Consider the following 288,358-nt stretch of genomic DNA (forward strand, 5'->3'; position numbering starts at 1 on the left):
ACACAACCAGATCAGCAGCTTAGCAGCTCACAAAAGAAAGATTTGCAAAGTTGTCTTTGAGTCCAATGAAGGTGGTTAACCAATGTGTAAATGGTGTCCTCTAGCCACCCAAAGAAAACCTACAAATGATTCCAATGGTATTGCCATATCCCCAAAGTACTTTGCATAAGTGAGTCAATATTGGTTTCCTCACTCTAGTTGCAGATATATTCCAGAAGTAAGACCTAGGCTAATGTAATAGGAACAGAATAGGGGCCAAGTTGTAACTTGCAAGAGAAACCCACCACTTTGTGTGTCCTTTTTCCCATTTGTATTAGTGATTTAGGCAGTTAGACAGAGTTGAGATGTTTCATATGATTTTTTGCAAACAGACGAGCAGGTTGTTTAGTAAAATGCCTAATTGTCTCCCATTTTGAGGAGTCATCTAAAGTCACATGATATGAATAACTAATGTATATTTTTCTTATTTTTCAGGGGATGCTGGTTACCCGCAGCTGACGTGGCTGATGGCTCCAATCAGGTACCCCCAGGGCCCAGCAGAGAGGAATTACAACAGGGCCTTGCGGAGAAGCCGGAGTATCATTGAGTTGACCATAGGTCTTCTCAAGTCCCGGTTTCTCTGCTTGGCCCGGCCTGGGGGTGAACTCCTGTACTCTCCTACAAAGGCTTCCAAGATCATCCTGGCGTGCTGCGTGTTGCACAACATGTGCGTTGCCCGGGATGATTCTTGGGAGCTGACGGAGGAGAGGGAGCCAGAGGTCCGTCAGCCGGCGGCCCCCAGGCGGCGGAGCACCGCTGCCGGTATGGCCACCCGGAATACCCTGGTTGCTAGCCACTTTACATGTAAGTACTGTAACCGGTCAAGATAGGGCATGTGTATTAATTAGCTAGTTAGCAGAGGTGCCACTCACAGGGAGACAGAGGGTGATTATCATCTGCCAATGACACTTGCCATTGTAGATAAAGTGTAGTCAACATTGGTAAAATTGTGTTACTTGAGCAAAAACATGCACCTCTAACCATAAACATGTTGGTATTGTGAATAGTGTAAAGGGCTGAGAAGAGCTGGCAGGTGTTTATTTGTGTCTATGCCACCTGTGTAGTTATTGATAACATGAACGGCTGCTTGGTATCTTATGGTGTTGTAATTTTCCAGAACATCAACATCTTGGAATCATGGCACGTACCATGGGAAGCCTGTGGTGATGGGCTGTCTGGCGTCACAGGTGTGTATTCAAATGTTTACATTAATGATTTCTGGTTTGTGTAAGTTGGCATAAAATGTGTTATTTCACTCGTGATGTCGAAATTAAATGAAGTTCAGAATGAAGCAAACAGGCATTAAGATGTGATTTTCATAATGAAATGTCTTATCCTTTGTTTTATTTTTCCAGGAGTGGTACTGCTTGCGGGTGTAGGTGGTAGAAACCCACCTTGATGGACTCCACTCATTTTCTTTTGTGGTCAGTGGATATTTGGTAAGGCACATGGCCAATGACCAACATGAACACCCTGGAACTTCGAAAGTGGCTTGGAAGCTGCCCAGCAACCTTGCCATGCCTGTCCCCTATGAGCTGGTAGAGGTGCAGAATGGATTCTGAACTCTGCCGGAAGTTGTGGAAGACATCAGAATCCCGTAGCCATGGAGCAAAGATCGTGGTCTGGCGCTGTAAAGGCACACGGACTGGAGAGTGACAATATTCTTTTGCTGCATCCCTCCTTCTGCTGTCATTCTCAAATAAATAAATACATTAGAATTGAACATGTGTTTTTTTGTTTTGTGTGGGTGCCTACAGACAAAAGGGCCATCCACACTGTAAGATTTAGAGAAGACTTTATCCTTCCGATTGACATTTTCTATGTAGTGCAAGGGCCTGCCTGATTGCATCCAAATTGAAAGTGTTGAGGTTTGAGCTTCTATTATATGGTTTGGTTAAGTCTACAGGAAAAAGTCTAGACAAATTGTTAGTGTATGGCCCATTAAGCTGCCAAGGCCGGAGTTTTGCACTTTGCATGCTGCTTGTACTGGTGATGTGAGGGGTTGTAATGTAGAGTAGGGATGTGACAGTGTTGTGTTGAGGTGTGAGGCAAATGTAGTGTTGGACTATGAGGGCCTGTGTTGTTGAAATATGGAGAGAGTCCAATATCAGACACCTATGTTTATTGGTCAAGAAATTGTAAGAACCATGGTAAATATGTAAAGAATTGCATCTCGATAAAACTAGGACCACACTCATAAAATCAAAATTGTGTTGTTTCCATTGATGTGCTTGAAATTTGGGTAGGACACCCCCCTCCCCCCCCAAATTCAAGATAGTTTAAAAAAACTGTTTAAAAAAATGAGAGTGAAAAGAGATCCCAAGTGTAGTGATGTGATTTGAACCCATGACGTTGTGAACTGCAGTGAAGTTGCAAAGCACTTAGCTATTGTGCAGAATAAAGCTGTATGGTGGAAAAAATGGAGTGTGTTAAGGCTAAAAAGCACATATAGCTAAAGAACTAAACATTGTATGGAATGTGGGAAGAAGACCATGGTAAAATTGTGAGGTTTCATCTTGCCCTGAAGTAGGGTAGGGGTTTGGTCACTTGCCTTTGGTACTTTCCTTCATAAGATCGATTCGACACACAGACAAGATCAAAAAAACACTTAAAATGGTGTAAGCTTGCAAGCGCTTCTGAGTGTAACATTATTTAGCAATATATATGATGTAATCCGTTCCATTTTAGCAATATAAACAAAAAAAGAAAATAAAAAAAGTAGGTGGAGATGGTAAGCCTCGAACCTACAGCAGAGGGAGATGAATTACAGACATGTGATGTGTGCACTAATCCACTAGCCCACATCGCTATGTGAAACTGCTATAAGCAGGAAGACATAAGTTTGCGAATTGGCGAAGCCGCGATCGTAAGTGAATCCCGCTGACGGCGGAATTCATTATTGCTGTTTTACTCGCCAATTCGCCGCAGCGCCAGTTAATTGATTTGAACGCGGCGAAACTGAAACACGTCATAGATGTTTGAAGCTGCAGTTTCTTTAAATCCGGCCCCCCGTCTTCAACATTTCGCTCTATAAAAACAACTTGTCTAAATGTATTTTTTTCTGTCTTTTGGTGACAAATTCCTTATTCATAATTTCGAGATGATCCCTGATCTTCCTCCATTTTGGAGGAAAAGCAGGGAGGTCAAGGACATGTTGATAATGGGCATTGAGAGCATCAATCTCTGCATCTAAAAGTTGTAAATCGTTGGGATATTGATTAACCAGCAAGGTCATAAGATCCTTGCTGCATTTGGTTAGGACTCCCTCCCATAGTTTTTTTAAATCCTCTGAGGGAATTATTTTAGTAGGAAATGTGTGGAGGTGTAAGTCTTAGGGATTAATGTCCTCCTTTATATAAAGTTGGAAATTTTCATTGTGCCAATATAGATGTGATTTTCATTTGAGTAGTGCCCTTATTTTGCCCAGATACATAGCAAGGTCATCATCACTCTTTTTATTAGCAGTACATCCTGTTTCAATTTGGGACATAAACCCTGCCCAAGCAGTACCATGAAGATCCATTTTGACACTCGGGCAATACCAAAATAGTAACCAATCTAGACTTAAAAACAATTGTATTCAACAACGAAAAAAAAAAAGGATTTTTTACAAAAAATACTTCCAATATATTAATATTTGGAAAAGTACGGCACCAGGTTGATTGCCTCAGGTGTGTTATCCACCCAGACTAGATATTGGAAAAGAAGGGTGCCAGTGTAAATCACACATAGAAACAGGTACCTACGTCCTATAAAGATGGAGAAAAAAATGTATTAAGGTGTATGTGGACTTTTATGTTACCATACAAAGGCTTGACAAATTCATAAAAAAAAAAAAATAGACTTTATTCGAAAACATGTTAAAACATATACACATCTAAAACATAGACTTGTTCTACAGAAGGGGTTATATATATTTTATACATCATGAATGGATGTGGAGCATTCTACATCGGCAAAACGAAACAACAGTTTGGACAAAGGATTGGTGACTATACCTATTATTCAGGTAGTGGGAAAGTAATTACCCCAGTTTAGACATATGCCGGTTTTCGGTAATTCGATATATCGCGGTATTGCATAGCCACGGTATGGTTATTGTGGCATTTTTAAAATACCGAGTTTCTCTGCTCCTGGGTCTGACTTGTGAATTGATACATTTCAGTGAGCTGGATGACTCATTCACTCACACAGCTAACGCCTAACTATAAACAAAAATGATTACATTGTATCTTTTCCTTCCCTCTGCCAGGGAGAAAGGAAGTTTAACCTCTTAAAGACTGAATCTTTTTCTGACACTTGTTGCTTGCAAGTTAAAATCAGTTTTTTTTTTTTGCTAGAAAAGTACTTAGAACCCCCAAACATTTTATATATTTTTTTAGCAGAGACCCTACAGAAAAAAATGGCGATTGTTGTAATATTTTATGTCACACTGTATTTGCGCAGCAGTCTTTCAAACGCAATTAATAGACTTTAATGAATAAAAAAAAAAAAAAAAACGTAACAGTAAAGTTATCCCAATTTTTTTTTTTTGTTACACAGAGAATCGTGAGAGAATCGTGATCTTTATTCCAAGCTAAAAAATTGTGATTCTCATTTTGGCCAGAATCGTGCAGCTCTAATATATACATACATATACACACACACGCATAGCAGCCCACATTACATTATTATATAGCCATCAAGCAGTGTCTGGCCTACCTGGTGATGACTGGTCCTGGCGCTCTGATCTGATGGCCTGGTCTTTAAAGGGGCAAATCCTTGCGATCCAGAAGTGGTTAAACCTGCAGGAGGACCGATGTTTTTATCTATTAATGACTTTACTATTGCTTTAGGCCTGGTTCACATGTATGCGGGTTGGCGGTTCACATTTGCACAGGCATAGCAGCCCATTGATGTGAATGGGCTTGAGCTGATGCCTGCGTTTTCAGCTGAAAAAAGGTGCATGCAGAATTTAAAAAAATGCAGTGGCCATGAAATCCATCCTTCTTTTGCACCATGCGACTTACCTGCCGTTGCTGCACACGCAAACTGTTTTTAAATGCCGTGCCCACGTATACAAAAAATGCAGAAAGCTTGCCAGAGCAGGAACTGCAGGTTAGTCGCATGGTGCAAAAGCAGGATGGATTTCAAGGCCACTGAATTTTAAAAAAATGCTGCATGCACCTTTTTTCTGCGGAAAATGAGGGCATAGCAGCCCGTTCAAATCAATGGGCTGCTATGCCTGTGCAAATGTGGGCCGCCAACCCGCATACATGTGAACCGCCAACCCGCATACATGTGAACCACCAACCCGCATACATGTGAACCACCAACCCGCATACATGTGAACCAGGCCTAAAGCAATAGTAAAGTAATTTATAAACAACACCTCCTTCAGGTTTAACCACTTCTTGACCACAAGGATTTGCCCTCTTAATGACCAGGCCATCGGATCGGAGCCGAGCGCCAGGACCAGTTATCACCAGTTAGGCCAGACACTGCTTGATGACCTATTTTAGGCCTGGTTCACAGAGTCTGTACTGACTGACTATATAATAATGTGCATAAGTGAACCAAAGCCCCTAAATTCAGCAATGAAATTCAAGTGAGGTAGAAATTTAATAATTTAAATTTAATAATAGAATACCGTGATAATACCGTATACCGTGGCAAAACCTTAATCAATTAATCGCAGCATGAAAATCTGATACCGTCACAAGCCTACCCCAGTTACATATAGGCCTTCACCACAAATACCACGCAGAAATGGTATCTTTTTTTTTTGTCCTTGAAGTTTCTTTGCCTGATCCCAGGGGAGGGAATTGGGACAAACGTATACTCCAGCGTGAGACCCTATGGATTGAATGTCTAAATGCAATGGTACCCCCTGGACTCAATTAACTTAATTCCCATATAACCTTTTCTATGACTGCTTACCAAATAATTCAGACATAATGTTCCTGGTTTATTGTTTCCTTTCAAAAATGTCTTTGTCTTTGATATTCAGTATAGCCCTGTCCTGGTGCGATCCATGGCGTAATCCAAATTAATGTGGCACATAAAGGTCTATTCTCTCTTTAGAATTTCATTCAATGACTTATGGTTTATCAACTTTCCCATATATATTTTCATTCTATTAATGCTATATGAATTTTGTATGTTATTTTTAACTTATGTGTAAAAAATGTCTTTGTTAAAAAGATTTAATTTTTTTTGGTGTGGTGTTCTCCCATGCGTGCTTTTCTGGGCAATTCGCCCAACTCCAGTATAGCTGCTTTGGGCCTTGGTGCAGTTTTCCTGGTTTATTTTTGATTATTCCATCATGGCTGTCCCCAATTTCAGCCTGTTCTAGTTGTCTTTTCTGCCCCTTTTTTTGCACAGCTCCATCACGGCGACCTTTGCTGTGTCCTGTTTGTGGCCTCCTGCAGAGTGGCCTGGCTTTGTCTGTTTCAGCAGATGTGTAGCTCCATAGGGATAAGTGGGCCGTGGGAGACCGATGGCCCTCTTATTGCTGTTTACTGGGCACTCAGCTCAATAAGGAGTGACTCTGGTCCTCTCGATGGGCAGATGCCTGCTTCGGACTTCGCACATGCACGGGGCACATGCGCACTACAGGGCCAGGCCCGGTGACGTCACATGCCAATTCCGCGGAGCGGGCGTTCGCCGGACAGGAGCCCCACAAAATGCGGAGGGGTGGTCAGTGGGTCTCTCCTGCTGCTGCAGTTTTGAGCCAGTTCCTCCTTATGATAGGTAAGATGAAATTCACCAGCATATTGACCATTCCGCAGTCTATATCCTCCATAAGCACAGCTTGAAATTCCTATATATCTTTCTACCTTCAGGGGAGTTCCTTGGTGTTATACACACTATTGGATACCAGTTCCATCCTCTTGGGGCTTTATTATTGTCCCCTTTCTATGCTTACATTGACCATCCAAGGTGAGCACTGATCATATAGCCTTTCTACCATCATAATAATGATATTGCTGGCTTTGTGTTTGGCACATTTAAGTGATATATCCTTTATAAGAATTATAGTATTTGCCCTGCTTGTTTGGCAGGAATATTTAAATGTCACACCTCCAATCTATCTATTTATCTTAGGCATGTAAAGATTGAGGGTTTGTCTTAAAGATTTTTGCATCTGTCTTTCACCTCCCCTATATCCACTTTATAAGGTAAATTCTGGATATATTAATACTCCTTGGGAGGTATGAGTGTATCAGCTATAATAAATATCGTGCAATTATTTTATGGTTGTTTTTCATATTGTTTTGGCAGTATACTGTTAGTATAGTGGAAAAATCCTTTGGTACCATCTACTTTCAATTTTGGGAGGAACTGACCCAGTTGTCCAGGACTTGTGATCACGGTGCGTTACGAGAAATATATTTATGTGGCTACCAAAAAATCTTTTCTGCTCCAATATATCACCTCTATTATTCTTTTGCTAGATAAAGGACTCTGTGACCCCCCCCCCCTGTTTAGGTGGGATTCCCGCCGGGACAGACTTATACCCCCTGGTCTCCTGCGGGTGGCCTCACCTTGGGCAAGAGCATGCATGGGTTTTCACCACAATTTGACTAGAGTTATACAGCCTGTTCATAATTTGAACTAATTATTGTTATCACTCTATATTACAGCTCCATATTATTATGCTATAAGCTCCTGAAGAAGTGGCTTCCCCGTGAAACATGTAGAGCGCCCAACATCCAGATGGTATCTGCTATAATTGACAGTGGTTATGATTCCAAGGTCACTCCATCTGTGGTTTGTTTTCATAGAACCAAATGTTGAAGACACAGTGACCTGTGTCTATGTTTTAGATGTCTATATGTTTTATCATGTTTTGCCATCTATGGACATTAACAGTAAAGTGAAGAAACTTAAATCTTTGTGTGGATATTCCTTTCTTGAGAATATAAAGACTAATGTCCGGGAATATCGTAAGAAGGCAAACAACTACCAGCAGGTGGGTTCCTTTACTATCCAAGAAGAAGCAGGCCACGAACCTGGAGATTTTGCACCAACAGCCAGACAAAGTCCCCTTAGAAGACTATACAAGTATATAGAAATACATACAGTGCCTTTTGAAAGTATTCGGCCCCCTTGAACTTTGCAACCTTTTCCCATATTTCAGGCTTCAAACATAAAGATATAAAACTGTAATTGTTTGTGAAGAATCAACAACAAGTGGGACAAAATCATGAAGTGGAACGAAATTGATTGGATATTTCAAACTTTGTTAACAAATAAAAAACTGAAAAATTGGGTGTGCAAAATTATTCAGCCCCTTAAGTTAATACTTTGTAGCGCCACCTTTTGCTGCGATTACAGCTATAAGTCGCTTAGGGTATGTCTCTATCAGTTTTGCACATCGAGAGACTGACATTTTTGCCCATTCCTCCTTGCAAAACAGCTCAAGCTCAGTGAGGTTGAATGGAGAGCGTTTGTGAACAGCAGTTTTCAGTTCTTTCTACAGATTCTCAATTGGATTCAGGTCTGGACTTTGGCTTGGCCATTCTAACACCTGGATATGTTTATTTGTGAACCATTCCATTGTAGATTTTGCTTTATGTTTTGGATCATTGTCTTGTTGGAAGACAAATCTCCGTCCCAGTCTCAGGTCTTTTGCAAACTCCATCAGGTTTTCTTCCAGAATGGTCCTGTATTTGGCTCCATCCATCTTCCCATCAATTTTAACCATCTTCCCTGTCCCTGCAGTGTGTCAGGTGGGGGGGACAGTGTGTCAGGTGAGGGGGGTAGCAGGGTGTCAGGTGAGGGGGACAGTGTGTCAGGTGAGGGGGGAGGAGCAGTGTGTCAGGTGAAGGGGGGTAGCAGTGTGTCAGGTGAAGGGGGGTAGCAGTGTGTCAGGTGAGGGGGGGTAGCAGGGTGTCAGGTGAAGGGGGTAGCAGGGCGTCAGGTGAGGGGGACAGTGTGTCAGGTGAGGGGGGGGTAGCAGGGTGTCAGATGAAGGGGAGTAGCAGGGTGTCAGGTGAAGGGGGGTAGCAGGGTGTAAGGTGGGGGGGGCAGTGTGTCAGGTGAGTGGGGGAGCAGGGTGTCAGGTGAAGGGGGTAGCAGGGTGTCAGGTGAACGGGGACAGTGTGACAGGTGAGGGGGGTAGCAGTGTGTCAGGTGAAGGGGGGTAGCAGGGTGTCAGGTGAGGGGGACAGTGTGTCAGGTGAATGGGGGGTAGCAGGGTGTCAGTTGAAGGGGGGTAGCAGGGTGTCAGGTGGGGGGGGCAGGGCAGTGTTTCAGGTGAGGGGGGTAGCAGTGTGTCAGGTGGGGGGGACAGTGTGTCAGGTGAGGGGGGTAGCAGGGTGTCAGGTGAGGGGGACAGTGTGTCAGGTGAGGGGGGGGGTAGCAGTGTGTCAGGTGAAGGGGGGTAGCAGTGTGTCAGGTGAAGGGGTATCAGTGTGTCAGGTGAGGGGGGGTAGCAGGGTGTCAGGTGAAGGGGGGTAGCAGGGCGTCAGGTGAGGGGGACAGTGTGTCAGGTGAGGGGGGTAGCAGGGTGTCAGGTGAAGGGGGGTAGCAGGGTGTCAGGTGAAGGGGGGTAGCAGGGTGTAAGGTGGGGGGGACAGTGTGTCAGGTGAGGGGGGAGCAGGGTGTCAGGTGAAGGGGGTAGCAGGGTGTCAGGTGAACGGGGACAGTGTGTCAGGTGAGGGGGGTAGCAGTGTGTCAGGTGAAGGGGGGTAGCAGGGTGTCAGGTAAGGGGGACAGTGTGTCAGGTGAATGGGGGGTAGCATGGTGTCAGTTGAAGGGGGTAGCAGGGTGTCAGGTGGGGGGGCAGGGCAGTGTTTCAGGTGAGGGGGGTAGCAGTGTGTCAGGTGGGGGGGACAGTGTGTCAGGTGAGGGGGGTAGCAGGGTGTCAGGTGAGGGGGACAGTGTGTCAGGTGAGGGGGGGTAGCAGTGTGTCAGGTGAAGGGGGGTAGCAGTGTGTCAGGTGAAGGGGTATCAGTGTGTCAGGTGAGGGGGGGTAGCAGGGTGTCAGGTGAAGGGGGGTAGCAGGGCGTCAGGTGAGGGGGACAGTGTGTCAGGTGAGGGGGGTAGCAGGGTGTCAGGTGAAGGGGGGTAGCAGGGTGTCAGGTGAAGGGGGGTAGCAGGGTGTAAGGTGGGGGGGACAGTGTGTCAGGTGAGGGGGGGAGCAGGGTGTCAGGTGAAGGGGGTAGCAGGGTGTCAGGTGAACGGGGACAGTGTGTCAGGTGAGGGGGGTAGCAGTGTGTTAGGTGAAGGGGGGTAGCAGGGTGTCAGGTAAGGGGGACAGTGTGTCAGGTGAATGGGGGGTAGCAGGGTGTCAGGTGAAAGGGGAGTAGCAGGGTGTCAGGTAGGGGGGAGCAGGGCAGTGTGTCAGGTGAGGGGGGTAGCAGTGTGTCAGGTGAAGAGGGGTAGCAGGGTGTCAGGTGAGGGGGACAGTGTGTCAGGTGAAGGGGGGTAGCAGGGTGTCAGGTGAGGGGGACAGTGTGTCAGGTGAAGGGGGTAGCAGGGTGTTAGGTTAAGGGGGTAGCAGTGTGTCAGGTGAAGGGGGTAGCAGGGTGTCAGGTGAGGGGGACAGTGTGTCAGGTGAGGGGGACAGTGTTTCAGGTGAAGGGGGGTAGCAGGGTGTCAGGTGAGGGGGACAGTGTGTCAGGTAAAGGGGGTAGCAGGGTGTCAGGTGAAGGGGGTAGCAGGGTGTCAAGTGAAAGGGGGAAGCAGGGTGTCAGGTGAAGGGAGGTAGCAGAGTGTCAGGTGAGGGGGACAGTGTGTCAGGTGAGGGGGGGGGGGTAGCAGGGTGTCAGGTGAAGGGGGGTAGCAGGGTGTCAGGTGAAGGGGGTAGCAGGGTGTCAGGTGAAAGGGGGAAGCAGGGTGTCAAGTGAGTAGGACAGTGTGTCAGGTGAAGGGGGGTAGCAGAGTGTCAGGTGAGGGGGACAGTGTGTCAGGTGAGGGGGGAGAGCAGTGTGTCAGGGAGGGGGAGCAGTGTGTCGGGGGGGAAGCAGTGTGTCAGGCGGGGGGTAGCAGTGCGTCAGGTGGGGGGTAGCAGTGTTTCAGGTGGGGGGGTAGCAGTATTTCAGGTGGGGGGTAGCAGTGTTTCAGGTGGGGGAAGTGTTTCAGGTGAGGGGGGGTAGGGCCATCGGGAAGGACAAAAAGGGAATCCGACTTCCTGAAGGATTCAGTAGATGACAGGTACACCCTGATCGCCCTCACCACATCCAAGGAATGCAAGGCAAACTCTTTAGGATGCTTAGGATTCACACATAGCGAAGGCAAGACAATATCCTCGTTAAGGTGAAACTCGGAAACCACCTTAGGAAGGAACGCTTGGTTAGGTCGCAAGACCACCTTATCCCTATGAACAATCAGGTAAGGGGAGCAGCAAGACAAGGCCGCCAACTCCGACACTCTGCGGGCAGATGTGATCGCCACCAGAAAAGCAACCTTCCGTGACAGCACAGGCAGGGGAATCTCCCTGATGTTCTCAAAGGGAGGACGTTGCAAAAACCGACAGGACCAAATTCAAGTCCCAAGGAGGTAAAGGCGCCCTCCGAGGAGGAGCCAAATGACACACCCCTTGAATAAAGGTGCGTATCAAAGAGTTTGACGCCAAGGGGCGCTGGAAAAGGATTGCCAGTGCAGACAACTGACCGTTAATCGTGGTCAGCGCAAGATGCTGGTCCACACCAGATTGCAGGAAGGCCAACACCCTCGCCACCGAAAAAGAGCGAGGATGGACGCCCCTGGATTCACACCAGGCAAAATAAGCCTTCCAGGTACGGTAATAGATTTTACCGGAAGAGGCCTTCCTAGCCTTGAGCAGGGTAGGAATGACCGCCGATGAGAGACCCCGCACACAGCATCTGAAACACCTCCGGGTGTAGGGACCATTCCCCCTGGTCCAGGGTCTGGCGGCTCAGGTAATCTGCCTGCCAATTCTCCACACCTGGAATGTGAACTGCCGAAATCGCCAAGACCTGATTCTCCACCCAAGATAGAATTTTGGTCACTTCCTGGGCCGCCCGGGCAGTCCTGGTGCACCCTTGGTGATTGATGTAAGCCACCGCAGTTGCGTTGTCCGTCTGCACCCGCACAGGGCGGCCCCAAAGATGATCCGACCAACGGAGCAAGCATAGTCTGATCGCTCGCAGTTCCAAGATGTTTATTGTCAGGGAGGATTCCTCCTTCGACCAAGTGCCCTGGGCAGACAGAGTGCCAAGAATGCCACCCCAGCCTGACAGGCTGGCGTCCGTGGTGACCACCGTCCACAACAACAGCCGGAAGGATTTTCCCTCCGTCAGAGCCGGAGGCTGGAGCCACCACAGAAGATCCTCTCTGGCTTGGTGGCTCAAAGAGATCCTCCTTTCCAAGGAATGAAGATGCCTGTCCCACCTGGCCAGAATCTCCGCTTGCAGAGATCGTGTGTGGAACTGTCCAAACGGTATCGCCTCGAAGGCTGACACCATCAAACCTAGGGACCGCATGCAGGTCCTGAGCGATGAGGATTCGTTGTCCCTGAGGGACCTGACCTCGTTCTGTAGAGTCCGGAGCTTGTCCTCCGGCAGAAAGACTTTTGCTTGAGCGGAATCCAGGAACATCCCCAAGTAAGGGAGGCGAACAGAAGGGGACAAAGTCGACTTCTGAACGTTGATGGTCAACCCAAACTCCTGGAGCATCTGAACCGTAGTTGGCAGATCGCGTAACAGACACTGGCTAGCATTCGATCTTAACAGGAGATCGTCCAGATATCCCAAGATCGCAATTCCCTGCGCCCGTAACAGGGCCACAACAGGAGCCAACACTTTGGTAAACACCCTTGGAGCCGAAGCGAGACCGAAAGGTAACGCCACAAACTGATAGTGTTCCTCCGCGATTGTGAATCGGAGGTATCTCTGATGACCCTCGAATATGGGGATGTGTAGATACGCATCCTTGAGATCGATGGAAGCCAGGAAATCTCCCGGGCTCAGGGAGGCCACCACTGAGCGGAGGGATTCCATGCAAAATTTTTGAACCCGCACAAAGCGGTTCAGAGCTTTCAAGTCCAGAATCTGACGTACCTTGCCCTCCTTTCTGAGCACAGTGAATAGATTCGAGTAAAACCCCTGAAATCTGTCCCGATGCGGCACCAGGACAATTACCCCCTCAGCGAGGAGATCCTGAACCGCCCGATGAAGATCTTGTAAACAATCTGGGGTCAAACGAAGGTTTGAGGGAAAGAATATGTCCGCTGTACGCGAAAGGAATTCGATCTTGTAACCTGATTGAATGATTTCCTGAACCCACCTGTCCGGAATCCGGAGTAGCCAAGGTTCGAGAAAACCACGCAGACGTCACCCCACCCCTGGAACGGACTGGGCCGCCGCGCCAGCGTGGGCGGCTTTTGACTTGCCCGCCCAAGGCTTCTTCTGGCCACCATGGCCTTTGAAGGATTTTCCCTTGTCCTGTGCCCCTGAAGGCACAAAAGGACCCCTGATTTGGTTTAAAGGAAGGGCCCCGCTTACCGCGGAAAAACTTACCCTTGGGATTCTGGGGCAGCAGAGTGCTCTTGCCCCCAGTGACCCCTTTAACCAATTCATCCAGGGAGTCCCCAAAAAGGCGATTCCCTTCATAAGGGATGTCAGACACCATCTTTCTGGAAGTCTGGTCAGCCGACCAGCTCTTCAGCCGTACCAAACGACGGGTTAGCACCGCGACAGCAAACAGTCGTGTGGCTAAAGGGGCCTCATCCAAGGCCACAGGAACAGAACAGCCTGAATAATCTGGTCCACCATCTCCAAAGTAGCAGGAGGGGCGGAATCAGCCACAAGGGTGCATCTGAGCACCTTAGCCCAATCTACCACAGCCTGAGACACCATGACAGAGGCGAAAATAGGTTTCATCAAGGAACCTGCCACCATATAGGAGTGGCGAGCAAGAGATTCCATCCGCCTATCCGTAGGGTCCCTAAACACCGGAGAATCCTCCGCGGGCATAAGAGTGGTCTTGTTCAACCTGGACACCGTGTGATCCACTTTAGGGGCCACGGACCAGCCCGAATCCGTAGGAGATGCAAATGGATAACGGAGCTGAAGCCGTTTTGGTACCGCAAAATTGCGCTTCAAATTGCACCATTCTTCGTTCACCGTTTCGCGAAACTCAGCGGGACAAGGAAACACTTGTGCCGCCTTCTGGGTTCTACGGGTCCCAAAAGAAGACCGCTTACCCGGCGGGTTGGGCTCATCCTCTAAATGTAGTGTATCCTTAACAGCGGTAATAAGCGCAGACATAGCAGCGCGTTCTCTGGCCGTCCCAGGGGGGGAATCATCCCCCTTCTCATCCTCCGCTTCCCCTTCCAACTGAGAGGACTGAGACCCAGGGGGTACACTGTCCATGGCAACCATATCAGATTCTGAATCAGAGGAGTGAGAAAGCCTAGGCCTTTTTCTAGAAGCCCGTTCAGACATCAACAGATCCACTTTGGCGCTAAAGTCGCAAGTGCAGCAGTAATCGCGGATGATTCAGGCGTACCTGAATCTTCCACCAAAGCTGGGGGGAATTTGCTGTCCTGGGACTCCATAAAAAAACGTTTTTGGCGCTGGCCCTTTAAATCGCTAAATAGGCGAAACCCACCGCAATGCACCGCAATAAGGACTAGACTGAGGTACCCCACAGGAAGGAATTAAACTGGTAGCAAAGGAATATCCCCCAAAAAACAGCAGAAAAAGACCCCCAGAAGTGTAGCTATACAGTTACCACGCTTACTGAACGATCTGGCTGCATGAAGAGAGGAAGTGATGTCACACCGCTAGAGGATGAATAGAACTCGGGCTAAGGAAAAATGGTTGCCTATAGAATTCAATGGGAGGCTCCAGGAAAATGGCCGCCGAACACGTGTATAAAACACCTTGCCACACCAAATATGGCGCCCAAAAGGCGCGATACACTACATAGAAAATGGCTGCTGAAGTGCCCTTACTGAAGCCAGAGCAGCCGCCCATACCCAAAATGGTTTTACACTGCAGCGGCCCTCACATGCGTGCCTGCACCCCACAAAAAACACACACAACAGTGCCGGAGGGGACAGGGACCCCCACAAACCCCCACAGAGCGTCCTGGACGCAATAGTGCCCCCGCAGGGACCGGGAGGGAATGCGAGCCCTAGACACACAGACATGAGGGGAGAACACAGACTCAGCAGACTGTCATCCCCAGAACAGAGGCCCCACACAGAATGTACTCACCGATCCATGATGGCGTGGGTGCCACTCTGCAACGGGAAGCCTCCCACCCCAGGTGGTGGGGGTGCCGTCAGCCAAACAGGATTCTAGCAACGCACGGAAACCGTAGTTGAGGCATCCTAGCGAGGTGGCCACCTCGCAGGCTTTTTGTCCCTGAGGACAGGGACAGGTCGTTTGCGAGGCCAGGGCGTACGCATAGCCTGCTAAACCCCTCGATGGCGGGCTGGGATTCCATAAGGCCCTCTGTCCTGGGACACCAGGACGACCAGTCCGACTCCCAGCTCCGCAAACGCTGTAGTCTTCCGAAGATCCGACTAACTAAGCGCAGTACAAATAAAAAGCTAGTAGTGCAAAGAAAAACACTTGGCATAAAATAAATTAATAAAACAGAAGAAAGGCTGAGACTGTAGCCCCAGCACAGGGAAGCCTATCTTACTCCTAACTAGGCAGAAGACAAACTGAGTTGGGAATGCTGATAGCAGGGGGGTATTGGACCAGTGGGACAGCCCCTACAGGTGTGTCTATGCAAATTGTTTTGTATTTTAACAAGTCTTATGCCTAGCTTGCTCCTATGGATAAGAGGTCAATACCCATTGGTGAAGACTATATGAGGGGCGGCAACTGTCAGAGGACGTAAGAAAAATACTTGTTTGCAGATTTTTGGTGTGGAATCCATTTTGATATATATACACATTGCCCTCCGACCTGGAAGTCTTACTGTTTTCCTGTATACGTAAGTCTATGTCCCAATGGTGGATATTTACTAAAACTGGTGCAGCTATGCATAGTAACCAATCAGTTTTTAACGTCAGCTTGTTCAATCAAGTTTTGTCAATAAAACCTAGAAGCTGAAAAAAAAAAAAAAGAAGCTGATTGGCTACTATGCACAACTGCAGCAGATTCTGCTTTAATAAATCTCCCCCACAATGTCTTCAGACTGTAATTCCCCTCTTTTGTTTGTAAACTACCTTATGTATCGTCATTTATTGATCTTTCCTTTTCCAGCTTTGCATGATGGCTACGTGCGTCCCTTGTGCTTGTTTCTGCCTGCTCTGGTGCTTGGCACGAGGTGGAGGCATCTTTGAATGGTTACAATTTTCAAATTACCAATATGTAAGTGTATATGGATATTCTGTTGTATTATTTTCTTGATTTATATATTGTTATTCTTCGTTTTTTCACTGTCTTATTCTCTTATAGAGATTACCCATTGTATTAAACCCCCTAAAGAAGACAATTGAAGTTGAAATGCGTTGCTGTGGCATTCACTAATTTGGGACCTTGTGGTTCTGTTGAGTGGACTGATGGGTTTTACAATGTTAATCACTTGAAATTGGATTTTGTAATGTGTGCTTTGTATTGGATCTTTGTGTTTCTTTTTTAAATATTTGTATAATATAATTGATATATTTTATTAATTTACATTTTTTTGTGGTGCCTCTCAAGTCCTATCTATCTCTCCTTCTTTTGTTTGAAGTGTGTTTTAATTTCTGGCAAATGTCATCTCTGGCCACTTTGTTTTGTATGTAAGGACATAGCCAGGGATTCCATCCAGCTATACCAGACCCTTATCCTAAATAACTGGTATAGATGTTAATTGGAGACCAGAAACACAAACAAAATTTAAGGGGGAATCCCACACAAAAATTAAAAAAACATGGAGTCAGCCCCTTAGAATCTGAAAAGAAAATACATTGAGAGCCAGACACATGACTTCCCAAAATGGTGACAAAATTAGCTTCTGGATAAAATCTTGAAGGTGACTAAGAGCAGCTCACTTCACTAAAAGAGCCCTGAGTCAACAGATGGGTCAAACGCACATTTCCCCTATGGGGTATTTGATGAGATGTCAAAAGATTTTGAAACAAAAAATGAAAAATAAATAAAATACAAAGCATTGATTAAAGAAAAAAGGGCAGACTCAATGGACTACTCTGTCTTTTTTCTGTTGTCACTTCTCTATGTTTCATGCAGAAGAAAAATGGGACTAACTACATAGAACAGGGCTCAAAATTTTAAGTCCTGAGCTACTAGCCAGGCCTTAAAGTTACTAGCCACTTGTTGCCCAACCCAAACCCTACACCGCCCCTAAACACGCCCTCGTAAAATATCTCCTAAAATTACACTGTTAAATGTTTTATTCAGAATTAAGTTACAAAATTAAATATTAACAACAACAACAACAACCGAGAGAGGGTTCAACAGAGAGAGAGGGAGTTTGACAGAGAGAGAGGGGGGGGTTGACAGAGAGAGGGGGCTGACACAGAGAGAGAGAGAGGGGGGGCTGACACAGAGAGAGGGGGCTGACACAGAGAGAGGGAGAGGGGGGGCTGACACAGAGAGAGGGAGAGAGGGGGCTGACACAGAGAGAGGGAGAGAGGGGGCTGACACAGAGAGAGGGAGGGGGGGCTGACACAGAGAGAGAGAGAGAGAGAGAGAGAGAGGGTGGGTGACACAGAGAGAGAGAGGGTGGGTGACACAGAGAGAGAGAGAGAGAGAGAGAGAGAGAGAGAGAGAGAGAGAGGGTGGGTGACACAGAGAGAGAGAGAGAGAGGGGGCTGACACGGAGAGAGAGAGAGGGGGGCTGACAGAGAGAGAGAGAGAGAGAGGGTGGGTGACAGAGAGAGAGAGAGGGTGGGTGACACAGAGAGAGAGAGAGAGGGTGGGTGACACAGAGAGAGAGAGAGAGAGAGAGAGAGGGTGGGTGACACAGAGAGAGAGAGAGAGGGTGGGTGACACAGAGAGAGAGAGAGAGAGGGTGGGTGACAGAGAGAGAGAGAGAGGGTGGGTGACAGAGAGAGAGAGAGGGTGGGTGACAGAGAGAGAGAGAGAGAGAGGGTGGGTTGACACAGAGAGAGAGAGAGAGAGGGTGGGTGACAGAGAGAGAGAGAGAGAGAGGGTGGGTTGACACACAGAGAGAGAGAGAGAGAGAGAGAGAGAGAGAGAGAGAGAGAGAGAGAGGGTGGGTGACAGAGAGAGAGAGAGAGGGTGGGTGACAGAGAGAGAGAGAGAGAGAGAGAGAGAGAGAGAGAGAGGGGGGGTGGGTGACAGAGAGAGAGAGAGGGTGGGTGACACAGAGAGAGAGAGTGGGTGACACAGAGAGAGAGAGAGAGGGTGGGTGACACAGAGAGAGAGAGAGGGTGGGTGACACAGAGAGAGAGGGTGGGTGACAGAGAGAGAGAGAGGGTGGGTGACACAGAGAGAGAGAGAGAGGGTGGGTGACACAGAGAGAGAGAGAGAGGGTGGGTGACAGAGAGAGAGAGAGAGAGAGGGTGGGTGACACAGAGAGAGAGAGGGTGGGTGACACAGAGAGAGAGAGGGTGGGTGACACAGAGAGAAAGAATGGATTTTAGACTCCCCAGAAATAGATGCCTCCCCACTTTAATGGAACAGGCACATATAGCATGTGACAGAGGGACAGAGAGGAAGATGACAGGGACAGAGAGGAAGATGACAGGGACAGAGAGGGGGGTGAGAGGATAGGGAGGAGTAAGTCCGGTCATCTTATACTCACTCAGTCAGAGATGTTCATGTAGCTGCTGGCTGCTAATTAAACTTTCCCGCCCACACATCTTCACACAGCACGGACTGCACTGAGTGTGTGGGCGGGCACAGGGAGAGAGAGAGAGGGGCGGGAGAAAGCAGAGCAGATTCAGCCTCTCCCATTCCTGGAGGGGGGGGGGGAAGCTGCTCACTGGGCTATGAAACACACACACACACACAGCTGCATATTCCCCCTACAGTACAGCCCTGTTCTTACTCGCCCAGCTCATCAATTCACTCGCAAAATGGGAGCAGGCGAGATGAATTTTTGAGGGCTGACATAGAACATCCCCTAGCTATGGAGTGAGTCAGTGACAAAATTATTAAGTAAAACAAACAACAAGGCATGTGATACAGATACTGCCCCATGTGAATTAGTAAGGGAAAATAGCCCCTTACTAATTCACAAAAAAAGGTGGAAACACACATACAGTTTTGACAAGCCCTTTAGTAAAAAGAAAAAATCCACAATGATCATCCTCCATCAAATACACCCAAATGACAAATCTGCTGAATGACAGCTGAGTATAAACAAAGATGTGGGGTCTCCTCAGTGATGTCATTGACCAAATATGACCATTCATCAAACCATGCTGCACAGACAGGTAACCCGGGTGAAGGATGAGTGAATGGCTTTACAGTGTTACTGTACTAAATCCAGAAATAAAGAGAAAACCAGCACACAAAGTAGATTCTAAAGCTGGATCTATAGAATTCCCATATCAGCCAAATATTTACACCAACATTTTCAGATGATCTGACCATGAGTTGTGTCTGCTGCCTACCCCAACTACTGCTGCTTCTGTACGATTACTGTTTGCAGCCTGCTCTAGAATCTTGCTTGTCTTTGACCACTATCTCATTTCTTGAGTCTGTACTTTGTCAAGTTGCTGTCAGTTCTTGCCAGTTTGGATGTATTCAATCTCTGCAATCTGGGAGGTGTTCTGTAGATAAGATCATCACCCCAGGTGCTGCGTGCCTGCTTGCTCAGGAACGACAAAGTTATATACCTCCCTTTCCTTATTTAAAAACTATATTGAGCCAAATTTTTACAGAATCCTGGTAAATATCTCCCAATAACCCTCTGTGGTTTAACCCCTCTCTTAATGAGATGTATTCCCTCCCTAACCCCTACTGATGGTCCTCTTGAGGGGTTAAATACTTATACCATCTCTTTACTGAACAAGGATTTAAGTCTTATCAACAGTTGAAAACAGATTTTAATTTGCTCTCTCATTATGTTTTTTATTATTACTCTGCCATGCCATACATGAACAATTTGAGTCTTTGGATAACCCTATCCAAGTGCCACCCCTACAAAAACTGTTAAGGTGGCTGGACCCTACTAAACTTATCTCTGTTTATTATTCAGGCCTTATAGCAGACTCCAATCCTAGATTTAGCACTGAACAGATGAAATGGGCATCCCTAGATTTACCACTCACAGATGAAGAATGGACTGAGTTTAGCGACACTTATAAAAACTCTTTATATATTTTATACAGCTAAAAATTTTCCATCATTCCCATCTTACGCCTGCTTGTCTATACAGGATGGGTTTGAGCCAATTAGCAGATTGCTTTAGGGGTTGTGGCGAAGATGCTGATTTCCTCCATTGCTTTTGGTCCTGCCTGATCATTGAGGGGTTTTGGACAGATATAGACTCCTTTATTTCTTCTACATTGGGTTTGCCAAATATTCTGCATGCATTCTGCATTCCCAAAAACTGCCTCTTTACTAATTACTTACACTCCTCTCTCACTGGATACCTTGTGAGTGATTCACTTGTGTTTTTACTTTTGTTTCTTCCTAATAAACGTTATTGCACCATAGGCGGTTTTAAGTGCTTCTCTCTCCCCCTCCCTTCTTGTCTTCACAGTGTTCGGGTCTCCCGAGTCCCAACCTGCCATCAAGTCTGCCTTACCCCATCCATGCAGTTATTTACATAGACTCTTTGAACTCTCACATTGACTAGCCTTTCTACCCTCTGGGACTATTGAACATACGTTCGATCATTTATTTTTTATTCTTTATTTAAACTTGTATTTTTACTATCTTAATTTTTATTTTGTTTTTATTATATTTTATTCTATATTTATTCTCCACTGGTTATACTTGTATATCCATCGACCCTTTAAAGGGATTGTAAAGTTTTTTTTTTTTTTAATCTTAATGCACTCTATGCATTAAGATAAAAAAATCCTTCTATGTACAGCAGCCTCCCTCAGCCCCCCTAATACTTACCTGAGCCCATCTTTATCAAGCGAGATTGCAGGAGTGTCTAAGATGCCTGGGACTCCCCTCCTATTTGGCTGATACAGCAGCACGGTGCGATTCTGCATGTCATGATTCTGCTGTCGGCTGCTGTCAATCAGGAGAGAGAGGTGGCGGGTCACAGCTCCTTGTCTGAATGAACACAGGGGGCCACGACTCGTCTGGAGTGCCCCCATAGCAAGCTTCTTGCTGTGGGGGCACTCAACAGGAGGGAGGGGCCAGGAGAGCCGAAGAGGGACCCGAGAAGAGGAGGATCCAGGCTGCTCTGTGCAAAGCCAACTGCATAGAGCAGGTTTGTATAACGTGTTTGTTATTTAATAAAAAAAAAAACAAGACTTTACAATCACTTTAAATTGGATGAGCACCTTACACAGTCATTTTCAATTATCTTACAGTTTGTTGCTAGCAGGTATAGCGCTAAGTATGAAATTCAGTGTGCTGTTTTTAATTTACTAGACTAAGGCTGCAAAGAAAAGCAAAAAATTGTAAAATGTTTATATTGCATTCTCATGTACAAAAATGATTGACTGTGTTGCTGGAATCCACATGTTGATCTCACTTTAGTGTTTGTAATATTCTAGTAAACCACTATCAGATACTTTTCCATACTAATGACAGACATCAAATTACAAGTTTTATTATTTTTATTGATTTATTTTTCAACAGAAAGACAAATGAATGCATTACAATGCATTCTAGATGGAAAACATCAAATCAAATATAGTAAACATAAAAGTGAGACCGAAAGTGCCTCAAGAGAAAATTAAAGATTTAATGAGCATGAGAAAATAAATATATTTTTCTTTACATATATTTAAAAAGTATGTCTGCTCTTAAAGTGGATTCACTGTAGAAATGTGAAAATCTATTACTGATTCTACAGTATGGATAAAAATTAAAATTGCACTTAAAGAACTTGAAAGATAAGATTTAATCATTTCCTCTTATTTCTCTGTGTGTGTGTGTTGCCACACCAAAAACGATTGCACTGAACTGCATGTAACCACGAAGAGCCAGTCAGAAGTCTGCCATGCATACTGATTATTTTTTCAATTAAAGCAAGGTTCTTAAATGTATATCGAGAAAAGCTCTGTGCTAATAATTGGGCTGTTAACATATACATTTATAGATAGATTATCATACAAATATAAAAATAGTTCATGGTTTACAACTTATATATTATGCTATTAAAGAAAGCTGATCTTAAAACCCATTTTACATGTAATAGAAGAATGCAGTTAAAATATATTATCAAAGCAATATATTATCAAAGCAGTAGAATATTACAATTTAACAATGATAATTTGCAATTTGAAAACAAAATGTCGGTTTTGATGATCATATTAGACATCTTATCAATTCAGGGAACTTAATATTAAATTAGATTTATTCTTAAGATCAAAAACTTTCTTTTTTTTTTGGCTTAACTTTAGAGCTTTACCCTTACAGTTTACATTTTTAGGATCTAGTTAGGCACTTTGAATACAAGTGAATAATCACTCTAATGTGAAGGCAGGTGAACTTTTAGTGTTAAGAATAGAAAGTTAGTACACTCTTGTGATTTCCTCTAACCAGTAGAACGGGTGGAAGATTTTTAGACAGAATTTCCACCCATGCCATATAAAGGTGATCAGATACTGTTCCTTTTCTTGCAACGGGAAGGCTCCTGTCAATAGGAAAAAACAAACATTTTCATTAATAATGCATCTCTACCAATAATATTACATACAGAAGTACTATTGAATTTAGCTAATAGATGTTCTTGATTAGAAGAAGACAGTAAACTGCAGTTTCAAGTGCTTGTTACATCTTCCATTAAAATGTACCTTCTATAGGGATGAATGGTAACATTTGTAAAACATGTAAAAAATTAGCTTTTTAAGTACAGGGTTAAGCCCCCCTTCACGTCTGCGTGATTTGAAATGTCAAATGGCATGCCAAATCGCAGCCTATTGCCGGAAACTGCACCGTCCCAATTGGTGCAATGCCGATTTTGCAGCACCGTCCCGATTTCCAAAAGCAGTTCCTGCACTGCTTCTGGCGACTTCAGGGGCGATTTCAATAGACATCTGTGCATGAACCCACACTTTTAATTTTTCAAGTCTTTCAAATTGCCCCCCAAACTCACACTGAAACGCAGGTTTGAAATTGTGCAAGTTCAACTGAACACATTTCAGTGTGAACGAAGGCTAAATTTTGTTTTAATGAATGAATTATTTGGATGATAGGTATGCTTTGGTTGTGACTGTAGATTTTACCTCCCACTAATGTTGCTTCTATCAGTTTCTCATTGGCTTTGAGGCTGGATTCACACTTGTGTGATGCGAGACATCGCATGTGATTTGTACCACATTGCTGTGCAGATCACATGTGATGTCTGTGCGATGCGAACTCAGCTAATACAGTTAGTATGGCTGAATTTCCATTGTATTCGGACCAAAATGGTGCAGGGCCCGTGGTACCCCCCTCAGTGAGTGATTGACAGCATTGCTCAACCTCAGGAATTATGTGAAGCTACAAGGATGGTAGCACTAAGGCTATAACAATAAAGAATTGCAGCGCCTGTATAAACTAACAGGAAAATTTTCTTCTATAGATATTAATAATCATACAAATTCTTCAAGTCCATAAATGTAGAAGAATCACTCACCAAAAGCTCAAAGTCCGGGATAAATATATCTGAAAGGTTCCCCAATAGGGGAATCTAAAACGTCTGTGTTGTATTCAGTCTCTCCCATAGAATGAAATATGGGGAAAAACAATAAAACATAAAGAACTCATAGTGTAGTATATCAATACAATGGTGAATTCTTGCACAGCAGATAGGGAAGGGCATTCGTGATCAAAAAGCACAAACAGTGCTTCACTCCTGATGTCCTCCATGCAATGCAAACTCACTGCTGTGCAAGAATTCACCATTGTATTGAATATAACACAGACATTTTAGATTCCCCTATTGGGGAACCTTTCAGGTATATTTATACCGGACGTTGAGCTTTTGGTGAGTGATTCTTCTATCTTTAAGGACTATATTCATTCATGGACTTGAAGAATTTGTATGATTATTAATATCTATTAATATCTATAGAAGAACATTTTCCTGTTAGTTTATAGAGGCGCTGCAATCCTTTATTTTTCTTACTCTATAGAAGGTTGTGTGTTTTAAAGGGTGTGGACTAAAGCACACCCTTAACTGCTCTTTTTTGTGTGTGTTTCACATGCACGTTTTTTTGTTCACCTAGCGTTTTTTTTTGTTTTAGTATTTGCACCCACGCAAAAAAAATAAAAGTAAAAATTGTACTCTGTACAAATCAATGTACAACCTAACTGCTGCTCGCCTGTTCAGCGGTTCCATGTCAATAGAGAGTTTAGTCCACACACAAACTAGTCGTAGCTAATTGGTTAGTTTCTATGTGGCCATACCACATTTATCAGCCTCTGGACAGAGCAAACTATGCGCCCTTGGCCGCTCATCTGAATGTAGCCTAACTACTCCAGTTCAGAAGAAGCAAGAAGCTGCTAGGAAATAAATAAATTTGTATGTGAGGGCCTTTTTAAAGCTTATGGGTGCCCTATATATGTAGATTTGCAAATTTGTGGCAGTCATTTTTAGGGTTTCATTAAATACTGTTGTTTCCTGAACATCCAAAGCTGTACGCTTTCTATATAATTAACCAATGCTATCAAAGGCCAACACCATCTCTCTGTTTTAACTTTATTTATAACAAAAGATCACTGAGACCTCTGAATTCTCAAACTTGTGTGTGCTTTGATGACTGAAGGCTGAGATCAATAGAACCAAATATAACATACTTACAAAACAATGAGATTTGCAGATCGGGAATGTTCTTGCAGAAGTTCATTAAGTCTTACTTGTCTGTAACTCTGCAATTGAAGAAAAGCGTATAATAAAATTGACCACTGGATTCTGATATTTTCTTTTATTTTATTTTTTTTTTTTAGCTACAGTGATGAGATAACTTCAAAAGAATTCCTAGTTCCAACTAGTTGGTACATATGTATAACAAATACATAAAGATGCCTGCTGCATGATTTAACACATGTGTTATGGCCATGTAGAAGACTGAGATAATGGGGTCTACAAGAAAAAAACTTGGGACCACCCAGGAAACTAAGATCTGTTTTAGGTAAAATCCTACATTGTAAACCTAAAACATGAGTTGTCTTTGTCTACAAATACCCTTTCCAAATAAGCAAAGACTCCTGGTGATGGTAGAGTTCAGCACAGTGCTGGTAGGATATGGCAACAGTAAGATACGTTTTTGATTTTAGAGTTAAAGCGGATCTTCACCCTCCAATTTTTTTTTATTTCAAACTTTTTATTGGAAATAGAAAATGCAATACAAGGATTTACAAAGTATAGCAGTGAAACAATTCTAGAGGTGAAACAATTCTACAGAGACCTAATACAGCCAGTGATTATGGGTACAGATCCAGCAAGAGTACCATTATACATTGTCAGGAAGTAGTAAACAAACAACTGCAAAATTACTAAACAACCCGATAACTGCAACTCCATGGCCCACCCTCAGTGGGTAATCATGGGTTTGTACCATAGAGGAAAAGAGTATGGAACATTCCAAAGTGGTGGAACAGATAGATTCAGTTGTGGGAGCCATTTAGTAGTAGGAGGGAAGAAATCAACAGAGCAAGTCTATGCAGCATGAAGGAGGTGAAATTCTCTACATAGGAGATACTCAGTAATCGGTGTACCGGGCGAACCTTGTCGAGCTCTACAATTGTCTCTGACTTGTGATTTATGTGTGTAAGAAGCAGGGTTATGCGGTGAGTATGGGCAATATCACTGCGGAAGTAGATTTGGGTGGGGGGAGACAAGAGGGTAGAAGTAATGGTAAGATGTGAAGGGGGGGGGGGGTAGGGGAAAAGTATAGAGATATAGAAAAAGGGAAAAGGGGGGAGGGGAAGGAATGGAAAGGAAACTCCGCCCGTCTCCCGCTCTCCAGGGGGGCAGCACTTCCCCTGGGTCATCACAGTCCGGAAGGTAATAAAAGATAGGAGGAAAGGTGTGGAAAGGGTCAGTAAGAGAATGGGTCTGATCAGTTGTTCTCCCCAATTTTTTTTATCCCTCCTCTGGTCCTCTGCACAATTAATGCTCTTTTGTTAATCTTTATTTACCCTTTTTTTATGAAATAGTTTGGCCCTGCCCCTATGCCTGGGATGAATGACATGCACTGTCCTCCTTTTGCTTCCTGGGATATGCATGTCACATCCCAGGAGGCAAAGCAATTCATTCAATAAAAGAGGAGGGGGCGGGTCTAGCGGTGTGTCATCGAGAGATGTGTGGGCTGAATCCAGAAAAGCAGCCTCTCGATGATGTCACATGGCGGCGTAGGACCAAATGCTGCCAGAAGAGAGGAGGATCTCCACTGGACAGGTATGGATCCGCTGGGTGGGTGAGCAACTAAACAGCGCAGAACTCACCACCATGAAGGTGGGGGTAAAAAAAAAAAGCTGGGGGGGGTGGGAGAGTGAAAAAAACTTCAAGGTATGAGTTATTTTAAAATGAAATAGTGCTCTGCCCGTGCAGGACAGATTGCCAGGATCATTTATTGCATCTCTCCCCACTCATCTTTTGTGTGGTCACCTGATACTCTGTTCAGTTATCGCTGCAAATGTAAATACCTTTTATTTCTGGATTTTCGAAAAAGTGTGACTTTCTTCACTTCTGTCAATGCAGCACTGGGTGCCTGAGAATCCAAACAGTCTGGGAGTCCTTTGCTCTGACCAGCCCTGCTTTTAGCTGGTAAAAATCAAGCATTTCATTTTCAGAAATGTTTTTTATTTTTTTTACCTAGAGATGTGCCCTTGAACCTTCTAGTAAATATAAATTTACCAAGAACAGTCAATAGTCCATTCCCTAGCACAGCCCCCTTCCTCCTGCCAAGTCACAATTTTCTCATTTTCTGAGTCTTATCTGTCCTCTGTGTTGGCCCAGCTACCCCACCCCTCCCTTCATCTCCTATATAACCTTTCAGGTAGCTGAATGTTGGCCCATGTGTATGGGGCTTAATGGTTAGTGTTAGGTAGAAGGTACCATGCCAAACCCTAGAAGCACCAAGTTTTTCAAGATGAAACATAAGATACCACCAAATAAATAGGTAAAACACATGTATAGAAAGTAAGTCAATTAGAATTTTGTTGGCTAGTATTATTGGTGGGAAATAGTCTCCCAAAGCTAAGATATAAGTTCCTTAAGCTAAATGTTATTATACACTTGCTGTGTTCCTTAGGATATATCTAACAGACTGTCTTTGAAGACACAGGAAATTAAAGTTATCTGTTGTAGTGTGACATATAATAATCAGCTACCTTCTCTTTGAACATTTCAATCTCAGAATCTGTTATTTTCCATGGATTGTCTCTTCTTATTTTCTCAGCAGTGGGTACATCTGTGGCACTTTCGTGGAGTCTGTAAGGTTCAATCATCTCTTCAAAAAACTTCCAGCTACAAAACATGAACAAAAGACTGTTAAATGGAGGCCTTCTGGCACCTCTAGCTATCTTGCAGTATGCCTTATGGCATTTTGCATGATAAAACACATTAGAAGAATTATCAGAAAATGAAAAAAAAACTGCAATTAAATCATAAACTGATGCTTTTGTGGAGGTTGTTAGAAATAGTTTGATATTAGGACTAAAAGACCAATATATATTTTCATTCAGCTACCCATACATTTGCAAATGACAAGCTGCACTTGGTATTAGACAGATGGAAAAACGAAGCAAAGGCTGGTGAATATTTCAAATATAATGGCACATAGGAAAACACAGTCATACAGAAGGCAAGAAAACACTTAAAAATGTATTTGACACAAAAGCATACAATCAAACTTTTGTTAGTTTATACTATGTGATTATTATGGTTTATGTGTGCTAGGTGGAATGCACCCCTCATTCACAGCCATGGCTAATTATCACATCACTAGAGCAAATGGATTAAACTTTGACAACAGGCAGTAGTCACAAACAAATTTGACAGATAAAAGATTTTATTTTTGAACTTTAAATACATAGTCCAGTTTATACTCTACACAGAGACTTCTGAATGCATTTTTCAATGCACAAAATCTATCTGTACAGTAAAGGTAATACAAACAGAGATGGTTGATCCAGGGAATGTTTATTTAACTTTAGGGGATCAAGAAGGATTTTTTTCCCATCCTTGAGCAAACTGGACCATAGTTACATAGTTTTAGTCGGTGACATCAGTCCATCCAGTTCAACCTGTGGTGTGAGAGTGTGCTTGTGTGACCATGCATTATAGGGTTTTTTTGCCCTCCTCTGGATCAACTCTAGGTATAGAGTTCTGTATATGGAGGTTTTTCTATTTATTTATTTTTTCTATTGGTTGACCTAGATATTCTAATGTCTTTTTTTGACCTGACTATGCAATAAGCTGGAAGGACCCTTCCCTACTAATAGCTAAAAAGATAACTGGTGTCTGTGGCAACTGAAATGAAAGACAGAATTTACTTCTCAAGGAACCCATGGCAACCTCTGGAGGAACCCTAGGGTTTTCTTGGAACCCTGTTTGAAAAAGGCTGGCCTAGACAATGGAGTTGATTTACTAAGAACAAATGTTTACTTTGGAAGGGGAGTTACTCTTTTCAAGGGAATTTTCTCCATAGCTTAGTGCAGGGCTCAAAATTTCAAGTCATGAGCTACTAGCCAGGCCTTAAGAGTTACTCGCCACTTGTTGCCCCACCCAAACCCTACCCTGCTCCGCCCCTAAACATGCCCTCGTAAAATATCTCATAAGTGTGCCCCCTTTCAATGCAGAGTGACCACAGCGTGCCCCCTTTCAATGCAGAGTGACCACAGCGTGCCCCCTTAAATGCAGAGTGACCACAGTGTGCCCCCTTTCAATGCAGAGTGACCACAGCGTGCAGAGAGACCAGTGCACTTACCTGATGCAGCGGCAGCCTCTCCGCAATCCTCCGCGTCTCCCGAGTCCTCCTCCTCCTCCTTGGCCAATGGCAATTGTTCACCTTTCGGCCAATCAGGAAACAGGTCTCAGGCCCGCTTCCTGATTGGCCAGGAGGAGGATCAGGAGGAGGATCCATGTGACAATAGCGAATATTTATTCGCTATTGTCACACAATGGGTGGGCTCAGGGTGCACTGCTCTGCGCCCCATGTCCACCCTTTTCTGAAGCCAATGCACTGGCTGCCACTGATGATTTCGCTGCGAGCCTGTGAGGGGCGGGGAAATTCAGGAGGCGGAGAGGGTCGGTCCCAGGTGCAGGAGGTGGAGAGGAGCTGTACGAAAGAATGCAGGCTGCGCTGTGAATGGCGGCGGCAGGCACTAATACATTCCCCATACAACACAGCCCTTACTCGCCATCCTCATCATTCCACTCGCAAAATGCGAGCAGACGAGTGGAATTTTTGAGGGCTGTCTTAGTGAATGAGGTGAAGCTCTGCCAACTTCCATTGACCAATCACGTGCAAGTACAAATGATTTGCAAAGTGAGATTTCCCCGTATTCACTAAGGTCTGGGGAAAATTGTGCAACTTAGCTTGCAAAGGGAACAGCCTAGTTGCCTCTAGTAAAACAACCCCAATGTCTCAACATTTACTATTGATCCTTCTAGCCCATGTATCCATCACTTGTTTTAGTTAAAAGATAACTATAGTCAGTCAGATGGGACTGAGTTGATCTTGATAATGTGGCAGAGCAGTTAAATTTGCACTGCAATTACCTCTTTTAATCTGTTTGCAATTAAAATTATGAGTTGATTTATTATAGGTGTAGAAACTGTTCACTTAGCAAAGTAAATGTTTAGTGAGCATGGTAAGTAAGGTAAAGCTGTGTTCATTTAATTAACCAATCATGTCCTAGCAAAGACCCTTCTTTTTAAATTCCTCACCAATATCTGATTGGGTATACAAAGTAAGGCAGGTTCCAGTATCACCAGCAAGTGTGTTCCAAGACCACCAAATTGCAGACAAAAGGGAGCAGGAAGGACTAGTGCAGTATAGCAATGCCTAGTTGAAAAATTGGAGTATTAACAGCTAAGTTTCCTATACGTTTCTCAAGGATTAATTATCAAATTTTAAGGGAGCGACTCTAATTCTATAGCTATGTATAAATAAATTGTACTGCTCTGCAATCTCCCTATATACTAATCAATCTAATATCCATAAAATCAGAACAAAATAATTAATGTGGTATATATGTCAATACGTATAAAAAGAAATGACAGATTTTACAATGATTTTTTTCTGATTTACCGTATATTAGATTGATTAGTGTATAGGAAGATTGTAGCGCGGTATTGTTTATTTATACATATATCTTTCTAAGTCGGGTAAACACTTTGACCACCACTGCTGGTTAGTTCATTCTAGGTGTGGCGAGCGTGAGTTTTTAAATTAATTCTATAACTAAAGGAACACTGTATTGGTAATAAACCTTTACTAAAGTTGATGTAACTATCCGACCTGTGTAATAGAATAATGTGTATTTGTATTTAAGATTACATTTCTTTAACTATGATTATAGTCACAAAACCAACACTGAGATAAGAGCAAAATCAGTGGAAAAGGGTACCAAAGTTTAAAAACTCCATACCTTTCTTTGCTTGGCTTTGCATTAATGTCTGCAACAATATATATATCTGCAAATTTGATACGGAATTTACTCAACAGTGATGCCATCCTGCGGAAATAAATATTAAGATATAAATGAAGTATTACCATAGTTCTTAGGCAATTTTCATTCAAAAAAATTCAACCTTGTATCTTTCTTTAGGTAGCATATTATATATATAACAACTATAAGTTGAAGAAAAAGGTAACTCTAGATCCTAGTGAGAATGAATATATTTACATATTTAAGGAAACATACTATGGTCCTCTCTGTCTGGGAATAAATCAAATGTCTACACTTCATAAAAGCTCAGCAACATGCATAATTACATTAGTTTTTCATCTTCAATACGATTCACTTTTCCTCCAATGAAAATTCTCAGTTTACAGTCCTTCCATTTCTTTCTGAGGGTCAGAATATGTGGGATAAGAAGAGTCAAGCCTACAAAAAAACACATTGATAATAGACTTAAATGTGAATTTTAAATATTAATCGGTAGGGATTTCATAAGAATTTGTCACCATGCTTGCTCTGGTGAATAAAGACCACTACATGGTTAAAACTATGGTCACTATAGATTTTTTTTTTTACTTTTCTTTTATGTTTTGTCAACTGGCTAAATACATGCTCCTTGGCATTTATAAAAGATTCAGAAAAACATATTTCACACCACCACAAATTCTAAGTAGAATGGGATGTGAATACATTTTGAACATAATTGCACTGTTTAGGCACGTTTTCCATGTTTTTTTACTCAATACTGTTGTATGTTCTCCCACATTTCAACCAATCCCAACCTTTGATGAAAACTATGTGAGCTGCTCTGCCTAGTGGAAAGTGCAAGTGGCAGACTTGCTATGTGTGTAGACACTTGGATTGATTTACTAAAGGAGTAGAGACTGTTTACTTAGCAATGTGAATGTTCACTGAGCTTAAAAAATCTTGAAATCTTGTTTTTCCTATTTCCCTCATACCCAATTTAGGTGTTCAGATTGAACTGCCTCTCCCACTTTCAAAAATCAGTCCTATAGCCTGACTACACTGGTTGTGTCTCATAATTGTGGACATTTAACCTAAGTGATGTGATTTGTTCTTTTGGCACATATACTGTTTTTCTAGTTTTAGGAGACCTTCGTTTGCTAGTGGACCCTCACATATCACCTGATGAATAATTATGTATATGCTGCTCAAAGAACTAACAAAGTTACTCCCAAATATTTTATTACTTTTTAAAAACAATACATATTAGTGTGGTCTTGCACTAAGGCAACCCAGAGATGATTTGATTTTTCTTCCTTCCACAACAGATAGAAAGAAAGAGAATCGCTTCATTTCCCCCATCAACACAGTCAGTGTTGATGGGGGAATCCATCCCCCTGCGCTTTTTGTGTTATGGCGGCAGAGGGATGCAGAGAGCATTCCCAGCCAGCAAAACACAATGATTACTGTTAGTGGCTATAGCTCCGGCAGTAATCGAATGTATGAAAAAAAACCAAGAGGCTGTTTGTACCCAAGTCGATCAATGGATTGACTTGGATAACTCATGTGCCCATACATGGACCCAATCTAGACTTGTCCCTGCTGAACCGGACGAATTTCAATCCATGTATGGCCGGCTTAACTGTATGTTCTTTTTTCAATGTTCAATTACCATAAGTTAGTCTTTCCTATAAATTAATTATGGGAATGCAGAAAAGAAAAGAATCAGGAGATCTTGGAAGTATCACAGTATTTCTTACCTCCGTCATCAAAAAGCCACCACACATCAATTGTGCCTTTGCCTTGTTTCTTCTTAAACTGCTCACTAGCTTCTACAAGTCTTTGGTTGTATTCAACAGCTGGGAGTGTGTTGACATCTGAAAAATACAGCAAAACCTGCCAATGCTAAATCTGCATAGTGAGCGTATTTACAGTATAAATTAACTTGTCTGTAAAGAAAAATGTGGATTTGCTTATCTCTTCTTGTGAAAATGCTGGTTACTTGGTTGTCAAGATGATCCATTGGTTAAAATACTTTCTGATCCACTGATCCAGTACTAGTATGATGATCAGGAGTTCTGACTTCCTTCTAATGTTCCTAGCTTGTTTTGGATCAGTGATTCAACAAGTAATGCCAGAGACGGACATTTTAAGAGTTCCCCATATTTATCTCTGTACAAATTCAGTTTAAAGTAGAACTAAAGGGGTTAAAACTTACCTTCCCAACAGTCCCTCACTGATGCCGGTATCTTCTCTTCTGTGCTGGTCTTCAGCCGTCTTCATTACCCAGCACGGGATAACATCACTTCTGCGCATGCGCAGGAGGGCATCATTCTTGCACACAGAGACTGGCCAGTTGCTCTAAGCCATGATGTGCATAAACAGCTCAGTGTACAGCTTTGGGGAAGACTCAAAGTATTCATGTAGTGGCATTTTATCACAGAAGAGACATTGCATGTCTCTTCTGCAATAACAACCTGCCTGCTCACTGTTTTTTACAGTGGGACTTCAGTTCCTCTTTAAGGTTCTGTCCCCTATGGGACAAAGTACATGTATTATTTTGTCCCATGTTTCTAGGTGCTTTCTAACACCAGTTCTGAGATCCAACCTGCCCCCCTCTCCTCCTGCCATGGCCAATCCGACAACAGCTATAAAGGAGACAGCCAATTTATAGCTGCAGCTTTTCACGGCTGTGAGCACTTTACTGAGACAAGCAACAGCAAGAGGAATGCAGATGGAGGGGGTGGAGCTTGTCAGCCTCTGCATTCCGCTTGCCATTGCTTGTCTTGGTAAAATCATCACAGCCCTGACAAGCTGCAGCTATGAATCAACCATTTCCTTCTTAGCTGTTGTAGTATCATAAGAGGGGGAGCAGGTTGGACCTAAAAACTAGAGTTAAAAAGCACTTACAAACATGGGAAAAAGTACTTCAAGTACTTTCTCCCATAGGGGACAGAACTGTAAAAATGATAATGATAGGTCTTCTTTAAGACAAAAATTAACGTGTAACATGTAATTACCCACAGTGACCATTAAAAAAGTAATCTTTACTGGTTTGATATCACTAAACTGAAAATAACTGGTGGATATAAGTTACTGTGCTTTGTGCTCTTTCTGATGCGTCGCTGAACAAGTCCTATTGTGACAGTTCAGGCAAAAGATCTTCACATTCATTTTTCTTGTAGAAATTCAGTTGACTGTAACATTACACATACAGGTCATACTGGGATGAGAATCTTGCAAAGTTTAGGAAATGTCACTTTCAATTATTTAGTAGATGGAGATTTAAAGCACACATTATTTAATGGTATCAATCTGCAGTAGCTGCATGTGTTTTATAATTGTCTGTCTTTCAGCATGTCACCCACTGTTGGTGAAATGTCTCCTATATTTCACTTACAGGGACCTACACAGCTCATCAGACAATCGGTGGCAGCACATCACTTTCAGAGCATTCTTTTTGTCCAGTCTGTTCTGTGACATTTAGCTCAGAATAAAAAATAGATGAGCCATCACACAATCAAATGAAGATGACAAAGTTTGTCTTTTATCTTGCGAATGCCAAAATGTGCAAAACACTGTAGTAAAAGAAATAGAAATACTAAATTTTGCACATTACTGCACTCTCTAGAGTAAAAAGAAGCTAATGTCACTGTCACTTTTGTAATGTCAGCCATCCCTAGGTTCTGACACTGAATTGTTGCCTTAGTCTCAAGAGTGTGAAGCAACAGTTATTTAATCGTATCCTAGATCAGTCTTTCCCAACCATTCTACCCCGGTGTAACCGTTAATTTTAGGTCTCAGAGTAACTGTGCCAAAATTAATTATTCTGGGAACAGTGGGGAAAAAGCCCCTTAAATTGGTGGTTAGTGGGAAGAATAATGCCCTTACAGTGGCTGTCAAAAAGCAACTCCTTTTGGCATCTAAAAAAATATGTTTTGTCATGCTGCTGGCCCTGCAAAGTGGTGTTGGCCCTTGAACTATGGAGGCATCATTAGACTGAAGGTTAATCAGCCATAGCTCAATCCTGGGGGAGAATGGCTGTCCTAAAGGATTTATAAACATTTCTGCCTGAACCCTTCTACCTAAACCTAAATGAATGATAAAATATGGTTGTCTCAGCTCTAGATGGATGGGGGGGGGGGGGGGGTACTGCAGATCTGAAATAATGGAAATCTTTCTTGCACCCTCATTTCTTTCTTTAGAAGCCAATGCAAGCACTCCTAATATTACATTATTTGTTGGTAAGCTTATGTGATGATAATTAATATATATCTTATGCTTGTACCCTCTGCACCTAACCACCCCCCCCCCCACGTTTTTTTATTTTACCCTGGCTTACCTTAAGGTGGCATCTGCACATTTCAGATACTCACCCATACAGTGGATCCAGCAATGTCACAGTGAGATCCTCTCCTTCCCTGCCACAGCTCTGTCCCGTGTTGCCATGTTCTTTCTGATGTCATAGAGAGGCCTGCCAGCTTTTTCTGGTTCAGTGGGCCTGCCTCCCGATTATGCACCGATAGACCCTTTTCTGAATGGAAGGCTATGGCTTCTGGGATGTTTGACGTGCATATCCTGGGAGGCACAACAGGCAGTGTGCAGGTCAGTTGCCTTAGGCAACTGACGTGGATTGGGAGGCAAGGGGCGGACATTTTTAACTTAAAAAAACAGCGCAATATCTACAGATGATGGGAGGAGAGGTGGAGTGGAGGGAAGAAGCAGAAGAGGTTCTGCTTTAACTGTTCTACCACCTACTCACATTTCCAAGACTGTGATAAGACACTAGCTCACCTACAATTGTAATAATATTGTGTTACCTACATAAGCTCTGTTATAAAAAAAAACTTCAAATTCGCTGAATGAACAGAACAGTTATTTGGAAAGATGCTGGGTTTTCCATTTTGTGTCTGTTCCCTACTGTAGTAATTATTATTAATTAATTGGAACCACTTATTAATATTAGGATAGGAATCGATATGTTTAAAATTTCCAAAACACCAACAAATCAATCATTGCATTTAAAAATGCTACTGACCCTGCAACAGCTTACCCCTGCTTCGGCCTATTTATACATTATACCTGCAAATAGAAAAATGTAATTCTCTATTTTTTGCATTCAACATGTATATTTTTTATAATACCATGATGTTTAAACAGTTTTTTGCAGTTTAAGAGCTTCTTCCCATGTATGGCTTTCAGAAAAGAGGAGTAATACTACACCAACTTTCAGGGGAACACATTACTTTTTTGCTGCAGCATCAGTTCCTTGTGAGTTGGTGGCTCAGACAGCAATTACAGTGATAGATGGCCTGTCATAAGGATGCTAAGAGTGGAGATTAGTAGCGCTTGACATCTTCAGCATTGCACAACAGAGGGTAATAGAAGGGGTGATCATACCTTCAAAGATTTGAGATGTATCTATCAGTAACATATTTATCGTCTTACAATAAAGTGTAAAAAAAAAAAATTCCCCATAAGATTTTTTTTATATTCCTATTATATTAATAAAATAAACAAGTAATAGTGCATGTACTTGAAAATTTGCAGGGTTTTATTATCAACTCTTACATTTCCTAATTGTATTTTATATCCGTATTGTTGTAAAATTTCATGGTTCCATTATACATTATGTTTTATAGATCCATTAGCGACTGACTAAAAATTATTTTGCCTATATTTAAAGTGTGCACTGTGCCATGCAATCATGAGCTCATTGACCAGGAATCCTAACTGCAATCCTCCAATCAGCTACCAATCAAGTGAATTTATAATGCAAACAGTTTCTCCTTATATAATTCAACACTTAGATCTGGGAATCTTGGGCAGTGATTGCATGGCCCCTTTTCAACAGACAGACTCAACACTTTCATTGCTTATTCTACCACCTTTAAAATGTATTGTATGACCTTATAGTAATAATTCATACATGGCACTTGCTTAAAAAGACTTTGATAGACTAATGCAGCAAACAGCATGCTTTTAACATCAGTTTGCTTCTGAGATCAATCAGAATTAATTACAGGTGCATTTGACCTGTAGTCGGTCTGCATTTGACCTGCTTCAAGCTGAATTGCATTCCCATAGACTTGTATACGGAGAACAGCATTTCTAAACAAAAGCCTGTCAACGCAGGCTTTTATAATGACACATAAAAGTATCATGTGGATTTGCTGTTTAGCCGCTGATTTTCAAAAATTGAAGCAAAAATTCCCCCTGGCAATAATGAGTCAGAGCAACCAATCAAGTTTCATCCGATCAACCAATCAAGCTAGTTGCTCCAGTGTTATTGGAATTAATCTTTGTAGACTGTTTTCAGAGCTATATACTATAAAGTATATCTAGTTCTAACTACTATTCATATTCTGGACTAAAATGCCCATACACTGTGCAAATTTTGGCCAGTTCCTGATGAACCTGCCAAAATTCGCTCAGGTGGAGGTCCAGCTGGACCTTCTCCATTCACCAAAACTCAATTGACTTTTGTTGAAGGAGCCTGCTGGAAAATACAGCAGTTGCATCTAATAGTGGATGGCCGGTTTTAATAGATATATAATTTATCTGATATTTTTTTTTTTTTTTGCTTTAAACCTATTTTATTTGAGACGTCCTTTGATTAGAATTTAGACATAATGGTGGTTACAAGCATTTCATATTTTTCATCCGACTGATGTGCAAATTGATCAAAATGATTGTATCCACAAAAAATCATACATCCATACCTTCCCTTCCAGTCGATTTAGACTCATTTTTAATTTAGTTTCAGACTTAGTTTTAATCAGATTCAATCAGATTCAATCAAATTGAGTTGATTTGCCAGGGCAGACAATTATTGATTGTTTTGCATCAGTTGACTGCACTGTGATACTTTTTACCTGAATATGATCATAATAATTAGGTGATGAAAAATTTGGTGGAACCAGTGATGAGTTTGATAACTTACGATTGTAAATTGAAATTATATCCTAGCTATCAATTAAAATCTAGCAAAAAATTGGGGGAGCAAACCCTGAACATGTATATCTAAAGCCGGTGCAGCTATGAACCAAGCGACATGTATATTAAAAAAGAATAGCGCACACATGCAAATGAAATGACTATAAAATATGAAGACAATCCATAAATACAAATGGGGATTTAGTCCTTCTGAGGTTGAGCACCCCACCCCCCCACACACCTGTACTCTATCAGTGTCCACTATCAAGTAGATATAGGAGGAGTCCCTTGTAGTGCATTAGCACATCTCTCCCAGCAAGGAGTGTTGTCTCCAAGGGTTAGAGAGGCTGGATTCACCCCTTTTTTATGGATAGTGTAGGACCCACTGATAATGGGGTACTTTGACGTAGTGGTGGGCACGAGCACGATATGGCCATATGGGGGGACCAAATCCCCATTTTTATTTATGGATTGTCTCCATATTTGATAGTCATTTCTTTTGCATGTGTGCGCTATTCTTTTTTAATATCAATTAAAATCTACCTTCCTGTGTGTGGCCTATCAATTGAATGGGTTGTCAACTATAGATCGATTATTCTTAGCAAAATAAATCAATCGTAAAAGAACTTGATCAGTTATTTAAGGCCACCATTAGACTTTTCCATTCAAGCTGCCTAATGGTAACGTGTATTTAAGGGAATTATAAATGCTTTGGCTCTTCGGCTCTTATTTTGTGGCCCTTAAAGTTAGTAGTTTGTGTTTAAAGGTGAAGTTCACTTTTTTTGAAAAAAATTAATAAATGCACATCTTTTTGCAGGTAAAAAAAAATGTGCATTTATTATTTTTCTTACTTGGAGCCTGTAAAGCATTGCACCAGTAATCAGCAGATCCCGAGTGCCATGCAGTACTCCTGCAGACTTGCCAGTGTATCTGTCTGTTCATACCTCGTACAGGCAGGCAGATACAAACTGAAAGGAAAAAATAATCAACCATCACAGAGCTCAACAATGCTGTGATAGTTCATTGAGAACTACAAGCCAACAGCTGCAAACGCTGTCGGGACTTGTCGTTTTCCAATTTAGAGAACACTGTGAATGGTTGACGTGGCCGGGAGAGCAGAGCCCCACGTGGATGCATTTTCTCTCGATAGTGGCAGCAAGTGGGGGGAGAGGATCCTCCACTCACTGTCCAAACAAGGACTAGGGGGGAGAGGGAGCAGGTGCAATTCTAATATTTTACCTGTTACACCCTGAATATGGGTGTAACATGTATAAAAGGTGAAGCTATCTTTTAAAGCTTACTCAAGTCAATAAAGAAAATACTCTTTAGACTGACTGGCTTCTTGTAGGTAAATTGTTTGGTTGATCTCTTTCACAGCTTTCTCTTTTGATTCTTATTGCTGAGACCTTTTATAATGTTGAGACAAATATCATATGCCGCTCACGTAATTTTTATGGGGGTTGTAAGGAGCATTATTTTGAAAGCATTGACTTGTAAAGGGGCTGTAATAGCTGTGATCTCTGGCAGTCTCTTGTAACGTGTCTCCAGTTTCCTGCAACTCCTATAGCATCTCCTGTTGCATGTTTTCAGCCTTTGACCATTTTCTGTAACATTACATTCACTGAATATTATGTGGTGTTCCTTTGGGGATGCCAGGGGTCGCACCTTAGGCCCACTACATCAAGTAAGTTGACCACTACCGCCATAGAGGAAGAAGCCCAACACTCTAAATGTATCATGGGAGACTTTAAAAAATGGAGAAGAAAACTGGAGCAAAAGTTATGGTGGTATCCAAAGTGACCATTCAGCTGGTGCGTGTGTGTGTGTGTGTGTGGTAGCACTGGACTAATATAAATTAGATATTGGTGCTTTTGGGTTTGACCCAGAGTGGGGCTTCCTCCAACAGAGGCTGGCAAACAGTGGCTGTGCCGTGTAGAAAAAGACCTTGTTCTGGTCCTCTATCACTCTGGTCTCTCAAAAGAGGACTTGCAGTGGATATCAAAGCTTTGGAGTGAGTGTTGAGGAGCCCCAGTATAAAAGTTCATGATACTTAAGAGGTTTTTTTTTCTTTGAAAAAGAGTATCAAGAGAAGATAACAAATTTCAGGGGAAATGCCTCCCCTTCATTAGGGCTGATGTAGTAGATCCAAATCGGACTAATGAGCTATGCTGTCATCTTTGTTAGATTAAGCCTAAATCACAGATATCCTAATCAAACTTACTATTAGTTCAGTTCAGATACACTACTTCAGCCCTAATGAAGGGGGGCTGCATTTCCCCTGAAACTAATTGGCTTCTCTTGATACTCTTTGTCAAATAAAAGTTTAGACTGAAACTCTTAAGTGTCATGAACTTTTATACCTGGCACTCCTCAACACTAACCCTTAAACAAAGTGACTAATCAGGCTTTGGCTTTAGGCAGGGGGGAAAGAGACAAGGCAAAAGTCCAAAGCAGGCAAACCACTCATGTGAGATGATACTCAGGTGCAAGTCGGATCCGCCATCCAGATGTATGAGCCAAACACAAAGATAATGACCGCACTCTGATGAAGATCAAAACAAATGGAGTAATTTATTTTTCATCAAAGACATCAACGCAAGACTGATATGACACAGGACAGGAAATAGGTTGACGCGTTTCACGACATTCCCAGTCGCTTACTCATAACCAAGGTATCTTGTATCAGCCCACTTGTGATACATCCTGTACTAAAGGATTTCTAAGATCTGTAGTATATTAGCTTCCGCAGCAAGTAAAAAAGATTCCAACATTAATGGTTATTTAACAATTCCAAACACACTTCCCATAGGAATCATCTGTTTGTAAATAAGAATAAAATGCTTTATTATTTAGTTGACCCGGCTTACAGTATCTTATGTAAAGCAGCATTTGTAAGTATTAAATGCATTGTTACATTTTGGCACTTTTCCCAAGGAATAAAATAAACATAATCATATAAAATAATGTATATCAAATTAATTTATTTGCTATAATTAGTGTAATTTGATTTTCATTACTGCAATACTTCACACATTATGTAATCATTATATTCCAAAAAGAGAGAAACAATTAGGGAGTATCAAAGAGTTTGAATTGGAAAGGCATTGCTTGAACATCAGACAGTCACATTTCACTGATATGTATCAGAATTTATCTGAATGTTGCCATTTTTCAGAGGATAAATCGTTTTTGACAAGATAACTGTAGCGCTTCTGTAATCAAAGTGTGCCAGTGTATCTAAATCAATGACCCTGTCAACAATAGCAATCACACATTCATTGCATGCATCTGGTAGTAAAATCAGTTTAGTGAGGAATAAAATGACAGAAAATACAAAACACGTGATTGTTTTCAAGGTACGTGACTTGATTCTGAAACAGGGCAGTTGATAAAGTGATTAAATGGCCTGTTGCCATGAAAACTGTTCATTCTGTACATCATCTTTACAGAAGAGTCATTGTGATGGGCTTGTTTTTCTTAAAGTGTATTTCCACTTTAGAATTTATCAAATTCGGTAACACTCTACTGAGTTATGTGTTCCCATTTGCACAGTATACCTAATTTTTTTTTAATTTTTAAAAATATATATTTAACATTTTTTTTTTGTTTCTCAGGGGAAGGCCTCATGTATGGCTTAAAGTATTTCTGAACAATGTTAGAATGAGTCTGCCCTAAGAACAGGTTGTGTTTCCTCTCAATAACATACAATGCAGAAGGCCAATCTCTAAATCGTTAACCCTTTGTTAGACATACAGGGGTTGATTTAAAAAAAACTGGAGAGTGCAAAATGTGGTGCAGCTGTGTATGGTAGTCAATCAGCTTCTAACTCCAGCTTGTTCATTTAACCTCCTTAGCGGTAATCCCGAGCGTGACTCGGGGTTGATTTTTCATATCAGGATCAGTAACCCCGAGTCACGCTCGGGGTGGATTGCAGAGAGCGCAGCGGTGTTCTCTTACCTTATCCTGGCGATGCAGCGATGATCTCTCATTGCTGGGATCGCCAGCCGAGAGTCCCGCCGCTCCTCCGTCCCTCCGTCGGTGTGATCACTTCCTAGTTCCGTTCCCTGCAGCAGCAATGCTGCATGGGAGCGGAACTAGGGAGGGAAATTCAAAAAAAAAAAACAATGCACAAAACACAAAACACATTTTATATTGTATATATATATATATATATATATGCATATATATATATATATGCATGCACATATATATATATATATATATATATATATATATATATATATATATATATATATATATATATATACATATATATATATATATATATATATATATGCATATAAATATATATATATATATATAAATAAATATATATATATATATATATATATATATATATATATATATATGCGCATATATATATATATATATATATATATATATATATATATATATATATATACCGGTATATATATATGCACACACACATATATCTATATATAATATATAATGCATGAATTATAATCTAATCAATAATATCATTTTATTATATATATTATATATTAAATAATAAAATAATATTATTGATTCGATTATAATTCATGCGTTTGTGTTTCAAATTTATCACATCTGGGATGTCTACTAGAGTCTTATTTTGGTCAGGTTTAAGTCAGTAATTACTAAGAATTGTAGGCCTATAATACATAACGCCAAATTTCCATGAAAAGAATTGTACCGCTTTTGGTATGTAATTCCTGACATAATCATACCGCCAGGGAGGTTAAGCTTTGAAAAAAACCCCCAAAAAACCTGGATTAGTTTCTATGCAGAGCTGTACCAGATTTTGCATGCTCCCGTTTTAGTAAATCAACCCCACAATGTTTAAATCTTGTTTACAACTGATAATGAGATTTGCCAGCACAGTACAGTCAGGGTTCGTGAGGGCAAACACAGTTACCCAGCCCCTTCATAAACAAAGAGAACCAGTAGGATTTCACAATGCTGGAGTTTCCAGAGAAGAGCATCTAAAAAAAGATAACAAGCTATTTTTAGGCATTTTTTTTAATGTGCTTCTAAAGTTAAACCGTTTTTTCACCTTAATGCATTCCTTGCATTAAGGTAAAAAATGGTTTACCACTTGTTGTGCCCTTATTCAAACACTCACCTAAATTCTCTCTTGATCCATTGCTGTGCCAGGCTCCAGGTCTTCTCTACCCTCTAGATAATTTTAGAGGAGACTCAGGCAGCAGCGAGAGCCATTGGCTCCTGCCTCTGTCAAATAAATCCTGTAAAGTTGAAGCAAGGGATGTGGCTGAGCTGCGTTGTATGTGTCTATGGATGCAACAGCCCAGCTCGGGAGTGCGCCTGCATGGCTGCCTTCATAGAACAAATCTTTCTATGGAGGCATTCGGAGAAGTAGAGAGCACAGGCAGGGAACTCTAGAGGGGGAGGTAAGGGACGGCTCTGTGCAAAACCATTGCACAGAGCAGATAAGTATAACATCTTTTTTTGTTTAATTTAAAAAAGACTTTACAATCAGTTTAAGTTCTGCTATGTGAATGGGAACCTATAACAAACATAAAGTAGGTGACATCCCAATAAATGTGCAGCAGGCCAGTCTGTGTTGCCTAAGTTATAATACAATAGGGGATCCTGTGAGCAACTATGCCTAAAAGACTGCAGCTTGCACTAATCACTCCCTAATCACTGAGTGTGAAAAACTATATAGAATCTAAAAAGTGCTGTGCAGTGTGCAAAAAGGTGTAGATGAGATTGTGAACTATGTAAGATATATAAATATTATATAAATAAATAAAGTTAATCACTTTATTTGTTTATATAATATTTATATATCTTACATAGTTCACAATCTCATCTACACCTTTTTGCACACTGTGTAGCACTTTTTAGATTATATATAGTTGCCTAAAATATATAGTAAATAGTAAAATATTTCATAATATTGCAAACATTGTTTTATTTTTCCATTTTTACAGAAAGAGCTTCACTAAAGATTATGGGCTCATTCACACTATGTGACTTGCATTATTATGTGCGGTGATATGCATATATGCATTTTTCTGCACTGGATAAATGCAGGTCAAGCAATTGTTTTCTATGTGCTCCTGTGTGGTGCAAAGTGGAGAAATACAACATGGCTGCATTTTTCTGCACCACACTGGATGGCGGCACATGTCTCCGCCCAGGAGTGCAATGCACCATGTTGCTGAACAGTGACACAATGAAATGAAAAAGAAAATAAAAAACCAAGGAGTGCCGAAACACGCATGTGGGCAAGGTTCAGTCCAAGTTTGGCAATAGCAATATATTGTAGAAAAATTCAGCAAGTACAAACAGGCCCAGTGGGGGAGCACACCCATCCAGAGCCTCTTACCACTGTGACAGCATGGAACAGGGGTTTGAAGAATGGACAACGTCTGCCATGAAGAGCAGAATACGGCCTACCTGGTCCATACCCAAAAGGGAGGCTTACTGGAATAGGTAGACGTAGTCCCTGCAGTGTCCTTACTCCCCTTGAACATTTCCCTGTCTCTAAGCACTATCCCTGTTAGACAGAGATCCTGTCCCTATGCTAGCCACTCACCAAAAGCACACCATACCTGGGAGCCAGAGTCTTAAATAGACTCTGTCTGACCCAAGATGACCACAAATGTCATATGTGGCGCCTGCATCCAACTGGATAGCGGTCCACTTGTGACCAAAGAAATCATAGAGGACCAATTTCCCCTCAACTTTCTCTCCCATATGGATTGCTTCTGTGGTTAAGTAACCTCCTGCAGTGGAGAATATAGACTGCACCTGCCTACATCTCACAGTTCCCTGCCACAGCCGGAACTGTGCTAGCCTGTTATACCATGCAGGCTAGTGTGAACGCAGCCTAATAAATGAGAAATGAAGCAATTATGTTGGATACATTTTTACATAGTATTTGAATGAGATATCATTCTTATTCAAATATTTGTTGCATGGTCATGTGCAGAAAAAGGTTAGACCACACAGAAAAATATAATTGATTTAATTCAATTACCAGCCTATAATGAGTGGTAACAATCTGGTTTTCTGTGCAATGTCTATGTTGCTAAAGGCACTGGGCAGATTAAAGCTGTAAACCCCCCCAAAAATTCCTTTATTTTCATCTGATGATCTGGCCAGTAAAACACAGAGAAACATGGACATCTTTGGGCAGCAGCATTGTCAGTCTGGGGAAGGGGTGGTTTTAGGTGCACTAGGCAGTTTAGATGGACTTGACTAATAAATTAAAGTCGAATGCCAGCTAACACTTTTTAATCCATTAATACAGCGACAGTTTTTTTTTTCTTTTGGGATAAAGGTTTTTGGGCTTAACAATGCTATAAAGCCAAGCAATCGCATTCTGAAAATTCAGGAATACATTTTTATAACTGTGCATACTTGCCTGTAAAAGATTGATCCCCGTCTACGTTGCTTTTCCAATGAGTCTGACTTTTCAGCTTAAGAATCATGGGTGAGAAGACACATGAGGTCTACCCTGTCAACTCTCTGACTTGACATCTTCTAAATGTGGACAACAGTCTCAGAGCTCTATTTTTTTTCACAGCAAAATGACTGATTGTGTTTTTGCTGAAATTACATTGATATTAGCCTCTAATTTTACTTGTGGCACCAATAGGTAAAAAAAAAAAAAGTTCCCCTTTAAAAGGTAAGCTAATTTTTCGCGAAAAATGAAAAGGTGAACTAACTCCAAATATCTTGGCCATACCTCCAGTTGTGCAGTTGTAGCAGTCTGTAGATCTCAAAACACAGCCCCAGATTGCAACCAATGAGAAGTGTTTGTTTCTTCTGGGATACTTTACTGGAAGAAGAAGCCTCAGATGCGCTTCCCATTGGTCAGCAGGGTCAACTGGCTGCACTGACCAATGAATGCTTGCCATTTTGTACATTATGATGGGCACTGTTTGAACTGCTACACTGGCAACACAGGACATTAAGGCCATTGGTCATAGGTGGCCAGAATATTTGGAGTTAGTTTACTTTTTCATAATTTTTCATGAAAATCTGAACTTACCCTTTAAAGCTAGAAGCATGCAATGCTCCTGGCTGTTGCACCAAGGTGCTATGTGACCTGTATTTGTTGGGAGACATAGTGGTCACATGGCTTTGTTCACTTGCAAAACAGGGTTAGGTGAGCTGCTGTAAGAATTACTTCAGTGCTCCTGCTCTGAATTTTGAGGATACATTGATTCACAGTGTCTGAAGCTACAGAGGTCAGCGCAGGCTTGTTTTAAAATTTGATAGCGGCTTGTTATAAATATATGAATACACAAATGCCCACATCATGCCAACAGGCAGAATTTAGGCCTGCACAAAAAGCCGTAATTAACACAAAAAAGAAGGCTTAAATAAGTTAACTTTATGGGTTCACTTTCATGACTAGGCAGATTAACATTAACAGATAATCAAAGTTATCCATCTGAGTAAAACACTAATATGCTGAGTTTGAGAATCACAAAGTACTGCTGCCATTAGCAGAAAAATAGCTTTTAATAGCAATATTCAATAGATTTTTTCTACTTATAGTATATATCACATCTTTGCTAATTTATATATTTTCTTGCAATCATTTCACTTGTGAATACATAAGAAGGAAGCCAGACTGCTTACAATGCAATAAGTGTAACCTCCCTCCAAGCCTAATGCAAATATTGCTTTCGCAAAAGCATGCTATTTTTTAGGGGGAGCTTTTTTGACAGCTGAACATAACATAAATAGTTATAAGTAGAAATACTTGTAATGTATATAAATTACACGGCTATTTCTTTGGGCCCTAATTTTAATTTAGATGAAGTCATATATTCTTCTTTTGGCGGAACCATTTTGCAAATTGTACAGAAAATGGAATAACTTTGCAGAAATGTGTTAAGGGGAGAAAAAAACCTAGACAGAACCGTAAACTTTTTTGCAATGTTACTTTTCTAGTGACGGGCTGACTTTTCAATCAGCAAGGGTAAGACAGTGGAACGCAATGGGGATGAAGATTACCTTTTTTAGAAGGTTCAGATGTGAGATTTAACTTGGAGGATTTACTGAAGAATCGGCGGAATTTACTATTCCCATCTTGAAATTCACTGTCTCTAATTGCAGCTTCCAGGGCCAGTCTTTCTTGTTCCAATCTCTGGAATTCCTCTGTGAATTTAAATGTAAAAGTGAATCATTGAAAACAAAATTGTGTAGCAGAGTATTGCAGAGTAAAAGTATCTTTTGGAAATAAAAACATTTACAAGAGATGTATAACTTACACACACACACACTCACACACACACACACACACACACACACACAGATTGATTTACTAAAGCAGTGTTCCTCAACCTTTTTCCAGTCAAGGTACCCTTTAAAATTATGGACAGTCTCAAAGCACCCCATTCTAAAATGTAAAAAACTATTCTTATAGTTTTACATAATGCAGCAACATCAAGATTTAGGACATTCAATGTTAGAGTGGATTTATTCATCCAAAGCAAATACACTTTTGCACATTGTTATTGACAAGTATCCAATGTTTCTCTTCTTCAAATTCCATAATGTCTCAAACCACTTCAGGGTGGTTTACAATAGAAATCCCACTAGATTGAAGTTCTATGGGATTGATAGGAGGGATACCCATTATAGAGGCTCAGACCCCCCCCCCCCAAAAAAAAAAGCCATTTCACAAAATGAGACGCAATGGATATTTGAAATAGATACTCTCACCCCTAAGGGGTTAAATATAGAACTGGATTTAAAACGATTTAATTTGCAGCTATTAAGGGAAAAGTAGAGGAGCTTTTGGCCCCTTTAACACGAGCTTTCCGATCTGGTTCCACCTGTAAGTTTTTCAGGCAGATCTGATCGGATGCTCCATGCAGCCCTATGGAGCAGCGGATTTCAGCGGAGACATGCTGCTATCCAATCCGATCCTGTCCGTGAAATCTGCACGGATGAAAACCCTATTTTCCATCCGGCTGGAGGATCGGATCAGAAAGGATAGGATGAAAACGGACAGGCGGTCTGTTTTCATCCAATCTCCCATAGAGTCCGCCGAGCGCACCGCTTGTGTGTAAGGACCTTAAATTTTACTAACTTTTCAATAAAGCCGGGTACAAATCAAAGGGGATTTAGATTCAAAACTTAGGAGGTGACTAATCATAGCATAACAATATATACAGATTAAAATGATAAATATGACCTTTCATCTTGAAGGACTTGTGTATAATAGAGGTCATATACAGTGGGTACGGAAAGTATTCAGACCCCCTTAAATATTTCACTCTTTGTTATATTGCAGCCATTTGCTAAAATCATTTAGGTTCATTCTTCTTCCTCATGAATGTACACATAGCACCCCATACTGACAGAAAAACACAGAATTGTTGACATTGTTGCAGATTTATTAAAAAAGAAAAACTGAAATATCACATGGTCCTAAGTATTCAGACCCTTTGCTCAGTATTTAGTAGAAGCCCCCTTTTGATCTAATACAGCCAGGAGTCTTTTTGGGAAAGATGCAACAAGTCTTTCACACCTGGATTTGGGGATCCTCTGCCATTCCTCCTTGCAGATCCTCTCCAGTTCTGTCAGGTTGGATGGTAAACGTTGGTGGACAGCCATTTTTAGGTCTCTCCAGAGATGCTCAATTGGGTTTAAGTCAGGGCTCTGGCTGGGCCATTCAAGAACAGTCACGGAGTTGTTGTGAAGCCACTCAGTCGTTATTTTAGCTGTGTGCTTAGGGTCATTGTCTTGTTGGAAGGTAAACCTTCGGCCCAGTCTGAGGTCCAGAGCACTCTGGAGAAGGATTTTGTCCAGGATATCCCTGTACTTGGCCGCATTCATCTTTCCCTCCATTGCAACCAGTCGTCCTGTCCCTGCAGCTGAAAAACACCCCCACAGCATGATGCTGCCACCACCATGCTTCACTGTTGGGACTGTATTGGATAGGTGGTGAGCAGTGCCTGGTTTTCTCCACAAATACCGCTTAGAATTAAGGCCAAAAAGTTCTATTTTGGTCTCATCAGACCAGAGAATCTTATTTCTCACATCTTGGAGTCCTTCAGGTGTTTTTTCGCAAACTCCATGCAGGCTTTCATGTGTCTTACACTGAGGAGAGGCTTCCGTCGGGCCACTCTGCCATAAAGCCCCAACTGGTGGAGGGTTGCAGTGATGGTTGACTTTCTACAACTTTCTCCCATCTCCTGACTGCATCTCTGGAGCTCAGCCACAGTGATCTTTGGGTTCTTCTTTACCTCTCTCACCAAGGCTCTTCTCCCCCGATAGCTCAGTTTGGCCGGACGGCCAGCTCTAGGAAGGGTTCTGGTCGTCCCAAACGTCTTCCATTTGAGGATTATGGAGGCCACTGTGCTCTTAGGAACCTTAAGTGCAGCAGAAATCTTTTTGTAACCTTGGCCAGATCTGTGCCTTGCCACAATTCTGTCTCTGAGCTCTTCAGGCAGTTCCTTTGACCTCATGATTCTCATTTGCTCTGACATGCATTGTGATCTGGAAGGTCTTATATAGAGTGGCTTTCCTAATCAAGTCCAATCAGTATAATCAAACACAGCTGGACTCAAATTAAGGTGTAGAACCATCTCAAGGATGATCAGAAGAAATAGAAAGCACCTGAGTTAAATATATGAGTGTCACAGCAAAGGGTCTGAATACTTAGGACCATGTGATATTTCAGTTTTTCTTTTTTAATAAATCTGCAACAATGTCAACAATTCTGTGTTTTTCTGTCAATATGGGGAGCTGTGTGTACATTCATGAGGAAGAAGAATAAACTTAAATGATTTTAGCAAATGGCTGCAATATAACAAAGAGTGAAAAATTTAAGGGGGTCTGAATACTTTCCGTACCCACTGTATACTTATGTATTTGGAGAGTATGATCTGCAATATTCCATAGGGTCACTAGGTGGCAGAGAAACTCCCAGTGATACATGAGTATTACAGATAGGAGAATAGGTAGTGTAATAAGCCCAAAAAGTTCATTTTAATTTATTTTTATTTTGAATTTTATTGTATTGGAATGATTTTTTGGTCATGTTTTTAATTCATTGTAATAAAAGATTGGTGAATGAGGTTATAACGATGTAACCAGCGATCTCAGCAATGAAGCATATGGTAATAGAAAGAGTTACCTCTCCTGGGGGCGGCACCAGAGGGAAGGTATATCAGCAACTCAATAGACCATGTTAGCAGCTCCCAGATGACGCTATTACAGTGAAACGTGTAGAAGCGGGGTTACATGGTTTTATACGTCACATCCGGTGACTCAGCTTCCACCGGTTGGAACGGACGTTGATACCCAATGCAGGGCATTACGAACGCTGCTAAAATGGCCGGGTGCCAGCTAAGTCACTGGATCATGTGAGTTTTTTTCCTAACTTTGTTATACAAGATATTTTAATATTAAAATGGGGTTACGCTATGGAGACTGTTTGATTTTGTCTTGGAGCACTATATTGGAACCTGAGGAGAATAGGAGAGGAGAGGGGACTTGACAGCCCACTTGATGGGGAGCTGATCTAAGTGTAAGCTGACCCACACAACATTGGGTCTTTGAGTCTGGTAAATGTCAGTGTTTATAGTGGTGGATAGGATCATGAAGACCAAAATTACAAAGCATTTTGTTTGCATGATTGGAGCGCAATTGGAAAATATCACTGATCACTTTAATGGACTTGGAATTGATGGCATATGATTTTTAATGATATATATATCACTGAGCACATAAGCAGACTCATATATGCTGTTTGATGGACACCATTTAATTTATGAATTTTTTATTTATTTGTTGGTTGTATAGACATTATTTACAGCACTAATTTATTTCCACACAGAGGGACACTATATCCCAACAGTTTGGAGGGTACCTAGCGCCCACATTTTTTTTTGTATTTGCCAATTTGGACTGTGTTATACACACACAGGGGTATCCCTACCATAGAGGTACTCCCAGGCACAGCACATTTCCACAATTTCTATAATAATGTTTCTCTTCTCCCTCAAAATCTCTCCATCCATCACCTAATGTAAGCCCAGTGCTGAGGGAGAGGGGCAGAGGAGGGTCAAACAAGGATGCTGTCTAGGCAACAGACATCCTCCTTATCAACCGATATCATTAGTTTTTAGGATGCCAGTGTCTAGTCGTAATGGAGCATAGTGAAAACCTGTGGCTTTGTGTAACTAAAGGGCAGGCTTGATCAACCCGCTGACTTGTATACAATTTTTGATCAATTTTTAGGCATTTTGCCAAGGCATCCCTGAAGCATCCTCAAGGCACCCCAGGGTACCTTGGCACCCTGGTTGAAAAAGACTGTACTAAAGGCAAATAGGCTGTTCACTTTGCAAGGGAAGTTGCCCCAGAACTTATCACTTTGGAAAAAATACCCAATCACATGTAATTTTGTTTTTTGCTTGCATATGATTAAATGATGTAACTCTGCAGTGCCTTATCTCATTCATTATGCTCTGGAAAATATTTCCCTCAAATGTTCAACTTCCCTTGCAAATCTATTTTCCTTTAGTAAATCAATTCTACTGCAGCAGTACAAATCCTGGTTGATCTGAAGAAAAGGGATGCGTGCTCCAGTTTGCTTTAAACAAACACGTGAAAACATGGATTGGGGTGGATTTACTAAAAGTGGATAGTGCAAAATCTGGTACAGCTTTGCATAGAAACCAATCTGCTTCCAGTTTTTTTATTTTTCTGTCAAAGCACTAACTCTAAGCAGATACAGAGGGCACCTTCTAAAGCTCCACCAATTTAGGTTTAATAGGCACACCATTCCTTCCTAAAACTTAATGTCAGCTAGATAAATCCCTTGATTAACATTCCACTATTAGATTTAATAAATGTAAGCCGCTGTTTATATTGAGTGCTTTCAGGTACACATCCAATCTTTTTAGATCTAATCTGTAGGGCTACAAGGGTGAATAAATCTGTTTGTTACTGAGCAAATAAACCATTTGTTGGCAGTCACCTCATTTGCAGCACATTGAAATCAATGTACATAGGTCTAATGACATGACTGCCACTAAGCAGCCCTAGGCTTAAAGGGATATTAAAGTATTTTTTTTCCTTTAAAATAACAAACATGTTATATTTACCTACTCTGTGCAATGGTTTGGCACAGAGCAGCTGGGATCCTCCTCTTTTAGGGTCCCATGTCAGCGCTCATGGCCCCCTCCCTCCTTCCGGGTACCCCCACAAGCAGCTTGCTCTGGGAGCACCCAAGCAGGCGTGCTCCCGACCTGCGGCTCTGTGTGTCCATTCACACATGGAGTCGCGACTCAGCCCGGCCTTCTCTGTCTCCTGATTGGCTCACTGGCTGTTTTTGACAGCAGTGGGAGCCAATGGTTCCCGCTGCTGCCAAAAGCAAATCAGGAGTGCATGTCCCTTCAAAGAAGGCTCTCGTGGACATCGCTGGATCAAGAGGGGGCCCAGGTAAGTATTAGGGGGTTTCTGCACACAAAAGGTTTTTTACCTTCATGCATATGATGCATAAAGTTAAAAAAACTTGTGCCTTTACAACAACTTTAAAGTAGAACTAAAGGCAAAGATTATTTTTTTTTTACATTTAGAATAGAGTAAAGGAGAATTATAACCCCTGCCATTTTATTTTTTTGCCCTCTGTATCCCATTGGGGTGATTTTCCTCCAGTTCCTGTCCCATAACCAAAACTGAGGGAATCCCTGGTTCTCACCCGGGTCACCAGAACTAGCTTCCCATTGGAAGATTTACTCTCTCTTCCTGTTTCTTGTACTCTAACTTTTGATAATAAAGCTAAACAGGACAAATAGAGAGGATAAATTTCCCTAACGGGGACACAGACAACAATAAAACCTGACAGGTTTACCAATCCTTTTCCACTCTATCCAAAGCTAAGAAAAATGTTGCCTTTACCTGTTACCAGACACACAGGGGTTGAAAGATAAATAGGGTGTTCACTTTGCAAGGAAAGCTGCAAACTTTAGAATTTCCCCTAAAGCTTAGTGAATGCGGTAAAGTTCTGCTAATTTCCATCCTCCAGGCAACGGAAGCAAAAGTGCTGTTTTTTTTATATTCCTTGGACATTGGCAATTCTTTGCAAAGTTAAATTTCACCACACTTACTAAGCTTTGGGGTAAATCCCCTTGCAAAGTATGACGCCCCTTGCAACATGAACAGCTTATTTGCCTTTTGTAAATCACCCCTATAATATACATAAATTGGTGGGCACCTGCATCATATACATGCAGACAAGTCAAAAAGGGTACACTGGAAAACCAGTCAAACAGCTAAATGTGCAGTAAAAATACATACAGTAAAACCTTGGATTGCGAGCATAATTGGTTCTGGAAACATGCTTGTAATCCAAAGCACTCTTATATCAAAGCAAATTTCCCCATAAGAAATAATGGAAACTCAGATGATTCGTTCCACAAGTCCTTCAGTTTATAGTCTATATACAAAGATTATAGCAATGTGATAGGTTGTGTAACTATAAAATGTCCATCCACAATATGCAGCCTTCCCAAGGGGATTAGAAGCAAAATCTAGCAGAGTTACAGAATATGAGAGAGATGAGAGGCGCATCTAAGTGTAGCAATATGGTTACATTTAATGAAGGTTCAACATTTAGCAACTCACATGGTTGATGATTAAAATAGGCACACCTAAGTATGCAGGCATCCGGGGTAAAGCTGTCCACATAGACCATCATCTGAACCACTGGCTCTCACCACTGTCAGTCTGCAATCGTGACCGGGAAGAATAGCCTGCAGTAGAGTGATCTGAAAGTGAGGCTTTGAATCACTCGTGGAGTGCAGCGGGGAAGGGATGATGAAGATGGCTGTGCAGAGGATGGTCTATGTGGACAGCTTTACCCCGGATGCCTGCATTCTTAGATGTGCCTGTTTTAATCATCAACCATGTGAGTTGCTAAATATTGAACCTTTATTAAATGTAACCATATTGCTACACTTAGAGGCTCCTCTTTTCTTTTTTATACATGACGCTACTTGTATATCAAGACATCGCTTGTATATCAAGTCAAAGTGTATTTAAAAAAATTGCTTGTCTTGCAAAGCGCTCTCAAACCAAGTTACTCTCAAACCAAGGTTTTACTGTATATGCTTTCTGGTTTTGCCTGCCAGATGATTTGTAATTCTGTACAACCAATCTTGTAATTTACATGCATCTGTTTGGATACCAGGAAGATCACTTTTTCCTGAATCACCTTGCTTATTTTTAGACAGTGATGACAATGCAGATATACCTAATAAAGAAGCTGGATCAAATTTTCCCAAAGCATGCTAAAAGCAAAGAGGTGACATAGGAAATCTACAAGGTAAAACGATTTTCACTGTCTGGCTGTGCAGTGAGGTAGAAGATCGTGTTTCTCAAGATGGCTATATAGAAATGCAAATAAGCCAGTAAACATGTATGTATTTAATACTTAAAAAAAATTGTAATACTTCTTTGCCCATGTAGAGCTAAGGAACATATCTGCTTTAATGTCCCCTACCCAAAAACATACACACATCTTTCCTTCACTTTTATCTTTTCTTTTGCCCTGTTTAGCCACTAGCATCAAAGGAAATATCCAGTACTTCTATGTATGGAAGAGCACATGACAGACTCATCTTCCTCTCATTTAACAGTCCTGCTGCTTGGTGTCAGAGTGCGCTGTCACATGGGGTGGGGAGAGCCTTGTACACACAGGCTGAAAATCTGACGAAATCGGTTGGCTCAGAAGGAACTGGCCGACTTTCCGTGTGTACATCTGTCTGTTCTACAGAAGCCAGATTCACAACTGGCTTCTGTCGAATGAGCATGCTGGAAAACCAGCATCCGACCCGCATCCGATCAGTGCTGGCAGGTGGCAGAACACAAAGGCACAGCAGCAGAGATCGCTGCAACAACATAACTTGGGATAGTGCGGCGATCTCTCAGCTGGGTTGATTAAACGAAAAAACTTGTGTGTACCCAGCACTAGGAATAAACCTTAAATGAGGGTGTAAATATACAGTGTTTGTATGTTTAAAACCACTTAAGCCCTGGAAGATTTTACCCCCATTCTGACCAGGGTTTTTTTTGCGATTCGGCACTGCGTGACTTTAACGGACAATTGCGCGGTCGTGCAATGCTGTACTTAAACAAATTTGACGTCCTTTTTTTCCCACAAACAGAGCTTTCTTTTGGTGGTATTTGATCACCTGTGCGTTTTTTACTTTTTGCGCTATAAACAAAAAAAGAGCGTCAATTTTGCAAAAATAACAATTTTTTTCACATTTTTTTATATGAAATTCCCCCCAAAAAAATGTAAAAATCAAAATTTTTTAACATTTTCGGCCAATTTGTTTTATGCTACATATATTTGGTAAGAAAAATCACAAAAAGCGTATTTTGATTGGTTTGCGCAAAAGTTATTGCGTTTACTAATGGAAAGATTTCTGTCATTTTTGGTGGGTTTTTTTTAACGCGTAATGGCGGCGATCTGCGATTTTTTCGTGGTACTGCCACATTGCGGCGGACAGATCGGACTCTTGACTGACATTTTTGACACTTTTGGGGTTACCAGTGACATTACTACAGTAATCAGTTCTATATATATGCACTGTTACTGCAAAATGACACTGGCAGGGAAGGGGTTAACTTTATTGGGGAAGGAGGGGTTAAGTGTGTCCCTAGGGGCGTGTTTCTAACTGTGATGTCCTAGGGGCGTGTTTCTAACTGTGATGGGACATGTCTACTATTGTAAAAACAGAGATCAACGGTTCTACATAGTAGAACTGTCTGATCTCCATTTTTACACAGGGGAGAATGACAGGCGGCTTGTTTACATTAGCCGCCTGCCTTTCTCCCTCTCTACCGACGATCGCCGAGTGACCGGTGGACATCGGGTCTGCCGGTCACACGCACTGACTCCTTAGTGAACGAGCCGCGGCGGGCGCGCGCCTCAGCGGGTGCGCGCTCGCCCGCTATTGGCTCACAAGCCGGTGACAGGCTAGTGACATATATATAGGTCACTTTGCCTGGCCGGGGCTGACCGCCGCAGTATATGTACTTGCGGCGGTCGGCAAGTGGTTTAATAGGTAGAGTAGATTGGAGTTGGAGTTTGGATGTAATTCCCCAGGCCACTGGGACAGGGTTGGAGGGGTGAGGAACCCAAACCTATGGTGGGGCAAGGGAAGGAGGAAGAAAAAAACAAGGGGAAGATGGGGGAGATGTCTCTCTTGGGTGAAAGTATAAGTCTTTCATCAAAATGTAGGTGTCTCCTATCCAAAGAGCCTAACCTTCTTCGGAAACATGCCAGGTCCTCCATTTGCCTAATATCCTCTACTTTGCGTACTCATAATAAAATCTGAGGGGGCATTGTCAGTACCAGGACTTGCGCTTGTGCTTTAGAGCTGAGCAAAACTCACCTGAGAAAGCCTTTGCTGGGAAACAACAATGATTGGCTAGTTCTTTGCTATCCATGTTTAAAGCATCTGTTTCACTAACCAGCAGTGCTCGTGACAGTGGACGCTACTTAAAATGCTCTTGCTTGACCCAGCTTGTATTTGTTCCCTGGATTATCATGTATGACCCGGCTTGCTCCGAACCTGCTCTCACCACTGTGATTATCTACCGTTTTTGGGCATTCATCCACTAGTGTGTGACCCGTCTTGTCTGGACTATGCTTCTACCTGACCCTACTGTGTTATCAGAGTCTCTGTTACTTCTTGACCTGCTCAACTGAGGCTCTAGACCTTGTTGCCCTGCTGACATCTGCAGTTTTGCACCACAAGTATCAGCCAGCCTGCACTGCCTACAGTCCTGCTTGTGGTATGTGCTGTCTACTATTGAACTGTCTGTATAGCTAGCAGTTCTGAACTGTCATCTATACTCCTTTCCTGACAGGCGTGGAGTCTTTCCATTTGAATGGGATACAAGATTAGGCTGGTTCAGTGGTGAAAACAGCTCAACCGCATATTTTTACCACCTCCCCTCCCCAACCACAAGTGTAGATAAAGTCCTAAACTACTGAAAGTACTGAAGGTCAGTATGACAGCCATGCAGTTAGCATTTTAATTCCGCTACAAATTTTGTTTAAATATTAGACTTGGGCCTGCTTTAAATTTTTATAAAAAAAAATCCAGTAGATTGAATCACTTATCACTGATCACGTATGTAGACACATATCTGTTATCCAAATATAGAGGGGGTTGGTTTGATCCTTTATAAAGCGAGATAGTATTCTTTTGCCTCCGTCCCTGTATATCTAGAAGGGGGGAATATTTGGTGCCTCAGGACAAAAGAGGGTGGGACTTTTTCGGGCAAGTAGATTTATACACAATTTTATAAAAAATAGTCAGATTTATTCATAATATTAAAACATAAGTGATTTCCAGATATGGATACAATTGACATTCATATATCCAGTGCATAGGTGTTTGGGTTATAGACCCAAGGTGTGTTTAGAAGGAAAGAAAGGTTTCGGAAAATTTCCGTGACATAGGTGAATAGGTGACTTTTATTTTTGGACGTTGTTCTCTGTTTTTCCAGGCTTGTTGCTTGGAAAATATGTTCACAGAGATCAAGTTGTTGGTCCAAAACGTGTTTTCCAACGCGTTTCGGCTACTGGGTAGCCTTTCTCAAGGATTTTAGTTATCACCAATTCTGTGAAGATAGTGATAAGTATTAGTAGTCTTTTATGTACATCATTTCTGATATAATATTTAGTATTATTTATTTATAAATAATACTAAATATTATATCAGAAATGATGTACATGAAAGACTACTAATACTCATCACTATCTTCACAGAATTGGTGATAACTAAAATCAGCCAGAGGCCAATGCATGGACATCCTTAACGCTGACTCAAGCAGTATTTATGTATGAGGTATAGAAAATGAAGCTTTTTAGGTCTGTGGTCACATAGATTTAGCCACTGCCTTACCTACATTTATTCCTCTACTGCAGTGGTCCTCAACCCTGGTCCTCAGGGCCCACTAACAGGCCAGGTTTGCAAGATAACTTAAATACATCCCAGGTGATATAATTTGCTGCTCAGTGATTGCAGTACTCTAGTCTGCATCTCCCCAAGGTAATACTTAAAATATGGCCTGTTAGTGGGCCCTGAGGATTGGAGTTGAGGACCACTGCTCTACTGAACCTGCATAATTCATATGTATCAGTAAGTTAATGGTTGAATATTGGCAGCTGTGGTAGGAATGGTATTGCTGGCAGTAAAGGGGTAGGAAATTCAAATGAATGGGCTGCCCTATGCATGACAAGTGAAAATGCTCTAAAACACCCAAAACAAATGCATGCAGGAATGTGAGTTTTCGCTACGTGGAAATGTTACCATCCACTCCCTCCTATGTACTTGTATGAAGATGGCCATGCACTATGCAATCTGATTGTACAAATTCATTTATATTTACCAAAACTATGGAATAGGAAGTCACACCTGACCAATCCGTTCAATTGTATCAAATCAGGCAGGCCCTTGTACTACATAGCTGATGGGAGATCTAAAGGAGATTGTACAATCAGATTGTATAGGAAGTGGGTGGAGGGAAGTATTGTAATGAGGGAGGTGTGTTCCATAGTGGTGAACACACCCTATCACACCCTCATCTATGATGCAACAAGGAAGTGAATGAATACTGAGAGACGATCTACAGGAAGTGATGGAATCTGAAAGTCACTTAAAAAATCCAAATAAACTGAAAGATTTTAACCACATCCTGCCTGGCCTATAGCAGAATGATGGGGTTCTATTTTCCTGACTGGATGTCATTTGATGTCTAGCAGAACAAGCCGCTTATGCACACCCCCTGGGGCGCGGTGATCGGTAGTGCGGAGTGTCGCTCTGACACGCAGCATCTCCGATCTCGGTAAAGAGCCTATGACGTAGGCTCTTTACCATGTGATCAGCTGTGTCCAATCACAGCTGATCACAGTGTAACTAGGATGTGCCAGCTGTCGACATTCCTCTCTTTGCGCTGACAGGGAGCTCTCCTGGCGGGGTCTGCACTGATAATCAGTGCAGCACCATCACAGGTGCCCACCTTTGGTGCCCACAAGTGCCTAGCTGTGATGCCAATCAGTGCCCACCTGTGATACCAATCAGTGCCCACCTGTGATGCCAATCAGTGTTAATCAGGGATGTCAATCAATGCCTATCAGTAATGCCTGTCAGTGCCTCCTAATCAGTGCTGCCTATCAGTGTCATCTATTAGTGCCCATCATTGCCCATCAGTCCCACCTATCAGTGCCCATCAGTGCCGCCTATCAGTGCCCATCAGTGCTGCATATCATAGTTACATAGTAGTTGAGGTTGAATAAAGACAATAGTCCATCCAGTTCAACCTGTGTAGGTGTGTGTTGCCGTAATCATCTCTCATACCCCTGAATGTTCTGATCCTTGAGATGTAAGTCTAAGAGTCTTTTGAAAGCCACCATACTTCCCGCAGAAACCACCTCTTGTGGTAGAGAATTCCACAATCCTGTAGCCCTAACAGTAAAGAACCCCTGTGTTGCCTGAGGTTAAAACGCTTCTCCTCTAATCGCATTGTATGTCCTCGAGTCCTCATGCAATCCTTTCGACTGAATTGTTTTTTTTTCTATGCTGAGATCACCATTGAGATATTTATAAATTGCTATCATGTCCCCTCTCAGGCGTCTCTTCTCCAGGGAGAATAAATCAAGCGATTGCAGACGCTCTTCATAATTAAGGTCCTCCAATCCCTTAATTAGTTTAGTTGCCCTTCTCTGGACTTTCTCCAGCTCCAACCCATCCCTCCTGAGGACTGGCGACCAGAACTGAACAGAATACTCCAGATGCGGTCAGACCAGAGTTTTATAAAGTGTAAGGATTATAGTTTTATCTCTGGAATACATCCCTTTCTTTATGTATGCTAATATTCTGCCGGCTTTGGCAGCTGCCGCTTGACATTGGATGCTGTTGCTTAGTCTATCTTCTACTAAGACTCCAAGATCTTTCTCCATTTTCGATTCCCCCAAAGGTTCCCCCCCTATAGTGTATTGTGCTTTTTTGTTTTTAGTCCCCAAGTGCAAAACCTTACACTTTGCACTTGGGGACTAAAAACAGTGCCCATCAGTGCTGCATATCAGTGCCACCTATCAGTGCTACATATTAATGTCTCCTCATCAGTGCCCATCAGTGACACCTCATCAGTGCCGCCTCATCAGTGCAGCCTACCAGTGCAGCCTACCAGTGTCTGTCAGTGAAGGAATAAACTTACTTATTTACAACATTTTATAACAGAAATGAAGAAAAAAATTCATTTGTTTAGCAAAAAATAAAACAAACACCACCAAAAGAAAGCTCTATTTGTGGGGAAAAAAAAATATAACAATTTTATTTGGTTATAGTGTTGCATGACTGTGCAATCATCATTCAAAATCTGACAGCGTTGAAAGCTGGAAATTGGCCTGGGCAGGAAGGGGGTGAAAGTGCCCTGTATTGAAGTGGTTAACCACTTGCCGACCGCCGCAAGTACATATACTGCAGGGGTCAGCCCCCCTGGGCAAAGTGACGTATGGGTACGTCACTCGCCCGCGATCCAATAGGGGGCAACCGCGCGCCGCCGGAGGTGTGCTCCTGCCCCCGCTCGTTCACTGCCATCCCAGCGTGAGTGATCGGCGGCTCCGATGTCCGCCGGTCACTTGTGATCTCCCGCTGGAGAGGGAGAAAGGCAGGCGGCTAATGTAAACAAAGCCGCATGTCATTCTCCCTGATGTAACTGCAGACATCATACGATCCTGCTATGCAGATTGTATGTCTCTGTGGTTACATCACAAGCCACGCCCCTTTACAGTTAGAAGCACGCCCCTAGGGACACACTTAACCCCTTGGATGTCTAATAAACCTAACCCCTTCCCTGCCAGTGTCATTTTTACAGTAACAGTGCATATGTATAGCACTGATTACTGTAGTAATGTCACTGGTATCCCCAAAAGCGTCAAAAATGTCAGTCAAGGGTCCGATCTGTCCGCTGCACAGTTGCAGTCCTGCAAACAAAAAAATCGCAGATTACCGCCATTACAAACAATAAAAATGACATAAATCTTTTCCTTAGTTAATAAACGCAATAACTTTTGCGCAAACCAATCAAAATATGCTTATTGCGATTTTTTTCACCAAAAATATGTAGCAGAAAACAAATTGGCCTAAAATGTTAAAAAATTTTAATTTTTACATTTTTTTGGGGGGAATTTCATATATAAAAATGTGAAAAATATTGTTTTTTTTTTCTTTTCAAACTTTTCGCTCTTTTTTTGTTTATAGCGCAAAAAGTAAAAATCGCACAGGTGATCAAATACCACCAAAAGAAAGCTCTGTTTGTGGGAAAAAAAGGAAGTCAATTCCATTTGGGTACAGCGTCGCACGACCGCGCAATTGTCCATTAAATTCGAGCAGTCCCGAATCGCAAAATAGGCCCTGGTCTTTGAGCAGCCAAATCCTTTGGGGCTTAAGTGGTTAAACCATCCTGTGGATAAGGTAAATGAGATAAAAGCACATTGGGATGGCTGGGCTAGAAATTGCATTGGAAAACGCTTCTATTTATTATGAAATGTGAAATTCTGCCTGAAAGGGTGAACTGATCCTTTAAGGTTCGGTAGAACACCCACCACCTGGACAGAAAGATAGTGGAAATCTCACAAGTTTTTTTTTTTATCGGAGTCTGTGTTTCTGTTGTTGCTATTTTCAACACTTCGGGTTCTGGGACATGCTAAATAGGTAGGAAGTGAAGGGAAGTCTCCCAAACCAGAAGAGAAACCACAATACAAACTCAACAAACATTCTAGTTTGGCCTAAAAAAAATAAAGGCAGACTCTGCGGCTGTTAAATTTCTGTCTTCATCTTTTATATACCTGAATTCGTTTTATGATGTAACAATAGCATATTTTAAGTAATTGTGCAATTGCCATAAACATATTATATAATAGGTCCATTTTTATTCTAGCCATTCAATTCGAACTTTAATGCAATTTTAAATTATATTTTTTTATAATATCCTTCATCTGTCACAAACTGTAAGTTGAGGCAAGTTAATGGGCTGTTTGCGTCCTGAATATCATACATTACAAACGGAGAGAAGGGCATAATTCACATTTAAGCACAAAATATTTTCTTACACAGTACAGTGATGGGAGCAGTAGACTGTGGTAAAGGTTCCTCTCCGGGAAAGTTACCTTTCATTGTACAAGAATGAAGTTGAGAGCTAATCTTCCTTGTCTAGGAAATGGCCTAAATAAATGGCTTCTACACAGTGGATGGTCGACTGATACCGGCCTTAATTACCCATCATGGCACCTACGATTGCTAATGCTCTTTTAATTAGGCTCTGCTATAATAACATGATGAGTGCAGTTAATAGGATATACTGTTAATCATGCATATGATTCAGTAGTAAAGGTTATCTGTTCTCATTCTTTTACAATGTGGCAATCTATTTTGTTGTGAATTTTTAAACTCTTATATTCTTTAAGCAGTTTTTACATATCAAGACTTGGTTCATTAGACTTGGGTGGCACCACAGTGGGGCAGAATTATGGAAATTGAAAAAGGAGAAGTGAGTGGAGATCGCTGAAAGCTGCCAACATCCCAAGCATAGAAATATCCAAGGATAAGCACATAAGTGCAAATGAAACACCCTTCAGGGACTTTGAGGCAGCTCAAAGATAAGAGCAATTTTAAATTTTAAAAGGGCAAAAGCCAGTTTATTTGTATACAAGCATACAAAGGACACAAGTCCATAGGGAATAACAGTGTAACATACAAGAATCAAAACATATACAGAGTACTCTGACTTTAAGATACACCCCACAGCTTGCTGCCTGCGTTTAGTGAGCCAGCTGGGAGGATCTCAAAGTGCGTCCCGACATGTTTCGGAATATAATTCTTCTTCAGGGGATTTGGGGTACAGACAAGTATATGGTAGATATAAAAATAAACATGAAAAAATGCCTTCAGATGGAGCTAGGGTAGGACATCCCCCGGCTAACAGATGGGGTGGTGCCATGCTGACCCCCTGTGCATCCACAAGGACCCCCCAATAGGGTCATAACCATGACACCTAGATGAGAGCGGAGGGGGTAAGTAAGGGAGGAGGGGGATATTTGAGTCTTCAAAAACTGTAAGCTGCATGAGATATACAAACATCCTTCACAGATCACAGCCGAGTCTCAAATGGAAGGGAATGAAAGTAAAGGCCTGTACACACAATAAGAAAATCTGTAGGGAAAATTCGTCCAACGACCGATCTGCCGATTTTCGGATTGTTAGTATGGTGCTTTCGACAGCCGACTCCGACTTTTCGGCTGACAAAATCCTGATGTGCAGGCTATAAAATTTTTGTCTTCCGTAATACAAGGTCCGATTTTCAGATTTTGATGGAAAAAAATCTTAAGAGCAAGACTAGGCATGCTCAGAGATGAAAGAACACATACAAAGCAATCCAACTCATGACATCACTTCTGAAGTAGAATTCTGTCGTACGGGAAAATTCGTATGAAAATAACCTCTTCACTTTCCACATCAGACTAGCATGCCACAAAAAACGGACGAGAGATCGTTCGATAATCTGATCGTGTTTACGGGGCTTAAGGCTGGGATCTGTGTATATACCCACAGAGTATACTCATTATCCCTTAATTTTGATGTTTGGGTGTGACTCCCTCCTCCTTCCATGACAGGTATCCGGCTGAATCCTGCTGATCCTGAAGCTGCTTGAGCAGGACCTGGAAGATTATAGGTATCATGCAGCCTACTATAATGGTTTTCAGTGGCCCTCCAGATATAAGATATGAATATTTACATTGTGGCATGCTAAACCAATGGCAATAAAGATAATTCCTAGAGTTCTACTTAAATTCTACTAAAAAAGTAGTGTGGGGTTTACAAATCTGCCCTACATTCCAAAGCATTTAAATCCAAAGTCCAGGTAGATAAAAAACACATCAATTGATGCAGTTATGTATATATTTATAAAATAATCAAATGTATTTTTTTAATGAGACTAGAATAAGTATGTAAAGTTTACTTGTTCATCTTGTTATTTCCCACACAGCAGTTATTATATTGGGAGAAAGAGGGCCAGCACTTTGAGCCAATGATGCCTCGTACACACGTGCAGATTGTCGGCCGAAAAGATTCGGCCGATGACCGATCGGCCGATTGTAGGCTTGTTAGTATGATGCTTCCGACAGCCGACAGCGCACTTTCGGCCGAACAGAATCTGTCCTGCAGGCACTAAAATTTTTGTATGCCGACACCAGAACGGCCGATTGTTCGCCAGTCAGTACAGATTTCGGCGACAGACAGCAGATTTGCAAGACTGGGCATGCTCAGAAAAGAAAAAAACACAGGGAAAGTTAACCATCACATGACATCACTTCTGCAGTCGGCTGTTGTTGGCTGACAAAATTCGTGTGCAGTCTTTTGCACTTTTCAACAGACACGACAGCCCTCGGACAAAAGATGGCCGATCGTTCGGCCAACGATCGGTACGTGTGTACGGGGCTTTAGGCTCAGCTGCAGTGAATATGTAAGATAGGGAAAACAAGCTGCCAGAAGATGAGCAGAGTGATCAGAGAGATGACCTCAACAATGTGCTGCTGCTACTTCATTGTCCAATCAACAGGCTGTACTGCTGCAGTGGAGGTCAAGAATCTGGCTTTGGTGTTCAGAGCCTAGGTGGCAGGAATGCTTAGATCACAAAACTGTCTGCAGGTAAAACAGTTCCTGTACTGTATATGTATTTCAAATACTTACCTAGAGTTAAAGTAGAACTTTAGGAAAATCTTTTCTTTCATTTTGGATGGAGCAAGGGAGCATTATACCCATGTCAGATTTTTTTTTTTTTTTTTGCCATCTGTGTTACCTTTGGGAGATTTACCTTCAGTTCCTGACCCAAAACCAAACAGGAAGTAAGGGGAAATCCATACAAATTACAGGAATTCTTTGGGGACCCCCAGATTACCAGAACTAGGGTCCTCATTGGAAGATTTCGCCTCTATTACTTTTCTGGGGACAACCCAAAATTTGGGATTTTTTTTTCTTTCACTTTCAATGATAATGGTAAACAGGACAAATAGAGAGGGGAAATCTTCCCAATGGGGGGCACAGACAGTAAAAAAAAAATAAACTAACAGGTGTTCTAATCCCACTCCACTCTATTCAAAACTAAAAAAAAGTTTTGCCTTTAGTGATACTTTAAGGATGATTTCACCTAAAAATAACACCTTGTATCCTTGAAATATACTAGAAAACATACTATTTTACTCATATACAGTAAAACCTTGGATTGAGAGTAACTTGGTTTGAGAGCGTTTTGCATGACAAGCAAAAATATTTTACAAACTTTGACTTGATTAACGAGCAATATCTTGATATACAAGTAGCGTCACGTCACAACTGAGTATAGAAGAGAAGAGAGGCGCCTCTAAGTGTAGCAATATGGTTACATTTAATGAAGATACAACATTTAGCAACTCACATGTGTGAAGATTAAAACAGGCACATCTAAGTATGCAGGCATCCGGGGTAAAGCTGTCCACATAGACCATTCTCTGCACCGCCATCAACGTCACCCCGTTCCAACACTGCGCTCCACGAGCGCTTCAAGCCTTCGCTTTCAGATCTCTCTACTGCAGAGTAGTCTTCCCAGTCACCATTGCAAACTGACAGTGGTGAGAGCCAGCAGTGCGGAGGATGGTCTATGTGGACAGCTTTACCCCGGATGCCTGCATACTTAGATGTGTTTTTTTTATTCATCAACCATTGCTAAATTTTGTACCTTCCTTAATGTAACCATATTGCTACACTTAGAGGCGCCTCTCTTCTCTATTATACTCTGTAGCTCCTGCTGGATTCTTCTTCTAATCCCCTTGTGGAGGCTGCCATTTGTGAATGGACATTTTATGGTTACACAACCTATCACATTGCTATAATCTTTTTATATGTACTAATGCTGGCTACTGGGCGATCTAGTGTTGCTGGGGGGGGGTCTATTATTGCTGGAGTGGATCTATTGTTGCTGGGGAATCTATAGTTAATCAGAGGAATTTATTGTTGCTGGGGAGATCTATTATTGCTGAGGGGGTCTATTGTTTCTGGCTGCAGGGGACCTATTTTACTGCATTTAATTAACAAATTCCAAAAAACGAATTAGCATAAGAAAATGATACTCTGTTCTGTATTCTCTAAAAGAGGCAGTAGTGGAAGGTGGGTAGGGAGTGGTACCATGGGATGGAGCTCGGATGTGGGAAAGGGGTGGACACAAGATGACTCGATGGGGGGGTCACCTATTTTCTGAGAAAAAAAACCTGCTTGTATCTTATCAATAGTCTCTGACCATGTGTTGTATCATGCTTGCAGTCTATGACAATCATTTGTAGGATGCCTGCAGTCACTGACCATCTCCTGTATTATGTCCACAGTCTCCGACCATCTCTTGTATAATGCCTATAGTCTCTGACCATCTCTTGTATAATGCCTATAGTCTCTGACCATCTCTTGTATTATGTCTATAGTCTCTGACCACCTCTTGTATTATGTCTATAGTCTCTGACCATCTCTTTTATTATGTCTATAGTCTCTGACCATCTCTTGTATTATGCTTGCAGTCTCTGACCATTTTCTGTATTATGTCCACAGTCTCTGATCATCTCTTGTATTATGTCTATAGTCTCTGACCATTTCTTGTATCATATCTGTAGTCTCTAACATCTCTTGTATCATGCTTGCAGTCTCTGACCATCTTCTGTAGTAAGTCCACAGTCTCTGACCATCTCTGGTATCATATCTGCAGTCTTTGACTATATCCTTTTGTGTGTCTGCTATCTCCAACATTGCATATTCACTTTTCTTTGTGCAGCCCTTTGGTGATGTCGGGGGCCGCACTTGAGGCCCCCCATATAACCACCCATTTAGATGCACTTAAATGCATTAAGACATGTACAGTTCTTCTAGTGACTTTATACTTGTATTTGTAACCATATTTATAGAAATGTGCAGTCCTGGATGAAGCAGTGTCATACTTTTTTTGTATGCTGCTAAAGGCTGAGCACATTTCTGTTTATAGACACAGCTGTGTGTATGGCCCCATTGATTCCTATAGTGCAGTGATAGTGAACCTTCAACCTTGGCATTCCAGATGTTTTGGAACTACATTTTCCTTGATGGTCATGCACTCTGCAGTGTAGTTGAGCATCATGGGAAATGTAGTTCCAAAACATCTGGGGTGCCAAGGTTCGCCATCACTGCTATAGTGCATTTAGATGCCTACAAAACTATACACTGTATGCATCTAAACCCAACATTCTGGACACCCCTGTGAATGAGCCTCAATTGTTTCTAAACAATTCTAAACAATCTGATACATTGTTCTATACAATACAATACAAAACAATTACATAAAAGCACAATGGATATGGTGGGTGGCTAAGTGGTTAGTGCTTTAGCTTTACAGCATTGATTTGATTCCAGTAGATGTGTTATCTAATTGGAGTTTGTATGTTCTTCCCCTGTTTGTATGGGTTTCCGGTGAGTTAATTGGCATCTGATTAAGTTGCCCCTAGTCTGAATACACAGGAAAAGCCTGGCACGTTGTTTTCATTCCCTAAAGCTGAACTCCAGGTATGATCCTAATTGCATTCTTGCATACTGTAGGTACAGCGTTGACCAATTTAAGTATGGATATGTCATGCCTGGGGGATCGCTGGGGAAGCTGACAATCACTGTACAAAAACTAAAACTAAGAGTCCATTCACATTAGCGCGACTTGTCAGGCGACTTGTCAGCCTGACAAGTCGCGGTATGTCGCGGTCCATTGAGTAGTACAGGATCCGTTCTAATAGGAGCGACACAAGTCGCTCCGACTTAGAAAAAGGGTCCTGTACTACTTTGGGGCGACCTCGGAGCGACTTGCATAGACTTCAATTATGTGAAGTCTCTGCAAGTCACGCCGAGGTCGCGGTGCACAGTGGTGCACGCGACTTCACAGGTCGCCCCCGAAGTCGTGTCGCCTCAATGTGAATGGGCTCTAAAACTGCGCTACCACAACATTGCAAAGTGTACTAAAATAAATAAAGAATAACATGAATCTTTTACTGAGCTGCAGCAAAACAATCAATGTGTTCCCACACCATAAGCTATAAACAATGATAGATAGTGTTGTGCTAATCAGAGATATATTTTCAGCACATAAATTACTACCAAAAGAATAATATGCAGTATCAGGTAAAACAAATTAATATCAATCCCAACAATCAGTCCCACAAAAAATGTTCTCTGTGATTAAACATCCATTTATCAAGTGAAAATAATGACTTCTGGTTTTCAACTCCAGACCGGAAGTGACGTCACTTGTCTCCACCCTACGTGTTATGCCTCTAACTCACGTGGCTTCATCAGGGCAGCCACCCGTGTCCCTTCCGGTCCGGAGCCAAAAACAGAAAGTCATTGTTTTCTTATGCTGTTGACTTAGTTAATGAATGTGAGCGCATATTTTACTGCAGTTTGAGTTTTAAGAAAATAAATTTAAATCTACTACACTGTTGGCGGCTTCCTCTTCTTTCCTTTGTGAGTCTGCTTAGAATTTAACTGGGGAGTCTGATACCATGCATTTAAAAGGGACCTGCTGCTATTCAACAGAACAGCCCATGCATTTAAAGGGGCCCTGCCCTGCCTGCCGCTACTGAACAGTACAGCCCATATCATTGCTCTGGGGAGCATGCTGGATGGATGGAGTAAGCTGTATCCTATGAAAGTGCGTTTGTGACCTGTATATTCATTTATATGGGTCTAATATCCAGTTGAGCGGGCATTCCTACACTGGTGGAGCAATTAAGGATAGGCCTTCACGTGATGAATGGATGTTTAATCACAGAGAGCTTTTTTTGATTTATCACACTGGAAGACTTTTATTGTGGGTCTGATTGTTGTGAATATTATTAATTTGTTTTACCTGATACTGCTTAATATTCTTTTGGCAGTTATCCATGTGCTGTAGATATATCACTAAGTAGTATTATTTGGGTACAGTGTCGCACCACCACTAAATTGTCAGTTAAAGTAACACTGTGCCATATCGCAAAAAATGTCCTGGTCATAATGGGGGGTAAATCTTCCGGAGCTGAAGTGGTTAATTGGCTCCTGTCTAAATTGGCCTTAGTATGTGCGTGTATAAATGTGAGTTAGGGACCTTAGATTTTAAGCTCCTTTAACCACTTTCCGACCACCCATCGCCTTTTTACTGCGCAAACCGACGTAGATCTACGCGCAGGAAGCTAGGGGGCGCTGATGCGTGGGTCAGGTGGCTCCGATTGCCGCCTGACACCCCCGATCGCTCCCCGCTGAGAGGGAAGAACGATCAGCTGTTGTAAATACAGCCGACCGTCCTTCTCCCTGGGATGATTTTAGAGCCCATGTGATTCTGCTATATAGGATCACATGTCTCTATGGTCATCTCAGAAGCCACGCCCCTCCACAGTTAGAATCACTCCCCTAGGGTCACATTTAACCCCTTGATCACCTATACTGTTAACCCCTTCCTTGCCAGTGGTATTATTACAGTAACAGTGTATATTTTTATCACTGATTACTGTAGTAATGTCACTGGTCCCCGCAGTCCCGCAAAAAATCGCAGATCGCCGCCATGACTAGTAAAAAAAAAAAAAAAAACTATAAAAATGACATAAATCTTTCCCGTAGTTAGTAGACGCGATAACTTTTGCGCAAACCAATCAAAATACGCTTATTGCAATTTTTTTTACCAAAAATATGTAGCAGAAAACAAATTGGCCTAAAATTTTAAAAAATTTTGATTTTTATTTTTTTTTTTTGGGAATGTTATATAGCAGAATGTGAAAAATATATATATATATTTTTTTTCAAAATCGTCGCTTTTTTTGTTTATTGCGCAAAAAATAAAAATCGCACAGGTGATCAAATACCACCAAAAGAAAGCTCTATTTGTGGGGAAAAAAGGATGTAAATTTTGTTTGGGTACAGCGTCGCATGACCGCGCAATTGTCCGTTAAATTAACGCAGTGCCGAATCGCAAAATAGGGCCTGGTCATTAAGGGGGCAAATCCTTCCGGTCTTAAAGTGGTTAAGGCAGGGACTGATGTGAATGTATAATATATATATATATATATGTAAAGCGCTGTGTAAATTGACGGCATTATATAAGTACCTATAATAACATAATCAAAGGTTTGTAAAGTAGATAATGTTATCCACTTTACAGATATGTTGTATCCAATTTTTCCCAGAAGATGGCAGCAGATCCATTGCTGCACATCGGATGACACTTATTGGATCTCAGTCTATCTCTCCTGCTGTGTTCACTCCAGCTTCCCTACACCAGCCCTATAGCAAGTATATGACACATTCCCCTGTATGGAAATGGGCCTTGTTTTCCTTTTAATTAGTTCTATCTGAAACATGGAGCTAAATAAAACACATCTCTTAAATTATTAAAACAGCAAACACTTTAATAAACTGAACTAGACAACACATATTTGTAGAAAGGTAGACAATGAATAGATTTGTAAAACAATAAAGTAAATTCTATAATAGCCTCATATGTTCTTTACCAGATGGGGAATTTAACTGATAATAAACCATATCCTAATCCTCCAAAAATAACCCATACGCATCCACTACTTAATGGCCCTGTAATCTATTTTTCATGAAATATTGTTTTTCTGCTTCCTTGTAACGTCCTCATTGAGCTCCTGAATGGCTCCTTTTCCCGCTCTCTTCCATTTGTTTAGCACAAGTAGTGAATGTTAGTTGCGATCATGTGCACTACACATCCCAAAGTCCATAGCCTATCTCAGAAGCAAGCAAGAGCGGGTGGCTACGATCCTACATACAGTGGGACCATAGAGAAAAAACACCCTCTGACGGATCACAGCAGCAATAAGGGGAATTTAGAGATTTGGAGGAGGCTTGGAGCAATTCAAGGGGCTTTTTTGATTTATGAATACATACTATTTTTTTTTTTAACCAGAGTTTAGAGTCACTTTAAAGTGAAGTTCCAGCCTCAAAAACAACTTTTGGCCATCCGATTGCTTTAAATCCCCTAAAAAACAAATGGATAGTCCCGATTTTTTTTTCTTTACTTACCTTGTTATTGAAGAAAAATATATTCACCTTTCTTCCACTTCCTACCTCTGCGGCCGCGGCCCGCGCCGTCACTTCCTGCTTGCGTTGACTCCTGGGAGCTGAACGTCATCGCTCCCAGGAGTCAATGCCCTGCAGCGGCCCTGCTCGTCACTTCCGGTGCAGGCACGTCATTCACTGCTAAACAGCTTCTGCGCATGCCCCGGAAGTAACGAGAGGGGCCGGTGCAGGGCATTCTGGGACGAAGAAGGCACGGAAGAGGACGCAGAAGAGGACGCAGAAGAGGACGCTCCGGCTTCAGCTGCCCACACCTGAGATGGCAGCCCTGGACAAGAAATTTTCAAGGTAAGTATTTCTTCTAAAAGGTAAGTGCGACCCGAGACAGTACAGAGGCTATCCATTGTGAAATGCACTAGCCCTGACTGTCCCGGGGGTATTTTTATCGAAAAAAACATTTCCGCTTTAAAGTGATTGTAAAGTCTTGTTTTTTTTTTTTTTTTTTTTAATAAATATCAGACATGTTCTACTTTCCTCCTCTGTGCAGTTGGTTTTGCACAGAGTTGCCCAGATCCTCCTCTTCTCGGGTCCCTCTTCACTGCTCCTGGCCCCTCCCTCCTGTTGAGTGCCCCCACAGCAAGCAGCTTGTGAATGGGGCCTTAGGTAGACTCTTGCATGACATGGCCACTTCACATTGCCCTACCTCACAGTCTTTTTCCGGGTTTGCTGGCTCTGACTGTCTGATTGGCCGAGCCATTGATGAAGTCACTCCCACGCATACCGGTGCCATTCCTTCAGAGAGCATGCACTGGTGACGTTACTGGCTGCTGCTCCCTGGAATATCTCCTAAACGGTACACATTTAGGAAGTATTCATTTAAAGTCACAAAAGAGTATACTACCACTATAAGGCTGCCATACATGGCTCGAAATTCGAGCTGAGGTGCCCCTGTTGGCAAGAAAGAAAGTTGTATGAGGAGTTTTCATTCTCCTTTGACTGTCCTGCATGACCCCTGACCCTCTGTCTGGACAGTGCTGATTGGCCCTGTGCTGATTGCATGCACCCTCCCCCCCCCAAAAAAAAAAAAAAAAAAAACTGTAGCAATACACACCATATTGAGCATGTGCAGAGTGCCTCCTAGGGCTCTGTTCTATCAGCAGATGGGTTCCACAGTAAGTATAACAAGCAAGCTTTAACCAGTGCTCAGCCAGACACTGATAGAAGTCTCAAGACTGCTATATACTGCTGATGAGAAAAGGGATTTCACAGTTTGTATTTACTAAAACTATTTCCATGTCCTGTGTACTGTGGGAGACCAGATATTGTGAATGCAGGCTCCTGGGTTTAGTAACACTTTAATGGCACTCAAAATGCAGTCCGATTTTGCTACAATTGTTGAGTGGCAAAATCCCTAGGAAATCGCTGTAAAACATGTGAAATAAAAAAAGTTCAAAGCTCATCACCCAAAAAAGGTGCAGGAGCTTCGTAGGCATGTTTGTTGTGTGTAGGGAAGCCCATTCAAGTGAATGTGAATGGGCTGCCCCTTGCACAACCCATGAAAATGCTGCAAAAGTTTGCAAAAAAAAAAAAATGTAAAAAATGTGAGCAGGAACGTGTGTTCCTGCTATGCATAGCGTGAATGGGGCCTTAGGTAGACTCTTGCATGACTTGGTCACTTCACATTGCCCTACCTCACTACGTAGAAAACTAATATCAATATAGCCATGTATGAGCGAGTACACAGATATTATGGGAGAACTGGGTTCCTCAAAATGCTGGGTATATTTACACATCACATTTCAATTAGAAGTATAGACAGAACGTTTATTTCCCATTTTGGATAGAGTAAGAGCCGGTTCACACTGGGGCGACTCAAAGCCACCCCGACTTTGAAGCCGCCCCTTGCAGTGGGACTTCATCGCGGCTTGCAAACGACTTGTCTAACAGAAGTCAATGCAAGCCGCTCCGAAGTTGCCCCCAAGTAGTGCAGGTACCTTTTTCTAAGTAAGGGTGGGTTATAACCCCTGTCATTTATTTATTTATTTGTTTATTTATTTGCCACCTGTATCCCTTTGGGGAGATTTCCCTTCACTTCCTGTCCCACAGACAAAACAGGAAGTGAGAGGCAATCCCTTCAAAGTGAAGGAATCACTGGTTGCCACCAGAACTAGTGTCCCCATTGGAAGATTTCCCCTGTTCGGGTGACAACCAAAAATTTGGGATCTTTTTTTTAATTTTTACTGATAACGGTAAACAGGACAAATAAAGAAGGTGAAGCTCCCTAACCAGGTTATAGACAGCAATAGAAACCTGATAGGTGTTTGTCTTCAGCTGTTCTTTAATATGAACCATCTCCCCAAACCACATACCCATGACTAAAATCCATGGTCTTCTCAAAATGAACAAATGATTTTCCTCAAATATTGTGTTATATTTTATAAAATTACACAGTGGGTACACATTGATTCTATTTGGTATCTGCAGAATGGAGAGTGACAACGTATAAATCATGCATGTTATCATCATAACTGAATGTGTCACCGTGTGCTACAAACCATTACTATACTGGTTCAGTCCACCAGTTCCAAGACATTTATTACTATCATAATTGATGTCACTTTCATTGAATGTAACATTTTCCTTTACACTCTGTTCCCCACTATCATAGAAATGAGTTATGACAATGCTAGGTAGACAGGAGGATGTGTATTTTATCTCTTTTCAATAAACAGATTACAGGAAATTCACAGCTCAAATGGGAATTAATTATGGTTTTATTCAAAACCTGTAATTTATAAGCATCCATCTCTGGAAATGAATGAAACAAAGCTCGGATCCAAAATTTTTATTGCCTTTAATTTTATCTGTAAGAGGCAGATAGCTGGGTGCTGGGAGCAAGAGGCTGCTTTTACGCCATGTGGTCACTGGGTTTCATTTGTCACCAATTTCCCATAAAGTTATATGTGGGTTTAGAGGTAAAGCTAACGTCACACATATAAAAGTAATTGGCACACAATGTGACCATCCTGTCCTAAGATATACAATATGATGTATATGTGTGTAGTTCTGATTTTTATATATATATATATAAAATATATATATATATACAAATGGGGTCTTCAAAAAGTTTCCGCACTTTTTCTTATTAAAAGTGTTAAAACATTTCTTTGAAGAACCCTTGTGTGTATATATATATATATATATATATATATATATATATATATATATATCAAAACTACAATAGGTATAGTGGGACTGGACATTAGAAGTGCGACCCTCGGTGGCTGCTCTGGCTCATTCAAATGTCATACATTGCATTCTCTCAGATCAGATCTCAGATCAACTGCTGGGGAGGCACATTTTTAAGGTCTGGCCCATCCTGTTGTGGAGGCGGGATCAGCTACCAAAGAGTTTTTTCTGAAAAGCTATGCACAGCCTACGTGTATGGAGGGGTATAGGAGCGTACTCTCGATGGCGCTCCCCCACACTCCGGTGGTTGACTGTCTATGGACCCTGTCTATGGAGAGCTATGGACCCTGCTTTGGTCTTGATGTCATCAGGACCTTGGAACATTGAAACATAGGACAGAAGAGGCTGCAAGGACCAGTCTAGCTGCGAGGAGGAGCAGAGTATCAGATAAGTAAATCCCCTTTTTTGTTCCCCTAGACTAGGGGTCTTCAAACTTTCTAAGCAAAGGGCCAGTTTACTGACCTTCAGACTTTAGGGGGGCCAGACTGTGGCCATCAGGAGTACAGAATGTCCCAGCTTCAGTGGGAGTAAACAATCCCCCATCATTGGTGTCATTGGGAGGAATTGTACCCCATCATTGGTGTCATTGGACTCCATTGTTGGTGTTATAGGGAGGAACTGTGCCCCATTGTCGATGTCATTGGTAGAAATTGTGCCCCATTGTTGGTGTCATTGGGAGTTAATGTGTCCCATGGTTGATGTCATTGGTAGAATCAGTGTACCAGTGTGGTAACCATCGTGCTCCCATAACAGAACAGCTTTACATATAAAAGAGTCTTGACTATCAAGTTATAACACAGTGCTATCTTATGTAGCATAAAAAGCGGTGCTCCTTGCGGTGATTGAGAGGCTGGACACTTAGCCTAAAAATAAATGAGTGAATATATGTACACATTGGAGGCTATATACAATTATTAAGGGGACAATATCCAGTGTTTTCTTTGTATCGCCAATCTGCCATCTTCCGAGTCATTGAAAAGGAAATACCGGTCTGTCATGATCTCTCTGACCCTGAGGAAGCCTTAAGCGAAACGCGTCGGCTTGCTGGGGACCTACATTGACCGCATTCCATCTGAGACCTACTTTTTCCATCCTATACAGGCTCTTGGTTTTTTTTTTTCTCCCTTCTGGGATGTATTTCTATTTAATGACTCCCTATAATTGATTTTATCAGCATTTTTCTATGTGATTTTGTTTGTGTTAACATGTGCGTACGCACCCATGTCTTTTATGATGAAATTTAATAAAATGTAAATTATTTTTAGAAGTTGGTTTTGGTATGATCCTTCTACTCCCACTGGCCCGTAAAGCCCCACTTTCCCCTATCTTCTGTGTCTTTATATCTATTAGGGGTAAGGGCCTCTATGCACGGTATCCTTTGTCTTGGTCATTGGTAGAAATTGTGCCCCATTGTTGGTGTCATTGGGAGTTAATGTGTCCCATGGTTGATGTCATTGGTAGGAATTGTGCACCATCATTGGTATTATTGGGAGGAATTGTGCCCTTCATTGGTGTCAGTGACTAAATTAGTGCCCCAGGAAAAAGCAAGTCACATCTGGCCCTCGGGCTGCAGTTTGGAGACCACTGCCCTAGACCAAAACAAACAATTAACCCTTGCAGTGCAGGCACAGGACTATTGCAAGGGATAATTTTTTGTTGCCTGGAGTTGAGCTTTAAAAATGAACTAACCTTTTAACGGCATTGGGCTTTACAATAGCCTTTAGGTGCTCCCTACACTCTCCATGGCAGGACAACATGGACTTTAGATGTGTTCCTCAACGACCACTCTGGCTTGTTCAATCGCCATGCATTTGCAGTGCGTACTACCGGCCACTGCTGATACATCAAGTTTTAATGGGCTAGATCAGCCAGTGGAGGTGCATTTCTAACATATGGCCCATCCATGGAGGGGGGGGGGGGCAGCTACTGAGGAGTTGTTTTGGACAGGTCATGTATGACTGACATGAATGGAGGGGACAGGAGCCACCATGTGAACAGAGAAGAAGTGGTATGGAATGTGCCTGAGAATGCTGGAATGCATGGGGGATTTTTTCAGAAAATTGCCATTACAGATGCACTAACCTTTTAATGGCAACTTACAGTGCCTGTATTTTTTTCACTGCACACCGTTTTTATTTAGTTTTCTCAAAAGATTTATTTAAATTCAACTAGACAAGGATATATTAACAGAAGTAGGGAGAAACCAGCAAAGATAAAATAATTATTTTATTTGTAAAAAAAAAAACTGTGTCTAAGGAGACTGAGTTCTAACCTATAACTGCTTCTTCTATTTCATTCAACCATCAATGGTTTGTGACACTTTCAGCACTCCTACCTCTGTTAAACTAAGACCTGTTTGTCCATAAACAAATCACTTACCTTGAGCTTGAAGTACTGCCGAGATGTCAAATCCCTGGCTGATTCTCACGATTACAACTCCATATTCAAAATCAAAAGCATCACTGTGAAAAAACAGATCTCTTTTAGGTTACCGTGTCACAATAATGATACAATTTGTTCTCTCTATTACAGCCTTACTCAACCCTTTTACCCCAGAGGAATCTAAGAATGTTTTTTCAGGTTTCGAGGAAGCTTTGCTAAAATGAATTAACTGGGAGTGAGTGGGAAATGTCCCTATTATATTGCTGGTTAGTGGGAAGAATGCTCCCCTTCCTTTGGTGGTCAGAATGCCACCCTATAGACAGCTAAAACAATTATTAGTGTCATGTAGCTCTGCCAAGAGATGTTGGCTGTGAAACTATGGGGTTAATTTACTAAAACCAGAGAATGCATAATCTGGTGCACCTCTGCATGGTAGCCGGTCACACTCTCCTGTCATGCAAATTGGATGCGGGGAAACCCATGGATGGGAAGCATGTACAATCGACTGGCTTATATTGTCCTTGGCTGTTCACATATTTTACATGTAATCCCACATGAATCAATTATCTGTGGTTAGGGCTGGATTTGCGGCCCTGGATATAGACAGTTCATGAATAGCTGAGGACAGTAGTGGAAAATGTCAGCCTACAATAGATTTTTACAGGTTTCCTGTCGGCAGTTGATTGCAAATGCCTGGCTATACCCACTGCAGAAATACCCTGATCTTAGCGGGGTATGGTCATAATTAGCCATGTGCATGAGCCCTAAAAATGACTTGCCTGTGCTATTGCTCATCTCTTCCCTGACAACCTATATCCTCTACCCTGGTCCCTACTAGTACTCTGACTATGCTGACATCCTTCCCACTACCTGTCCTTGATTAGACATACTTTGTGTTAAGATCACTGACTGTATTATCGCACTTTACAACTTTACACTGCCACATGGCACAGAAGGTAGCCCCCTAAAAATGTTACTATTGGGCCCTATGGTCTGTAGTCAGTACCCTGTGTGTAATGGATACAAAAGTGGGCCTGGGCAAAACAGCAGCTGCAGAAAGGCAAAAGTTAAATATTTTAGGTAAATATGATTGACGATGTTTCCTGTAAGATATCAGATATTCACTATTTGACTTCAAGTTCACCTTAACATTTGCAGGTTTTGGCAGGGCTTGATCCCGTGTATGAAATATTTTTAGTGCATTTCTGCTTAGATAGTGGGTAAAACAGTGTAAACACTGATCTTTGAATAAGTTATTAGTATACTCTGGGGTTTATTTACTAAAACTTGGGAGTGCACAATCTGTTGCCGCTGTCCATGGTAGCCAATCAACTTTTAACTTCCCCTTGTTCAATTAAGCTTTGACAGAAAAAAAAAACTGGAAGCTGATTGGCTTCTATGTAGTGCTGCACCAGATTTTGCACTCTCCAGTTTTAGTAAATCAATCCCTGTGTGTTGTGATTGGGTGATTCCTTTATCTTTTTCATCTCTACAAGCAATGTGTAACCCCCCTTTCTAGCTCAATGGGCAGTGGTTCTAAAACCTAATGAAATCAGGGACTGGTAAATTCTTCCAAATTCTTCTGGAACATTTTGGAAGACTCTGGATTGGGCTGGGTGTCACTGTGGGGGATGAAGGTTCTTGAGGAGGTTAGGGAACTCTGTAGCAGACTTGGTGGCCCTGTAAGGTATAGGTTTTTTGCAGGGTACAACTGTGGGGGGTAGGGTCTCTGGAGGAGGCTGGGGCTCTTTTCAGGTGATTAGGAATTCTGAAGACTGGAAGATACTGTGGTAATGGGGGGAGATGGCATTGTTTTGGGCACTATGGGGGGCTGGAGGCTCTGCAGCAAGCTAGGTGGAGCACCGTGTGTGGTTGGGGGTCACTGTGGGAGTTTGGCAGGCACTTTGGGGGCTCTTACAGGTGTGGGGCCAGTGTGAGAGATTCAGAGGCCCTGTTGGCCACTATGGGAGGTTAGGTAGCACTGTGAGCTGGGAAGCACTGTGGGAGGTTTGGGGATCTGCAGGTATCTGAAGTCCCCAGAGGAGGAAGGCTGCAGCCTGGCAGTGGGCCACAGCCCAGGGGTTGAAAACCACTGCATTAGTGCATTATAACAGTGGTTCCTTGTAAAAGAAGTATTTTGATGATTTTTTTTGCACAAAATACTGACCACAACCAAACTGCAGAGTTATTTTTTAATGCAGCAAGGCACCAGTGGAACAGTCTATCTTAATGTAATTTTACTTCTATAATGAAAAGCACCTGTGAATGGCAAATAAACAATGCAAATAATATTGCACATGACAGTATAAAACTCATCAACTCAGTAATCTGTGTAAACCAGCTGAGATAAAAAAAAATTCTCTTGATTTGTGGATGCAGATTGTTCTGAATTATTCAGGCCAAACGCAAGTTTTGCCACTGTAACGTTTTTTTTTTTTTTTTTTTTCATATTTGTACGCTTTGTTTTGTTTTAGTGCAACTTTGTATTACTATCTCGTGAGAAACATACAGAATATCTATTATGGCATCCTAAATTACGTTCTGGACTTCTTTTACAAGTGAAGCGTCGTTCGCGCAGCATGTGGTGTTTGACAACTCGTCTGTTATTATCGCTGTCACAGTTGGGCTGCATTTTTAACACGGAAACAGAGAATTACGCTAGCCCTATCTAGTGTTGATAAAGAGCTTCGACCAAAGGAAATGCATTATGCATTGCAAATGTAATTCTGGTGCAAGTGTTTGGTCTGTCATTTTTATGTTATGCTGTTGTGTTTTTGGCAAGATGCGATTCTACGGAGAGCAGGTGTTGGCATCACCTCGGCTCAGTGAGCAAGTAGAACAGTTGGCAATTAGAATTGTATACTCAATGTAAATATTGATTTTTTTTTTTTTTTTTACCGCAAACCTCGGTACACCGGCTATAACTAACACAAGCGAAAACAAATAATCTGGATCTAATGTAAAATAATGAAATGAATTGTATGCATATGCCTCCACTTCTTTTCCTAAATGGAAACAAATGGTATTGTATGTGGTTCTGGCCGGCAAGCAGCTAAGAGGAAACACTCACTGGAATAATCCCACGTAGTTTGCCAGGTCCACAGCGCTGGCCTGTCTCCAGTCCTTCTTAAATCCCATCACAAGGGTATTTGGTTTCATTCTGCCTAAACCAGCCGCCTGTACACAAAAAACACAATTATAAATCACTTATCGCAATTGTAGAAGAGGTAATGTTTGCAATGGGATAATCTACTACAATCACAAGGTAACAAATATATGAAATTGTATTATTGATAAAGGTACACATTTCACATGGTATGAACATTTGATTAAAAAGGTTAAGGTTTTTAGATATTCAAGGTAGACAAACCACAACATACAGTTTGCTTGCCGAATGGCAATGCTCCACACTGAAGAGTATTTATATAATATGGCAGAGGTGAACACCAATGCAAATGCTTACAGAAAAACCCCTCTTAGGTTGGGACTTTGTGGCAACAAATTGAGAACTAGTTTTTCAAAATATACTATGTGAGGTGTATAAAAAATTCCATGTCTTTATTCAAAACATATTCATGTTAAACAGTTGAACAAATCAATCTTTCAATTTTTAAACAAATGCATTTGAATACATATATTGAACAATACTTGTACATCATGTTGGGCTACTTATGAGTGGTACATGATTCCAACACGTTTCGAAAAACATATATGTTTTCCCATACAGTATTATTGTTTTTCACCTTTTGGAAATTTTGTAGCTTATTGTATGTTGGGCGGTACTGGATGCACAGCTGTCACGCCCCCTAGACGCCGGCTTTTCGATCTACACATGCGGGACGCCGCGGTCTGCTTTTGTCTTTTTGATGTGCCTGTTCCAAGTCGGCTCAATTTGTAAATAAACGTATTATGTGTTTGTAACGGGATTACGCTATGTGCCTCTCATTTCCCTTCATACACATGTGATATTGTCTCTGGAGTCCATAAGCCTTACATGGTGCAGCAGAGAATTCTTGATTTCCTGATTCCTGTAAGATGCGTTACACTTGGTCCTACATTTAAGCGTGTGTGGCCGTTCCATTAAGTTGGAGGCCTCAGCTTCTGGTAAGCTGCCACTTTGATTGTATTATCACGGGTATATTCCTACCTTACCTTGGGATTCATGCCTCCCGCTCTGACATCACCTTTCTGGGACTTGTGCTTTGTTATTGGATCACTTATGGACTTTTTGTTTTTGTGATTATTTGTTTAAATCATATTTTCACCAATTTGATTACACTATTTCTTTGTACATTCAACTTTATTTATTATATTCACTGTATGGGTATACCATATTTATTAGCGCTGCACTATTTTGGTTTATATTGTATGTTGCAGGGGCGTAACTACAGGGGTTGCAGGGGTTGCAATTGCAACCGGGCCCCATGCCCCAGGGGGCCTGTGTGGCTCCCCTGTACACCTGGATAGGAGGGGGGTGGGGGCAGCATGTAGAGAAATCACTGTCCTCCTTTTTCCTCCTGTAGCTTCAGGAGGAAAATGGAGGAGATGGGTTCCTCTGTATGCTTCCCCCGCCACTCCTCCTATCCAGTTCACTTGTGTTCTGCTATCTCTGGGCCCCTGTGTGCTCCCCCGGTCCCCCCCCCCCCCCACTGTGCTCCCTCCCCTCTCCTGCCAGCTGCTGCAGGGGATGTCTCACAATACAGAACCAGGAAGGGGTTGGTAAATATGTAATTTACCAGCTCCTTCCTTTTCTGAATGGACAGAGTCATAGTCAGTGACATTGTAAAAAATAAAATAAAATGATAAAAAAATAATAGAATTAAAATACCAAAAAAGAAAAACTGACACCAGTGGGTGAACTTCCAGGATTGCAAAGGTCACACTTGCAACCGGGCCCTGGCATTCCACCACCGTGGGGAGGCCCCAAAATTGCAGGAAGGGGACCCACTGCAGAACTTGTGAAAGAGTCTTGCTGCAGAACCGTAATAAAGGGACCCACAATGAGAGTAAAGGGCCCCAGGATCAGTGGGAAGAGCCCCGGGCTTGAAGGGAAGGGTCCCAGCCAGTGGTCTGGGGGGCCCTTAATGGTTTCTTGCACCGGGGCCCTGAAGGTTCTAGTTACGCCTCTGGTATGTTGTGCTTTTCAGGAGTGGCATATCAAGTCCCTGATGAAGATATACATATATGTTTTTTGAAACGTGTTGGAATCATGTACCACTCATAAGTAGCCCAACATGATGTACAAGTAATGTTCAATATATGTATTCAAATGCATTTGTTTAAAAATTGAAAGATTGATTTGTTCAACTGTTTAACATGAATATGTTTTGAATAAAGACATGGAATTTTTTATACACCTCACATAGTATATTTTGAAAAACTAGTTCTCAATTTGTTGCCACAAAGTCCCAACCTAAGAGGGGTTTTTCTGTAAGCATTTCTAGTATAGGGATGAAGGCAAAACACATACCCTTTACACATACCCATACCGTTTGAGGAGATCTGAGCTGTGAGTGATATCCTGAGGACATCCCGGACCACTACCTACTGATAGGAACCCAGTAGATCCCGACCACCATCCCAAGGGACCCTTCCATATAGGACCTCTGAGACCATTTCCAGGACGCCCCCATCCAGGAGTAGGTGGAGATATCAGGATTCTCTGGTTGCCTGGATATATATATACACCCGCGATATACCCCTGTGTGGGGTGGGTGTTTCTGGTGAGTGAGTCTTTTTACCAGAAGCATCACCCAGCACCTCACTGCCCACCACGGGGTCACTCCATATAGCTATCATCAGAGTGTGGTCACCTATTATCTATTTTGGAACTCTATACTTTGTATTTGGTCACTGCATGTGGCATATAGACACCTAGTACCTATATTGGACTTTGTGTACATACTTACTGCATTTTATATTGTGTTGGCACTTTTTCGTTACCTCCATACCACAGTGTGTGGTATAGCTGGGGGGATTCTATATGCACTAGAGCACTTTTTGATATGCACTTTCTGATATGCACGATTAAGAGTATATAGAATTCATGATATATCTATATCCGTTTTAGTTTTTATGCTTGGTATCTATTCAGATTTTTATTTTATATCGTATCACATTGTTTATCAATATTCATATGCACGTATCACTTTATATGATAATTATCTTTGTACACTGAGTTTTGGACCACTGGTACACTATCCTGTTGCACTTTATATTTAGCACCTTTTAATATTAGGCGGCGCCACCACCCTACCTCTTCTAAAACACATACCCTCTCTATGTGGATAAATTAATTATAATTAACACCAATGCAAATAGCTTAGAAACATCAAGCTGAATGCAGAACCAAATGTACTCTTGCTGCCCTTCAGTCAAAAAAGCAACCTTGACTAAGGCTGGCCATATAATATGCAATTTGTATATTCCATTTTCCTTTAGATTTACCAAAACCATATAATATAAGGGCAAACCTAAACATCTTCAATTTTGTATGCACTCAGACAGGCCCTTGCACTAGATAGTTGAAGATAAATCTAAAGGAATTTGAATAAGAAAATTGTATATTGTATGTCCAGTCTAAGTCACCTCATCAAGAGGCACTGTCTACCTCCTCCCCTTCTGACACGTTCAACGACCAAAGCCATTCTTTAATGCACCACCTCTTTCATAAAAAAAATCTTCCTTCTAAGGAAATCAGTTTATTTAATTCAGAAAACCAGTCTGTTAATGAAGGTGATATAGTGGAAACCAATCTGAGGACTAACACCCTATGTGCCACAGACGGGGATCTGTGATGTAATCTTAACCAAGTCACCTGATATAGAGTCACTATCACCCCACCCCCGCCCACCACATTCAGCCACATAGACCAGGGGTCTCCAGACTTTCTAAGCAACGGCCAGGTTTACTGCCCCTCAGGCTTTAGGGGGGCTGAACTGTAGTGTGAGTAGAAAATTCCCTGGCATCAGAGCCCCATCATTTGTTTTAATAGGAGGAATGGTGCCCCATTGTTGATATCAATGAATAGAATAGAGCCCCAAGTTGATGGCGTCATTAGGGGGAATGGTGCTCCATCATTGGTGTCAGTTGGTGGAATAGTGCCCCAACAGCCGGATCCTGGAAGCTGTCATTAGCCTGGCACTGCTGTACCAATAAATATTGCCTTATCGATAATTTGCATTTTTATTCTCATGGGTGATTGTGTAGGCAGGGCCCCAGTGCACTGCATTGCCCGGGGCCCTTTAATACTTTTAAGATGGCACTGACTCCCCCCCCCCCCCCCTGAAAGGTGACAAATGTGGCACAGAGGGGGGGAGGAGACAGATAAGCGGAGCTTCCTCTTTTGGGTGGCACTCTGCTTTAAGTTAGAAGCTACAGTACTTGTAGCTGCTGACTTTTATTTTTCTAAACACGAGTGAAGTTCCTCTTCAAATGTAATTTTTTTTTTTTACCGCAGAATAACATGTACACTGAAATTACAGAAAATGAATTGCCCATATAAACTGACACCAACATAAACAGACACAAATACTTGCAGACTAGAAGTTTAAACATCTGCAAATGACATAGCGCACAGCACTGAAATGATAGGTCTTTTTATGAAAGGTCCACAAAAGTGTGTGCCTGTGCAGGAAAGGGGTAGTTTGTCTCTCCTTTTCTTTCTAAATGGTTAAATGGTTGCGGATGAATGAAAATTATTTCCTTGCAATTAAGAGGATTTGAATTTCAGCTGCCAAGCTGTCATTTCAATAGATCTGTAACTTACTATCTGCACAACACATATTGCTTTCTGGGGGTTTTATTGTCACAGAAATGACAAATTTGTTCCTGGTTGACTTTATAAGTGCGCAGCTGTGATATTTATCACAAAAACGTGTTGGGTTTTATTGATTCTTGTCATTCAAAGACTAAAAAAGCCATCATCATTTTGTGGGTTTTTCTGAGAAAGAACATGTGCAATATGCTTCATTTACACTGCTTTTTCTAGTTGGAAAATTCATCTCTTTACAGTATTTCCGCACAGTGTGGACAGTTACAAAGACGCTTATCAGTCTGTTAAAGTTTTTTAAGTATGGAATAACAGAAAACTTAAAGTGGACCTATCACCTAGATATAGAGGAGAAATCTATTTTGTGTTTGTATGCTAGAGAAACCTGATACATAAGGTTTTACTAGTTTCAACAAAAAATATTAAAAATCCCTTTCATGGTCACGCCTATTTTTAGAGAAATTTTCCAAGGTTTTTCCTAGGTGTCCAAAGCCAGACCTGGTTCTCGCTGAGTAAAGGTGGCTAAAGATGAATCAAAATTTAGCTAGTTCAGCAGGGGCCAGCCAAATTTCAATCCATATGTAGCTGTATCCTGTTCAACAGAAATCCATCCACCTCACTTGCGTGGATGGAGAAATCTGTTCAATCTTTTTAATTTAGCCTGCTGGCTAAATGAAAAAAAACAAACATACAAATTGTGACGAGACCAATCTTGCCACTGGGCATTGGAGAAGCCTGGTTGCTCGCCTCCTGCAATGTGACTATGGACCCTCTCATCAGCCCATGCTAAACGTAAACCCCATGGCGATTTGACTGTGTTTGTGGCATCTGAGCGCTGTTTGGATATGTTGAGCGCTCAGATCCAGGCTATCTGGGGCCGGGTTGAATGTGGGGGTTCTGTTCAGTAGACTGGGAGTTATGCATTTTTGTGTCTTTTTGTGTTTCTTTAACCATGTGGCTAATGGAGTCTTGCCTCTATCCTGGAAGCTAAACCTTATTCCTGTAAAATGTAAGGCACAGGAAGTGCACTCCTAATATGGTCATTCCAGGAAGTCCAATGAGGAGACGGACTGTCTGAGGTGGCTCTCCATTCACCTATTGTCGGGTGTGCTAATGAACTTGCCTGCTGTCTGCTAAGAGATGTGTATTGAGGGTTCGTTAGGGAACCATTGTTCTGTGTCTGGCTATTGTGTACATTGATTACCCCCTGGGGGCTTCTGGTTTCTTGCACATGGCAGTCCTTCTGGTCAAGCTATCTGACCAATCACTGCTGACTCATTTTCAAGCCTTCATTTGCATGGCTGGAGAGGACCTTATGGGGAACTGCAGGTACTTTGCAATTGACCAATGGGAAAGCGGTTGTTGGGGGAAGGATGTTCCAAATTCTGTATAAAAGTGTGCTGTGTTTTTCCAATAAATGTTGTTCCTGTTTTAACCTCAACATGGAGCCTTGTCTCGTTATTGGGGGGATTTATTGTATGCTGTTCCAGTTTGACTGCTAGGAGTGTAAACCCTTCATATGGTTTTTCCTATTCAGCTGTATGCAGCATTCATAAGGTTCCAGCTACAATGCTTACATCATTCCTTGGTTTCCAGTTCGGGAGTTTGGTGTCCTGCAAGTAGCTGTGCCTGTAGCTCTGGAAGGGGAAGATCTCCTAAACGGTTTTAACCCTTTTGTGTCCGGGGTGCCGTAACACAAATCATCTATGGCCAGCTTAAAGCGCTAGTAGACCTTGGCAATGGCGGCTGGTGCTCCATGGGCCAGGGGGGCGGGAGACCGACCACACCATACCCCCCCTCGGATCACTCCAGCCCGCACACCATAGCCCCCCCCCCATCGCTGGCTCACTCACCCTGGACATGTGGAGGGCAGGCAGGCAGCAGCAGCGGCGGCGGCTGCTTCCCCCTCAGTCTTCTACGTTTCCTCCCTCCTCCTCTTCCTTGGCCAATGGCAAAGCTTCTCCTTTCGGCCAATCAGGAAATGGGTCTCATGACCCACTTCCTGATTGGCCAGGAGGAGGATCTGTGTGACAATAGCGAATATTCATTCGCTATTGTCACACAACTGGGTGGGCTCAGGGCGCAGTGCTCTGCGCCCCGAGCCCACCCTTTTTTTTGAAGTCTATTAGAGCCTCTGGCTCTAATCACGTACTTCAAAAAAAAAAAAAACCCCATTGGAATTAATGCATCCGGCGCCCTGCATGTAGATTAGGAGGCTGGACGCATGGATAGGGGGGGTGGGGCAGCGCCCCAATGGACAGGCCCCCACTGAACCTCGGCAGTTAAAAAATAAAAAAAACCTGTAAGACAATTGCATAATGTGCTAGTATGCATAAAAAACTAGCACATTATGAAATACTTACCTTAGTACGAAGCTCTCCAGGGGCACGCTATCACTGCTGAAGTGTTTCCATCTTCCCCCGGTCTTTCTTCTGGGTTCGCAGGTTTTTTGAGTTGCCGGGGCCACGATGACGTCACTCGCACATCACCGGCTGCATCCAGGGTGAATATCTCCTAAATAGTGCATGTTTAGGAGGCATTTATTTTACCTACAGATAAGTCTTATTTTTGGCTTATTTGTAGGTAAAAAAAAAATCACAAAACAGACTTTACTACTGCTTTAAGGATGAGAAGGTCCAAGCATTCCAGTCTCAGAGCTGCTTTACAAAGCTCCAGGACATCCAATCATAGAGAAGCACCAATGGAGGTGTTTACTTTTACTCTTTGGGAGGCCATTGTGCCCAATCATAGCAGCCTTTGAAGCAGATATGTGCTCAAAATCAATTCCATACAACAATGTTCTTTGCTTTATGTCTCTTTATTCTAGATCTGGCACCTGCTTTTTTAAGATTTGTGTACAATTATAAAAAAAAACTATTTTACAGAGCAGAATGAGTCCATGAAAATATTGATAGCGGGACATAATATTTTGCATTGGGTCTATGTGACTTTTACTTCTCATTCCTCCAATGATGAACTCCTCTCTCGACAGAAAAAGATAATGCACAAGACAAACTAGATAGAAGTGTGGGGCCTGGTGGATGTCTGGTGGGCCTCTTACAACCTTCATTCTCCTGCAGTAAACCAAAGAGAGAGCTCAAATCGCCAAAACTGTTTACCTGCTTGTTTCTTAATAAAGGAAGGTGAACTTGTAGACAGTTGAAGGGAGATTTACTAAAACTAGTGCTCATCTGAATCTGGTGCAGCTGTGTATAGTAACCAATCAGCTTCTAATTTCAGCTTGTTCAATTAAAGTGATTGTAAAGTCTAATTTAAAAAAAAAAATACCCAACATGTTATACTTACCTCCTCTGTGCAGTTGGATTTGCACAGAGTGGCCTGGATTCTCCTCTTCTCAGTTCCCTCTTTGCTGCTCCTAGCCCCCCCCCCCTTTAGTCAAGTGCCCCCACAGCAAACAGTTTGCTATGAGGGCACCCGAGCAAAGCTGCAGCTCTGTGTGCCCATTCAGACATGGAGCTGCCATTCTGCCCCCCCCCCTGATTGGCTGAATGACTTTGATTGACAGCCGAAGGAGCCCATGGCACCACTGCTGTGTCTCAGCCAATCAGGAGGGAGAGTCCCGGACAGCAAAGGGACTTGTAGACATCGCTGGACAGAGATGGGTTTAGGTAAGTATGAGGGGGTGATGGGAAGGCTGCTACACACAGTAGACTTTTTATTCTAATGCATAGTTCTGACTTTACAACTTCTTTAAGCTTTGACAATAGAGCTTTGAATCTGGTCGGTTGCTATGCACAGCTGCTCCAGATTCTGTGTGCACCAATGTTACGGAAATCTCCTCCTTAGTGTTTAATGGGGAGGAGCAATAACATTGCAAATGGGTTGGCTTCTCTGTGGGTACTGCAATCACTAGCAATGTTAATTAAACAAATGGAGGTGCCAAAGCTGCAACCTTGCCTAGAGCCCCACTTTCTTAGTGCCTTAAAGCGGAGTTCCGGCCTCGGAAACATTTTTTCAATAAAAAATACCCCCGGGACATTCAGGGCTAATGCATTTCATAATGGATAGCCACTGAACTGTCCCAGGTCACACTTACCTTTTAGAAGAAATACTTACCTTGAAAATGTCTTGTCCAGTGCTTCCATCTCAGGTGTGGGCAGCTGAAGCCAGGGCGTCCTCTTCGGTGTCCTCTTCAGTCCCAGAATGCCCTGCACCGGCCCCGCTCAACAGTTCCGGTGCAGGCGTGTCATCCCTGCACAGCTTCTGGGCATGCCCAGAAGCTGTTTAGCAGGGAATGACACACCTGCACCGGAAATGACGAGCGCGGCCGGTGCAGGCGCATTGATTCCTGGGAGCGATGACCAGGGGCAGACTGGCAACTTTCGGCCCAGGGGGCAAGTACAAACCAGAGGCTCATGGTGCAGCGGCTCGGCCCCCCTAACACTCTCCCTCTTCCCGTCCTCCTCCTGACCCCCATTCTAGGCTGAAGACCTGCTCCAGGTACTCTCTACTCACCAGCTGAATCCGGGTTCCCAACCTAGCCAGCAGGGGGCGGTTGGGGGGAGCTGGGACAGCTCGGTTGGGGCTGGCCAGGGGAGGAGAGTCTCCAGTGGGGCATGGAACTGGCCTCTGCTCAGACAGTTTAAACCATCTATGCTGGAGGGGGGGCCTGCGATCTGTCCTTGTCTTCAACCTGCACTCAGTAGTTCAGTGGCGGGGACTTTTTACTTCTCTTCACCAGGAATCCTTTAGGCAGGTCTGTGGCAGAAGCGGTGCAGCCTTTTTACAGGACATCAGAGCAGCCCAGGGGGCAATTGCCCCCCTGCCCCCTGGCCCAGTCCTCCCCTGGCGATGACGTTCAGCTACCAGGAGTCAATGCAAGTGGGAAGTGACGGCGCGGGCCGCGGCCGCAGAGGGAGGTAGTAGAAGAAAGGTAAGTATATTTTCTTCAATATCAAGGTAAGTAATTGAAAAAAGAGTCAGGAGTATCCATTTCTTTTTTAGGTGACACAGAGCAAGCGGATGGTCCAAAGTGTTTTTTGAGGCCGAAACTCTGCTTAAATCTGTCTCTGCCTTTTGCTGTCCATTAGTTAAATAAGACTATAAACAATTACAGTAAATAAATAATTAAGATGACATACACTCAAGACTAATCCAGTGAAGGTTAAGGATAGCGAAGAGTAGACAGAATGGTATTCTCTCTGGTAGTCCCATGTTTCCACTACAGCACAGTGACATTCCCCCAGATAGTGGGCTTATAATTCGTTGGAGATGTAGCCTCCAGTACAGGTTAGTGAACTCAACACACACAGGGGTTGATTTATTAACTACTTTACCACCGGAGGATTTTGCTGTCTTACGTCCAGGCCACTTTCTGCGATTCGGCGCCGTGCGACTTTAACTGACAATTGCGCGGTCGTGCGACGCCGTACCCAAACTAAATTTACGTCCTTTTTTTACCACAAATAGTGCTTTCTTTTGGTGGTATTTGATCACCTGTGCGATTTTTACTTTTTGCACTATAAACAAAAAAAAGCGTTTATTTTGAAAAAATAACAATATTTTTAAAATTTTTGGAAATTCCTCCCAAAAAATGTAAAAATCTAAATTTTTTTAAATTTTTGGCCAATTTGTTTTCTGCTACCTATGTTTGGTAAAAAAAATCACAATAAGCATATTTTGATTGGTTTGCGCAAAAGTTATTGCGTTTACTAACTAAGGCAAAAGATTTCTGTCATTTTTGGTGTTTTTTTTTAACGCGTAATGGCGGCGATCTGCGATTTTTTTGCGGGACTGTGACATTGCGGCGGACAGATCGGACCCTTGACATTTTTGACACTTTTGGGGGTACCAGTGACATTACTACAGTAATCAGTGCTATAAATATGCACTGTTACTGTGAAAATGACACTGGCAGGGAAGGGGTTAACTTTATTAGAGAGGGAGGGGTTAATGTATGCCTGGTGCTTACTAACGTGTGTGGGGGGAGGTGACTGAGTGACACAGGGACAGATCGCATGTTCAGCTATGCTGAACACTGCAATCTGTCACTCCTTGTCACTTAGGAGATCCGCCCGCTCTGTTTACACAAGCGGGCGGATCTCCAAACTCGATTCCCTGACGATCGGGGAAGAGCAGCGGCGATCGCCGCCGCTCCTCCCCTGGCCCGACTCCCGCTGTGACTGAAAACAGCGGGAGCGCGCTTCCGGCGGCACGCGAGCACCGGCTACAGGGGGAGGAGTCCAGCGACGTAGGTCTACGTCGCTGGACGGAATCGAGCCACTTTGCCGCAGTACAGTCAACGTGACTGGCCGGCAAGTGGTTAAATGAGTTGAGAATTGTCAATCAAAAAATTGTGAGCATATTCATTTAAATGATCTAATCATGAAAAGCATCTGAACATGACTGCGTATCCAAAGTTAACAGGATTTAGCTATTAAATTGCAACTTTAGTCAGGAATATAAGTCCTGCTAGATGACTTCATGCTGGCCCATTTTTAAGGCACTGTCCCGAAAACGTTGAGGTTGATTTTTCTGACAGCTTAAAGATTACATGCTGTTCATGGGAGCTGGGCTTCAGCTCCAGCAAGAAGAAACAGGAGAAATGCTGGAGGCAATTTACAGCACACACTAATTTTGGTAGCTAATTATTAATGTGGAATATATATTTCTTCTTGCTAAAGAACATTCATCTTATCAAGTTGTAATGGGTAAAGTTCCACTTTAACATAATTGAAAAATTAAAGTCAGTATTCGCCCCTTTAGTAAAGATTCTCAACTCATTTTGTAGATTACTAAGCATACCTTTAGACTTTAAAAAATGTTTTGTCTGGGCTTGAGCTTTCTTCTGGAAAAAAATATTCAACAGTATCTTCATTACTGAAAGTGGTTGTGAAGGTTCAAGCTTTTTTCCCCTAATGTATTCTCTGCATTAAAGTAAAAAACCTTTTTTGTGCAGTTACCTTCCTGCCCTCTGCCCCTAAATACTTACCTGAGCTCAATCTCAAATCAATCAAGCACTGTGCCAGAGTCACTGGACTTAATGGGAGCAGCGGGAGCAGGTAAGTATAACATGTTTTTTATTTGTTAAAGAAAGAAACTTTACTATTAATTTAAGCTTCAGCATTCTGAATCATGAGCCTCATATAATATATTAATAGACACAACAGAAAGCAGCATGCCACACATACTACTTCCACTATCACCAATGTTTTTTTTTTTTTTTTTTTTAAAGCCTGAGTTTAGGAAAAAAATTTAAGAAAAAAACAGTGCAAGGGATGTAATTTACAATTTATGTGAAGTGTCCTTCACATAAAAAGTCGAAGCTTTGAAATGGGTCATCTAACACGTCCCAACATCACTTCCGGCGCGACTCAGAGTGCGTTCCACGCTGGTTCTCACTAGGGATGATTGAACTTTTCAAATGTTCGGTTCGACCAGAACACCCGAACTTCCCGAAAGTTCGGCCCGGATTTCAGAACCCCATTGAAATCAATGGGACCCGAACTTCGGTAATCAAAAAACACCATTTTGAAGCCCTAAAACCCAATAAATGCCCCTAAAAAGTGCCTAGGGTTCTGGGTCATGCCCCAGGGACTATTATTCACACAAAAACAGTTCTTAAAAATTGTCATTTTTGATAGAGAGCCAATTATTGAAAAAATTATTGAAAAAAAAAATGAGATTTCTTTGGATTTAGTGTCTGGTGGGTCTAAAAGGTGTACCTGTGAAGTTTCAGCTCTGTAGCATGTCCAGAACCAGAAAAAAAAGATTGTTTGTATTAGAATCAATATAGAACAGGGATATGGCTCCGCTATTTTCACACCTGGGCGTTTTTGTAGCTGGCGTTTTTTTGGGCATTTTTTTGGGGTCTTTGGAGGCAGGCAAAACATCTGAACTTCTGTATAGGGTTATATATACACACACACTTATATGTATTTATACACATACACACATATAGGTGTGATAGGAGCGGAGACATATGCCTGTTAATTATTTCATTAGCGCAAGCATAGTGTTCTGCTACTTTCACACCTATATATGTGTATGTGTATATATACAGACATGGGTGTCTGTATATATACCCCAACACAGAAGTTCAGATGTTTTGCCTGCCTCCAAAGACCCTCAAAAAATGCCCAAAAAAAAACGCCTGCAACAACACACCTGGGCATTTTTTTTTGGCGCAGGCATTTTTTTGGGCATTTTTTGTGCCCTTTTAACTTATGCCTTGTTTACTCTTACATTATGTGGGTAGCTAATTGGCTGACAACTTTTAATAAATGTCCTTCTTGATTTTATCTGTTACACTTAGTTTGGCGCACCTTGTTGTCTTCCATTTACACTAGTTCTTGTAACCTGGGGGTCCCCGAGGAATTCCCTTAGTTTGCAGGGATTTCCTCTCACTTCCTGTTTGGCTATGGGACAGGACGTGAAGGGAAATCTCCACAATGGGACACAGATGGTGAAATAAAATCTGACAGGGGTTATAACCCTCTCTTACTCTATCCAAAATGAAAAAAAAAAAAAGTTTTGCCTATAGTTCTACTTTAAATTATCTGGAAAAAATGAATTTCTGTTTTTTATCCATCTTTAAAAAAACGATTTATGTTTTTTTATCTATCTGGAAAAATAGATTGAATCTTCATCACTGCTCATGCGTGTGCATTGTAAAGCAACACACTGGCATATGACATGGTCATTTTATAAGATTCCAGAAACAATCTGTGTTAATCATAAAGCACAGAAAATGAATTATTTCTTTACAACTTCTGTATAACAACGCATTCATTAAAAATGACCCACAACTTTTTTTTATAATCAAGCAAAGTTTCACTCTATAAAACTTCCAAATGCATTTGGCCATCATTAAAAATGTAACAGTGTATAAAACAGCCAGAAAATATGCCAGCCCTGGAGCTGTCCAGTTAGTAGCTAGCACTAGTACACACTGTTACAGTAGATTTTAATGATGGCAGAACATGTTCTGAAGTTTTTATGTTTGCAAGGACATTTCCTTCATTACCAAATGTTGTGGATCACTTGCAGTGACATATTTATGCTATATGCAAGGCACAGAGTTCCTAATGTCTCATCTGCTGAAATTTGTTAAAAGTGATTTTCTTCTAAGATTTACCATGATATATTGTTATTGCTTATTGACACTAACATGGTAACTGCTGTGTATGGAAGTTTAGTTATTGCTGTTCATGAGAGGGTCACACAACTCTGATGCTGTGAGTGTCTTTTAAACAGATTTGGACAATTTTATTTGTGGTTCAATTCATTTTATAAAAAGGTCTAGAGCTAGTTGAAAATTTCAGTGTATACTTTTATTGGAAGCGAAATGCTACCAAAATGTGTATTTTTCTCTGGTGGTCCTGTCCGCATTGCCAGCTATGCCTGTTCTCTACAGTCTGTGAATCATTGTACCAGGGTTTATAGTCTATGCCGGACTTTCTCAACCTTTTCAACATGGAGGAACTCTTAAAATAACTTTCCAGTCTCAGGGGAACCTATGCTAAAAGTTACTTTATCTACAACTCATGATACATTAGTGTGATGGCCGGTGGGAAGAATGTTCCTTACATCTGTGATCATTGGAAGGAATTCCCCCTTACAGATAGTTATTGTCAGTGGGAAGTTATCTGTGAAGCAGAAATTGCTCATTGCTCAAGGAACCCCTAGCAACCTCTGGAGGAAACCCTGGTCTATGCAATGATTAGAACACTAGTACTGTGTAACACTATAATACCAAAAGTATTGGGACGTCTGCCTTTACATGCACATGAATGTTTGCCCATTCTTCCAGAAGGGCATTTGTGAGGTCAGATACCGATGTTGGACAAGAAGGCCTGGCTCACAGTCTGTGCTCTAATTCATCCCAAAGGTGTTCTATCAGGTTGAGGCCAAGGGGCAATCCCCAAAGTGTTCTCACAAAGTTGGGAGCATGAAATTGTCAAAATTTCTTGGTATGTTGACACCTTAAGAGTTCCCTTCACTAGAACTAAGGGGTCAAGTCCAACTCCTGAAAAACAACCCACACCATAATCCCCCCCTCCACCAAATGATTTGGACCAATGCAGTGACGTAGCATGGGGGGTGCGGGGGGGGGCCACTGGCACCGGGCGCAATATTTAGGGGGGCGCATCCCACGCCCGCCATCCGCAAGATTATAGTGTCCCGCATCCCTTTATTTGTGATAATGCCCTGTCCGGCGGCCCGGCCGCTCTTTCCTGCACTTGGCTCCTTTACTGTGCAGGACGAGCAGCGATGGACACACTGAAATTGTCATGTGCGGCCAGGGGGCGGGGCGGGGCTGACTCGTGGGTGAAGATGACAGCCGGCCGCTCGGTGCATGTGCAGCACCGCTCTTGGAGTCTCTCCCTGCTGTCCGGACCGGCTGCCTCCACGCTGGCTGCTGCTGCTGACACGCTGTGTCTCTCCTCTGCTCCAGATCGTCTCCTCAAGTCCCCAGTGTCTGGACACAGAAAGAGGTGACTTGAGTGATGTGCTGCCTGCCTGGGAGCCCAGAGAAGTGGACATAGGAGGGGGGAGATAGGTCAGTGTAGGGGGGGGGGTCAGTGCAGGGATCAGTGTATGGGGGGTCAGTGCAGGGATCAGTGTATGGGGGGTCAGTGTAGGTGTCAGTGTATGGGGGGTCAGTGTATGGGGGGTCAGTGTAGGTGTCAGTGTATGGGGGGTCAGTGTATGGGGGGTCAGTGTAGGTGTCAGTGTATGGGGGGTGTCAGTGTATGGGGGGGGGGGTCAGTGTATGGGGAGGTCAGTGTAGGTGTCAGTGTATGGGGGGGTCAGTGTAGGGGTCAGTGTAGGTGTCAGTGTATGGGGGGTGTCAGTGTATGGGGGGGGGGTCAGTGTATGGGGAGGTCAGTGTAGGTGTCAGTGTATGGGGGGGGGTCAGTGTAGGGGTCAGTGTAGGTGTCGGTGTATGGGGGGGCAGTGTAGGTGTCAGTGTAGGTGTCGGTGTATGGGGGGGGGGTCAGTGTAGGTGTCAATGTATTGGGGGGTCAGTGTAGGTGTCAGTGTATGAGTGGGGGTCAGTGTAGTTGTCAGTTTAAGGGGGGTCAGTGTAGTTGTCAGTTTAAAGGGGGTCAGTGTAGGGGGGGTCAGTGTAGGGGGGGTCATTGTAGGGGAGTCAGTGTGTGGTGTCAGTGTAGTTGTCAGTTTAAGGGGGGTCAGTGTAGGGGGGGGGCAGTGCAGTTGTCAGTGTAGTTGTCAGTTTAAGGGGGGTCAGTGTAGGGGGGTCAGTGTAGGGGAGTCAGTGTGTGGTGTCAGTGTAGGGGTGTCAGTGTGTGGTGTCAGTGTAGGGGGAGGGGTCAGTGCAGTTGTCAGTGTAGGTCTCAGTGTATGTGGGAATGTAGGGGTGGTCAGTGAAGGGGGGTCAGTATAGGGGGTCAGTGTAGTTGTCAGTGAAGTTGTCAGTGTAGGGGGGGGGGGTCAGTGACGTCGTCAGTGTAGGGGTGTCAGTGTAGGTGTCAGTGTATGGGGGAGTCAGTGTATGGGGGGACCAGTGTAGTTGTCAGTGAAGGTGTCAGTGTGGGAGGGGGGGTCAGTGTGGGTGTCAGTGTATGGGGGGTGTCAGTGTAGGTATAAGGTAGGTCTGTGTAGTGGTCTAGTAGATTTGTGTAGGGGGCGAAAATTACTTACCTTGCCCCGGGCGCTGACAACCCACGCTACGCCACTGGACCAATGCACAAAGCAAGGTCCATAAAGATATGGATGAGTGAGTTTGGGGTTGAGGAACTTGACTGGCCTGCATAAAGTCCTGGACACCTTTGGGATGAATTAGAGGGGAGAGAAGCCAGGCCTTCTCGTCCACATAAGAGCTTAACCTCACAAATGCGCTTCTTGAAGAACAGTCAAACATTGCCATAGACACACTCCTAAACCTTGTACACATCCTTCTTAGAAGAGTTGAAACTGTTATAGCTGCAAAGGTCGAGCCAACTCAATATTGAACCCTGCGGACTAAGACTGGGTTGCCATTAAAGTTCATATGCTTGTAAAGGCAGGCATCCCAATACTTTTGGTAATATAGTGTATGTATAGGCTGGGCTTAAAAAAATATCTTTGCACTGTGAGGTTATTGCCATCTGTGATCTGAGAGTACCTTAATAGGGTAGTGTACCTGGTCACTGGAGATTAGTTATATTCAATCAACATCAGTTTGTGCTTTGTATTAATTTCTTTATGCAGAACAATGTGAATGCATAACAAACACATGGCAAATTCATGGATATTACATTGAAACCCAAATACGTTACAAAAGCCTTTAGAGACTAAATGGTTGAATTCATACAAGACCCTTGAAATTATTTTCAGGTCTCTGAGAACCTCTGCTAAGATCAAATCAAAGGGGGTTAGTGGGAAAAATGCACCTTACATTGGCAGCTATAGGCCCCTTAAAGTGGTGATCAGAATGCCACTCTTACAGACAGTTAAAAATATCATTGGTGTCATGCAGCTGTCAGTGCCGAATCACATGGAATTATGCAGGTCCTGTCGGAAGGGTAGATCAATTAGCAACTACTCAAGAAACACCTAGCAACATCTGGAAGAACCCTGGTAAATAATGGCTAGTCTAGAGGAATACATGACATTATTACTATATTAGAACCTATACAAGCAAAAAAGACTGAAGTGTAGGAGGAGGAAGTAAAGAGGTAGGTATTGTACTTTGCCCTTCCATCGATAAAGGTGGTAGCATATTTTGAAAGTTCTACATTTAAAGGTAACAACAGACATGTAATAGCCCTCAGTCAATCCCAATCCAGTTAAATATTTGGCAATCTTTTTGTTTAAGGATAGAAGCAGACACCACTGATCCAGAATGTGTGTCAGATTATGTCTGGCTACATTTCCCTTTTCCTCAGCAGTAAGGAGTAAATGGAAGAAAGTTGGATGGACAGAACATTGGACAAATCTGACGCCTATGTCTTCTGTAGTCCAGAGTTCCTCCTTAATGTCAGCATGTCCCTTTAGCAGTGCTAGTATCTCAGCATGTGACTAGTAGCTCAGAACATGGTGACCCAAACTCTTCCAGGTTTACAGTTTCCAAATAAAAAGGATAACTAAACCCAACAACAAACAAGAAATATGTTGTAGCTTACAGACGTTAGATGGGGGTGGCTTTTAGTTTTAGTTTAGTAAATACAGAAAATGCAGTGCTATGGTCACTTCCTGTGAGCTACACCGAAGAATATCTTCAAAAAGTTGATATTCTATACACAGTGGACAAATACCAGATGACATGGCTCCCCAAATCATTGCGGACTGTGGAAAATTTTGCATTTCATTTGGAAATCAAGGTCCCAGAGTCTGGAGGAAGAGTGGAGAGGCACAGAATCCAAGTTGCATGAGGTTCAGTGTGAAGTTTCCACAGTCAGCAATGATTTGGGGAGCCATGTAATCTGCTGGTGTTGGTCCACTGTGTTTTATCAAGTTCAAAGCCCTCTACCAGGAAATTCTAGAGCACTTCATGCTTCCCTCTGCTGATCAGCTTTATGGAAACGCTGATTTAGTTTTTCAGCAGGACTTGACACCTGCCCACACTGCCAAAAGTACCAATATCTGGTTTACTGATCATGGTATCCCGGTGCTTGGTTGGCCAGCAAACTCGCCTGACCTAAACCCCATTGAGAATCTGTAGGGTATTATCAAGGGGAAGATGAAATGTGCCAGACCCAACAATGCAGATGAGCTGAAGGCCGCTATCAAAGCAACCTGGGCTTCCATAACACCTCATCAGTGTCACAGGCTGATCGCAGCCATGCCACATCGATGCAGTATTTCATGCAAAAGGAGCCCTGACCAAGTGCATACTATACTGTACATGGACATACTTTTCAGTAAGCCAAAATTTTTGTATTAAAATACATTTTTTTTTTATTGGTATTATGTATTATTCAAATTTTCTGAGATACTGAATTTTGGGTTTTCAGTAGCTGTAAGCCTTAATCATCAAAATTAAAAGAAAGAAATGCTTGAAATATATCACTCTGTGTGTAACGTATCCATATAAAATATATGACTTTTGAATTACTCAAATAAGTTAACTTTTTCATGATATTCTAATTTCATGAGATACACCTATATACAGTGGGTACGGAAAGTATTCAGACCCCCTTAAATTTTTCACTCTTTGTTATATTGCAGCCATTTGCTAAAATCATTTAAGTTCATTCTTCTTCCTCGTGAATGTACACATAGCACCCCATACTGACAGAAAAACACAGAATTGTTGACATTGTTGCAGATTTATTAAAAAAGAAAAACTGAAATATCACATGGTCCTAAGTATTCAGACCCTTTGCTGTGACACTCATATATTTAACTCAGGTGCTTTCCATTTCTTCTGATCATCCTTGAGATGGTTCTACACCTTCATTTGAGTCCAGCTGTGTTTGATTATACTGATTGGACTTGATTAGGAAAGCCACACACCTGTCTATATAAGACCTTCCAGATCACAATGCATGTCAGAGCAAATGAGAATCATGAGGTCAAAGGAACTGCCTGAAGAGCTCAGAGACAGAATTGTGGCAAGGCACAGATCTGGCCAAGGTTACAAAAAGATTTCTGCTGCACTTAAGGTTCCTAAGAGCACAGTGGCCTCCATAATCCTCAAATGGAAGACGTTTGGGACGACCAGAACCCTTCCTAGAGCTGGCCGTCCGGCCAAACTGAGCTATCGGGGGAGAAGAGCCTTGGTGAGAGAGGTAAAGAAGAACCCAAAGATCACTGTGGCTGAGCTCCAGAGATGCAGTCAGGAGATAAGAGAAAGTTGTAGAAAGTCAACCATCACTACAGCCCTCCACCAGTCGGGGCTTTATGGCAGAGTGGCCCGACGGAAGCCTCTTCTCAGTGTAAGACACATGAAAGCCCGCATGGAGTTTGCTAAAAAACACCTGAAGGACTCCAAGATGGTGAGAAATAAGATTCTCTGGTCTGATGAGACCAAAATAGAACTTTTTGGCCTTAATTCTAAGCGGTATGTGTGGAGAAAACCAGGCACTGCTCATCACCTGTCCAACACAGTCCCAACAGTGAAGCATGGTGGTGGCAGCATCATGCTGTGGGGGTGTTTTTCAGCTGCAGGGACAGGACGACTGGTTGCAATCGAGGGAAAGATGAATGCGGCCAAGTACAGGGATATCCTGGACAAAAACCTTCTCCAGAGTGCTCTGGACCTCAGACTGGGCCGAAGGTTTACCTTCCAACAAGACAATGACCCTAAGCACACAGCTAAAATAATGAAGGAGTGGCTTCACAACAACTCCGTGACTGTTCTTGAATGGCCCAGCCAGAGCCCTGACTTAAACCCAATTGAGCATCTCTGGAGAGACCTAAAAATGGCTGTCCACCAACGTTTACCATCCAACCTGACAGAACTGGAGAGGATCTGCAAGGAGGAATGGCAGAGGATCCCCAAATCCAGGTGTGAAAGACTTGTTGCATCTTTCCCAAAAAGACTCCTGGCTGTATTAGATCAAAAGGGGGCTTCTACTAAATACTGAGCAAAGGGTCTGAATACTTAGGACCATGTGATATTTCAGTTTTTCTTTTTTAATAAATCTGCAACAATGTCAACAATTCTGTGTTTTTCTGTCAGTATGGGGTGCTATGTGTACATTCATGAGGAAGAAGAATGAACCTAAATGATTTTAGCAAATGGCTGCAATATAACAAAGAGTGAAAAATTTAAGGGGGTCTGAATACTTTCCGTACCCACTGTATATAGTTAGTCAGGTTGAAAGAAGACATGAGTCCATCTGGCTAAACCAATAAAAAACAAATAAACAGTACTGAAAACCCAACCATACAATCCCATATACACAATCCTATACCCGCAGTTGATCCAGAGGAAGGCGAAAAAAAAACCCCAGCAAAGCATGATCCAATTTGCTACAGCAGGGAAAAAAAATCCTTCCTGATCCCCAGAGAGGCAATCGGATATTCCTTGGATCAACTTCACCTATAAATATTAGTACCGATTTATATTATGTACACCCAGGAAAGAATCCAGGCCTTTTTTAAAGCAATCTAGTGAGCTAGCCAGAACCACCTCTGGAGGGAGTCTATTCCACATTTTCACAGCTCTTACGGTGAAGAAACCTTTCCGTATTGGGAGACAAAATCTGTTTTCCTCTAGACGTAAAGAGTGCCCCCTTGTCCTCTGTGTTGACCTGAAAGTGAATAACTCAACACCAAGTTCACTATATGGACCCATTATGTATTTATACATGTTGATCATATCCCCCCCTTAATCTCCTCTTCTCAAGAGAGAATAAATTCAGTTCCTCTAATCTTTTCTCATAGCTGAGCTCCTCCATGCCTCTTATCAGTTTGGTTGCCCTTCTCTGCACTTTCTCCAGTTCCCCGATATCCTTTTTAAGAACTGGTGCACAAAACTGAACTGCATGTTCCAGATAAGGTCTTACTAATGATCTGTACAGGGGAAAAATTATATCTCTCTCTCCTCTGTTAAAGCGGTAGTATCCCGCTTTTTGACACTTTTACCTACAGGTAAGCCTATAATAAGGCTTACCTGTAGGTACAATTAATATATCCTAAACTGGCACGGTTTAGGAGATATTTGCAGTGCATGCAGCCGCTCACACGAGTGGCGCATGCGCTCTGAAGGTCCGGGGGGACCTTCAGTTTTCCTTGCCGGGAGCTTGCCGGAAAATCACTCCCGCGCGCATGCACAGGAGTGACGTCATCGCGGCTCCGGCCGATCCCAGCGCCGGAGCCGCCGAACCCAGAAGAGACGCCGAGGGATCATGGCAGCGCCCGCAGCGATGTCCGGGGGTCCGTGTCGGGGCTTCGTTCTAAGGTAAGTAATACATAATGAGCTAGTATGCGATGCATACAAGCTCATTATGCCTTTGTCTTGCAGGTTTTTTTTTTTTTCGGGTTTACAACCGCTTTAATACAAGAAAGGACTTTTCTTGCTTTGGAAAAGGCAGCTTGGCATTGCATGCTATTATTAAGCTTAGGATCTACCAGAAAACCCAGATCCTTCTCCACTATAGATTCCCCCAGTTCTACTCCCCCTAGTATGTATGATGAATGCATATTCTTAACCCCCTAGTGCATAATTCTACATTTATCAACATTGAACCTCATTTGCCACATAGTTGACCAAATAAACTGTACATTGAGGTCAGCTTGTAAGTTGGAGACATCTTGTAAAGAAGTTACTCCACTGCAAAGCTTGGTGTCATCTGCAAAGACTGAAATGGTACTTTTTATTACCAGACCCTATATCATTTATAAAGATATTAAAAAGTAAGGGTCCCAACACTGAACCTTGGGGTACACCACTGATAACCTTAGACCAGAGTAAAGAATCATTAACCACTACTCTCTGAATTCTATCTTTTAGCCAGTCTTCTATCCATTTACAAACTGATCTTTCCAAGCCTGTAGACTTTACCTTACACATTAGCCGTGTGTGGGGAACTGTGTCAAACGCTTTTGCAAAATCCAAGTATACTACATCCACAGCCACCCCTCTGTCCAAGGTTTTACTTACCTCCTCCTAAAAAGAAATCAGGTCTGTTAAACAGCTTCTGTCTTCATGAATCCATGCTGTCTGTTGCTTAAAATATTTTTTTCTAGCAAGAACTCATCTATGTGATATTTTATTAAACTCTCCAACATCTTCCCGACTATAGAAGTTTAACTAACAGGCCTATAGTTACTTGGCAAATACTTTGATCCCTTTTTAAATATAGGCACCACATTAGCCTTACGCCAATCCAGTGGTACTATTCCAGTCCCTAAAAATTAGAAACGAAGGCTTTGAAATTACAGAGCTCAATTCTTATAGGATGCGTGGGTGGATGGGATCTGGTCCAGGCGCTTTATCCACCCTTATTCTGTCTAAATATTTCTGGTCCATATCACTTTTGAGCCATTGTGGATCATTTGGGGCTGTGTCACTACCATCCTCATTATGGTCATGAGCTCCCCTAGGCTTCTTTGTATACACAGAGCTATATATATATATATGTGTGTGTGTATATATATATATATATATATATATATATATATATATATATATATATCAGTAATCTATCAATTGTCCTTCCCCTATGTAATGAGGATAAAGTGATACAGACATGTTTGTAGTCAATATCAAGAGGGCAGCCCTGAGAGACAACCAAGGTTCTCTCCATAGATACAGTGGATTAGTGATGTAGCCACCCAGGGACAGGAAGGGCATTATTTTCAGGATCACCAGGAAAAAAGATGCAAAAGATGCTTTAAAAGAAAACAAAGCCACCACACTGAGGACTAGTAAGCTGAAATATATTACATTTTGGTTTTGGCTTTAGAAAGTGTGGTGGGGGGTAATACCCCCTTAAAAATTTGGATAAAATCCTTATTACATAAAAAAGTGCTGTCCATTCTCCTTTGAACATTATTCTTCTACTCCAAAGTTTAAGGCCCACTTTATTAGCTGCATGCAAAATGAAGTAACCCAGAGCAGCCGTATAGATTATCTTTCAAAGTGCTGGCTGCTCTCAACTGATGAAAGATTAAATCTGATTGTTTGCTCCAAATAACAGCGCTTTGCATATCATCAGTACTCCTTGTATTGCCTTTTTATCTGGGGCATACATTGAGAGGCTCTATGAGGAATGTGTGTAAAGTAGAAAGTCTTCTCACCTGCAGGAGAGTTCTTACTCCATCTCTGAACGAGTCGGCTGCAACGCCAGCATAAAATGCTTTTCTCTTGTTTGTATTTAACCATGTCTGCTTCTTGAGCATCCCGCTGTTCATTTCTTTTACGGCCTGCTTGCGTGGCCCCTGCATAACATAATAAAGGTTCAATGGAATGAAACATTATCAAATGATACAGTAACATTGCAGTGTGACTCGATCTTTGGAAAATGTTTTTGTGCTATAACCTGAAAATAAAATGCCTATATTTACTTTTTATGACCCACAATGAACAGCAGAGACATGTGAGATTGGATATTACTAGCTTGGGATGAGTAAAATGTGAAGAAAAATGATAATGTAACTAGTATGTCAGTGACCACACATTGACCGGTTAATTTTTGGTCATTTGTTTAGCTTCCATACGACAGGTGCAGCTGGCATTGGACAGCTGATATTCATTTTAAAAGCTCTGAAGGTCTTATCTATATGGAAAATCTATTTTTAATAGAGATTACATTTTGACGTGTTTTATTTTTGATTTAATGGCTTGGTATAAAATCCTTAAAGCAATCTTATCTATTTCTTGTTTGTTCAGACAGCACTTGATTGTACTATAGAGTGCGGTTTCCAGAACATGCCCGTCAGCTTATAACTGTGGAGATTTATTAGAGAACATTGAGAACCAATACATATGACTGTTCTTTTCCTGTCATACTTTTTGCTTTTTTTTACTAGTACTTAGTCCTGAAACTGGGATTAAAGTGTATTCCCACTTTTGCAGTCAAAATTTTAGGCCAGGTTCACATTATTGTGTGTCGGGAACAAAGACAATCGATCCTGACACGCGAGAAAGATGCACTGCTCTGTAAGAGATGCACAGGGGCGCCATTAATTCCTAAAGCAAAACTTCACTTATGAGGGGATGTTTTGCTCCTCTTCCTCCTCCCCCTCCTCTTTAACATTTGGGACATCATTTTTTTTTTTTTGGGGGGGGGGGGGGATTGGGTACCTGGTTTTGGCAGGTACCCCCTCCTTCCCCTGCAGCCTTCTGGTACATGTCAAAGGTCCCAGAAAGCTGCAGGACCAATCAAATAGCGTAGTGAGGCTTGCAAATGTGCAGTGAGCAGCTGGCTGTAAAGCCGCAAGCAGTAACAGCCAGCTGCCCACACTTAGTATGCCAGTGCCAGGGACCCAAGCCGGGTGAAGAAATCAGCCGGGTGAGGTCTTCACTGGATCTTGGAGCAGGTGAGTGTCCTATTATCAAAAGTCAGCCGCTACAGCTTTTGTAGTGGCTGACTTTTAATTTTTGAACTTTAGACTGGACAACTGCTTTAATTGCATCCCCACGCATTGGTAAAACACCCGGGTTTTTGCGCACTTGAAACCGCAAAGTGGCGCAGTATCATGCTGTTTTGACTAGGAATCGACCAATTATTGGCAAAGCCGATATATCGAGGGCCGTAATGCACTTTCCCCGATATATCGGAATCAGCCCCGAAGGTTACCGATATTGCCGATATTTCGAGAAAGTGCTTGTACCGGAGTGATGCCTGCAGCTAGAGGCATCACCCCAGTACCAGCATCAATAGCCGACGGTTGGCTGTCTTGTAATGACACCTGATGCGGCTGAGAAGCCGCTCGGCCTTCATTACAAGGAGCAGGAGGGGACGCCCCCCGCCTCCCTCCGCCTTCTGCTTGCTCGCCCGAGTCTCCCGTCCCACCGGGAGACCCGGGCAACCAGCCTGCACGGCCGCCGAAGACCCGATCAAAACCGCATTCCGCTCTGATCGGGTCTCCATGCAAAAACCCGGAAGTGATATCATGTAATGTCCATGGTTGCCACCTTTTTGTCCAGTATGCACCTTATGTTTACACTACTGAACTTGATTTGGTGAACCACACCATTTTCAATTTATGCCAGCACTTGTTTTTGATACCATCATCAAAATAAATATATTCACTTGGTTTACACCCCTCTGTGTCTTTACCCGTTCATCCCCAAAAAGCTCTCTTTTTTCTGGTCTCTTCCAGAATAGTTTTTTATGTAACTGTCATCCCAGTCCATCATTATTGCTCCATTATAATTAAGGAGATTGCTGGCCTTCAAGCACAGTACAGGATACATAACATTAACTAATAAGCATGAAGCAGTGAGCATGCTGTGGTTGACGGTATGGGATCTCCAGTAGTACACCTCTAGTAATTTTGCACCCCTGACTTTCATAGACAATAAGGCAGCAAATACAATCTTCAATAGGTAAACTTACATAATTAGAATAATTGATAACTGTATATTTATTAATATGATATAATATATATTATATCCTTTGTTTAGCTAAGTTGTTACAGCTTCTCCTTATGTCAAGACATTACCACCCAACTGCCTAGGACATCATCTTTAACATTTTCTACTTACAACAAACACTTCACAGCATACACAGATTCCTATATTTCTGGTGAAGGAGTGTGTAATATCCAAAAGCGCTGGTCTTGTCATTGGTGCACCAGTCAAGACCAAGCACTGAGGTCTGCAAAGATAAATAGACAAATGACACTTACATACTGGTTTACAATGACAGAGTAGACTATCTGGTGATGAACTACGGGAAGTACCTGAAATTTTTTACATGTTCATCTATGATGTTTAATTCCAAGGCAGTGTTTAAGGCATTCGTGTAGTAAAGAGCTTGTGTTGAAGATCCCCAATTTACGTCTGCATAGGAAGACACAAAACTGTTACTGATGTTTATGATTCATGGAAAATGAAGAAATAATTGTCTAAAGAGCTCCTTGTCTATAACTCTCTGTCTAAACTTTAGCAAATTAGAAAAGCTTTACAGGAGATATAGTACAAACACAATGCTACGTAGCGCCTTCCTAGATAGGTTGCTTGAATAGTCAGGTAAATCTAGTTCTTTTTGGCTCCCCTGTAACCAGTGGAGCAGAGTGTGGTTATTTTGGGCTGTTCTAGGTTTCACTGGCTTCAGGCTCAACTGCTTCCCCCTGCCTTCTAGTGGGTTCTAGAATATAGTGGGCTGGAAGGGGCAGACCCACAACCTGAATTTTTATGTGGTCTTGGCCAATCCCTGGGGGAGAAAGCCTAGTAGGTGGCTGGGGGTGTGCATAAATAGCCTGAGGCCTGGGTCAGCAAGGTTGTTGTCCAGGAGAACTTCCCAGCCTGAGGGCTGCTTGCACCCATTAAGGTTCCAGCTTTGCTAAGCTTGTGGGCCCTTTTTGCTGAGAATCTCTGCAGCTAAATAGGGATTTCTTTGTGGATCTGGTCTGGAAAGTTCAAGGGAGAAATGTCTGGCTGATATTGGAAGGAGGCATCCAAGTATCCAGGGACATTGTGAGTATAGACCTAAGTGTAGGATCCCGGTGATGGTTGCAGCTGCTATCCCTAGCACATTCAAACTAGTGCTTGCCTAGACTGGGGCATTTCTGATGGTGTCTGTCCTAGGAAATAGTGCTAAAGAGGAGAGTGTCCTCCAATTACTGTTCAGTGTCCATGGAGTATCCCACAGCTCTCTATATGATACCCACAATATTCAGCAATACATTTTGAAAAAGACAACCAATAGACTGTTATTTGAGCTATAAGAGTGATTGTTGCTGTGTGCCTGGCTGTCGCTGCACACATTTTGGGAAAGAAACTGAGACAAACAAGTGGCTTCCTTGGGGGTGAGCACTACAGCTGTCTGGAGGAAGCCATAGATAACTCATAACTTTGGTATATCTGTGCACCTACTGGGTAATTTCTGTCTGATCTCAGCATGCAACCTTTATCCTTAGCCCATAGATTTTTTTGGGGGTGGTGGTGGTGCTCTTTTGATACCACTGAGTTTCCTGGGAGTCAGACAGAGAAATCATTTGAGACATTGTGGGTGCCAAGGAAGTCTGCATTGGTAGGTCTTTGTATCTTTTGGGTAGCATGAGACTATTTCCAGAGGTCAGACTGTATCCTAACATCTGAGATCTATCTGATCGATGATCATCTTTGCTCTGTGATTGTCTGACCACTACAAAAAATTCTTGACACAAATGAAGTGATAACTAGTACTAATTCATAGCCAATTGGCTATTGCTTAGTATATTAGCTGCAGGATTTATTTACGTATTCTTTCTAACTGTCCTGGTACAGTTCCCTGATTCAGGAGTCAAGTGTAAACTTTAGGTGGTAATACATATCTTTTTGGATAGAACTTAGTGCAGGGAGAAGGAAGGTTTATCCTTGGCTATCCTTATGTCCTGCCATGGCCTAGTGATTTGCAGATGCAGCTTCCACAGTATGGTACCATCCAACAAACAATAAGGTACATTTTTATTCCTAACATTTGTATTAGACATGGCACATTTTTATTCTTTCATACCTGGCTTCTTGTAGGTCACATAAATATACAGAAAAAGCTCTATGCCGTATGTGATGACAGCTGCCCACCAGTTGATGACGAACATCACCCCACAACAGAGCATGGCTCCAAATAAAGACACCCACATGTTGTAATATTTGAACGCAGGTCGCCAGCCTGGGTAAACAGAAATTTATTTTTATTATAAGATTTTGGATTGCACAATGTGAGAATAACAAACATAGATTTTAAAAATGTAGTTTTCAAAAACGTTTATGTGGTAATTTACCCCCCTACACATAGGTAGTTATTCCTTATTTTTTATTTAGTATTTACCAAGAATCATTGATATGTTTCATTTTCCTAGTGTGTGTTTTTAAAATATAGTTACATTGTTTGTATTGGTGAAAAAAAAGACACAAGTCCATTTCAGTCCATTCAAACAACAGAAAAATGTAACAAATAAAAGGACAACCTCCATATACAAAGCCCTGAAATCCTTTGATGATCCAGAGGAAGGCAAAAAAAAAACCCTATAAAGCAGCCTTTCTCAACCTTTTTACCCAAGAGGTTGAAATCATTTTCAGGTGTCTGAAAACTCCTGCTAAGATTAAAGAGGAGCTCCAGTCTCCCCCAGAAAAATTAAAAGTCAGCAGCTATAAATACTGTCAAGGGATCCAGCGTTGTCCTCATCCGAGCTGATTCTTCACAGCCATTTCCCACTGAGCTGCACTATGTGAATGGTTCCGCAGTCTTCTGGGACCTGTGATGTGTCCCAAAAGGCTGAGGGGGAGCGAGAGGGGGGGGGGGCAAAACCAGGTACCCGCTCCCCCTAATAAAGGATGGGGGAGGATGCCTACAAGCAGAGTTCCCCTTTTGGGTGAACTTCCACATAAATCCATTAGAGGTCATAAGGAAAATGCCCCTTGCATTGCTGGTCGGTGGAAGGAATGACCCCTTACATTGCTGGTTAGAATGCCCCTTAACAGTCAGCTTTCTCCAAGTAGAAATAGACCTGGAACTATGAAGGCACCATCTGATGGAAGGTCACCTAGCCACAGCTCAAGGGATGCTCAACAACTTCTAGCCACTTCAGCTCCCAAAGATTTACCCACCTTCCTGAACAGGCCATTTTTTGATATACGGTACTGCGTCACTTTAACTGACAATTACACGGTCCTGCGACGTTGTACCTAAATAAAATTTGTCCTTTTTTTACCCACAAATAAAGCATTCTTTAATTGATTGCCTCTGCGTTTTTATTTTTTGCAATATAAACAAACAATTTTGAAAAAATAAAAACAGAATTTTTTACTTTCTGCTAAAAAACATATCCAATAACAAAATGTAAAAAATCAAATTCCTTGATAAATGTAAGCCAATATGTATTCTGCTACATATTTTTGTTAAAAAATATCCCAGTAAGCGTATATTGGTTGGTTTGCACAAAAGTTTACAAACTAGGGGATATATTAATGGAATTTTACTAGTAATGGTGGCGATTAGTGACTTATACCAGGGACTGTGAAATTTCAGCGGACATATTGGAAACCTAACAAACACTTTTTTGGGGACCAGTGACATTATTACAGGGATCATTGCTAAAAATATGCACTGTCACTGTACTAATGACACTGACTGGGAAGTGATTAACATCAGGGGAAATCAAAGGGTTAACTGTGTGCATAGCTGATGTTTTGGTGTAGTGTAGGAGGTGCTTTTACTAGGGGAAGGCATAGATCCGTGTCCCTGCTTTGCAGGAACACAGGATCCAAGCCGTTCTTACTGACAGAACGGTGATCTGCCTTGTTTACATAGACAGATCGCCGTTCTGCCTGTGTACAGAACGATCAGTGGGTGCCAGCAGACATTGGGTTTATGGGACCCTCTGATCAGCTCCTGCTGTGTAGAATCACAGTGGGAGCGAGCCGCCAGCGGTGCACACTCGCGCCTGATAACCGGAAGTGCAGGATCATGTATATACGTATAGGTGATCCTGCGCAGCGTGCCACCCTGTAGCAGTGAAACTGCTATAGGGCGGTCGGCTAGTGGCTAAAGGACCCCTAGGGTTTAAAGGAACTCTGTTTGAAAATGCCTGCTATAAAGCATGGTCCAATATGCCCCAGCTGGGGGGGAAAATTACTTTCTGGTCCCCCAAGGATATACAGCACATCAAAGAACAAAATAACTGATGCAAAAATAGAGTTCACAGTGTCACCTCACCAACTGGTGGGTAATGGAGGGGAGAGGGGAGGGGGACAGCAAGGACAGTCCATCTAAATGCTGCTCACTATAGCGGCTGCTAGTGGAGGAGGTAGAAGCTACTCTGGAGAAACAAGGAAAAGAAAAGCACAGCGCCTTCTAAGTGCAGCAGTAGACAAATTTAATATAGGTATAATAAAAACTTACTCATAAGGGTAAGCTTGGCCTGAAGAAGGAGCGCATGCTCTGCAACACGTTGCCGATTACGTCTGTGCCTTGTGACCAGGAAGTGACATCACAGCCTGCTGGAGTTGTTTCCCCTGTTTCCCATTCCACATACCAGGGAAACCTTGGACACAACCCAGGAAACCCTCTACCGTGCAAGCCAGCGAGGATACCACCACCCAGCCAGGACCCCCAGGACTGCGATGCACAGACGTCCTCATTGATTTTAAAGGCTTTTATCAAGCTTACCCTTATGAGTACGTTTTTATTACACCTATATTAAATTTGTCTACTGCTGCACTTAGAAGGCGCTGTGCTTTTCTTTTCCTTTCACAGTACAGGCATACCTTTGGCATAAGCTTTGCCATGGCTGAGTACCACCTCTGATCCTACACAATACTGTATGTATGAAATTAATCAGATTTCAATTTACTGTAGTCTGATCAGTAAAAGGTTAATTTATTTTGGTTTATATGCATTACTGCCCTGGGTATATTTATTTCTCTCTCTTTCTTTTTTTAAGACCTGTTAGATGCATATCTGATTTTTTTTTACTATATAACACGCTCTTTTTTTACCATAAAAAACCTTGGCTCTGGACGTTTAATAAACACGGCAGACTAATGTCTTTTTTAATTCTCTTTATCCCGGAGCTGCATGTTTCTTGCCAATATCACCATTAAATATCAGGTTATTATTACTGGCTTAGTTAATACTGTGTCATAATTTCATATAGGTAATCAATAAAATGATGCAGAAATGTGTGTTTTTAGAGATACGGCTTGTAGGAAGAATATTGGCATTCCTGTCATTACATATTCTATAAACGCTCAGGCAAGGTTCAGCGAGATGCTAGATAATGACAGCTCCCTCAGCTGACTACTGCTTGTGCTCTGCCATTATTTATTCTATGTCTTTCTCTGCATAAGTGTCCCCTTTGTGTTGCTTATTAACATTCGATTTATCAATCATACAGTATTTTGTGTAGAATGTAGTGTTTTTATAAATAATGTTTTTTTTTTTTTTTAGCACTGTAAAATGAAATACCCAGAAGTAATGTGCAATATACTGTAGTTGTCATATTTCTATATTTGGAATGTGGCCATTTATTCTAATCTGATTTAAAATTGCGGTGGCCTTCCCTTCACCATTCATTGCTCTGCCATATCTGACAATGCGATATCATCATACAGCAGTAAGGTAAAGTATTTTGCTACAGTTGAATTGAATTACAGCCCAACTGTTTGGCTGTAGATTTGGATAGCATGGGAAAGGGTTAGAGCAGAGTTTCTCAACCAGGGTTCCTTGGAATCCTAGGATTCCTCCTGAGGTTGCTAGGGGTTCCTTGAGCAATGGGCAATTTCTACCTCTCAGATAAGTTTCCAATAACACCATTGTTCCTTTTAGCTATCTGTAAGGGGGGTAAATCTTCCCAATGATGACAAGAGTAAAGCCCCATACACACGCAACGATTATCGGGCGACCGATCGTCTGCCTTTTGTCCGGAGTGGTGTTTTGTTGGTTGGAATGTGCCTAGACTGCACACTAATTTTCTCGCCCAACAAAATTCTACTTCAGAAGTGATGCCATGTGTTGGATTGCTTTCTTTGTGTTCTTTCTTCTCTGAGCATGCCCAGTCTTGCTCATCAGATTTTTCCCTGTCGAAATCTGTACTGACTGCACGAAAATCGGCCGTGTTTTGACGGCGGACAAAAATTTTATAACCAGATTATTTTCAGCGGGAAAGGCGGAGTCGGTTGTTGGAAGCATCATACTAACAAGCCGAAAATCGGCAGATCGGACGTTGGACGAAAATTCCCTGCCAATTTTCGACGCATGTGTACTGGGCTTTAGGAGCATTCTTCCCACTGACTGTCACACTAATGTGTCATGAGTTGTATATTTTACATTTTTAGCAGGGGTTTCCCGAGACCAGAAATTTATTTCGAGGGTTCCTCTGTGTTGAAAAGGTTGAAAAAGGCTGGGTTAGAGCCTCTGTCAGTGTTTTATTACTGTCTTTGTTCCCATTGGGAAGATTTCTAGAAAAACAAATAAATCTCTGCTGCCACAAGAGAGAGCTGTCCATCAATCTTTCTTCTTATACACTCAGCTTCAAGGGTGGCCAAGTCCCTTTACCAACAAATACCTACGAACGCAAGGAATAATAAAAATAAATCTTGCAGCATCCATGGGTGTTTATCTAGTTGAAACAGCACAATGTACAATCAGCATCATATAAAGAACCGTGCGTGTTTGGCACCTCTAGTGCTTACTCATAAGGTCTAATGGGCATGATATGAGAGTTGCGAAACGCGTCCAGCTTCTTTGCATGTACACTGTACTCTTACACTAAATAAACAGCCACTGATACCGCAAGATATATTTGAGCATTCCTTGTGTTTGTGTGTATGTATTGGGAAGATTTGTACTCATTTCCTGTCCAGGTCAGCTTTGGCCACCAGGATAAAATGTGTAGAAGAAATGGAACTGGATGGCAGCACTCCGATGTAAACACCTTTATTCAAAGTGATAAAATGATGAATCATACAGCGAGCAGTGGTTAAACAACAACAGGGTACAACTAACGCGTTTTGCACCTCAACTGGTGCTTAATCATAGCTGAAATATCAGACTTACATACAGGTATATACAGTATCTCACAAAAGTGAGTACACCTCTGACATTTTTGTAAATATTTTATTATATCTTTTCATGTAACAACACTGAAGAAATTACACTTTGCTACAATGTAAAGTAGTGAGTGTACAGCTTGTACAACAGTGTACATTTGTTGTCCCCTCAAAATAACTCAACACACAGTTATTAATGTCTAAGCCACTGGCAACAAAAGTGAGTACACCGCTAAGTTAAAATGTCGAAATTGGGCCCAAAGCGTGAATATTTTGTGTGGCCGCCATTATTTTCCAGCACTGCCTTAAACCTCTTGAGCATGAAGTTCACCAAAGCTTCACAGGTAGCCACTGGAGTTCTCTTCCACTCCTCCATGATGAAATCACAGAGCTGGTGAATGTTAGAGACCTTGCGCTCCTCCACCTTCTGTTTGAGGATGCCCAACAGATGCTCAATAGGGTTTAGGTCTGGAGACATGCTTGGCCAGTCCATCACCTTTACCCTCAGCTTCTTTAGCAAGGCAGTGGTTGTCTTGGAGGTGTGACTGGGGTCGTTATCATGTTGGAATATTTTCCTGCGGCCCAGTCCCTGAAGGGAGGGGTCATTCTCTGCTTCAGTATGTCACAGTACATGTTGGCATTCATGGTTCCCTCAATGAACTGTAGCTCCCCAGTGCCGGCAGCACTTATGCAGCTCCAGACCATGACACTCCCACCACCATGCTTGACTGTAGGCAAGACACACTTGTCTTTGTACTCCTCACCTGGTTGCCGCCACACACGCTTGACACCGTCTGAACCAAATAAGTTTATCTTGGTCTCATCAGACCACAGGACATGGTTCCAGTAATCCATGTCCTTAGTCTGCTTGTCTTCAACAAACTGTTTGCGGGCTTTCTTGTACATCATCTTTAGAAGAGGCTTCCCTTTGGGATGACAGCCATGCAGACCAATTTAATGCAGTGTGTGGCGTATGGTCTGAGCACTGACAGGCTGATCCCCCCAACCCTTCAACCTTTGCAGCAATGCTGGCAGCACTCATACATCAATTTCCCAAAGACAACCTCTGGATATGACACTGAGCACGTGCACTCAACTTCTTTGGTCCACCATGGCGAGGCCTGTTCTGAGTGGAACCTGTCCTGTTAAACCTCTGTATGGTCTTGGCCATTGCGCTGCAGATCAGTTTCAGGGTCTTGGCAATCTTCTTATAGCCTAGGTCATCTTTATGTAGAGCAACAATTCTTTTTTTTTAGATCCTCACAGAGTTCGTTGCCATGAGGTGCCATGTTGACCTCTCAGTGACCAGTATGAGAGAGTGAGAGTGATAACACCAAATTTAACACACCTGCTCCCCATTCACACCTGAGACCTTGTTACACTAATGAGTCACATGACATTGGGGAGGAAAATGGCTAATGGGGCCCAGTTTGGACATTTTCACTTAGGGGTGTACTCACTTTTGTTGCCAGCAGTTTAGACATTAATGGCTGTGTTGAGTTATTTTGAGGGGACAGCAAATTTACACTGTTATACATTCTGTACACTCACTACTTTACATTGTAGCAAAGTGTCATTTCTTCAGTGTTGTCACATGAAAAGATATAATAAAATATTTTAAAAAATGTGAGGGGTGTACTCACTTTTGTGAGATACTGTATATACAGACAAATGTAAAACACTTGAAACCATTAAATCATCGAATTAGACACACCTGCGCATGTCAGACTAAGGCTGGCCATACACTATACAATTTTCTTGTTTAAATTCCTATAGATTTACCTTCAACTGTGTAGTGCAATGGCCGGCCTGATTCCATACAAATTGTTTCGGTTTTTATATTATTATTTAATTTTGGTAAATCTAAAAGAAATTTGATCAAGAAAATTGTATAGTTTGTGGCCAACCTAAGGGCTCTTTCACACAGGCGGACCGTTCAGATCCACCTGTCCCTTTTTTTGGCGGATCTGAATGTTCCCTCCATGCATCCCTATGGGGCATCGGATGTCAGTGGAGACATGTCCACTGACATCCGATCCGATCCGCCAAATCTGGATGGATGGAAACCCTATTTTCCATCCGTCCAGCGGATCGTATGGGATCGGATGAGAACGGACCGACGGTCCGTTCCTATCCCATTCCCCCATAGTGATGTATGGGGAACTGACAGCTGTGTCTCCGCACAGTGCGGAGAACAGCTGTCATCCTCCTGCTCAGCAGGGGATCGGCGGATCGATCCCCCCCTGAGATAAACGGAGTCCGTCTGATGGACGGGCTGTGTGAAAGGGGCCTAAAGCCCCATACACACGATCAGATCATCGAACGATCTGTCGTCCGTTTTTTGTGGCATGCTAGTCTGATGTGGAAAGTGAAGAGGTTATTTTCATACGAATTTTCCCGTACGACAGAATTCTACTTCAGAAGTGATGTCATGTGTTGGATTGTTTTGTATGTGTTCTTTCATCTCTGAGCATGCCTAGTCTTGCTCTTAAGATTTTTTTCCATCGAAATCTGTACTAATGAGACGAAAATCGGGCGTGTGTTGACAGACAACAAAAATTATATAGCCTGCACATCAGGATTTTGTCAGCTGAAAAGTCGGAGTCGGCTGTCAAAAGCACCATACTAACAATCCGTACTAACAATCCGAAAGATCGATCGTCAGACGAAATTTCCCTACAGATTTTCTTATCGTGTGTATGGGCCTTAAGGCATCATTAAATCAACAGGTGATCAACTCTAGAGGGCAGTCCCCTGTTAGCCAAAAAAGTTAAACAAAACCATTATGTTTCTAACCTACAAACATACTCAGAAGGATGTTAATATATGGGGAAATTGTTTTTATCCACTTTTGTTTGTACTAGCATATACCATTTCCCCAGTATATAAGTATATAAGTACCTGTAGACAGTATATAAGTACCTGAAATGAATAAATAAATATTGCCAAACCCTGTTAAACCAAAAATCTTAAAAGTGCAAAACAGACCCTAATTAACAACAGTTACAAGCACAGGGAAGAAGACTTTTTTTTCTTTTCCCAGGGTCACCTCCTATAGTAATAGTTTGCACAAGGCTTATTGGAACCAAAGGGCAATCCTGGACATATGGATTATACTGACCTGGAGATTTTGCAAATGAAGCATGGAAGCAGGAGAAATTTATCAAAGCATATGAGGCCAAGAAAAAGTTAGAAATGATGGGGGCAATGGTGTTCAGTTCAGCTGTAAAAAAACAAAAAACAAAGGAACATGTTAAATATGGCTCTTTATGTACAGTATAGCATGTGGGCCACACAAAAGACACTTTAAACTTGACTAGGGCTGATATGCAGAAGGAGCAGAAAATGTTCTCTTAGCAAACTGAAATTTCCAGCTTTACTAAACCCACAACAGTAAAATCAGTCTGTATATGCAGTAAAGCATGCTTGTTATACTCGCTGTGGAACCTAAGGGGTTAATCCTCTGCATTGTGTAAAAAGGCTGTTTGATCCTGTCTTCTCTGATCTTCCCCTTCTTCCACAGTCCCCAATCCATCTGCTGACAGCACAGAGCCTTGGGGGCATCCTGCACGTGCTCAGTTTGCTAGAGTTGTATTTTTTTAGGAGGGTGCATGTGATCAGCCCAAGGCCAATCAGCACCTAGCAGACAGAGGGTCAGGGGTCATGCAGTTTAGTAGAACAGTCTGAGTAGAATGAAAACTCCTCCTACAAGCTTTAACCAGACAATGATAGAAGTCACAAGACTGCTATATAATGCTGATTTAGCAGTTTATATTAACCTAAATAATTTATTTTCCATGTGGTGTGTACTGTGGAAGACCAGATATAATAAATGCAGGATCCTGGGTTTAGTAACATTTTCAGTTTGTAAAGTGAATGTTCATTAAGCCCCCGTTCACACTAAGGCGACCTGTGAGGCGACCTGGTCGCCTCACAGGTCGCTGCAGGTCGCCTTCCATAGGGAAGCTGCGGACCCGTTCTAATAGGAGCGACACAAGTCGCTCCGACTTAGAAAAAGGGTCCGGAGCTTCTTTGGGGCGAGCCGGAGGCGACCGCCATAGACTTCAATGTTATGAAGTCCGTGGTGGCCGCTCCGAGGTCGCGGCGCGCTGCTCGCACCGCAACCTCGGAGGTCGCCCCTCTAAGTCGGATCGCCCCTATGTGAACGGGGCCTTAGTGAAAAAGCTACATCTATGTTCAGTTCAGTCATCCAATAACATGCAAGCCAAAATTATTTCATTTGCAACAAATTTGGTATTCATTATAAACACATCCTTACTTTTTTTTTTACCAAGCTAAACGAACATTTACATACCAGGCTCCAATAATCTCTCTGAAGCAGAACTAGTTAAAGTGGAACTCAGCTGTTTCTGAGCACCAAAAAACTGAAAACCTTATTTAATGCATTTTTAATGTTCACAGCAAACACCCTTACATCCATATCTCCATGCTTTATTTTGTTAAGAAATCATTTTGAAAAAGACCCCCCCCCCCCAGCATTTCTAGCTGCAGCCATCTTGAGTAAGGCTAGATGATTCATGTAGCATTTACTTCCTGGAATCCATGTGCCCTTAGCTCAGGCATACAGGCAAGAGGGTGTGCTTAGTTGAGGAAAGCCCCTAGTCTCCTCCTCCAGATAAATCACAAAAATGTCTATGAAGTCTCCTCTGATGTACGACATCATTTTGGCCTAGGCTAGAAACCAGGAAGCAACTGAAAATAATGTAAAAAGTTATTGTTTATTAAGAAAGAGTTCTGCTTTAAAACTTTTTTTTTCCATTTTGGATAGAGTAAGGGAGAGATATAGCCCCTGTCAGTTTTTTTGTTTTTTGCCATCCTTGTCCTACCGGAGAGATTGCCCTTCACTTTCTGTCCCACAACAGGACATGAGAGGAGATCCCTCCAAAGTAAGAGAATCTCCTCATCAGAACCAGTACCTCCATTAACATAGATCCCAACTGTCCCTCATTTGAAGGGACTGTCCCTCTGCCCCTCCTTTTGATCTGATATATAGACCCCTAACAAAATAATGAACTATTTAACCGCTTAATGACCAGGCCATTGTTTGCGATTCAGCACTGCGTTACGGACAATTGCGCGGTCATGCGATGCTGTACCTAAATAAAATTGATGTCCTTATTTTCCCACGAATAGAGCTTTCTTTTGGTGGTATTTGATCACCTGTGCGATTTTTATTTTTTGTGCTATAAACAAAAAAAGAGCGACAATTCTGAAAATAAAAAAAAAAAACAATATTTTTCACATTCTGCTATATAACATTCCCAAAAAAAATGTAAAAATCAAAATTTTTTAACATTTTAGGCCAATTTGTTTTCTGCTACATATTTTTGGTAAAAAAAAAAATCGCAATAAGCGTATTTTGATTGCTTTGCGCCAACGTTATTGTGTCTACTAACTACGGGAAAGATTTATGTAATTTTTATTGGTTTTTTAAATTTTATACTATAGTAAATAGTAATGGTGGCGATCTGCGATTTTTAGCAGGACTGCGGCATTGCGGTGGACAGGTCGGACCCCTAACTGACATTTTTTTACACTTTTTGGGGGACCAGTGACATTACTACAGTAATCAGTGCTAAAAATATGCAGTTACTGTAATAATGACATTGGCAGGGAAGGGGTTAACACTGTGGGTGATCAAGGGGTTAAATGTGAGCCTAGGGGAGTGATTCTAACTGTATGGGGGTTGGGCTTTTGAAATGATCACAGAGACCTGTGATTCTATATAGCAGGATCATAGGCGCTCTGTGATCATTCCAGAGAGAACGGTCAGCTGTGTTTACAATAGCCGTAGTTCTCTCTCAGCGGGGAGCGATTGCGGGTGTCAGGCGGCAATCGGAGTGCCCGCTGACGAGTGGGGGTGGGAGCGCGCCGCTGGCGGCATGCGCTCGCCCCCTGGCTGTAGGCGTGCGACCGACGTATACCTATGACGGTTCGCGCAGGAGGGGCTGCCTGCAGCAGTAAAACTGTGGTGGGCGGTCCGGAAGCGGTTAACTATCAGAAGTGTTATAGTGAGCTAAACCTTTTATTCTACCCTTAAATGATTGCATTTGTTATTTTATATAGCCAGTATAAAGGAAAAGTAGAGGTGAAAAAAAAAAAGCACCTGTAGATTTAACCAATCATTTTTTACTTATTAATTCTTCTTGCTCCACATTACTGTAGTAATGTCACTGATCCCCCCAAAAATGTCAAAAATGTCAGGGCTCTGATCTGTCCGCCGCAATGTCGCAGTCCCACTAAAAATTGCTGATCGCCGCCATTACTAATAAATAATAAATAAATAAATAAAAATGACATACGTTTTTTCCCATAGTTTGTAGACACGATAACTTTTGCGCAAACCAATCAAAATACGCTTACTGGGATTTTTTTTTTACCAAAAATATGTAGCAGAATACAAATTGGCCTAAAATATTGAAAACATTTGATTTTTACATTTTTTTTTTTTTATTGGGATTGTTATATAGCAAAAAGTGAAAAAAAAAAATATAAATATATTTTTTTCAGAATTGTCGCTCTTTTCACAGAGGTGATCAAATGATCAAATACCACCAAAAGAAAGCTCTGTTTGTGGGAAAAAGGGACATCAATGTTATTTGAGTACAGTGTCGCACGACCGCACAATTGTCAGTTAAAGTAACGCAGTGCCGAATCGCAAAAAATGGCCTGGTCTTCCGGTCCAGAAGTGGTTAAAGAAATATACTTCTGTTTGGAAATGTGATTCTAAAACTATTCCTAAAGTTACATTATGCACACACTAAAGCTTATATATCTAGTATTGATAGCGACGCGGCCACCTGGTATCCAGGAGACACATTACTATTCGGAATGAGCTTTGTAGAGACGTGTTTAAGATTTCTCCTAGTGTCCTCAACGGTCCTTATACACGGCGACTGCTCCTACCTTTGCCCTCCGTTTTCTTTATCTATTTGGTTTAATTACCTTACCTTTTGTGAAAGAAGACTCAGCACCTCCCAGTTAGAGGTACCTCGGTTATTCCTGGGAATCCTCTGTCATTAGCCGCCTGTGGATACCTGCAGCAGACCATCGGGGCGGTCATCGGCCCGACCCATTTACATGTGCTTGCTGTTTACACAACCGTGTTATCTGGGTCCCAAGGGATCTCTGAGGAAGCAGATTTTCAACCCTATGTGTTCAGCGAAACGCGTCAGACCTTTACATTCTGCTCACAGGTGTGCGCAGCCTATTAAATTAGGGTGTGCACCCCAAAGCTCAAACACACATGTTTGTGTGTGTCTACATATACATGACCCCAGCACATTTATTTCCCTGTCGGCACATTAAAAGGCAAGTGCTTAAAGACTTCTCTTATGGCAGAGCCATCTTCCTGCCAGCACAAAAGTGATAATGTTAATGTACATGGGGTGATTAGGGTGTGCCCAGGCACACCTGGCACACACTGTGCGCACGCCTATGATTCTGCTGTATATACTCACAGGCTTTGCTTGTTTTTGGACCAGTTACTTGTATCAATCATGATTGTATATTTGTATGTATTTTCTGATTATATCGTTAATCAATTTTAATGGAATATTAATAAAATGAATTTTTTATACATGTCCTGTCTTGGCTACTAACTATTAGTATTGCACCATTCACACCCTTTAAAGTCCACTATTTTTACTAGATGTGGTTGGGACCAATTGGCCTGGACCAATCGACATCTGTATTTTATTTGTTATCCTAGTATTGATACTAATTCTATTTAGTAACAAAAAGTGCAATATTTTAGAGTGCAGAAGAAGTGCAGAAGGAAAGAAGAAATGTAATTGGCTGTTATGGGTTACCACCAACATCACCATGTTCTTTGCACTGCTTTATTAAATAGAATATATACAGCTGTAATCACATAATAAATGGATAAAGAATCCATTTATTTATGATGTCTAGCAGAATTTTTTTTAATGCAAGATTTTTTCAAAAGAAAAAAAAGCATATTTGCACAAATTCCCAGTTAGGAGCACGCAGGATTCTTTTGATGTGAAGGTGGTTGCTATATCTACAAGACAAAGCTCTATATCCAGTGGTGTATTTTGGTTTTGTGCTGCCCTAGGCAAGACTAAAATTGGGCGCCCCCCCTCCTATGTAAATTTGCCCCACTCCTTCTTTTTTAATGGATGTGATTCCCTCCAAAATTTAAGGACTACAGGTCCCAGCATGAACCCTTGAGATCTCACGAGAGGGGGGATGAGAGAGAGAGAGGGGGGATGAGAGAGAGAGAGGGGGGATGAGAGAGAGGGGGGGTGAGAGAGAGAGGGGGGATGTGAGAGAGAAAGGGGGATGAGAGAGAGAGAGGGGGGATGAGAGAGGGGGGATGAGAGAGAGAGAGGGGGGATGATAGAGAGGGGGGATGAGAGAGAGGGGGGATGAGAGAGAGAGAGGGGGGGGGTGAGAGAGAGAGAGGGGGGATGAGAGAGAGAGGGGGATGAGAGAGAGAGAGGGGGGGATGAGAGAGAGAGAGGGAGAGGGGGATGAGAGAGAGAGTGAGAGAGGGGGATGAGAGAGAGAGAGAGAGGGGGTGAGAGAGAGAGGGGGGTGAGAGAGAGAGAGGGAGGGGGGATGAGAGAGAGGAGGGGGGATGAGAGAGAGAGAGGGGGGTGAGGGAAAGAGAGAGAGGGGGGATGAGGGAGAGAGAAAGGGGGGGATGAGGGAGAGAGAGAAGGGGGGATGGGAAAGAGAGAGAGAAGGGGGATGAGAGAGAGAGAGGGGGGCAAAAAAACAGCACTGCCTATATCCAACAAGCGTTGCTTGGTCTATCATCCTTATTATAGAGACATGTAAGGGAAAAGCAGAGTTACATATTTCCAAGTAAAATTGAGCAGAATAAATCATACCTACTGTGCTCAGTTAGTTGGCTGTTGCTTACTTAAAGTGGTTGTAAACCTCTGAAATGGAAAATGAACAGAGCATATCCCTCTGTCGTGTGTACTAGCCTTAATCCAAAGCACCAAGTGTGATTCTTTTCTTCCCTCGTTTTCCCTAGTCACTTCTAATAGGTTATTCTGACACCAGAGAATCCCAGAAGACAGCCCCACCCACTTTCCAGCACACAGAAGGTGATTGACAGCCTCAGCTTAGAATGTTTCCCTATGAGATTACGTAGAAGGGGTGTGTCACTTCCCCCAGTCAAGTCTAAGATTGCACTCAGCTCCTCGCTCTATGCAATGAAGTGTGTGACCTTAGCTCCTTGCCCCATTGTCTGCTGGAGCTAAGAAATATCCTTCGATCTGTGTGTTTTAGAAGGCTGTAGAGAGGAGAATGCTGCAGATACACAGGTACAACTTATGTAGGAGGATTTGTTACATCTCTGTGTATCACCTGAGGCCAGTCACTTCACTGGGTATATGTGAGAGTTTAAAGTCCTTCTGTAACTACATGCCCCCAGGGTGACAACACTGCAGCGATTTTGCTGTTAAACAAACAGAGTTTTCACCCTGCTGAAAGAATTAGAAAATAAGCAGATCTTCTATCAGGATGAAAACCTGGTAAACTTTGTTACATTGGGGATACACAATAAATTCTGTGTTATTGCTATTGAGGGAATCATATATGTCATTTTTAATTCTATGTAAGTTCTATGAGCAACATTACTAACCAATCAGGATAAAGGCCAGTGCAATCACAAAGGTAAGAACGTATCCTCTGATAGGCTCGTTGTTTTTTCCATGTCCTTTAGCGAAAAAATGAAGTGCTGTGTAAATGTTATCCTTGCAGAGAGCCTGTGGGGAAATCAATACATGCACTTAACTTTTTTTTTTTTGCAGTAAAAATGTTCCAATCCACTATATGACCCTTCATCACAAAAATGATTTACTACCTTGAATTGATTACAAAAAGACTATCATCATAGGTTGCATTAAACTTTATTGGTGCTGCCATATAATATTTAACCAGATAATCATTTAGACTGCACCTTTTGAAGATGTAGAATAAAATTGTTAACATCTTGTAATTTAAAAGTGGTGCCGATTGTGGCACAAGTGCCTTTTTTCCGCCTTTAGAACTAATATTACCTGCAATTAACCCAACATCTGAATGCCCCTTCCACACTATTAAAGTCTACATTTTCTACGTCTCATAACCCTTGCTTAACCCCTTTATTGTTCACATGCTAATTTCTGTACCGTGTGAAATTAAATAGTAATAATATACACAACTCTTGAGATCAAATTCATTCAATTATAATCCATTTCTAAAAAGGATCTCCAACAGTACACATCTTTATATCTAGCTTTGTTGCAAAATACAGATTTTCAGGAATTCTCAGCTGAAGGGTCTTATTAGCTTTAATGGCTCCAGTAAAAATAAGCTATCTTGCTGTTCAATTATTATTAATAATTATTACATTTGGACCTGTAAAGAGCTGAACTATGATATAGCCTATGTTAGTTCTACAAAAATATATTAAATACTGTACTTCATAACAATAGTTCTTTCTCGTCCATTGGGGAACACAGGAGGTATTTTATCCTTGGTTTTTACTGCCACCTACAGGAGGAATTCCTTCCCCTGACACCAAAGACAGAGCACTATTCCACCCACTGACATCAACAAAATGGTACTATTTCTGCCACCTACAGGAGGAATGGATGCCGGCAGGCAAACAAACTGCATTCTAGCCCAGGGGTCTCCAAAAAACTGCGGGTCAGATGGGACCCTTTTTTTGCCTTTATACGGCCCTTGGGGCACTCTTTTTTACACTGATATGAGACACTATTCCTTCCCCTGACACCAAAAAAGGGCACTATTGCACCCACTGACATCAACAAAGTGGTACTATTTCTCCCACTTATACCAATAATGGGGCACTATTCTTCCCACTGACACCAATGATGGGCCACTATTCCTCAGACTGACACCAATGACGGAGCACTATTTCTCCCACTGGCACCAATGATGGGCCACTATTCCTCCCACTGGCACCAATGATGGGGCACTATTCCACCCACTGACACCAATGATGGGGCACTATTCCTCCCACTGACACCAATGATGGGACACTATTCCTCCCACTGACACCAATGATGGGGCACTATTCCTCCCACTGGCACCAATGATGGGGCACTATTCCTCCCACTGGCACCAATGATGGGGCACTATTCCTCCCACTGACACCAATGATGGGGCACTATTCCTCCCACTGACACCAATGACGGAGCACTATTCCTCCCACTGACACCAACTGTGGGGCACTATATCATGTCTGTTCACACATTCTACAAGTTCTAGCAGGTTAATGTTCAGGCCTCATCCGATTCCAGCTTTAGATGTAAGGTCCTTCATACAGATCTTTGAGCTGCAAGCAGTACCCAAATCTGTTGTTATTTTTTTCTTGGGCCTTTTAGCATTGGTTTGTTGTGTTGTCCACCCCTCAGATGAACTGAATTTTTATGTCCCAAAGTGAAAAGACTTTATGTTCCTAAATGGATTAGAAAGTAGGATTTTAGTACTCACCATAAAATCCTTTTTCTGGAGTCCACTGAGGGATACAGAATCCACCCCTCTGTGTTTATGAACATGCTGTTGGTAGTGCTTTGTAGGGATGATCGAACTTTTCAAAAGTTCGGTTCGACCAGAACACCCGAACTTCCCGAAAGTTCGGCCCGGATTTCAGAACCCCATTGAAATCAATGGGACCCGAACTTCGGTAATCAAAAAACACAATTTTGAAGCCCTAAAACCCAATAAATGCCCCTAAAAAGTGTCTAGGGTTCTGGGTCATGCCCCAGGGACTATTAATCACACAACAAAAGTTCTTAAAAATTGTCATTTTTGATAGAGAGCCAATTATTGAAAAAATTATTGAAAAACAAAAAATGAGATTTCTTTGGATTTAGTGTCTGGGGGGTCTAAAAAGTGTACCTGTGAAGTTTCAGCTCTGTAGCATGTCCAGAACCAGAAAAAAAAGTTTGTTTGTATTAGAATTAATATAGAACAGGTGAGTAGCTTCACTACTTTTACACCCGGCTTTTTGTTGCAGGCATTTTATTGGGCTTTTTTGAGGACATGTTTGGAGTCAGGCATGACATCAGAACTTCTGTGTAGGGGTATATATACACACACACATGTATGTATATATACACAAACACATATATAGGTGTGAAAGTAGCAGAAACCTATGCTTGCGCTAATGAAATAATTAACACCCAAATGGCTTCTCTGCTATAACACCTATATATGTGTATGTGTATAAATACATATAAGTGTGTGTGTATATATACCCCTATACAGAATTTCAGATGTTTTGCCTGCCTCCAAAGACCCCCAAAAAATGCCCAAAAAAAACGCCTGCTGCAAAAACACACCTGGGCGTTTTTGTAGCTGGCGTTTTTTTGGGCATTTTTTGGGCGTCTTTGGAGGCAGGCATAACATCTGTACTTCTGTGTAGGGGTATATATACACACACACATGTATGTATATATACACATACACATAAATAGGTGTGAAAGTAGCAGAAACCTATGCTTGCGCTAATGAAATAATTAACAGCCATATGTCTCCGCTCCTATCACACCTATATATGTGTATGTGTATAAATACATATAAGTGTGTGTGTATATATACCCCTATACAGAATTTCAGATGTTTTGCCTGCCTCCAAAGACCCCCAAAAAATGCCCAAAAAAAACGCCTGCGCCAAAAAAAAAAAAATGCCCAGGTGTGTTGTTGCAGGCATTTTTTTGGGCATTTTTTGGGGGTCTTTGGAGGCAGGCATAACATCTGAACTTCTGTATAGGGGTATATATACACACACACACTTATATGTATTTATACACATACACATATATAGGTGTTAGAGCAGAGAAGCCATATGGGTGTTAATTATTTCATTAGCGCAAGCATAGGTTTCTGCTACTTTCACACCTATATATGTGTATGTGTATATATACATACATGTGTGTGTGTATATATACCCCTACACAGAAGTACAGATGTTATGCCTGCCTTCAAAGACGCCCAAAAAATGCCCAAAAAAACACCAGCTACAAAAACTCCCAGGTGTGTTTTTGCAGCAGGCGTTTTTTGGGGCATTTTTTGGGGGTCTTTGGAGGCAGGCAAAACATCTGAAATTCTGTATAGGGGTATATATACACACACACTTATATGTATTTATACACATACACATATATAGGTGTTATAGCAGAGAAGCCATATGGGTGTTAATTATTTCATTAGCGCAAGCATAGGTTTCTGCTACTTTCACACCTATATATGTGTATATATACATACATGTGTGTGTGTATATATACCCCTACACAGAAGTTCTGATGTCATGCCTGACTCCAAACATGTCCTCAAAAAAGCCCTATAAACGCCTGCAACAAAAAGCCGGGTGACAGGGGAGAAGCCACTATCTGGTTCTATAAGTGTTCTAAGAGAAACAATCTTTTCTCTATAGCGGTCACCCTGACATGGAAGGGTTTTTTCACCCTGCCATAGCAGTCAGAGTCAGTTAACCCTACACTACACTAGGGTCCCCTTACACTTAACACTTTCCCTACAGAAACTAGATTATTAAATCTAACTATAGTGGAAAATAGTACCCTAACTACACTAGATATCCCTTTCCTCACACTAATAATTGCTAAATGACACTTTGAAGCAGAAGCAACAGAACTGCTTCCACTCTCTTCCACAGCCCTGTATTAAAATGGTAGAGATTTGGCGGGGCTATCTTATATACTGGGGGGCGTATTCACTAATGATTGGCCTCTGGGCCCCCTAGTCACTCCAATCACATTCGTAGCATCCTCCTGCCCCCTCAATTGGCTTTTACTGATGGTTCTGGTCCAATCACGGGCTTTTAAAGCCCAGTTCCTGTCCCATTGCATTTTGGTCGGTTCTGGTTGGCGAATTCCGAACTTTTTCAGCAAGTTCGGAATTCGGCCGAACCTCGAACAGTCAATGTTCGGGTCGAACCGATGGTCGACCCGAACCGTTCGCTCATCCCTAGTGCTTTGCTACAAAACAGAGGCATGCTAGTACTGAGGCACCAGTATGGTACAGAGGCATGGGATGGGCTACAGTTGTTTTTGTTTGCCTGTGTACTCCTGTAGATGGCAGTATAAGCTAAAGACAATAGACTTCTTGTTTTTCTCAATAGGCGTAAGAAAAAAAAAAAAAGAATGAATGGTGAATAAAAAAACCCTATTTTACTAGTATCTGCAATGTGGGTGTCCTTTTCTTTTTAATCGCATACAAGTATTGTGGGTACCCCCTACAATTATTTCTGTATTACTTTAGAGATACTGTAACAAGAAAAATTTTGTGAATGCCTTGGTAGTTCGCAGATTTCTGCATGAATTCCCCCTAACATGCGATCTGGTCATAATAATTTAAAGACTTAACTGCCTCAACTAATAACACACCTTCAACAGTATAACTAAACACATATGTGCTAATTTACTAAAGAAGTTGAGACTCTTTCCTCTATAAATAGTGTGAACATTCACTTCAATTATCCAATCATGAATAACCAATCATGTGCAGATTCTCTTCATATGACTCGATTTTTGAAAGAAATGTTCACACAATTTTTTTCAGTGAAGATTCTTAACTTCTTTAGTAAGTCACCCTAAGGCCTCATGTATACTGCACTGCAAAAAAATGAATATGGGGACTGGAGCTTGGCTTGAATAGAAGAGCAGACTCTGCAATAACTAATGTTTTTTTATAGGCCAGGACACCCTTGAACCACATCTTTCACCTCATCTTACTGACAAGAACACCTGGGTCAAAATAGCCTCGTTTCAGGATTTTATTCAGAGTTTTCAAATTATTTTTCGATCAAATAAAGACCTTGACTGTTTAAACCATATGTTTTTAATGATATGACAAGTAATATATTCCTGACATTTGTTAAATCTGGCCATTTTTAAATGTTATTATGATAAAAACAAATAAAGACCTGATCAAATTTTAAGAGCTACCAATGCAAACATTTCTAACATTTCATTACAGTTGTACTCACTAAGCACCCCAGGGGAACATCCCAGAAGCCTGTCTTGAAAGTTTAGCTGTTAGGCTCGGTTTATACTACTGTGATGCAATTTTGACTTTATTTGCTGTGAAATTATGTAGTTCCACTTTGATGCGACTTTGGTTGTGTTTTGGACATGGTTTGCATAGTCTATGGAATCACACTGTAAATTGCACCGAAGTAGCACAGGAACCTTTTCCAAAATTGCACTGCATGGAGTCGCATTGATATGAACAGGCGCCTTTGAAAATATTGTGATTTCATGCTGCGAATCAAGCCGCAACTTAAATTGCACTAGTGTGAGCCAGGCCTTAATGCAAATAAAAAAGTATCATGGACAGTACTCAACTGTCTTGCTGCAAGTGTACTTATATTCCTCCGGTATTGTATTGTATTGTAACTATACTGTCTGCCCTCATGTTGTAAAGCACTGCGTAAACTGTTGGCGCTATATAAATCCTGTATAAAAATAATAATTGTAATATTCAGGCATACGTTCAGAATCTGCGTGGCATTTCCACTTTCTGGCCAGCAGATGGCCCGCAGGACAGCAGCTTCAACTTTCAAACAACCGTTCTCTATGTAGACTAATGCCTAGTACATGCAACGACCGGCCGTCTTTTGTCCAGAGTTGTGTTTTGTTGGTTGGAATGTGCCTAGACTGCACACAAATTTTCTCGGCCAACAAAAATCTACTTCAGAAGTGATCTCATGTGTTGGTTTACTTTCCGTGTGTTTTTTCTTCTCTGAGCATGCCCAGTCTTGATCATCAGATTTTTGTCTGCCGAAATCTGTACTGACTGACGGAAAATCGGCCGTTGTGTTGACGGCCAACAAAAATTTTATAGCCTGCACACCAGATTTTATTTGGCCGAAAAGTCGGAGTCGGTTGTCGAAAGCATCATATTAACAAGCCGAAAATCGGCCGATCGGACGTTGGCCGAAAATTCCCGGCCAATAATCGATGTGTGTGTGCGAGGCATTACTTTCCAACTTTCTAGCCCCATGCAGCAGGGATCCAAGGACTATTCATACAAAACAGTGCACATTCTGCATCTTTATAAAATAATTATGGTCTACAGACAAGCAGAATGTCAGGAAAAGGGTGTTCTCATACCTGAAATACTTTGGGTGCACTAACTAGAGATGCCAATGCTGAAGATAGAGTGGCTGAAAAAATACCAGCAATAATCAGAGGGCCAAATCCAGACACCATACTCATCACCTAAAGGATAAAGGAAAAAGAAATAATGGGAGTCCTGTCACAGTACAAATACAAAGTATATTTCATGTTATGTTTTATATTTAATATATGTATATATATATATATATATATATATATATATATATATATATATATATATATATATACACACAGTGCATTCAGAAAATATTCACAGTGCTTCACGTTTTCCACAATTTGGTATGTTACAGCCTTATTCCAAAATTGATTAAGTTCATCATTTTCCTCCAAATTCTACAGACAACTTGAAATAAGTTTGTTTGAAATCTTTGCAAATTTATTTAAAACTAAAAAACTAAAAAATCCTATGTACATAAGTATTCACAGCCTTGGCCATGACACTCAACATTGAGCTCAGGTCCATCCTATTTCCACTGATCATCCTTGAGATGTTTCTACAACTTGACTGGAGTCCACCTGTGGTAAATGAAGTTGATTGGACTTGATTTGGTTAACAGTGTATGTCAGAGCACACACCAAGCCATGAAGTCCAAGGAATTGTCTGTATACCTCTGAGACAGGATTGTATCGAGGAACAGATCTGGGGAAGGGTACAGAAACATTTCTGCAGCATTGAAGGTCCCAATGAGCACAGTGGCCTCCATCATCCCTAAATAGAATAAGTTTGGAACCACCAGGACTCTTCCTAGAATGGACCAACCAGTCAAACTGAGCGATCGGGGGAGAAGAGCCTTAGTCAGGGATGTGGCCAGGAAGCCGATGGTCACTCTGACAGAGCTCCAGCATTTCTCTGTGGAGAGAGGCGAACCTTCCAGAAGAACAATCACTTCTGCAGCACTCCACCAATCAGCCTGTATGGTAGAATGGCCAGACCGAAGCCACTCCTCAGTAAAAGGCTCATGACAGCTTGCCTGGAGTTTGCCAAAAGGCAAAACAAAGATTGAACTCTTTGGCCTGAATGGAAAGCATCATGTCTGGAGGAAACCAGGCACCGCCGCTCACCTGGCCAATGCCACCCCTACAAGTGAAGCATGGTGGTGGCAGCATCATGCTGTTGGGATGTTTTTTTTTTTTAGCAGCAGGAACTGGTAAAACTAGTCAGGATCAAGGGAAAGATGAATGCAGCTATATACAGTAACATCCTTGATGAAAACCTGCTCCAGAGCGCTCTGGACCTCAGACTGGGGTGAAGGTTCATCTTCCATTAGGACAACGACCCTAATCACACAGCCAAAATAACAAAGGAGTGGCTATGGGACAACTCTGTGAATGTTCTTGAGTGGCCCAGCCAGAGCCCAGACTTGAACCTGATTGAACATCTCTGGAGAGATCTGAAAATGGCTGTGCACCAACGCTCCCCATCCAACCTGATGGAGCTTGAGAGGTCCTTCAAAGAAGAATGGGAGAAATTGCCCAAGAATAGGTGTGCCAAGGTTGTAGCATCATACTCATAAAGACTTGAGGCTGTATTTGGTGCCAAAGGTGCTTCAACAACGTATTGAGCAAAGTTTGGGAATACTTATGTACACAGGATCTCTTTTGTTGTTTATTTTTAATAGATTTGCAAAGATTTGAAACAAACTTCTTTCACGTTGTTGTTATGGTGTATTTTTTGTAGAATTTAGAGGAAAATAATGAATTGAATCCATTTTGGAATAAGGCTGTAACATAACATAATGTGGAAAAAGTGAAGCGCAGTGAAATACAGTATTTCACAAAAGTGAGTACACCCCTCACATTTTTGTAAATATCTTATTATAACTTTTCATGTGAAAACACTGAAGAAATTACACTTTGCTACAATGTAAAGTAGTGAGTGTACAGCTTGTATAACAGTGTAAATTTTCTGTCCCCTCAAAATAAATCAACACACAGCCATTAATGTAACAAATTGGGTCCAATTAGTCATTTTCCCTTCCCTGTGTCATGTGACTCGTTAGTGTTACAAGGTCTCAGGTGTGAATGGGGAGCAGGTGTGGTACATTTGGTGTTATCGCTCTCACTCTCTCATACTGGTCCCTGGAAGTACAACATGACACCTCATGGCAAAGAACTCTCTGAGAATCTGAAAAAAAGATTTGTTGTTCTACATAAAGATTTCCTAGGCTATAAGAAGATTGCCAAGACCCTGAAATTGAGCTTCAGCACGGTGGCCAAGACCATACAGCGGTTTGACAGGATAGGTTCCACTCAGAACAGGCCTCACCATGGTCAACCAAATAGGTTGAGTTCACATGCTTAGCGTCATTTTCAAAGGTTGTCTTTGGGAAATAGATGTGTGAGTACTGCCAGTATTGCTGCAGAGGTTTAAGGGGTGGGGGGTCAGCCTGTCAGTGCTCAGATCATACGCCGCACACTGCATCAAATTGGTCTGCATTACTGTAGTCCCAAAAGGAAGCCGATTCTAAAGATGATGCACAAGAAAACCCGCAAATAGTTTGCTGAAGATAAGTAGACTAAGGACATGGATTACTGGAAAGTTACTAAACTTTTTTGGTTCAGATGGTGTCAAGCGTGTGTGGCCGCATGAGTCTGGGGCTGCATTAGTGCTCCTGGCACTGGGGAGCTACAGTTCATTGAAGGAACCATGAATGCCAACATGTACTGTGACATACTGAAGCAGAGCATGATCCCCTCGCTTCAGGGACTGGGCTACAGGGCAGTATTCCAACATGATAATGACCCTAAACACACCTCCAAGATGACCACTGCCTTGCTAAAGAAGCTAAGGGTAAAGGTGATGGACTGGCCAAGCATATCCTAAGACCTAAACCCCATTTAGCATCTGTGGGGCATCCTCAAATGGAAGGCAGAGGAGTGCAAGGTTTCTTACATCCACCAGCTCCGTGATGTCGTCATGGAGGAGTGAAAGAGGACTCCAGTGGCAACCTGTGAAACTCTGGTAAACTCCATGCCCAAAAGGGTTAAGGCAAAACTGGAAAATAATGGTGGCCACACAAAATATTGACACTTTGGGCCTAATTTGGACATTTCCACTTAAGGGTTTACTCACTTATGTTGCCAGCGGTTTAGACATTAATGGCTGTGTGTTGAGTTATTTTGAGGGGACAGCAAATTTACACTGTTATACAATCTGTACACTCACTACTTTACATTGTAGCAAAGTGTAATTTCTTCAGTGTTGTCACATGAAAAGTTATAATAAAATATTTACAAAAATGTGAGGGGTGTACTCACTTTTGTGAGATACTCTATACATAATTATATATATGTATATATATATATATATACAGCATATACAGCTGCAAGAAAAAGTATGTGAACTCCTTGAAATGATATGGATTTCTGCACAAATTGGTCATAAAATGTGATCTGATCATCATCATCAAGTCACAACAATAGACAATCACAGTCTGCTTAAACTAATAACACACAGAGAATTAAATGTTGCCATGTTTTTATTGAACACACCATGTAAACATTCACAGTGCAGGTGGAAAAAGTATGTGAACCCTTGGATTTAATAACTGGTTGAACCTCCTTTTGCAGCAATAACTTCAACCAAACGTTTCCTGTAGTTGCAGATCAGACATGCACAACGGTCAGGAGTAATTCTTGACCATTCCTCTTTACAGAACTGTTTCAGTTCAGCAATATTCTTGGGATGTCTGGTGTGAATCGCTTTCTTGAGGTCATGCCACAGCATCTCAATCAGGTTGAGGTCAGGACTCTGACTGGGCCACTTCAGAAGGCATATTTTCTTCTGTTTAAGCCATTCTGTTGTTGATTTACTTCTATGCTTTGGGTCATTGTCCTGTTGCAACACCCATCTTCTGTTGAGCTTCAGCTGGTAGACAGATGGCCTTAAGTTCTCCTGCAAAATGTCTTGATAAACTTGGGAATTATTTTTTCCTTCGATGATAGCAATCCGTCCAGGCCCTAACGCAGCAAAGCAGCCCCAAACCATAATGCCCCCACCACCATACTTCACAGTTGGGATGAGGTTTTTATGTTGGTGTGCTGTGCCTCTTTTTTGCCACACATAGTGTTTGGTGTTTCTTCCAAACAACTCAACTTTGGTTTCATCTGTCCACAGAATATTTTGCCAGTACTGCTGTGGAACATCCAGGTGCTCTTGTGCAAACTGTAAACGTGCAGCAATGTTTTGTTTGGACAGCAGTGGCTTCCTCTGTGGTATCCTCCCATGAAATCCATTCTTGTTTAGTGTTTTTCGTATTGTAGATTCGCTAACAGGGATTTTAGCATTTGCCAGTGACTTTTGTAAGTCTTTAGCTGACACTCTAGGATTCTTCTTCACCTCATTGAGCAGTCTGCGCTGTGCTCTTGCAGTCATCTTTACAGGACGGCCACTCCTAGGGAGAGTAGCAGCAGTGCTGAACTTTCTCCATTTATAGACAATTTGTCTTACCGTGGACTGATGAACAGCAAGGCTTTTGGAGATACTTTCATAACCCTTTCCAGCTTTATGCAAGTCAACAATTCTTAATCGTAGGTCTTCTGAGAGCTCTTTTGTGCGAGGCATCATTCACATCAGGCAATCCTTCTTGTGAAAAGCAAACCCAGAACTGGTGTGTGTTTTTTATAGGGCAGGGCAGCTGTAACCAACACCTCCAATCTCATCACATTGATTGGACTCCAGTTGGCTGACATCTCACTCCAATTAGCTCTTGGAGATGTCATTAGTCTAGGGGTTCACATACTTTTTCCACCTGCACTGTGAATGTTTACATGGTGTGTGCAATAAAAACATGGCAACATTTCATTCTTTGTGTGTTATTAGTTTAAGCAGACTGTGATTGTCTATTGTTGTGACATCAAGATGATGATGATCACATTTCATGACCAATTTGTGCAGAAATCCATATCATTCCAAAGGGTTCACATACTTTTTCTTGCAGCTGTATATATATATATATATGTATATAAAATCCCTTTTAGATTGTGCTAACGAGCAGAGTCATGTGTTCCCTTTTGTATTGAACTGTGCTGTAACTGTACTGTACTGTGCAAGTTGTTGGCACTCTATAAATCCTAAATAATAATAATGTTAAAGTTTCTTGCTGTATGGCATAATGTATTTTATCATACAAGCTACTAGATATTACATAGTTAAACTGTTTTAATTTAGCAGAAAGCTTTGCATTTTAGTTTATGTTCCTGTCAGAGCTTACCCTTCCTTTAAGGCTACATGCACATGTGTGTGTTTGCCCATTCAGTGAATACAGCTGCCCATAGACATAAATGGGTGAAGGTATTTGTATGCAGCTTTGATTACTATGCAGCCACAATTAGCATGCACTCACAGATATAATGTCCTGAACACAGGTATGGTGTGTTCGGTACATTCAATTTGTAAGCATGCACTACTTTACACTAATAAAGGCGCATAGCTGCCTACAGCCACCTTCGGAGAAAATTAAGTAAAAGCAAACTGGATTTGTATACTACAACCACCCAATCCAAATAAAAAACAGGCGCCTTCACCCATTCATGTCTATGGGTGGATGTACTTAGCTCCAGTACACCTAGAATTATGCAGCCTGTTTAGGCTGCATGGGTAAACGCACCGATATGCATGAACCCTTAATATATTTTTAAGACCTGAGCAATATATTGCCACTAAAAGGAAGCTTGCCCTAAAAGAGAAAAGCTTCAACCGGGGCACCCTTACTGCTGTCTTTTAGTAAGCTACACCATCTTGCTTAACTACCCTCTTCGGAATGGAAACAGTTAGTAGGAAAATATCAAATAATTGGTTATTGAGGAAATGAATCTAAACTGTTTCGCTATTATGAATTATATTGACCTAAAGGCACCACTGAGAAGCTAAACAGAAAGTTATTGGCAATTGTGAAAAGACGCAGTAAAACACTCCATTATGTTTTATGCCTCGTACAATATGCATTGTTACAGTGGATCCCAGTGATCAATACTCACCTGCATGTTATTCATCAGCCCGAAGTTACATTTCTCAGTATTACATATAGAGAAATCGTAGCCGAGTTGGCAGGCTGCGGACCCATTGCAGGATAAGGCGGATGTGATTGTGTCATTGAGGTTTCCCGTCGCGTCACGTACTACTGATGCAGCTTCAGAAAAATATATTACATTGTTAAATGTGTTACTATATTCATATTTATTGGATTCAACAATTAAAGACTAAACGTAACCATTGTTAACACTCTAACTGTAAAATCTGATATGATTGAAAACGTATTTTTGCTGAGATAACTCATGCAAAGATAAAAGACCTATATTTTGCAGAAGATGACCAGAGGAAATTTGCTCTGCTACATTATCATACTGGAGCCACAAAGGTAAGTATCATTTTTCACACCGATGGTGCCTCAGCCCCTTCATCTAAGGCTGGGTTCACACTGATGCAAATTGGATGTGGGTTTCCCCACATCTACAGTGCCTTGCGAAAGTATTCGGCCCCCTTGAACTTTGCGACCTTTTGCCACATCTCAGGCTTTAAACATAAAGATATAAAACTGTAATTTTTTCTGAAGAATTAACAACAAGTGGGACACAATCATGAAGTGGAACGAAATTTATTGGATATTTTAAACTTTTTTAACAAATAAAAAACTGAAAAATTGGGCGTGCAAAATTATTCAGCCCCCTTAAGTTAATTCTTTGTAGCGCCACCTTTTGCTGCGATTACAGCTGTAAGTCGCTTGGGTATGTCTTTATCAGTTTTGCACATCGAGAGACTGAAATTTTTGCCCATTCCTCCTTGCAAAACAGCTCAAGCTCAGTGAGGTTGGATGGAGAGCGTTTGTGAACAGCAGTTTTCAGTTCTTTCCACAGATTCTCGATTGGATTCAGGTCTGGACTTTGACTTGGCCATTCTAACACCTGGATATGTTTATTTGTGAACCATTCCATTGTAGATTTTACTTTATGTTTTGGATCATTGTCTTGTTGGAAGACAAATCTCCGTCCCAGTCTAAGGTCTTTTGCAGACTCCATCAGGTTTTCTTCCAGAATGGTCCTGTATTTGGCTCCATCCATCTTCCCATCAATTTTAACTATCTTCTCTGTCCCTGCTGAAGAAAAGCAGGCCTAAACCATGATGCTGCCACCACCATGTTTGACAGTGGGGATGGTGTGTTCAGGGTGATGAGCTGTGTTGCTTTTACGCCAAACATAACGTTTTGCATCGTTGCCAAAAAGTTTGATTTTGGTTTCATCTGACCAGAGCACCTTCTTCCACATGTTTGGTGTGTCTCCCAGGTGGCTTGTGGCAAACTTTAAACGACACTTTTTTGGACTTCTTTAAGAAATGGCTTTCTTCTTGCCACTCTTCCATAAAGGCCAGATTTGTGCAGTATACAACTGATTGTTGTCCTATGGACAGAGTCTCCCACCTGAGCTGTAGATCTCTGCAGTTCATCCAGAGTGATCATGGGCCTCTTGGCTGCATCTCTGATCAGTCTTCTCCTTGCATGAGCTGAAAGTTTAGAGGGACGGCCAGGTCTTCGTAGATTTGCAGTGGTCTGATACTCCTTCCATTTCAATATTATCACTTGCACAGTGCTCCTTGGGATGTTTAAAGCTTGGGAAATCTTTTTGTATCCAAATACAGCTTTAAACTTCTCCACAACAGTATCTCGGACCTGCCTGGTGTGTTCCTTGTTCTTCATGATGCTCTCTGCGCTTTAAATGGACCTCAGACTATCACAGTGCAGGTGCATTTATACGGAGACTTGATTACACACAGGTGGATTCTATTTATCATCATTAGTCATTTAGGTCAACATTGGATCATTCAGAGATCCTCACTGAACTTCTGGAGAGAGTTTGCTGCACTGAAAGTAAAGGGGCTGAATAATTTTGCACGCCCAATTTTTCAGTTTTTTATTTGTTAACAAAGTTTGAAATATCCAATAAATTTTGTTCCACTTCATGATTGTGTCCCACTTGTTGTTGATTCTTCACAAAAAATTACAGTTTTATATCTTTATGTTTGAAGCCTGAAATGTGGCAAAAGGTTGCAAAGTTCAAGGGGGCCGAATACTTTCGCAAGGCACTGTAAGTCACATGACAGGAGACTGTGACCATCTCTTAATGGAGCTGGTTCACACATCTCTGGGGTGGCCGTGGAGTGAATTGCACAGGAGTCCTGTGCATCTTTGGCTCTGTTTCAGGTCCAAATTCAGGCAAAAATTTCAGGCCTGATTCGTCCCTGAAACGGAGAACGTTGCTGTGAGCTGCGAGTGCACACAGTATGAACCCAGCCTAAAACAAATGTGATTGTTTGGGTGGAGATCTTAAATTGTACTTGGATTACAACCTAAAGGTAGGGCGACTTTAGGAAATGCTTTATGGGAACTGTACACAAACTGTACACAAATTTCTCTATACAAAAAAAAAAAAAAAGACTTCTGGATAGTTCTAGTTTTACATAGCAGGCCTGTATAGGAATGGCTAATCCAGCCTTTCTCACCATTTCAACAAAAAATGTATTTCTGCTCAGGAAACCCCTGCTAAAAATTACTATATCTACATCCCAGGATACATTAGTATCATGGTCAGTGAGAAGAATGTCCCATACACCTGTGGTCATTGGCAAGAATTATTTCTTTACAGATAGTGAAAAAAAGGATCAAAGGTGTTCGTGGGAACTTATCTGAGAGGCAGAAATTGATCATTGCTCAAGAAACCCCTAGCAACCTCTGGAGGAACCCTAGGGTTCCTTGGAACCCTTGCTGATAAAGGCTGGTCTAACCAATGGAGTTTTAGAAGCATTAATAGCCTTTGCTGAACCAAAACACCTAACCATGGACAATAGGGCCTTATCAGCACACGACTATTGGATCTGGTTTGGTTTTTAGAAAACAGAGGTTAACTGGTACCTCCAACCCTGCACTGAAAAGGTCCAATGGCCAACACAGGACTGTCCATGTGCTGATGTTCTGGTTCTGCAAACGCTGCATGATGCTTTAAAAGCCCGGAGGGTGGAGCATTCATTTACTGGCCTTGCATTGTAAAAATTGGCTTAACCAAAATGTCTTTTGGGAGAAGGTTTTTGTATCCTTTTGTAAAATAGTATATCAGCCTAAGTCCAGTGTTGCATAATGTGGCATATGTTTTATTTATGACCTACATGGAACGGAGTGTGAATGTGTCTCCAGGGTGTTTAATATGTTGGCTCTATATAACTAAAACAGCAGTTCAATTGTCTTAATTACATTTACAATCTATTTTAAGACATTTAGACATTAAAGCTGGACATACGTGGCTTGAATCTTGTCCGATTCCTGCTGAATCTGTGAAACTTTGAGCCATGGGTTTGAGCCATGGGCACCATCTAGTTTAAGAAAATTTGATTGGAAATTGAAGGAGCTAGGTGGAAAACAGTCAAATGCCGTAGCTATTAGGATATTCAGACAGGGCAGTTTGTCTGTCTGAATACAATAGCCAGCAGGGGAGATTGCTCCATCCACTCTGTTTAGCTTGGATGGGGAGACCTGTTATATTTTTCTTGTTCAGCCCATGGGTGTGGCTAACATTACTGTGTCTCCACAGTGAACAGAGAATCCTATGAGATTGTTTGTGAAAAACTCTTGCTGTGCCATTACGGAACAATTTGGAATATGATGAATATATTGTATTAGAAAACACTTGAGGTTCTAGAACAATGGCAATGCCAGAGTAATAGAACCCCGGCATCTGAGGTTCTATTAAAGAAAATATTTGAGACATCGGAATAATTTTGTATGCAATGCAAATGATTTTGTAAGGTTTCTTTATGTGGTTGTTAACCCAAGATATTAAAATGGTTCTAAAGCCTCCAGGTTTTTACCTTTATGCATTCTATGCATTAAGGTAAAAAACCTTCTGTGTCACAGGCTTCCCCCTCATACTTACCAGAAACCTCATCGGGATCCATCGCTGTGCATGAGAGCTGCGGTTCTCTTGGCTTTGTCCCTCCTCCCTGGGCAGATCGATAACAGCAGGAGCTCCCTCTCCTGTCAATCAACTCTTCTCCCTCTCCTGTCAATCAACTCTTGTGACAAGGGAGTGGGGGGCAGGGCCAAGTCGTACTGTCTGTATCAATAAATGCAGCAGCGGGTCTTGAAAACAAGCCCACACGAGTGCCCCATGGGAATCAGTTTCCTAATGGGGCACAAGCAAGAGAGCAGGAGCCAGGAGTGTCGGAGGGGGAGCCCAGAAGAGGAGGATCAAGGCTGCTCTGTGCAACTTTATTGCACAGAGCAGGTAAGTATAGACATGTTTGTTATTTAAAAAAAAAAAACATTTTTTTTCCTTTACTACTACTTAAAATTCTTCTCTTAAAGGACTTACTAGAGATGTGTATTGGCACGCACAAACATGTCATCATATCTAATGGCTTTGGGTACCTTTACTTTTACAAATATAAGTAATACAAGGGGATTATACCACATGACCAATCAGTTGGCTGGCACTCACCTGCACAAATAGCTACACCCAGATAAGCAATAGTTGTGATAATGATGGCAAGCATGGTTCCCTTGGGTATAGCACTTTGAGGATCCTGACAAAAACAACCAAATGTGAATTTAGTAACAATTTCTGGAAATATGCACGGTACTTTTACTGTATGTAAGATGACGCTTTGCCTCGTGTCTCTAAAATGGCCTACTGTGCCAACATAATTGTAATAATGACAGGTCAATGTATGGCCTATTACTGCCCCTTCTTACTCTGGCCACAGATGTAGGTTTTTGCACAATTTCAAGTACGACATACAAACTAAAGTGAGCTTCCATGTAATGAAATCTTAATTGCTTATTATTTCTGCCTTACAGGTTTATAAATGTAAAAATAAAATATACAACATGGGAAAAGCCTGCTGACCTTCTGGCTTAAAGGATAGGCTCACATTTTGTTAAAAAATAATAAATGCAAATGATTTTGCAGGTAAAAAAATGTGCATTTATTACTTTTTACACTGCAGCCTGTAAACCATTGTACACAGGATCGGCACGCAGATCGCAGGTGCAATATCAGGCTACTGCAGACACTCAGTGTAGCTGTCTGTCCGTACCTCCCATATAAGCAAACAAGAAGAATCAATGAACTAAGAGAGTGCTCATTAGCTCCCTCGTTGTCCATTGAGATCTACAAGCCATCTGCCACGGTGGAATATTGCATTTGTAGTTCATTTATTTTTTTACTGGTGTAACATGTACCATGTTAAAAAAGGTGAACCTATCCTTTAAAGTCTAAGTGCAGCCAGAATAAAAAACAAAAATGAAAAAGAGCACAAGGGATATAACTTACAGTCAGTAGGATGTGTCCGTAGTGCTGATGCTTCTTCTATTGGGTAAAATCCTCCTCCGTCCTGCCATAATCTTCTGGTGCAGTGGGGGTTAATAGAATGAAGGGGCTCACACTGGATCTCACCAAGAATGTCAATGATGCCACCCTTTTTCCATCCAGCTATGCCATTCATAGAAGCTGTACTACAGCTTCTATGAATGGAAAATGGTCTATAATTGGAGGACAGGCGGATGATTGATAGGTCCGCCTCCTCCAGTCATAAATCCTGTTTCATTTATAACTAGGCAAATAATGTAGGCATAGTTTGGCACTCTTGATGAAAGCTTGAGACATCCCTTTAGTTCTAATAACCCAACGGAGAGGATCTCACCTAGTAGAGCAGGAATTAGCACAAAGGATGTATCCTACTGGCTGTCCCTTGTGCTGTTTTTTTTTTTTTTTCTATTTTAGCTTCTTTTAGACTTTAGGGAGTATTTCCACTTTTGCAGCCAAATTGGGATAACACCTACTTTATATTTGTTACATCTAGTTTACCATTTTATTTGCTGTTTTCTGATAATTCCAGCACTGAAAAATCCTACTTAGTTCTCTTTATGGGCGGGTGATGTGTTTGCCATAATAAACTGTTAGTGCTATGCTGGCAGATCTCATTATTAGTTGCAAACTTGATTTGAACACTGTCTGTCTTAACAGAGGGTTAAAGATTTAGAAGCTGAGCTTCTGCATTGTATGATAATGAGAGGAAATTTTACTTGTGTTTAGCTAGTGTAGAACTCTCGCGCTTTCCCCAAAAAATAACAATGGTAACCCAAACAGCTAGCAAACACAAAGATAGCCAATACCCACGCTATAAGATGTATAGAGATAATGATAATGGAGTGTTGCACTGTGGGGCTAATACTGTGGTAATAAAAATAAATAATAAACAATAAATTACTTCAAATCTCGATAGTGCATCAATAAAATAATATTATGGAAGAAGTATATAATACATATAAAGTGAAAGAAAAGTGACGACTATTAAGAAAATAGTCAAAAGGTAAATGGCATCCTTCACCATGTGACAAATGAACACTGTGAATGTTTAAATACAATTGATAGTGCAATCTTCCAATGATTAAATGATGGATCTTTTGTGCCAATACGCAGTGAATCCAACATAGAGTGTGTGAGTCTTCAGTGCACAAGCCGCTCACCTTACTGCTTACAGCATAAAAAGCCCTTTCTCTGCTAATCCTCCTTTTCCTATAACGACGTCCCTGAAGAAGTCACATGCAGTGACGTAACGCTTAGGGCCTCGGTATACTGGAAGAAATGTGTAGACGAGCTCGGCGCTCATGGATGTAATACACCTGTCAGTTTTTTAAAAGTGAGTACCTTGCTGCTGTTTTTTAATAAACTTTTTAAACAGCATTAAGCTATGGAGCTTTCTTACCCTCTTTCCCACACATAATAGGGAGTGAATCTAACATCAAAGGGAAAGAAATCTAGACGATACAACTCTCACCTTGGTAGTACTGGAAAAGGAGGATTAGCAGAGAAAGGGCTATTTATGCTGTTACCTTACAGGAGTAAGGTGAGCGGCTTGTGCACTTATAGGTGCCACTTGCACTGAAGACTCACACACTCTATGTTGCATTCACTGCGTGTTGGCACAGAAGATCCATCATTTAATCATTGGAAGATTGCACTATCAATTGTATTTATAAATTCACAGTGTTCATTTGTCACATGGTGAAGGATACCATTTACCTGTTGACTATTTGCTTAATAGTCATCACTTTTCTTTCACTTTATATGTGTAGCACCCTACAGGTAGGTGCTAGGTAAATGTATAGTGGGCCTTGTCTGCCTAACCGCAGGGCTGTGATTTGCTTAGTCAGGGTGTCATGGTTTCCAGGTGTGCCTGCTGAAGGGGGAGTCTCCCCACTGGCTCCTGTGAGAGGCTTCTCATAGGGCAGTGGAGGAAACCCAATCAGGGGATACACCCAGGCTTATAACTACCCCAGAAGGCAGATTATGCTGCAAAGGATTCTGGGAGTGGGTAAAAGTTTGGGGGTGGCACATGACACAATGTCTTTGGTGGGAGCAGAGTCCCAGGAGGGAGAGAATGGCTGTCTCTCCTCCTGTCTGAGGAAGAGGATCTCGGGGTGTTGCCTGCAGATCCAGAGAGTGCTGAGCTAAGCTGAGGGGATCCGGTGTGCAGAGAACCTGCGGAGAGTCAGAGGGGTCCAGTCCCAGGAAAGCCTACACAGGTCGTGAGTACTGAGGATTGCCCCTGGGGGTCTGCCTGAAGTTAGAGGGGACCACTCCAGAAGAGGTTCGGGGATCCATTGCCAGCTAGTGGTGAAAGGGGGTACCTAGGTTGAGGACCCTAAAGTTAAAGAGGGGGTACATAGTCAGTGGACTCTGAAGAGTTCAAGGTTAAAGGGGGCACCTGCAGTTGGGCCCTGAATTGTACAGAGTGTGTTAGTTGGAAGTTACAGCTTTACAGAATCCTACAACATACTACCTCAAGCCAGTGCAAGGCGGGAGGGAAGTATTAAGTGACTTTGCAGTACAGCAGTGTCAGTAGTTTTACAATTCACAGTCCTGGATCTTCTGGACTTCAAGTTGAGTATTTAGCACTTCTATTGAGTTACGGAGTGTTCTCAGAGTTAGTGAGCGTTGGCTGGCGCCAGCTGGCGTCAAGAAAGCGCCAACGGGCATTTTTCAGGAACAAAGTCCCAAGTGCATCTAGTTGAAGCCTAAAGGAGTATCCCACTCATTCCCTTCTCCCATCCTCTTAAAATAAATACAATAAAAACCACAAACAAAGATGCCGGAGTTGTCGATGTCTCAGTGTTCACACCCAGGGTCGCAGCTCACATGGGCTGGAGAGGTGACCGGTACCGATGGCAGACCCACATCAGGCCACAGGCCTGGAAAACCTGATACATATGTATTATATATTTCTTCCATATTATTATTTTATTGATGCACTATCAAGATTTTAAGTTATTTATTGTTTATTATTTATTTTCATTAACACAGTATTAGACCCACAGTGCAACATTCCATTATCATTGTCTCTTTACTTGTGTTTAGCCTTTCTATTGAGACAGACTCACTCTGAACCTGTTCAGAAATGCTTGCAGTATGCCATGACACTTTCTCTTAAGAACCATCTAGAAGGTAAGAATTTATTTTTCTAGGTATGCTGTGTGAATGGGAAAACGTAAACATATAACAAGGTTTTCTCAAATTTTACTGCAAAAGTGGAAACTCACTTTAAGCACTGGTTTTCTTTTTACAAATCTGGACCTACAAAGAACAGACCAAGGTGAAATACCTCCAAATCTCCTGAAATATTTGCGCCTGCAAGAATTCCAGTAGCTGCCGGGAAGAAAATGGCAAAGACAGAGAAGAAGCCTTCTCCATTCCTGAAGTCGGGTCCAAAGTTTTCAGAAAATATTGAAGCTGTAAACGAAGAGTACATGTTTATTACTTTGGACCTTCGCACATGGAAGCGATGAATAAAGCTAGCGATCAGTAATAGGTGACAGGAACAGTAAGTTAGAGAAGAGATTAGAGTCCCTTGTTATGTTTACTATGCAACTCCAATATAGTAAGGTAATATAGTCCATGTATTATCAGTTACTCTTCAGTCATTGCGGGTAGTTTGTATCTACCAATTGCCTGAGAAATATATACCACCATACACAGTAAAATCAGATTCTGGGATAAAATAGTTTTAGTATATTAAAGCTGAAATCTGGGATAAGCAAATATTGCCTAAATATAAAAGGCATGTGTATTCTTCCCTGAGTCTTGGTGTATTTCTTCCAGATATGTGTAGTAATCCAGTGTGAGACTTTGCCTCTGTGCACAAGTTTCCTGAAATAAAGACCGCTCACTGCTGCTCTCTCTCCTTCTGCAGGGTGACTGGTCTTGTATCCGCCCCTCCTGTGGTTTACTGAAGACAGCCGGTAGTGGGTGGAGCCTACTGGGCCCCTCCCACAGCTCGGCTCTCTGCACAAGCTATGTACAGCACTGCGATAAAGTCACAACTACTTGACAAGGTAGAATCTGGGGTTGCAAAGGCATTTGGTGCACACAGCAGATCTCTATATTTTGTGGCTATTGTGGAATATATTGAAATTAAGGTTTTCCAGCCCGGAGTTCAGCTTTAAGAATAAAAAATATTGTTACTCTTGAAGTAAATGTAAACACAACAATTAAAGGGTTACTTCATCTTTTTGAAAAACATCAAAAGGTAAATAAACTCATAACACCCTCCCCACACCTTCTGTCCCTGTTGTACTTACCTCCCTGGATGGTTATCTTTCAATGCCCATGCTATCTGATATAGCAGACTGGGCATTGGAAAGCCAAACTCTTCTGCACCCTTCTTTTTTCTGAGGTGGCTCAGAATGATTCTCATTGGTCGGAATAATCACCTACTGGCACTGTTCAGTGCCGGTTCACCACCATGAAGCTACAAAGCCTATGGGTTGTGTACTGCATTTTTCACATGCCCAGACTGCTTGAATGGCTGTGTGGGCAGCAGAAGACAACCAAGGATGGAGATAAATGCAGCAGGGATCAGGGTTGTGTAATCCTGCTAATAGTGTCACAATTCTAGGTCTTTAACCCAATTGTACACCTGCATCGTCACACTGGTTTCTGTATGGAGACTGCAAATAGCCATTTCAACACGCATTACGCAGCCATGGTCCACTGTTGTCACCATCAGGAAACCCACCTTGAGACACACCATGCTGCCATTACAGCATGTAGCCAGAAACTGACTGCAAAGAGGCTGGGGGAGGTCAGCAGCACATAGATGCAACAAAAGATAAAATAAAGGGTAAGGCAAGTATTTTAGTTGTTAAAAATGGCAGTTGTTTATGCTACACAGTGCATTAGGCAAAAGAGGGATCGATTTACTAAAACTGGAGAGTGTAAAATCTGGTGCAGCTCTTCATAGTAGCCAATCAGCTGCTAACTTCAGCTTGTTCAATAAACCACTTGACCCCCCAGACCTTTTCTGGCACTTTTTGTTAAAATGTAACAATGATGTTTGTATGCTTATCTTAGGTTAGGTTATTTCTCTTTGCTGCCATGATAAAAAAGGAATCATGTAGATGTGAAACGCGTCGTCCTCTTCGATGTTTTAGCAAAGTCCTAATCATCTTAGCATACATTGCATAATAGGGATTGTTTTACTATGTTTTTAGATGTTTTTTTTTTTAATGATTTGTAATAAAATGTAACTTTTTATAATTTGGTATGGTTGTCTCTCTCTGGTACCAGTAAAGATCAAACATGGTGTTTTTTTGGTATATATATATATATATATACATATATATATATATGTAACAATCAGTATTTTTTGCTAGAAATTTTCTTAGAACCCCCAAACATATATGTACTTATGTAAAAATAATTTTTTAACTTTTTTTTGGAATTTTAATGCGAAAATCACAATAGATAACCACATTTGTGGTAAAATATAAAAGATGATGACTAAAGATGACTAAATAGATACCAAACATGTCCCGCTTTAAAATTGCACATGTCCGTGCAATGGCGACAAACAACGTAAACCTTACTATCCATAAGCAGCCCCTTAAAAGCCTTTACCACTTTAAATTTTCACAGGGGGTCTGGTGCTAGAATTACTGCCCATGATCTGACGTTCGCAATGACACCTCACATGTGTGAAACGTTTGCAGTTTGAATGCGTGCGGGACCAGTGCATGCGCTCGACTTTGCATGCAAGCAAGGGTGACGGGGACACTTTAAAAAATTGCTTTAATTATTTATCTATTTTTTTTATTTTTACACTGTTACTTTTTTCTTTTTTATTTAATTGCTGTCACAAGGAATGTAAGCATCCCTTGTGACAGCATAAAGCATGTGACAGGTACTCTTTATGGAGAGATCCCTCCTCTGCCCTTAAAAGCATTTGATCACACCAAGATCAGTATGATCTGATCATATGGTTTTCATTTTTCAAAATGGCGCCGCTTACATCAGGGAAAACCAGAAGTAATGTAAGCATATCGCTTCCGGGTTACTATATCATAGAGCAGAACAAAGCCGATCCAATCTTTGTTCAGCTCTATGATTAGCCAGCGAAAGTGCTGGCTGGTCAATTGGGTGTCCCAGTGGGACGGGACTGCCCGATGAAGCCACAGAAGGCCACGGGAGGGGGGGGGGGGCATCTCCTCTCATTGTTTGTAAAAGCAATCCAGTGGCTAGTTAGCTGCTGGATTGCTTTTAAAAGAGAGTCGTCTGTTGGCTTTCAAAAATGGTACCAGGATGATGCCCAGTATAACCACTTGAAGTCCAGTGATGTATCGGTATGTCGCTGGTTGGCAAGTGGTTAAGATTTGAAAAAATAAAACTGAAAGCTGATTGCTTTCTATACACAGCTGCACCAGATTTGCACTCCCCCAATACGCTATTCAGTTGGGGTTTACATCTTCTTCATGATTTCAGAGCTTCCAATGTTAACATCAATCCCCTATCTTGGGGCTTGTATTGAAACTAGGGTTGCGCTGATAACGTTTTTTGCCGGCGAGTACGAATACTGATACTGTACTCGCCAATACCAAGTACCGATTCCTTTGTGGTGTGATTTGAGCTCATACAAAATGAATGGGCACAAATCTCACTGCAAAGAAACGCATGGGATTTGAACAGAAATGCGGTGCGATTCCTGGCCAAATCACATTTGGTTTCCTGCACCACTCCTATATGAACCCGGGCCGAAGTCACTATGACAAGCCTAGGTTCACACAAGAGCAGTGGGGGAAAACGCATGCGTTTCAGATAAAAATCACACCGCATTCCTGTTCAAATCACATGCAATTCTTTGCAGTGAGATTTGAGCCCTTTCATATTGTATGCACGCAAATCGCACCACAAAGGTATCGGTTTTAGGTATCTGAACAGTACGAGCAAATGCTCAGTGTTGGCACCGATACCAGTGCAACCTTAATTAAAGCCAACAAAAAAGAGGGAAAAAATAAAAACCTTTGCCAATAATATTAGGTAAAGTAAGAATGAATACAGTAAGAATGGTAAAAATGTTTAGCGCACAATTCTCATACCATATTTGCTTTAAATATAAAATATATGCAATGGTCGTTTACCTTGGTAATTGAAGAATCCTCGGGATCTCTTGTCCTCTGTAGTAGGGATAACGGTTCCGATGAAGAAATTGGCGATGGCAATGAGCAGTATGACCAGCAGAAGAATCTGAGCCTGGATGTAAAAGGAAGGTTCAGGGAGCGTTCTTACAATTTAGTGTGTGCATTCAGATAGTGGAAACAGGTATACTACAGTCCATCAGTTACAGCTCAGTAATAGAAAAATAGCAATGAAATTATATATGTCACCATTTTCAAAACATATCTTGGTACAATTTCTACAATATAGTGAGACTATAAAGGCAGCTTGTTTCTATATTGTTCTACAACAATAAATGTACAATATTGCTTTAGATTTCAGCAGACCTTCGCTAACAATAGATATAAATTGGGGAAAGTATTTGCAGTTTGCTTAGCCTTGAACTTACTATGTGAAGATCTTCACACATTTACTTCCTGGCACTGCGGAGTCACACATGTCACCAGGGGCTGACTGGCAACTTTCGCCCAGGGGGCAAGTACAAACCGGAGGCCCATGGTGTAGCAATTCGGTCCCTCTTCCACTCTCCCTTTTCCTGACCCCCATTCCAGGCTGAAGCTCCCCTCCAGGTACTCTACTCACCGGCCGAATCTGGGTTTCTGACCTGGCCAGCAGGGGGCGGTTGGGGGAGCTGGGACAGTTCGGTTGGGGCTGGAGGAAAGTCTCCAGTGGGGCATGGAACTGGCCTCTGCTCAGACAGTTTTCATCATGCTGGAGGGTGGGAGAGGCCTGTGCTCTGTCCTTGTCTTCAACCCCCCACTCAGTAGGTCAGCAGGGATTTTTTACTTATTTTCACCAGAAAACTTTAAGCATGTCTGGCAGAAGTGGTGCAGGCTTTTTATGGGGCATCAGAGCGGCCAAGGGGGAAATTGCCCCCCTGCCCCCTGGCCCAGTCCCTCCCTGCATGTCACAGAGCTGCCTTCTGAACTGCAGAGGAGCTGAGAGGAGGAGTTTCAGGAGGTGGAGTCAGTGCAGGAATCACTGCTTGCAGGCAGCAAGATACAATGGGATATGTAGTCCTTAGAAAGTGAAAGAAGTAGAGGAGAAGCTGCAAAGCATTTCCGGTGTTCTATCAGAAAACCCTACCCCATCAGATTTCCCTACCTAAGTCATTTCCGGTGCAGGCTCGTCATGCACCAGCTGTAGCCGGGTCACACGTCCTATTGCGCATGTACAGAATAGGTAGGGAATTGATAACATCGTAAGTGGTGAGGCAAAAGTCCTACTGCGCATGAGCGGGCGCATGCGCACCAACGGATCGGGTAGCAGCATCTCTTATAACAAACATCCATCCGATCTCCATGGCATACACTGCGCCGAGCCGACAATGGGACAATCCTATTCTCTACCCACACGCGCACGCCCACTGTCTAATTGTTGGGTCAGCGCAGTGTGGGGTACGGAGATCGGATTGTCGGGTCGCTGCAGTGTCGGCTCGGCACAGTGTCGGGTCAGCGTAGTGTGGGCCATGGAGATTGGATGGATGTTTGTTATCAGCGATCCCACTGCCCGACCCGTTGGTGCGCATGCGACGGAGCATGCACACTAGGACTTTGGCCTGACCCTTACAATGTTATCAAAATGCTCTACCTATTCTGCGCATGTGCAGTAGGACTTGTGACGTGGCTACAGCTGATTCATGATGAAGCCACAGCTGATCCGCAACCGGAAATGACGGAGGTATGGAATTCTGATAGGGTATGGTATTCTGACAGAACACCGGAATCCAGGAAGTTGTGGAAAGAGGAGGCCAGCAGACAGGCAGAACTCACAAAATGAAAGGAGATTTTTCAAGTAATCTTATATTGGTATGTCAAAAACAAGCATTGATTGTGTTGCTATTGCAATGATGATGTTATAAAATGAAAGTGTTTGCTGTGACTATAGATCTCCCTTAATGGCCCTGTAATCTGTCTTTCAATAAATCATTTCTTACTTTGTTTTTCTGCATCCTTGTAACATCCTTTGTGAGCTCCCGAATCTTTCCATTTGCCCCTCTAATCCGCTTGTTCTGGAGCAAGCAAGAGGTGGTGGCTACATTCCTTCATACAGTTGGATTACGTAGAATGAACGTAGCCACCCTCTACAGGAAGTCAGATCGCAGCAGCAAACAGAAATTTGGAGATTTGGAGGAGGCTGAGAGCAACGGTAGGGAGTTCTCTGATTTGCAGTAGAACTTCACCCAAAAGGAGAGGTTTCACTCTCCCTCCTCCTTAACATTTGGGACATAACTTTTTTTTTGGGGGGGGGGGATGGGAACAGGTACGCACTCCCCCACTTCTGGTCAGATGGCCGCAGTGATCTGAGCAGAAGTTCCTTCCCCGCAGCCTTCTGGGACGTGTCTATGCTCCCAGCCTGGAGCCTGGAGCTCCAGTGAGTGCTGAAGGGGCAGAGCAGAGAGTTGGTGACTGACAGTCACCTGCTCTTTGCTCACTGAAAACTGAGAACTGAGCCATCAGCAGTCTTTGATCACTCAGTTCTAATGGCAGCATTAGAAAGATGTAGTAGTAAACTGATGCTGCATCCACCTAGTAGAGTATGATTGTTCATTGTTTTAAAAGCCCAAACTTCTTTTCAAGTGGAAACCCAAAGCCAAATATGTAATATTTAATAATATGTAATATTTAATATTATGTAACACTAATACTTAGATATGGTGGTTGCATTTTTTTTCTTTTTTGCCTCTTTTTGCCTTCTGGATCCAGCCAATAACACTCTGTATTAAAGTGCCTACACTGTGAATGAAGGAGCAACAGAGAAATCTTTTGACAGCAGCATTGTCAGTCTGGGGGGGGGGGGGGGGGGTGTTAGATTTACTAACAGATTTAGATACACTAACAAATTGAAGCCAAACTCCAGCTAATACTTTTCAAGCAGATACAGCAACAGTTTTGTTCCTTTTGGGATAAAGGTTTTACATAAATAAATATAGGATGACCATTGTAAGCACCACTGTCAGTGGTAAATGTTTTTACTCAACCCTCCAACTGCTACATATGCAAGACAGCTTGTTATGTTGAAAAACAGCAGACCTACTGGTTGGATCACCAACGAATGCAGCCATCATACATAAGCACTGGCAAGCTGCCATATAATAAATGTTTGATATTGGGTTTAATACCGCTTGAAATTTGACAGTCAGCGCACTCAGGCCTATAATCCAAAGTGCAATATATTATACAAAATGCAGCCTGCCCACAGCATCCAGCCAGAAAACACCCTTCATTTAACTGACTATAGTCAACTGAAGTCTGATTTGTAGGCTTTGCACATCATCAGTGCTCCTTGCTGTGCCTTACTGAATAAACATGATTGCCTATAGTCATTACTGGAAGCAATCTTCATGGTATACATAATGATCTCGTTTACTAGAAATCTCTGGCTCATGAACAATAGCTATGAATGACAATTTTCAATAATAGTTATGAAGAACATAGATGATGCCATCAGCTCCTGGAGACCTGACAGGCAGAATTAGATACACTAAACGTATTCCAGTATATAAAGTTGATCAGTTGCTAAGGGTTATTGCACAAAATCAATAATGTCTTAGATATAAATGGAAAAGTACTTGATCTAGTAATTTTTTATAGTCCGTGTGTGTGGAGGATCTATAACATGACCCCTGATTTATGTTGCTGAACACACTTGTGAGTTAATGGTCTTCAATGTGCCACAAATATTACCTTTCCAAGGTACAATGTTAAAGTCCAAAATAACATAAATTTACAATGCAATTAAGGGTGAATGCCCTTTCCAACTAAATATCACAATCTAAAAAGAATTTATGACTACACGTTCCCTTCTTTACTTTTTTAACTATTGTTATTATTATAACCCATGACAATTTTAAGATATTTATAATGTGCGTGGAGACAAATGCTAGACATTGTAAATTGTGGGTTTATGGCACACTTACAATGTAGCTGCTAATGTGAATAACTTTACAAAGACAAGTTCTCTAAAGGCGAGATAGCGGAACAGAGGACACAAAAGTCACAGTGTGATGGTCCATTATATAACATTACCAAGTTTAACATGTGCGGTAGTTAAGTCTGAATTTTATGATATTTAGTGACTGCTCCTAAGTAAACTCATCATGATACAAAGTTCATGTAGTGAAGTTTCTCCTCATTTGATCTTCCATGACACACTGAAGTGGCTATAAAATACACTGGACCAATGTATTATGTACATTTATGACCCACCATTATTATACAGACTACCTGTTGACGATAAACTTGATGCATATATAACTTATAGAACAGTAAGTTATGTACTGAATTCTCGAGGTCATTGTAGCCATATTAGTGCTCTTGCGACAGAGACAATTGAGTACTGTCCGTGATACTTTTTTTATTTGCATTAACATACAATTTTTCAGGACAAGCTTTCGATCTTGAAGAAGGGGACATACCCCGAAAGCTTGTCCTGAAAAATTGTATGTTACTGAATTCTCGGAATCTAAATACTTCAAATCCTCAGCAAAATTGATTGTAGGCCTTGTCCGTATCAAGGACCCTGTAAGCAGGGGTTAGTACCCCTTTCAGTAAGGTCTCTTCTTTGGCTATGGCAAGCAGGTGGCGTGTGGTGTCCCTATAAAAACATGGTACGGGAGAAGTATCAGGCAGGGGACTGATGGAGACAGGCTACCCCTTATATATGCTATGTAAGTCTTTAGCCTGGGGAGGCAAGTACCCTTCAGGCAAGGATGTAGAGACTCAGAGAGAGAAAACTCATCATGATGCAAAGTTCATGTAGTGAAGCTTCTCCTCATTTGATCTTCCAAGACATGTTAAAGTAGCTATAAAATTTGTTGGATAACCTTAAGATAACGTATTATATACATTTATAATCCGCCATTATTATACAGACTACCTGTTGATGATAAACTTGTTATAGAACAGTAAGTCAATTTACTGAATTCTCAGTATCTAAACACTTCATATCCTCTGCAAAAGTTATTGTAGGCCTTGTCAATATCAGGGACCTTGCCAGCAGGGGTTAGTACCCCTTTCAGTAAGGTCCCTTCTTTGGTTATGGCAAGTAGGTGAAGTCTGGTGTCCCTACAAAAACATAGTACGGGAGAAGTATCAGGATGGGCCTAAGGCCATGAGAATGTGAGTAGTCAAGATAGCGGAATCTCTCCCCTTACAGGTGTGTGTGTTTACCATATTTAATCTCTAGCATGAAGAAGATGGGAGGATCCCCTGGCAAGCTTGGCAGTAGCTGGCAGTGATACAGAGGGGCTTTCAACCTCTTGTTAACTGTGTTTAGAACAAGTGACCACATTACTGATTTTCTAGTTGAAGGGCAGCAATGTCCTTTATTGGTTGACATTGCAGAGCTATGACCCTGGGTTTAAAACTATCCAGGGCCCTATCTGCATAGTGTATTGTGTGAGTTTTACTTTGGGGTTTCCTTTTCTTCCGATATTGCAATTTCAAAAACAAACTGGTAGGCTAGTTGGCATAGGAGTCAACTACACCCTACACCATCTAATTTTCTCTGTGTTTAAGATATTAGTTTTTATGACATATGACATACAGGGGTTCATTTACGAAAACTGGAGCGTTCAAAATCTGGTGAAGCTGTGCATGGTAGCCAATCATGTTGTTCAATTAAGCTTTGACAGAAATACTTGGAAGCTTATTGGTTTCTATGCAGATCTGCACCAGATCTTGCACTATCCAGTTTTAGTTAATCAACCCCACTATCTTGTACAGCATGAAAGGAAAGTGCCACTCTAACTTTCAAATGTGATATTCTGTCACCATTAGAGTGCAACCCCACCTCCAGCACACCCATTGGTTTTTCTTCTATATCCTGCCCTCGGCACACACACCTCACTTCCCAGTATTCATGCCAACAATGGCGTTTTTACTACTCATAGCTGTGCTTCCTATATCATGTCCAGGATATAGATTAAAAAAAGAAGAGCACTCATTCAGCTTTACACCCTCCAATGAGTATACTCTCATGCCTCTGTCTATTCTACCCCTCAGTGGTACTGGAATATTCCTGCACACAACTGACTTTAGTTTCACACGCACACTCTCCTTAACAATGTTAGAGTTTTCATCCTGTATATCAGCTTCTCTCCCTATTTGTTGCCATCCTCACTGCTGTCATACCCTCCTCACTCCTCTCCTGTACATACTGCTGGCTAAGACACTTCTTCAGCATTGTATATACAGTATTATTCCCATCTTGCCTATTCTAGAACAAGAGCACTTTTGCTAGTATGTATGATAAGGATATAGTAGGACTAAACAAAAATTATATAATTAATATTTAATGCAACATTTGTACCTGCGGTGGCATGAGGTCTATATTGAGGGGATGCATAGTGCCCTTGGCCAGTGGTTTTCAACCATTGGTCCCTAGCCTGCTGCAAGGCTGTGGACTCCCTTCTGAAGGGCCATGGCCTCCTGTCTATTCTGTCAGAGAGCCTTAAGCTGGTCATATACTGATTGAAATTCAGCTGGCTCTACAGGGGCCAACCACACTCCAATCAGTGTGTGGTTGTACCTACTGCAGCCGCTGATCAGTGTATTCTGTATTCTGACAGCAGCAGGTGCTGCTGTCAGAATGCAGTGTCTCATTTAGGGGGGTTTTTCTATCAACTCACTGGCTAACTGTGTACGGCCAGCTTTACAGTACCAATAAAATAACACACTCCAACTTTTCTGCTAGTACAGAGCGGCAGCCAGAGCTGGCTAAACAGAGTCTTGTAGCTTTACCCTCATTTCAGGAGCTATGAGGAGTTTGGGACAACATATGAAGGATGAATGTGTTGCTGATGCCTGCCAGTGCAAGCCCAAGCATGTGACACTGTATTGGGGCCCCAGCTGTAGGCAGGAGCCCCATCTGACATCTGGGTGAAGGGAACTTATTGATCAGCACAGAGCTGCACCACAAATGGAAAGAATCTGCAGAGCACACAGAAGGTTGACAGGGAAGCCTACAATAATCTGTTGGGTTGTTGTTTGCTTGGAAATTCAAGGGGGGTCCAGCTTGAGGTATGCACACTCCAGAGGTGTAACTTAAAGCTTGTAGGTCCAGAAAAAAAAATGATATCTATCCCCCCCCCCCTCACACACACAATAACACCTGCCACTTCCACCACGTGCCAAGATACTCCAAGTGGCTCACGAGTTATTTAAGATCTTTTTTTAACATATTGAGAAACTAGTTCAAAATATTTTGGAGAAACTGTCCACATTTTGACCTGCCCTTCCAGTTCATTTGAATACCCTGAAGAAGGAGTAGGCACCCTTTGAGAGGTGGAGATTTACCTGAACAATATGTTCAAAGATCACAGAGGTTTGTTTGGCACCTTTTTTTTCGAGTAATTTACTAGCAAGGCTAAATACTAAATAGTAACTTAGAGTATTAGAATATAATAAAGCAAAGGTTACAGCAAAAATATAAACTTATCCCACCTTAAAAGTGGACAGTGTCAGTCATTAGAGCAGTGGATAGTGTCAGTCAGTAGGGCAGTGGACTTTGTCAGTAGGGCAGAAGACAGGGTCAGTACAACACTGGATGGTGTCAATAGGGCAGTTGATAGTGTCAGTAGTTTTTATTATTGTTACTTTATTTTTTTATTTTTTGTTTTTTTATTTGGTTTGATTTCTAAAATATTATTTGTTATTATTTTTTACATTTTTTTATCAGCTCGGCAAGCAGAGATGAGTAACATGGACAGGAGGGGTGGCATATATGTAAACCGATCCCCTCCATTTTCCTCCTGCAGCCACTGAATGCTAGTGAGAGGGAAAGCAGGAGAAAAAGGCTGCAGGAAAAAAAATAGAGGGGAACAGTTCTTGTAGATCCTGTGGCTCCTGTCCAGGTGTAAAATAGGGAGGCCGCACATGCTTTCTGGAACATGGGGCTGGGTCGCAACTGTGACCCCTATAGGTACGCCAGTGGCAATTACTATCCTATTCTCCTCCTGTGCTCTTTTTATTATCTGTTGTTTATTATCTGTTGATGGAGGTACATGCTGTTCATTTCCTTAAATATTTAAACATTTCTCTGCTGTCTGTCAGGTGTGGTGCCGCTCTAGTAATCGTTCTTCTTTTATTGATTCCTAACTTGAAATTTTGTGTTGCAAGTTTTATCCATTCTGACTGGCTTGCATTTGTGCCAGGTGTCAATTGGCACTGAACAAAAATATCTGCTCCAGGGACTTGCAATACATTAAAAATGGCAATTAAAAAAAAGAAGAAGACTAGAGTTGCTACTAATGCCTCGTTTCCACTGAGTGGTACGGTACGGTTTGGTTCAGTACGGTACGGTTCGGAAAGGTACACATTGCGTTTCCACTGCCAATAGTACCCTTTCATGATAGGCGTGGTGTAGCAGGAAAGCTGTGATAGACGATTCTCTGTCAACCAGTCAAAGTTCTGCAGAGTGTAGCTCCACCCTGTTGGTACGGTACTAATGTGCTTGGTACCCCAACCAAAGGGTCCCAAAAAGTGGTACGGTACGGTTCGGAATTAGGGAACCATTCATAATGGAAACGGCATAAATAGCATACCGTACCGAACCGTACCTGAAAGCTCAGTGGAAACGAGCCATAATTGGACCCAATCAGGTTTCACAGTTTATTTTTCAGAAACATGAAACAATTCTGATTGGTTACTGTGCCATTGTGTGCTAAATTTCTTCTCTTCAGTTCTAAAGGATTAGTCCTATGGCTTCCTATGACAATAGATTATAGACTTAAAGTATATCTATAGTACAAACTTTTTTTCGGATAGAGTAAGGAGGGTTTAGAATGGAATTTGGCAATGTGTCAATCGCGGCCTACCTGTTGACTACTGACATGTTGGGGCATGAAAGGTTTTGGAAGAATTTACTGGGCCCTGATTTTACCAACATTGAATAGCCCTCACTTATAATATTTAATCATTAGACAAACATTGAAACCAGAATGTTCAGTTAAAAATGGTTGAATGTCACATGAGTTGCAGAGAGTCTTGGCAATCTCAGAAGTACTTTCCACTTACAATCTCCTGATGTTTTTACCCAAATGTATCCAAAAATGGCCAAAAATTATAACTCTTTTTGCTTTATTGTTTTCTTATATGCAAGTGCTAGGCAATGTCCCATACTTTCCTTTGCTTTCATGAAAAAAATGTATCTAAGAGGGCTGCTAATCCACACAAGACTGTATCACCGACCATACAGCATGACCATCTAGTCAAAAAGTATCAATGAGTCATCCTCATGACAATCACCAACATTATTGTTCAACACATTCACTCAGCCTTAATTTTTGTTAACATCTTAATTTCTTTTTTTAACATATAATTCCGCTTTCAATAAAATGTACAATATTTTAAGGGAGGAAATGTCTTATGATTTACTGATTAATATTTCCACTTTGAACTAGGTGAATCTAACAACACACAGTGATTTCCTAGGAAGAGCTGCACTGTTCTTTCATCTACATCCACACTCCCTGCAGATTTGCTGAAAGTTTTCTGAGAGTGTACTGAAATTCACTTAATCCTTTTATTTTCCATTTGCTGCGATTGCTCTATGCAATATTTGCCTGTGGCCAGCAAATGGGTGCGAAAGAGGATACATTTATCCATCTGTTGTAAATAGACTTCCTAGTTGATTTTCATGCCTTTGCTATGCTAATATTTTAGTGTTTTCTGAATTTTAGTGCATTCTGAATTGGCACTGTGTACCCATTAAATTGGAGTAAAACCACCATATATAGTTATAGTTGCTCCAGTGATAATTCACGTTTTACTAAATTTTCTTTTTTTTCATGCGATTTTTGAAGGCAGCATAAACATGATGCAGTATAGCTGGGGTTAATAAAAGAAAAACAAAATACAAACATGTTGTCACATACACATGGAAAGTGTGATTTGAAGCCATTTGGTGGTATGGAGGATATTAAAAGAAATATAACTTTGTACAAATTGATGGAATATCAGTAAACAGTATAACAACTTACCTTTGCTTCCCACTCCATGCCAGCCACAGAGATGCCAAGCAATAGGATAACTGTTATTGTGCCCACAATCCTGATGTCATTCATTTCATCCACCATTATTGCATTATTGTCCTAAAGAGAAATAAGAGTTAAACAAATTATACAGCAGCATGTGTGCAATTCATTCATGTGTGCAGCACATTGACAATGAGTCAGCATGCTTCAGACACAGTAAAGAACTATTAATATCACTAACGAATATATATATAAAGTTGAAAATTTATACCAATGTAAATTTACTTGTAAAAGTGTAACTGTTTTAGAAGTGTAGTTATTTTTAAAAAAAGACATTTTCCCCTAGTCTGCCATGACAGATGGTCCATCATATGATGGGAACATGATGGAGCTTAATTATAAGTCTAGAATGGAACACACGCATTAATCTCTGTTCCTGAAGGTCAGGAGGTCTCTTGATTTAAAGGAGCTTCAGTTTAGGAGATCTGTTTGAAATATCCCTGGCAAAAGTATAAGTAAAATTAGTAAAATAAAACGTTTAACCCTAGTCTGTCACAAATCTATGAAAGGTGCTAACAGCACTGATATTCTCGCAAAAATATCTATATATCACGACTACTTCTATATAGAGTATTTCATTTGATATACAGATAATATCTTTTCATCAAAACTTTAAACTGATTAGTACAGCAATATTTAAAGGACTTTAGGTTTCCTCTGTCCAAATAATAAATGAACAGAAGGCAAACATAATGTTAATGTGTAGCACCCTCCTAGTTAGATTGCTAGGATGTTAGGCAAATTTAGTTATTTTTGGCTTCTCTGTAATCAGTGGAACAGCTGTTGATTATTGCTTTTGGCTGTTCTGGATCTCACAGGCTGCAAATTTGATTGCTCTCCCCTGCTTTCTGGATGCTTTTGGAATATAGAAGGTTGGGCAAAGCAACTGGGAAGCCTGAATATTTATTGTGGTTTGGCCAATCCCTGGGGAGGGGAACATAAATGGTCTGAGGCCTACAGCAGTGGGGGTTCTTATTCTATTGGAGGAGTTCCCAGCCTATGGGACTCTGCCCCTCTAGGCAGACTGATTGAATTTTCTGCATGTTCATTAAAGTCCCAAGTGTGTTAAAGCTAAGGGGAGGATGGGGGGGGGGGGGGGGCTACATCTAAAGATCCCTTTCTGATGCTAATCAAAGGATTTCACATGAGATCTTCAGTGAGTTTTCTAGACCAGTGCGCCCGGTGAAAGTTGGAAAGGGTTTGGTTGTCCCGGGCATTGTGAGCATTAACCTCTCCCTCACTGAAGAGTGTCCAGTGGATACTGGAAGGAGGCATCAGCGATCCTGTGACATTGTGAGTAGTGACCTGAGCTTAGGATCCTGGTGACTGTGCCCTGTTTCCTTTGGGTGGAAGAGCCAGTGACAGCTCTGACAGAGATAGTTTTTAAAAAGGGTTAATTTTTGCCATCTATACTTGTTCCTGCATAGAGACTGTTCAGGGAGGCTTACCAAATTTGAGTATCCTCCTGCAAATATTCAGTAAATTTGGTGTATCCTATATCACCCTACACCCCATCCAAGTTCTTCAGCAATATAAATCCTTAAAAGACATCCCTGACTACTGAGCCCCAAGTGAGTGAACTGTTGCTGTGTGCCTGGCTGCCTCTGCACTAATCTTGGGAAAGAACCAGGTAAATTACAGCAGCTCCTTCGGGGGTAGCACTACAAAGGTATTAAAAAAAAAACACATATCACACATATCACTTTAACCACATGCCACCAAATCTCAAACCTGTTTTTTATTATTTGACTTCAAGTGGTTGTACCAGAGTAATGCCTGCAGTTGCAGGCATTACCCCAGTACTGTTTTTTAGAGCAGATGATCATTTGTCCTGTAATAACAACTAATGCTGCTAAGGATGACACCCCCCCACCCCCACTCTCCGCCTTCCACCGCTCGCCCAGGCTCTCCCATCCCACAGGGAGACCCAAACAACCGAACATCCGCCTGCTGGCAGGAGACCCGAACAAAGCTTGAATTGGCTTTGATCAGGTCTCGGATATGGTAACCAGGAAGCGACGTCATGAAATCACTTCCGGTTTACTTGGGAACCAATGGCGCCAGTTTTCAAAAATCAATAGTATTCAAAAAGTCTGATATTGGTGTTTTGAATGCTTTCAAGTGCAGAGGAGGGGTTTGGGGTCTTTTAGACCCCATATCCCTCCATAAAGAGTACCTGTCCCTGCCTATTACTGTCACAAGAGATGTTTACATTCCTTATGACAGCAATAAAAGTATTAAAAAAAAGGGACATTGTAAAAATAAAATATAAAAATTAAAATAAATAAGAAAAAAACATTTAAAGCACCCCATCCCTCCATGCTTGTGTGCAGAAGCGAACGCATACCTAAGTAATGCCCGCAAATGTAAACAGTGTTCAAACCACACATTTGAGGTATTGCCATGATCGTTACAGAGAGAGCAATAATTCTAGTGCAAGCCCTCCTCTGTAACTTTAAACAGGTAACATTTTTTAAAGCGTCGCCTATGGAGATTTTAACGTACCATTTGTCACCATTCCACGAGCATGCGCAATTTTAAAGCACGACATGTTAGGTATCTATTTACTTGGTTTAACATCATCTTTCACATTATACAAACAAATTGGGCTAACTTTACTATTTTATTTTAATTTATTAAAGTGTATTTTTTCACAAAAAATTGTGTTTGAAAGACTGCTGTACAAATTCAGTGTGACATAAAATATTACAACGACTAACATTATTTTCTCTAGGGTCTCTGCTAAAAAAAATATATAATGTATGTATGAAATGTATAATGGGGGTTCTAGAAAAAAATGCTGATTTTAACTTGTAAGCAACAAATTTTATATTAAGGCCTGGTCTTCAAGTGAATAAATCAAATCTTTAAATTCTAAGCTTACGGAAAATTTGTGCTGGTGGCAGATGTAATAGAGGAAATCTGAAGTCCTTTACCCTTCCATATCCCGCATCTGTAATCTGTCAATACTGCAGGAGTCAATGACAGTGCTGGATCTGTGACAGGCACTCATTAACAGTGCCAACTATATCGGTCGTTGAGACCCCCTTCTCCATTCATTGAAGCTGTATTGTATAGCTTCTTTGAATGAAAAGGGCTTTTGAATGGAGGATGGGCAGATGAGTGAAAGGTCCACCTCCTCCATTCATAGACTGTTTTCCATTGTTTGAAGCTATAGTTCAGGTTCCAATGAATAAAGAAGGGGGGCAGAAAAGGCAGGCATAGTCGGCACTGTTGATGAGGGCAGGTCCTTCAGCTTTATTGACCACCACAGCACTGGAAGATTACTGCTGAATGGGTAGGGTGGGATCGGGAGACAGAAGATTTCAACTAAAGCAGCACAAATGACACATCACATTGACTGTAAGTAATGTCACTTGTGATCATTTTTTAAAAACATGTTTTGACTAAACTTAGCCTTTATTATTCTAAAAGTTACGAAGGTTTCTAAAAGTTCCTAAGGTCCACGATAATGGGCAGATGACTAAACTTCAGGGAAGAAAGTCTGCTGAGTTACAAACATATGCCATCAGTCATTGTTCTAATATGCCAGTAAACTCAGACTGTCATTGGCTGGTAAATAAAAACTAAACAAAATGTAAACAAAACTGGAGAAGTGGATTGAAAATGGCTGAATTAGCTGATGTGAAACAAACTTAATAATATGTTTAAAGTAGGTAATTTTGCTAATATTATTTATTTATTTATTTATTTATTTATTTATTGTAGTCAATGGTTGATTAGCAATTATCGCAATCAAACCATTTGATGCTTTATTATAAGGAGATTATTTTTGAAGAAAACAACTAATTAAATCTAAAGCATCCCAAAAAAAAGTTGGAATACAGCAGCTCCTTTCAACGTCATTGTAAAATGGGACACAAAACAAGGAACATTTACATGGAGTGACTTTAAGGAAAATGTTTGAAAAAAAAAAAGCCAGTCATAAAACTGTACACTTGAGTTGTTTATTTCCCTCTAAAAATATTAACAGCCTCAGTGAGTCTATTCAAACGTCTTCATAGATATTACATTTCATTTTTTAAAGGCATTAATACTCACTTTCAAAATCTCTACAACAGTTTCTGAAAATCCGACCACATACATAGCTACAGCCACAGCGTTGGCGAAGGCAAAGATAAGTCCTATGGATCCACCAAACTCTGGCCCTAGACTTCTTGATATAAGATAATACGCCCCACCTAAAGAATATAATAAAAGCTAAAAATTAAAAATGTTGCAGTGGTTAGGGGCAGCGTCAGGGGATGGTCTACCAGAAATGCCAAGTTCCCTAAGCAGATCGCAGATGTATGGATTACAGTGTGTATTATTTAACCTGGGGCACAGACAAGAAAAGAACCAATAATATGACATCCGTGCCCCATATACATACAGCAGAATTTACATGATGCCAGAAATGGAAAGTTTGCTACTCATTATGAAAAGGCAATAGGTTTTTTTTTTATATTTGCAATAATTTAAGTTAATCATTCATGTGCATGGCCAGATCTGTATGAATTAGATATTCATATTCTAGTTAGTGTTGTGAATAAATAAAGTGGTGATCAGACCACATACACAAACATATGAAGCCATTCTACAAATGTAATTCTCTTTCCCAAACTGGTATTTCTGCTCAATACATGGGAGGGGTACAAGGAAATTACCTAATCTGCTAGAAAACTGGCTTGGATATGGGAATCTTAAGGTACACCCTTTCTGTTACGAATGGTGTGCACATAAAAGACCAAGGACATCCAAGGGAGCATGCCGAGAAATGACTTATCTGTGTTGAAACAGGAGCAGCACAGAACAAGTTAGGCATTAAAGGTGTTTCTTTAGCCAGTTTGTTATATTTTTCTTTTATTGATTCTATTAAGCATTAACTCATTGAAGAGGTTATTGGTGAAAGGCTCTGTGAAGGGAGAAAGAACAGGTCTGTTTATTGAACTTGGGAACTTGAGGGACCTATTCCCTTTGCTGCGCCCCATTATTCACTTTTATATCTAAAATTATTTCGATTTAGTCATTTTCACAATGCAGAAATTCTAAATTGGCAAATTAGTCCATAGTCATTATACATGAATAATTCAAAGAATATTTTAGGACATGCAGTTGCATTGAGATGTGAGAAATTAAGTAAAATTAAGTCTGAATTTCAAAAAATTAAGTCTGAATATCTAAAAAAAAAAAAAAGAGCTGGAAGCAGGCTTACCTTATCTGAGATTGTTTCAAATGCAGAACTTACTGATATACTGTATATATAACAGTAATGATATATAAAATACAGTATATTCTCATGTTATTTATATATATATATATATATATTTATATATGTATACAGTATATTACAAAAGTGAGTACACCCCTCACATTTTTTGTAAATATTTTATTATATCTTTTCATGTGACAACACTGAAGAAATGACACTTTGCTACAATGTAAAGTAGTGAGTGTACAGCTTATATAACAGTGTAATTTTGCTGTCCCCTCAAAATAACTCAACACACAGTCATTAATTACTAGACCGCTGGCAACAAAAGTGAGTACACCCCTAATTGGAAATGTTCAAATTGGGCCCAAAGTGTCAATATTTTGTGTGGCCATCATTATTTTCCAGCACTGCCTTAACCCTCTTGGGCAAAGAGTTCGCCAGAGCTTCACAGGTTGCCACTGGAGTCCTCTTCCACTCCTCCATGATGATATCACAGAGCTGGTGGATGTTAGAGACTTTGCGCTTCTCCACCTTCCATTTGAGGATGCCCCACAGATGCCCAATAGGGCTTAGGTCTGGAGACATGCTTGGCCCGTCCATCACCTTTACCCTCAGCTTCTTTAGCAAGGCAGTGGTCATTTTGGAGGTGTGTTTGTGGTCATTATCATGTTGGAATACTGCACTGTGGCCCAGTCACCTAAGGGAGGGGATCATGTTCTGCTTCAGTATGTCACAGTACATGTTGACATTCATGGTTCCTTAAATGAACTGTAGCTCCCCTGTGCCAGGTGCACTCATGCAGCCCCAGACCATGATACTCCCACCATCATGCTTGACTGTAGGCAAGACAGACTTGTCTTTGTACTCCTCACCTGGTTGCCTCCACACATGCTTGACACCAGCCAAACCAAATAAGTTTATCTTGGTCTCATCAGACCACAGGACATGGTTCCAGTAATCCATGTCCTTAGTCTGTTTGTCTTCAGCAAACTGTTTGCAGGCTTTCTTGTGCATCATCTTTAGAAGAGGCTTCCTTCTGGGACGACAGCCATACAGATCAATTTGATGCAGTGTGCGGCATATGGTCTGAGCACTGACAGGTTGACCTCCCACCCCTTCAACCTCTGCAGCAATGCTGGCAGTACCCATATGTCTATTTCCCAAAAACAACCTCTGGATATGACGCTGAGCACGTGCACTCAACTTCTTTGGTCGAGTGCACGTGCTCGTGCTAACACGTGCTAACAGGACAGGTGAGGCCTGTCCTGTTAAACCGCTGTATGGTCTTGGCCACCGTGCTACAGCTCAGTTTCAAGGTCTTGGCAATCTTATTATAGCCTAGGCCATCTTTATGTAGATCAACAATTCTTTTTTTCAGAACCTCAGAGAGTTCTTTGCCATGAGGTACCATGTTGAATTTACAGTGACCAGTATGAGTGAGTGAGAGCGATAACACCAAATTTAACACGCCTTCTCCCCATTCACACCTGAGACCTTGTAACACTAACAAGTCACATGACACCAGGGAGGGAAAATGGCTAATTGGTCCCAATTTGGACATTTTAACTTAGGGGTGTACTCACTTTTGTTGCCAGCGGTTTATACATTAATGGCTGTGTGTTGAGTTATTTTGAGGGGACGGCAAATTTACACTGTTATACAAGCTGTACACTCACCACTTTACATTGTAGCAAAATGTAATTTCTTCAGTGTTGTCACATGAAAAGTTATAATAAAACATTTACAAAATTGTGAGGGGTGTACTCACTTTTGTGAGATACTGTATATATATATATATATATATATATATATATATATATATATATAAATCATTTTTATGATAGAAATCTCCTGGATCTGTGATACTGCCTTGTTCAACTGACTCATTCTTACTTACCTTCTTATTCTACTTACCTTCTGCCACAAGCTCTGCCAGGTAAGAAATATCTTACTACAGTTATCTTAGAAAACTAGCTTACCTTCTAGCAAGAAAATTGAACTACTGTCAGTCAAAAGAAAATTCTACCATTAAACTATCAGCAGAGATTGCATCTTAAAGGGATAGTTCAGCTTTATCAAAAAACTGCATATGCAGATAAGGGGTGCCCTTAGATAAAACAAACTGTTCAGCTTTGTGTAAAGTTGAATAGTACCCTTACTACTGATGTTGGCCATATACATAGCTCATAAGGCCTGACTGGAAAACTCCTAGGACATTTCTAAGAGACAACTAGACCTAGCTGTTACTGTTCACCTTCACCATCACAGGAGTGAGCTCTCAGAGCCACTGTATCCAATCTCAGAGCCACTGTATCAGAGCAGAGAAAGTGTATGTGAGGGGGTTTGATTTAGAGACAAAGCTCACTCCTGTGATGGTGAACAGTAACAGCTAGGGGTCTCTTAGCAAGGTGTTTCCCAGTCAGGCTTCATAAGGTACATAAATGGCCTACATTTATAGTAAGGGCCTTATTCAACTTTTGCCAAAGCTGCACAGTTTGTTTTTATCTACAGACGTCCCTTATCTGCATAGGAAGTTTTTTGGTAAAGGTGAATTATGCCTTTAAACATCTTTCAGACAAGCATTGTGGGAGTAAGTAAAGGCACAATAAATGTAGAGGTCACCAATGGACAAGCCTCTTTATCCTACCTTGTCTCTCCTTCTACCCTCATCATTCAAACATGGACGCAGTGTTTAGAAGAATACTGGAAAGGGGCGATATTATGACGTTTAGAACCAGACCTACACCAGGCCTCACTAAGATATCATTTTCATATAAATGTATATGATGCATAAAACATAACTTTCTAATTTCTGCATGACTATAACCCGACAATATTTAAGATCTAGTTGTAAAACTGTAAATATAAATAGTTACATTGAGATTAGGATGATCCGTTTTCCACTGCCTGGCAGGTACCGACCAAGCATGGTGTTTACATCCTTCTGTCTTAGTATTCAGTCAGTAATAGGGAACAACGCAGAGTTGGTTATAGAGATAAAGGGAAAAGGCCTTTGTCAGCCTGGTTTATAATGAATATTGGATGGCCAGCCTGATACAGATCCTCTCCTCCACATCCTTCTTCTAGAGCAGGCATCTCCAAACTACGGCCCTCCAGCTGTTGCGGATCCTCGCGTACCATGAGGCATTGTAAAACTCTGACATCCACAGACATGACTAGGCATGATGAGAATTGTAGTTCCTGAACAACTGGAGGGCCATAGTTTGAAGACCCCTGTTCTAGAGTATTTATCTATCCATTGCATTTACTATAGCTAGAAATACACTTGTAGGATTGTGCTTGAAAATTTTCCTTTGAAGAAAGTCCGTTCAATTTTGACATTTGTTTTTGACAACAGTGGTGAGAAATTTCGGAGCAGGATAGCAATTTTTTCTCTAAGGGCTCTTTCACACGGACGTTCCCTATGTCCGTAAATCACCCCATCCGTTTGCGGGTGATTTACGGACATAATGAATGTCTATGGGATTGCGGATTGCAGCGGATGACCATCCGCTGACATCCGATTTTCGTCCTTTCAGTTCTGTTCCGTTTTTTGGAACGGAACAGAACCCTATTTTTGTTCCGTTTAAAAAACGGAACGGATGCAAAATCGGATGTCAGCGTTGTCATCCGCTGACATCCGCAATGCCAATAGACATACATTATGTCCGTATATCATCCGCAAACGGATGGGATGATATGCGGACATACGGAGCGGATGACACAAGTGTCATCCGTGTCCGTGAAAAAAAAAAAATGCCGGAACGGATGGCAATACGGTCCTGTCCGTGTGAAAGAGCCCTAACTAATACATTTCTAATAGAATATGTGGTTTTCATTTGGGAAATTGCATTCATTACGAGACTGAATGTTAAAAAGGAAACAACATTTTAAAGTACTTTCAAACAATGTTTGTCCAGTCCTCGAATGTACACAGAATTTTTGTACAAGCGATCATCTGAAAATCTACTAGTGTATAATAGCCAGCTTTACTGCATACAAAGACAGAAGACTGTAGCCACGGTACCCTCCTTACTGATATAGTAGTGGAAAACAAACGACCTTTCATAACTGGGTACCCATTTATATTTATAATCTTTCTGTACAGGTTATGCCTATTGGAAGTATGAAGTTTTGTTGAAAGCACTGGTATTGTTTATTTACCAGGCACCTGTGCTTATTTATCCATGTTCACCGGCGGTCAGTAGGTATAATTCTTATTTTCGTGAACCATCATATCATTAGTCTACTATTCTGCAACAATGATCCGGTCACACTGGTACAAGTTTCATATGAAGATGATAAAAATCTACAAAGTCAAGCAAATGATTTGAGTTAAAATGAATTACCTTTTCCGTGACATTTCATGTCATTGGTAGCAGCAGGCATTTGTATGCTTTTGGCTTTATATATACCAATAGATATAGACCATATAATGCTATTCTGTAAAATGTACCATTTTGATACTTTAATAAAGGTGTTGTCACCTTACAGTTTTAACGTGATGATTTTCACTGCAAGTAAAAAATTGCATTTGTTCTGCTATAAATAATTGGGTACAAGATATTAAAATATACAGAAACTTTTGCTACCAAAATATAATGAGTAAGAGGTAATTATCTAAAAAAAAAAAAGAAACACATAACAATGAGATCTTCAACTATGTTAACAATTTCTTACCTCCTCTGACTATGCCATTGGTGCATATGGCAGACATAGAAACACAAGTTAATGTGGTTACCACCACACTGAGACATATGATGACCACTCCGAGACCTGAAAATAGCAAAGATACTTAAAGTTTACCTGTACCATTCACAAGCAGCCAGCAAGGACTTCTGTACCCAAGGATGGAACAACACATAATCCTGGACTTTCCTGTAATGTGCTTGACTTAAACACACTTACCTTGTTGAATCTCACTTCTACACAGACACAGTAGGGTAGACATATTTAGATTGTTTGTAGTAAGTTGCATTGTAGTGATTATAACTACATTGCCAAAGTAAAGATATTAGAGTCGCTCAAAATGATCAAAATTAATGAAAAAAAAAAAGAGAAATTATTCTTGTTTTTTTTTATGTATTTTCAGGGTCCTACCAGCAATCATAAATCTTCCTTATTGTGTCTGTGTGAATTATCAGGCTTAGAAGACTTTCAGACATGAATTACTGATTTAAAAAAAAATGATCATAAGAATTAAAAAGGACTGTTTGTTTTAGAAATAAATAAGACATAATTGTTCTTTCTTTGTATTAAAAAGCCATTTGTTAAAAACAGTTCATTTTCCCCAAGCTGCCTGAAACCAATTTACTTGCCTCATTGGTATATTGATGATAAAATATATATTAGTTGCCTGAAGTCCCAACAGTCTCATAGAACACTGTTCATGTCTTATTTATTTGAATTAAAGAATGTAGTTATATGAATTCCATAACACATTTTTACGTATTGTCCAGTTCTTGATTCCAGCCAGCTGTGCTGTTTGCTCTTCAGAATATACCACCTGAAAAGTCCTTAAAAAAACAGTTGTATCCATAACAATTGCCCTATTCTTCAAGGGTGATATCTAATGCTATCATTTTCAGTTTGTCCTGTTCTCCTGGGGTAATTCCAATCATATACTATCATAGCAAGGGTTCATATTGTTTATTACTGCCAAATTCAGATGTGACATGGAATGGAATTGAAATGGAGCTGTGTGAGAAAAGTAAATTCCAGTCACGAAAGCTTTCTGTAATGTTCTTAAGGGATAAGTCCACATTTTAAAAAATGCACATATTTTTGCAGGAAAAAAATTATACTTACTATTTTTTTCAAAGAAGCCTGCAAAGCATTGCACCCATGATCAATGGATTGTGCATGTAATGCCAGGCACCTGCAGACTCTTCCTCCAGCTCTTTTAACCATACTGAGGAATAGGCTTCAAGTTGGAGAGCTGTAGGAAGTATCAATGGACTACAAGTGTGGTGATCACCACACTTGTATTCCATTGACAATGAGAAGACTGTCTGTGGTAAGGGCAGTCAGGACTTGTAGTTCATTCACAGATCTCTGCAAATGAATGATGCAGCTTTGTGGGTGAAGCCCCCCCACAGATGCACTGTTTTAAAAAGTGACAGCTGTTGCAGGGGAGAATAAACTCATATGCTGTCAAGGGGGGAGGAGGTTTGGGGATATGGGAATACCATCTGCTCCATGTTATATGTTGCACCCTACATATGGGTGTAACATGCAACAAAAGGTTAAATCAGCCGTTAATGCTTCCTCTATATGAATCTTCCCAAGATCTAAAGCTAAGAGCTAAGACACCTTTTTCTCTACCTTGACATTACCTTAACAACCTTTCTCCATATTGGGAGGATCCACAATGACTTTCCAGACCTGATCTCAGAAGAGATAGAATCTCAATACTTAGCCATGCAGAGATCCTATATTATAAGTTGCCTTAACTTTTTACCTCCACGGACAAAACCGTTTGTTGCTATTGCAGAAGTTGACAACCCAGTAATTGAAGTTACCATGGTGGCAAGAAGAATTATGATAACTCCAAGACCTGTTAGTGGTGAAAACATCAAATATTTTATATAGGCATCTCATCTCAGAGGTACAATTTATATCTGGATCATCGCAGGCTAGAATTCAGGGACTCACTGTACTGAGAAAACGTACTGAACTCCTGAAAACATTATAGAGCAAGTTACTTATGATAAACCTGTGGACGTGTGGAGCCATCCTTCCTGAGTAAATCCTGAAACTGGGTGCTTAAGAGAAAGACTTAAATACTGACTGAGATGAACTGCGGTATCCATATATAATCTCCCGAAATAAATTCTTCCTCTTGATTTTTTTTTTTTTGCTCTGTGCTCCAGCCGATGCTAAAAGAAAAAGCCTCCAGCGAGCCAAGTGTGTGATTACCTTAAAATAATGAGATTCTGAACTGGCTTCGACCTTTAGAGCATTCATGGCTCATATTTTATTACCTCCTCTGACACATCCATTTGTGGCAATTGCAGAGGTGGACAGGCCAGTTATAGAAGTTACTGTCACGGCTAACCCGATGATAATGACACCAAGACCTCAGTGAAGAGAGAAGAATACAGTCTGTTAACTATTACAACATGTTCTCCATTTTCCCTTGTACAGAACATGCAACTCTAATAAACTTTTAGAAATCCTCTATTAGAAAATCCGAGACATCATCATCCCTTTAATACAATATCATCTGAATATTAATAGCTACAGTCAGCAGGTTAGCAGGAAATTGCAAAGCTTGAAAAGGCTAGAAAAAAAGCGACATGAGATTTTCTGCCCATGAGGCAGAGAAGAAAATAGTCTATTGCAGTGAAGATGTAGCTTTAAAGTACAATTAAAAGCTCCCGTATGACAGTCTAAACAAGTACCGAATCCAATTACTATGTGAGGCATAAGCCTCATGAAGAAAAAAAATATATACTTTATCTTTTCTGACTGAAAAATAAAACCCTCCGACATTTGTGTCTCACACACTCACCCTCCCAGACACTGCAGCTCACAGTAGGAGGGTTTCAGTAATAGAGGCAGTGCTGCCAGTCAAGAAAGTGGTTGGCAGGACTAGGTGTGTCCAGGTAGCTGCAGGCTTTTAATCTAGCAGTAACAATGCTAATAGCCACACTCCCTGCAAATTTTTTCGGCCCACTGTAGTGCAAGCAGGTACAGCCAACAAGAGAGAGGCAACTATGCTTTAAATTCAGGAACAGTGCAGCATCCTTGCCACACCATCAAGGAAATCTACATAAAGTGGACTGCACTGGCAGGATCAGCAGGTATTTGTGGAACTTTGTAGGGGGGGCTAAGAGAAACTAATTGTAGTTTCACTTCTATTTAAAGGGTAATTGCACATTGTGATAGACCCAACCAGGACAGGGGCGTTTGGAAGGGGACTGCAGGGTAACCTCTTGCCTACTGACTATGGTCCCGGCTTTTTAGGGGGCTCTATTCTTTGGTAGGTGTGTGCCTGGGGGACCCTTGGAATGGTTTTGCTTCGGTTTCAGGTGAATGTCTCACTGAAACACACGGTTTCTGGGAACTTGGGACCCGGATAAAGATTTGGGGCCTCTGTGCCCAAACCAGCAATGTCTGCTTCAACTCCCTTTTGGACTCAGAGACTCTAAACCGAGGATCATAGTCAGCTTAAAAAAACCTGATGTTGAGGTCTCCTGCTGTTATGTGTAATCTGTTTAAGGTGTTATGTGTTTACTGTGAAGTACCTTTTTCCCATTTAGGTAATTGCCTCACCTATTGTTTATGTCTTTGATTTTTACCTCAACATCTTGTCTGTGTACAATACTTGGGGTAAAGGGCTAGTATTAGCTCTTGGTCTGCTGGAAAAATTTGGAGGGCAGGAGGCCCTTTTTGGCAGAGGCACCCCGGTAGGGTGCCAGTCAGTCCATCACAGACATTTACATTAAAAAAATTAAGATGAATTCTCCAACACCATCTCCACTCCCTAGGTTTCCTTTGCACCAACAATCTTCCGCCACCCACATCTGCTGATTTACTGATCTGTACACTTTTAAACTCCGTACGTGGCCCTGAACGCTGTAAAGTAGCATAGTGTTGGCAATGGCTAGCTGTCATTGGTGAGCCTGGTCATGTGACAGTGCTGAAATGAGAGTCTCTTCTTTTTTCTGGGACAGAAGAGACTCTCATTGGTCAATGGCAGCAGTGAAGAATAGCTGCTAGCCATTGCAAGGACTATGCTACTACACAGGGGCTGTGTACCAGGGGTAACAGGGGCTCCATACCTCAGTGGGTTGTGTACAGAGTTTAAAAGTGTATGGATCGGTACACCTGCAGATAAGGATAGCAGAAGATTATCTACACAGCAGATAAGTGCAGCAGGGAATTTGTTGAGAATTCATCTTTAATTCTTTGATGCAAAGGTGGAATTATCCATTAAAGCAGAAGGGTGGGAATATGGCTACGGCACTTGTGTTATGCTGCAGTTGCACCCCCCCCCCCCACTGGCTGTAAGCCTGAGATCTGAGTGATCCCATGACTGCTGAATGCTCAGTTCTTGGTCCGCTATGAGCAGAGAGCAATGACTATCAATCACTGCACTCTGCACTGCCCTTCCAGCACTCACTAGACTGCCAGACTGGGGAAGGGGGCAGGAGCTACTGGCTGAGGCTCTCGGCGCATTGAGAGACTGAGCCAGCTGCTGATTAGGTATCTGGGTGGATCCTGACATTATTGTCTGGATCCTTCCAAAGCCTGGAACAGCTCTGTGATGTCAGCTGTGGTGTCGGCTTATTCACAGAAGAGCAAAAGTAAGTGCAGTCTTGTTACCAAGAAGAGACGGTTGGCCAAAAAAGCTTTGACCATACTTCTCTATTAAGTGCTGTAGCACTATGGTAGGCCGTAGTTAGACATGAATATATTCTGTGATGTTGCTTATTAAAGTATTTATAAATATTAGGAATACTCAGTTTACATGGCAGGTTAAAGCAAACAAGAGAAACATAGCAGCTGCCGTTGCTAACCTGTGCTTCTGAAAATAATAAAGTTATCTGGTGGCCACTGTGCTTTTCGGGCTTTCATGCTTTCCAAGTCACTGACCCAAAAATGAATATGTGGATGAAGACCTCTCTTTTCTTTCTTCTTTCCATTGCTCATATACATTTTTATGATGGGTCAGTGACTGCAAAAAATATTAAAGTAAGGGGGTCAGGATAACATTTTCAGAAAACGATCAGCTAAAGGAAGCTTCTATATTTCTTTTCTATAAAGGTACACCCTCTCACCCACAGAGGGTATGTACCATATCTGGCTCTCATCCTATTTTTTTTAAACACTGATCTTTTTTTTGTTGTAGCTACTTGTTTAATAAAAAGTATTACATTAAAACAATGCCTTCATGGAAATTTGGGAGCTGAAAAAATATTAATTTAGGTGTATTCACTTAATTTGTGGTTTCAAACATGGCTTTGCCTTGGGAAGGGCTGTAAGCAAAACATTTTAAATAGTAAAACCCCAGACACGTCTGTATAATCTCAAGCAGCTTGAAATTAAATGACTATTGAAAAACATTTATTTTGAAGCAAGGAAGACATGTTCCTCTGGGTTACAGATTCACATCAAACTAACTGAAAAAATAAATGACGCCAATTCATCAGAAAACAGAAAACTGCCAATGAGCTATCTAACTATAAAATGACTTAAGAGGTTAATCCCAAATATACAGCCATGCAGCGTAGACCTGCCATTACAAAATCAGCTGTTTTTCAATAAAAAACTTTTTCATAACATTTTCAACACTCTGCCATAGATAAATAACTTAAAAGAGGAAAATCCTTCTGGCCTCAATCACACCTGGGAGCAAAGTAACACTTCTTAATGACCCAAATAAGTTACCAAACTGCCCTTAGAAAACTAATTGTGCATGAAAGCCCAAAGCAAAGAATTGGCAGGTTTCAAAATGCTCCCTTTTTATGAGAGGACAGAGACGCGGCTGTACCCCTGTGGCTATAAGGTTTCATTTGCTATGCATCATAAAATCACCGAGCACTTAATTGTCAGGCACAGCATATGCTGAAGTGCAGGCCAGAGAAAATGAGAACTTTCAGAATTAGTAATATTTGTCTTTTGTGTGAAACTATCTTTCTATATATCTCAAATGACCCAGTTCTGTTTTACAGCTTTGGCATAAGCTATTCTCATTATGTGAATGATGAGCGCACAATTAAAAAGTGCCTATGGGTAAAAATGTCCTTATCTTACCATTTGTGCACATTGTGCAATTAGAAGAATGTATTGGCTAAATTCTCCTTTTCAACACTTGAGGTCAATTGGGGTATGCTCCTGTTCATTGACTGAAAAATTCATTCTTACTTTGTGGACTTTACAGGCCAATTAATGCAATGGGTGCATTAGCTACCCTGTTCAAACAGGTGTCCCAACATCTACAGTACAGTATATATGTATTGGGGTGGATAAACCACAACTGAATGAAAAATTTGATATTTTATAAGTGTAAGACTACTCTACATTTGGTATTCTGTAAACTTATACAAGGACCTCTTGGTAACAGGTTGAACCTCATGATATAAAAAATGTTCAAAGTGTCCAACATTAAGACTGTTGTGATCTTTTAACGCCAAAGCTGTTTTAAGACCAAATAAGGCCCTAGACATTCTAAAAGTGTCCGGGCCTTATTACACTATGCCTTTATATTATATAGTACTATACTATTAGTCATAGGTGGGCACAGTCTATTGCATTAGGGTGTGCACCCCAAAGCTCAAACACACATGTGCATATGTATATATATATATATATATATATTTATATATATATATATATATATATATATATATATATATATATATATATATATATATATATATATATATATATGTTAATGGACATGTCAGTAGATGGTGTTAGTAGAACAGTGGAGGTGTAAGTAGGGCTGAGGGGTTGGTGTCAGTAGGACAGTAGATGGTGTCAGTCAGTAGAGCAGTGGATGGTGTCAGTAGGGCAGTAGACTTTGTCAGTAGGGCAGAGGATGGTGTCAGTAGAGCAATGGATGATTTCAGTAGGGCAAAGATTGGTGTCAGTAGAGCAATGGATGATTTCAGTAGGGCAAAGATTGGTGTCAGTAGAGCAATGGATGATTTCAGTAAGGGCAGAGACTGGTGTCAGCAGGTCAGTAGGGCAGTGTACAGTGTCAGTAGTTTTTTATTTTAGTATTTTATTTTTTACAATTTTATTTGTTTAGGAGCCTCATTGGGGAGCTTTGGTGAGATATCGGGGGGTGAGGGAATCATACAGTGGGCCTGGGCAGCTGCCATATTTACTGACCCCTTCCCCCACTCTCCATCCTGAAACACCCCCTTCAGAAGCTGGGAACACAGGGGGGCTCAGGCAGCAGGGGGAATCTGCACCGCACGTGGTGATTGGGGTGTGCCCAGGTGCACCCGGCATAACTCCTGCTCAGGCCTATACTATTAGTAGAACTCATGGATATTGTATAGATTCCTATAATTATATTCTAAGCTCTTTTTGGGAAGCAGCGACCTTTGTGAAAAGGTTTAATACTCTGTAAATAGCTGAATAACATGTGTCAGCTCTATATAAATATGGCAAATAATAATACTTACCAATTCCAGCTTGACCTACAATCCATGAGAGTCGAATGAAAAGCATCACACCCCATATGTTTAACATACATCTGACCTGTGAAAAAAGTGCATAGGGATAGATTTTGGTGTAGAAAATCAAAACATTTTTTTTCCACTGAGAAGCAATTTACTTTAGACACTATAGAGTTCTGCAAACCATATGCAGTGGCCACTTTTTAAGTCCACCTCTCTTGCTCTGGGTATGATTTTGCACACAAAGTACATTCTTTGGTCAATGATGACGTAATACCATCATGTAATTCTTGCATGTTCAGACTGAACTATTTACACAATATAGGATACTTCTGTTTATTAATGCTGTGCGTTTTGGCCTTACCACCTGCGTATTGCAGTAGATATTGAAGTTTAACAGACCAGAATTTTTTTCCAATCCATATTCGTCCAATTTTGGTGATGTAATTCCTACTGTAAACTCATTTTTTTTGTTCTTAGTTGACAAAATTGTGACCTGGCATGGTTTGTTACTGGAGTAGTCTATACTCTTCAAAGTTTACAAACAATATGTCAAAATTGCTAAGATCACAAATCCTCCTCCTCACACAAACAAACCTCTCAACCATGTCTGGCTGTTTTCTGTTAGGGGTCTCCAAACTACGGACTGCTACAATATTTTATCCGTCCTGCAGATGAGCACAGTCTCCATTCTGATTGCAACCCTGATGTAAGGAGGGACTTTGGTGAGGACCCTACTGTAAGGGTCTACTGTAAGGGGACGCTGATGGGGACCCTGACTTTGATGACAAAGGTGAAGATTGCATTTTCAATTAACTTTTATTAACCACTTGCCCACCGCCAGCAGTACATATACTGGGGCAAGTCGGCTCTGTCCCGCGAAACTATGTAACTGTACGTCGTTTCGCGTGCCCGCTAGTGGGGGCGCACAAGCGCCGATTGGCTACAAGGGGAGCCAATCAGCAGGTATGGTGGCTGTGATTGCCGCTGGGCACCCGCGATCACTCCCCGTGGAGACAGAATGGCAGTCTGCCATTGTAAACACAGCAGACCACTGTTCTGACTGTCAGTGATGAACACAGGGATCCTATGTTCCTCTTATTTAGGAACACTGGTCTCTGTGTTCATGCAGCAAGTCCACCCCTCCTTTGATCATCCTTGGTGTTAACCCCTTCCGTGTCAGTGTCATTAGTACAGTAACGGTGCATATTTTTAGCACTGATTACTGTAGTAATGTCACGAGTCCCCCCAAAAGTGTCAAAAATGTCAGTAAGGTATCCAAAAATCTTTCCTCTAGTCTGTAGACGCGATAACTTTTGTGCAAACCAATCAATATGCGCTTATTGGGATTTTTTTTTTACCAAAAATATGTAGCAGAATACAAAGTGGCCTAAAATTATGAAAAAATTTGATTTTTAAAAATGTTTTTATTGGGAACGTTATAAAGAAGAAAGTAAAAAATATTGTTTTTTTTTTTCCAGAATTGTCGCTATTTTTTTGTTTATAGCGCAAAAAATAAAAATCACAGAGGTAATTAAATACCATCAATTTCTTTTGGGTACAGTGTTGCATGACCGCGCAATTGTCAGTTAAAATAACGCAGTGCCGTATCACAAAAAAAGTTGCCTGGTCATTAAGAGGGAAAACCTTCCGGTCCAGAAGTGGTTATTGGTTTAAGTTTGTTTAAAATGTATTTTCTTTGTTTTACTAAAGTTATTTTCTTGTTGTTCTGAATCTGAATCTGGTGCAGCTCGGCATAGAGACCAATCAGCTTCCAGGTTTTTTGTTAAATCTTAATGGAACTAGCTGAAGTTATAAGCTGATTGGCTACCATACAAAGCATCACCAGAAATTGCACTCTCTGGTTTTAGTAAGTCAACTCCACTTTGTTTTTTTATTAGTAAGTTTTATAGACTAAGTAAAGGTATGGTCTGTTTATAGGACTTTTTGGAGCTTAAAATTCAATAATTCTGGTTTATTGGGTAATTTTTGCATTTGATTGGATCTTTCATGTTGCTAGGTAACATATTTTTTCAATAGACAGACTTACCAGAACACCTTTTATCCATCCAAACTTTACAAATCCACCCTTTTGTTCTTCGGCATTTTGCTCTTCCTCATTCAGGACACCTTCTCCATTGGAAAATGATCCAGGTGTGACTGCAACATCCTATATATCAGGAAAATGAAAATTACTGCTTTGTCTTTTGACAAAGAACAAACAGCAATCAGTAACTAACGGCTTGCTGATCCTATAGGTTTCCAAAATTGCTATAAATTCTTTCAAGAAATATTTTTAAATAAGGCGAATCATAAGTGATACCACTACTCTCTAATAACACAAACAATATTGATGTTCTCTACACGTATGTTATCTTTTACATAAGTGCCATATACAGTAAGTGATGACATAATTATTCCATATTTCCAACTATAACTTACTTGGAAGGACAGTTCCTCTTTTGGAACCAAATACCTTTCTGCTTCTGCTCTTCTCAATTGTCCATGTTTTTTGGCCTGACGTTAGTGACGTATAGACTTATTGCTTAAATGTTTATACCACACTAAACCTTTTATCTAACCGCTTAATGTTTGCAAAGACAGTAAAACTAGTGGTGAACTCCAGAAATTATTTGTATTCCACATGGCTTTTTTTCTCAAAGAATAGATGCAGGAACTCCCCCTCTTTGTCTCCGCCCCCTACCTACCTCTGAGCACCGTCCCTTGGTTCCACCCCCTACACACCTCCCAGTACTGGCCCTTGTAGAGAGTATAGAATCAAGCATCATTTTGAGGTGCTAAATAATTTTGATGGGATGTGTTAATATTAACAAGAAAAGCAGTCAAATAGATCCTCTATAGCTAGTAACAATATACCCCCCCCCCAGCAACAATAGACCCCCCAGCAGTAATAGATACCTCCCCCCATCAACAATGTACCACCTGTAACAAAATACCACCCCAGCAACAATAGATCCACCCATGCAACAATAGACATTCAGCAACATCAACACCCCAGCAACAATAGATCCACCCAGCAGCCAGCAACAATAGACCCTCCAGCAGCCATCAACAATAGATCTCTCCTTCAACAAGTCACCCCCCCAGCCACAATAGATTCCTGCCAGCATCAATAGACCCTCCAGCATACCCCGGTACCCCTTGCCATTACATACATTTAGTGCTGAAGGTGCCAGAATTGTGTTCCCCCAAGTTCCCGCTAAAAGAAAGCCCTGGTATTGCATGCTTACATTGGTTCAGCATGGCAGAATGTAAGTATACATATCTCATACTTGATGGACCTTTCAACTTCCTGAGTAGAAAAAGAGGGACACCTTTTAGCCCAAAGTTTCTGGAAATACTAATGACTGACTAAAGCTGAACCCCAGCAAATATTTGTATTGCATACTAGCTTCACAAATTGTAAGTATGTATTAGTTATACCTGAGGGGTCACTGGGGAAGCTGGAAATCACTGTAGTGGTTGGCACTGCTACAGTGATAGCCGCAATTTTCCGGGTCCTGCTTAGGTTTTATGTGAATGGCTGCCTGATTGCACACAGACCACAGGGGTTCGGTAACTTGGCACAGCCGCTACCCATAGAACAGCTTGTACGTTTTTAATGAGTACAAGGCATTCTCTGGTTGAACAATGTGGTTGACCAACCTCTCCATCTCTCAGAGAATGCCATGAGCAAGAGGCAGAAGATGGCGGCTATCATTGTAGTAGGGCTAACTGCTCCAGTGATTTCCAGCTTCCCCAGCAGTCCATCATGCATAAATAATACATGCTTTGTATTACATTATGTCAAGCTGGTATGGAATACAAGTATTTCCTGGGGTTCAGCCTTAACCAGTCATTTCAATTTCCTGCAAATGTTGGGCTGAAAGGTGTCCCTCTTTCTCAACTCTGAAAGTTGGAAGGTTTTATTCTCTAAATATAAATATCTTGCAAACAGTGTATTGATTTACAGGAGTAGTTCACTTAGTACAGGGGTGTCCAAACTTTTTTCAAAGAGGACCAGATTTGATGAAGTGAACATGCCTGAGGGCCGACCATTTTGCCTGACATTCTTTGAACTATTAAAATGAAATGCAAATTAACTATTTTATGCAAAGTTTATTGCAAACGGCATACTTTTCATTTCCTCACATGGATGACAAATCTAAACAGGTGTTAAATCAATCTGCCTTTCATATCTGAAGGCCAGATGAAAAGAAAATCCAGGAAGCTGAAATATATGTCAGGAACATTGTAAAGTACATTACATATTATTGGTAATAAAGGTTGTCTGTCAATTTTCATGTTCAAAAAATATGAACAGGAACAAAACACCAAGTGTACATGTTGTGTCCAAATATATTTATAACTGATTTGGAACAACTGACATTAACTGAGATTTTACAATCTATTCATCTCAATTCGAACCATGCATGCTCCCTAATCAGTCACACAAGGGTTAACCACATAAAGGCGCTATATGAACCCACCAATGATGGCAGCAATAATAGTCATGAATGATGCCAATGTATTCTTCCAAATTACCTGTGGGGCCGTATTAAAGCGGCCCGCGGGCAGGTCTTTGGACAAGCCCGACTTAGGAAATGTTCACTTTGCAAAAACAATTTTCACTTCACAGAGTTAAAATTATTGTGAATGATCGCCTTGTAAAACAATCCATTCATTTTAAAATAGAAATGAAAGGCAAACAATTTGTTTATAGATATTAAAAAACATTATCAATACCTTTTTTCTCTTTTTTTAAAAGTAATCTTATACCATCAGTTTCCTCTGTTCTCAGCTGCATAAGAGCTGGGGAGGAGCAGCAACAGCACACTGATCTTCCCAGCTGTGCAGAGGAGGTGTGTCAGGACAAGTCTGATCATAGGAGGCAGGGCCGCTGATAGGGGGGGACCACCAGCCCTTTTGTAGGGGGCCCAAGCACACAGGGGGGCCCACACAGAGAGGGGGATTAGATGGACAACAAATACAAAAAATCTTCCTCCAGCACCTGAATCTGATCTGTCCCTCTCCCTGCTATCAGCTTTTATCTGTTGAGAAAGAGACAGTTGTCCCTCACTAATCCCCCTCCATGTGTGGGCCCCCCTCCCAGCACTGGCTCTAATGTTATCTCTGCTCAGGAGTTTATTTGTAAATTGTAACTTTGTTTCTCTCTCTCTGTCTCTCTGATCACTGAGCTCAAACTGCTCAGCCTGTATATTTTTCTCATCTCATCTTCTTTTTTATTTAACATAGTTTTTTTTTAGATTTAGCAGGAATTTTGTGAGTTATGTTATATTTGTGTCTGATAATAGTGATTTTGTTGTAATTTTAGCTGAATATATCTTTAATATTTTCTTGGGGGGGCCCTGCCAGGTAGTCTGTTCGGGGCCCCGCGATTTCTAACAGCAGCCCTGATTGGAGGAGAGCAGGCTGAGTTCCCAGCACAGCTAGAGAACTAACCATGCTGTGCACTCCAACTTAGCGTGATCAGTTTTTAATAGGAAAGCAGAGGGACTGGCAGGAACACCAGGGATTAAAGGAAGCGATACAAAGAGAACAGGATACTTTCTCATACAAGTACATGGTACAGCAGGCACATATCAGGAATATGAAATGTTGGGGTAACAAACACTTGATTGTTAGTAAATAACGTGAACTTGTGTTCATTTTAAACACCCAACCACATGCAAAGGAAATGACATTTTTACCAGCACATTTGGGTATTCAAAGATAAAATATGTTAATCTTATTACTAACATTCACTTTTCAAAATGAACATTCACTTCACTAAAGCTTTCCATACATTATAAGACTTTTATTAGAGAGTTTTCTTTTTAAGATCATTTAATCAATTTTACAATTGTTAGAAGTTTAAGTCAATGGTCATTTTCGACCGCAGTTATGAGACAATTTGACGGAACAGGATGAAAATTTTTCCTTGAACAAATGTTTAACAGTGAATGTCATTTCTGTTTAGGGAAGTCCATACACTCCAAAATCCAGTGTTAAAAGCAAATGTTTTTTTAAAGTGGAGCTTCAGTCTGGGGGGAAAATAAAATAGAAGTCAGCAGCTACAAATATTGTACACCTACCTGTCCAGGGATCCCACCATGTCTGCACCCCAAGCCAGTTTTCCCATCAGCTTCGGGTGCAGGCACCGGCATTGCAAGTAAGGGAAACCGGCAGTGAAGCCTTCAGACTTCACAGCAGGTTTCTTACTGCGCATGCACAAGTTGGGCTACAGTTTCTGAATGGTCCTTCCGTCTTCTGGGACACACACATGTTCCAGAGGGCAGTGGGGGGGGGGGGGGGAAGAAGGAGGGGCCGGACATGATGTAGTTTACCGCATGGCGATCTTACCAAGAAGTAGAAGCAAGTACCTGTTAAAACCAGGTACCCGCTCCCCCCTACCCCCAAAAAGTGCCAAATGTGGCAGTGGAGGGGGGGGGAGGAGGGTTAGAACAAGTGGAGCTACTGCTTTTGGGTGGAATTCTGCTTTAATTACTTTTAACGGCATCTGCATGGATTTTCTCACAAATGTCCATACCAATGTTTGTTTGAAAATCTTCTAAAGTATGGCCAGATAAAGAAAATCAGCCCCACTATGTTGCAAATACTTAAAGTGATATTAAACTCTACATTTTAAAAGTTGCCTGACACATAGAGTTTTTAGTAAAGAAGAGACCATGTGGATCTCTTCTGTCATATGCACAGCCTACAAACATTTGCATTATCCAATCTGTGCCATGGTGATGTGTCTCCCGTGTGCACGTGCTGGAGTAATGTCACCACAGCCCAGCCATTCCAGCAGCCAAAGAGACAGAACCTGGAAGGTAGACCATGAGAAGATGGAAGCACCCGGGACCAGCAGGATTTGGTCACAGAGTAGTTGACAGGTAAATCTGCCATAATGTGCTATTATGCAGTGCATGCTAGCACATTATTGCACAAACCACCCGGGGGGCCTTTGTAATTACAAGAAAACATCTGGTTTAATACCGTTTTAAGTCACTTGAATATTATCTGGATTTTTATGCCTTTTTTTTTTTTTCAAATGTTGGCCGCAGCTGTGTCATGGAAAACTTCCTAAAAAATGAACAGAATAAGCAATCAGGTAGCTTTATTAAAATCGGAGTTCTGAGGTTGAATTCAGCTGAATTATGACCGCGCCAATCTATGAAATAGTGGGTAGAGTGCATAACATTTTGACAGCTGTATGCTTCATTTCACAGAGAATATAAAAACATAACTGACAAAAATCTTTTCGCTACAGGATATAAAACGTCCTGGTGTAAATATGAAAAAAAAAAAAAAAGCATAAAAACACACACACGGCTTTAAATACAAGCCAGAAGCAATTCTGCAGAGCCTGAAATGAGTATTTTTCTGTTATTTTACTAAATGCATTTCCTGAGTTTCCAAGTACCGTAGTATTTATATAGTATCAACGTGAAATTCTTTTCTATTCCCATTTACAATATAGAGAAAACCTAATGCATAAGCAAATGATCTCCTGCAAATTTACCACTAATTTGGTTAACCCCCCATATGCCTGTAACTAGATGCTCTGGTGCAATGTTGTACAATGCATGGTGGCTCTTCTAACTGGGAATTGGTTAACAGGGAAAGTTTGCAAGCAGCTTTAAATACCAATGTGCCGAATGCATGCCACTGATGAATATGCATATTTCTATTTGTAGAACGCATACAGCCACATTTAACTGACAAAGAAAAACAAAAACAAAAGTTATTGCCACCTGAAACCGGTTGATTCTCGAATATTCAGAATTAATGCATGCTTTCACACTCCATTACCATAAATAATGCTTCCTAATGTTCTATTAATGTGCTCTGAATTCCTCTGTTTGCAGTAACAATTACTCATTTACTAACAGATTTTTCCTAAGAAAACTATAAGTCATGCAACGAATAACCCTACGGACAGATCGCTATTATAAAGGAAACTGTTGAAGCCAAAAAAAAAAAAATCACCTAGGAATATACAAGCAGATAGTAAAATATTCCATGGATATAAAACATTTATTTAAAAAATGGGGACTCACCCCTTTGACACATTGGCATCTGGAAGTCTATGCAACTCAACCACATATAAAGCAAATGGTCACAGACCCCCTTAAGTACCTATACAAAAAGGGTTATGGGGTAAAACTTTAAGAGCTAATTCGGAAGGACAGTAGAAAGAGCAATGGGGATGAGGAGCAGAGAACTATCAATCAATCAGATAAATATTTCTCTATAATATTACAACATTATATCTAGAGTGAAAACTTAGAGTAGTGAAGGTTTAAAACCCCCGCCAGTTTTTTTTTTTTTTTTGCTGTCCCTGCACCATTAGGTAAAGTTCCCTCAAGTTCATGTCCCATAGATTTAACAGGAAGTTAGATGAAGTCTCCCAAAGTGAGGGAAATTTCTCCTATAGACAGCTGTCCCTGGAACAGGTGTTCGTCATGGAAGATTTACCCTTACCGCTTGTTTTGGGGAACATTTTTGATTTCCCCTCATTTTCTTTCTTGGTGAATTTGGTCTACCATTATAAATAGAGAGTGAATTTCCCCAATTGGGACACAGAAAGAAATAAAATTTGACAGAGAGTCTAACCCTTCTCCACTCCATCCAAAACTAAAAAAAATGTTTTGCTTAGAGATACACATTAAAAAGATTGGTAGCTTTGGGTTAATATACCCATAAATTTACATTCTGTTGTTGGGTAAATAAAGAAGAAAAAAAAATGGATCATGTAATGCCTTGCCAGGCCAAGGATGAAAGATACCATTCTGACTCTAAAGCTAGCCATTTACAGCTAGATTTCCCTTGTTCAGCCCATAGCTGAATCAGTAGATTTTCCAATCCAGGTTGACAGTGTGGATTAGGGATTTTGCACTCCCAACTATTGTATTTAGGCAGCCACACAGCACCAATGGCTGTTTGAACAGACAAACAGTGACTTCATCTGATTGGATTCACTGTTGGGTCAACACTTTTCCGCCTGGACCCTTTGATTTTCCAATCATAGTTTTTTGAGTTGGATGGTGCCAACAGGACTAGGTTGAATTCAGACCAGTACGCAGAAATAGGTTGAAGTTCGTGCCTTGTATAGTCAGGGATCTGTTTATAAAGCAGTGTATTTGACTTTCCCAAAGTGTTCTCTGGTGGAGAATCTTCCAAGTCTAAGGGTTTTAAAGGACAGTCAATGATTCTCCACTAGAGAATGTTTAGTGAAAATAATTTTCTTGGCTGTATAAATAGACCCCCAATAGCAAAGTAATAGCACAATCACGCACATATGTGTGTTCTTCATGCCCTCCCATTGAAGTCTTTAAGGTCCAAAACACAATGGGGTTGATTAATGGCAAACAGGCTGTTCACTTTACAAGAGAAGTTGTTCCCTTGGGGAAATTTTCCCCAGAGTTTAGTGAATGCAGTGAAATTGCACCTTGCAAAGGATACCCCCCCCTCACCCCAGGATGCTAGGTGTAATCCTGGACTCTTGTAGATGTCACCTCTGTAACATATCCAAAATATGCCCCTTTTAAACCAATGAAAGCACAAACCAACTCATTCACTCTCTTGTCTCTTACCTTGACTATTGCAACTTCCTTCTTATAGGCCTACCTCTACACAGGCTATTTCTCCTTCAGTCTATTATAAATGTTGTTGCTAGACTCATCCACCTTACCAACCGATCAGTGTCTGCTACCCCCCTCTGCCAATCCCTCTACTGCCTTCTGATTGCCAAGCGAATACAATCAAAAATGCTAACAACAACATACAAAGCCATCCACAACTCTGTCCCCAGCTACATCACTAATCTTGTTTCACAATATCACTCAAACCATCTTCTCTTCCCCTTCCAAAATATCCTGCTCTCTGGCTCCCTTGTCTCCTCCTCCCATGCTTGTCCAGAGCCTCTACCATCCTCTGGAAAACTGTGTGTGGCTATCTCCTACTCTGTCCTTTAACTAACAACTGAATCTTTTACTTCCCCCATCAGCTCATCCCTCACAGTTATTGCCTTTCACTCCACTTTCCTCTCCCTATTTGATTGTAAGCTCTGAGGAGCAGGGCCCTCCTAACCATCTAGTATTAAATTGTGTTGTAACTGTACTGTCTCCTTTTATAATGTAAAGCAGCACCTTGGCGGCACAGTGGTGTAGTGGTTAGTGCTTTCGCCTAGCAGCAAAAAGGGTCACTGGTTCAAATCCCAACCATGATGCTACTTGCCTGGAGTTTGCATGTTCTCCCCATGCCTGCATGGGTTTCCTCCCACACTCCAAAGACATGTAGGTAGGTAAATTGGCCCTAGTATGTGTATGTATGAATGTGAGTTAAGGACCTTAGATTGTAAGCTCCTTGAGGGTAGGGACTGATGTAAATGTACAATATACACATAGAGCACTGTGTAAATTGACAGTGCTATATAAGTACCTGAAATAAATAAAGTGCTGTGCAAACTGTGGGCACTATATAAATCCTGTATAATAAAAAAAGAAATAATCTTCATACCTAATCACATGCAAGACATAAAAACATTTTTGCTTGCACATGATTGGATTATGGAAGTCAGAAGGGCTTCGCCTCATTTACCAAGCCGTGGGGAAAATTCCCTTGCTTTGTGCAACTTTCCTTGCAAAGTGAACAGTCTACAGTTGCCTTTAGTAAATCAACCCCAATGTGCAGCTCAAAAAGAAGCACATCCCAAACTTGATGTTTTCCTTTGCTGGGGAGGGACTTATTTTTGTTTTTCTCCCTTTTCTTGTCATTCTACCTTTCAAGTGCCTTCTCCCTATCACCCAAACCTGATGAAATGTCTATTATTTTTGCCTCTGTTCATTACCGTTACACCGGTGGATGGTACGGTCCACCTATCTGTGATTGTCTCTCTTACTTGTTTTATGTTTCTTTGGTTCTCCATTCATCCCTCCACTCCTCCCCCTTCCCACACTCTGTTTCCCCCTTTCTATCTTATCCTCAGCAATTCTCTCACTCTTTTACTCCACTCCAACCCCTACTTCTTCTCCCTTCCCCCTACCCCCCTTTTTTTTTTCTTTCTTCTTTCTCGTTCTTCCTTCTTCCTTTCACCCCCCTTTTTGGGTACTTATGTTGAAGTTATCTAGATTGTTCATATTTCTATTTTTGATGTACCTGGGGACCTAATTATATATATTACTAATATATTGTTAATATTGTGTTAATGGTTCCACTCCTTTGTATGTTTTGAAAATCTCCCAAAAAAAAAAAGAAGCACATGCACCTTCGCACTGCTCCATATTGCACTGATGTGAACAGGTACCATAAAGATGTATGTGATTTCAATCGTCATGCACTGCAGTTATATAGGCAACTAATGCTGATTCAAATGATCAGTTTTAAAATCTATACATTCAATTACAGTTACGGGATAGTTACATAGTTAGTGAGGTTGAAAAAAGACATGCATCCAAAAACCGTCCATCCAGTTCAACCTATGATGTGTGTGTGTGTGTTTGCTGTTAACCGTACATTGTATAACCCTGTATGTTGTGGTCTTTAAGGTGCCCATCTAATCGTTTTTTGAAACTATCGATGCTCCCTGCTGATACGACTGCTTGTGGAAGAGAATTCCACATCCTTACTGCTCTTACAGTGAAGAACCCCTTACGTACTTTAAGGTTAAACCGCTTTTCCTCTAGTTTTAGTGAGTGGTCACGTGTCTTATTGTATTCCCTTTCTCTGAATAGTTTGTTCCTTATGCTAGGGTCGCCAGTATAGTATTTGTACATTGATATCATATCCCCCCTCAATCGTCTCTTCTCCAGAGAGAATAAGTTTAGTGCTTGTAGTCTTTCCTCATAGCTGATGTCCTCCATTCCCCTAATTATTTTTGTTGTCCTTCCCTGGACTCTTTTCAGTTCCAGGACATCCTTCCTGAGGACCGGTGCCCAGAACTGGACAGCATTCTCCAGATGTGGCCGGACCAGAGTCTTGTAGAGTGGTAAAATAATCTCTTTATTTCTGGAGTGAATCCCCTTTTTTATGCATCCCAGTATTCTGTTGGCTTTGCTTGCAGCGGCTTGGCATTGCATGCCACTGCCAAGCCTGTTGTCTACCAGTACCCCCAGGTCCGTTTCCATCCTAGACTCACCCAAAGGTTCCCCCCCTAGTGAGTAGCTTGCTTTCTGGTTTCTGGCACCCAAGTGCATTACTTTACATTTTTCAACATAAAACCTCATCTGCCATGTAGTTGCCCACCCCATTATTTTGTTCAGGTCTGCTTGTAAGGTTTCCACATCCTGTATAGAAGATATTGGCAAGCCTAGTTTAGTATCATCTGCAAATACTGAGATTGTACTAGATATCCCCTCCTCTAGATCATTTATGAATAAATTAAACAGGATTGGTCCCAGGACAGAACCCTGGGGGACCCCACTTTCCACACCCGCCCAATCCGAGTACTCCCCATTAATCACCACCCTCTGTACTCTCCCCTGGAGCCAGTTCTCTATCCAGGTACTCACCTTATGGTCCATACCTACCTTCCTTAGTTTGTACAGTAAGCGTTTGTGGGGAACGGTGTCAAAGGCCTTTGCAAAGTCCTTTCAATCTTAATTTCTTTAAAATACTTGAAAAGTGCATGTCAGCAGACAAAAATAAAAGAAATAAAAAAAAATGTTGTGAAAGTATTCACTCCAATGAACTTTCAATTTAAGGCGTTTCCGGCAGAAACTAGACAAACAAAAGAGCTGAACTCATTGTCACCACTTTGTTCAGCAAATCTGCTGTAAATGTAATGTCTTGATGTTCTTGATGATTTCACCCTAAGTTTTAAACTGTGTGTTTCAATTACATTATCTCTAAAATTCACAGATAAAATAAAACGCATCGATTTTCAGGTCTTTTTGTGATACACTCAGACCTATCAGAAATAGGGTCAGTTCAGGTTCTTAGGAAATAACTCATGGCGTGATCATTCCTTATACAAAGGAGTAGGTAGGATTAATTTTCCACTAAAAATGTTCCTTTAGAATTTAGTTCACAAAAAGTGTCAAATTTATGGGGTCATTTGGCACAGTTAGAGTATTATTTGCTTGGCCTTGCTGCAAAAGCTACTTGAAGTAAAAATATAACTATATATCAGAACATTCAAAATGTGACTTTTTTTTGTGAATAATGCAGCATTGTTCATAGAACTCAGAAAAGAACTTAACCTTTTATCCTTGAGGGCGGATTCTCCTAACTTAAGAAACGGCCTGAAGCACGTGGCAAGGAAAAGTTGAAAATGCATTTTTCTTTTGAGAAGGGGTCTGTCTTGTTTGATGTCATTATTTATTAGCGGAAATAAGAGCACTGATATCAGTTGACATATCTTTGTCCCAGCATCTAGGTAGATAAAATAAGCCTCGGACAACATTCAATTTTGAAAAGATTTATTCATGTAAACTAATCAACATTTGGGTTGTCAGTCTGGCTTCATCAGAACCTATCATCTTGGTGAAGATGGATTGACATGCCTGCTTGTTCATTTCAGCTTGTACCATTATGCAAATGAACCTTTTCTATATTTACAGGGGCTGCCAAGCTGATTTTATTTATGGAAATTCATACAGCAATGGGTTCAATGTTCTCCTGTATGCAAGCAAAATTATACTGTTCGGCCTAATGTATGCTTGAAAATTTTTCCCTAATAAATGCCCTATGCTTCACACAGACCAGGTTTTTTTGTTCTTTACTGTTAATCAAGTTCCTTGTCAAGGTTTGCAGACAAGGCCTTCTTAAAATGCAGCGATGAAACATTTTATGACTCCTTATCCGATAAATATTGTTGGTGGATACACAAATGATATAGGCGACTCATAGATGTGAAATGATTGTCCTCCAATCCAGGTGATACTGATCTACCCAGAAAGTGCTTTTATGTCTATGGGTGCTCTGCAACAAAGACTGATTGCAGGGCACAAAAATCACTCTTGTTCCCCTGTGATTAGCACAACAGCAGGTTGCTCCATTCTGCAAATCTGCAGAACAAATGTGTGTGGCCTTTGTAATTAGGATATACATGAGCGAAATGCATTGGGAGGGGTTCTTTTATGGGTGGAGAACCAAGCTGAAGCCAATTCTCATCATTTTTCACTATTTTAGCTTTACAGTCTGCGGATCCTTTGTGCAGCCAAGTGCCATTTCCTTGTAGACAAATGTGCAGTAGTTAGTTCTTTATTCTCTTATCTTAGATCTTATAGGTCTGCCATATACATTGGTGTGGCTGCATAAATCTAAGATGAAAGCAGTGCTGCTCAATTCTGTTCCCCAAGGGTAGACCATGTTTTCCCACAACTTGGTAGGGACAACTTTGTATTATTTAGCATACTGTTTAGGTCAATAAAAATGATAATCTCACAGGCTAGTCTGCTAGGAGAATGGAAAAACATGTGAAGCATGTGACACTCAGTGTTGGGGTAGTTACTCAAAAAATGTAACTAGTTACTATTTACTAGTTACTTCTGTAAATTGTAATGAGATTACTTTACTAGTTACTGCATTTGAAAAGTAACTTCACTACTTATTACTTTACTTTCCTCTTTCTTAATTGACCGTGTAGAAGAAGATACATGACACTCTTTCTGCATAGAGTTTATTGTATAAACACAGGCTTTGGGAAACATGAGAACAAAACCTGAAAAAACAGAATAAAACATAAAGTGCAACAAAAAGTCATAAACTTCATCCCTCTCTATTCTTCGAAATAACGATTGTATCGTATGGCTTGGGTAACGCAGGAAAGAGCGTTCCTATAGCCTAGTAAAGTAGTGTAGTTACTTCCTATAGCCTAGTAAAGTAGTGTAGTTACCAATATTAGTATTGTAACTAGTTACTTTACTTAGTTACCAAAAAAAGTAATGTAGTTACTGTAATTAGTTACTTTGTAACTAGTTACCCCCAACACTGGTGACACTTTACAGAGCTAAAAAGAATTACCTTCAGACTCACTCCAGAAATTTTCACAATGTGGCCCTGCCCAGTGCTCTACTGTATCCCCAAAAAAATGACCCCAGTCAGACCCTGCATCTAGTGTACATATGCAATGTAGCTATATTCATTCGTTTTGGCTGATCAGTATGTACACGGTTGTAACAATGCTTTTTTTTTAAGGCCACAGAGCTTTTTAAGAGACATTTATTTAATTTCATAGCTAAGACATTTAAATACAGTAAGAACATCCAGGGCCACAAACCTTAAAGCGGAGTTCCGGCCACGAAAATGTTTTTTCAATAAAAATACCCCCGGGACAGTCAGGGCTAGTACATTCCACAATGGATAGCCTCTGTACTGTCCCGGGTCGCACTTACTTTTTAGAAGAAATACTTACCTTGAAAATATCTTCTCCAGCGCTGCCATCTCGGATGTGGGCAGCTGAAGCCAGCGCATCCTCTTCTGCGTCCTCTTCTCCCAGGAATCAATGCGCCTGCATCGGCCCTGCTCGTCACTTCCGGCGCGGGCGCGTCATCCCTCCACAGCTTTTGGGCATGCCCAGAAGTTGTTTAGCAGGGAATGAGCGCCCGCACCGGAAGTGACGAGCGGGGCTGGTGCAGGCGCATTGATTCCTGGGAGCGATGACGTTCAGCTCCCTGGAATCAATGCAAAGAGGAAGTGACGGCGCGGGCCGCGGCCGCAGAGGGAGGAAGTGGAAGAAAGGTGAGTATATTTTTCTTCAATAACAAGGTAAGTAAACAAGGTAAGTAAACAAAAAAAAAATCATAACCATCCATTTCTTTTTCAAGTGACCAAAAGCAAGCGGATGGCCCAAAATCGATTATGTCGATTTTGTGGCCGGAACTCTTCTTTAAAGCAAAGCTCCATCCAAAAGGGGAAGCCCCCTTCTGCTGCCACATTTGGCACCTTTCGGGGGGGAAGGGGGAGCGGGTACCTGTTTTGACTGGGGTGCCGACATCACGGGATCCCTGGACAGGCAAGTGTCCTAATATTAAAAGTCAGCAGCTACAGCATTTGTAGCTGCTGACTTTAGATTTTTTGGTGGGGGGGGGGGGGGGCTGGAGCTCCACTTTAAGCCCTGTTCATGCCTGAGTAGAGAGATATTCAGGCGTTTTTAGAGTTTGAGAGTTCTCCAAGCATATTGCAAGCATTTTAGAAATCTTTTACGAGCATTTTACATGTGCATTCAGCTTTAGGTGTTTTTATTTTAGCTAATAGAAAGCACTAGGGGGAGGAGATTAGGGGTGGACCGTGGAGAGATGCTGTTTTGCCAGAAAACATACAACAAAATGCTGGTAAAACGCTTGTAAACATTCATAATGTGCGTTTTCAGGCATTCCCATTGAAGTCTATGGAGCCAATGTGCCTCAAATCTGCCTAAAAGAAGATCATGTACTTTTTTTAGGGACAGGCATTTTGCTATAGGCGACAAAATGCTCAGACGTGAACAGGACCATTGAAGTGAATAGGATATGGTTTATAGAGCTACAAGCTTCAAGGAGAAAACATTTTAGGTATGAATGAGGCCTTAGTGCTCCCAAGGGTACATGCAGTGGGGATTCCGTAGCTTCAGACACTCCAGAAGACACATTCCACCTGCATGATGAACCAGCCTTCACCTTCAGTCTCCAGGCTCACTCAAAGAAGTTAAATAGGGATCTTCACCAGTACACTTTGGTATAGTGATAACATTGTCTTTTATTCACATAAAGTAACCTTGCAGGATCCCTTTTTCAAGGCAAGGTGTCTGCCATACTCTGCATTGAAAAAAAGATCATGCGAGGACCCAAATGTCAGCCTGTGATTCCTGTTACTTTATGTGAATAAAGGACAAGATTATTACCATACCAAGGTGTTTTTGTGAAGATCCCTATTTTACAATGATTGTATGGTGGCACCATCCACTAATTCACTACAGCACCCTACACAAACTGAAGCAGGTCCCATTCTACAGAAGTGACAGCTATCTCTACATCATTTCTGGCCCTACCACTGGCCATGGCGTGCAGGCAGCTACCGGACTGACCATCCCTGGCCTGATGTGTGCTGTCTCAAATATAAAAAGTGCTGCAACTTTGTTTTTATTTAATAGATGTCAACCTCTTTTAATTGCATGAGATCCAGGCACTCTTCCTTTTTCTGTCTGTTATTAGTACTTCAGTTAATAGGTGCCCTCCATTGTTGGAGCTGTTGGGTCACGTGAACCTCATACTGCCAATGAATAGCCTGCCATGTCGCACACATTCACTTTGGACAAGAAATACTCTATGGATGTCCCCGGACATTCAGGCTCTGGGTCCCAGGCAGCTTTTGATCTTTAGTCTCACACAGCTTTCAAGTCCATCTGCTAATACAGATGACTATTCTCTGGGTAGCAATTACACACAGTGGCCCAGGGAAGTTTTAGGCCTGCATGTACTCAGTATGATTAGAGCAGAATTAGAAATGCTCATAGGAGGTTCTTTGATAATTGGGATATAAATCCAGGGATCAGTAACCATGTGGCAGAGTATTTATCAATCCTTCATGGAGTCTGCCAGTGGGAATAAATACAAAACAAGAGTCTGCATCATCCACATTATTACCAAAACCTAAATCATCATTCCCTGAAATTCTTACAAAATAAAATATTACTAAAGATATAGCAAAAACAGAAGGTGCACTGGTATTCAAGTGGTTTATCAATTTATTAATAACAATTCAGCAGCAGTGTTGTACCACATTAACAAACAATAAATGTAGAGGTTCAGATTTAGAATTATACTATTTATTGGCTAACTAAATAGATTGTAGTTCAATTTTTTGAGGCATGCTGGCCTCTTTTCTGAATAATAAATTGAGTAGAGACCAATGTGCCTCAAACATTTATAAACAGCAAATCAAAACAGTAAAAAAAAAACTTAGAAAGGAGAGCAGACTGCTCTCAGAAAGTGAGAACATCTCATCCAAAAGACCAAGATACATAAAGCTTCCCATCTCCAGGAGCCGACATAGCATCTTATAGACATACTAGACTGACCAGCATTACTTCCTGATGTTAGCCCCAGAAAAAGGTATTTTGTGGCACAATTGTCCAGCTTTTGTATTTAATTGCTATTAATAGTGTGATTTAAACACAGTTATGCAGACTTAAACTCCCTAAATGCCTTATGTTTACAGTTTAACACTGATAGTGACAAGTCTGAGGATCCATTATTCTTTCTAAGGAAAACATTGTTTGCAGCTGTAACCACTGTTAGTTTTTGGTTTATTTTTTTTCGGAACTATTTTTGACCATGTACTAATAACATATAGTTACATAGTAGGTGAGGTTGAATAAAGACAATAGTCCATCCAGTTCAACCTGTGTAGGTGTGTGTGGCTGTAATCACCTCACATAGCCCTTAATGTCATGATCCTTGAGATGTAAGTCTAAGAGTCTTTTGAAAGCCACCATACTTTCCGCAGAAACCACCTCTTGTGGTAGAGAATTCCACAATCTTGTAGCCCTAACAGTAAAGAACCCTCCTCGTTGCCTGAGGTTAAAACGCTTATCCTCTAATCGCATTGTATGTCCTCGAGTCCTCATGCAATCCCTTCGAATGAACAGCTTTTTTTCTAAGCTGAGATCCCCATTAAGATATTTATAAATTGCTATCATGTCCCCCCTCAGACGTCTCTTCTCCAGGGAGAATAAATCAAGCGATTGCAGCCGCTCTTCATAGTTAAGGTCCTCCAACCCCCTAATCAGTTTAGTTGCCCTTCTCTGGATTCTCTCCAGCTTCAACACATCCCTCCTGAGGACTGGCGACCAGAACTGGACAGAATACTCCAGATGCGGTCGGACCAGACTTTTATAAAATGGAAGGATTATAGTCTTATCTCTGGAATATATCCCTTTCTTTATGCATGCTAATAATCTGCTGGCTTTGGCAGCTGCCGCTTGACAATGTTGTTCAAAGACTTAGCCCATGTCTCATCTTCCCTCAGCTATTGTTCATCCTCCCTGAGTTTATGTCTATCCTTTTTCAGCCAATGTCTATCCTCCCTCAGCTAATGTTTATCCTCCCTGAGTTTATGTCTATTCTTTATCAGCCAATGTCTATCCTCCCTCAGCCTATGTCTATCCTCCTTCAGCCAATGTCAATCTTCCCTCAGCCTAAGTGTATCCTCCCTCATGTCTATCATCCTTCATCCAGTGTCAATCTTCCGTCAGTCTATGTCTATACTCGCTATACAGCATAGACAAAGGGGGAACTGTACCAGCCCTGGTGCCATGCTTTGCAGCTTCTCGTATGCTGTATACTTTCACTTTCTAAGGACTACATATCCCATGGTATCTTGCTGGTTGCAAGCAGGGATTCTTGTACTGACTCCGCCTCCAAAAACTTCTGCTCAGCGCCTCTGTAGTTTAGAAGGCAGGCTCTGTGATATGTGTGACACAGCAGTGCCTACTCAGCAGGGCATAGTGACTAGTATAGTCACTAGAATATATATAGAGTATATGTAGACTAGAATAGTGTGGGAATCTTCACAAAATACGTTTACAGACTTCAAGATCATTAAAAATAATAGGAGTAGACTAGGAATATTTGGAATACAATGTGGAGATTAATATATGATTTTACCTTTTGATCATAGATACTCTTTAAAACAAATAGGAATGTCTTAGTGGACATGGAGTCGAAAGTTGGCAAGGTTTATGCATATAAAGCAAGCTAACATTTACAAGCAATGGAAATCAACCTTGTAGCTTGTGATAATTATGCAGGGAAATGGTAAAAGTCTGAGTGGTCCGTGTTTTTCTACTTATTCACCTAATATAGAAAGGCCAGTTGTAATACATGCCTTGTAAAACATTGTCTGAGTGAGAGTAAAGGGCCAAAATATATCCCTGATGTAGCTATCTTTGCAGTGCTGGGCTGATCTCTCATCACTACTAGTCTGGAATCTGCCCTTCTGTAGGCCTCCAAATACTGCTAATTCTTAGGTGTCTCTGATGGTTCATGTGGGAGAAATGAGAATCTTAAAAAACTTTTCATGTTGTTTAGAGCTTATCCATTTTACGGTATTTGGTGTCTCATACATTATCCAGCTGTCAAGTATAGTTTATAAAAAAACTAAAAATGTTAGATGCTCTACTCAATTTAATATTTGCAAACAAATGTTTTTGAGCCCGTGGGTTGAATAAATAAAAATCAGATTCCTTTATCCACACTATACAGTGCAGACTGACAAATCCCCACTACTAATCTATTGAATTCTGTCAGCTGACGCCATCGGCTGTCAGAATACCTGATTGGATGCACAGCTGCTATTTAGCTGACAATTTTCCAACAAGCTTCTTTGAAAAAAGTTGATTGCACAATCAATTTTTGGCAACTGGGTTGTGCAGGGCTATACACAGCAGGAATTGACCAAAGATCATGCACAATATGGTGCAAATAGAGGGAGGGGGCAATTTACAAAACAGGAGTCCCTGACCTTTCTAAACAAAGGGCTAGTTTACTGTCCTTCAGACATTAGGGGGGCTGAACTGTGGCCACTGGGGCCGGAAAGTGCCCCAGAGTAAGTGTAAACAATGCTGGTGCTTGGTGGTCAGTGGGAGTAAAAAAATTACATAGAGCCGGTAAAAGTTGGAATAGTACTCCATCATTGGTATTATTGGGTATTAATGGGATTATTGGTATTAGTGGGAGGAATAGTGCCCCATTCTTGGTGTCATTGGGAGGAATGCTGCCTCATCATTGATGTCAGTGGGATGAAACGTGTCTTGGAAAAGTATCCCAAGGGCCAGATAAAGGCCAGGAAAGGCCACCATCTAAGCCAGTGGGCCTCAGTTTGGTGACCACTGCACTAGACACTACAAAAAGTCCCTAGCAGTCAATTTAGCTAGCCACCAAAGGAATTCTAAATATCCATTGCTTTTTTTAATATTTGAATTACAGAGAAGCCTTTGGATACATTCGCATCTAAATCTAAAGCCATACTGCTATGTTATAGCACCACTTTGCTCCCTAAATCCAAAGTATACGACTCTTCGAGCCCCCAAACATGGTTATTGAGAACAACTGTTTACATAAGGTGGTAGCCCCATCTTCCTTAAAGGCAGAGCAACACACCAAATGTTATAGATTTATCATGGACCAGGACTGTTTCTATATGTATTCAATATCTCTCATAAGAGTAATAGGTAGGATTGCTGGCCTACTTCTGAAAATACCAGCAGCCTGTCTATTTCTGGCTTCAATTACTTCTGAGTCACAGACCCTGGATATACAGTACATACAGCATGTGCAATAAGAGGTGCAACTCTTGATCTGCACCCTGCTTGTAAGTCATTGACTCAGAGTATTAACCCAGATCACAATGACAACCAGGAAACATAAATGTTCTCAAGGAGGGGTCAGCATGGAAACTTATATATCTCTCAATAAATATTACTTTTTGTACATGGCTAGGAATGAAGCAACTGTCGCTCTCTGTTACTAGTTGAAGTTTCATGGTATTACATTATTTCTTGTATTTCTTGTACCTTGCCTCCAATTGGTTAAGCTGAACTCTGTTAATCTTTAGTCTGTACAATTTCTCTATTGCTGTAGTTGAAATTACATTTTTTTTATAGCAGCTAAGAGGAATTATTCCAGTACTTTATTAGCTGGGAATGCAATTTCTTCTGAAGCCATCTTGATATCCGTGGTCTCAAGCATTACCTTTCATACTAAAGTTCTATGTAAAACACCTTAACAAATATCTGTACTGTGTGTTGCAGCTTACAATATTGTTGTTATTTAAAGACTGCTTTTACTGTCTCTAAATGTAGTGAGATTGTAAATTCATAGTTGGGCCCAGATTTAAAGGCCAAGGCCACCCAAAAGGAATAGCTTAGATGGAGGTAGCCTTGGCCTCTTACAGTTATGGATACTCCAACAGTAAAATCGCCCTGCCATAATTCTTGACTTTGTTCCTGTCTACCTAGAAGTTTTTTTTTTTGGGGGGGGGGGGGGGTCCCTCTTTTATTTGTTCTGGAAACCTCTGGGGCTTCCCTCACAATATCCACAACAGGCAAGCAAACTCAAAAACTCAAATGCATATATCTTCCCAATAAAGGTATAAGAAACAGATGGCTTAAATGTTAAAGTCAATGAAATCCAGTTGAATGAAAATGGGTATAAAGTAAGAAAGGGAGAGATTACATTTGGATATAAAAAGGACAACCCAAGTATGAAAAATTATGATTATGCAACCATATATTGGTGCATGGGTCCTATTTTCACCACGGACGTCTTGACACTGTATTTAAGTAGCGGGTCAGAGACCTTTTATTTTTCAGTCCCCCCTCCATATTTAGATTTAGGCAACTTATAAGAAAATTGTTTTATTGTGCCCCCCTTTCCTACAACAGTTATATGTTATCTCCTTTGAAAGCATTAACAAGGTTGAATTCAGATATTACAATATACCTCGACATTGTTGTATTCTTGAAACATTTTATGTATCCTTATTACTGTTATTAATAAAAATGATTTAAAGTAAAAATGATGAAAAGTCCTTATCTATGTCAACCGTTTTAATTATACTACAGATACTACTTAACCCCTATTTGGGTTCATACAAATAAGAAGTGTATAAAGCAGCCCATAGATTATGCATTTTTCTCTCTGGAAGGAAAGAAACTTACTTGATTCTCCCATCCACACAGTCAGTGTTGATGGGGGAATCCCTCCAGCAGTGCTATTGTGTTCTGCCAGCCGGGAGCCTTCCCCACTGGCAGAATACAATATTTACTTCAGGCAGCTATAGCTGCTGGCAGTGATTGCAGAAAAAAAAACAGACAGACTGGTTGTACTGAAGTCGATCGATGGATCGACTTCAGTACTACCAGACTGCCGAAAGATGAATCAAATCTCAGCTGGTCCCTGATGAGCTGGCTCAGATTTGATCTATCTCTGGCCAGCTTAACTCTGAAGATGCCCTGATAGCTAGGAGCCCATGCTAAGAGGTTATCACGTATACCACTAAATGGAGTCAAGAAGAGCAAAATACTTGTAGGTCATTAGTTGGGTACTACTCATATTAGGAATGTGTTGTAACATAAATGCTGCAGTTACAGAATATTTAGTGTAAAGAACCTGTTTATTTAATAGTCTGAGCTTGAGATTGCATGATTTCAATGCATGGCTCCTGTAAATTTTAAAAGAAGTTTCCACTGCTGACTTTTTTTCTGAAAAAGTCCATTACCTGGCTGTCTCTAGCTACACTAACATTGACCTGGTGCAAGAATGAATACATACAAAAGACTCTTAGTATGCGTAGCTGTTCTAAGTCATTGACTTCAAAATTGTCAAAGCTGTTGGAATATACAGTGCCTTAAAAAGGTTTCATACATCTTGGAATTTTCCACATTTGTGCCAACACAAAGTCGCACACATTTGTGAAGTGGAAGGAAAATGATAAATAGTTTACCAAATTTTTTTACAAATAAATATGTGAAAAGTGTGGAGTGCATTTGTATTCAGCCACCTTTACTCTGATACCCCTAACTAAAATCTAGTGGAACCAATTGCCTTCAGAATTCACCTAATTGGTAAATAGAGTCCACCAGTGTGCAATTTAATCTCAGTATAAATACAGCTGTTCTGTGAAGCCCTCAGAGGTTTGTTAGAGAACCTTAGTGAACAAACAGCATCATAAAAGGCAAAGGAACACACCAGACAGGTCAGGGATAAAGTTGTGAAAATTAAAGCAGGGTTAGGTCACAAAAAAAAAAATATCCCAAGCTTTGAATATCTCATGAAGCACTGTTCAATCCATTATCTGAAAATGGAAAGAGTATGGTGCAACTGCAAACCTACCAAGACATGGCCATCCACCTAAACTGACAGGATGGGCAAGGAGAGCATTAACCAGAGAAGCAGCCAAGAGGCCCATGGTAACTCTAGAGGAGCTGCAGAGATCTGCAGCACAGGTGAGAGAATCTGTCCACAGGACAACTATTAGTCGTGCACTCCATAAATCTGGCCATTATGGAAGAGTGGCAAGAGCCATTGTTAAAAGAAAGCCATAAGAAGTCCCATTTGCAGTTTGTAAGAAGCCATGTGGGGGACACGGCAAACATGTAAAAGAAGGTGCTCTGGTTAGTGGAGACCAAAATCAAATCTTTTGGCATAAAAGGAAAACGCTATGTGTGGTGGAAAACTAACACTGCACATCACCCTGAACACACCACCCCCAACGTGAAACATGGTGGTGGTAGCATCATGTTGTGGGGATGCTTTTCTTTAGCAGGGACAGGGAAGCTTGTCAGAGTTGATGGGAAGATGGATGGAGCCATATACAGGGCAATCTTAAGGCCCGTACACACGTACCGATCGTCGGCATACAAACGTCGGTGGACGAAGGATCTGCCGATTGTACGCGTGTTAGTATGGTGCCTCCGACAGATGTCTGCGCACAATCCGCGGACAAAAGTCTTTCTTGCAAACATGAAAATTTTTGTATGCCGACACCAGAACGGACGATTGTTCGCCTGTCAGTACACAATTCTGCCGACAGACCGCAGATTTGCAAGACTGGGCATGCTCAGAAAATTAAAAACACAGGGAAAGTTAACCATTACATGACATCACTTCTGCAGTCAGCTGAAGTCTGCAGACAAAATTCTTGTGCTGTCCTTGTGCTGTCTTTGCACTTTTCAACAGACACCGACATCCCGGGGAGAAAAGAGGAACATTTGTATGCCGACCATCGGTACGTGTGTACGGGGCTTTAGAAGAAAACCTGTTAGAGTCTGCAAAAGAATTGAGACTGGGGTGGCGGTTCACCTTCCAGCAAGACAACGACCCTAAACATACAGCCAGAACTACAATGCATTGGTTCAGATAAAAGCATATTCATGTGTTAGAATGGCCCATTCAAAGTCCAGACCCAAATCCAATTGAGAATCTGTGGCAAGACTTGAAAATTGCTGTTCACAGACGCTCTCCATTCAATCTGACAGAGCTTGAGCTATTTTGCAAAGAAGAAAAGGCAAAAATGTCACTCTCTAGATGTGCAAAGCTGGTAGAGACATAACCAAAAAGACTGTAAAAAAGCTATAATTGCAGCAAAAGGTGGTTCTATAAAGTATTGACTCAGGGGGGCTGAATACAAATGCACACCACACTTTTCACATATTTATTTTTTTAAAAGTTTAAAAACCATTTATCATTTTTCTTCCACTTCACAATTATGTGCCACTTTGTGTTGGTCTATCATATAAAATCCCAATGAAATACATTTACATTTTGGTTGTAACATGACAAAATGTGAAACATTTCAAGGGGTATGAATACTTTTTCAAGGCACTGTACCCAGTATTTTTAGAAGAAGCATTCAGCAATGGCAGCTTCTATACTTCTATATTATGGGCTAAGTTTTAGCTGAGTATAGAATGACATAAACTAAACAGCGCTATTTTCACTGGAAAGGATGAGGCTACACAAGAATATTTATTAATTTATCAGCCCTATGTGGTCCAACAATAATAAGACACACTGCTGCTCTTCAAGCTGTGCTGTTGTGCTGGGCCTATTCAGGTGTCATTTGTACTCTAACAAACTATTTGAGATAACATAAAAAATCTATTGCCTACCTTAATGGAAAGGCTCTGGATCCCTTTAATTTGCCAAAAGAGTAATCATTTTGTGTCACTGATCCGCTCTTTGTCCTCTTTTGTAAAAATGAACAACAAAAATAAAACATGAAATGCTTGCTTCACTTGGCTTACCTTTGACAGCTGCTCATGGATTTCTGCCAGGCTTGGACGATTTTTCTTCATCCCTGAGATGCTGCCAGTGTTTCTGTAATAATCAATCTTAGGAACGGCATCCATCGTGTTGTGTCCAAATGTTTTCATGTAGTATGTGTGGCTGTGAGTGTCATAGGGATGGAAACCTACTTCTGTCTTAATGGTGTCTCCATTGTGTAGGATGCTGTTATACATCTCCCTATTCCCTTGCCCATAATTCATTCTAAGCCCGCTGTCTTCACCAGAAAAAGATGTTTCCTCGTATTGTGGTGGGTCTTTATCTCCTTCACAGGCAGGGTTGTCATAGCCCTCATTTACTACATTGACCTGAAAACGTGTCGGGCTAATTGGTTCTGTGTCTGAAAATGTGTGAGAATTATTCATGGTGAATGACACTGCGATACTACTATGTTTGAGATGGGTAAGATTTGCACTATGCTAGCAGTACAGAACCCCCTGTACGAGGGTTACAAGGTCATTATAACTTCTTCAGTTCACGACAAAGATTCCAGGTTGTCCAGACTCCGAACCAACCTAAAGTAACGAAAAACGGACCTACTGTGAGGACATTTTAAAAATACTGTAGGGCAATTAATATTGACATTCATAGAAAGAGTGAGAGTAAAGGACATACAGACAGGCCAATCGACTGATAGACATAGTTTATGGCAAAAGGGTGAACTGAAAGGTACATAGATAAATATAATATATTTAAAGTGACAGCGCTAGCAAATCCATATAACCATAAAATAACAATCTAATATTCAAAGTGAAAAATTGCAATAAATCTAAAAGTCCTTTAAAAGTGATAAAATCCAAAGAAAGTGCTCAGGTGCAGATAGTATATCCAAACGGTGCTCAAGGTGACTGATAAACCCTCTTGGTTCCCTACTCACCACAATGGAAAATCTCAATCGCTTAAAAGATCCATCAGAACATAGCACTCAGGCGCTTGCTGGGGGTAACTCAGAGTCGGGATGTCTCCTATGGAACCGATCCAAAACACCTCCATAGACCCCAAATGGAAAAACAAAGGACCAGAATAATGTAGTATGCTCATATAAGGTTTATATGTCTTTTAAAACGCCCAATAGGCAGGCAAAACGCATTGACGCACTTCCGGTACGGCTGGGACGCATCGTCACATCTGGTTTACTTCCTGATTTGGCAGTGGAGCGCACGCAATCAGCGGCGTCCACCATTATCTATTCCGATATACCACGCTATTACTATCTTTTGTTTGTGAGTATGTTTTTTTATTGCATTGGGTTAATAAACCTTATATGAGCATACTACACTATTCTGGTCCTTTGTTTTTCCATTTGGGGTCTACGGAGGTGTTTTGGATCGGTTCCATAGGAGACATCCCGACTCTGAGTTACCCCCAGCAAGCTATGTTCTGATGAATCTTTTAAGCGATTGAGATTTTCCATTGTGGTGAGTAGGGAACCAAGAGGGTTTATCAGTCACCTTGAGCACCGTTTGGATACACTATCTGCACCTGAGCACTTTCTTTGGATTTTATCACTTTTAAAGGACTTTTAGATTTATTGCAATTTTTCACTTTGAATATTAGATTGTTATTTTATGGTTATATGGATTTGCTAGCGCTGTTTTAAATTTGCACTTTTTACTTTTATCTAAGATTAATTTAGAAACACAGCAGCTGCACTTTTTGTCATTTTTAATATAAATTATACATCTTTTTATGTTACACCATAAGCGCCGGTTATAATTTAATATACACATATTTAAAGTGACACTAAACAATATCCTAATTTTCCGAAAATAATCCATACATGTCCACTACTTAATGGTCCTGGAATCAATTTTTTTGTAAAATAATTTCTTACTGTGTTTTTCTACCCCAGTCTAGATTCTGAACCTCTGAATTTCCCCTCACTTTTGCTTGTTTGGGACAAGCAGAGCACGATAGTTAAGTTAGGCAATGTGCACTGCTATATGCACAATGCACATCCCATAGTCCGTAGTCCATCTTGGATGCACAAGCAAAAGAGGGTAGCTACATTTCTACATACAGTGGGATCATGTAAAATGAACATAGCCAACCTCAGATCACAACAGCAGCAGAAAAAAAAAATTGCAGATTTAGAGGAAGCCATAAACAATAGAAGAGTTAATACTTGGGAGTTAAAATGGAAACATATGTTTAATCCAATTTTTTAGATTTATGTAAAACTTTTAGGTGATTTACCAGAGTCTACCAAAAGCCGAGACATCTATTATGGGTGGCATTTAGTAAGTTTGACAATAAATGTATTTGCATGCCAATTCCAATATATGTGTTCAAACATAAATGTAATTCTTGGCTGAAAAGAATGAATGGATGAATGGAATAGGAATTTTAAAGGAGTTATAAAGTCAGAAGGTTTTTTTTATCTTAATGCATTCTATACATTAAGATAAAAAAACCTTCTGTGTGTAGCAGCCTCCCTAGCATCTCCTAATACTTACCTGAACCTGATTTCTGTCCAGCGATGTCCACGAGTTCCTCGGGCCATCCTGGACTCTCCCTCCTGATTGGCTGAGACACACCAGCTGTGCCATTGGCTTCTGCGGCTGTCGATCAATGCCAGTCAGCCAATCGGGAGAGAGAGGGGGCGGGGCCGAATGGCAGCTCCATGTCTGAATGGACAAACTGAGCTGCAGCTCGGCTCGGATGCCCCCATAGCAAGCTGCTTGCTGTGGGGGCACTGGATAGTGGGAGGGGCCAGGAGCAGCAACGAGGGACCCGAGAAGAGGAGGATCCAGGCCGCTCTGTGCAAAACCAACTGCAACAGAGCAGGTAAGTATAACATGTTTGTTGTTTTTCTTTTTTTTAATCATTTTCCTTTTTTTTTTCTTTTTCATTAAGCTGATGTAAGGTACAGGTGGAGGCTATGTGTTGTCCCCTTTGGCATGAACTGTCTGCGCATCATTTCTATATGATGTTAGTGTTTTGCCTATGGCTGGCTTGGTGCCCCCGTGTTGTTATTGTAGCTTGATTGTCACTCCTGGGTCTTTCGGGCCTCGCAGCGATCTGTACATGATGTTCGACATCACTTCCGGTTTCAGTACCAAAAGTGCGTAAACGCCCAGGAGAGTGCCACGCTTCCTAACCGCCCTTAGTGGCGCAGGGACATGACGTGGGGAATGGGAGGCATTGGGAGGGGCTCCCTTTGTTGCCCACCTCCCTCTTTCTTTAAAAGGCGCACTTTTGTTGTTGTTTGGGGGCTGCCACAGTGGTTTGATCCTTTTTGTTGATCACGGGGGAGATTATTATGGTAGATTACCTACCTTGTCACACTTGAGTGTTTAACTATGTTATATGGGTTAATTTTACACTCATCGCCGGTTTTGGGCATACTTTATTAATTTAATATACATACTGGTTTACTTATTGTTTTAGACATTTGGGATTGGTTCTCTTTCTTCCCTCTTATTTTGATTATTATTTTGAATCAGACCTGGTTACTGTGAATTTGTCTATATATCTGGAGCTTCCCTTGGATGGCAGCCTTTTGGACTGCCTTCACCTAATCATGGTGTGGGCCTAACTCACCTTTATCTGAGGGGTAAGTGGATATTGTTTTCTTCAAAAGTGACATTGATATTTTCTTAATTTGGCACAATAACACTATATAGATTGCGGGTGTTTTTGATTGATCTGTATATTTAGTATATTTTTCATGATATGAAAATTAACAAAAAAATAAAAACTTCTTAACACTTCTTTGTAGATGGTGGTCACCCAATGGTCCATCCTCACATGATTTTAAAAGAATTTTACACATTTGTAAATATATTAGTTTTGGTTGTGATCGTGGCTTTTTCAGGCAGATATTGGATCATATCTTTGTTGATCTATATGTGAGGTATATATATTTATTCTTTATGTTTATCTTTCCCTTTTCTGACCCTTCCGTTGTCCTCATTCCCCCAACCCGGTGTCTCCATGCGGTCCTTTTCATTGTCTTGTTAATTATTTTAAATTCATTTTTTTTTCCTCTCGCTCTCCTTTTTCCCTTTCTCTTTGTATTTGTTGATTACATGTAATTTATTTACATACTTTATCTAATTGGCTATGTTCTGGTATTTTCTATATTATATTTATAATGTATTGTGTTTGCTGTATATTAAATATCAGATACGTGGATCCTGAAGAAGCCCTAGATTCGGGCGAAACTCGTTGATACAGATCCATATGTACCTTTCTATGCACTCTCCTATATGGGATGATCATATCTGTCTGTTATAATGTTCTCATTACATTGAAAAAAAAATGTTTTTTAAAACATTTGATGTATTATTAAATTGGTTTATGTTTTTATGAATTTGTGGATCATTGCAGTATTGGCAATTGTTTTATGATTAGGTGGGCACTTTAAAATCCGTTTTCTCCCACTATCTCTTCTAATTGAAGAGTGGTGGGGACTCCCTGTTCAATTGTTTTTATTTATTTTTTTTTTTAACTATTCCATCTGTATCCCATCAGAGAGATTTTCCTTCACATCCTGTCCTGGACACACAAATGGAGGTTAGAGGAAATGTCTCCCAAGTGAGGGAGATCTACAAATATTGGTTGTGGAGGGGGAGAAATTGGCTTTGTACAAAGACCTATAGTATATTGGCACCTTCCCCATAGGCGTAAACATGTGGAAAGAGGGGGGGGGGGTTCTAAGTCTACCCATAAGGGCAGAAATAGAACCAGAGGGGATTTAAATGTGCCACTAACACAGATGTTTTATAAAAAATAGTACTCTCTTAAAAATAATAACAAAATGTATTCAAAATACATTAAAAACAGACATATATACAGGGCATTACAGTATGTGTGATTGTAACAAATAGTACATATATCGTGAAAGAGACGATCAAATAGTTGTATTTGAGTGAGCCCAAAACAGGGACTACATATGAAACAAAATGTTGCTGGAACTACGCGTTTCGCTACAAATGCTTCGTCAGGCTCCAGCTGTTTCAAAGCATTCTCAATACATATAGAAAGTCTAAAGAATAAACAACATGAGAATTTGAACAATAAAGGACAAATGTACTCAAAACCAAATCATTTCACTTAGTGTATAGCCATAGATAAGAGGATTTTCACATTTTAATTTGTTCTATAATTAACAAGAAAGGAAGGAAAACGGGGGGGGAAGGGGAAAAAATAATTTCCCCCCAGTTTTTCCTTTGGGGGGGAAGGGGAAAAAAGGGGGGAAGGGGAAAAAGGGGAAAAAAGAATACCCCCCCCCCCCGTTTTCTTTCCTTTCTTGTTAAATATAGAACAAATTAAAATGTGAAAATCCTCTTATCTATGGCTATACACTAAGTGAAATGATTCGGTTTTGAGTAGATTTGTCCTTTATTGTTCTAATTCTCATGTTGTTTATTCTTTAGACTTTCTATATGTATTGAGAATGTTTTGAAACAGCTGGAGCCTGACGAAGCATTTGTAGCGAAACGCGTAGTTCCTTTAACATTCTGTTTCATATATAGTCCCTGTTTTGGGCTCTCTCAAATACAACTATTTGATGGTCTCTTTCACGATATATGTACTATTTGTTACAATCACATATACTGTAATGCCCTGTATATATGTCTGTTTTTAATGTATTTTGAATAAATTTTGTTATTATTTTTAAGAGAGTACTATTTTTTATAAAACATCTGTGTTAGTGGCACATTTAACCACTTAAGCCCCGGAAGATTTTACCCCCTTCCTGACCAGGGGGTATTTTGCGATTCGGCACTGCGTGACTTTAACGGACAATTGCGCGGTCGTGCGACGCTGTACCTAAACGAATTTGACGTCCTTTTTTTCCCACAAACAGAGCTTTCTTTTGGTGGTATTTGATCACCTGTGCGATTTTTTGATCATGCGCTATAAACAAAAAAAGAGCGTCCATTTTGCAAAAATAACAATATTTTTCACATTTTTTTATATGAAATTCCCCCAAAAAAATGTAAAAATCAAAATTTTTTAACATTTTTGGCCAATTTGTTTTATGCTACATATGTTTGGTAAAAAAAATCGCAAAAAGCGTATTTTGATTGGTTTGCGCAAAAGTTATCGCGTTTACTAACAAAGGGAAAGATTTTTGTCATTTTTGTTGTTTTTTTTTTTAACGCGTAATGTCGGCAATCTGCGATTTTTTTTGCGGTACTGCGACATTGTGGCGGACAGATCGGACCCTTGACTGACATTTTTGACACTTTTGGGGTTACCAGTGACATTTCTACAGTAATCAGTGCTATACATATGCACTGTTACTGTAAAATTACACTAGCAGTGAAGGGGTTAACTTTATTTGAGAGGGAGGGGCTGTGTGTGTCCCTAGGGGCGTTATTCTAACTGTGATTGGCTGTGGCTTGAGCTGTAGGAACAATGATCAACGGTCCTACATAGTAGAACCGTATGATCATTGTTTCTACACAGGGAGAACTGACAGGCAGCTTGTTTACACAAGCCACCTGACTTTCTCCCTCTCCCCCGACGATCGCCGAGTGACCGGCGGACATCGGGTCCGCCGGTCACACGTGCGGGGGGGTCCGTGACCGCGCGGGAAACAGTTGTTCTCTATGGTGCACTAAGACTAAAGGTGCTATTAGTAATCTGTGCATGATGGGCACAGAACATATAATTATATTCCCATCCAGTTACCATTTTAAAGTCAGCCATACATGGATGGTTCCTGCTGAACTGGCCGAGATTTGATCCATGTATGGGCAAGCCGGTTGTACTGAAGTCAATCCATAAATCAACTTCAGTACAACCAGCCTGTCGTATTTTGGGTATGCGAATACTGTCTGTTGCTATAGCCACTGGCATCAGTCATTGTGTTCTTCCGGCCGGGAAGGAGCAGAATACAATGACACTGTGGGAGGGATTCCCCCGCCAACACTGTCTGTGTTGATGGGGGGAATCAAGCCATTTTCTTTTTTGCAACCTATGGTTGCAGGAAAGAAAATCAATTCATCCATGACTTGCTTAAGACACACTTTTATCAACTCTTTTCTTAACACAATGCCATTTTTGCTAGATATATTATCTAGAATAGGAGTCATTTTGCTACAAATGCAGTCTTTTCAATTGCTTGGCACATGCAGAGACTTTGGGCAGATAAGTATGCTCTGATATTTTGCTGACCACTTTAGTCAATGGTCAGCAGGGAATTGATATATATTGATTTAATGGATCTGTACCGAGCAATAGCCTTCATGACGGGACGTATAAACTGGTCAGTCAGGATGCAATTTTATGCAGCTGCAATCAGGCAAAGACAGCAGCAAATATTTATTAACCTGGAAAGAAATACCCAAAGTTTGTCTTTTTTTTATTCAGTAATGACATCTCTCTATAACAGAGAGCAAGATGCATGATATATGTTCCATTTTTCCCTGTGTAATTCACAATTATTTAGTAAAGCTGTGCAAACAGTATTGATTATACACAAGATATGACCACAGGAACCAGACTTCATTTTAATAAAATCACACATCTCTGACAATAAAAAATCTAAATCTATTTTTTTTCTAGAGCTAAAATTACACTTAGAAAGCAGAATTTAATACAAATTTTTCGAAGTGGTAAATGAGTCTTAAGGGACACCCCTAACAGTTTTGAACTAGAGGCATATTGGCACTGAGAGTGTTTTTTTTTCACCATATGCGTCTTTTGCGACCTGCGGGTCTCACAGTGGATTAGCGACATCTGGTAACCTTGCAGCTCTGTTGACAGTTTCAGCTGTCAGAAAGCAGTTAACTATGGGAAGCTGGAATTCTGTCATTTATGGGTCATTACTGCAAACTAGAGTCTTCTGACTGCAGATGAGAGTGTGTATTTAATCCCTTGTAAGTGATAAAAGTATGCTAAAACAAAATGGTTTCTATGAATGTTTTGCTTACACTTATACTTGTAACCTGTAGGCTGGTCACGGACAGTAAGATTTTGATTGGTCAATTCAACCAGGTTTTCCACAAACATTTAATATGAGCAGGGTCAGATTCACCATATAGACCCTGGTAACTGGCCACAGCTTTCTAAGCCAGGTTAGGACCTGAAAAGCCCAAATACTTTGTGTCTAGTGGTTCCAATTAGGGCCGTCTTTAACACAGGGCAAAAGGGGCAGCTGCCCTGGGCCCAGTCATTGTTGAGGGGCCCAAAGCAGCTGCCCCTTGAGCCCACGCTGCCTGCAAATAGATGATAAGTGGATTTTGGAGGGCCCAAGAAAATATTTGCCCAGGGTCCAATCAGTATTAAAGACGGCCCTGGTTCCAATAAAAACATCTGTCCCAAAAAAGGACTAATGCACATTTGGGCATACAGAGCAAGGATTCAGCATATGTTAAAGGCCGGGAGTCACAGGTATTGTACAGCTGCGGCCAACAGCTCTACAATAAGCAATTTAGGAGGACCCAAAAAGCATATCCAAGGGTCTAGTTGTATCAAGGAACATGTGAAGTCATGCAAAAACCCTATTATACAGAGCAGGTGGAGCAAGGAGCCAGGGGCCCCTTGACATTTACAGCATAATAAGTTATTATATGGTTTATATCTTGCTAATTGAATTGGTGTCAAATAGGTATGATGGAGTATAAATAGATGGGTGGGAATATCAGGCCTACACCTTTTTAAGTATTTTTGAAGTGAACAGCCAAAATTATTCTGTATATACCCAGCTTAAATGACAAAGCCTAGGGCCTGTATTTCTGGTATCAGTACAAACTAAGATACAGATCTTTAACTTGTGACTGCAAGGTGTGCAGACAATGTAGAAACTAAAGGCGATGTGTTCCCTCAGATAGTCTATTATCTGAAAGAGTAGATGCAAATCTCTAAAACAATAAGCTCTGTACCCATCAGTCATGGAGGGGACTGAGAAGATGCCCTCACATGTGGCATATGTCAAAATTCTAGATATGGCCACCATTAAGTACTGTATTTTCTGGCATATAAGACTACTTTTGAACCTCAAAAAAATCCCCCAAAATTGGGGGGTCGTCTTATACGCCGAGTATAATATCTCCAAGGTAACCTAAGTATAAGTATTACCGTTAGATGTAATCTCTCAAGACGCTGGCTGTGTGGGAATCCTGTACCGGTATACTGTATGTACCGTAGTTTCGGCTACATACAGTGTACCGCGCTGAGCCAATCAGGGAGAGCGATGTATTCTATTATTGAATGCAAAGCCTGCTCGGATTGGCGGAGTAACATCAGCCCGCCTCTCTGACTCTGTCAATCCGAGCAGGCTTTGCATTCAATAATAGAATACATCGCTCACTGTGATTGGCTCAGCGCGGTATACTGTACGTAGCCGAAGCTACGGTACATACGGTATACCGGTACAGGATTCCCGCACAGCCAGCGTCTTGAGATTACATCTCCTGGTAATATTTATACTTAGGGTACCTTGGAGATATTATGAGAGATTACATGTATTACAGTATTTGGGATACATTGGAGATCTACGAGAAATCTGATATTTTTCAATGGTGTTGCCCTGCTTCGGAAGGGGGGTAGTCTTATACGGTGAGTATAGCCCAAAACCTATGTTTTAACTTGAAAATTAGGGGGGTCGTCTTATACGCTGGAAAATACGGTATCTATCTCTGAAATCAGCTTAAAGAGTACATGTTCTATGTGCACTTTTTACCACCCACTCCAAACCAGGGTTAAGGTAATTCCTAGGGTTCCTCCAGGAGTTGATTGAGGGTCCTTGAGCAATGGCTGAATAAAGCAGTATTAAACCCAAAAGCAAAGATTTATTATTTTGGCAGCTTACCATTTCTTGGATGTGGTGGCTGCATTAGTATTCTTTTTTAGGCTTTCTTTCTTCTATTTTTTATGGTGATCTAGCCAGTCTGTTTTTCAACAGAACAAGCTCTCCATCAGAATGTATCAATTACAGAGAAGAGAACATTTAACACGGATAGGAGAGCTTACAATAATCAGTTTTTCTTTATTTATGTAAAACCTTTATCCCTAAAGGGAAAAAAATGTTAAACCTGCTAGTACATACACCTAACACTCCCCCCCCCCAAGACTGACAATGCTGCTGTCCAAAGGTGCCCCCCGTGGTCAATAATCTGGAGTGGGGTACTCTAATACAGGAGGTGTGTTACTGGCTAGGTAACCAGGACAAAGTGGATGGAAAAAAGCAGACAAAAAGAAAAACGATGCAGCCACCACATCTAATGATTGGTAAGCTGCAATAAATTAATGTTTTGTTTTAGGTTTAATGCAGCTGTAGGCCCCTTTCACACTTGTGCGACTTAAAAGTCGCGCGATTTGGCCGCCGTCATTTTACCGACGTGATTTTGATGCGATTTTGACTGGGCTTGAAGCAATGCCTATGTCTTTGGACCTTGGGCCAAAGTAATGCAGGGACTACTCTGAAGTTGGTGCGACCTCAAGTCGCACAGATATGAACGGTCCTCATTGGAAATAATGGAGAACGACTTGTCATGCGATTTTGCAGTCCCAAATTGCAGGACAAGTCACACAAGTGTGAAAGCGGCCTAAGCACCCATTCAGACTGGCGCGACACGACTTGCTGAGGTGACCTGTGAAATCCTGACTTGCAGGGACTTCATATAATTGAAGTCAATGCAAGTCGCCTCCAGGTCGCCCCAAAGTAGTACAGGACCCTTTTTCTAAGTCGGAGCGACTTGTGTCACTCCTATTAGAACGGGTCCTGTACTATTCAATAGCGACCGACCGACCGCGACTTGTCAGGCGACCAAGTCGCCTGATAAGTCGCGCTAGTGTGAATGGACCCTTAATCTTCTGCCTGACCACCAGTGTACAAAGCGCTACAAATATCTGTATTTGTTTTTTGGCCATTATTATTACTATCAATATTATTGTTAATCGTAATAATAATAATAATAATTTTGTTTGATGATTGTTACTAATGATCATTTTGTTGTACATAGCCAGGAGGTGTTAAAAAATCCCCACATTCTGTATTATTTTATTGAACATTTTATCTGCAACTTTATGATCATGCTATTGCAGATATAGATATATACATTTTTAGTAGGGGTTCCCTAAGAGCTGAAAATATTTTTAGCCCTCATTCACATTGGAGCGACTTTCACAGGTCAAATAACATGACGGGTCGCAGTCTATGATTGGCAATGGGGCTGTTCCAGTCAGTGTGGTGCTGACTTTGCGGAGCCGCTACGATTTTAAAAAGTAGTTCTTGCATTATTTTTGGTGATTTCGGGGTGACTTGCATAGACATCTGTGCATGAAGTTGCACAGATGTCTTCCAAGTCGCACCTTAAGTCGCACCGACATGCCTCTTTAAAATCGTGTGATTTCAGATGAAGTCGCACAATTTCAAAGCTGCATTCTATTTGAATGAGGTGTAAAGGGTTCCCTTGGGGTAAAAGGGTTGAAAAGTCTGCATTATACAATGAAAAACTGATTTTTTTATTTTCATTTTTTATGGTTGCTATTTAGTATGATGTAGATCATATCTGTTTGTTGGTACTAATCTGATGTTTCCCAGATGAGTTTCTGACCTTTTTCTGTTGCATGTCATGAACCGTTTTGCTAATCCAATGTGTGGTGTCTTAAGGGAAAGTATTGGTCATTCACAGTGGAAAATATGTGAATAAACTGCGCTAACTTAGAACTAATCTGTAAAGTAAAACACAATATAAAGCTGCTGACACTCCAACCGACAGTGATGGTGATCAAAATATTAAGGAAAATAGTGCAGGGCTAAAAATGTGTGAGTAAATGTGCACGAAGTAAAACGTGAACAATCGAAACAATCCACACAGTGTGGTTAAGTTACTAAATGAGTAGAGTTTGTTCACTTAGATTAATAAATAAAGCAATAAATACTGCAAATACTAATACCCAAAGAGTTAGGTATTCTATGCTTGCTTTGATTACCCAATCAAGTGCAAGGGATATAAAAGATAAAACAGAATTTTAGCCTGAACATGATTAGATGATTGAAGGGAATACAGCTTCCCCCTATTCAGTAAGCTAAGTGAACATGGTCAGTTCCTTTTGTAATTAAATCCCGATGGGTAAATATATATGAATATGTATAGAGAAACATACCTAATGAGAACATTTTTTTTTTTTCATACATTATTAAATTTGCAATATTATAATTTTATGGTCAAAACAGATCTGATGTTCTTAAGGTAGTCATAGATGACTCATATTTTTCAATAAGTCAGCAGGGCGATTGAAAAAAAGTGAATGGATTCCTCTATCTACACAAGCAAAATGGATTAAGGAATTCTCTCCATTGGGACATCGTATTCTGACAGCGGGCACTCTGTCAGAATAAAATGATCAGCAGCTGGAACTGAAGAACTTTCCAACATTCCTGTGTGACAGAAGTCAATTTAATGTTCAACTTCTTTTGAACAGGGACAGTCATACATGGATCAAAATTTGTCGGTCCCTACTGAACTGACCGAATGTTGATCCAATGTATGGCCAGCTTTAGTTAACGACATGGTTCAGCATAGTTAATAAACTGATTAATGAAAACGTGGGTGCTGATTGTTATGATTAAGAATGGCCTCCAACCAATTCTTTCTAATTTTCAACCCTAAATTCCCCAAAGGTCTCCTCTACTAAATCCATATATAGCTACTGCCTATCTTCTAGTGATGGATTTATAATTTTTGTCCTCAAGGTCCAGATACAAACCATGACTTTTGGCAATTAAAAGTTTTCTTTATTGCCCTTGACTTACTACCTTTTATTACTTGCTAATTAGAGGATCATGGTCCTTGTGGACTGAAGTGGAGTGGCCCTGGGTTAAGATAACTAAGACAAAATAACTATCATTCATCACATATCTCTATCATATGTCGTGTTTTTTGTATTTGGATCCTGAAAGAAATTAGAGTGCAAATCTATAAGAATTGAGAAGAAACCCAGATTAGTAAAGAAATCCCCCTTTGCTGGTGACACTAACCTTTCAGTCTTCAGAATGACGTCTACAACACCTCAGCATATGAACTGAATAAATTATCAAGGAAAACATGAGCTTTTATATCATTGTGTCTGTACTCCACCCTGCCCATAACACCACAGGAAGTAATATGATTGGTTTGTGGCCATTTAAAAACACAGAGCACCTCTACCAGTCACAAGCCCAGTAGCAGCATTTGGAAAGGAACTCATTAATGGCTTACTTACTCAACCCAACTGTTAAACATCAACCTAAATACAAATATATAAACTAATTCAATTGTACTTGGAAGAAAGCTAGAAAGGACACTTGTACATTCCAGAAAACATATTTACCAAGTTCCCGATCTGAAACAAAATCCTAATAGGATTTACAGCCATTGTAAAATGACATCATAACTTTCATAAAAATAAAATGTCACTTATTACAATTCTGTGCTATTTATATAAACAGGTTTTCAAGTCAAGATCATCAAGCTGTCAAAGGTTATTTTAAAATGAGTCATGCTTCCTTACTACCAAGCTCGAATTTTTAAGTTCGGTTTACTTTTCATTTTTTAGGTAAAAATGAATACTGCAGTAATAATAATTTATAGTGAAATATACAGAGCTTGTCTTCCCATAGACATTAGATTGGGTGATAATCCCATATCTATAAAAGCCATAACCCCACTGTCTGATGGGATCAATGATCAAGGCAATTTGGAAAGTAAGTTTTATGTGAAATATGAATTAATAAAAACATCACAAATATACTTTTGCGGCAGTCCTGGAATATATTTACTGTTGTAGAAAATATCTAGATTCATATCACACTGTTTAAAGATGAAATATATATGATGTATTCAATCAAACCAAAACCAGTATGTCATGCAGCAGGAATAAAGTATCAGAAAGCAAAGTCACATACAACCAAAGCAGTAGGTTATAGATTTTCGCTCTCTGCTTCTCATTTATCAATAAGGTGACTGTGGGGTCACTTTAAGCATGTTGCTTTGATGAAACTCAATAAATGAAAAATTGATTAGAAAAAATGGAATGAAGGTATGACTGCCCTGTTTGGCTTTAGGTGACCCCCCAAGATTTCCAACCAAATTGCTAAAACAGCTGGCCTATAGAATTAGGGAGGACATCAGTGAGCAAACAGGAATGTCTAGGATGCAGTGAAGATAGGAACACAAGGCCTTAAGCTTGCCATACATGGCTCGAAATCCGGTTCAGGAGGGACCGGCTGAGATTTGATCCATGTATAGGCAGGTTGATTGTACCTGGCTGCCAGCAGTCATTATTGTGTTCTGCTGGCTGGGAAGACTCCCTGCTCCCCTACCTGGCCAGCAGATCACAAGAGTGCAGCGGGAGGCATTCCCCCCTCAACACTCACTATATTGATCATGGAATCGAGCAATTTTTTTTTTCCTTCCACTCGTAGTAGAAATAAAGAAAATTAAATCATCTATGGGCTGCCTTAGGACACGTTGCAGTGGTCTTTTAAAATGACTGCAATCAAGCACACAGCAACAACTAAATAAGATAAAAATAAATGAATCCCATCCATTTTTGGTGAGCAAAGCTGGCCATCAGGGGAGGACTGGGCCAGGGGGCAGGGGGGCAATTGCCCCCTGGGCCGCTCTGTTGTCCTGTAAAAAGGCTGCACCGTTTCTGCCACAGACATGCCAAAAGGATTCCTGGTGAAGAGAAGTAAAAATCTCTGCCACTGACATACTGAGTGCAGATGAAGACAAGGACAGAGCGCAGGCCTCTCCCCCAGCATGGATGATATAAACTGTGTCTGAGCAGAGACCGATTCCATGCCTCACTGGAGACTCTTCTTCCCTGGCCAGCCCCAAGCCAGTGGTCCCCGAACCCCCAACCACCCCCTGCTGGCCAGGTTGGGAACCCGAATTTAACCAGTGAGTAGAGAGTACCTGGAGCAGGGCTTCAGCCTGGAATGGGGGTCAGGAGGAGGACAGGAAAAGGAAGAGTGGGAGGGGGGGGCAAGGCGCTGCACTATGGGCCTCTGGTTTGTACTTGCCCTCTGGGCTGAAAGCTGCCAGTCTGCCCCTGCTGGCCATACACGTAAAGAATTTAGTCCTAAATTGGTCATTATCAGAAAGATCGTTCGTGCAGTTAGTGGACTCAACTTTACCGTCAATTTCGACAGTAGGCCCAGCTAATGTGGATGGATCAGAAGCGCAAACTTTTACTGTTTCAACCAAAGAGTATACAGTATGTGTATGTTATATGTCCTTGCAATATAGGTAAACCAGAATGATATATGTTGTTATTGATCGATTACTTTGGATCATGGAAATGATTATATTCTGTCAGTTTGTGGACAAGTTGCTATCATTCGACAAATAGTCGTTCACACTGCAAACAGCTGCAATGCCTGTATGGCCAGCTTTATTTTCATGCTCAATTCTTGACAATGTGATCAACAAAACCAAAGGCTTGGCAAGTAAAACAAAATCAGCATATTGTTGTTACAGTATTATAGAGCTTTTTAGTATTGTGTCATTGTAACCAAGATTTCTCTCTTTTTTTTACTGCACAGCATTTTAATCCTGATAAGCAGAAGGAACCACTTGATGCTTTTTCCTAGCACCTACCTAGGAGGGTGCTACATATATATATATATATATATATATATATATATATATGTGTATATATATATATATATATATATATATATATATATATATTGTTTATATACTGTATGTAATTCTTTAAATTAGTCCATATCCTTGTGCTTCTTCGTTCACTGAAATGTGACAAATGACCGTGGAGTCTTCTAACAGAGCCAAGTGCCATCCTATTTGCACTTATAATGAATAAACCTAAGCACTAGCCTGTCTTTTCTCCTACCTCCATTAAGCTATCCTCTCCCACAAACCCTACTTTTTCTATTATTGTTAGCTTGGTCTGGACTCACATGAATAAATTATTGAAAAATTCCCAAACCACAATCTTGTGTATTGTATCTTATACATGTCCTTTATATGAATCTTGCTGCTAAAATTGGGAATGCACAGACCTGTGCATGTTAGCCCCCGTTCACATAGGGGCGACGCTACTTCGCACCGCGACCTCCAAGGTCACATTGAAGTCTATGGCGGTCGCCTTCTGGTCGCCCCAAAGAAGCTCCGGACCCTTTTTCTAAGTCGGAGCGACTTGTGTCGCTCCTATTAGAACGGGTCCGCCGCTTCCCTATGGGAGGTGACCTACGGCGACCTGTGAGGCGACCAGGTCGCCTCACAGGTCGCCTTAGTGTGAACGGGGGCTTACATTTACATATAATTCTCTTTTTAAAACTGTCCAGTAAAATATATTGAAACTATAGATATGACTTTAAATTTGTTTCACTGAGCCAGATCTGTTAGTTTTGCCTGTCACATGTTTCCATGTGTGATTTACTGGGTCTGGGGGAGTGTCCTCACTGTTTCCAATGAGGGAGCTTGTTGGACAGTGGAGGAAACCTAACCAGTAGCACATCAGGGTTTATGGCTGTCTCAGTGGGTGGGCACTGCTGCAATGCATCCTGGGATTGGCAATAAATCCGGAGGGAGCATGTGACAGGGCGTCTTTTGGCGGGAGCAAAGTCCCAGGAGGAGGTGGATGGCTGTCTCTCCTCCTGCAGGTGTGAGGAAGGTGGTTCAGGCAGTCGGCCTAGTGAACCAGGTGTGGAGCTGAGCTGCAGAAGGATCCAGAGTGCTGACAAGTGGACCTGCTGGCAGAGTCTTGTGGGAAAAACAGTATCGTGAGTACCAGAGGATTTACCTAAGGGTCTGCCTGAGAGAGGGGACAACTCCAGAGAAGTCAGGGGATCAAGGAGCTAGCTCACACATGAAGTGTATCAGTAAAGGGGGTGCCGTGTAGTTGGCCCTGAAGATTAGGAACAAAGGGGGTGCCAGGAAGGGCCCTGAAATTGTTCAGCAGTACAGTACAGATTACCTCAGGAAGCTCATTCACTTATACTTCACAGTAAAGGGCAAAGTGAAGCAGCAGCCTAGCCATGACTAGCGTTACTCAGCGTTACTCAGCATTTTCAAGTCGTCCCAGCCAATTGTGCATAGTTGTATAAAGTTGGAGTATCCCACTCATTCCCTTCTCCTATCCAAGTTCCAAATAAAAAACACAAAAACCAAAGCTATTGAACTGCTTCCTTAGTGAGTTAAAACACTTGGGAAAATGTCAAACTGTCATGTTGTTGCAAATGGTAACCCATTGGAAACCATAATCAGCGGCTCCCAGGGGAGTAGTGCTACATATATATATATATATATATATATATATATATATATATATATATATATATATTTTATGTTTTTACTTTTCATTTTCTGTTTCTAATGTAATTTACTGATTTTCACTGTTCATATTTGCACATTGGTATTGCTATAGGCAGTGCCTAAATTAGCATATTTTCAGTGTTTACTACTGTCACACCAAGCTTCACCTCCCCGCAAGCAGGTTTGAGAGAGATGCCCATAGATGTGGGTGCTTTTTGCCTGATGTCACCCATTAGTTGCATTCTATCTATATTCATTCACCAACCTGTCCAGGGGAGTGGACAGTGAGGCAGTGACTGCCCCTGGGTAGACTATTATCAGGACACCAGAGTGGTGAGAAGTCTATTGGACATCAGCTTTGCTTACACCTTCCTTGCCATTTATTGTGCAACATAGGACCATCCTAGACCTTTTAGAGCACCCTCTCTCTCATTGGCTCACTGCCAAAATTTATGTTGGGCACCTCACTGGCCAGTGAACTAGTTAGGGCTCCTTGCATCTAGACAGGATATTTGGTAGTATGAGCACAGTCATATGGAATTAGTTGTTTCTGATTTATTGCAGTGCATCTGTCCAACCAACCCTTTACTGTAGGGCCTTTGCTTGTTTAATATAGCCCAAGTTCTGATACCCATCACCACCCATCAAAAAGTGAAGGAAAATCTAAAAAAAGGGGCACATACAATATTAAAAGGTAGACAAGCTATAACCATTTTGGCTGGATCTGGGATGTAAGCTTTCTGCTGGATGAACATATTTGTATACCATCTGCAAAACTGAGAGACAGATCCTTCGCTTGCAAGCTATGAAATACATTTAAATGGCAGATAGGTATTTTATTTATTTTACCATGTTTCTTGTTTAACCTTCCTAGCGGTATTCCCGAGTGTGACTCGGGGTTAGATTTTAGAGCCAAAAGCGGTAACCCCGAGCCACACTCGGGGTAGCGCTAGGAAGATCGCTGGATCCTGGTAGAGGTTTTACTTACCTTTTCTCCGGGATCCAGCGAAGTATGCGGGCGGTATGCGGCGGCGGATCTTCCTCCCGATCGTCTGCGAGCCCCGGCTTCCGTCTCCGGCGAAGTGACGTCCGCCAGGGGGGTGGAACCGGCGGCAAATTCAAATGTAAAACACACCAAACACACTGATACCATTCAAAATAAAAAAAATTCACATTACATTGCCCCCCAGTGCCCTTTCCTGCAGTTTTACTGTACTTTTTATGTAAATATATATATATATATATATATATATACACATACACACACACACACACACACATATATATATATATATATATACGTATACATATATACATATATATATATATATGTATATATATATATATATATATATATATATACATATATATATATATATATATATATATATATATATATATATATATACAGTGGGTACGGAAAGTATTCAGACCCCCTTAAATTTTTCACTCTTTGTTATATTGCAGCCATTTGCTAAAATCATTTAAGTTCATTCTTCCTTCTCATGAATGTACACATAGCACCCCATACTGACAGAAAAACACAGAATTGTTGACATTGTTGCAGATTTATTAAAAAAGAAAAACTGAAATATCACATGGTCCTAAGTATTCAGACCCTTTGCTGTGACACTCATATATTTAACTCAGGTGCTTTCCTTTTCTTCTGATCATCCTTGAGATGGTTCTACACCTTCATTTGAGTCCAGCTGTGTTTGATTATACTGATTGGACTTGATTAGGAAAGCCACACACCTGTCTATATAAGACCTTCCAGATCACAATGCATGTCAGAGCAAATGAGAATCATGAGGTCAAAGGAACTGCCTGAAGAGCTCAGAGACAGAATTGTGGCAAGGCACAGATCTGGCCAAGGTTACAAAAAGATTTCTGCTGCACTTAAGGTTCCTAAGAGCACAGTGAGCTCCATAATCCTCAAATGGAAGACGTTTGGGACGACCAGAACCCTTCCTAGAGCTGGCCGTCCGGCCAAACTGAGCTATCGGGGGAGAAGAGCCTTGGTGAGAGAGGTAAAGAAGAACCCAAAGATCACTGTGGCTGAGCTCCAGAGATGCAGTCAGGAGATGGGAGAAAGTTGTAGAAAGTCAACCATCACTGCAGCCCTCCAACAGTCGGGGCTTTATGGCAGAGTGGCCCGACGGAAGTCTCTCCTCAGGGTAAGACACATGAAAGCCCGCATGGAGTTTGCTAAAAAACACTTGAAGGCCTCCAAGATGGTGAGAAATAAGATTCTCTGGTCTGATGAGACCAAAATAGAACTTTTTGGCCTTAATTCTAAGCGGTATGTGTGGAGAAAACCAGGCACTGCTCATCACCTGTCCAATACAGTCCCAACAGTGAAGCATGGTGGTGGCAGCATCATGCTGTGGGGGTGTTTTTCAGCTGCAGGGACAGGACGACTGGTTACAATCGAGGGAAAGATGAATGCGGCCAAGTACAGGGATATTCTGGACAAAAACCTTCTCCAGAGTGCTCTGGACCTCAGACTGGGCCGAAGGTTTACCTTCCAACAAGACAATGACCCTAAGCACACAGCTAAAATAATGAAGGAGTGGCTTCACAACAACTCCGTGACTCTTCTTGAATGGCCCAGCCAGAGCCCTGACTTAAACCCAATTGAGCATCTCTGGAGAGACCTAAAAATGGCTGTCCACCAACGTTTACCATCCAACCTGACAGAACTGGAGAGGATCCCCAAATCCAGGTGTGAAAGACTTGTTGCATCTTTCCCAAAAAGACTCCTGGCTGTATTAGATCAAAAGGGGGCTTCTACTAAATACTGAGCAAAGGGTCTGAATACTTAGGACCATGTGATATTTCACTTTTTCTTTTTTAATAAATCTGCAACAATGTCAACAATTCTGTGTTTTTCTGTCAGTATGGGGTGCCATGTGTACATTCATGAGGAAGAAGAATGAACTTAAATGATTTTAGCAAATGGCTGCAATATAACAAAGAGTGAAAAATTTAAGGGGGTCTGAATACTTTCCGTACCCACTGTATATATATATATATATATATATATACGTAATTCTTGTGAATGAGCAGCCCAAACCAACTGTATACATTATAAATAAATATATATATATATATATATATATATATATATATATATATATATATGTATACATAATATATGTATACATACATATATATTTATATATATATAATATATATATATATAATGTATGCAGTTGGTTTGGGCTGCTCATTCACAAGAATTACATGCAAAATAATGGTACCGCTTTCAGCACCTAAAATCCAAAAGAATCATACCGCCAGGGAGGTTAAGAGACCTCTCATAGACTCTTCTCTGTATTACACAGAATATCTCTGTGTAAAATGGAGTAATTCATCTGAGATATCGTAGCCTACAGACTCAACTTTAAGTCAGTCCCACCAGATGAACTTAAAATAGCCCTACTCAACATATCTTAGCTATCATCTCCTAACTGACCTGACTACAGCAAACCAAGGTTTGATGGATAGCTAGGGGTTTACCCTTTGTACATTGTCATTGTATTTTTCACTTCCTTAATAAAATAAACTAAAGTTTTACAGATCGAGATTAGATATACTTTTTTTGTGATCTTTTGTGATCTAAGCAAAAGTGCAATTTTGAATTGTTTATGGACATTTAATATGTCATCTGTTTTCCTACTTATGTTTTTTTTTTTGTATGTACATTTCTTCCTAGGGCCCATTCAAACCTGAGTTTTGCAGTAATGAGTATACTGTGATGCATTGTGTGAGGGCCATGTTTGTCCACATGGAGATGCACAGGTGTCCCATGCATCCCAATGCAGACAGTCATATTGATGTCATTTGGACACAGCGGTTGACAGCCCTGAACGTGCACAGCCTTGAGCGAACAATGTCTGTCCCAATTGACATGAATGGGAATGCTTGCTAGAAAACACCTGCACATTAATAACAAATGGGCTGCCTTAATCAAATGTAAGTGAAAGCATAACACATGTTATTGTGTGTTTTAAGGCTCTGCTGCAGGACCACAATGGTGGGAAATGGCCTTTAGTCGAGCGACTTTGAAGCCAAATCCCAGTGCAACTTTGGCACAACATTTTTAATAGAAGTCAATGCAAGTCATGCCCAAGTCGCATCAAAAGAAGTGCAAGAACCTTTTTATAAGTCGGAGCGACTCAAGTAGCTCTTATCAGAACAGTTCCATTGCATCTGATTGGATGAAGTCACTCTTTGGTCACCAATTCTCCACCCAGCTCCTTCAATTTTGGCAATCAAAGGATGTCAGGTGGGAGGCAGGCCACCCATGTATGGAATTTCAGCTGATTCCTTGGGAGCTAACCGAAATTTGTATCGTGTGTACCCAGGCCATAGAATTTCTATTCTGCAACCAAGGACAATGCTAACAGGAAAATCCCTCCCACTGAGAAATTGCCTGCTCCTGGCAGGGGGTGGGGGAAGCCGTCCCCTCCAGGAGAAGACAGTGATTATGGTTCGAATTTTGTCTGGTTCCTCCTGCTTTACAGGCCAAGATTTGTACCGTCTATGGCCGACCTTAGAAAGATAATCCATTGATCTCTCAGATAAACAGGTGCACAGATGTTAATGACACCTGTGACATTCACTGTTCCTGCAATCACTGTTATCCAGCATCATGGTATATGTCACATTTTTGTGAACAATAAAATGCCATTAGTGTTTATGAAATGAGCTTTTGTACATACTGCCATAATGTGTTCACAAGCTTGGTAAGAACTATCTTGTATCTGTGGATAGCTAAGTTTACACTGACTTTAAAAGCAGGCGTTTCAGCAGAGTTTTTGAAACTCCAAGAAACACCTGTCAAATTTGTGTGCAATGCAGTGCCCAGTGTTGTTCACATGATAACGTCAGCGTCACATTGCATTGTGTCAAGTCAAAATTTATCTGACATGTGTCATTTCTCAAGCTTTGCTGCTCCCAAAAACTTTCCATTGGTGTCAATGTAAACATGCTGCAAACACACTGCCAACATGTCACAAACTCCCTTATGGCGTTTACAGCAGGTTTGAGATGCATTTAAAAGCATTCTTATCTGAGATGATAGTACAAAAATCCATACAATAAAAACCAACACAAGGGCGTGTCTGGCAAGCATTTTTTAACTCGGCGCAAATGGGTCAAAAACCTTCCGTTAACACATTAGGTGTGTTAATCGGTGCTTACATTTCTTTGCATGTCTAAATGAGCCCAAAGGGCTTGTTCACGCCAGCCGCTGAACTGTGTGCAGTGTGATCCGGCTGACATGAGTGCACAGACTGAACTGAGATCACACATACATCTCATAAAGTTCAATTGTTGGCTGACTGGTGTGAGGCAGTGGACTGTCTTGCATTGCAATGTGCTGAAAGAAAGTAATGCATCCTGAACTTTTTTCCAGTGCATTCTGCCCCGCACACCACCGCAGTGCAGTGGTGTGAACTGGGCACATAGGAGACAAGTCATTTTGCCCTGTCCATCTGGTGGGACTGCACTGGAATAGCCACCCAATGCAGTCCCACCGTATCTGGAGTAAACCAGCCCTAAGTCAAAACGTTAAGGTGGCCATAGTTCTTAGGAAAAGTCTTCAAGTGTAAGTTCACCCCTCTAGGGATGATCGAAATTTTGAAATTTGGCCGAAATTCTAAGAAAAATGATCTTTGTTTTCTGGTTCTGGACATGCTACAGAGCTGAAACTTCACAGGTTCACTTTTTAGACCCCCAGACACTAAATCCAAAGAAATCTCATTTTTTTTTTCAATAATTTTTTCAATAATTGGCTCTCTATCAAAAACGACAATTTTTAATAACTTTTTTTTGTGTGATTAATAGTCCCTGGGGCATGACCCAGAACCCTAGGCACTTTTTAGGGGCATTTATTGGGTTTTAGGGCTTCAAAATTTTTGATTCCAGAAGTTCAGGTCCCATTAATTTCAATGGGGTTCTGGAATCCGAACCAAACTTTCGGGAAGTTCGGGTGTTCTGGCCGAACCAAACTTTTCAAAAGTTCGATCATCCCTACTCCCCATCCCCCCGATCCCTCTGTACCGGAGTTCTGCTCACCCCTGTATTCAAGCACCGGGACATCGCTTCACCGGTCTGAGGATTTTAAGTCCCTGCGACCTAATTTCCTATCTGTACCTCTCAGGGTGTATGGACAAGAGGCATTCTAATTGGTCAGCACCGTCACATAGATGGCGTTGAGCAATCAGAATCCATCTAGCCTATCCTGTCAGCACTGCAAGTAGAGGAGAGAAAGCCAGGAGTATCCCCGAACCGGTGAAGCGGCGTCCCGGTCCCTGACAGCAGGGGATCGCAGGACACTCATACAGCGGGATCCGAGGAAATGGAAAGGGGGTAAAGTCACATTACAGATTTTCTACACTTTAAGCTAGCCATACATAGACCGAAATTCTGCCGCTTCAGCAGGCATCAGACAAATTTCATTTCATGTATAGGCAGGCTGGTTGTACACAAGTTGATCTACTGATTGACTTACATATAACCAGCCTGTTGTAAAAATATTTCAGTGGTGTTGGCTATAGCCGGTAGTGCTGATCAATGTATTCTAACAACCGAAAACTCTCCCTGCTGTCGCTATTGAATAGCCCAGCAGAGGAATTCTCCTATCCACCTCAAATGTGTGGATTGGGAAATCAAATAATTTTCTTATATTCAACCTGCTGGTTGAATGAAAAAACAAAAATGACTAATGTAAGGCCAGCCTTAGGAAAATTCATAGGAAAATTCTCAGAGCATTCTGTGAACATTTGAATGTTGTTCAAAAGATTTTCTTTGCATTTAACATTTGATTTTGGAATGAATGCACTCTGTTAGAAACTCATTCATTTGAGAAAACTTTTCTATCCTGCTCCTTCAAATTTTCTTGCCACTGTGGTTGAAAACGAATGGTAAATTGCCCCACTAATAAATAGAGAATTGAAAAACTTTCTTAGAACATTCTCTCTCTAAACATTTTTGTTAGCATTTCCCATCTATGGCTACTTTTAATTAGTAAATCTCTTTACAGTTTCTTCAATTGACAATGGCAATGTAGATAAAAATGTGATAAGTTGGGGTAAAGGTGGGAATGCTTTGTCCTGCACCTGTGAAAAATCAGATAGCTACAGTTTCTGGATGAGTATGTGTGGCCTATGAGTTATTTACTGTAGACAAATGAATAGATATTTCCCCAACAGGCCAGTTATCTACCAAGTATAGTTGTTTGAGGGGCGATAAAATTTAACTAGTGTTTAATTAGGAATTTAGCAATCTGCTACAGGCTTGGGTACTTATGTTTAGTTACTGATAAAATGTGTTTACTTGTGTTCTTTAACCTACTGATTAGTTTGATTGTGATTCGATTATTATTACCTTTAGGCACTCTTCACACTGTTGAGCTGCGTTAGCGCATACACATTTAGGCACCATGCACACTGGGCTTAAAAAAACGTCTGTTCCCTGGAAGAAAAAAATGCTCATATAGAGCATTTTCTTTACATAGTTTAGACGATTTTAGGAGAGATTTGCATTTTTTTTTCAGAAAGCTCCAATCAGAAACACAAATCAAAAATATTTTTTTTCCTGCCTCTAAATGTTGAACCTAAAATATGTCTGTAATCGCCCTAATATGCATGGACATATAGGATAACACTGAGCTGCTTCTACAGGCAGAACACAAAACTCCCATAGAAGCAGCGATTTTTAGGCCAGTGTGCATGGAGCCTAATCTTGGGTTCACATATTTGCGAATTGTATGCGTTTTCAACCACATCCTATTCGCATAACATGTGAATGTGACCAACTTTCAATGGAGCCGGTTCACACATGTCCGGGGCAGCAGCGGTGTGGTTTTGAAAAGGATCCTGTGCATTTTTGGGTCCGGTTCAGGTGCAAATTCAGGGAAATTTTCGCCCCAGAATCGCACCTGAACCAGTGAACAGAGACGCACCGGCTTCCGAACTGCGCACCGCAGCCGGACATGTGTGAACCCAGCTTAAAGAGGAAGTAAACCCTCCTCGGGAAGTTGTACCTATAGGTAAGCCTATGATAAGGCTTACCTATAGGTACTGTAAATATCTCCTAAACTTGTACCGTTTAGGAGATATTTACCTTTAATGCAGCCAGTGATGTCACTGGCGCATGCGCTCTGAAGGAACGGCTGATCGTGCCGTTCCTTCAGAGCCCCGTGCCGTGACCGTCGGCTCCCGCGCGCGTGCGCGGGAGTGACGTCACCGCGGCTCCGGCCAATCAGATGGCCGGATGCCGAGATCCCGGAAGACGGGCGACTGAACATGTCGCTCGTCATACAGGTGAGTGAGCGGCACGGCGGGGGCTCGTTCTAAGGTAAGTATTTCATAATGAGCTAGTATGCGATGCATACTAGCTCATTATGTCTTTCTCTTGCAGGATGTAAAAAAAAAAAAAAAATTTTAAACGGGTTTACAACCTCTTTAAGGCACATTATGCTGCCATACTGCATGTACTTTTTTCTGTAGTGCAGTGCACTACAACGCACAGTAGTGTGTCACCTTGGTGTGTGGCAATGCATGTCTATTTACAAGGAGCTCCGAGGTGCTATAAAGAATGAACGGCACTGCATTGCACCAACACCAACAACTATGGATGGTCCATACTCATGGTGGCCTCCAGCCATCCACAGGCTTAATTGGGGCCAGCGCTTGCATATGCAGAGGGCACAGGACACAGCTGGGTTTTAGAGAACTCCAAAATAGGGATGAAAGTAAGCATTTACATGTGTGAGCTACACTAAAGGGGGTAGAGGATATTTAAAGGACAATTATACTACTTACTACAGACTTCAGTCCTTTCAGAAGGGGGTGTCTGAATTTTATTGCAGCTCACTGTAGTGCAGCTCTGGGCTGTGTTGCAGTGTGAATGGGACACATTGGGAGAGATTTAGTAAAACTGGAGTACAAAATCTGGTGCAGCTCTGCAAAGAATCCAATCAGCTTCCAGGTTTTAGGGCTCTTTCACACACCTTACATTTTCAGGTAGCCTAAAAGCACATTAACGCACTTATATAATGAGCATTTAGGATATGTTTTCCAGGTGTTCATGTTGCGTCAGGCAACACTTCTCAAATGCTCTGTGTGTTGTTTTTTTTTTACAAGGCTAAAATGGGCAATATTCACTTTTGAAGCTTTGCAACTGCACCGTAAATGCATGGTAACCACCATAGGTACGTTCACAGTGCATTTAAGGTGCGGTTGTGGTGCATTTCAATAGAAGAGAATGGAGGCAGTTGCAAAGCGCCAACACCTGCTGCTAAAATAACACCTCGCACCAATGCTAACGCTGCATTGTGAACACCTCCATCCTCTACCTATTGTAACAATTTTGAGTTGCATTGATAGGTGTTCCGGAAGTGTTAAAAACACGATTCGACCGCCTATTTTCAATGCCTGTGTGAAAGAACCCTTATTGTCAAAACCTAAAGAAGAGCTCCAGTCTCTCCCAAAAAAATTAAAAGTCATCAGCTACAAATACTGTAGCTGCTAACTTTAAATATAAGGACACTTGCCTCACAAGGGATCCCGCGATGTCGACACCGACATTCTTCAATTGGCTTCGGGTGCAGGCATCTTAAGTAAGGGAAACCGGCAGGTAAGCCTTCTGTCTTTACAACTGGTTTCCTACTGTGCATGTGCGGGAAACGCTGCGCTTTGTGAATGGTCCCACAGTTTTCTGGGATCTTTGTGTGTCCCAAAAGGCTTTGAGGGGAAAGAGGAGGGGCCGGACATCCTCATAGATTTGACCCCAAAGTGGGAGCGGGTACCTCCCTCCCAAAAAGTGCCAAATGTGGCAGTAAAGGGGGAGGGTGCAAACAAGCGGAGCTTCCCCTTTTTGGTGGAGCTTCACTTTAATTGAACAAGCTGAGGTTAGAAGCTGATTGGTTACTATGCACAGCTGCATCAGATTTTGCACTCTCCAGTTTTAAGAAATCTCCCTCATTTATAGAAAACCATTGTTTTCTGTGTGTCCTAGCAATGACTGGCATTCTTCTAGTGCAGAAAAATGCCGGTCACAGCACTATATGTGAACTGGCCCTAATAGTTCTACTTTGTTTCAGCTTTCTGCATGTATTTCCACACCAGCAACTTAGAAGCTAGAGACAGCCAGACAACTGGCATTTTCATAAGGGGTTTTACAATAACAACCTACATGTTTTTTTTTATGACGTCAAATTATGATAAAATGTGTAAGTTGGACCTTGACGCGTGATGCTGGATGCTACAGCCATCTTGGAATTCCATTTTGTGATGCAATATTTGATTGTGTACATGTGAGTTTGAATTTTACTGAATATAAGTGACCCTTGTTTTAAAGAACCTATGGTAACTTTTATTAATTCCTTTGTGAAGTAAATGCTGTAGGTATCAGATGAAGATATCAAGTAAAATGCTGGTTACTTGGAGTTACTGCAGATGTCTATGGTTTTCCATTAAGAGCATGGCTTCTTATTTGAGATCCGGAGCTATCCAAAGGTTCCTGGTTGATGTTGGGTGCAGATCCTTGGGCGGAAGTCCGCTATTTAACAACAATAAAGTGTTCTAGACAATTCTATAATTTGAGAGTCTACATCCTCTGGTAAGGAGATTTGTCTCATCAGTCTGGTGCCATGTGTATCTATACTTCACATTGAAATTGATGCAGGGGTTTCCATCTTCTGACATCTACACTATAGTACCAAAAGTATTGGCTGTGTACACCAGTGCACAAAGAAAGGTCCATAAAGACATGGATGAGCAAGTTTTGGGTGAAGGAACTTGACTGGCCTGGAGAGAGTCCTGACCTCAACCTGATAGAACGCCTTTGGGATGAATTAGAGCAAAGACTGGGACCCAAACCTTCTCATTCACATCAGTGCCTGACCTCACAAATGCACTTCTGGAAGAATGGTCAAACATTCCCATAGACACACTCCTAAAAATTGTGGACAGCCTTCCCAGAAGAGTTGAAGCTGTTATAGCTGCAAAGGGTGGGCCAACTCAATACTGAACCCTACGGACTATTATTATTATTATACAGGATTTATATAGCGCCAACAGTTTGCGCAGCGCTTAACAAAATGAAGGCAGACATTACAGTTACAATACAATTTGGAACAAAAGGAATCAGAGGGCCCTGCTCGTTAGAGCTTACAATCTAAAAGGGAGGGTCAATTGATACAAAAGGCAATAGCTGTGGGGGATGAGCTGATGGAGCCAGTGTTATTAGTTAGTAGCCCGGGTAGGCTTCTTTAAAGAGAAGAGTTTTCAGGGATCGTCTAAAGATGGATAGATTAGGGGACAGTCGGACATATTGGGGTAGAGAGTTCCAAAGAATGGGAGAAGCTCTGGAGAAATCCTGGAGGCGAGCATGGGAAGAGGTGACAAGGGAGCTAGAGAGCAGGAGGTCTTGGGAGGACCGAAGAGAGCGGCTTGGTTGATATTTTGAGATCAGGTTAGTGATGTCGCTGGGGGGCAGAGTTGTGGATGGCTTTGTAAACTATTGTTAGCACTTTGAATTTTATTTGTTGGGTGAGTGGAAGCAAGTGAAGGGATTGGCAGAGAGGGTTGGAGTACACTGAACGGTTGGTAAGGTGGATAAGTCTTGCAGCAGCATTCATTATGGATTGAAGGGGGGATAATCTATGTAAGGGTAATCCAATGAGTAAGGAGTTGCAGTAGTCGAGGCGAGAGATAACCAGGGAGTGAATTACAAGCTTGGTGGTGTCATTGGTTAAAAAGGGACGTATTCTAGCGATGTTGCGGAGGTTAAGGCGCCATGATTTGGACAGGGATTGGATGTGAGCCTGAAAGGACAGTGCAGAGTCCAGGGTTACCCCTAGCACCCTGGCGTGTGTGGAAGGACTGATAGTTGTTCCATTGATCTTGACAGAGAATTCCGGGGAAGGGGCACATGGAGGAGGAAATATTATGAGCTCAGTTTTAGATAGATTCAGTTTGAGGAAGTGGTGAGACATCCAGGCTGAAGACTGGGATGCCATTACATTTCATGTGCATGTAAAGGCAGATGTCCCAATACTTTTGGTAATATAGTGTATCTTAAATGGACTTTGCATGAATATTATTGCATTGTATATTATTCTTATTATGTTTTTTTTTTTTTTACCATTGCTGATAAACTGATAAATGATGTTATTTATAGAGTGCATATTCCATAGCAAACTCCGTTTTCATCTTATCAAGCCTTGTGCATAATGCCGATAGCAAATCTCTTTCTGTACATTTTCCTGTTACAAGTCCAATTTTCTCCAGAATCTCACTTTTCTCTGTGTCAGAGAATATCTTATGTTACATAAGTACTGCGGTTCAAGAAATCCACATTTCTTCCACCACCCTGGGCCTAGATGATTGCTGTCAGCTGGGGGTTGTCACCGTTCCTGCTGGCAGCCTTAGGGAAGGCAGAAACGCTGAGCTTTCTTTTCCCAGGTGTGAATTTAAAAGATATTTTTGTTTGGTTCCCTAACGTGTATCAGCATCTGCATCAAAGATTAGCACAAGTGCCCTCATCTACACTGCATGAGCTGTATTAAGGCATTAAGAGAAGCCATCTAGTGCACAGGACAAAATGTCCCCCTCGCAGGGTTTCAAGATTTTAATTAGCAAGAGATATAGAGGTGAAACAGCATTTTCCAGTGCGCAAAGCGGTCTGTAATGTGCGGTGTACTAAATGTCCACCTACAGCCCTTAAGAATAGGAATTTACATCTTACGCCACCATAGAGAGTCTGTATTTTACAGTTACAGTGTGCAGAAATCACGGGGCCCCGTACAGCCTACATGGCAGGGCCCAACCCCTCCCCCCCTGAAACTTATCAAAACAATATTTTCACTAAAAATACTCTTAAATCATTATTAGCGGACACAAACATAACAGAGCCCTTTTTCTATTGTTTTTTAATTTTTTTTAAAAAAATGTAAATTTTATTTTTTGAATAATAAATATTATTACAATATTTAATTTTACATATTTTTAAATTATTTATTACAATCTTTAATAATATTTTTTTTTATACAATTTGTTATTTTTTTACAGGACAAGGAAGCCTGCAGTGCTGCGAGGAGGCACAGTGTTAAAGGGGGCACGCGGGGAGGGGGGGGGGGGGGTGGATCAGAAGCAGGCAGAACAGGGAGAGGGATCGGTGTTGGCGAAGCAAATACAGGAACCATACACTGGTTCTGTGTCTCTCCCTGCAGCAGCTGAAAGCTGGCATGAGGGGGAGAAACTGGCTTTCAGCTGCTGCAGAGAGTCGCAAAGGGCTTCCTTCTGTAATTGCCCTTCCACCTGACCACACCAATTCCCTGTGCTGTTGGGGCCCCCCTGTGTGCCTGGCCCCCTACAGGAGGACTGGTGGTCCCTCCCCCCCCCTGCCAACGGCCCCTGACAGTGTGATTAATATGTCAGTGGAAGGCCTCATTCACACGGGATTTATCAATGACTAGCCCCTGTGAGGGCCGTACATCCCTGCACAGGGATTCCCAGGTGTTTCATGCAACTCCATGCAGGGAGTCCCATTCATGTCTGCTGGGATGCAGCGGCTGCACGGACACAGTCGTTGCTCCCAATTTGATATTCATGCGGGTGCGGAATGCGGAATGCACAGCTCCAAATGCATACTGCCTGCATCAGGGACATATACCTGCACAGATGTCAGGTTGGGAGCAGCAACTGTGTGTGTACAGCCACCTGCGTCCCAATAGACATCGATTGGATTGCCTGCACGGGGAATGCATGGAAAACCCGTACGTCCCAGTGCCGGTAAAAATGGCCCTCACACTGATATGACCCATGTGAAAGAAGAATTAGACTGAAAACCACAGCAAAGATTGTACGCTACAGAAGCATGTATGTATGGCAGTTGTGACTCATTGACCACTGGGTACTTATGACTGTAAGTGATTGTAAGTGCTCTGTAATGGCATAATCTCGCCACTAGGGATGAGAATGGTTTTGGTTCAGACTGAACACAGAAGGAAGCTGCCACTCCTGCCACCCAATCAACTGTGGCAAGGGTTTTTCCTGCTCAGTGGCCATTCTAGGTCAATTTTAGGTCAATGATGTCACAAGCATCTCCACCTCTTTGTGTACATGCAGCTGCAGGGTGCATAATGCCGGTTCAACCACTGACAGATACGCTGTAATTTATTGGCCATATGAGGTCAATGATGTCATGAGTATCCCTGCCCTTTGTATACATGCAGCTGCAGGATGGGGAATGCCCAGTTGTTTGGGTGGAAGTGGCAGCTTCTTACCAAAAAGTTCAGACTAAACCCATGCTCATCCTTCCTCTCCACCAAATTCCTGCAGATTTCTACCTAAAAATTAGAGCACAGCTTTGAGAGGACTGACCCTTTAAGACATATGTGGCAAACACAAGGCCCGTGGGCTGAATCAGGCCCTCCAGACCATTTGATGTGGCCCCCGCACCCCTCCTGCAGCTGCAGGAGAGTGCTAGCCCTCCTTTGGTCCTCGTCTAGACCCTGCACTTTCTGCTTCACAGCAGCTGTGCAAAGTAAGGGGGGTGTACTATGATGTAAGGGAGGGTGGGGAGCTTTTGACATCTGATGGTGGGGGGTCTTTTGACATCTGATGTAGGAGGGGATGGGGTGCTCTGGACATATAGTCTTACAGAGTAAACCAGCCCTTTGAGGGCAATCATAATGATGATGCGGCCCGCAAAGAAATTTAGTTTGACATCCCTGCTTTAAGACATAAACTATATAGCCAAAAGTATCAGGACGCCTGCCTTTACACACACATTAACTTTAATGGCATCCCAGTCTTAGTCTGTAGGGTTCAATATTGAGTTGGCCCACCCTTTGCAGCTATAACAGCTTCAACTCTTCTGGGAAGACTTTCCACAAAGTAGCGCATTTGTGAGGTCAGGCACTGATCTTGGATTAGAAGGCCTGGCTAACAGTCTCTGCTCTAATTCATCCCAAAGGTGTTCTGTTAGGTGAATTAAAGCCTGAGACTGCGAGCCAGGCCTTCTCGTCCAACATCAGTTCCTGACCTCACAAATGTGCTTCTAGAAGAATGATCAAACATTCCTAAACCTTGTGGACAGCCTTCCCAGAAGAGTTGAAGCTGTTATAGCTGCAAAAGGTGGGCCATCTCAATATTGAACCATACAGGCTAAGACTGGGATGCCATTAAAATGTATGCGCCTGTAAAGGCAGGTGTCCCAATACTTTTGACAATATAGTGTATGTTAAAGTGGGCCATCTAATATAAATATTAAAGATCAACCACTGAAAGATACTCTGTAACTTAAAGGCTATATTAGGTCAATGAACAACCCTGCCCATTCGTGTATGTGCAGCTGCAGGGCATGAAAGCGGTTGTAAACCCTATAAAAAAAAATAAAAAAAAAAAAACCTGCAAGACAAAGGCATAATGAGCTAGTATGCATCGCATACTAGCCCATTATGTGTAACTTACCTTAAAACGAAGCCCCGACACGGACCCCCGGACATCGATGCGGGCGCTGCCATGATCCCTCGTCGTCTCTTCTGGGTTCGGCGGCTCCGGCGCGCTGATTGGCCGGAAGAGACGGCTCCGGCGCGCTGATTGGCCGGAGCTGCGATGACGTCACTCCCGCGCATGCGCGCGGGAGTGATTTTTCCGGCAAGCTCCTGGCAACTTAATTGAAGGTCCCCCCGGACCTTCAGAGCGCATGCGCCGCTCGCGCGAGCGGCTGCATGCACTGTAAATATCTCCTAAACCGTGCCGGTTTAGGAGATATTATTTGTACCTACAGGTAAGCCTTATTATAGGCTTACCTGTAGGTAAAATTGAAAAAAGCGGGATACTACCGCTTGAAATGCCCCGGCTGCAGTTGATTGGGCGACAGAGGGTGGGAGTAACAGCTTCCATCCGAGTTTGGTCAAAATCCAAGTTCAGATCAACCTTTTTACTTGTGCTCTCAACCAAACTATCAAATGCCTGGTGTCATGACTGATCACATATGCAACACCATGGCAGTTACAGATCAAACAGAGGCTAAGATGTCAGCTTCCATGGCTAGAAAGGATAGGAGGGTTTAGTTCCACTTTAAGAATGCTTTAGAGGGTTCTGTGCATTCAGCTTAACAATTTATAGATTTTTAGCATTAGTGATATTATAAACTGTAAATCATATCTGACTACGTACTGAGCACCTCTTGTCCTCCCACACTGTCCTGGTACCCACTCTCCTCCCCCACAGTTAATCCCTGTAACTATTTTCTATGTCCATGGTGTCCTCGCACCCCTCTTCTCCATCCCTTTATCTCTTTGCTTCGCCAAATCATTCACTTACCGTCTGTTCTTCTCCACTGACCTTACTGTCAACTCTTTGGTTCTACACATTGTTCTGTTACCTGCTCTTCTCCTCCACAGACCATCCGGCAAACTCTTTACCTCTTCCACACTGTTACCCCTTCGACTCCTCCTCAGACCACCCTATATCCTCTTTACTCCTTCCACATTATTATCCCTTATTTTCCTCCACTGATTATCCCGTCACCTCTTTTCAACTTCCAAACTATTACCGCTTCTTGTCCTTAAAGTTATTGTAGCCCAGATCCTCCACTTCTCAGGTCCCTCTTTTCTGCTCCTAGCCCCTCCCTCCTATCGAGTGCCCCAGCACTGCAGCTTTCTTTGGGGACACCTGAGCCAAGTCATAGCTCCGTGTGTCCATTCAGACTTGGAGCTGCGATTTGGCCCCGCCACTTTCTCCCCTGATTGGCTCACTGACTTTGATTGACAGCCATGGTTGTATCTCAGCCAATCAGGAGGGAGAGTCCCGGACGACTGAGGGACTCGTGGATATAGCTGGACAGAGAGGAACCTCGGGTAAGTATTAGGGGGCTGGGGAGGCTGTTACACACAGAAAGCTTTTTAGCTTAATGCATAGAATGCATTAAGATAAAAAATCTTCATGCCTTTACAACTCCTTTAACCGACTATCCCATCAGCTCTTTACCTCTTCCACATGGTTACCCCTTCTTCTCCCCTTAAATAAGAAATGACTACTGTCTACTAAGAAAGTCACATTAGTGGGACACTTCAGTTGAAGTAAAAACAGCTTTATTGAAAAATTGCGCATACATGCAATCATTCATACACACAGTCACTCTCAATAGAATTGAGGACTTAAGCAGAGGTATTCTTGCAGTAAGAATGGCATCATTCCTCATATGAGAAAACAAGTAAAGCTCAAGTTCATGCCTGAAATCATGTATTATACTGGTCCAGAGCTTTCAATTAGCAGAGTGTCTGAGATATGACTGTGTGTCAGATGGAATAGCAGGTGGGTAGAGGAGATTCCTAAGATGCCATCACTGAACTGAAATTCAATGAACTTCCAATTGAAAGTATGTTATACAGCAATTCCTTTTAGTCTTCTGCCAGGAAATTGGAACTGGGGCTCCTAGATGTGTGGTGGAAACACAGTGGTCAGGGTGCTGTGAGAGTGGGTACAGTCCTTGACACCAATTGAGCCGGACAGGGTTTGACTTTAGACAGGTTAAGCTGGGGGAATTGCTCACCATCTCGTGCATGTAGACATCTTCCGTTCCATAACTTGCCCTTTCGCTCTCATCCACTTGGCATCGGCATATGACCATCCACTAGTCCATGCTGTGTTCGGCTTCCACCTCACCCCCTGAACATGCTCACAGCTGCTGTCCTAAGAAGGACAAAACCTGCGTGATGACGACACGCTGGCCCGTTTCCAATCCACGCTAACTTCTTCAGAGCCTTAATCTCCTCCGCTGACCATCCTGTCACCTCTTTACCAATCCCACAGAAATCCTCCTTAGCAACTGCTCCCTCTTTTTCACCATCCCTCAGCTCTTCTCTTCCATCAGCTGCTCCACATACTCACAGCCCTGCGTTCCCATGCAGAATCTCAGTAGCTAAACCCAAAAAGAAACTGAAGTTCTTCCCAACTTGCACAATCCTGCCACTATCCACGTCTGCCTCCATGCCAGCAAATCTACTTCAGTCTACCTCCATGCCAGCCGATCTGCTCCAGTTTGCCTCCACGCCAGCCGATCTGCTGCAGTCTGCCTCCACACCAGTTGATCTGCTCCAGTCAACCTCCACGCCGGTTGATCTGTTGCAGTCTGCCTCCACGCTGGCTGATCTGCTCCAGTCTGCCTCTATGCTGGCCGATCTGCTCCAGTCTGCATCCACTCTGGCTGATCTGCTCCAGTCTGCCTCCACGACGGCTGATCTGCTCCAGTTGGCTTCCACGCCATTTGATTGTAACGCTCCTGCGTTTTTAGTATAGGCTGGATTTGCAGCTGCAAAATCTCCACTCAGTAGTCATGTAGAGATGTGTTGAATACCAGATCCAACTCTCCAGGACTCATCACCGTGGGCCTGTCAGCTTCAACATACAGATATATACACACTCAATGAGATGTTCCTGGAGTGATAGGATGTATATGATAGTATGAAGGTGATGTGCTGAAGGGACAGGTGTGAACAGTGACAAGGATGGTAATCACTTGATAGGTTTGTATAGGAGAGTTCAAGATGGTATTTAGGAATGCAGATAGGTTAGTATCGAGTATGCTAACAGGTGGTGAGGACAGCAGATGACAAATACAGGATAGACTAACCCAGTGCAAGGATAGATAGTAGTAGACAGGAGAGCTAGCAATCTATGCAGCAGTGCAGATGATAGATGGTAGTAGGCTCAAGAGCTAGCAATCTATGTAACAGTGCAGATGATAGGATAGTATGGATAGGTAGTAACAGTCCTTAATGTGCATAGGTAGATAGTGCAATAAGGTTATGGAGGGTTCCCCTGCGGGGTACTTATCACTTGTAATGTTAGTAGTTTAGAGAGGTCCAGTAGATAAGGAATGATCTGGTAGCGAGATACAGGGATCAGTAGCGAGGTTCCGGTCTGCTCCAGGTAAAGGGAATAGCTGGAGGTTCCGATCGAGAGACAGGCTTCAAAGCATGTGGATAACAAGGCAGGTTGAATGAACAATGTGAGTGAGACCGCCGGCGGTTGAAATAGCCGCTCTGCGGCGCTCAGCAGTGACATCATCGTTCTTAAAGGTATATGCGTACCACCTGAAGAGAAAGGTGGGACGCATTACAGAGAAAGTGGTGATTAAGGGTACCGGAGGTACCAGAATCTTACAGTACCCCCCCCCCCCTTAAGGCCGGCTCCGGAAGGCCTATAGGACAGGTTTCTCTGGGTGTTTCGAGTGAAAGTTCCGTATAAGTCTAGGCGCATGAATATCAGAGGTATCTAGCCAGGTGTCGTCTTGGGGTCCATAGTTCTTCCATCTTATGAGATACTGGAGTCTTCCTCTATGGATGCGAGAATCCAAAATTTCCTTGATCTCATACTCTTCTCCGCCTTCAACTTGTATTGGAGGTGGAGGCAAGATGGTAGGCCTTATTCCTTGGTTAGGAACATGGGGCTTCAGTAGCGACACATGGAAGATGGGATGGATCTTGAGATCTGCTGGTAGGGTGAGCTGTACTGCAGCTTTTCCGATAAGTTTTTTAATTGGGAAGGGTCCCAAAAATAAAGGTCCAAGCTTCTTGCTAGGGATTTTTAATCTTAAGTTCTTTGTCGATAGCCAAACAAGGTCCCCAATAGCATACTGAGGAGAAGGTCTTCTACGAAGGTCGTAGTACTTTTTTTGTTGACTGTGAGCGTGTGATATAGTGGTATTGAGTAAACCCAAAGAGTCTTTTATTTGGGTAAGGTAATCCGAGGCTACTGGGTTACTCGATGGCAGGATGCGTGGTGGAAGAAGAGTGGGATGAAACCCATAGTTCAAGTAGAACGGACTTTGCTTCGTAGTACTGTGGGTTGCGTTGTTGTAAGCAAATTCTGCTAGAGGAAGGAGATCCACCCAATCATCCTGCAAGTATGATGTGTAGCAACGTAGATATTGCTCAATGCACTGGTTGACTCTTTCAGTCTGTCCGTTGGTCTGAGGATGGTAGGGAGAAGTGAGCTTTCGCTCAATGCGTAAAATTTGACAAAGTGCTTGCCAAAATTTAGAGATGAATTGTGAACCACGGTCGGACAAAAGAGTTTTTGGAATTCCATGCAACTTAAACACATGTTTCATCAGTAGTTCTGCTGTTTGTTTAGATGAAGGTAGTCTACGGATAGCAATGAAATGTGCCATCTTTGTCAAGTGGTCCACTGACACTAGGATGGTATTAAATCCTTTAGAGGGTGGTAGTTCTACTATGAAATCTAAGGACACAACTTCCCATGGAACCTGGGGTATTGGTAGACTACAAAGTAGTCCAGATGGTTTTGTAGTGTCAATTTTGGACCTTGCACAGATGTCACATGAAGAAACAAATTTTTGTACAGACGTCTTCATATCAGGCCACCAAAACTGCCTGGTGAGCAAATTAAAGGTTTTCGTTATACCCATATGTCCTGCCATGGGCACATCATGCGATAACTCCAAGATCTTGGTGCGCATAGTAGGGGGTATGTAGAGTTTGTCATTGTAATAGAGGAAGCCTTCTGCATCAGTACTTAGTTGTGGTGGAGGTGAATCCATTCTTATACTGTGCAAAATCTCTTCCTTCAAGGAACGGACAACACCAATAATGCGTTCATAGGGTATTATGGGAATGGAAGGGATTTCGGCACAGTTATCTTCGGTTAATCGTGATAGCGCATCCGCTTTTTTATTTTTGTCTGCAGGCGTGTAGGTCACTAGGAAATTAAATCTTAAAAAGAATAATGACCATCGTACCTGCCGGTGGGAGAGAGTCTTGTTAGTCTGGAGGTATTGAAGGTTTTTATGATCTGTATATATGAGTATTGGTAACTGGGTACCTTCGAGCAGATGTCGCCAATTCTCCAGTGCCAGTTTTATGGCAAGCAACTCCTTTTCACCCACTGGGTAATTCACCTCTGGGCTGCTTAGTGATTTTCAAAAGAAAGCAACTGGGTGGAGTGATGAAGTGTTTGTTGGTCGTTGGGAGAGAACTGCTCCTACTGCCATATTTGACGCATCTACCTCTAGAATATATTGGAGGGATGGGTCTGGATGGCGTAGTATGGGAGCAGAAGTAAAGCTTGATTTTAACAAGCAGAAAGCTTGATTTGCTTCTTCTGACCATTTGAATGTTTTTTTTATACTTGTCAGTTGTGTGAGAGGTCTCACAATAGCGGAAAAGTTCTTGATGAACTTCCTATAGAAGTTTGAGAATCCAAGGAATCGCTGTAGGGCCTTACGAGTTGTTGGTATAGGCCAGTCTAGAATACAGGATATCTTACTCATATCCATCTTAATTCCAGTTTTGGATATGAAGTATCCTAGAAATAATATTTCTTCTTTATGAAATAGACATTTTTTTAATTTCACATATAGTCTGTGTGAGAGCAGTCTGGACAACACAAGTCTTACATGTTTTATGTGTTCAGGCATAGATCGAGAATAAATAAGTATATTGTCTAGGTATACTACAACACAGACATCAAGTAAGTCTCTAAAGATGTCGTTTATGAATCTTTGGAAAGCTGCAGGAGCATTACATAGCCCGAATGGCATCACAAGGTATTCGAATAGTCCGTATCTAGTTCTGAATGCTGTTTTCCACTCATCCCCGTCACGGATTCGGATTAGGTTGTATGCCCCTTTCAGGTCTAATTTGGTGAAATAAGTAGCCCCACGCACCTGTTCAATAAGTTCAGGGATGAGCGGCAAAGGATAGCGATCCTTTATCGTAATCGTGTTTAATTGCCTATAATCGATAATAGGCCTGAGACTGGAATCCTTATTGCGGACAAAGAAAAGTCCTGCAGCAGTGGAAGAAGTAGAGGGTCTAATGAACCCTTTTGTCAAATTCTCATCCAAGTATTCCTTGAGATGAGAAAGTTCATCCTGTGAAAGGGGATAAACATGACCGAAAGGCAATTTGCTGTTAGGGAGTAGATCGATAGTGCAATCATAATCCCTATGGGGAGGCAACACTTGAGCATTTTTCTCAAGAAACACTTCGGACAGATCCTGATAGCATAGTGGTGCAATTTCATCTGACACCACAGACAGAATCTTCCCATAAGATGGGAGGTTACACGTATTCTCACAATAGTGAGAAGGGAAAACCAAAGTCCGTTTTTTCCAATCTATGATTGGTTGGTGTGTGTGTGTAACCAGGGAAGTCCCAAAATAATAGGAAAATGGGGTGAGGATAGTATGTCAAAGGTGATGGTCTCCACATGTGATTCGTTGGTAGTGGCAAGGAGTGCCTGTGTCTGGTTGGTGATTGGACCAGAAGACAGTGGAATACCATTAATGAAACTAACAGAAACAGGCTTAGATTTTGAAATAATAGGTATTTTATTTAAGGTAACAAAGGGTGTATCAATATAGTTTCCACAAGATCCAGTGTCGACCATAGCCTTGGTGGTGATCCTAGTTTGGTCCCACTGTAATATTAAATGAACAAAAAGATAGGGGTTAGAAAAGGAAGTCTTTAATCCTCCCAGCAAGACATGTGAACACTCACCCTCATTTTTGCGGACAAGGGGACAGGTGCTTATCAAATGATCCGAGGATGCGCAGTACATGCAGAGATTTCTGGATGTTCTTCTAGCTCGTTCAGTAGTCGTTAAAGGTGGGCGTATGGTTCCTACATCCATGGGAGTAGGGTCAACGGCCGAAATCTGAGAAAGACTAGACAATGGCATTCCCATCTTTTCAGCCCTTCTTTCTCGCAGTCGTCTGTCGATGTTGATACTAAGTTGTATCAAGGCCTCCAAGGTGCCAGGTAAATCCGCTCGGGCAAGCTCGTCTTTAACAGCTTCTGATAACCCGAGTCTGAATTGAGTTCGCAAAGATGTGTCATTCCACCCTGAATCAAGGGTCCATCTTTTGAACTCAGATACAAAGTCTTCTACAGGTCTCCTTCCTTGTTTTAAGGCCCTCAACTGAATATCAGCAGTACTCTGCCTATTGGGGTCATCGTATAAACTAGCGAGTTCCGCTAGGAATAAGGAATAGGTGTTGAGAATCTGATCATTATTCTCAAAGAGAGAGTCTGCCCAGGCCCGTGGATCACCCGTCAAGTATGAAATAACGGTACAGACTTTTATTTGATCAGTGGGGTATGTACGAGGTTTTAACAAAAAAAGCAATTGACATGCGTTTTTGAATTCACTAAATTTTTTCCGATCACCTGTAAACACTAGAGGAGGGTTTATTTTAGGTTCAGGAGGCTGAACAGCAGTAAGCCATGAGAGCTGGGTTACCTGCTGTCTCAGAGTCTGATTCTTTTCTTGTACGTCAGTCAGAGCAAGTATTAACGCTTTTACTTGTTGTGTTAATTGTGTCACTTGAGTGGGTAATTCTGCTGAATCCATTTTTAAGGTTCGTTCAATCTGTAACGCTCCTGCGTTTTTAGTATAGGCTGGATTTGCAGCTGCAAAATCTCCACTCAGTAGTCATGTAGAGATGTGTTGAATACCAGATCCAACTCTCCAGGACTCATCACCGTGGGCCTGTCAGCTTCAACATACAGATATATACACACTCAATGAGATGTTCCTGGAGTGATAGGATGTATATGATAGTATGAAGGTGATGTGCTAAAGGGACAGGTGTGAACAGTGACAAGGATGGTAATCACTTGATAGGTTTGTATAGGAGAGTTCAAGATGGTATTTAGGAATGCAGATAGGTTAGTATCGAGTATGCTAACAGGTGGTGAGGACAGCAGATGACAAATACAGGATAGACTAACCCAGTGCAAGGATAGATAGTAGTAGACAGGAGAGCTAGCAATCTATGCAGCAGTGCAGATGATAGATGGTAGTAGGCTCAAGAGCTAGCAATCTATGTAACAGTGCAGATGATAGGATAGTATGGATAGGTAGTAACAGTCCTTAATGTGCATAGGTAGATAGTGCAATAAGGTTATGGAGGGTTCCCATGCGGGGTACTTATCACTTGTAATGTTAGTAGTTTAGAGAGGTCCAGTAGATAAGGAATGATCCGGTAGCGAGATACAGGGATCAGTAGCGAGGTTCCGGTCTGCTCCAGGTAAAGGGAATAGCTGGAGGTTCCGATCGAGAGACAGGCTTCAAAGCATGTGGATAACAAGGCAGGTTGAACGAACAATGTGAGTGAGACCGCCGGCGGCTGAAATAGCCGCTCTGCGGCGCTCAGCAGTGACATCATCGTTCTTAAAGGTATATGCGTACCACCTGAAGAGAAAGGTGGGACGCATTACAGAGAAAGTGGTGATTAAGGGTACCAGAGGTACCAGAATCTTACATTGATCTACTCCAGTTAGCTTCCTTGCCAGACAATCCACAATGCCAGTCAATGCGATCCAGCCTGCCAGTACCTCAACCTTGGGCAAATCCACTCCTGATGTTTCTTCAGTCCTACCTGTGGCCCAGCCTGATGTGCATCCGCCTGATGTGCCTCGGCCTGCTGCCCAGCCTGATGTGCCTATGCCCACTGCCCAGCTTGATGTGCCTCTGCCCGCTGCCCATCTTGATGTGCCTCTGCCTAGCTTGATGTGCTCTGCCTGCTGCCCAGCCTAATGTGCCTCTGCCCACTGCCCAGCCTGATGTGCCTCTGCCCGCTGCCCAGCCTGTTGTACCTTTGCCTGCTGCCCAGCCTGTTGTGCCTCCTGCTCGCTGCCCAGCCTGTTGTTCTTCCTTCCCAGCCTGATGATCCATGCCTGCTGCCCAGCCTGATGATCCGGTCCCTAATGCCCAGCCTGATGATCCAGTGCCCAATTCCCAGCCTGACTCTGGACATCCTGTGCCCAACAAGCTACCTGCCTCTGATAGTTTGCTGCCCCATAGCAAGTCTACCTTTGATGAACTTAATTATCTTCTACCTACCACACAACCGAGTTCTATGGACTCTTTGGCAGCTGCACAGTTGGATTGTCATGCAAAGACTAAGTGTCCACTTGCTAATGGGCCTGAAAGCTCAGAGACCCCACGTGCCTTATATGGGTTACCTGCTTGGACTGGGATTCATTTGACGGTTGCCTCGATCGAGTTCCTCTGGCAGTCTATTGCTCTTATGGCTCCTGGTCGTGGTAAGCTCCCGGGGAATGGCAGAGTGCGCTCTGTGCCTTGCCATGATCTAGATGCGATTTCCACAGCTCTGGGTGTACTAGGGGAGCAGGTCGGGTAACCAATGCCTCAGGGAGACATAGGTGGCTTTTGATGTGTGGAGCAAGTCCTAGAAACCAGGCAATCTACATGGTTATGGCGAGACACTATGATGTCTGGTTTCCAGTATTGTCATATGACCCCAGGGGTAAGTTTGCAGATAACCCATGGGACCCCAGCATTGGAGTATCTGCTGTTTTGAGGGACTTAGAGTGTCAAATGCTCTACATCCCAGGGAATTAGGTCAGCAGGACACCCAGCCAGTCGCTTGACCCCAACAGTGGGGTATCCAGCCAGTCACCTGACCCGGGCAGTGGGACACATTGGCTATTGATGAGTCTTGGCAATAGGGCATCTCGCTTGGAACCCGGCACTTCAGCCTACGAGGAATTTTTTTTCTGGACTTGTGTAACAGAAGACTGTCTTTTATGGACTGGTTCAGCAATGGCCGTTTGTCCTGAGACTGCTCCTTAGAAGGGGGTACTGTCAGGAAAGGGCTCACCTGCTGGTGGCACTGTGGCTCCCAGATCCATAGGCTGCAGTTCCAGCATCCACCAGTGGGTGTTTTTCCAGCAGCCAGAAACTCATATCATTAGTCATCACCTGATGCTCGTTGCAGGAACTATATTTAAGTCCTGTCTGTCCTTCTCTGGTTGCCTTGGTGTTTTGGTCTCTATGTGCCCCTGACCTGCGATCCTGTTTCTTGTTTCCTATTTCGTGTTCCTGAACCCCTGCCCTGCAGTCTGATCCCTTCCCACATGCTCTCTCTGTCTCCTGTTACCCTTTCCCTATCCTCTTTTGGCCCCAGCTCCCTCTGCTTGATCTCCTGTGTATGACCCTGGCTCTGCTATGATTACGATTTTGCATTCCCTACTTGCCGTATATAGTTAGTTTAGGCAGTTTTTCATCGTGTGTCACTATTTGGTTTTATGGTTTCTTTTACACAGTTTTGGTATGTTGGAGGTATGTTTACATCTATGTTATTCACTTATCTTTTACATACATTATTTATTTCACATTGAACTTGTTCCTGGTATTCTTTCTGGCAGTCCACACATTCCTGGTCACACCTGATCCTGATATACCCCTTCTTCTCCACTGACCATCCTGTCAATTCTTTACCTCTTCTAGACTGTTAATCCCTTCTTTTCCTTCACCATCCCATCACCTCTTTACCTCTTCCACACTGTTACCTCTTCTTCCCCTCCACGGTCCATCCTGTCACCTCTTTTCCTATTCCACACTGTTACTCCTTCTTCTCCACTGACCATTCTGTCAACTCTTTACATCTTCTACACTGTTACCCCTTCTTCTCCTCCACTGACCTCCTGTCACCTCTTTACCTCTTCCACAGTGTTGCCCCTTCTTCTCCTCCACTGACCTCCTATCACTGCTTTACCTCTTCCACGGTGTTGCCCCTTCTTCTCCACTGACCATCCTGTCAACTCTTTACCTCTTCTACACTGTTATCCCTTCTTTTCCTCCAGCATTCCGTCACCTCTTCCACACTGCTAATTCATCTTATCCTTTACGGTCCATCCTGTCACCTCTTCACCTTTTCCACACTGTTATGTATTCTTCTCCTCCACTAACCTTCCTGTTACCGCTTTAGCTTTTCCTAACTGTATCGACTTCTTCTCCTACACTGATGATCTTGTCACCTATTCACCTCTTCCCCACTGTTACTCCTTCTTCTCCACTGACCATTCTATCAACTCTTTACATCTTCTACACTGTTACCTCTTCTTCTCCTCCACTGACCTCCTGTCACCTCTTTACCTCTTCCACGCTGTTACCCCTTGTTGTCCTCCACTGACCATCCTGTCACCTCTTTACCTCTTCTACACTGTTATCCCTTCTTTTCCTCCACCATCCCGTCACATCTTTACCTTTTCCACAGTGTTATCTTTTGTTCTCCTCCATGGTCCATCCTGTCACCTCTTTTCCTCTTCCACACTGTTACTCCTTCTTGTCCTCCACTGACCATCCTGTCAACTCTTTACCTCTTCCACACTGTTATCCCTTCTTCTCCTCCACTGACCATTCTGTCAACTCTTTACCTCTTCCACACTGTTACCCCTTCTTCTCCTCCACTGACCATCTTGTCACCTTTTATCCTCTTCCATACTGTTACCCATTCTTGTCCTCTACGGACCATCCTGTCACCTCTTTACCTCTTCCACACTGTTACTCCTTCTTCTCCTCCACTGACCATCCTGTCACCTCTTTACCTCTTCCACACTGTTACCCCTTCTTCTCCTTTACTTATCATCCTGTTACCTTTTTACCTCTTCCACACTGTTACCCCTTCTCCTCCACTGAACATCCCGTTACCCTTTTTACCTTTTCTACACTGTTACCCCATCTTATGTTACGCTGACCATCCTGTCAACTCTTTACCTCTTCCACATTGTTATCCCTTCTTCTCCTCAACAGACCATCCTGTCACCTCTTTACCGCTTCCACACTGTTATCTCTTCTTCTCCTCCGTTGACCATCCCATCACCTTTTTACCTCTTCCACACTGTGACTCCTTCTCCTCTACTGACCACCCAGCCCCCTCTTTACCTCTTCCATACTGTTACCCCCTTGTTCTCCTCCAATGACCATCCCATAACCTCTTTACCTCTTCCGCACTGTTACTCCTTCTTATCCTCCACTGACCGTCATGTCACCTCTTTACCTCTTCCACACTGTTACCGCTTCTTCTCCTCCATTGACCATCCTGTTACCGCTTTAGTTTTTCCTAGCTGTTACCCCTTCTTCTCCTACACAGACGATCTTGTCACCAATTTATCTCTTCCACACTGTTACCCCTTCTTGTCCTCCCCTGACCATACCGTCACCTCGTTACTTCTTCCGCACTATTGCTCCTTCTTCTCCCCTGACCATACCGTCACCTCTTTACTTCTACCGCACTATTGCTCCTTCTTCTCCTCCACTGACCATTCTGTCAACTCTTTACCTCTTCCACACTGTTACCCTTTCTTCTCCTCCACTGACCATCTTGTCACCTCTTTACCTCTTCTGCACTGTTACTCCTTCGTGTCCTCCACTGACCATCCCATCACCTCTTTACCTCTTCCGCACTGTTACCCCTTCTCCGCCACTGAACATCCCGATACCTCTTTACCTTTTCTACACTCTTGCCCGTCTTTTGTTTCACTGACCATCCTGTCACCTCTTTACCTCTTCCACACTGTTACCCCTTCTTCTCCGGCACAGACCATCCTGTCATCTCCTTACCTCTTCCACACTGTTTCCCCTTCTTTTCCTCCACATACCATCTTTTCATCTCCTCACCTCTTCCAAACAGTTATCCCTTCTTTTCCTCCACAAACCATCCTTTCACATCTTTACCTCTTCCCCACTGTTACTCCTTCTTGTCCTCCACTAACCTCCTGTCACCTCTTTACCTCTTCTGCACTGTTATTCCTTCTCCTCCACTGACCATCTCATTACCAATTTTTACCTGTTACCTCTTCTTCTCTTCCACTATCCATCCCGTGACCTCTTTCCCTCTTCCACACCGTTACCCTTTTTTCTCCTCAACTGACCGTCCCATCACCTCTTTACATCTTCCGCACTGTGACTCCTTCTCCTCTACTGACCATCCCACCACCTCTTTACCTCTTCCATACTGTTACCCCCTTCTTCTCCTCCACTGACCATCCCATCACGTCTTTACCTCTTCCTTGCTTTTACCCCTTCTTCTCCTCCACTGACTTCCTGTCACCTCTTTACCTCTTCCACACTGTTACCCCTTCTTCTTCTCCTCCACTGATCATCTTGTCAACTCTTTACCTCTTCTACACTGTTATCCCTTCTTTTGATCCACCATTCAGTCCCCTCTTTACCTCTTCCACACTGTTACCTCTTCTTCTCCTCCACTGCCCATCCTGTCACCTCTTTTCCTTTTCCACACTGTCCTGCTACCCTTTCTCCTCTTTTCATCAACCACCCTTTCATCTCTTGCTCTACCACACTGTCCTGGTACCCACTCTCCTCCCCATGGAGAATCCCTTTAACTCTTTTTTATTTCCATTGTGTCCTGTTGCCCCTTCCTCTCCATTCCATCACCTCTGTCTCTCCCAGACTGTCCTGTTGCCCCTTCTGCTCTCTCCATCAATCATCCCTTCACCTCTTTGCTTCTCCAAATCCTCCTGTTACCTTCACTTCTCATTCACTGACCATTGCATCAACAATTTGCTTCTACACATTGTTCTGTTGCCTTTTCTTGTCCTCCACTGACCTCCTGTCACCTCTCTACCTCTTCCACGCTGTTATACCTTCTCCTCCACTGACCATCTCGTCACCTCTTTACATCTTCTACACTGTTACCCCTTTTTCTCCTCCACTGACCATCCCATCACCTTTTTACATCTTCTACACTATGACTCCTTCTCCTCTACTTACTATCCCGCCACCTCTTTAGCTCTTCTGTACTGTTACCCCTTTCTTCTCCTCCACTGACCATCTCGTCACCTCTTTACCGCTTCCACACTGTTTCTCCTTCTTCTCCTCCACTGACCATTCTGTCACCTCTTGACCTTTTCCACACTGTTACCCCTTCTTCTCCTCTACTGACCATCCTGTCACCTCTTTACCTCTTCCACACTGTTACCCCTTCTCCTCCACTGACCATCCCGTCACCTCTTTACATCTTTCACACTATTACCCCTTCTTGTCCTTAACAGATTTTCCCATCAGCTCTTTACCTCTTTCACACTGTTACCCCTTCTTCTCCTCCACTGACTATCCTGTCACCTCTTGACCTTTTCAACACTGTCCTGTTACCTCTTCTGCTCTTTTCATCAGCCACCCTGCCACCTATTTGCTTCTCCGTATCATCCTGTTACCCCTGCTCCTCACCCACAGACCATCCTGTCATCCTGTGTCGTTCTGTCTGTGGATTCTGCTACGTCAGCAGATGCCATACTGTCTGTAAAGACTGACATTTAAGAAGGTATGCTATTGCATATGTAGCCCTGTGGAGTCACACAGGCTGTATTATCTGAAATGCTCAGTAGATGGCAGATGGACTCAGTATGCTGTTAATAAAACATTGAGCATTGATCACAGGACTTGCTGCCTTTTCAGTCACATGGTTGTGACATCATCGCAGGGCCTGGAAGACTTCTAGAGGTTACTCCATTGCTCAGCCAGAGAAAGGACATGCTACTAGCTGGGAGAGACTGCAGCACAGAGATAGAATCCTGCTGAGAGAACTTGCTTCACCCAAGACCACACCAGCTGAGAGAGGGACCCTGGCAAAGACAAGCACTGAGTCCAGACGTCTGGTGAATCCAGTGAGAGGAGACTGCAGCGGACTGACCTGGTTAATTGCGTTGTGAGGGTAAGCCAAGCCTCTCCCTGTATCCCCACAGGGGCACCTGTCGCCTCACTCACAGTAAAGACTCTGAGGTTCAGAGTGGACATTGCACACTTCAGGCTGCTTCAGTGACTCTGCGGAACAGGACTTATAAGGGCCCCAACTCTCCTATGTGCACCAACGGCCACTAGGGTGAAGATAAGGGGGTGGGACGCAGGTGTGCTAGTGGGTGGGTGAGGAAAATCCACATTGCATTGTTATCTGTGTTACTCTATTGTATTTTCCCATGCATGTTGGTTCATTTGCTACTTACTATATAAAGTCAGTTCCAGTTAGGCTTTGTCAGTCTCATTGCACCAAGTATGTTCCCAGTGGGACCCCACATCCCTACCCCAGATGCCCCACTGGGTGGAGGCACTGCCGCAGACATGTACCCCAGCTCCCATATAGCGGAGGCTCAGGATCCGCCTGTCAGGCATAGTGAGTTAACTAGGTTCAGGGACCCCAAAGACACTAGGGGGCGCCCTCAAAACCACGTTACATATGGAGGCCCTGCTGAGATTTATTGGGGTACAACCAGTGAGAATAGGTTAAGTCCTCAGGCCACTCCCTCCTTTGCAAAAGAGTGGGCCCAGCAAAGGAATGTACCATTACAGCAAGCTGTGATGTTATGCAAAGTCCCCTCCTGCTGTGAGATGAATCTCGTCATCTTGTGTATAGAAATTCGACCGGGAATAGAAATGGCGACCATCAGGGATATCCTGCAGGATTCTGAAGGCCAAACTTACATGTTAATATATTGTCATACGGACTTGGGAGACCATGAGATGCCTACCAACGTTCATTTATATGGAGCCCCGGATGAAGGATGCTCCTTAGTGTACGCTCTCCTTGATAAGGAAGAAAGGGTCTCACTGCAACCACCCTTTAAATTAGAACAGAAAGACTTTGTCACAGAAAATTATTCTAAGCTCCTGACTCCCATCTCCAGAAAGGCCGGAGCCATTCCTAAACAAGCTGGCCATCCTATTACAGGACAGGGGATGATTACTCCTAAAGCAGAATTTCATCCATCTGCAGCATTACTGAAACCAGACAACCCTGAAGTACGCACCCTGCCTACAGGAGGTAGTGATGTATCGGACATACTACAGAAACTCTCAGAAGCCATAGTGACGGCAAACCACACCCATAGTTACCGCAAACTAAAGGTGTTTTCTGGGAATCAGCCTGTTCCTGCAGGAGAAGAGCCTTTTGAGGTCTGGAAGGATAATGCTATGCAGTTGTTGGAGGAATGGTCTTGTACGGATACCATAAAGAAACAGCGGTTGGTAGAGAGTCTTCGTTTTCCCGCTACAGACATGATAAGACTGTACAAGGGAGTAAATGGGCAAGCTACTGTGCACGACTATCTACAAGTCTTACAGGATACTTATGGGAAATCAGAAGATTTGGATGATCTGTTGGTTAAGTTCCTAGCCACTAAGCAGAAGAAGCATGAAAAAGCCACTGACTATATCAACCGGTTACAGCTATCGCTAGGAAAGTTATTCCATGAAGGAGCAGTCACTGCCTCTGAGTTGGATGCTCGGCTATCTAAGCAAATTCAGAGAGGTGGTTTGACCAATAATCCAGTTATGATTCTGCTGAGAGCCAAGTTGGATGATAAAGTTCTGCCTTATTCCACATTAATAAATACAGCCAGGAGAAAGACAGCCTTCGTTCAAAACTGGCCACCTGAGAGGGAGTGTTCTCCAGAGCAGAGATGGACGTGGGGTGTTCTAAGAGTGCCACCCATGCTATAAGACTTGCTGATTCTACTCCTTTCAGAGAAAGGTCAAGAAGAATACCCCCTCGAGATGTGGAAGATGTCCGGGACATACTCCAGCAGATGGAAGGAGCAGGCATCATCACAGAGTCCCGGAGCCCCTATGCCTCACCTATTGTGGTAGTGAGGAAAAAGAATGGTTCAGTTCGGCTATGTGTGGACTACCGTACTCTGAACAAGAGGACTGTGCCAGATCAGTACACTTTGCCCCGGATAAAGGATCTCCTGAACGCCCTATCTGGCAGCCAGTGGTTCAGTGTGCTTGACTTGAGGTCTGGATATTATCAGGTACCCATGAAGAAGGAGGATCAGGAAAAGACAGCTTTCATCTGCCCTTTGGGGTTCTTCCAGTTTACCAGAATGCCACAGGGAGTCACAGGAGCTCTTGCTACTTTTCAGAGGCTGATGGAGAAAACTGTGGGGGATATGAATCCCAAAGAGTGTCTAGTGTATCTAGATGACCTAATTGTTTTCGGGAAGACGCCAGAGGAGCATGAACAAAGGTTGCTAAAGGTGTTGGATCGACTTCAAGCTGAAGGCCTGAAGCTATCAGTGGACAAATGCCGATTTGCCCAAAACTCTGTCACTTATGTGGGGCACATAGTCTCCGCTGAAGGAGTAGCCACAGATCCTGCTAAAATTGAAGCAGTGTTGAATTGGCCAAGACCAAATAACATCAGTGAGTTGCGGTCCTTTCTCGGATTCTGTGGTTACTACCGAAGGTTCGTGAAAGACTACTCAAAGATTACTCGAGAGTTACATGACCTGCTGAAGATTACCTCTGACGTAAGGGGTGCTAAGGCACCATACCCTAAAGACCCCTTTGGAGAGAAATGGACTTCAGGATGTGAAGACGCCTTTCTGACATTGAAGAAGAGACTTACAGAAGCTCCTGTCTTAGCCTATGCAGACCCTGAGAAACCATACATCCTCCATGTGGATGCCAGTATGGAAGGCCTAGGGGGTGTACTGCACCAAAGTTATCCAGAAGGATTGAGGCCGGTGGCTTACATAAGTAGAAGTCTTACAGGTACAGAGAAGAACTATCCAGTTCATAAATTGGAATTTCTGGCACTCAAGTGGGCCATCGTGGATAAGCTGCATGACTATTTGTATGGAGCAACATTCGAAGTAAGGACTGACAACAATCCACTTACCTACATACAGACTACAGCTAAGCTGGATGCCACAGGACATAGGTGGTTGGCTGCCTTGATAAAGTTACAGTTTCAGCCTGAAGTACAAGCCTGGGCCCAAGAATGTCAGCGCAGATGCCCTGTCCCGCAGACCTAGACTCCCTCCTCACCGAGAAGAAGAGGAGTGGGAAGAGATCCCTGGGCCGGGGGTAGGAGCCTTTTGTCAGATGTATGTGGTGGCCGAGAGTCAAGAAGAATTTGCCGAGCTAAGAGGTATAGACTCCATTAGCCACTCTCCGGAAGCTGTGCCTGAGGTGTTCCATGCTCCAGTCATGCTTCAACAGTGGTCCAGTATAACCACAGAAGACAAGAGGAAGGCTCAAGCGCAGGACTGGTATATTGGGATAGTTATCAGAGCAATAAAGACTAAAAATCCTAAATTGCTGACTTCTCTACCTGTGAGTCAAAGAGAATTATACCGAAGAGAATGGAGCCGACTACATCTCGAAGATGGAGTACTCTATAGGTTTATGAAGTATCATGATCACCCTGACAGAAAACAATTGGTACTACCGCACAGATACTGTGGCATGGTCCTGAGAGCTCTCCACGATCAACATGGGCATCTCGGGGTGGACAAGACCTATGGCCTAGTACAAGATCGGTTCTATTGGCCTCGCATGAGGGAACATGTCGAGCAACATGTACAGACATGCAGGAGGTGTATCCAGAGGAAGACCCTGCCTGTGAGAGCTGCCCCTATGGGTCATCTGAAAAGTACGGGACCCATGGATCTTGTGTGCGTGGACTATCTCTGCATTGAGAACGATACAGCGGGAATTGGAAATGTGCTGGTGGTAACAGACCATTTCACCAGATATGCTCAAGCCTTCCCCACTAAAGATCAAAAGGCTGTGACTGTAGCCAAAGTCCTTTGGCAGACGTATTTCATTCACTATGGACTACCCAATCGGATACACTCTGATCAAGGTAGAGACTTTGAGAGTAAGTTGATCAAGGAGCTGTTGGACATGTTGCAGGTGCAGAAGTCCAGAACCACACCTTATCATCCGGAGGGCGATGCACAGCCAGAACGGTTCAATAGGACCCTCCTAGATATGCTAGGGACTCTCAAGCAAGTCGAGAAGCAGTCTTGGAGTAAACATGTGGAAGCCATGGTCCACGCATACAACTGTACAAGGCATGAATCTACAGGGTTCTCACCCTATTTCCTAATGTTCGGAAGAGAAGCTCGATTGCCGATAGATGTCCGTTTGGGAGTGTCTCCTGATGGAACAGATTCAACTTCACACTTTCAATATGTGAGGAACCTCAAACAAAACCTTCATCGGGCCTATGAGTTGGCTACCCAAGCTGCAGCAAAAATGGAAGAACGGAACAAAAGAAGGTATGATGCTAAGGTGAGATATCGGGAGATTCAAGCAGGGGATAAAGTTCTTCTCCGGAATCTAGGTGTGCCTGGAAAACACAAACTGGCTGACAGATGGAAAGATACCCTGTTTGAGGTTGTGTCCAAACTGGAAGGGCTGCCAGTGTACAACATTAGGGGCCCGGAGGGCCGAATAAAGGCTTGGCATAGAAACCATCTGCTTCCAGTTGTGTATGCTGATGAAGAGGAGGAGAGTAGTGAAGAACTGAGGGAAAACCCAGCAGAAAGTCCTGGAAATGGGGCAGAGGAGACCCCGGGAACTCCCAGTACAGAGGATCAGTGGTGGTCATCACCCTCTGAAGAAACACAGCAATTGCCTCCTTTAACTCCTGTGGTTTCACAAAGTTCTCCGAGGTTGAATCCAGAAAGTCCATGTTTTGTGCCTGGAACTTCCCTTAGAGACTCTAGTTCGAGGGCAGGAGTCGAAGTTACACAGTTGATGTCCCAAGATCCTCTCCCACAGCGAGAACTGAGACACAGCACCAGAGTGCGGCAACCCCCTAGGACCCTAGTTTATGATAATATAGGAGAGCCCAGTTATGCCCCGCTGACACAAGCGGCATCTAAAATGGCCACTTTCCTACATGCACTAGCTGAAGTGGTAAATGTTAGTGACTCTTTACCCTAGATAACTAGCTAGCTAGGATGTTACTGTGCTAACTGTACTGTATGTATGCTAAACCTTTTTCTGTTGAATTTTTGTTAAGCCCCCTGGCTAGGACTTGCCAGTGGAAGGCAAGCATTTTCAAGGGGGAGCATGTAGCCCTGTGGAGTTACACAGGCTGTATTATCTGAAATGCCCAGTAGATGGCAGATGGACTCAGTATGCTGTTAATAAAACATTGAGCATTGATCACAGGACTTGCTGCCTTTTCAGTCACATGGTTGTGACATCATTGCAGGGCCTGGAAGACTTCTAGAGGTTACTTCATTGCTCAGCCAGAGAAAGGACATGCTACTAGCTGGGAGAGACTGCAGCACAGAGATAGAATCCTGCTGAGAGAACTTGCTTCACCCAAGACCACACCAGCTGAGAGAGGGACCCTGGCAAAGACAAGCACTGAGTCCAGACGTCTGGTGAATCCAGTGAGAGGAGACTGCAGCGGACTGACCTGGTTAATTGTGTTGTGAGGGTAAGCCAAGCCTCTCCCTGTATCACCACAGGGGCACCTGTCGCCTCACTCACAGTAAAGACTCTGAGGTTCAGAGTGGACATTGCACACTTCAGGCTGCTTCAGTGACTCTGCGGAACAGGACTTATAAGGGCCCCAACTCTCCTATGTGCACCAACGGCCACTAGGGTGAAGATAAGGGGGTGGGACGCAGGTGTGCTAGTGGGTGGGTGAGGAAAATCCACATTGCATTGTTATCTGTGTTACTCTATTGTATTTTCCCATGCATTATGGTTCATTTGCTACTTACTATATAAAGTCAGTTCCAGTTAGGCTGTGTCAGTCTCATTGCACCAAGTATGTTCCCAGTGGGACCCCACATCCCTACCCCGGATGCCCCACTGGGTGGAGGCACTGCCGCAGACATGTACCCCAGCTCCCATATAGCAGAGGCTCAGGATCCGCCTGTCAGGCATAGTGAGTTAACTAGGTTCAGGGACCCCAAAGACACTAGGGGGCGCTCTCAAAACCCCGTTACACATAAAACAAGATTTGAAACAGAATACTGTACTACTGAAACAGCAATGTAAGGGAGTGATATTTCCAGGGACACTGTACTACTGATCCAGGGACGAGAAGGCTCCTTCCAGGGACACTGGTCTACTAAATCAAGGACAAGAAGGATATTTCCAGGGACACTGTTTTATCTAATCAAGGATGAGATGAAAAGGATATTTCCTGGGGCACATTTAAGGTATGAGAAGGATATTTCCAGGGGCCCTTTTTAGGGATGAGAAGGATATTTCCCAGGGGGAACTTTTAAAGGATGAGAAGGATATTTCCAGGGGCACTTTTAAGGGATGAGAAGGATATTTCCAGGGGCACTTTTAAGGGATGAGAAGGATATTTCCAGGGGCACTTTTAAGGGATGAGAAGGATATTTCCAGGGGCACTTTTAAAGGATGAGAAGGATATTTCCAGGGGCACTTTTAAAGGATGAGAAGGATATTTCCAGGGGCACTTTTAAGGGATGAGAAGGATATTTCCAGGGGCACTTTTAAGGGATGAGAAGGATATTTCCAGGGGCACTATTCTACTAAATCAAGGATCAGAAGGTTCTTTCCAGGGGAATTTTCCTACTACATCGGAGGTGAGAACGATATTTTCAGGGACACCGTTCTACCATGCAGGATTGTAATGGGAGTGATGTCTCTAGGGACAGGGCACTACTAAATCAGGGATAGAAGGCAGTAATATTTCCAGGGACACTGCACTACTAGATCAGGAACAGGAGCGATATCTTCCATGAACAGTGTATTATTGGATCATGGAGGAGAGTGAATGATATTCCAAGTCCTTTGCATTGCTGTGTTAGGTAAGGAGGTACAGTGCTATAGCCAAGAGCACTGCATTGCTGAAAGATTTATTTTTTCTAACTACAAACACAGGCAAACTCTTTTCTTTTATCTTGTTATCAGTCAATGACAGGCCATGCTTTTACTAGTGATACCTATATTCATTGAAATATAAATACAGTTGACATTTTAAATATTTATCTGCAAGAAATATTCAAAAGAACACTTTAAACATCTAGCACTTTTTCAAAGCAGGCGCCCCACTGTGCTAGATACAGGAAATGATCGTCTTCATTGGGTAAAGGGGGGTCAGGAACCTGCTTATGTCGAAGGCTTTTTCAATTTGTGGAATAATAAATTGAAGACTTTACTTGGTGAGTGTGGGGTTTGTTTACTTTACCTAAAAGGAAGATAAGTGAAGATGCTTTGTCAGTAATTCCTGCACCCTAGGAAATCTATTTAAGAGAATGTAAAGTGGTTTCATACATATTTTTTACTTATTATGATTGGAATATAAAAAATATAAATATAAAATACTGCGTAATAATAATATGCAGTCTTCCATGCATCCAGCAGATGGATCTCTAGTCACTTTTTCACATATTTATCTCTGCAGAGAAGATCCTTTACTTTTACAAAACTTTAGTGAGCTCAGTACAAAGCTGTATGCATACCTATCCACCATGGAATCACCATCAGTCGCCAAGGCTTAAAGTGGAGTTCCACCCATTTTTAATAAATTGGATTACATAGATGTATGTAATCCCCTTTAAAACGACTTTTACCAATGGAAAATTTTTTTTTTTTTGCTAGTAAATACCTTATTTTCTGCTTTATTTATCCTCTTCTCACTTCCGGGTCTGGTCGGCGATTACTTCATTCGGCGATTCACAGTGTGTGCTGGGATGGCATGAAATCTCGCATTATTACACAGGAGATGAGCTGCACTGCGTGCTCTGCCCCGCCTCCGCCCCACCTCCTCTCAGTGAGCTGTATGTATGTAGTGTATTGAGGCTGTGCTCCGCTCCGCCTCCTCTCAGTGAGCTCAGTGAGGATATAATGCTTTCAGTCCTGGCTCACTGAGAGGAGGCGGGGCGGAGGCGGGACGGAGCAGGGCCTCAATACACTACATACATGCAGCTCACTGAGAGGAGGCGGGGCAGAGCATGGCCTCAATACACTACATACATACAGCTCACTGAGAGGAGGCGGGCGGAGGCGGGGCAGAACACGCAGTACAGCTCATCTCCTGTGTAATAATGCGAGATTTCATGCCCTGAGATAAATCCCAGCACACACTGCGAATCGCTGAATGACGTAATCGCCGACCGGACCCGGAAGTGAGAAGAGGATAAATAAAGCAGAAAATCAGGTATTTGCTAGCAACAAAAAAAAAACAACAACTTTCCATTGGTAAAAGTCGTTTTAAAGGGGATTACATACATCTAAAGTGACTAAAATGGGTGGAACTCCACTTTAAATTCAGGTGAGTATTACCAACACAATGGTCAGGTTTACATAGTTCACAGAGTATTATGAGTAGTCAAGAAATTGGCCCGAGTGAATTCAACCAAAAATTCACCAAGACCAATTATTGGCCACTAATAACACTCCATGAACTATTTAAACAATGAGTGCACTTTTCATGAAAAAATTACAAGGCAAGCCAACTCCAAATATCCTGGCCACCCCTCCAGACCCCGTTGCACTATAGTTGCTGTGATTCCCTGTTCTGCCGGTGTAGCAATAAACAGCCCCAGAATGAGTATTCATCATAATGCTTGCAATGGCAAGAGTTTGTTTGTCAATTCAGGCACATGACTATTCTCACCAAAAAAAGTGGATCTGGGCTTCTTCTTCTGTTAAGGTGTCCCAGAAAAAGGAAAAACTTTTCATTGGTCAGCACAGTCATACGTTCACCTTTTTGTAAAAAAGTGAAAATGTACCCTTTACCCCTGGCCAACAGGCTGAAAATAGCCCATGATGGAGAAGGGGTGACGGTGGTAAACTCAGTGTTCCTATAAGTCTGGTACACATGGGTTGAAAGAAAAAAAAACTGTCAGCGCCGGTTGGAGCCACTGTACTAATGATCTGAGATTAGTACAGCGATCCTCCCCGCTGAGCTGCTGTGTTCTGACAGGGGGACCCCCCACCAGAACAATCCAATCAGTGCTCTCTGCCATTGGCTGAGAGCGTTGGTCGGGAGTTGGTCAGGTGCTGGTTTTCCAGTATGCACGTCTGAATGGCCGGCTTCTGTTAGACAAGACCGACATACACAGGGGCTGAATGTCGGACGTTTTTTCTTTTGAATCGGCCGATGTCTGCCAAAATTCGACCTGTGTGTACCTGGCTTTACTGTCAAAGAAGGAGGGGGGGAGCTCAGGGCAGTCATCATGTCAGTGAATTCAATGGGCTGAAGGGAGAGAATTGCAAGAGCTGACAGTCTGCATAGGGAGAGATTAGGGTCAGTCCCACCTCTTTAAATTGCACCTGTGGGATTTTGTTTGCAAGTAACAAGTTTGATCGCTAGCTTTTGTTTTTTAACTTTATGGTAATTTTGAGAGCAGCGATTACCTTTTGCCATTGACCCATCCCTAAGAAAGCATAAATCCAATATATTGTGTTGCAATTCAATCTGAATGGCTTCCCCCAGCACACCAATGTAAAAGAGAAGCACCTGCCCTTCACTGCACCAAATTAGGAAAGTTATTTTTTTTTTTAGGCTTTTTAAAAGCCTATTTAAAGTTAATGAGTTGCCTTTAAAGTGTAACTGAATGTAAAACCTTTTTTTTCCCCTATTTTGGATATGTAAGGGAGGGTTATAATTAGGGATGATCGAACGGTTCGGGTCGACCATCGGTTCGACCCGAACATTGACTGTTCGAAATTTGGCCAAATTCCAAACCTTTTGCTGAAAAAGTTCGGAATTCAGCAACCAGAACCGACCAAAATGCAATGGGACAGGAACTGGGCTTTAAAAGCCCATGATTGGACCAGAAATATCAGTAAAAGCCAATTGAGGGGGCAGGAGCATGCTAGGAATGTGATTGGAGTGACTAGGGGGTCCAGAGGCCAATCAGTACGGAATACGCCCCCCAGTATATAAGATAGCCCCGCCAAATCTCTAGCACTTTAATACAGGGCTGTGGAAGAGAGTGGAAGCAGTTCTGTTACTCCTGCTTCAAAAGTGTCATTTAGCAATTATTAGTGCGAGGAAAGGGATATCTAGTGTAGTTAGGGTAATAATTTTCCACTATAGTTAGATTCAAAAATCTAGTTTCTGTAGGCAAAGTGTTAAGTGTCAGGGGGACCGTAGTGTAGTGTAGGGTGAACTGACTCTGACTGCTATGGCAGGGTGACCAAACTCTTCCATGTCAGGGTGCAGGCGTTTTATTGGGCTTTTTTGTGTACGTCTTTGGAGGCAGGCAGGGCCGGCCTTAGGGGTGTGCGAGCCGTGCGGCCGCACAGGGCGCCATGGGCAACAAGGGCGCCGTGCGGCCATCACAGCTCGCAGAAGATCAAGCACAGCGGGAGGTAAGCGGCGACCGCGGCCTGGACAGGGTTAACACAGGCTGCGGCCGCCGCTTACCTCCCGCTGTGCCTCAGTCACCTCACCTACTGCAGTGCTGTGCTGACAGTCTGAGGCGAGCTGTGTATCACACACAGCTCAGCCTCCGATCCACCACGGTGACAGATTCCCTCCTCCCTGCAGGGATCGACAGCTCCTCCTCACCCCATTCTTCTCCTCCTCCTCCTACCCCACCCACACTCCCCGGGGATGTGTGGGCGGGAAGTTTAAAGAAAAAAAAAAGCTGCAGAGTGCAGACAGCGCTGCGTGAGGTGAGGTCTCCTTCAAAAAATGTAAGGGGGGTCTCTGACGTGGGGGGGGGGCTCTGATGTAAGGGGGCTTTTTGTGGGGGGTCTGTGATGTAAGGGGGGCTCTCTGATGTGGGGGCTCTGATGTAAGGGGGCTTTGTGTGGGGTTCTGTGATGTAAGGGGGCTCTCTGATGTAAGGGGGGCTTTGTGTGGGGGGTATCTGATGTGTGGGGGGGTCTCTGATGTAAGGGGGGCTCTGTGTGGGGGGGTCTCTGATGAAAGGGGGCTCTGTGTGTGGGGTCTCTGATGTGAGGGGGGTTTTGTGTGGGGGGTCTCTGATGTGAGGGGGGCTTTGTGTGGGGGGTCTCTGATGTGAGGGGGGCTTTGTGTGGGGGGTCTCTGATGTGAGGGGGATTTGTGTGGGGGGTCTCTGATGTAAGGGGGCTCTGTGTATGGGGTCACTGATGTGAGGTGGGTCTCTGATGTGAGGGGGCTCTGTGTGGGGGCTCTCTGATGTAGGGGGCTCTAAATTAAGGGGGACTTTGTGTGTGGGGTCTCTGATGTGAGGGGGGCTCTGTGTGTGGGGTCTCTGATGTGAGGGGAGCTCTGTGTGGGGGGTCTCTGATGTTAGGGGGGCTTTGTGTGGGGGGTCTCTGATGTGTGGGGGATCTCTGATGTTAGAGGGGCTTTGTGTGGGGGGTCTCTGATGTGTGGGGGGTCTCTGATGCAAGGGGGCTCTTTGTGTGGGGTCTCTGATGTGAGGGGGGCTCTGTGTGTGGGGTCTCTGATGTGAGGGGGGCTCTGTGTGGGGGGGTCTCTGATGTGTGGGGGATCTCTGATGTTAGGGGGGCTTTGTGTGGGGGGTCTCTGATGTGTGGGGGGGTCTCTGATGTAAAGGGGGCTCTGTGTGGGGGGTCTCTGATGAAAGGGGGCTCTGTGTGTGGGGTCTCTGATGTGAGGGGGGTTTTGTGTGGGGGGTCTCTGATGTGAGGGGGGCTTTGTGTGGGGGGTCTCTGATGTGAGGGGGATTTGTGTGGGGGGTCTCTGATGTGTGGGGGATCTCTGATGTTAGAGGGGCTTTGTGTGGGGGGTCTCTGATGTGTGGGGGGGTCTCTGATGTAAGGGGGGCTCTTTGTGTGGGGTCTCTGATGTGAGGGGGGCTCTGTGTGTGGGGTCTCTGATGTGAGGGGGGCTCTGTGTGGGGGGGTCTCTGATGTGTGGGGGATCTCTGATGTTAGGGGGGCTTTGTGTGGGGGGTCTCTGATGTGTGGGGGGGTCTCTGATGTAAAGGGGGCTCTGTGTGGGGGGTCTCTGATGAAAGGGGGCTCTGTGTGTGGGGTCTCTGATGTGAGGGGGGTTTTGTGTGGGGGGTCTCTGATGTGAGGGGGGCTTTGTGTGGGGGGTCTCTGATGTGAGGGGGATTTGTGTGGGGGGTCTCTGATGTGAGGGGGGCTCTGTGTGGGGGCTCTCTGATGTAGGGGGCTCTAAATTAAGGGGGACTTTGTGTGTGGGGTCTCTGATGTGAGGGGGGCTCTGTGTGGGGGGTCTCTGATGTTAGGGGGGCTTTGTGTGGGGGGTCTCTGATGTGTGGGGGGATCTCTGATGTTAGGGGGGCTTTGTGTGGGGGGTCTCTGATGTGTGTGGGGGTCTCTGATGTAAGGGGGGCTTTGTGTGGGGGGGTCTCTGATGAAAGGGGGCTCTATTTGTGGGGTCTCTGATGTGAGGGGGGTTTTGTGTGTGGGGTCTCTGATGTAAGGAGGCTTTGTGTGGGGGGTCTCTGATGTGACGGGAGCTTTGTGTGGGGGGTCTCTGATGTGAGGGGGGATTTGTGTGGGGGGTCTCTGATATAAGGGGGCTCTGTGTGTGGGGTCAATGATGTGAGGTGGGTCTCTGATGTGAGGGGGGCTCTGTGTGGGGGCTCTCTGATGTAGGGGGCTCTAAATCAAGGGGGACTTTGTGTGGGGGTCTCTGATGTGTGGGGGTCTCTGATGTTAAGGGGGCTAAGTTATTAGTGATTATAAAATAGAAAAGTCAAACAAAGTGCAAAAAAGTGCAAGAAAATGCGTGCGCGCACGGGGGGGCGCCACAGGATTAGCTCGCACAGGGCACCTGAACACCTAAGGCCGGCCCTGGAGGCAGGCATGACATCTAAACTTCTGTGTAGGGGTATATATACACACACACATGTATGTATATATACACATACACACATATAGGTGTGAAAGTAGCAGAACCCTATGCCTGCGCTAATGAAATTATTTGCAGGCATAGGGCTCCGCTCCTATCACACCTATATGTGTGTATGTGTATAAATACATATATGTGTGTGTGTGTGTATATACCCCTATACAGAAGTTCAGATGTTATGCCTGCCTCCAAAGACGCCTAAAAAATGCCCAAAAAAAATGCCTGCAACACCACACATGGGCGTTTCTGTTTGCAGGCGTTTTTTTGGGCATTTTCTGGGCGTCTTTGGAGGCAGGCATAACATCTGAACTTCTGCATAGGGGTATATATATATATACACACACACATATATGTATTTATACACATACACACATATAGGTGTGATAGGAGCGGAGCCCTATGCCTGCAAATAATTTCGTTAGCGCAGGCATAGGGCTCCGCTCCTATCACACCTATATGTGTGTATGTGTATATGTCACGGACCCTACTTCCCCCCCCCTTCTTTTCCTCTCTTCTGCACCCCCAGTACTTTACTATCTTCCCCAGCATGGGATTCTTCTCTCCCCCCTGGCTGCTCACTCCTTTGCCTGCCCCCCCCCCACTGTGCTGTCCTCCTCCCCTCCCCAGCAAGGTGCCTGAATGTCTGCTTCTCCGCCTTCATGCTCACTGTGGACAATGAACACATTCCTTGTGTGGGCTCGAGTAGAGGGGGGCGGGGCTGGTTGCTGGGGAAACTGGACGCCTGGCTGGGAGTTGCCTGGCCCACCTGCTGGGGCACAAGTCCTAAGATATTTAGCTGAGTGAGAGTCTCTCGTGGGTTGTTCCTCTCTGCTGTTTGGAAGACTGTTTGTCTCTGAGCTGCGGCCAGGGAACACAGAATCCCCTATTGGTTCCTGCGGGCCTCTTCAAACCTGCCTGACAACCTGGATTTTGGATTTACCCTGTCCCTTCCTACAACCTGGATTTTGGATACATCCTGTACCTGCCTGCTGGTGAGTGGATTAACACTGGGCCTACCAGAACTCTGCCTGAACTTTGTCACCTCATTGTTTGCCCTGCTCCGTGTGTGGCCCAATCCCTCGCTGGCCAGGACTTTGCCCATTCTATTGGGAGCCCCTGTTATGGACTACCCCTGTTATCTGGAACTCTGTCCTACCCACGTTGGGTCTGACCCTGGACACCTTTGTTTGGCCCTTTCTTTGTGAACATACCCGCTACCGTTCAATAAAAGGCTTTGTTGGCACTCCTGCTCTCCATGTGCGTTCTGTCTTACCTACACTTCCGTCACACTGGTTGGCAGCGGCGGGATCAGAACGCTGAAGAGGATGGAGAGCAGCCCCCTCACACTGGACCCAACGCGGGGTGGGGAGTACAGGAATTGGACTGTGGCAAGTTTGCAAGAAAAGGCTCAGGAGTTAAGCCTTACCTACAGGGGCCTGTCCAAAGAAGAGCTGGTCACCGCCATTGAGGAAGCCGGCCTTCAGAGAACTGAAAGCTTGAATGCTCCGCCGTCAGAGAATGAACAGAGTGCATCCACCGTCTCAAGTCCCAGGAGCCCGTGGATCACATGGTACGAAGAGGAGATGGCTATCCTGGGGCCCGGGGCCACCTTGGATGACAAGCGGGAGGCTATCCGAAGGGCTCATGAGCGAGAAACCATGAGAGGCCTCAGGGGATATGACCCTCTCCCCAGCCCACGAGTCGGTGGGCCTGATCGGCCAAGGGTGACTCGTAAAGACTTCAAGCCATTTTGTGAAGCTACAGGGGATGTTGAAGGGTTCTTCCAGGACTTCGAACACTTATGTCAGCTGCTGGAGGTGCCCCGTGGAGACTGGGTACGCCACCTAGTGGGCCTGCTGGAAGGGGGTGCGGCTGCTGCCTACCGGACAATGAACGCACAGTGGAATAGAGATTACAGTAGGATCAAACAGACTATACTAGAACACTACGCGGTAACTTCAGAAACCCACCGGATCAAATTCCGGGACCTCTCCTGTCATTCTGAGCCCTCCTTCAAGATGTATGCGCACAAAATCTCGCTGGCCTGCAGACGCTGGCTGGAGGGGGAGCAGGCCTTTACTATTGAACAAGTTGTCCAGGCCTTTCTAAAGGAACAATTCTTTGCCAAATGCCCAGCAGAGGTGCGGGAGTGGGTGAAGGAGAGGGACCCTGGCACCCTTGAACGGGCGGCTGCACTGGCAGACGAGGCCCTTGCCATTAAACCCCATTGGAAAAGACTGGTAGTCGAGCCGCCCAAAGCCCAGAACACAGGCAGACCACTTCCCAGCAACCCCCTGCCACTCCTCCAGCGCCCTGTCGCCCCAACACCATCCACAGCCCCTTCCTACCGACCTCGTACTTCTGGGCCATTTCTGGACCGCCGGTGCTATGGGTGCAACCAGCCCGGGCATCTTCAGGCCAGCTGCCCTCAGTACCGTCGCACCACGTCTGCCAGCCACAGTCGCCCAGTCAACTACCTAGAGTTGACCCCAGAGGAAGAACCACTACCCCCACCTCCCAGTGATTGGCTGACCCCCACTGTTGCCAATCCTCCTAGGGGAGTCTACGGTGTTCATCCCCTTGTCCCATCCTACCCAGAGCAGAGGTAGCGCCACCTGCAGGAGGTCATGATTGATGGAGAGAGAACTACGGGATTTCGGGACACTGGGGCCTTCCTCACCATTGCTGATCCCCGCGTGGTAAAACCAGAAGCCATCAAGCCAGGCCCCGGGTTCTTTATTGAAATGGCAGGTGGTACTACGAAACACATCCCCAAGGCGTCGGTTCGCCTTGACTATGGGTTTGGGGAAAAGCGCTGCCAAATTGGAATCATGGCTGGACTACCTGCGGACATTCTGCTTGGAAATGATTTAGGAGAGCTACAGTGTCAATACGTCGGAGCTGTGACCAGGAGCCAAGCCAGCCACGGCCTGCCTGCCGAGAAAACCCAACGGGACTCCCCTTCTACCCTGGATCCGGTGAGTGTTACCAACCCTGACCAGAATACCACCCTGACCTGGGACCGTGAGAAATTTAAACAGGAACTAGACTCTGACCCCACATTGAACAAATTCCGGTGCTATAGGTGTAACCAACCTGGGCATCTTCAGGCCAGCTGCCCTCAGAACCGTCGCACCACATCCGCCAGCCACAGTCGCCCAGTCAACTACCCAGAGTTGGCCCCAGCGGAAGGACCTCTACCCCAGCCTCCCAGTGACTGGCTGACCACCATGGCGCCCAATCCTCCTCAGGGAGTCTACAGTGTTTATCCCCTTGTCCCACCATACCCGGCAGCAGGACCTTCAGTAGGTGAGCCTATTACCACAAGTGCCTCCAAGGAGACCTGCCGAGGTCCCCCTGTCGGCACTTGTAAAATAAAAGGGGGAGGGGTTGTCACGGACCCTACTTCCCCCCCCCTTCTTTTCCTCTCTTCTGCACCCCCAGTACTTTACTATCTTCCCCAGCATGGGATTCTTCTCTCCCCCCTGGCTGCTCACTCCTTTGCCTGCCCCCCCCACTGTGCTGTCCTCCTCCCCTCCCCAGCAAGGTGCCTGAATGTCTGCTTCTCCGCCTTCATGCTCACTGTGGACAATGAACACATTCCTTGTGTGGGCTCAAGTAGAGGGGGGCGGGGCTGGTTGCTGGGGAAACTGGACGCCTGGCTGGGAGTTGCCTGGCCCACCTGCTGGGACACAAGTCCTAAGATATTTAGCTGAGTGAGAGTCTCTCGTGGGTTGTTCCTCTCTGCTGTTTGGAAGACTATGTGTCTCTGAGCTGCGGCCAGGGAACACAGAATCCCCTATTGGTTCCTGCGGGCCTCTTCAAACCTGCCTGACAACCTGGATTTTGGATTTACCCTGTCCCTTCCTACAACCTGGATTTTGGATACATCCTGTACCTGCCTGCTGGTGAGTGGATTAACACTGGGCCTACCAGAACTCTGCCTGAACTTTGTCACCTCATTGTTTGCCCTGCTCCGTGTGTGGCCCAATCCCTCGCTGGCCAGGACTTTGCCCATTCTATTGGGAGCCCCTGTTATGGACTACCCCTGTTATCTGGAACTCTGTCCTACCCACGTTGGGTCTGACCCTGGACACCTTTGTTTGGCCCTTTCTTTGTGAACATACCCGCTACCGTTCAATAAAAGGCTTTGTTGGCACTCCTGCTCTCCATGTGCGTTCTGTCTTACCTACACTTCCGTCACAGTATAAATACATATATGTGTGTGTGTGTATATATACCCCTATACAGAAATTCAGATGTTAGGCCTGCCTCCAAAGACGCCTAAAAAATGCCCAAAAAAAACGCCCGCAACAACACACCTGGGCGATCATCCCTAGTTATAATCACTGTCAGTTTTTGCCCTTTCTGTCCCATTGGGAGATTTACCTTCACTTCCCGTCCAAAGTGAGGGAATCTTAGTGTGTCACCAGAACTAGTGTCCCCATTGGAAGATTTCTCCTCTATTACTGTTCTAATGTCAACCCATAATTTGGGATTTTCTATTACCTTTTACTTTAACTTTCAATGATAATGGTAAACAGGACAAATAGAGAGTTTGAATCTCCCCAACAGGGACACAGATAGCAATAAAAAATGACAAGTGTTCCAATCCCTCTCCACTCTATCCAAAACTAAACACAAAAGTTTTGCTTTTAGTTACACTTTAACTCAATATCATTTTGCACTTTCTGATTAGCTAACCCACGGTGATTTGGAATTACATGTGTAGCTGGGTTGCACGGCTGGTGTTGTTCAAACTGTTATTGTTATAAAGTTCTGAAAAGACAGTGGCATTATGGGAGATGTAGTACAGGAGGAGCAAGATCATAGACTGCTGGGAGGGAGAGAGAGACCCTTCTCCCAGGAAGCAATAGGACGCGCGGAGCTTGCTGGGAGTGTCTATATAAAGGAGGGCAGGACTCCATTTCGCTCTCTTGCCTTGAGGACAGTGTACTGAAAAGAAGGGGAAGAGCTGCTGCGGATCGCAGGAACTTAGGCTGAGGCCTAGTGGCGGACACCGGAGTGAAGCCGGCGGTGTGAGTGAGTGGAGGAAGTCTCGGTAGCGTGACCGAGCGGAAGGTTGCTGACAGGCGGACGGAGACTCTGAGAGGAGCGGAGCCTGGTCACAGAGGGGAGCGGAGCTCCCGGTTTGGGTGAGAGACATCCAGTATCCACATCTCTGTTAAACACAGATCTAGACTGAATCAGGGCAGGCCAACTAAACTATGTACCCTCAGAATGCCATACTGACATCCTGATAAACCACTGGACACTGCAGATATACATATAGTGAGAGGTGGGTGAACCAGGCCTCAAGCCCTCTACTCAGTCCTAGGCTGTTAACCTGTTGTGACGTATTAGGATTCATTACGTTTGCCACCCTGTGGAATACAACTATTAATTGATTTGGGGAATACAGTTCACCATCTATACCTTTATTGGATTACAAATACTTTCCTCGGATTGTTGGGAGTTACTTGCCGGTGAAGACAAGTGAGGCCTCACTATCCAGGAGATGCTTGCAATTCATTATAAACGGGGCCCCCGCTAGTACCCAGAGTGCACTCTGATAGTTATTTTAACATTGATGTTGCTTACTTTGCATTCAAGTTACCCATTTGTAGTCACTCTTATCTATGGTCACTCTCTAATTACTTTTGCTTGGTTAAAGTATTGTTGATTGTTGCTGAACGCAATCCTCTAGCATACATACACATTTGTTTGTGTGTATGTATTGGCCCTTTTCCACTGCATGGAACCGAACGGTTCGGCTCGCTTTTGTGCTTTTCCACTGCTGGTACCGCATGGTATGGTGTAGGAACGGTTCGGTACGGTACAGCGGCACTTTTCCACTGCATGGTACCGAACGGTACGGCTCTCAAAAACAGTACCACCTCGATTGTGGTTCCAAGAGGTACCATACCCGGTACCATATCCCACAATCCTTTGCATGCAGTCACTACTAGCCACTGATTGGTCAGAGAATCCCACCCACCCCGTTGTTATCCCACCCACTTAACTTTTTCCTACTTTAGTGAAAATGCAAACCATACCGTACCGTACCGAACCGTTCCAACACCGTACCATGCGGTACCAGCAGTGGAAAAGCAAACCGGGCCAAGCAGGGCCAAGTAGGGCCGAGTAGAGCCGAGCCGGTACTTGCAGTGGAAAAGTGCCATATGTGTGGCCTGTGTTCTGGATCCTGAGTGCTGAACTAAAAGGCCTAAATCCTTGGTTGGGAACTCAGGATCTATCCCTTTAGCGACCTCTGTGTTATTCTTGTTTTGCATAAAAAGTCAAAAGCAGTAAATTGATTATTCACTGCAATACTTGTGGCAATACTTGTGGCCTCCATTATTCATAAGGACAGAACTAATAGTGTCAGATGGGTTGGAGCAGGCTCAGGGCGCAAGAAGTGAAGAGGATACCCATGCAACAAGCCACTCCCTCAGGGGCAGGGCTACACATGTATATATGTATAGATAAATTCCAACTGACCACAATGATCTTTTACCAGTATCTGTAAGTGGGTTATTTTTCCGATTGACCTCAAATGTAAGGATAATTCTTACCATTGACCATCCCACCAATGTATAGTTGTAGATACAGTAATAACTAGCAGGGTTATAACAGCTAACAGTGCAGCACAACCAAGCATTATATTTGGATAAACATTGGTTGCTGATATTTTTTTGTTTTCCTATTTCATAAATTAATTAAAACTTGACATAACTCTTCCCACTCTGTCAAAATATAAAGAAGACATTAGAAAGAAGAAATAAAAAATGAACACTGATCACCTATACCAGCCATTCTCAATCTTTTTAATATAGAGGAACCCTTGAAATCCTTCCGCTTTACAAATTGACTTACGAAACTAGGGGATGTCCTGAAAAGTTTGATAAGCATTGCCTATCATCCCCAAATTTTATCTATGCCTCGAATATTATACTTCTCAGCACCCAACACCAAGCAGTGTAGAACAGGGTCTAAATAATATAGAGAGCCATGAATAAAGTGCTAATACATTTTTAATCAAACATGTGATATTTAATATACGATCAGATATACTAACCCTCAATACACATGGTTTAGAACAATACATTATTGTATGTAGTAAGAAAAAAAAAGAAAGAAAAGCCTATAACTGCAATAACTCATTCTTCATGAGTTCCATAGCCTCAGGGTATATTTACTTTACTGTGTTGTAGCTAATGCACGTTAACGTGTGTTGTGGTAGCCCATTCATGTGAATGGACTGCCTAAAGCACCAAAATGAGCCTATAAAAGGTAGAATTGTTAACAGCCTAACACATGCCAACATACATTTATCGGCAAAATGCATTGTGTGCTATTCAGAATAAATGGCACCACATAGCACCAACATGCTTAACTGTGCAAAAGTGTGACTGGGCCCTAAAGCCACTTTTTCAAGAACTGCTATGGGTATTGCCTAGCAAGGTGGATGCAAGCATTTATCAGAAAATTGGTCTATTTGTGTTTGTACATTTACTATATGTGGGTTTAATAATGGGGAGTGATAGCATTGATATATTGTAAAATCATTGGACAAATCTGTATTTTATTCGTGCATTAAGGTGGAATCTTACAAAAAAGTAACACCAGTTAATTTAGGATGTAAATGAAATTATTCTGTGTATTTATTACATTTAGCATTTTACATTTTGTCTGTTTTCTATAAGGTTTTTGCTTTGTGATTGGTCTCTCTTTATTAACCACTTGCCGACTGCTCACAGTATATTTACTGCGGCAGTCAGCCCCTCACAGGCAGAGCGACGTAGGTCTACGTCGCTAGCCTGTGAGGCTCTGGGGAGCGAGCGCGCGCCGCCGAATGTGCACTCCCGCTCGGTCACGGACCCCCCCGCGCGCGTGTGCCCGGCGGACCCGATGTCCGCCGGGCACTCGCGATCGTCCATGACACCGGGAGAAAGACAGGCGGCTAATGTAAACAAGCCGCCTGTCATTCGCCCTTGTGTAAGAATGGTGATCATACGGTTCTACTATGTAGGACCGTTGATCTCTGTTCTTACAGCTCAAGCCACAGCCAATCACAGTTAGAATCACGCCCCTAGGGACACACACCACCCCTCCCTCTCAAAAAAAGTTAACCCCTTCACTACCAGTGTCATTTTACCGTAACAGTGCATATGTATAGCACTGATTACTGTAGTAATGTCACTGGTACCCCCAAAAGTGTCAAAAATGTCAGTCAAGGGTCCAATCTGTCCGCCGCAATGTCGCAGTCCCGCAAAAAAAATCGCAGATCGCCGCCATTACTCGTTAAAAAAAAAACAACAAAAATGACAAATCTTTCCCTTAGTTAGTAAACGCAAAAACTTTTGCACAAACCAATCAAAATACGCTTTTTGCGATTTTTTTACCAAAAATATGTAGCAGAAAACAAATTGGCCTAAAATGTTAAAAAATTTTGATTTTTACATTTCTTTTGCGAATTTCATATAAAAAAATGTGAAAAATATTGTTATTTTTGCAAAATTGACGTTTTTTTTTTTGTTTATAGCGCATGATCACAAAATCGCACAGGTGATCAAATACCACCAAAAGAAAGCTCTGTTTGTGGGAAAAAAGGACGTCAAATTCGTTTAGGTACAGCGTCGCACGACCGTGCAATTGTCCGTTAAAGTCACGCACTGCCGAATCGCAAAATAGGCCCTGGTCAGGAAGGGGGTAAAATCTTTCGGGGCTTAAGTGGTTAACACTGTGGAATAAGAAATATTGTTTAGTAATCCAAGTCAACTAATTCCATATAAGCATTTGGTAAGTTAACACATTCAGACCACTAAAAAAATTTTTTTGACTCATTGCTTTGGGTTACAACATAATTTTAGGGATGAACGGACCTGTCCAGGTTAAATTTGCCACAGGTTCTGCAAATCCTATTGGAAATTCAGATTAAAAAAATGTCTTTTTTTTATATACTAGTCCTCTAGTTCCTCCTGTTTCGAACTGTATTGTAACTGTATTGTCTTCCCTCACATTGTAAAGCGCTGCGCAAACTGTTGGCGCTATATAAATCCTGTATAATAATAATAATAATAATAATATACCATACAGTAGGGAGAGGGATTTTTTCATATGGCTTCAAGGTTGACATTGAAAATACACAGATTCTTTAAATAACATGCTTTGGAATGCCTTTTAGCTATAGAACGGGTATGGGTTTTTATTTTTATGGACAGCCTCAGTGACAGCTTAGTACTAAGGTATTTTTGGCAGTGGATTTGATTTGATTTTCTTTTATTTTTAGCTTGGCTTACATACAGAAGCAGCAACCCAATCTGATTTATTTTAGTACAAAAAAAGGCCTTTTAGGTAGTTTTAATAACAACAGAATCATTTTAATCAAGCTGTACTAGGTTTGCCTCAACAGGGGAAAATAAAGCCTATGATTCACTGAAGCTGTCCCTGTTCTCATGGACACAAATTTGCCCTGTAGCTGAACAATTTCTATAAAACTCTCATTAAGCGCAAAAAATTGTTCAGCAGTAGGACAGTATTAAAAACCAGGACTCTGCTAGGATGCTGTAGTGTCAGGGACCAGTGTCCTGCGATGCATTACACATACCCATATAATTGTAGCTTTTATTGGATGCAGCTAGAAGGGTGATGCTACTGTACAGATTTATATAGTTATGCACAAAGGAAGGTCTTGCCAGAGCTACCTTCTGATTATGGCTGTATATGGATAACGACTGTTTTCTCCTCATATAACTATACTGCCTGCGTATAGTTCAGTGTTGTATAAACTGACTGTTTGTCCTTTACGGCCAGATCCTGTTTTCTTCTTTTAACCACTTAAGCCCCGGAGGATTTGGCTGCTAAAGGACCAGGGGTTTTTTTGCGATTTTTTACTGCGTGACTTTAACGGACAATTGCACGGTCGTGCGACGCTGTACCTAAACGAATTTGACGTCCTTTTTTTCCCACAAACAGAGCTTTCTTTTGGTGGTATTTGATCACCTGTGCGATTTTTTGATCACGCGCTATAAACAAAAAAAGAGCGTAAATTTTGCAAAAACAACAATATTTTTCACATTTTTTTATATGAAATTCCCCCAAAAAAATGTAAAAATCAAAATTTTTTAACATTTTTCGGCCAATTTGTTTTATGCTACCTATGTTTGGTAAAAAAAATCGCAAAAAGCGTATTTTGATTGGTTTGCGCAAAAGTTATCGCGTTTACTAACAAAGGGAAAGATTTTTGTCATTTTTGGTGTTTTTTTTAACGCGTAATGGCGGCGATCTGCGATTTTTTTTCGGTACTGCGACATTGCGGCGGACAGATCGGACCCTTGACTGACATTTTTGACACTTTTGGGGGTACCAGTGACATTACTGCAGTAATCAGTGCTATACATATGCACTGTTACTGCAAAAATAACACTGGCAGGGAAGGGGTTAACTTTATTGGACAGGGAGGGGTTAAGTGTGTCCTAGGGGCGTGATTCTAACTGTGCAGGGACATTGCTATTGGTGTAAAAGCAAAGATCAACAGTTCTACATAGTAGAACGGTCAGATCTTCACTTTTACACAGGGAGAACTGACAGGCAGCTTGTTTACACAAGCCGCTCTGTCTTTCTCCCTTCACAGGAGCGATCGTAGTGTGACTGGCGGACATCGAGTCCGCCGGTCACACGCACTGACTTGTCTGTGAACGAGCCGCGGCGGGCGCGCGCCTCGGCGGGCGCGCGCCCGCCCGCAATAGGCTCGCAAGTCAGTGACAGGCGAGTGACGTATCGATACGTCACTCTGCCTGGCCGGGGCTGACCGCCGCAGTATATAGTCGTGCGGCGGTCGGCAACCGGTTAATGTTTTAATTTCTCCATCTATTGCTACTGTATGATTATCTGGCTTGTTTTTCTGTATTGTGTCTGATTGTCTGAAAATTCAATACATTTTGATGACACAAAAAAAAAACAAGATCAGGTTCAAATGAAGAGAGCTCCACAGTCAGGTCTGTAGGACTCCTTCACTTTGTCTGCCTGCCCCATGATGGCATTAACAGTATTTATACACATACATATATATATATATATATATATATATATATATATATATATATATATATACAGTATATACAAACCCGATTCCAAAAAAGTTGGGACACTGTACAAATTGTGAATAAAAACAGAATGCAATGATGTGGAAGTATTACATTTCAATATTTTATTCAGAATACAACATAGATGACATATCAAATGTTTAAACAGAGAAAATGTATAATTTTAAGGGAAAAATAAGTTGATTTTAAAGTTTATGGCATCAACACATCTCAAAAAAGTTGGGACAAGGCCATTTTTACCACTGTGTGGCATCCTCTCTTCTTTTTATAACAGTCTGCAAACGTCTGGGGACTGAGGAGACAAGTTGCACAAGTTTAGGAATAGGAATGTTGTCCCATTCTTATCTAATACAGGCTTCTAGTTGCTCAACTGTCTTAGGTCTTCTTTGTCACATCTTTCTCTTTATGATGCTCCAAATGTTTTCTATGGGTGAAAGATCTGGACTGCAGGCTGGACATTTTCAGTAAGAAGATCCTTCTTCTACGCAGTCATGATGTTGTAATTGATGCAGTATGTGGTCTGGCATTGTCATGTTGGAAAATGCAAGGTCTTCCCTGAAAGAGACGACGTCTGGATGGGAGCATATGTTGTTCTAGAACTTAGATATACCTTTCAGCCTTGATGGTGCCTTTCCAGATGTGTAAGCTGCCCATGCCACACACATTCATGCAACCCCATACCATCAGAGATGCCGGCTTCTGAACTGAGCGCTGATAACAACTTGGGTTGTCCTTGTCCGCTTTAGTCCGGATGACATGGTGTCCCAGTTTTCCAAAAAGATTCGTCTGACCACAGAACAGTTTTCCACTTGGCCACAGTCCATTTTAAATGAGCCTTGGCCAAGAGTTTTAGCCTGCAACAGCAAATGGCACGGTGGATTGTGTTCACCGACAATGTTTTCTGGAAGTATTCTTGAGCCCATGTTGTGATTTACATTACAGTAGCATTCCTGTAGGTCAGTGGTCCTCAACCCTGGTCCTCAGGGCCCACTAACAGGCCAGGTTTGCAAGATAACTGAAATACATCCCAGGTGATATAATTTGCTGCTCAGTGATTGCATTACTCTAGTCTGCATCTCCCCAAGGTAATACTTAAAATTTGGCCTTTTAGTGGGCCCTGAGGACCGGAGTTGAGGATCACTGCTGTAGGTGATGCAGTGCCGTCTAAGGGCCCAAAACTCATGGGCATCCAGTATAGTTTTCCGGCCTTGACCCTTACGTACAGAGATTGTTCCGGATTCTTTGAATCTTTGGATGATATTATGCACTGTAGATGACGATAACTTCAAACTCTTTGCAATTTTTCTCTGAGAAACTCCTTTCTGATATTGCTCCACTATTTTTTGCTGCAGCACTGGGGGAATTGGTGATCCTCTGCACATCTTTACTTCTGAGAGACACTGCCACTCTGAGAGGCTCTTTTTAACCCAATCATGTTGCCAATTGACCTAATAAGTCGCAAATTTGTCCTCCAGCTGTTCCTTATATGTACATTTAACTTTTCCGGCCTCTTATTGCTACCTGTCCCAACTTTTTTGGAATGTGTAGCTCTCATGAAATCTAAAATGAGCCAATATTTGGCATGGCATTTCAAAATGTCTCACTTTCAACATTTGATATGTTATCTATATTATATTGTGAATAAAATATAAGTTTATGAGATTTGTAAATTAGTCCATTCCTTTTTTACTCACACTTTGTACAGTGTCCCAACTTTTTTGGAATCGGGTTTGTATATATATATGTATATATTGAGGCAGTGTTGCACTTGTCAGAAGGGTTAGATATTCTACTTTTGCATGTTGAGGGGCTTCATGGTGTCATTTCTGAGTGAAGAAAAATGTTTTTGTGTTTTTGCAGTTTTCTCCATGATTGGTAACTCCTGAATTGGGTTCCAGAACTCAGAGACTTTGTAAGAGACTTGGGAGGGATGAAGCCTCTAACTCTGGGTTCAGCATCCTGATTGTGCAGCCCTTCTACCGTTTTAACCAGTTCGGGACCGCCCGCAGCAGTTTTACTCCGGCGGGCAGCCCCTCCTGCGTGAACCGACGTAGGACTATGTCGGTCACGCGCCTGGTGCTAGAGGGGCGAGATTTGGGGATGCCGATTCATAGGGCTGGCGGCACCAATTACCGCTGGCCACCCGCGATTGCTCCCCACTGAGAGAGAAGGATGGTCAGCTGTTGTAAGCACAGCCGACCATTCTTCTCTCTGAAATTATCACAGAGCGTTTGTGATCCTTCTATATAGGATGACAGGTCTCTATGGTCATTTCACAAGCCCCTCCCCCCATAGTTAGTAAACACGCCCCAGGCTTACATTTAACACTTTGATCACCCACTAGGTTAACCCTTTCCCTGCCAGTGTCAATATTACAGTAACAGTGCATATTTTCATCACTGATTACTGTAGTAATGTCACTGGTCCTCCCCAAAAGTGTTAAAAAGGTCAGTTAGGGGTTCGATCTGTTCGCCGCAATGTCGAAGTCCCGCTAAAAATCACAGATTGCCGCCATTGCTAGTAAAAAATAAATAAATAAAAATGACAAATCATTCCTCTAGTTTTTTGCGCTAACCAATCAAAATACTTTTGCGCTAACCAATCAAAATACGCTTATTGCAATTTTTTTTACCAAAAATATGGAGCAGAATACAAATTGGCCTAAAAGGATGAAAACATTTGATTTTTAAGTTTTTTTTTTTTGGGGGGGGGGATGTTTTATAGCAGAATGTGAAAAATATTGTTTTTTTTTTTTTTCAGAATTGTCGCTCTTTTTTTTTTGTTTATAGCGCAAAAAATAAAAATCGCACAGGTGATCAAATACCACTAAAAGAAAGCTCTATTTGTGGGGAAAAAAGGACATCAATTTCATTTTGGTACAGCGTCGCATAACCGCTAAATTTTCCATTAAAGTAACGCAGTGCCAAATTGCAAAAAATGGCCTGGTCATTAACCTCCCTGGCGGTATGATTCTGTCAGGAATTCTGTTCCAAAAGCGGTACAATTCTTTTCATGGAAATTTAGCGTTATGTATTATAGGCCTACAATTCTTAGTAATTACTGACTTAAACCTGACCAAAACAAGTCTCTAGTAGACATCCCAGATGTGATAAATATGAAACACAAACAAGTGAATTATAATCGAATCAATAATATTATTTTATTATTTAATATATAATATATATAATAAAATTATATTATTGATTAGATTATAATTCATGCGTTATATATTATATATATATGTGTGTATATAGATATATATATATATATATATATATATATATATATGTGTGTGTGTGTGTATATATATATATACATATATACATATATATATATATATATATATATATATATATATATATATATATATATATATATATATACATATATACATATATATATATATATATATATATATATGTGTATATATATATATATTTGCATGAATTATAATCGAATCAATAATATAATTTTATATATATATATATATATATATATATATATATATATATATATGTGTGTGTGTGTGTGTGTGTATATAGGTATATATATATATATACATATATACATATATATATATATATATATATATATATATATATATATATATATGTGTGTGTATATATTTATATATTTGCATATATATATATATATATATATATATATATATATATATGTATATATATATATATATACATACATATATATATATATATATATATATATATGCATATATATATATATATATATATATATATATATATGCATATATATACCTATTATATATTATATAATATATTTTATATTATATATATGTATATATATATATGCATATATATAATATAAAATGTGTTATGTGTTTTGTGCAACGTTTTTTTTTTTTCTTTTTAAATTTCCCTCCCTAGTTCCGCTCCCATGCAGCATTGCTGCTGCAGGGAACGGAACTAGGAAGTCCTCCTACCGACAGACGAGCGGCGGAGATCTCGGCTGGCGGTCACAGCAATGAGAGCTCATCGCTGGATCGCCAGGATAAGGTAAGAGAAGCTCCGCTGCGCTGTCTGCACGCTCTGCCCATTGACCCCGAGTGTGACTCGGGGATACCGCTAATAGCAGAAAATTCCTACCCCGAGTCACGCTCGGGGATACCGTTAAGGCGGTTAAGGGGGCAAATCCTTCCGGTCCAGAACTTGTTAAAGAGGAAGTAAAGTCTTATTTTTTAATTGTACATACAGATAAGCCTATAATAAGGCTTACCTGTAGGTACTGTGAATATCTCCTAAACTTGCAGAGTTTAGGGGATATTCAGAGTGCATACAGCCGATGACGTCATTGGCGCATGCGCTCTGAAGGTCTGAATTACTGTGCCGGAACTTCAGAGCCCGTGCTTTAAACGGCGGCTCCTGCACACATGCGCGGGTGTGACATCATTGTGGTTCCGGACATTCACAGCATCAGAGTCCACGAACCCAGAAGAAACACTGGGAAAGATATCAGCAGTCGCAGAGGTGTGCGGGCGCTGCTGGAGGGCTTTGTTCTAAGGTAAGTATTTCATAATGAGCTAGTATGCGATACATACTAGCTCATTATGCTTTTGTCTTACAGGTTTTTTTTTTTTCTCTGGGTTTAAAACCTCTTTAAGATTGGGGCTGTCTCTGCTTCAGGGCAAGCTGCTTTATGAGCAGTGTGTGTGAGCAGACACTAGGTGGGTGTCTATTCTATCCTCATTGCGAGGCAATCTGACTAGTCTGTTGCCTGAGAAAGGTAATTGGAGAGTGCAAAATCTGGTGCAGCTTTACATAGAAACCAGTCAGCTTCAATTTTTTTTTTCAGCCAAAAGTAGAACTATACACAAACCTTTTTTTTTTTCTTTTTTTCATTTTAGATAGAGTAAGGTTTTTTTTTGCCATCTGTGTCCCATTGTGGAAATTTACCTTCACTTCCTGTCCCATAGCCAAACAGGAAGTGAGAGGAAATCCCTGCAAATTAAGGGAATCCATTGGAGCCCCCCCAGGTCACCGGAACTAGTGTACTCATTGGAAGATTTCCCCTCTTTTACTTTTCTGGGGACAACCCAAAATTTGGCATTTTCTTTTACTTTAACTTTTAATGATAATGGTAAACAGGACAAATAGAGAGGTTGAATCTCCCTAATGGGGGCACATACAGTAAAAAAAAAATGCTAATGAGTTTTCTTATTCCTTTCCACGCTATCTAAAACTAAAAGAACATTTTTGGCTTTAGTTATACATAAAGTTAGAAGCTGATTGGCTACCATGCACAGCTGCACCAGATTTTGAACTCTTTAGTTTTAGTAAATCAACTCCATTGTGTAATTAGGCAGCCTGTGCAGCCCAATTCGGGCAGTTTGCTTGTCACAAAGCTAAATGAGATGATGTGGTGAGTCTGTGTGGGAACAAGCTCAGGGACTATGGATATGGAGTTTGGATAGCCAGGTGACAGAAAAATGTCTATTGGTCATGACGTTGAAAACTTTACTAGGGCAAACTTTTGTGTGAATTTGTGAACTTTGCTTTTGTTTTGTGGACAAAGAGTGGACAAAAAGCCCCGAAATGTACTTCATTTGCTGAACTGAAGTTCATGAAAGGTGCTACACTTTAGTTGAATCCCACTAAATATATATATACTGTATAAGTGTATGTAGAGCTGCACCAGATTTTGCACTCTCCAATTTTATTAAATTAACCCTTATGTGTGCATGGAACCAAAGGATTTTATTGAGGTGCGTTCGGGGGCTTAGGCAAAAAATTCCAAAAGCTGCTCATCCTGTGCTGCTAAGAAGATGCCATTTGGATCAAGTCACTGTCTGCCAAGTTACTAGACTGTGACCATCTGAGTTTGAATTAACTGCGGATTATCACCTGATTGTGACCGATTGCCGTTGAGAGAGCGATAAGAATTCTTCCATTGAGAATCATCTATCCTTATTGGTTTACAATCTTATGCCTCTGGTAAGCTGCGATATATGATATATGGTGGCGGTGATAGCAGTGTCACTGAATTGGTGTGTGTGGCGGCTTTGATTCATATGATATCTATCCGCATTAATCTGGTAAGAAGTTTGTGAGGGTGGGGGTGGCTCCATTCACGTTTTGCATTCATTCAATCACTTTGGGTGTGTGCCGATTCATCTGACAATATCACGCTATGTGTACATATATCTTTTTTGCACATGTTTGATGATCTCTGAGATAATTTCATCGTTGGAGGATAGGAAATCTACAAGAATTTCACATCCCTGGAGAACATCGGATTATTCATATGCTTTCAACTTGTTTGTTTCTGGTAAGCAGGGATACAAGTTAATTCATATAGATACAACTGTAGATATTGGATGGACGGAATTTGACGGTGATTTGGTTCTGTCTGTCATACCTATATAATTTTTTCCATTTATATCACGCTATGTTTTTTATTACATTTTTCACCTGATTATTCAATATCTCATGGTCCTTGGTCGGGAATCCTGGTGAGAGATCCTTTCATATGTTTTTCGTTTGGATTTGGCGAATCTTCGTATGAGGCGATTTATACTGCTGCATCTGGTAAGCAATATCTACATACATTATCTGTATATGAGGAGTTCCTGTCGATCATTTGGACTTTACATCATTTATTTACTTCATTTTGGGATGTTTATGGACTTATAAATCATTTATGGTCTTTATCACTTTAGCGCAGCTTTTTTACTTATATTATTTCTGGGATGTTTGTCACATTTAAGTTGCGGCTTTGATTACTCTTTGATATTTAGCGCAGTTTTCTTTTTTACCATATATACTGTATATATCTTTTATTTATTTTTTTGATCTGACCATAGACATATCTCAATTTCCTTTAATGTCCGCTATTCATGGTTTGAAAGTCACTCTGTGCGTTAGGGTTAAAAAAAATATATAATTACCTAGGCAAATCTGGACATAAATTTAGCGGATTTTAAAAGAATGGTAGCAGGCAGCAAATCCAAGTCTTATCCCTCCACAAGATTGCGTCCTTTATTTACATTTCTGTTGTCAAATAACATTCTTTATTGTTAATATCATTTTGCTTAAACCAAGGGTAAATGTTGAAGTCATTCTTTCTTAATGCAGTCATTTTCTTTGTAGGAGTTAAAAAAAATTTCTGACGACTCCCCAGGCTACAGTGTTTCTTAACTTACTAATGATCTGCAACACATAGCAGGAGTTAAGGAAAAGAGTGACTGTGAATAATAGATAAGCCCTTTTCTTCAGCAATTGTAAATTCATGGGAAAGAAAAAACTTTTTCGATTTATGTTTTCTTGGGTAATCATTTGCTGGACTTACCAGAAGCCAAAATGCAGATTTCAATGAGAAATTCAAAAGAAGAGTTTTTTTTAGATCATTAGGGTGACTGATCATTTTCATGTTACAGATTATTAAAGTAGCAGTAGAACTTTGAAACTTAAAGTGGACCTTCCAGTAACTTTATCTATACATTTCCAACATGTCACAATATAGACCAACCATTCTCAACTAGGGTTTCTCTCGAGATGGCTAGAAGTTCCGTAAGCTGCGGCTAACTGTCCTCCTTTGTGATGATGCCCGTGTAGTTCCTGGTCTAATACCTTTTGGCGGTAAGGGTGGCATTCTTCCCATCACTGTAAAAGGGGCATTCTTCCCACTGACCTCCACCAAAGTAAGGTGCATTTTCCCAATGACCACCAATGGATTAAGCTTAGTAGGGGTTCCCTGAGAACTAAAAATTATTGCAAGGGCTCCTTTTGGATAAAAAGTTGAGAAAGGCTGATAGAGACCAACAATATAGTTTTCCCAAACATCCCTAATTGTTAACATCACTGAAGTCCAGTCAAGTCACTTTGCCTAGGCTGAAATGATTTCTTCCATGTGTTGGAAGCAGAAGAAAGCATTTCCTCAGTCTCCTATCTCCCAGTGACCAGACTGCAACACTGTCTCTTTGTAGAAAGTCACAAGTTGAAGGGCTAAAGAGGTTTTCTCCTCTGTTCTCCACTCTTGTATGGTGCTATTTAGGTCAGCCGTAGCTAAATCATCCCTGTTTATTCCATGTTCCCTCAGTCACTGTTAGTACTTTAAAGAGACAGGGCTTAGGAAAGTTATTGTCTTCTTACATTTCAAGAGACTGGAAAAAAAAAACATGTTATGTACTTTTAGCTGAAGTAAAATTGCATTGAAATAGTTAAGTTGCCTGTGGATGGTGCCAAGTCAGCAGGTAACCTAATGCCTCGCTTCCACTGAGCGGAGCGATTCGGGTCGGTACAGTTTGGAAGGGTTAGAATGGTCCGGTCTATTCAGGTGAGCGTTTCCACTGCAAGTCGGGCCATCAGGGACCATGCGGGGTTTACACCAAATGAGGCGTTTGTTTTGCTCTTTCATTTGACGTGAGCATTGAAGTTTTCCTTTATATAAAAGATGTAAAAAATACTGTAAAGAATACTCAAACTGGTATAGTTCAGCACTTAGTCACATCCAGCAGCGCTCAATATGTCAAAACATATATAAAATCATATAGTTCTCATAAATGAGTGAAAAAAAGTCTTCAAACTTGATCAATGTTCATAACACAGCCAGACAATCCATATGTTAGTGATCCCCGGTGCTTGATGCATGTAATCCGGTATCAACCTTCACCACACCATACGTGACCCCCTAAGAGTGGGCACTCACCAGAAACACTATAAAGATACGCCTGTGAACCCTTGACACTCCTGGATATCTCCGCCAGTACCAGATGACCTCCACATACGTGCTCCAATTAAGGATCAGATCGTGTCATGAAAATAAAAATGGGGGCACAATAGTGTGATACCGTTTCAAAATTTATTGAAAAAAAAAACACTCCAAAGTGAATCCCCCAAATCCAATATGCTTACATTAAAAACAATTTTTTCAAGCAAAAGAAATAGTAATCCAAAGGTTATGGCCAGCTCACCGCTGCTGCATGGTTCTTTCCCAGCTTCCTCTATAGGTGAGATCCGGACCCCAGCCACGACTCTTAGGATTACCAGGAAAACAGCATGCCTGTGGTCTGACGCGTTTTGTCTGTTTGACTTCTACTGAGGACTCCTTGAAGTTTTCCTGTCCGCCAATCAGTGGAATCTATCGTGTGATGCCAGTAGCTCCGCCCTAACCGTACCGTACCATTTCCTATGGCCCTACATCTGAAGCAAGACCAGGAATGGTGCGGTTTGGTTCGCTTGTATGGGCCACTTTCATAATGGAAACACTCAAATTAGCGTACCGCACCAAACCAACCCGAACCGATCCGCTCAGTCTAAACGAGGCATTAGTCTCCAGACAGATTGTCAATGCATAAAGTGTCATCTGAAACAGGAGGAACTCTAACTTCAAAGATATTGCACAAATAAAATTATGACTGCTCAAACAGATCTTGCAGATATATTAAAAAATATCATCCAAATGTTCAGCACCCATTTGTAGAATCTACACTGCCCCAAAGAATCTTCAAATCTGACACACTTCCGATGTGAAGGACACCTTGCCACATTCTGTTGTTCCTCCTGTCATCCCCTATTTCACAAGAGGTCACAGGTAGTGAGGTAAGGGCCAGCAGGAGGAACCACTCTGATGTGCAATCATGGCAAGATTGGCAAGCCAAATTTTTTTGCTTAGAATTACTGCAGAAACAAGTATGGCTAAAGAATAATTCCAGATATGGATATTTTATGCATAATACATTGGCCCAGCTTGGACCAATGTAACTATGCTTCTGAGCCCCACGCCTAGCTCCTGCCCTGCTGCATTCTGAACACAGGAGGTCAGCTGATTTGCAGGGGCACCAATCAGAGAATGCTTTAGATTTTCTGAATGAATGCAAAGCATTCTCTGATTGGATGTCTTGGAGAGGCAGGGCGGTTCCACTTTCTTCAATCAAAGAACGTGTGGCATCATATGGGAGCATGCAAAGCATTCTCTAACGATCACCAATGTCGGGTGGCTGATCCCCCGTGTTCAGAAAGCAGCAGGGCAGCAAGCAAGTGGAGATTACTGGAGAAGAGGTGTCTACTTTCCAGCTTCCAGGGGCATTGGCCAGGTATGGTATATACATGGGGGACATTTACTAAAACTGTTGCACAGAAAATATGGGGTGGCTGTGCTAAATCAGCATCTAACTTCAGCTTGTTCACTTTGACACTAAAACCTAGAAGCTGATTGGTTACTATGCACAGATGCACCAGATTCTGTGTGAATCAGCTTTGGTAAATCTACCCCATAAATACATTGGTCCATGCTACACCAATGTGACTATAAAAAATATCCATACCTAAAATTCTTGTATAGAATACCTAGTATGTGTATGTATGCATGTGATATGGGACCTAATGCCTCGTACGCATGCAACGATTATCGGCCGACCAATCGTCTGACTTTTGTCCAGAGTGGTGTTTTGTTGGTTGGAATGTGCCTAGACTGCACACGAATTTTCACGGCCAACAAAAATCTACTTCAGAAGTGATGTCATGTGCTGGTTTACTTTCCGTGTGTTTTTTCTTCTCTGAGCATGCCCAGTCTTGCTCATCAGAATTTTGTCTGCCGAAATCTGTACTGACTGACGGAAAATCGGCCGTTGTGTTGACGGCCAACAAAAATTTTATAGCATGCACACCAGATTTTTTTCGGCCGAAAAGTCGGAGTCGCTTGTCGGAAGCATCATACTAACAAGCCGAAAATCGGCCGATCGGACGTTGGCCGAAAATTCACGGCCAATTATCGACGTGTGTGTACGCGGCTTTAGATTGTAAGCTCCTTGGGATGCACTGTGTTCATTTTCAATGCTGTATAAATATTTTGTATTAAATAAATAAAGAAATAAATGTTTTGTTGAAATCAGTTGCATCAGTTGATGTCCAGATGATGTTTATGAGTCATCTTTAGATTTTATACAAGATGGATGTTGTTTGTATGTTTTGTGGATCGTATAACACGATTGTATCTCTTGTTGTGCCAGCTTGATTATTTTCATCCTCTAGAGTAAACACATGTATTTCAGTTATTGCTTATTTAACAATCAGTAATTAAAATGGAGCTTTGCAAAGTAACTTAGGATTCATGGTCTGTTTGAAGCTTAAACATCATCCCCTACTGGGTGTAAGTACAGCTTGTTATCACCTACAAGTATTTCACTGTATGTGGCACATAACTCATTAAATCACAACTCCAGAGTGAGCTACAGTCCATTTTAGATTCCATATTAAAGTCATTGCATGTTGCGCAATTCCAACAAAAATAAAAAAATCTAAAAAAAAGGCAAAAAAGTAAAAGAAAACATTTACTTATAAACTTACCTAAAATGTACATTTGTAGAAGGCCTCGGCTTTATATGAAAATGTTTAATCAAATAATAATAACTTACTGGTTAATTGAGTTTTATGTTTCATAATTATTCAAACAGTATTATTTTAAAGCTCACTGCCGATTTAATAATTTTACTATATTTTAAATGCCTTGATAATTTCTGCATTCTGCTTTGTCATTATTTTACTTAAAATAATAATTTATTTGCCTCTTCTTTTCATAAAGATCAGATTTATTTGTAATAATGAATAAATTAAAAATGGTAATCCTCATACGGTTTTATGGACTCTTAGCCTCCACATTTACTTGTTTTTAGCTTTAAAGGGGACCTGAATACAGTGGCACCTTAAGAGCATTAAAGGGCCCGGGCAATGCAGTGCACTGGGGCCCTGCCTACACAATCACCCACAAGAATAAAAATGCAAATTATTGATAAGGCGATATTTATTGGTACAGCAGTGCCAGGCTAATGACAGCTTCTAAGTTGGGCAGCTGGGTCCGATGAACACACACACAGACGGGAGTCAGACTGGACTGTCCTGTGTGCGCCTGTTTCCGTGGAGGCAGACAGGCATTCCTGCAGTTGTGGGCTCCCCCTCCATGGCCCAAGTGGCCTGACAGCAGTGTAGGGCCTACAGGCGCTCAACACCTGCTAAGTTCAGTGGTGGGATGCACACGGAATCGGGACTAATGCTTGGCTGGATCGCTGGGGAGGTGCCCCCCCCCCCCCCGGGCAACTGCCCAGCGTGCCTATTATTGCAAGCTGTGTCAGAAAAGAGTAAGCATGGAGTGAAGGTCTAGTCACCAGTATTGGCTGTAGTTTTCTTTCAGCTGATCTTTTCCCCATTACTGATGTACCCATGGGGACTCAGTAAAACACTAATGACACTTTACTGATGGTAGGTCCTTTTAGAACTACCTAATCCTAATCCAGGCAAACATTTGCACCAGTTTTGGTAGCATTACCGATGACAAATTTAGGTAGTTCCAACTACTGTCCTTTAGTTATATTTTAAAGGTAAAGTTCCACTTTCCTTTACAACTAAAAAAAATATATAAAATTGTTACTTAAAAAAGAAATCCAGAAAAAAAATTCTCTCCCAAGCAACGGGGCTGTGCCCGCACTGCATGGTTTAACTGCTTGTTTTGTCCAGGGGAGAACCGAAAGGCTATACTTACCTGATCCTTTGTTCCTCTGGAAAACATCGCTCCTCCACGTTAAGCAGTGGACTGTTCTTGCCCTCCTCACATCCAGAGCTGGTCTATTGGCGTGATGACGTCAGGAACAGTCCATGATCGCTAGCGTGTGGGGGGCAGGAGCGGCAGAGACCAGTCTTGAGCCCGGAGAATCGGTGGATTAGGTAACTATATATGCTCTCCTAACCCCTAGGCAAAAGCCTCACTACATGTCAAAATTTCTTTTCCCTGGAGTTCTTTTTTAAAGCAATTTAATAATTGTGTTTGATAAAAAGGATCTTTACCTTTCAATTTGTATACAGCTATAAATCTTGAAAATAAAATCAATAATAGCTTACTTGTATTCACGGCAACCATTGCACCCAGAACTCTCCCCCCCCCCCCCAAACAAATTAAAGTTTCTTCAATACTTTTAATTTTCTCCATAATTTTTTATTTTTTTACTACTATATAGCAATCAAGTGACTATAGCACTGAGGAAATAGAAAGTGGCTGTAGAAAGTTAGAAGTGAGATAATGATTTTACAGATACTGAAAAGCAGACAATCCTGAGAAGAGCATCAAAGCCTATAAAGAAACTACCAAAAATAGTTTTTTAAAATTATATCAAGATGGTTTAAAATGCCAACCCAAGATTTTTTTTCCAATGATCCTGGAAATGTTGGGACCAACTAGAAACATATTTACACATATGGGATTATTGTTCCCTATGTTACTCATACTTGTGAAAGATTTACTTCTTTATAAAAATGATTACACGGGCTGATGTAGTTAATAGGCCTAGATACATTTTTGTAAAAGTTTTTAATTTATTTTGCTTGCAAGCCTCCCAACCCCTCCACCAGTGGGGTTATGAGTAAGCGACGTTTTATGTCGTGAAACGCGTCAACGACACGTCTGTTCCTGTACACTGTCTGTCTGAAAATATTTTTCAAGGAATAAAGAAAATCATTGGTTTCATCTAAACCTTGAGTGCGGTCTCACACTTCAAATTGCACGTTCCTGGATGGTGGATCTGACCAGCACCGGGTTCTGACACATGCACCTGAGCGGCTCTCTCCTTTGTCTCTCCCAACCCCTCCGACACCCTAGGTTCTGACATAATTCAAAGAGAGAACACACTTGCAAAAAGACAGCAGAGAAACAGTAGAAATGGCAAATGGATATTTTACTGTATGTTCTTGAGTCAACCAAAGAAAGAAGAATGGAAATATAAATAATCCTCAAACTGTGAACTTTAGCATGGCAATAACAATAAAGCAGGCTGTAACCATGCAGTAATGACCAACAGAACCTAGAAGAACCCATGACCCCAGGTATAAGAGGGAGAAGAAAGACATTTTATCAAACAGCTCCCTCTAAACCCTGATACCACGGGCCAAACGGAATAGAAGCCACAATATATGATAACACAATATGTGGATAGCGCAATAAGCAAAACCTGAATTAGAGTTCCCCTTTAGGATGAGCAGATGTTATAATCTGAGTCCTTTTAAGGGAAGGAGTCCTCAATGTTAGGTGTCAAAGACCTTCAACTAACTAAGAAGGGGCCCAAGATGTTGAGGTGCAATGGCGACCAACAATGGTGGATGTAACAAGCAAGGTGTCTCTCAGGGAAAGCTTTGGCTGTAGGAGGAAAAGGGTAAAGGTGTCTGCATGTCTCTGAATATATTGTTATTGGTGGGCTTCTGCCTGCTTACTACTCCTGAAGATATCATGGGGTTGATTTACTAAGAGCAAATAGGCTGTGCACTTTGTAAAATGCAGTTGCACTCTCCAAACGCACTTGCTCCAGAGCTAAGTAAAAGAGGTAAAGCTTCACTTTGCAAAGCGTACCCAAATATTTTGAAATATTTTTGGATTGTTAGTTTAGGAGAATTAGTAAGCAATCATCCTTAAGGTTGCTTTTTCAGGATTTAACCATTTGGAGAGCTTGGCTTAAAGTGTTTGTTACCCCAAAATTTAATATTCCTGATACGTGCCTGCTGTACCATGTACTTGTATTAAAAAGTATCCTGTTCTCTTTTTATTGCTTCCTTTGTATGAAATCCCTGGTGTCCCTGTCTGTCCCTCACCTACGAAAATGGGCAACACTAATCAGGTGAACACAGCGTGTTCAGTTCTCTAGCTGTGCTGAGAAATCAGCCTGCTCTCCTCCAATGATCAGACATGTCCAGATACACCTCCAATGCACAGCCATTCACTGGGAAGATGAGTGTGCTGTTGCTTTTCCTCTCCCTAGTTATTATGCAGCTGAGAACAGAGGGAATGTGATCACTTATAAAAAAGGGAAAAAAAGATATTTATAAAAAAAAGTGTATATCTATACACAAATGTTCTGCCTTTCATTTCAATTTTAAACTGAATTGGTTGTTTTACAAGGTGATTGTTTATATAATCACTTTAAATTGTAAAACAACAAACATTTATTAAAATATATTTTTAATTAAAAACTATAACAATTTAAAGCGTAGTTCTGCCTTCCCCTCCAAAAATTTAAAGTCAGCAGCTACACATACTGTACACATACTGTAGATACTGACTTTTAATATTAGGACACTTACCTGTCCTGGAGTCCAGCGATGTCGGCACCGCAGCTGATGTTTCCATCGGCTGTCGGGTGCTGCCGCCGCCATTGCCGGTAAGGGAACCCAGCCGTGAAGCCTTGCGGCTTCACGGCCGGGCCCCTACTGCACATTTCTATTGGCTCGGCGGCAGGGGAAGGAGGAGGGGGCCGAACTTCCGGGACAAACGGCCGTGGCGCCGTGTCCCGGAAGTGGGGAAGGGTACCTGTCAAAAGCAGGTAACCGTTCCCCCCTCCCCCCTGAAAGGTGCCAAATGAGGCACTGGAGGGGGGGGGGGGAGGAAGCAAAAGCGGAAGTTCCACTTTTGGGTGGAACTCCGCTTTAAGGGGTGTTCTTACTATAACTGTCTGTCAAACGAATTGTCTGTTAGACACATCTAAATATGTAATTTCTTTTTTTTTTTCTCTAATGTAAGACATCTTCTGCTAATAGGAGATGTATAGGCTCTTGCAACCTTTCTTTTTTATTAAATACATAGGCACACTGAACAATACTGTACATAGTTACATAATTACATAGTTGGTGAGGTTGAAAAAAGACATCAGTCCATCCAGTTCAACCTATGATGTGTGTGTGTTTGCTTTTAACCGTACATTGTATAACCCTGTATGTTGTCTCTAAGGTGCCCATATAACAGTTTTTTGAAACTATCAATGCTACCTGCTGATACGACTGCTTGTGGAAGAGAATTCCACATCCTTACCGCTCTTACAGTGAAGAACCCCTTACGCATTTTAAGGTTAAACCGCCTTTCCTCTAGTTTTAGTGAGTGGCCACGTGTCTTATTGTATCTCCTTTCTCTGAATAGTTTGTTCCTTATGCTAGGGTCGCCAGTACAGTATTTGTACATTGATATCATATCCCCCCTCAGTCGTCTCTTCTCCAGAGAGAATAGGTTCAGTGCTTGCAGTCTTTCCTCATAGCTGATGTCCTCCATTCCCCTAATTATTTTTGTTGCCCTTCTCTGGACTCTCTCCAGTTCCAGCACATCCTTCCTGAAGACCGGTGCCCAGAACTGGACAGCATACTCCAGATGTGGCCGGACCAGAGTCTTGTAGAGTGGGAGAATAATCTCTTTATTTCTGGAGTGAATCCCCTTTTTTATACATCCCAGTATTCTGTTGGCTTTACTTGCAGCGGCTTGGCATTGCATGCCACTGCCAAGCCTGTTGTCTACCAGTACCCCCAAGTCTTTTTCCATCCTAGACTCACCCAGAGGCTCCCCCCCTAGTGAGTAGCTTGCTTTCTGGTTTTTGGCCCCAAAGTGCATTACTTTACATTTTTCAACATTAAACCTCATCTGCCATGTAGTTGCCCACCCCGTTATTTTGTTCAGGTCCGCTTGCAAGGTTTCCACATCCTGCATAGAAGATATTGTCATGCTTAGTTTAGTATCATCTGCAAATACTGAGATTGTACTAGATATCCCCTCCTCTAAATCATTTATGAATAAATTAAACAGGATTGGTCCCAGGACAGAACCCTGAGGGACCCCACTTTCCACACCCACCCAATCCGAG

The 288,358-nt window shown here is 42.1% G+C and overlaps 1 protein-coding gene across 2 annotated transcripts; it reads right to left on the bottom strand.

The window, feature by feature from the left end:
- Window positions 1–22,432: 22,432 nt before the first annotated feature.
- On the bottom strand, window positions 22,433–212,980 carry SLC12A1 (solute carrier family 12 member 1). Of its 2 annotated transcripts, none has more exons than XM_082254923.1 (27): window positions 212,938–212,980; window positions 199,955–200,509; window positions 176,270–176,389; window positions 174,226–174,301; window positions 166,763–166,858; window positions 160,930–161,069; window positions 156,814–156,924; window positions 146,795–146,906; window positions 142,984–143,111; window positions 138,819–138,903; window positions 134,316–134,467; window positions 128,310–128,417; window positions 121,808–121,931; window positions 115,289–115,390; window positions 107,132–107,287; window positions 105,375–105,474; window positions 105,178–105,289; window positions 102,765–102,905; window positions 79,407–79,513; window positions 76,334–76,416; window positions 46,575–46,718; window positions 32,399–32,515; window positions 30,989–31,100; window positions 30,642–30,728; window positions 27,378–27,513; window positions 24,844–24,911; window positions 22,433–22,692 (listed from the first exon to the last, which is right to left on the bottom strand). In XM_082254923.1, the coding sequence occupies exons 2-27, from the start codon at window positions 200,357–200,359 to the stop codon at window positions 22,557–22,559; spliced, it is 3,258 nt and encodes a 1,085-aa protein (XP_082111049.1). In that variant the 5' UTR covers window positions 200,360–200,509; window positions 212,938–212,980; the 3' UTR covers window positions 22,433–22,556. The 2 variants fall into 2 exon arrangements, with proteins under 2 accessions (XP_082111049.1, XP_082111050.1); XM_082254924.1 differs by lacking the exon at window positions 166,763–166,858 and adding an exon at window positions 168,543–168,638.
- Window positions 212,981–288,358: the final 75,378 nt, after the last annotated feature.

The sequence above is a fragment of the Pelophylax lessonae genome (genome assembly GCF_965119305.1).
Source record: "Pelophylax lessonae genome assembly, chromosome: 4".
Classification (NCBI taxonomy): Eukaryota; Metazoa; Chordata; class Amphibia; order Anura; family Ranidae; genus Pelophylax; species Pelophylax lessonae.

Excerpts from the sequence above, each read along its gene's own strand:
- SLC12A1 (XM_082254923.1), bottom strand. The coding sequence starts at position 200,359 with ATGAATAATTCTCACACATTTTCAGACACAGAACCAATTAGCCCGACA. Across the intron at positions 79,514-102,764 it reads GAGTAAGAACTCTCCTGCAG|GCGGCTGGTTTAGGCAGAAT; the intron begins GTGAGAAGACTT and ends TTTTGTGTACAG. Across the intron at positions 46,719-76,333 it reads GGCAGTACTTCAAGCTCAAG|AGGAATTCCAGAGATTGGAA; the intron begins GTAAGTGATTTG and ends TTAAATTCACAG.